This window comes from Cydia strobilella, chromosome 20, assembly GCF_947568885.1.
Source record: "Cydia strobilella chromosome 20, ilCydStro3.1, whole genome shotgun sequence".
Lineage (NCBI taxonomy): Eukaryota > Metazoa > Arthropoda > Insecta > Lepidoptera > Tortricidae > Cydia > Cydia strobilella.
This window is the reverse complement of record NC_086060.1, coordinates 5,966,781-6,255,138: the sequence shown is the minus strand read 5'-3', so window position 1 is coordinate 6,255,138 and position 288,358 is coordinate 5,966,781. Positions and strand designations below refer to the sequence as shown.

Sequence of the window (288,358 nt, the reverse complement as noted above, 5' to 3'; positions counted from 1 at the left end):
TTTCTGCAGGCGGCAGCGTTACTGCAGCAGTATTGCAGCGCGATATTACTGTTATAGCTATAAGTATATAGGTGTACGCATAGGCTAAGTACCGTTGGCTGCGTCCAACGGCCGACCGATCAGTTGATTACAGGACTTCTATGAGCGAGCACGTTCGTTTATCTTTCTGCCTCCTAACCTCCAAACTAACACTGGCGACGACGGGTCGCACACCGCGTGTGCACGAATGTTAAATATGGCTAAAATTACCATCGGGTCGCTCACTACGTTTAACCATGAAGTACAAGAATGGTCGACTTACAAAGATCGACTCGAGCAGTGGTTTTTAGCAAATAGTTTGGACGATGCGGCAGATAAAGCGAAAGTTAAGCGTCGCGCGGTTTTATTAAGTAGTCTATGCGAAAACAGTTATAAGTTAGTGCGTGATTTAGCCCTTCCAAGTGATGTGACAACTCTAGACTACAACGCCGTTGTTAAACTCCTGAACGATCATCTCGAAACTGTTAAGTGCGGGTTCGCGGAGAGGTTTAAGTTTCATTCCGCGGCTCAACAGGCGAACGAAGGCTTATCAGAATGGGCGGCGCGAGTCCGCCGGCTCGCCGCTTATTGTGGCTTCTCGACCACAGTCTTGAACGAGACCCTTCGTGATCGATTTGTCCTCGGTATGCAGCCAGGCCCGGAGCGGGACAAGCTTTTCACCAAACCGTTAACGGACCTCACGCTGAACAAAGCGTTGGAGCTGGCAGAAGCTATACGGTGTGCTCGACAAGGTTCATCCCAGACAGTAGCGTGCGCAGGAGCACGCCGTATTAAAGATAGCGGCGTCGTCATCAGCGCGCGCGCCGGGACCAGCTCAGCGCGACAACGTGTGCCCGGCGTGCGGGTACAAAGGTCACGCTTCGAATACTTGCAAGTTTACGAAGTACAGGTGCAAAACGTGCGGTCAGCGAGGACATTTGCGTAGGATGTGTCAAAAAAGTAGTGCAAAGGTCAACTTTATCGAGTGTTGCCCAGAGGAGGAAGGGGTAGGCGATAACGGTAAGCGAGCCTTACATAATATTAAGTCTTTAAAAGGTGAGCCTATGTATGAGACAGTACTTGTGAATGGAGCCAATATTCGCTTTGAAATAGACACAGGTGCCGCCGTTACCGTTTTGTCGGAACACACCTATAATAAACACTTCACTGAGCCGATTATGCCATGTAACTCTAATTTAACCACTTATAATGAAGACCCTATTGAAACTGTAGGCGTGGTGTCCTTGCCCTTTACTTATAGGGATATCACAAATAACATAAAGGTTCATGTCGTTAGTGGCCATCGCGCTCCTCTCTTAGGTCGTGATTTTTTTTCGCGATTTAATCTCCAAATATCGTCCATAAACTCACACAGCTCCTCTAGCACACACATGGTCTTAAGTGAGTTAGCCGGTAAATATCCAAGTCTATTTTCTGAGGAATTAGGGTGCTGTAAAGGTGTAGCTGTCACTCTTAACCTAAAACCTAACTCGAGACCAATTTTTTATAAAGCTCGAACAATACCCTTTGCCCTCCGTGACATGGTGGAAAGTGAGATAGACCGACTGGTAAATCTTGGAATTTTGGTACCCGTAAGCTACTCAGAATACGCAAGTCCCATAGTACCTGTGCTCAAAAGGGACGGCAAAATCAGAATATGTGCAGATTACTCGGTTTCCCTTAATAAACAATTAGAAGTTGAGAAGTATCCCCTCCCCAGAATTGAAGAATTGTTTGCGAAACTGCACGGCGGGCAGCAATTCTCAAAGTTAGATTTGTCCCGTGCCTACAATCAGTTAGTGCTTAGCGAGGAGTCGCAGATGTTAACATGCATAAACACTCATAAGGGTTTATATAAGTACACGCGTCTCGTTTTTGGCCTGTCTAGTTCAGCGGCTATTTTTCAACGTACGATTGAAAGTCTCATGTCTGGTATACCGGGGGTCCTTTTGTTCCAGGACGACATTTTGGTCACTGGGGAAAATCATGACCAGCATTTGCATAGGCTGCAAGAAGTATGCAAACGTTTGCAGGATGCCGGTTTAGTGCTTCAGAGTAGCAAGTGTTCCCTGTTCCAAGACTCCGTTACATATTTAGGATTTATAATCGATCGTAACGGACTACATAAATCGCCTGATAAAATAAAATCCATTTTAGAGGCGAAAACTCCTTCTAGCGTAACAGAATTGAAGTCTTTTCTTGGACTAGTAAATTATTACAGATCGTTTGTAAAAAATGCCGCATCGATCTTGCAACCTTTGCACTCTTTATTGCAAAAAAACACCCCGTGGTCATGGGAGGCCAAGCATGAGATGGCAGTAACGAACATAAAAAATATACTGGCATCTGATGAAGTTTTAGCACACTTCAACCCAGATGCAGATTTGTTTTTGACAGTTGACGCGTCACCAACTGGCTTGGCAGCCATTTTATCCCAAAAGGAAAAATGCTGCCCTGAAAGACCAATCTCATATGCGTCTCGTTCGCTTACCTCAGCTGAAAAATCGTACAGTCAAATACAGAAAGAAGCTACTTCTATTATCTATGGCATTCGTAAGTACCATCAGTACTTGTACGGACGGTCCACTCCTTTTATATTAAGAACTGACCACAAGCCCCTCCTATCAATTTTTAACCCAAACAAAGGCATACCTGAAGTCACGGCAGTCAGTGGTGCTTACGCTAATAGGTGCAGCGGCGCAAGCTAAAAGCATATCAACATTTTATAACAGAATCAGGCTGATCGGAGTACGAGCGGCCGATAAGGACGGTATGTGAAGATTGCGAGGATTAACGAATTTGCCTTGATTCATTGCGTAGAGTCGTCGTGAAATGTATTGGTTCCCGGATACTTTCACGACTCTTCTCTTTCCGCAGAGACTAACTTTACTGATTTATAAAGGTTTTAGTCTGCCTTGAGCCTATATATATATATATATATATATATATATATATATATATATATATATATATATAGCTTTCAATAAAATGCTTTCATAATGGCGGGAAACGATCTCTAACTTTTGCTTATTTAAGGCGATTGTGTTACATAACTGTTACAATTACAGTAGGAAACACTCGTTTTGAACGCCTTTCACAATTATATTCCCTTTCCCAATTCAAATTTGCGCTTTTACTGAAACTTTCAAGACTTCGCAAAAATACCGAAACACAGTGGAGCACAGGAGATGTCTAAATGATGTCAGGAGATACCTAAATGATGACAGTCGCGCGTGTATTTCGCTCGTACTAACACGGACAAGTACGAGCAATATATAAACTGACATATATTGGCGCGAGCGAGACGCACAGGCGACTGACATCATTAAGATAATATCGTTTTGATGTCAAAACGTAAGTTTGAAATGGCTTCCGGGCCAGTTCAATAACACACTTTAGCACAGCCCGCTTTAAGTGAACTTCCATAAATAATGACATATGGCGTAATATTGCCAACATGCAATGATTCGCTAAAACCCATCCAAGCCAGGTTACATTCAAAAGGGGCTTAACAGCCTTGAAAATTGTACTATGCTAAGACTTTTTTACTTAGCATTTTACAGTAAAATTCGGAATTCATATCGGCAGCAATATGAAAACATCAATGATAAATTGTTGCCGGAGCGGTCTATTCTGAAAACAAAATTAATAAGTAGTTATTTATTAGTTGGGTTATTTTACAAGGGGGCAAAGCTGTTTTTAACCGCTCGTGCTATTATTGATACCCAAGCAAACGAAAGATTCCAAAATTGAACCAGGAGCGAGAGCGAACCAGTGGTGGTGGTGGTTCGAGTGGTTTGGTGGTGGAATCTTGGGCGTTGCGAGGGTTTCAGTTAAACAAATATTGCCAGTGAGTGATACAAAATAAAAATTACTATCCGCGATCCCGGGCACGCACGGCCGTCCGCTCAGTGCTCAGCGAGCTGCGTTCGGAGAAGGACCTGTACTCACTGAACCTTAGGGTTTGCATTATTTATTTTGCTAAGGCATCTGATTAATGGCCACTTGCAATTTAGAAGATACAACAAATAACTCATTATAAACAATATTTTATTTAATGCGTTCTTAATATTAACTGCACACAACTGGGTACTCATAAAGCTCCTCTTGCATTAAGGTACTTACATAGAGTCGGTCCAAGATAACTCTTCATGGTATTTGCAATGACAAAGTGTAGATGTCATCGTTAATGTCAAATTTCTATGAAAATATGGCGTTCATAATGGCACTCCCTCACTTTGTTCTATTCAAATCTGTGCAAAGTTAGCTTTGATGGAATCTAGTTGTGTTTTTAGCTAATTAGTAGGCAGCTAGGCAACAAACTTTTTTGTCTATAACTAGAATGTAGCATAGCAGCACCTCCAGCACTAAGTTAACTAAGTATTACATTTTAGAATAAGACCCCGAACAGTACTATGAACGGAACGCAGGTATTGCATGACGATGCATAATGGTTTCCTTGCATGTTATTGCTATTTGTTGGATAATTTGTTCACGAATGCATTTCTATAATATAGAACGGATGTTATCGGTCTAAACAAAATTTCAGACATATTAACTAGCAAGAGGTGTTCAAACGTAAATTATTTCATTTCAAATAATTATATTACCTTTACAAAATTAAATTGAATTTCCAGAACGTCGTGCTCGATATATATATATATATTATGAGAACCGCCTCAGAGGCACGTATGTACCGCTAGAAACAGGATACATTCGGGAAATAATTCCTTCTTGGAAGTGTTGTTACTACATAGTATACATGTACAAGGATTATACATAATATTATGTCAAAAGTTTTCCGATATTTCCTATTCTCTCTCATTTAATATTTGATACAGAAATAAAAATTGGAAATGTCAGCAGTGTCTTATACTAGTTGCTCTGTAGACCTCGCGGACTCCCATGGCCCCGCCATTTTGAATAATTTTCAAGAACTGTATCGACAACAAAGCTATAGTTTATAATTGAGAACATCCAGACATACAAGCTGTACATTTGTACAATGATGTATGATCAATAAATAAGTGAAGTATAAGGAGCCTTGTAAGGAGCAGGTACTTTTTATTTACTTGAGTACCTGCAAAAAGTTTGTACGGTTTACCAAAATGAAAGTCAGATTTACCAGTTCCCACATTACGGCCATATCTTCCGTCACAAGTTTCGCGCGGCGCGCCAAATCTATTGTTTCCTTCTAATTTCCTCATATATTATGTGACTCCTTTATGCGAGTTCTTTGACAAAATATATCTATAACTATTGACAATGGTCAATAGTTATAGATATAGTTTGTCAAAGGACTGTCTCATTTCAAACATAGACAGAGAGAATCATACTATCTTTATTTTACACTAGTACTAGCACCCAAAAGAAAAAGATGAATATAGTTTTTTTTTTTGTTTCTATTTACTGAAAAGATTTGCTTGACCAACTATAATATATATGTCCAGCGTGTCTAGCGGCAGATTTCCGATTTCAAATTCAAAAAATATACGTACACGAAGTGCGTTTTAGTTTTAAGTTTTGCAGATTAAACAATGGATCGCTGGCCAGCAGAGCAGCTTTTCACTTAGTAACTCAAGGGTATAAGTTTTGCATTAATTTCGGTATAGGTAGGTAGTTAGGTACATAATATATGTGGTAATGGTTGGAGTGAGTATACAGAGAAGTTCGACATTTAGATAACATGATTTTCTTTTCATAAAAACAAATCATTTTCATCTACATGTTTTACTTTTCTTTTAATCAAATGTTGAAATTGGATATCTGCCGCTGGACACTGGTTCTGCTGTTAAAATCTGTGTAGTATAGCAAAGTATCGAGCTGTAATCTCCTCCGAGATTACCCCGCATGCACAAGTTTACGTGTTCCGGTTTTCTGATTCAGATTCCGGATTAAATTTACGAGGTGCTAGCTATTGCATGCATAATTAAAGTAATCTAGTTTGGTACGTCACGTCTTAGTTCCACTTTGTGTAGGTTTCATCGTTAGACGTTTAATTTAATGTGCTATTATAGTATACTAACATATTTTAATTTAATAACCATTCAGTCTAGTATGAGGCCGTGACCACCACCGCTTCACCGCATTATAATATTTTCGAGTATATTATAAAAAAGACTAGATAATCATAATTAACCAAGCGAAATGAAGATGTAGGATCTTTATCTTTAAACTTTAGATGTCAATTTTCGTTATTATTATGACTAAAAATTGCAATTGCTAAGAGACGATTAATGCAATTGCTAAGAGATGATTGTATTCACGTTGATTTCTTCCTTATGAAATATATCATGAAAACCATTAAGCTACAAATTAAAAGAGAATTTAATTTAGCGAAATATAAGTAAATAAGCAAAATTGAATACTTGCACTTAAAATGTGTTATACTTAATTAATTGTTTTTTTTTACGTATTAACACTTTTACTGTCCGTGCATTGTGTAATGCACCGTCCAATTAGCTCTGTAACGCAGCGTACAACGTAGGCGAACAACACGCGAATGCGAAGCGGCGCGGCACGGCGCCTTAATCAATCCTTTGATATCTATAGAAGTGTCCTACGTGGGCGATCGTTTATGAATAACGCCATAGAATTATCATACCTTTTAACAAGTCAAAACTGATTCAATCGCCCTATCACTGTATGAATTTTTTTAAAGAACAATGTTCAGACTCAGAAACCTAAACTTTCCTAAACATGAGAGCCATATTTATTGCACAATTTATGTACGAGTCCTTATCGTTATCAAGCCAGCCGATCTTCGGGATATTTATGAAATGGAGCCATGGTCCAGTGCACACCATCTCTTATACATCGATCCTTTGATTCAATGTTGCATGCTTGACTTGACAACCTTCGGCAGTTTATTGGATCAAGAGTTCACTATTTAAGGACTAATTGATATACGATACAAGTGCAAAAAATAGGAAAATCGACACGAGTTGCGGATTACCTATTCGCACATGTATCATACAACGTTTTCCAGTACATAATGGCCCTTTAAATTTTCGCCGTAGTTGCGTGCGTTCGCGTCAACGCTCCGATGAACAGGGTAGTAATCAACCAGTCGCCGAAACTGGTTGACAAGTACAAAATGACTTGAAGTGAACGGCGAATGATGCAGTTCATTCGTTAATAGTTTTAAATTATAAATGCCTCAGATGCTAGCCCATTTGGCTCGAACACCACCGCTCGGACAAAATAAGCGCAAAAATCATTTTAGAAGATTTATACTCTAGTATAACGGTGTTAAATGTGAAAAAGTTGCTACGTATTCCAGAGGCTACAATAACAAAATTAGAACATACATACAAGTCAATGATATGACGTCATACGTTGTTGAAATATGACTAACCTATCTCCGATACCAACAAAAGGGTTCATCAATCAACATTTAACATTCACACATGAAAAGATTAATGATCTAAACTATATCTAGTGGCCTTTACTGTTTCTACTACTGTTTCTACCTAAACAATATACATATCTAGGTAGCCTAGATATGTATATTGTTTAGGCGAGCATTTCCCTCTCATCTCATGAGGGATTTTTTTTTTTTTTTTATTCATTACATTTCACAGCATAACAGTGATCCAAAGCACTGTGAAACCAATAGACATTTCATACACATAGTACACAAATCTAAATTAACATATAACAGAAGAAGGCCGTTCATTCCTCGTCTCGCAGAACCTCAAGCATTCATAACACACGTCCAACCATCCACTCGCAAACACATCACAGTTTGGTGCTGATTCGAGGAGCGAGTTTAGCAGGTGCAAGGCTTGAACAAGCGGTGATTTACGGCGGGACACAGTTCGTACTGGTGGCAGCGCTAACAAATGGCGACAACGCGGTCGAAACAGAACTCTAGTCGGTGAGGGAACATATAGACGCAGCAACTGAGCTACTAGTTCGGGGCAGTCAGAATCCCCACGTAAAATTCTACTGGCTAAAGTACATAGTCTGTAATTTCGCCTCACCTCAAGTGAGTTAAAACCTAATGTACCCTGCAAAAAATGAGTAATATCCGTACATTTTTTTGTAGAGGGAGCGTAGAAACGCCTTTTGCACTCGCTCTAGCAGCAGGATATAGGTTGTTTCATAGGGGTTCCAAACAACACAAGCCGCTTCAAGCTTGCTTCTGACAAGAGCGGTGTAAAGGAGTTTTATTGACCTGGCATCTATGAAATCCCTAGTCATCCGAGTAACGAACCCTAGTCTCTTGTAACAGGTACGAGCCAGCGTATACATATGCTCATGGAAGTTAAGGTTCGCATCCAGAATAACTCCTAACTCAACTATGAATAAAGGGATGAGTCATCACAACCTAATACTGTATAGTCATCCCGGATGACTACCGCTAAGACGGTCCGGATCCGAACCGAGGCGCCCCACACTTCGTTTTCTATGATGGCTGATTGGTGATCACGTGATGCATTCAACATTCAATGTGTATATATTTAGTAGTACTTAGCTAGTAAGAAAAATGTGCATGCTTCTTCAAGTGAAATGTACGCATCCATAATTACTGTCCACCTATGTTCATCACTACATTTGTGCAAATGAGTCATCCTTTATGCTGGTGACTGTCTCCTAAAATCAGTTACCTACATAATTGGGTGACCTTTGCTCGATAAAACAAAATCCCCCTAAAATATTTGTGTAGAATGGATATTTTTTTTAAATTCCCAGTTAACAGTTTTGGTAAAAATCTAATAATAAATAAATAAAATATTAGGGGACATCTTACACAGATCAACCTAGCCCCAAGCTAAGCAAAGCTTGTACTATGGGTGGATAGTAAGTAGCAAGTGGGGATGGAGCGAGTCTGCGGCGTGCGAGTGTGGAAACTTGCAACAGACTATACACCACATAGTATTCGAGTGCCTCCTCACCAAATACAACGGACCTGCTGAAGACTTCAAAAATCTGACGAAGAATGCGCGTTTATATCTGCTTACTTGTAAATTTTGAATATTTATTGTATTTTTTTGTAACCAGTGTGTAACCGCCATACGATAAATAAATAACTATATATGTCAAACATATGTCAAACAACATACAACAAACAACAACAACAAACATATGATATAGGAGGCGAACGAGCAGATAATACCTTGAAACAATTCCCATCGCACATGGACACCTGCAACACCAGGGGCCCGTTTCTCAAAAGCTTGTAACTTGTAATACAAGTGGAAGTCCCTTTCTAACAAAAGCTGTAAAAAGTGACATCCGCTTGTATTACAAGTTACAAGCATTTTGAGAAACGGGCCCCAGAGGGATTGATTGCAAAAGCGTTGCCTTCTTCCTTGAAGGTTTGAAGGGATTTGAAATACCGAGGGCGACAGTTAATTACACAGTTTTTTTATAAGAATGTTTTAGCAATACACTATACGTATTATTATTTCAGATTACATTTAATAATAAACTACAAACCAACGACACACTGACACTTACAACCCTGAATACAAAATATCGGAGATTGTCCCAAGCCCTTTCTGTACAAAAATAGATTTTCCATTGTTCAGGAAAGACATTTCGAAAAGAATTCACGTCGCTCATATAAAAAGTATATAAGGAAAGTTGCCTCTAATCCCTCTAAGGGCCAACCACAGATCACTTAGGTACCCTCTAGATGGAGCATTTATGAAGACGCGTGCCAACGGAGGATAGTTAGTTACACTAACAAGTAAGATATACGGCGGTGAAGACAGCAGAACTCCGGCGCTCGCAGATGCATTTGACAGATCCGAAGTCGTAGCTTTTTCATCGTTCTCTTTGTCAAAATGCAACAGAGTATGGTGCTTTAGTTGACAAAGTAATCAATCAATATATGATCTCTTTTATAAATCCATAAATTACAATCTACAGTCGGGATGCATCTGCATCTGATGTGGCCTAGCCTGTTGCCTCGGCTGGTCGAGTCCGTCTATTCTAAAGTAACGTTGCACCGACTTGAGGTGGTGACATTCTAAACCTCATATTTTCATATAAATTTAAATATATATAATCATATTTCACATAATTTAATTAATAAAAGTCAATTTATTATGCATTATTATTTATAACTATTATTAAGGACCTCGCTACAGAGTAAAAGCCTCCTCCATTTTTTCCACAGGTCTCTATTTCCTTTTCCATCCAATTGTTTCCCGCTCTTTTTACATTTTCGTCACCCAATTTCTGCGCTTGGTCTCCTTGCTTTCCTTATGTATGTTTCCTGTATTATTTGTGTGAAAATAAATAGATAAACGTCGTGAAACTTTAACATACTTACTTAGTCGTAAACTACAATATTTTTTCGTAGTCTTCCGATTACCATGGGTGGCTGGTTTAATGCTGCCACTATGTAAGGCAGTCTGGGACCACCGTAAGACCGGCTAAGAGTATAATGCTTCAATTTAAGTTGGTAGCCGGCCCCCCGGAGAAGGAACTTTTTAAATCATTATCATTAAGTGCTCAAGTGCTAGTGAAGTGGCGTTTCGCCGAACGAGGACCTTTTTAGTGGCATGTAGCTTAAATAACGTGATTTAATATTTTTGCAGATAAAAAATATTTAATTACATGGTATATAGGTACATTCCACGTCAATACTAGCGGACAAAACAACGCGTCAAAAGTACCTATCTATTAATAGTTTTGAATAATTCACGGTTAGTTTCACTAGACTTATATTACAAAAGCATGCTTACAAAAGGTAATCACGGTATACATCCCAATATAAGCCTAGTACCTATCTATTCTATAATAGCTTTATCAAAAGATAAATGTACCTTAATTAGAATGTGGCAGATACTTAAATTTGAACGCAAACTGTAAATAAATATATCTCTATTTATAAAACTATAAAAGGATGGCAGATACTTTTGTGAGCTACTAAACATTCATGTTGACCGTACTTATGAGAAGTTTATTAAGATTCAAGACAAGAGCAACCTCTCTGAAGTGTCAAAGATTATCCACTTTCTCCAAGCGGTCACCATGGCCATAGCTTACGGATTTGTACAATTAGCGGGCCTGGGTAAACGCTCGTGTTGAGCGTGCAGGGGGCGTGCAGCGTGCATGTTAAACAAATGCAAACGTATAGGAGCGGCCTTAGTGCACGCTGCCCACATCACTTGTGAGCCCGACGCCATGCTGCACGCCCCGCCGAGTGAGCGTCCACTCAGGCCTTACACTTACAGGTTCCTCGTTTCCTTCTCGGATGCTCAGGCAACTTTCTTTACAGGAACCACAACAATACATAATATATGTGCAGACCCAGGGGCCAAGCCAAGTTGACAATCTTACATCGACAAACGCCAAACTAATAGAAAAGTGCGAGTCGGACACGCCCACCGAGGGTTCCGTACTTTTAGTATTTGTTGTAGCGGCAACAGAAATACATCATCTGTGAAAATTTCAACTGTCTACGTTACGTTATTCATACCACCACATAGTCACGTTAGCACAGCACTATGGCACTGTTGACCAACCTCAACAGAAGTTCCCAAGAGTGCCAAGTGTTTATTCAGTCGGAGCACTTGTTGGAAAGCCTTCGGTCGCCTGTGAAATTCCAAACGCTTACCCGCGATACGAATTAACTTTTGTGATTTTTTTGCGAAGCGTAAAGGATATTCAGTCTTCATTCCCAAAATTTCAACTAATAATGCAGTTTTTAATTTAGATAGTTTTTTAGTTATGATTCACACCTTTTTTTAAATAATTGACAGTAAACAACATAAGACATAATGCAAAGAACCTCCTCCTTCTATGAAATAGAAGTCGGTTACAAAGTAGATAGACTGTGATGACATACTATAGGACATGCCATAGGTCTGGTTCCTGGAGCACTCTTTAGTCCCAACGGCATGTCATAAAATTCATAAGAATATTTATTAGTAAAAATGTTTTTTTTTTACTTCGGCAGTTTAGTGGCGGGATCATCAATAACTTATACTAATTACTTGCATTGCCTTCGTTATTTTATTCCGTTATTCATAAACACCTTACAAACTTTAAATAAATACGTATTTATATTTGTCCTGTGACTTATAAACTTATGTTTATTTGAATGAAACAAAATAATATAAATAAAGTAAATTAGCGAAAATGTATTTGGCTTATTTTGAACTAGGCAAATTTGTACTGCAGTAAATCAGTTTTTGACTGACTGGACACAAATGTGACATTTATTTATAATACTTTTCCAACTTTTTTTAATTTGCAAGTCAAATTTGTCAGTAGAAAAAAGCGTGATATTTAAAATTTGTATAGGATATCGGTCCGTTGCGCTTATATTTTTCAAATTTGCCCCCTTATTTCTGGCAAATCCGACTTTTCAGAGTATAATAGTTAAATAAATTGAAAAATAAATAATCTAATTCAAAGAAAGTTAGTCATCACCATTATAACAAATAAGTTCGCGTTCAAAAAATCCTTACGTGATTTCTATGCTAGCGGAAAGAAAGTTTCTTAGTGTATTTTTATTAGTTTCATAATGAGTCTCGTCGTTATTTATATATATATTATATATAGTATATATGTATATTATATTTGTATATATGTGGTTATATGTTATTTTTATTTTATTTTTGCTGTTGTATTTGTAGCACCGCCCACAATTTCTCTGCTTAGCCTTAAGGTTGACTGGTAGTGAATGCCTTATGGCATTAAGTCCGCCTTTTGTACTGTAAGGTTTTCTTTTGTGCAATAAATATTAAATAAATAAATAAATAAATTAACATCGCAGATTCAACGTTATGTCCCAATTATTACTTCTACTCATTTTTGGATTTACATTTAGTAAAAAATATTGATGTTTTACAGAAATGGAGGTTACACTAAGTAAGTTTTCCCAAGGTCGCGCTCACGCTCTCGTAAGTAAATGGAACAATGCTTTATATCTGAACTTGTTACAACTAATTACAAGATATTAGCATATAACGTAAGTTTGCTAACACACAAGTTTGAGACATTAAGATTAGCACGAGCAGAATTTAAGCATTAGATTAAGACTTTTCAAATAAACTACTAACAAATAGGTACATTAATAAGAGTAAATGCCATGTTTTAGAGAAAACTAATCTATTTCAATTTAAATCTGGTTACTTTATCATAATTACCTTCATGAATTAAAGTAAATATTGGCCATGGTTAGTAGAAGTAGACTGTGTAATATAATGATCTTAAATAGTATAAATACTAGTTATTTACGATACAAGTGCGGAAAAGCGGAAATTCGAAACTCGTGTCGATTTAAAACACTCCCTGAGTTGCGAATTACCTATTCGCACGTGTATCGTACAACGTTTTACAGTACATTCATTCATTCATTCATTCATGTCAGGCGATAGACGTCCACTGCTGGACATAGGCCTCCCCCAAGGCTCGCCTTATCCCTTGGGGGGGATTGCCGTAGTCGCCACGCTTGGCAGGCGGGTTGGCGACCGCAGTTTGATAGAGGTAGTTCTCGGAGGACGCTGCTGCCCATCCACCGGATTTCCTTAAGTCGCCTCTTACGACACCCACGGAAAGAGAGGGGGGGTGATGCTATTCTTATCCGGCACCACTCGGGGAACACAGTACATATGGCCCTTTAAACTTTCACAACATACATAAACACACATATGCACACATATGCACGAAAAGTGCTCTTTTACGCACTAGTGCGAGAAAGTAGCACCATATGTACTGTAAAAAATATTAAAGCTTGCATTATTAATGGCATAGATTCAAATATAGAACGAACATTATTTAAGTACTTATAATATTTTTAATGTTGCTAATATTATTGGCATTTTTGCTCCTGGGGAATGAAATGATTATTAAAATTAAATAATTATTAAATTAAAACAAAATAAAAGAAATTACACGAACACAAACAAACATCAATTTCCATTTATAGTCTATTTCATCATATCAGTCAATCTCTATTTCAACTTAGCTACCTGAGGCTTTTATAGTATATAACGTCAATTTCAATTTATAATGTATTTACGACCAGAATTTTGGTGAAATACATTATAACAATATCAGACCGTGACAGGTTGATCCACTGGATTCTATTTGCAAACTATGTCTCACTAACAATGTAACAATGGCTATCTGGCCGGCCGGAATATCCGATTAATCCTCTTCTTCTACGGTACAGATTAAATAATATTAATAGTGTATCTATTTATTTTTATCTCGATTTGTTAACTTTTTTCTGAAGTGATTATTTGTGTGATGAGCACAGATATTTGTTTCTGAGTCATGGGTGTTTTTTTATGTATTTAAGTATTTATATATTATATATATCGTTGTCTGAGTACCCATAACACAAGCCTCCTTGGGCTTACTGTGGGACTTAGTCAATCTGCGTATGAATGTCCTATAATATTTTTTTATTAATTATTATTGTACACTAAATGTAGCCCGTCACAGGTTAATTCCACTGAATCCTGTTTGCAAACCATGTCCCTCATTAGCAATGTAACAAATATAACTGGGCAGAATACCCGGTTAACCTTCTTCGTGTATTGGCAATAAATCTACAGTTGTATTAACACAACTGTTAGGTACAGTCAAGGGCATAAATGTATATACATTTCCAAAGTTGCAAAAATATGTGTACGCTCTTACACCTTAGACAATAAGGTCGTGTTCACATATTTTTGAGCCATTTGTTTGGATCGATATTTTTGCCTTCGACTATACCTGAAACTTCATTTGTTTAAAACTTACAAGAAGTAGTATTATCAGCAACATTTATGGATTATTATTTAGAGAAACGCTGAGTATCATATTGGTGCTAGAGCAAGTATGTAAATCGTATGAGCACATTATGAATGGAATCATTTCATAATTTGCTCATGCATGGCACATTTTGCAGCTGAATGTGCTTTTTGCCCTACAACATATAGCTCTCTAGGTCTACCAAGAACTCGATCCGATCTTAGATTTTTTTATAATTATCTGTTACTCGAATTGTCAAAGAGGAATAGAGACCGAGCTTAAGACAGGATTTTGAAGTTCGTTGTTATAGTGCTAAATGAGTGCGCTCACTACGCACAAACAACCTTAAGAAAATTAAAGACCACGCACGACGACCACGCTGATGTATCTCATAAACTATTATTTAATCTACAATATAGGACAACAATTATTGTACACATAAACTCACAGCTTATACCAATCAACGAGGAAACCGTCCTTAACAATTAATCCTCTTTACCATGAAGGAAATTTTTTGGCATTCGGGGTAAGACGGGGTACACAATGCCGAGGCAAGAATATACACTACGATAAATAGCGATGCTAAATATCATTAAATAATTTCACGGTTTAGACTCACTTGTTTTAGTTACTCGCGCGACATGTTTCGGAGAGCCTAGGTCTCCTTTCTCAAGCACTAATAGTGCGAGCAGCGTTCACGACGACCGTGTATTGCGTACTTTTATAGTTTAAATTCTTGACTTTTTTGCCCAAAAATCCAATTTTTATGGTTGATTTACTTATAAATTAGCAATAAAAATGGTAAAAGATAACTTATGACTTATAGCTTAACACGCACCACTGATATTTATTCTCCTTTCAAACGTGCCTTGCTCAACAAGATTATCCTTAGCGGATAATAGCAATAGCTGATATTTTTGAGGTGCATTTAGATTTAAAAATTATGATATCGATTCGATACTAATTTTAATTCATCTATATTCACCAATGTGAGCGAGATGCAATGACTAATAGGTACCTAAAATAGAATCGGACCAAGGAGATCTTTATAATAACAGAGTGTGGTCGTGCCACTATAAATATCACAGTTTTATGAAAACATTATTATAAACAGCGATGGGAATTAATCGCTTAAAATAAGTTTTAAATTTACCTCCGACGTTTCAAGGACGGCGTTGTCCCCGTGGTCTCGGAGAAGATTGGCTAAAGTTGACATCAACATCTTCTAGGCGCGCGAGTTTTTCGAACTATCCGCACTTGTCTTGTTTATTAACTTGAACGTTTTGCGCACTAGGGATGACTGTCACCGGATCGACACATAACACTCACGATATGCGATTAGATCGTGAAAGTTTAAATTAGTATCTTGTTACGGTTTCAATATTATTTTGATACGAACTTGATGAGCGCTCACGCTGATTGGTGCATGCGAAATGAAATAACCTAATCTTCAAGATGATCGTCAAGATCGTATCAAAACGATAACAAGTTGTTATATCTGAATCGGGCTCTTGGTCTCTACACTTTTTGTTTTGCCGCCGGCATGGAGCAACTGCGAGAAAAATTGTTCTTCGCAAACTAACGCTGACCAGCTGCATTTGAAACTTTTAAAAGTTGGCAACACTGTGTTCCCGGAACTTTTAAATTGAATTAAAAAAACGTCTTTATAGTTTAAGGTAATTGATATGATGAAGAGTGTAAATTACCTAGTGTTATAATCGTTTGAGAATATGAGCTTAATAACTACTCTCGGTGTACCGTCTATAACTAAAACGTTTTTTGTGAGGAGACAACTTATATGTATTAAGTTCTTTCAAAAATAGGTATGGTTTAGTAGTAGTAGTAGTAAATCACTTTATTGTACAAAACAAAAATTGTTAACATGAAATTCATATAAATTTAGGTACAAAGGCGAGCTTATCCCTATAAGGGATTTCTTCCAGCTAATCTTAGAGTAAATGAGTGGAAAATTCGAATTAGATAGATAGACAAACTTACAGAACGTACAATAATATTTAAAAAGGAAAACTACAATATTAACGTCTACGTCAAACTAAAATACATCAATAGCATTAAGCAATAAAATAAATATGTACTAACATACATAAATATATAGTACTAAATAAATATTAAATAAATATATATATATATATATAATATATAAATAAAATATATATATTAGCACTCAACCAAATCACAGTTCGTGGGAAAGTCAAAGCTTTTTCAGATTAACTTTGAGTGATGCTACAGACCGGGACCGTTTGAGCGACAGGGGCAACTCGTTCCACAACTTCACCGCGCGCACTGTGAATGAATTTGCGTACGTTCGAGACTTATTCGAAGGGATAGCAAGCGTAAGATTAGCACTAGAACGTAAGCGGTGATCACTTCCTTCAGCCAGATAGTTAAATCTCTCGGTTAGGTAAGATGGGGAACAGGGGTTGAAGAGTATGTTGAAAAGCAACGACAGAACATGCACATCCCTGCGCTGGCGGATCGGTAACCACCCGAGCTGCTTACGAAAATTAGAAATGCGGTCGTATTTACGGAGGCCATACACATACCTGATACAGACATTTTGTAAGCGCTCAAGTTTATTCAGCAATTCCTCATTAAGATCCAAGAACGCAATGTCACCATAGTCTAGTAGAGGGAGCAAGAGAGAGCGGGCAAGAGTCAATTTGGTATGAAGAGGGAGGAAATTCTGAAGTCGTCGAAGAGAGTGTAGGGAACCAAACATTTTTTTTTACTCACTGGTTTATAATTATAACGTACATTTTTTAATTACTGAAACTATAGAATTATACCTTTTCTAATTTATTGTGTTCATTAGATGTAGTAGTTAAGTTACACAGTAGGTAACAGCCAAACCTGAAAGATAGTTATTTTGGTCTTGAATTATAAATCAAAGTTGTATTGTTATTTTATACCATTAAACGAGCAATTCTTGTATATATGTCGGCTTAGGGCCGTTGTCAGGGTCTTTGGGTTGCTCAAGATGCGTGCATTACATGTGGGCGTGTAAGACGACTATTTTAGCAGTAGTAAGTAAAACAATGGAACACTTTTAATATGCGGTATATTGATCAAAACAAATGACACATTAATCACTTTCAATAATTAACAACAACAATGATTTACTAGGAATATTCTAAGTCAATCAATAGAGGAACAACAATCCGTCGGAGGTTCGCAACAGATTCAACAGAATGCCGGCGCGGACCGGTTTTTATGCCTCCCCACTGCTTGTCGCCGCACCGCTCCGAAGTTACGTTAGGTGGCGCCATCTGTTGGCCTCAATTTAGTCAATAGATCATCAATAGGTCGTGTATTTTACTTTTCCGACATATATTTATATATTTCGGGGCTCTCGGAAACTGCTCTAACGATTTCGATGAAATATGCTATATAGGGGTTTTCGGGGGCGAAAAATCGATCTAGCTAGGTGTTATCTAGATTATCATAGATTATCAAGAGCCCTTCATATATATGTTGAGTATGGCTCTCAAAGGCTAATATCATTCTTATGAAAGTCGATAAGAGGGTTGTGATAAAAACAATAAGTAGTTATATTCTTCGAAAGTGCTTGTTGCTATTGCTGCACTTACCTGAATAATTAATAAATGATGTTTTGTCTTTTGCTTTAGTAAACATTTGACTCTAAAAACAATTTGGGCAATGGTTTAGTAACAACCGACATTTTTTTTCTTGATTAAGATAACCTGAAATGTGCTTAAATTTAAAATTAAGATTTAAAATTGTATATTTAAGCCATTTCACCTATATTTAGATTACATAAATAATTTATATAGGATGGAATTCAAATAAAAAGTAGGTTCTATTATTTAAGGATTAATTCTATTAAGGCCCATAATCACCCAATTCCTTTAAGTTGTAAAAACATTACAATACATAAACTCTTTCGATTAATTTCTCTGTTTCCGCTACCCAAAGGTTGCCTGGAAAAGATCGCTCTTTAGCGATAAGACCGCCTGTTATCTGCCTCTACATATTTAATCAATTGTTCTTTTCTTTTGTATCTTTTTACTGAGGTGTGCCAATAAAGAGTATTCTATCTGTCTATAAATTGTAACTACGAATAAGTTCCAATTAGGCAATTAACGTTTCCAGTATTTAACGTTAACTTTTACATTTTCACATAATACTTATATGTTCGCTAAGTCAAGAAGACTTTAAAACTTCAAAATAATGTAAAATGCCATTTTCACATTCAGCGCTAAAACTTTATGGAAAAAATTTAAGCAATCGGGCGAAAAGTTTGTGTGTTACCGAATGGCAAATACGGAAAGTTTCACTCATAACAGTTTAAGCATCACATGTTTTCCTAAAGTAGGTATGATGTACGGTACGACTGAACTTAAGGCTTATAGTATCCAAACATCTAAAGCACAGACCGTAGTCTAAGGTAGACCATTCAAATGCAAAAAAAAAAATAAAAAAAATGCAAAGCGAACTTACCATCACTAGAGTCTATTAAGGAGTATAATCTATATAATAATAATTATGCCTTATTCAATTTACTTGAAGCTTTGCACTGATATAAAATATTATGTACTTTAGCGTGTAGTTGCGCTCTCTCGGAAGGGTTTCCACGGAAGACCAGCGTCGACATCCTTAAGTGGTATCTTGACAGCTGAGTGGAGACCCTTTCAGTGACGCTTATTAATAATAAATTGTTCCGTTGTCTATGTAATACCTAAATTTAAGCGTTTTCTGAATAAATTTCTTATATTCTATTCTATTCTAATTTAATCTAGGATGAAAAGCATGTCCGAATAATGTGCAAAATATTTCAACTTGAAACTAGGACATTGGTCATCATCTGCAAAATAAAAAGATGGAACGTCAAAAGGATCCTAGAGTACTGCGAGATGATTTGAACTTCTACGATTGTTTCGATATTTTTTTTGTACAGCGGGTATGAAATTGTCGCTTGGCCCTATTGTCTGTTTTCGAGGTCGACATTATGTATATGTACCCTATCTTCTTATTTAAATATCTAACTATTTTAAAATTCCAAAGACTAGTAATCACAAAATCTCAAAACATAAGAATCGATGAACACTTGTAGGTAACAACATCTACATTCATTAGCAGACTTTATGTAAGTCTATGTGGAATATATATCTGTAAACTAAACTTTTAACCTAATGGCCTTACTACTTACTGATAGAAACTACTTTTACTTTTAAGGCCCACTTGCACCATCCCACTAACCCGGGGTTAAGCGGTTAAACCGTTAACCCGGTGTCAAATTGTACTGGTAACCATGGTAACTCCAGGTTTAACCGGTTAACCCCGGGTTAGTGCGATAGTGCAAGTGGCCCTAAGTGTAATAAAGATTTTATCTATCTACATAACATTGTATATGCGAATTAGGTATCTAGGTGAAAGTACGTAAATCTTGCTTTTATATAGCCCCTGAAATAGAACTCGTAAATCCAAGTTTTTCACCTGAGATCTAATCAAAAAGTAGTTCACGAGAAAATTTAGATTAAATGTTTGATCTCCCCTCACTGCTATGGGATATAAAACAATTTGATATTACAAAATTCCGTGAAGTCGTAAATTTAACTGTTAAAAGATTACACAGTTTACCGTAAATTTGACAATAAATTAAACATTTTTTATGGTAACAATGTAGAACTTCTGTAACAGAAAATAAAACGGCGTTGACGAAAAAGTGGAATTAAAACAGGGGCCCAATTCGACTCGTGAAAACGACGGACAGACAGTGTATGACGACTATTGTGTGATATCTCCATCGTGTCTACGTATTGCGGCTTCTCTCTCGTCAGTTACTAACTTAAGGATAGTGTTACTAGCTCTTTTGACTTTGATTACTCTTGCAACCTCACAAGAGGCTTACCTCACGTAACTATTATAACCAAGCACTCATTTGTTTCTCTAACGACTAATTACTTCACCAAGCCCGTATGTCTTGTTAACCCTTGAATAGGTCTCTGTCCTCTGTCAAGCGATATGCATGCTGAGCGAGAGATTTCACCACACTTGAATACTTACTTACTTATATATCTATTTTTTTGGTTATATGTACGTACTTTACCGTGGACGTCCACGTCAACGGCACATTTTATCGACACGATAAAGGAGGGGACCTAAATGAATGATATTGTGTGCACTCGCTTTTAGTTTACGTTTACGGTAAAACGTACCAGTGCCCATGTCTGGGAACGTCCACGGTAAACTATAAAAGCGCCTGTTCTAACCCCAATACCAACTGGCAACTGAAGTTGCCATTAATAATTTGATAGATGGCGCCAGTTGGCACTTTGTCACTTATCATCTTTGACTGAGACAAAAAACTACAATATGATACCAATAAATTAATTGCCTATCTTCTCAACTAACTCTCCCACATAGATACAGAAGATAAACGCGCGACTATCTTTAGACAGTCAGTGAAATCTGTTAGTTATAAGTCGTGGGTGATCGGCTTTTGGCCGAAAATATCGTTACGTACAGCCCGAAAAATAAAGAGCATTACTGATAAACGAACTTTAGACAGCGAGACAGAGAACCTTGATAAACTTACTCGTGCACTTTATCTTATCTTTTCATAAACGAGAAACGTCCCTAACGTTTCAACCATTTCCAGTCTAATAAAGCTCAAGAGCTATTCGAATGGCTGGAGAAATCCTGTCACCGCACAAGCTATTCGAGCTATTCCAAGCGAACCAAGCAGCGCTCACTTGACCGCGCTTTAATCAAAATCAATGGGCTCCTGCGGTTTGCTATCCGACTTTCATAGCTTATAACTTTCAAGTCTAAGCTGAGTTGTGTTTAATTTAACGTATTCATATTAAATCACATTTACAAACGGGTCTATCGCGAATTTATTTTGTTACCTTTATTTACCGACGTTTCGACACAGGTTTCAGTGAACCGCGGGCGGAGTGATTTAATATGTGTTCAAACCGGGAAAGTTTAAAATGTTAACGTATTCAATTGGTATATCTTACGTCTTTGAATCAGCCTTCGAGTATGCAGTTCAAATGCTAATTCAGTATAACGTACCTATGCTTTATCTATCGCTAGTCATCGAGTTGCTAGTTGTAGGTATGTAGTACGACAGTAATTCCTAACCATAACTATATTTTTAGCCCAGTGACATATTAGACTCATTTTACCAACAAACCACTGTGTGGTTTGGCAGAAGAAAATATGTATTTCGTTGTGTACGTAAGATTTTTGAATAAACGTTTTTTTTTTACCGCCAATTAAAATCTAGTAATCAACTAATCAATACAGGTAAATTTAAAAGTTTAACAACTGTTCCTATTCAATTGATGTTTCACCCCCAATGGGGTTAAATATTCCCGGGCTGTACCGATATTTTACGAGGATACTTCGTTCGCCTAGCAGCCGGTGGAATGGGGCCCTTGACAAATAAATAGTGTGCGGTTTGAGGGTATTGCGCCGGGGATGGATTGAGATAGTTACGTGCAGTCTTGCGCGACGTTATGTCACGATCATTTTGTTACTGATGATTACCCTATAAAAGCTAGTGAGGGGTTTATTTATTAAACGTGCAAAGCTTAAAGCAGATGGCGCTGCAATCGTTAACAAACATGTCGTTATTAGGTATCTTTCGAATAATACAAAAATATAAACATCGACGATATTCGGTTCCAGTTAAAACTGGTAGATTATAATTATAATCTGTGTTTTAAGCTTATTAAAGTAACCACGTCTAGGTTAGAAACGTTAAAAGGCAGTTAGGTGTTCCATGTAATTGTGTACTTAATGTTGTGTGGAATTAAATCTTCAACGTTTATTAGAAATCGCAAAAGTGATAAATAGGTTTTAAGTACAAATAATTTCAGACATACTTAACCGTTATAACCGTAACAACTTCTAACAGCTTTGATCTTATTTTTGGTGTAAGTATGCGAAATGAAGTAAATGTCGATCGTGAGATGCATTATTGAAATTATAGTGAGTGGTCATTGTCAGATGACGACTGTCAGCATGGTGAAACATGGGCCTCATCGTGACATAAATCGCGTCACATAACCGGTTGCAATTTAGTTTGCGGGAACATCATAAATAATCGTATCATAACTGTAGCCGCCGTGCAGGTCTCGACGACAAATAAAAAGACTTCGATTTGAAGTAAACTTATAATCAATAGGTGCTGGTTACTTTACAAGGTACAGTTGACGTAAACGGTTAAAGGTGTAGAAGTGGTGGTAATAGTATGGAGGCTGATGCGAAAGTGATTTAGCTAATTTTGAATGTTAAAATGGTAGTCTAAATTTAGGTGCCTCTAATTGGCCGCGATACAGGTTATGTGGAGCGCTCCTATTGGTGCATTTAAATAAGCCTCCGCATAGTAAGCGAGCCCGACGGCTGCGTTTAGCTACTGCATTACAAATAAAAGGTTGCGTTCGCAACAATAACTGACCGAGCAAAAGCGACGGTCTCCGTTTCAGCTTGGGCAAAAAGGCTTTCTTATGTCCAGATGTTCTCCTCTAGGTAGTATTTCTCAACCTCAACACTAGACTAATATTCAAAATTGTGAGCATTTCTATTAAGCTTAAGCTTATCTCAATTTATGTTTCAACTTTCAACTTACGGAAACAGAAAAGACAAATAATAACACTAAATCTGCATATCCAGGTACTCGTAATTTGTTTGCCAAAACAATAGTGCCTCTTACACTGCCAGTTAAAGAGGTTTTTACTATCAAGGTGCTTTAAAGCAAAACGTCATAAGTACAGGTAATTCATAAGGTACTTACTACCTTTAGAATATCGCCACAAGTTGTATTGTCGCTGGCTGGAGTCATAAAACCGATTTAGGTACATTAAGTTACAAAGTGTCCTTCCACATAGTACCTTTTATTGCACTTCCGTTTATATTTTGCACCTTACATCGTTGATATAAGATTCATAGTCGCATGACCAGTAGTTTTGAGTGTGCTATTTCGAGTTTAGTATATTAGGTACGTTAAACTTACCGGAATAGGTAAAGGTAAATAACATTTTCTGTTTATGACTTAATAGCGTATAACTGTAGATGAAAGAAAATACATCAGTCAGCAGCATTTCATTTAGAAGCAGTTTGTTGTATGGTTGTATCAGGAAACCGGACCTTATTGCAGCTTTGTGGCTTTACAGTAAAATTGCGGCCTTAGATTATTTAAATGTAACACATTGAGCATGGACGGCAAAGTATAGGCGCCATATTAAGGGCACACTGCATGCCGTCGCATGTCGCTCCGAAGCAACGAAGCGACGAATTCGCGTGCGGCGACGACGGTCCAGTCATGCGATATTTTCTGGATATTCGTCCGAAGCTGCGATGCGCGACGAATCGCGTCTACGTACAAAAATATCCGTACGGTACTATGGAGCTCGGTGTGGCATACCCTGCGGCGCGCACCGCATCTTCGTCCTAAAGCACGAATCGTCGTGCGATTCGCACCTTCACGCGGAGAGACGAAGCTAGTGATGTGAAGATTTTTGAAATCGAGATTCTACAGTACAAAGTCAAAAATCGCAGCACCGGACGTCGTTCCAACGTGAGAAGCAGTGTGCTATGCCCCTAACTCTCTACAACCTCCTGGAACCTCACGACGTCCATTTTGCTTTTAGGAACTATTTAAAAAATACGAGCACTATCTACTTCCTTCCTTGGTATTTTTTTTGAAAGGCTATCCTGCTACACCCTTTTAAGTCTTCATAGAATTGATGCGAGGTTTATTTTAGCTTGGCTAATAAAAGCGGTTAGTATACAACTGTAGGTACATAGCTTGAGCCCGGCTTAAACATTTAAACGTAATATAACCTGTTTCCTTACTGTTCTAATCCTCTTTCGAGTGTGGAAAGCAAAGCTGCATTCAAAATATTACAAGCAGTATTGTGACTTGTACCTTACGTAAAAATTAACCTATTAAACAATAGGCTCAAAATTTTCGTTATTTATGTTTACCTTTCACAAGTTTAAATACTGTATATTTAAATATATTACCATACTTAAGATAACATATTCGTTTTAATGTGATGTAATAATGTATGCGTGGTGTATGCGTAAAGTTTTTCGATGCTGTCGAGGGAATACGTGGCAGCCGTGGTTGTAGTGAGATCATAGCAAAATCTTTGTTATTTTATAGATATTTTTGCAATAAGAGAGCAAAGTTTTTTGAGCGCATATTATGAGTCCCGTGCTATAGAGCTACTTTAGATATTAAAGTTAATAAATATATAAAAAGTAAAGATCAAACCATTTTAACAGACAATTTGGGTATTGTCTGTTAAAATGGTTTGATATTTACTTTTTATATATTTATTAAGAGAAAGGTGGGTGGAGTATTATGAACAACTTCTAAACGAAGAATTCCCAAACCAAGACCCGGTACCATGCAAACCAACGCACGGACCAATACCCGAGGTAGATATAGCTGAAGTAAAACACGCGGTGACAAAGATGAAAAACCGAAAAGCTACAGGGCCAGACGAGATTCCTGCAGACTTATGGAAAGCCCTCGGACCCATAGCCGCGGTTTGGCTCACTAAGCTATTCAACATCATTTTAGCCACCAAATGCATACCTGAGTCATGGCGTCAAAGCTACATACTACCATTTTACAAAAACAAAGGTGATGTAACCCACTGCGAAAACTATAGAGGCATAAAACTTACATCACATACGCTTAAAATCTGGGAAAGAGTGATAAACAAACGAATCTCCAATATCTCGCAAGTATCTCCAAACCAGTTCGGCTTCACAGCATCCAGGTCAACCACTGACGCAATACAAACTATAAGGATCATGATGGAAAAATATAGGATCAACAACCAAGACCTACACCTTACGTTTATTGACCTCGAAAAAGCTTTCGATAGAGTACCCCGCAAATTAGTATGGCAGGCTTTACGTACGCAACAGGTACCAGAATACTATATTGAACTAATACAAGACATGTACAACAATGTCAGCACTAGAGTCCGAAGCCTAGCTGGTGTTAGTAAAGCTTTCGAGGTCAAAGTGGGTGTCCATCAAGGATCTGTGCTCAGCCCACTTCTTTTCAATTTGGTGATGGATTACCTGACCCGGGATATACCGTCTCCGCTACCGTGGACCATGATGTACGCCGATGACATAGTTCTGGCTGCCAACACGGCAAATGACGCACAACAACTGTTAAACATGTGGACAAATGCACTTGAAAAATATGGGTTGAGGGTTAGCAGGAGCAAAACTGAATACCTGAAATGTCCGTTTAGTGGCAACAGTACACCGGAAACTATCTGCATCGGAACAACACCTATTCCTACTGTAGAAAAGTTTAAATACCTTGGCTTTATACTTACACCCGATGCCAATATTTGCGCGGACGTGTCACACCGAATTAATGTCGCCTGGCAAAAATGGAGATCACTTACTGGTGTGCTGTGTGACCCACGTATCCCCATAAAGGTCAAGGGTAAGGTGTATAAAACGGCGGTTCGTCCGGCGTTACTATACGGGTCTGAATGTTGGACAACAAAGAAGTCGCACGAACAAAAGGCACATACCAATGAGATGAAGATGCTCAGGTGGGCGGGAGGTGTAACCCGAATGGACAGAATCCGAAATGAATACATACGAGGTAGTTTCAAAGTTGCACCGATCGCGGATAAAATCCTTGAAAATCGTCTTCGTTGGTATGGCCATGTCAAAAGAAGAGAAGAAGACCACGTGGTACAAATTGCGCTGAACCTACCAGAACAGACGAGGAGAGGCAGAGGTCGCCCCCCTTCCACATGGTGGAAAAACATAGAAAGAGACCTCAAAAAAGCCCAATTGCCTGAGCAGACAACCCAAGATCGTACGACTTGGCGCAGAAAAGTGAGGAGACCCGACCCCAAATAATGGGATAAGGAGAGGATAAAGAAGAAAGAAGAAGAAGGAAGAATATTATGAGTCCCGTGCAAACGAAGGATCCTTTTATCTAATAGCAAAATCGCTGCTTAAAAACAGTAAGCAAAATCGCATTACTTTCGAGCTGCTGAGATGAAAAGTACATTTACCTCTATAGTCACGCATTAACGGATTTGCCATCTTTTATAAGTAACAACAGTACTTATCCTTTTTGCTTATCATCAAAACAAAACAAACCCCTTTAAAAATCAAAAATATTAATACTTTTGGGGTTCCCTTCTACAAGTGAATGTACTGTGCGCAACATTTTTACCGTGTCAGGGTAAATGGATTAGGTACTTTCGCGAATTCTTGAAAGCATTTAACTTCACATAGAATTTCTTAACGTGACAAAAATGTCCCAGTGATTTATTTCAGTCCAAATTTGTAACAAATTGTACCTACTGGTTGAGGATTTCGTAGAGTTCAAGTAAAAAGCTTGGATTCGGCGCGATTTGGTGATGTAAAATTTCTTTTGAATCTTTATTTCATTAAAGAAAAGCAAAAAAATTATTTTACTATATAGGTTTCATTCTTGCGGAAAAACGTTTTCTCTTTAAGGCTGAGAGTAAGCAACGCCAATTATAAAGGATTGGTTCTATTTGCGATTGCATTACCAGATCATATTGCTGTCAGCTGCATTGCTACTAGAAATTATCCATGTAAATTTCCTTTCCTTTCTTTCCAGCGGGGCAATGCGGCCAGCCTTCTGGGCACCCTACCGAGCGAATTCGACTTAGGCCAAATTTTTTATTTATAAGTTTTTAATTTTTAAGTGTTAGTTTAAATAATTAACTAATTTCCTTGTTAAATGACATTTCCTGCGGCAATTCGCTGGCAGCAACGCTGCGCGTTAATTGAGATCAAAGAGAATAAAGGGCTTTTTTTATTTTATTTTATTAACAAAGAGAATTTAGTAAATTACTAAACTACGAGTAGTACTAAATTCTCTTTGTATAAGTAAATCTTGAGCATACCTGGCTTGCTCGGTTACTCATACCAAAGATAGATATAATTCCGTAATAGATGGATACAGTCTAAGGAAAAAACGTGCCTCGAAAATCACGAAAATTTGATTCTCGATCAGAGGGCGCCACTAGTTTTGGCCTACACTCGTATAGAGGGCGTTGACGGTTTCGTTTGTTATTTATAATTTTAACGCATATCAGTGAAAGAACATGGGTCAAAATCATAAAAATAATTAATGCAAATAAATAAAATCATTTATCCATATTTAAATACATTTTATCATATTTTTATAAATATTTATTTTTAGTTTTAAAGTGTGTCGACAGATGGCAGTGAATTTACTGGGGTTACAAAATTTACTATGACAGTACCGCTCTAGTATAAGTTACTCTATGCTCATACATAATAATATGTTTTACAATAGTTATTTGTCTTAGAAGGGGGCAGTGTTATTGTTTAACCGCTCGTGCTAATACTGCTAATATTGATACCCGAGCAAGCGAAAGATTTCAAGATTGAATTAGTAAATGAAATCTTGAGCGTTGCGAGGGTTAAACAAATTTTGCCCCCGAGTGAAACACAAAATCAAACCCAAATGAACATCATTAAATATTGATCATTCAAAATTATCATTCATTTAAAAGTCAATTCTACCAGCTAACAAAAGGAAACAACTCAAAATTTGAATCTGATTACTTTGTCCCACGAGTGAATAAAATGCAACTTAATATAAGTGGAGGGTTTAAGACGTTTTCATGCGGTTCGAGACGTAATTAAGTACCAACAAGAACATAACTAAACCAAGCTTAGCTTGATGCGTTTGCGAAGCCCTTCTGGCTTCAGTAGGATCTATAACTTCAGTATTATTACGTTACTAGCTTATTTAGGTACAGCTGAGTCAACCGCCTACGTTCTAACTGTCGCAGGTCCGTTTCGGGAATAGGACAAATATTTGTCTGATACCTCAGTCTATTTATTTAAGTCGCAACGTTCGAATGACGGAGCGGACTGGTGCGTCGTCCAATATAAATATATCTGCGGGCAGTACCATCCCCCACACCGTTAGCAGACAATTTGTACATTTTATTGCAAAGACATAAGGTCATAATAAGTGTTGCTGTTATTAGAACGCCCACTGTAACAGATTGAACAAATTTTCTCATATGTAAAGATCGTCCCTTTTAAGATTTATTAATTTCCTTCTTGGATCATTTGAAATAAATATTTGTATCATTACATCAACCGTAAGAATTCCAGTCCCGAACATATGCCTAGCTCTAATCTCTACAACGACTGATCATGCTCTGCCCCTATCGCGAATGGCTACCTATATGAATTTATAATGATCGTTATTTTCTATATGAAAACGACAGTGACAATGGGTTGTCTTTTTCAATCGCGCAGTCACTTCTGCTCTGTCATGCCAAATATATACTTACCTACATCATATCCTGCAGATCATCGGTCCACCTTGTCAGATGCCCTCCTGCTGCGTCCTTTATTTCACGTTCAATTCACCGGGTCCAATGTCCTCATAATATTAATATATATATATATTTTAATTGTAATTTTATATTTAAACAATGCTATAATTTTAATTCTAATTTTAAATTTTATATCTAAGTTTTTTTTTAAAGTTGATTGTATTTTAATTTTAATTCTAATTTTAATGATATGTAAATTGTATATGGATTCCGAATTGTCCGAAATAAATGTTTTTTTTTTTTTTAATATAGGATTCTGTAGGACAACATATTTCTAAAGTTATTCCGGCTTTTAGCTATGACACTAAGGAAGCTTGCAGTCCGCTCGGCACCCTAATGTGAAGTAATTTGACGGTACAAAGAAAAAATGAGGATTACATAACAATAGTATTCCGGATAAATAAATATTATAGGACAATTTTACACAGATCGACCTAGCTGCACGAGTACATTTAGTCAAGAGGATGGGGAAGAAAATTTCAATATGTGAGCTTATCTTAATGTTAAGAACTTTTTTCCTCTGCATTCATTTCATTTGAGTAATTTGGTTGTATTTCGTCAATTATTAAGATCCATACAACGCTGAGTTGCTTTTCATTTAATCGGCAATATTCCCTGAATAAACGATCACCATTCAATATCAGATTTTTTTATTAATATTGCGTAGCCTTTGACTGAGTGTAGAATGCCAAACTCTTTTCGTGTAGCATGTAGCATTATCGTCACTTCTTCTCGTAAAAAATACAAGAGTAAATTAGTATTTTTATTAATACATAAGTCTGACATTATTTATGACTTGACAGCCACCAACGAACGCTGTTGCGACTGCACGCCGTCAAAGCCTCAGTTGCCGCTGCAGCACGCTGCTGCAGGAGTGCTGCAACCGTCGCAACAATCAATCAATCAATCAATTTATTTTGCTATAATAAGGGTTGGTTTACAGGTGTTATTACAATAAGTATTTTTATGTACACTCCTTAATTAGCCATAATCTACAGCATGCAAAACAAATATAATATAAAAACAGTAGTGCAGCTGCAGTACGAGATGGACTGTCACCTTTATTGTGTTGTGGGATGATTTTTTTTTTTTATTACAAAAAGGCAAGCACTTGACCGCAATCTCACCTGATGGTAAAGTGCCGATGCAGTCTAGGATGGATCATGCTTACCTAAAAGATATCTATTCACTCTTGATTTAAAAAGATCCAAGTTATAGTGGACTGGGAATATATTTGCAGGAAGTGAATTCCACTCCTTAGCCGTTCGCATGATAAAGCTGGATGCATAGCGCTTAGTACGAATCAGTGGCAGAGTAACGACGTAAGGGTGAAACGCAAGTCCGCGCAATTTATATCAACATTAACATCCATTTAGTGTACAAATGTACCTCTCATATATTAAACATAATACACATTAGCTTCGACCGCAGCCATTAAGAAACAAAACGGTCTAGTTAGAGCGCAAATAGCGCAGTGAATCAACCTTTACACAACTCGTAAATTATATTCAGTAAACTAATAAAGCGTGCTTTCTCAGTTTAACTTAGGGCAGACACGAGAATTACACTGCCCCACCTCGTAACAGGCGTAACATCTATTTATAATAATCGTTATTAGAAGAAACTGACTTCACAACAGTTTAAAATGATCCATAGCGGGTCCCATGTCCCATAACAATAATAAACCACAAGACGTTAAATCCTTGCCCCATTGCATTCTGGTCTTCATGGTTCCACTTCATCAAATGTCACTTTTTTTGGAGATATACCTATGAGATTTGAGGAGTACTCTGAATTTCTCATAGATTCACAGACAAAAATGGCACCAATCTGTAAGTACCTATTATACTTTCAATCAAAAAAATAATTTACAAAATCGGTTTAGAAATTACGGACTTCTGAGGTAACATAAAATAGTTATTTGTGCAACAAGAGAGGAAAGTTGGTTTTTCTTGCGAGTGTTTATTTTGAGTTCCGAGAAAACGAAAAATTCTTATTAGAATCTTGAGCGTAGCGAGGGACTCAAAAACACGAGATGTCAAATAACTGCTCTCGTGTTGCACATATAATTTTTCACCTCAGTAGTGAGAACATAATAATATTAAAGGTTAAAATGTATTTCGAATTTCACAGAATAATATGAAAATCAAAAAAAAAACGAATTTGTAATAGAAGTATGAAGTGGCAGTTCATGGCCTTCACTAAATTAAAAAGCTACTTTGACGAAAGTAGGCTTGTTCGAGCTGCTGAGGTGAAAAAATATATACAACCGAATTGAGAACCTCCTCCTTTTGAAATTTTAAAGTCGGTTACAAACTCATAGCATTTTCGACCTGTTGATGGTAAATGTTAATTTACTGAGCCACAAACGATGATTCTTTCTCTGCCGTTATACGAAAAAGAGTTATTATGTCAAGACGGCTTCAGCTGTTATTATGGCTAAATATGCTGTGTGTTTCGACTGCGCGTTGATTAAGTATTGGGTAGATATAGGTAACGATTAACGATACGGGATGCAAATTATGTGAGGCTTTTATTGTTGTTAAATATGCCAGCCAGCTTGTCCATTTTATTTATACCTGCTAGCATTTACAAGAAGCACAAGTCTAGTCTAGCCCACCCCTATCGCTCTAGGGTACTTCGGAACGGCTTGACTCCTTGGCGCTGCGTAGAGATGTGGCCTCGCTCTGCATTTTCTATCGCGTGTATAACGGGGAGTGCTCCGAGGAATTGTTCGGATTAATCCCTGCAGCTTCTTTTCGCCATCGCCCTACGCGAAAACATTACCATCCTCACCACTTAGATGGTTGGCAGTCCTCAACTGTACGTTTCTCTAGAAACTTCCTGCCTCGCACAGCTAAACTGTGGAATGAACTGTCGCCTGCGGTATTTCCGGACCGATATGACCTTCAAACCTTCAAGAAAAGAGCGTATTCCCATCTTAAAGGCCGGCAACGCACTTACAACCCCTCTGGTGTTGCGGGTGTCCATGGGCGGCGGTAATCGCTTTCCATCAGGTGATCCGTCTGCTCGTTTGCCTCCTATTTCATAAAAAAAAAAAAAAAAAAAAAAAATATAGGGCCATGAAACTGTGATTTACACACCCGCCTCTTATCGACACCTGCTAGCCTTATGAATTTATTCAAGGATTTCGTATGATGAAGAGAGCTTCAAGAGCTCATCGTGATTTATTAAATTATCATTCATAGGTGTGACGAATTTGAAAAGTCAAGTTACCTGAAAAACGGTGACGACCGGTTTGGCCTAGTGAATATAGTGGCCCTGCCTATGGATCCAATGGTCCCGTGTTCGAATTTTGGTAAGGGTGATTATTTGTGTGATGAAACTGATGAACACAGATATTTGTTCCTAAGTCATGGATGTTTTCTATGTATTTAAGTACTTCCGAAGATTGATACCATATTTACCCATACCCGAGATGACATGAACGGAAAGTAACCTAAAACCTGATTTGTCAACCTACTACTATGGATATAAGTATGTGTTTATCTATATACGTATGTATATCGTCGTCTTATTAACATCTAAAAATAGTCAGATTTTGATTTAATCTTGTACGAAAAGCACGTTATATTTAATAGTGGGAGATCTTAGGTCCACCACCTTGCATTTTTGAGACAAAGCAAACCGCTTGGAACAGGTGTTCCTGGGGGTGATCTGAGCTGATTTAGCCCGGTTGCCACGAGGTTCCCCCCAGTAGGTGGGCAGGGGAGGGGGGGGAAAGTGGCTCCGGCGCGCCTCACTCTAAGCTTTATATCTGCATACATCTAGCAAATATATCAAGTTTGGTGTCTTTTTCGTATAATTCGAGGATGAAGAATTCATTTCTGTGACTAAATTTTCACTCACCCATACAAAAAATACGAGAAAATCAAATTTCAAAAATTTTCTTTACACTTTTTTTTTTCGAAAATCCTCTACAAAATTAAAACTATGGCGATTTGCTCTAGAAAAAAAATACCTATGAATAGCCCAGTTATCCTTCTATATAAAATAGTAAACTTGTCAAACATTTTTCTTTTATAACTCTGTTAAAAAAAATGTTTTGTGTCGCACGGCGTACCCGCGTTGTAAGAGCGGTATGCAGCTTTTAGGATTTTTAAGTATGTTTAGATGATTTTTGATGAGTTTTTATTCTTCTGTTCGTAGACTACATTAATAAATTACTTCTGGACGTGATATATATACAAATATACAAATAAAGACTTTGGGAAAACTTTACTATTAACTAGCTTTTGCCCGCGACTTCGTGTGCGTGGAGTTAGTATTTGGGTAGCTTATTTTTTATCCAATATGCTTTTTATCGATTTCCCATACAAACTTCCACCTCCCTTTTCACCCCCTTAAAGGATAATTTCTGATATAAAAACCACCTTGTGTCCTTCCCCGGGACTCAAACTATCTCTATATCAAATTTCAACTAAATCGGTCCAGCGGTTTAAGCCTGAAGAGGTAACAGACAGACAGACAGACACACTTTCGCATATATAATACTAGCTTTTGCCCGCGACTTTTATCCAATCTCCTTTTTATTGATTCCCCATATAAACTTCCACCCCCCTTTTCACCCCCTTAAGGGGTGAATTCTGAGATAAAAACTATCCTATGACCTTCCCCGAGACTCAAACTATCTCTACACTGAATTTCAAGTAAATCGGTTCAGCGGTTTAAGCGTGAAGAGGTAACAAACAGACAGAAAGACACACTTTCGCATTTAAAATATTAGTATGGATTAGTATGGGTGTGATAAAATTAACATAGTTAGATGTTTGACAAAAAATGCGGGTTAAAATAAGATATATATTGTTCGCAATTGCCACTACATGCACATAAATATGTCAGTGCATTTTAGTTTTTTTTAACGCAGTTGCACCTCCCTGCGCATTTTGTTTTGCAGCGGCAACGAATAAGCTCTAAACAAGCAGCAGCCGCCGCAGGTAGGCTTGTCCATATGGGCTCCCAATGTTCCAACCTGTTGCTGAGCGGCTATAATATGTCCCCAAACATAGCCTCCTTGGTAAACTGCACGGAGAATAATGTTTACGTAGCGCATCTTCCGTTGGAGGCAGATTCTCTAACTGGAGATTTCTTCGGCACTCATTTACACTCGTACTTGTACCTGATCTGAAATCAATAACAAAATGCATAGTGTTAAAATAAGTCTAGGGTTGCAACCTCGTAATTGAAATCTGTTCAGACTTAATATTGTAAGACTTACTTGTCATATAAGACAATAACAATTTTTACAATATTGGCAACGCCTGCTCAATATTGCCTTGTTTGCCAAATTTAAATCCCTTCGTTACAGCAGGATATGCGCTCCAAGCTTGAAATACGCTTTTTGTCGCCTTTCCACACAAAAAAGAAATAGTGTCGCAACCTGAAAAGGCGTGGAAGAATGGCAAGACTTCTGTCCTTTCTGGTCCTGTGAAATAAATTATACATCTATGCGTTACAAATAAAATCATATATTTAAAGGAAGTTTGCAGCACGTGACCAGTTGCCCTCGTACAGGAAGCAGACACGCGCATGATGGTCCATTATGTGGCTGATGCTGTAGCCCCAGGTCACACAAAAATTATGCTACGCACAGTGGATACTGATTTTGTTGTTCTCGCAGTTGCATGTATATCACAATTGCCGGAGCTCCAGGAGTTATGGGTACATATTGGCACAGGAAAGAATGACCAGTTCCTCTCGTGCCATGCTATTGCATCTTCATTAGGTAACTTTTGTAGTTCCTCCATTAATTGTAAATAAAATAAATATGTCACCGCAGTACGAGACAGGTCATCTGGGCAATTGGTCACGTGCTGCAAACTTTCTTTAAACATATGATTTTATTTGTAACGCATAGATATATAATTTATTTCACAGGACCAGAAAGTACAGTAGTCTTAGCATTCTTCCACGCCTTTTCAGGTTGCGACACTGTTTCTTTTTTGTGTGGAAAGGTGAAAAAAAGCGTATTTCAAGCTTGGAGGGCATATCCTGCTGGACCTGCTGTAACAGAGGGATTTAAATACGACAAACAAGGCAATACTGAGCAGGCGTTGCCAAATTTGCAAATATTGGAAAAATTTGTTATGGTCTTGTATCACAAGTAAGAGTCTTACATTTTTAAGTCTGGACAGATTTGAATTACGAGGTGTGAATTGATCCCTAGCAGTGTTGGCCGAACGTTAATTGCAATTAACCATTAACCAGTACAAATTGAACCGTAAACCGTAACGGACAGTTACAGTTTACGGTTCAATTTGTACTGGTTAATGGTTAATTGCATTAACGTTTCTGCCAACACTGATCCCTAGACAGTATTTTAACACTATGCATTTTGTTACTGATTTCAGATCAGGTAAATGAGTGTCGAAGAGTACTTTATACAATAAGAAATCTCCAGTTAGAGCAGGGTTTCTTAAAGTGGGGTCCACGGACCCCTTAGGGGTTCGTAGCATATTTATCAGGGGTCCGCAGTAAGTCAAATACCTACTGTAAACATACTTATTAGGAAATTTTGTAATAAACTTGACGAAACCTAAGTGTAATGAAACTTATAAAAATAAATTTTAAAATATAAATAAGGGTTTTTATTATTTTTCTAAAATATATTTTAACCGGGGTCCGTGGAATTGTTTAAATTGTGAAAATGGTCCGTGATAGCAAAAAGTTTAAGAAACCCTGAGTTAGAGAATCTGCCTCCAACAGAAGATGCCCTACGTAAACATATTCTCCGTGCAGTTTACCAAGGAGGAGTTTGGGGAGTAGGTTTGGGGACAGATTATATCCTCTCAGCAACAGCTACCATGCCCTGCTGACTGGGGCTGGTCCAAACAAAATGGTTATTGGGAGCCCATATGGACAAGCCGACCTGCGGCGGCTGCTGCTTGTTTGGAGATTATTCGTTGCCGCTGCAAAACAAATGAGCAAGGAGGTGCAACTGCGTTAAAAAAACTAAAATGTACGGACCTATGTGCATGTAGTGGCAATTGCGAACAATAGATATCTAATTTTAACCCGCATTTTTGTCAAACATCTAACTATGCTAATTTTATCACATTTATAATAACTACTGGCAAATTTATAAAATGTAGGCGCGAAGGGATATCGTCCCATATAAAATTTGAATTTCGCGCCTTTTTCTGCTGACATGATTTGCTTGACCAACTATATATCACATCCAGAAGTAATTTATTAATGTAATCTACAACCAGAAAAATAACAACTTGTTAGAAATCATCTAAACATACTTAAAAATCCTAAAAGCTGCATACCGCTCTTACAACGCGGGTACGCCGCGCGACACAAAACATTTTTTTTAACAGAGTTATAAAAGAAAAATGTTTGACAAGTTTACTATTTTATATAGAAGGATAACTGGGCTATTTACAGGTATTTTTTTTCTAGAGCAAATCGCCATAGTTTTAATTTTGTAGAGGATTTTCGAAAAAAAAAGTGTAAAGAAAATTTTTGAATTTTCAATTTCTCGTATTTTTTGTATGGGTGAGTGAAAATTTAATCACAGAAATGAATTCTTCATCCTCGAATTATACGAAAAAGACACCAAACTTGATATATTTGCTAGATATATGCAGATATAAAGCTTAAGAGTGGGGCGCGCCGGAGGCACTTTTCCCCCCCTCCCCTGCCCACCTGCTGGGGGGAACCTCGTGGCAACCGGGCTAAATCAGCTCAGATCACCCCCAGGAACACCTGTTCCAAGCGGTTTGCTTTGTCTCAAAAATGCAAGGTCCCCTTAGAAAACGGGATCTAAGATCTCTAGCTATAATTAAGAACCAGTGGAATATAATGTACATAATCCAACACATTTTTTGGTCCTTTGAGCCGGATTCGTAAAATGTAGGGTCTGCAAGCAATTTGTAAATTTTTGCAGGAATGTTCCATGTACTTGTGTTTATGTGTACATGAGGTAGTTGGAGTGTTATTTCTATTTTTTTTGTAATAAAAATGAAAGTAACGGGGAGTCGTACGTACGTTGTAGTAAAAGGAGATGGCGGGACGACTTGGACGCATTCTTTTCCCAAATGGTGGGAAAATGCCGATGCCGGTCGAGTGGAGTAAACGAGGGGAGGCCTTTGCCCAGCAGTGGGACACTAAAGTAGGCTAATAAATAAAATAAATTAAGTTCTCTAATAAGGGCTCAAGACTACAACAGACTCGGGTCTCTAACAAGTTGAAAATAACTAGTAACTTTCTACTTAATTATAAGACTGATAACCCGTATCGAGTCTTAAATCAGAGAACTCAAAGGACTCGAGTCTTAACCAACACTACAAAAAGTGCGCAGTGTGTCGAAAATCTCTAGAGCTTTGTGCATATTTTAAGGTCGATTTTGGTCCTGGATTAACCTTCTTCCACAAATCTGCCTAGACAATACTTAACATACACACTGGTATAGGTATTTAACCTACACACAAATGCGACCTAACCCAAATCACCTACCCCGTAACCTCAAATAATGCTTGAATATGTTCCCTTCTGCTAACCATTAATACCTACATACTTTAAAGCTTATTACATATTGAATAGGGTTCAAATTCGTCTATATATGTTTGGAGCCGGGCGCACGCAATATCCATAGGATGTGCAATACGACATATGAGAAGGAAATCCTTGGCGAGGTGATGTTTTATTTTCTACGAATAACCTATTTTCCGAGGATGCGAACCGAACTCTGCAGCTTTCATTATTTTTGCGAAATATCAATAGCACAAATGCATTTTTCAGATTAAAAAAAGCAAATCAAAGAAAGCCGAGCCGAATTTCATTCACTCGTAGTGCCGAATTGTGTTTTTGGGTCAAACAGAGATTTAATTTTTAAACCGAAATCGGTGGATTATCTTGTTCCTCAAAGGATTTTCCTGTATTTAAATCGCGACGGCTTGAGCGATTTATAGACTCGAGTTTGCAATATTATTACGCCCCGAGTTACACACAATGTTTTTCATCACACTTGCGATACAAAAATGAAGTATAAAGACAAAAAACTGTTAATTATAATACTAGAAACTTCATAACTCCCTAGGGAAAAAGCTTTTTCTATAATTCCATATTTACTGAGCGAGTGTGATGAAAAGAACATTCCCATCTATATCCACCATTATCTTTGACGAAACTAAAAGCATCACAATGTGGCGAGTTCATCCACACTGAGCTTAAACTTAAACTTCGTGAAGACATCTTATAACTTCACCACCCTTCTTTTCTGTTGCGGCTAAGTTTTATCTGGATGATGAAGTTTTACGGCTGTTATATCACAATAGATAAGCTGAGTCTGACTTTGGCTTATAGACTGACCGCTAACTTCGCACAAACTTGGCAGTAAGAATGCATACATATCCCTATAACTCCTATAAGCTCTCTCAAATTATTGACGTAGCACTTGGCATGAAAACTTACCACCACCATTTTATATTCTTTACATCTTTTCTTCGACAATTTCAATAGGTCGCATCGCTAAAGTAGTTTTTGTATTGTAGATTATATATGTATTTAGTTGTAAGTATATATGTATATATTTGTTGTAGGTCATATACCGTTGTACATACAACGTAGGTACAATACATACCTACGTAAATACAACGTATTAATTACATATATTGTAGGTTATATTTAAGTAAACAAAATTTTGCGCCGTTTGTACAGTACGGATGTCTACCATCTCCAATTCTCCTTCAAATGCTCAAACGTTAACTGGAAAAGATCCCTTAAAGGGATAAGTTCGCCTTTGTACTAATGACGAATGTTATTTTTCCTATTTTGTTTTGATTTTTGTACAGTAAAATGTTTTACTACTACTACTACTACTAAAACTTAGCGTATTAGGCCGACTCTAATACTGCCCCGCCAGTAGTGGGTCGCCACACATAAACGCGTATTACATCTGATCTTTATCAAGTCACTTTCAAATAAACTACAAACGGATAGGAATACTAGGAATAGCTAATAATGTAAAGCATATTGCCTCGCCTTTAGGCCAATACCAGACTCACGAAACCTATTCGAATATTCCTTTCAATATACCTACAGGAATCGAATTTTCAATATACAGGAAACTTGCTGAACCTGCACCAAACGTCGATAATCGTTTGAGAAATACTAATTACTAAACAGCTTGCTCCTAATAAAATGGTCGCCTTTCTTTCATTATTTAAAAACTCACAAAATTTCACGAGAATCGGTTAACGATTAATTAACATCCGGACATACCTACTTTTGAAAGCACTTTTGCCCAAGCTGAAACGGAGACCTTCGCTAACGCTTTGGTCAATAAAAAAAAATCTCCCACAACTGAGACGAATTTAATAACGCTTTACATTGTAGGCCGTCAAACAATATATTTAGGCATGCAAAAAATTTCAACTGTATGCCTATTACGTTTCTTGACGTGGGCAGGGGAGGCTTAGTAATGAGGTTCCGTTTATACTGAACCCTGAACAACAGCGCCCTGGTCCCGATTTATAAAGCCACAACGGACTACAGATGATCCCGTACATTTCGTCTCAGGGAAAATACAATAAGCCCTCTGAAAGCACCCGTGGCACGTGTGGGTCAAACTTGTAAAAATGCCCGTACGGCCCCAGAATAAAGTTCCAATATTGAGTCAGTACCTGATCACCCGTAATACCCGAAGGGGTTAAAGAGTTACGCTAAATCTTGCCCGATATGCGTGTCGGGAACTCGGCACGTTCTATTCAAGGTGTGATTTTTGCCGACAGGGACAGCGAAATACTATAAGGGTATTGTGCGAATACTGAACTACCTTCAGTAGACCAATTAATCATCATGGATCGTTGATAGATTCATTATGATGATAAACTAAAAGTTATACATAAATATAATATGGCTATAATGTAATATAATGTGATGTAATACTTCGCGGAAGTCAAGTAGATAAGATACTCATGTACGGTGTAGCGTATTTCACGACCCCAAATATCAATAGCTAGTAAGTGCAAGCACCTACCTACTGCTTGCCCTTTGGACAAAGTCTAGTCTTTCAAAGATTGCATATAAATTGGGACGCGTACCGCCGTGACACAGTGGCCTAGAGGTCATGGCGTTAGCCACGTAAGCTGAAGACGCGGGTTCGATTCCAGCCTCGGCCACTGGAGGGCTTGATCACTTTTTCTTTAGTATACGACATCTATTTCAGCTTATAACTTGCATTTATTATTGGCCGAATCCTGCTTATCTGTCTCTAAGCCTTAATTTAAAACATAATTTGAATCTGTCTCAAATTAGACACAAATTAAATTACCTTTTTGCGCTTGAAATCTGACATTCAACGCTTAACGCTCAGAGTTAAAATAAGGTACCAATTTTACAACCGAGGTGAAACTGGTGACTATAAATCAGAGAGCCCCTGGTCGGATAACGAAGGTATTTATTAGTGAAAACATGAGGTAAATCTACGTTTCAAAGTAGTTAGCCTAAACGAACATAATATGTATTCGTTAGGCAAACATTTTATCTTTCACAAGTTTTTAGTACCAATCTAGAACAATTTATTCTCAAACATGCAAAGCAAGAGCAAAGTGAAAAGTTTACTCCATTTACAACCGCCTGCCTGACACTGTAAGAAATGCAACTTCCATCGCGGCGTTTAAAGCTAGACTAAAAAAGTAGCTGTCGCTAGAATTATTTTATGATTATCAAGATTTTTTGATCAACCTATAATTCTGTAAATGCAATTTATTTATATACTTAATATTGTATAAATGTTACTAATATTCTGATATTTAAAATGTTGACGTGTAACTCTGTTATTAATAATAAATTTCATTTCATTTCATTAATTTAATACCTACAGAACACAAATGGTTGTGTGCGTTTCGCTCTCTTAGTCTTGAGCGCGCTCTTTGCTTATCCGACATTTATGGGTGCAATTCATGCAATAATGGTTAAAATACGAGATCTAAGTATATATAGTTTTACATGGAATATAGGTTATTTATAACAATAAACATATTGATTTATTCCTTGCCAAAAAAACATATTATTATAGAACCTTCTCACAATCTTTCACAAGTAAAGGATCGGTTGAGAAATGCGACTTGTAGAGGAGTGTAGCCGAACAACTGGAAAGCATACGAATGCTGGTTTGACCAAGCTGTAAAGAAGTCTTCCCAAATAATTGTTGTGACAATGACGCCATTACAATTTTTTTATTTAGGTATCTTAAGCTTTTGAGTCGAATCAGAGATATAGAGTCTATTAGGTATACGAAAGTTACATTTCTAAAATGGTTAGTACGCCTGAAGCGAAACGCTTCAGGAGCTAAAGGAAAAAGCTCGGTTAAGCATAATTTCTACCCATTCACACCGTCGACAAAATGGCACCCAAAGCTCAATTTGCATTTTCACGTAAAAAGAAAACACATTTATCTTACTTTAGAAATTGTAGAACACGAAAATGTAGAGCGGTGAATGGAACATGATTTATGATGGCTGTAATGCTCTATTGATCATTGTTTGCATGATTAGGAACCTGAGGGCCTACCGCGAAACACGAAAATCGAAATTTCGTTATCTACCTCTCTATCGCTCTTGCATATTTGAATGATAGAGAGGCAAATAAAAAAATATTGATTTTCGTTTTTGGCGGTAGGTCCTCTGTTCGGTAATGAGTAATGACTACGACTGAATGGCTTTGTAATCTTAACTTTATGTAGTTTCCTTTGAATGGTCATGCTATGACTTGGAGTTCACGGGCGTACAATATAATTATTATAGGTTTATAGTTATAAACCTATAATAATTTTAAGTTTAATATATGTACATAAAATGAGCAAAGGGCTAATTTGACAATCAAAACGGAAGTTCCGTTCCCATGAATATCATATGGACATGGTCCGGTATATCTATGTATAGGTTGGACTTTCGTGTGAACGTTTGTCTCACTAGTGACACTGTGGATTCACAAATCTTACAGCATTTCATAAAGGAGTGAAGTCGAAGTATTACATTCAATATGAAATAGTGTCAGTCAGCTAACCCCAAAAACGCAAAAAAATCTGCTGTTCCATACGAATTATTGACATATCTTTCGCCAGGCAGCAGATTTATTTTGCGTTTTCGATGTTGTCCCCATAGTAAAAGTAGTTTAGTATGACCTATGTAGATATTCATTCGACCTTAAAATTATGGTCAGACATAAAAACAACTTACAACACGTTGTATTAAGCACCTGAGAGTTAATATAAAAAGGTCTAAAAATTAATTTAGAATGGGTAGCACATCGTAACTGGTGAATTTCCAATATGACTTGGAACTCCGGTGGCCGTTTAAGAAGTGTAACACTTATACGGTAGATGTCGCTAGGGTCCCCTAGACCAATATAGTGGGAAGATTTGCTGACTATGGATGAGGTCTGGTGGCTCAGTTGGCAGAGCGCTGGAGTATCGATCCAGAGGCCGTGAGTTCAAGTCTCACCCAAGGCAGTAATTTTTCCACTTTTAAATTTATTCTAAGCTTAATAGCATCGTTCGCAGACGTTTCTGCTTGTTAAAAATTAATTTATAAAAAGGTCTTACTTTGGTAAAATGTAGTTAACCGAACTAAAGCCTTAAATTCTAATTTAAAGCATCAACATTTGCATTCCGAATCCTTATAATCCCACAAACCTCTTTGGCTGTCTTTAGACTTTCTCTGCATGTTTAATCCGAAATTATTCCGAATTTAATATATTTGTTAAGTCCTACTTTGGAGACCGTAATTCTAGGCCAAACGTATAATTTAAGGATTGTATGGGCACCCTTGAGATGCAAAGCACTAGGTTTTGTAATTGAAAAGCTGAGAAACTTGAAGTTTAGATGTGAATTACTTACTTAAATCATCTTAAATGGATAGCCAAAAACCAAAAGCTTAGAGGGCAAATTGATATTCTATTTGCAATTACGAGTAACTCAACCGAACAATTTAACGCTGAATCTCACCAAAGTTAAGTTTAGAATGATAAAGATATAATATTGATAAGGCGGTTTTACCAGTGCAATCTGTCAACGTAGGGCAGCTTGTGGCGAGCTGTTGGGGAGTAGCGACCTCGCGTACCCGAGTGTTCCTGAGGAGTTCTGTCACCCGAAGGAGGGTGGGTGGGACGGGATTCTCTGCCTCTGGCTTGCCTTAGCCGGCCGGCCAGAGTGGAGTCGTTAAAGCTATAAACTCCAGGGGTGGAAGTGAAAAATGCATAAGACGCGAGTTGGCACAGTGGCTGTTAACGGCTGTTCAGCATTCAGTACTCACTATTCGTCTTTTTTTGCAAATATCAACATAAGCCATGCAAAAACAGTAATAACATGTTACATTAACACTAATCATGCACATAAGTAACAATTAAATCATAAAAATAAAAATAAATAAACAGACAAACAAACCAAACAAACAAAAATGAGTCCTAGAAGTAACACATTAACATCATCCACACACATCACATCACATCAGCATATCACATTAACATTCATTAATTGTTAACACACCTAGATGGCGCTTTTTGTGGGGGCCCATCTTGTGAGGCCGAGTCACCGTCTGTCGGAAATAAAATTGCATACCGGGTAAAAAATTAGGCAGGCGTCCGGTTTCACATTCCATAGCTCAGTACTTAGTCCATCGCTTTCACCCAAGAACCTAGTTCATTTTAAATTCCATCAACTATCAATAGTCCTTACACCCTGGCGGGTGCTGCCTCTGCGTGCGTCCCAATGACACGGGCAAGGGCAGCATCCGGTCCGGTCCCCTTACATTTCATTAAAATGTCAAAAGGGCCTGTACGTGTTGGCTTCGACACCGCGCACGCCTCTCAAAGGCCCGATACACCATTGTTCTGTGACAAGAGAGACATATGATAATTATTATATTCAACAAAAAAATGACGATTAAAATGACATAACTGTATGGTCTCTGGTATTTTTCAGTTTCCAAAACGTCCTGCTGGGCGTTTTCAATGGCTACATAAATAGCGCGAGATGCTACGAGCTGTAGCTCGTACGCTGTAGCGTAGCGTAGCATTTCGTAGAAAGCTTGCGCTGCGCGCTCCGAGACCGAGACTTAGCGCGCTGTTCAAAATGATGATGTTGAAATGATGAATGATGATAAAAATGATGATGATGATGAATGATTGGCGAGCATTTCGTAGAAAGCTTGCGCTGCGCGCTACGAGACCGAGACTTAGCGCGCTGTTCAAAATGATGATGTTGAAATGATGAATGATGATAAAAATGATGATGATGATGAATGATTGGCGAGGATTTACTTTTAGATATAATTTTGATAGTTCAGTACAAATCTTGCGCCTGCTCTCGTGAGTTTTACCTATACCTTCAAACGATTATTACCTAGTACCTACCTACATTATGTTTTTGTTGTTTTATAGACTGCAATTTATATACAATAATGAAACTCCAGGTCTTAATTTAAGAAATATTTGTAAACATGTTTGTAAACGACTGTTTCTTAAATAAATAAATAAAATAAAATCCCATACAAAAATAGACATAACGCAAACGCGAACGCTCGTCACGCTATCGAATGAAATATACACTAGGGTCTCAGTAGTGTCCGACCGAAGTTTCGGTTTCGGTTTTGGCAGGTTTCGACATAAGAATCTTTTTGTTATGGGTAGATATTTTTGACGCGTAGTGTGATACGCTACTTTTTATGTACCTATGAGAAACGAAGACAAAGACGGGAATAATAAACTGCATTGTGGTTGGCTAGAAGAATTAATGTAGTTAGTTGTAAGCACGATTCGTGAATAAACGTTTATTTATTATTTTATTAATAATTAACATAATCTTTTCCCCATATACTGATTTACGCCAATAACATATAAAAATAAATAGGTAGGAATTTAGTGTATTTCCGTTAAGATGATTTTATGACCGCCGTTAATCACTTTATCTAACAGGATATATTCGCGAACATTTCAATGGATTAATTCGTAATATGGGTAGATATATTATTGTTGCCGAACCTATTTGTACTAGACAAAGCTTGATATTTGTATGACGAGCTATACATAGGTATGTTATTGGCATTCCTCTGGTGTTATTCCGATTGCTGACCGCGGGGAAGTCGAACGCTTGAACACTAACCTCGCTAATTTAGACGAGATTCCGGCCCGTTAACGGGTTACGTAGTTTTCCGGATTATCATCCGCAATTTTTGATGGTATAAAAAGGATTTAATTAGTAAATATGTAAAAGATATATGAATAGGTATGATGCTAACATATTACATGAATAAAACCAAACTGAAACTTAGAAAATAAAAGATATATTATGTTTCCAAGTAGTAAAACGTAAGGTGTTAAGGAAGATTCTGGGATCCGTCAAAAGAGACGATGGCAGTTGGAGGATCCTAAAGAATGCCAAAATAGAACAACTAGCTGAGCCGAATATAATTGAAGTGAGCAAGATCCGTCAGTTGACAGCATGTTGACAGACGTGAAAACCGCTCGATTAGTTTATTTTAGTTACTTCCATAGCATTATGTCATATGGTATTTTGGTTTTTTTTTTTCTATGGGGCAGTGCTTCAGAGATAAATACCATTTTTGTTCTGAAGAAGAGCGCTATTCGAGCGATATATAAAATGAGACATAGAGACTCACTTAGAGGTAAGTGCACTGTCAATATATTTATGAGAATATTCTGTATGCACATTAAAACGGCAATTCGAAAGAGCTTGTTGCTAGAATTAAGAATATTTGAAGTTTAATAGGTGAGACCAAAGCGCATCGTCTCCGCTGGCTTGGCCACCTCGAAAGGATGGGTGAAGATCGGGCAGCCAACAGGGCCTACTTGGGTCGACCAACTGGACGCCATCCTGTTGGTCCTAAATATCGTTGGGCAGATATAGTGCAGGCAGATCTCCATGAGCTCCGCGTGGGCGAAAGCTGGCGTGATACCGCTCTGGGCCCCTACCGAGAACCACGTTCGACGTGTTGCCTCCCTGTCACACTTACGTACGAATTTACAAGTGCGACAAGGAGGCAACACGTCGAACGTGGTTCGCGGTAGGCCCTCTGGACCGAGCAAAGCGGCGTGCTCTTGTGTTGGAGGCGTTGGAGGAAAAGACTCATTTTGGGTCATCGCGGCAGTCAAGTAAGTAAGTAAAATAAAGAGTTTAGTTTTTAGTTTATACTCCTCTTCAGATTTTTACAATTTAGGCGTTTTTTTTTCTGCCCATAGTAAAGCAGTATGACCGCGCCGGGACCGTCCAGATTACAGGGATCACCGGATTAGGGAGGGTCCTGAATGTCGGCAGTAATGTTGCGCTATAATATGTTGTATTGTAAAACTGTATTTTATCAATAAAGTATTGAATTGAATATGCAGCAAATAAAAGGATGTCAACTGCAGTTTATTACTGTTGCGGGGTCGTTGTTTCCGCCACTGTAATCGTCAATTTCCTTGATAAAATGAGCGGCGTTCGTCGCCGCATTACTGCCGCAATTATGACGTTCATTCCATCATTCATTTTATCAGATACAGCGGCGGCGACAACGACGCCGTGTTGCGGCTGCTGCAGTTGACATTCGAACGTCATCTTAATGCCGGTGTATTCTGAATCCGAACGGTACCTTTAAAGTTCGGCTCGCTTGCGGTTTACTAGCGACGGAAATACAGGGCCTCGGCCAATATCTGTGGAATTATTGAATAATATAGCGGAGAAGGGTACCACGTTTCGGTCCATATATTTAAACAATGAAGAATGTGGTTTGATTTCAATCAAGTTATAGTTCATTGTTTTGTGGTAGTTGAAACGGGATTTTTGAAATCGTAACTTTTTGTATCTGGTCTGAAAATCGTCGGAAATCCGAAAATGCGTATTTATTTGTACAAGTATTTAAATGGCATGCAACGCGCCCGTGATATCTCCGGAGTTGCAGGCGTCTACACGGTGTTTTTAAAGTCTGGTAATTTCAAGAGTGCATTTCTGAGCTTAAATGAAGTAACTTTCTCGAAGAAACCGGTATTCTAATTAACTCCATTTTGGAGAAAATCAATGCTTCATTTTCATCTGATAAGGCCCCTACGAGCGTGCACACTTGTCTTAGTCCTTGTTTACATATTAATTAGTGTTTAGTATGAGCTTTTATGCATTTGCTACTTACTAAATATCTCGGACGATCGATACACCAAACAATTGAAAACTATGACATATCAAATGTCATTGATATACAACATAGTTTTGAATTGTTTGGTGGATTTAAATATAATATCCGTATTACAACATCGCTAGGTATATAATATGGATATATTTTCTGGAATAAATTAATTTCACTTATTTCATTCATTCAATTACTTCCTAAATTCTTTGCAGGAGCTTGTCACTATATGTCACGTCATAAATAGGCAAAGGATTAAAAAGGTTTAAACCCGCGACCTTTTAGACTCGCTTTTTGGTAAGTGTATTCACTTGATATGTCGTTAAATCTAAAAGAATACAGATACAGATACAGATCTTTTATTGGTAAAAATAAAATACATTTTACAAGTCATTCAAATTCTTAAGAATAAAATAAAAATAAAACTGGTTCTGAAGAAATAATAAACGAATTTCAGTTAAATTCTAGACACTTCCCGCGGTCCCAAAGTTTTTTACCAACGGAGCCATAAGTTAAAACACTGAACACGCTTTACCCGTTCTTTATTTTTGTCGAGTCGCTCTCGGTCCTATTCATATACAATTTGCTCCGTTTCACTAAATTACCAACCGGTAGCGTTAATTCGTACTGATGGCGTAAAAATTGTATTCCATTTTACACCTTGCGCCATTGCTATAAGGCGCTAAATGTAGGTATACATATTTTTGACATGTACCGTACGATTATACTTAAACTATAAAACGCAGTAACTAAGTACGGAAAACGTGTTTTCTTAGTACATTTTTAGGGTTCCGTACCCAAAGGGTAAAATCGGGACCCTTTTACTAAAGGGGGCCACTGACTATCAGTCCGCCGGACGATATCGGCCTGTCAGTTAGAACAAAAATTTGACACTGATTTAAACTTTCACGATTTTTACTCATTATTATTTACAACGACGGGACTTAATCGCGTAAAATAAGTCTTCTCCGAGACCACGGGGACAACGCCGTCCTCGAAACGTCGGAGGTGGGTTTAATACTTATTTTACGCGATTAAGTCCCGTCGTTGTAAATAATAAAAATTTGACAGTTCCGAACAACCGACAGGCTGATATCGTCCGGCGAACTGATAGTCAGTGGGCCCCTTTAGACTCCTCTGTCCGTCTGTCTGTCACCAGGCTTGTATCTCATGAATCGTGATAGCCAGACAATTGAAATTTTCACAGTTGATGTATTTCTGTTGCCGCTATAACAACAAATACTAAAAAAGTACGGAATCCTCGGTGCGCGAGTCCGACTCGCACTTGGCCGGTTTTTTTTTTAACTACTTTAATTTAGTAACAGAGCCCGAGTGACAAAAGCTTTAGTGAATCTAGGACGTGTCGTCCTACATATTAGGATTATAATAGTTTGAAAAACGAACGTAGACTAGGATCATTTTGGTCTAGCAGACACTGAACAAGCTTGGTGCATTAGTCTCCATACAAACTCTGATTTAGGTGTATTTATGTAAGCTTGTGTATAGCGTTTTCGTTTCAGCTGTAGGGTTTTTTATTTAACATTTTTAACCCTTTTAATGCCACGCCTATCATGCGCGGCGCGTCATAGTGAACCTTGTCGAAATGCAAAAAACATGAGTAGATACATTGGGCTGTAGCCGCGCCGTGTTATAAAATTCAACATGTGTCATCAACCAACCAAAAATTATGTCTGCGCGTATAGACATACGTAGATAGCTCTGATGACCAGGATTTGCGCTGATGTGGATGGCAGGTTGTTGAAATGATTAATTCTGAATTTTTTACTTAACTAACTTTATCTATAAAAATAAGCAAACTAAAACAGGAGTAGGCTGGTGTTAAGAGTTGCAAGCATCACTTGCGACGTGTGATAGGCGATGTAGGAATGGTATGGGGAATAGGGAATTTATAACAAAATCTAGTAAAGTAAAATAGCAAATTAGCAATTTATCAATTGACGTCGCGTTCCTTATCGTTTTGTTAGTAGCGTTTCGCGAGTGAAGTACGACTGTCGGACTTTGACTATCATTTCTCACTTTACTTAATTTTCGTCTAGCAGTTATACCCGAATAAACCAAAATGTAATTAAATATTTCAGCTGTAACGTTTTACTCTTGTAAGTACAATAAAGTTCATGCTCTAGTTTTCGTCCACTTGACTGAGTAGCAAATAATATAATAATTATTATTTCATTTTTAATCTGCTTCTTGCGAAATATCATTTTTATGTAGATAGATATATTTTTTAGACATTAATGATTGCAATAAGTCCAAATTTGTGTAGCAATGAGGGTATAAGTATATTCAAATTTCGTCAAGTGGACAAAAACTAGAGCTGGACGAGAACTAGCGCAATGACCCTACATCACTACACAGTACACGTGTGTGTATGAATAATAACCCCTTTCAAAGTCACCGATCGAAAATTGCATTGACGGTCTAACCTTATTACCTGCAGCCTAAGGATTTCAAAAACAAGACAAGAAGGCTACGGCGAATTAATTAATAAGTCCTACTCCCAACCATGAGCTCATAAATCCTCATCTCAGCCGACTTCCATGTACCATATATAATTCACTCACAGCTCTTAATAATAGATGGCGCTCCACAGCAAACCTCTTCTATCGTTCCTATAGATACATCCTTAGTAGTGACAAGTAGTGACGAGCGAAGCTACTGCACGGGAAAACACCCAAGGGAATAAAGATTAAACAGATTTTAGATCGTTAAATGTGTTATAAATTATAATTAGATACTGAATTTAATAGGATTATTATCTGAAGATTTTATAAGTACTGATTTAAACTTTCACGATTTTTACTCATTATTATTTACAACGACGGGACTTAATCGCGTAAAATAAGTTAAATTTAAAACTTATTTTACGCGATTAAGTCCCGTCGTTGTAAATAATAATGATTTTATAAGTATCGTAAAACCATGTTTATATTTAAATTCCTTTTGATATTTTCTATTTAAATTTAAAACCAGGGTTTGGGCGGAGCGGCGGAGGTTACCAAATTCAGAATAGATTCAATCCTGACTTTTCCAGTTTCTTATTTAGTCAGCTTCTGAAATCGTCCAACTCACATGAGGTCGTATTGATAATAATTTTAATACTGAGTACGTCTAATCCGCTAAAGATTAAATTCTGAGAAAGTCAGATTCTAACTAAGTTCAATTATAACGATAGCAAATTATACCTGCGTCAAATTCAATAATGAACCCTTTTCTGATGAGGTCAGATTCTGCATACGGCGTGTTGTGCAATCATTTTGTCTTAGATCGACCAAGCTAACTCTGCATGGCATTTGCAATGACAAAGTATGGCAATGTCATCACTAACGTCACGTTTGTATGAAAATATGACGTAATATAATAACACTCCCTAACTTAGTACTATTCAAGTCGGTACAAACTGCCTATCTGATAACTCTGTAACTCATCAGTCATCATCATTAACTTATGAGTTATTCTCTTGTAGTGTAACCCGTTCGAATTAAAAAACCGCAAATCGATGTACAGGTTAGCCGTTTGGCACACGCATACTAGAGGTCAAAACAAAATTTTTGACCCGCAGTTCCTAAAAAAAATTCCCCGGGGGAGAACATAACTTTTTTTGTATAGTAGATATAAAATATATCACATCATTACATTTTGGCCATTTTTTTTTTAAATTAAAACAAAAAGAATTTTCGAAACATACCAAGTTTGGGCTCCTCCAGATACGATATGGCTGTTTTTTTTTGTACAATATACCACAAATGATACGTAATATCCTCATATCCAACCCCAAGAAAGCAATTTTGAAAATAATGTATATCCTTTCAAAAAATTTGTTTTGACCTCTAGTATGCGTGTGCCAAACGACTAACCTGTACATCGATTTGCGGTATTTCTTTGTAATTGGGGTCGAGCGGCTTGCACTTTTGTCGGTGGAGTATGGTCCAGCTTTCCCTATCCTGCGCCAGCTCTTTGACTTTTTGATACGACGCGACCCCTACTTTTTCTTTCACCTGTTCTAAAAAGCTGCTCCATACCAGGATAGTTTTAAAGTAGTCGTGTCGTATTAAGTATCCAATCATTTTTCCGTCAGGATAGCTCTCCTTTCACTCACTCTTCTTAGCACCTCATTCGTTATCCTGTCTCTCCAACATGCCTTTCATTCGCGCAACACTGTGACTAACCAAATAAAATCCCTTCTGTTCTAAGAACGTTCCTAGCAACATTTCCACTAAGCACATCACTAAACCCAAGGCAATATTTATTATTTGTAGGCGGCAAATAAATAAAAGTTCGAGCTTGTTTTTTTTTTGCCAGTAAACCAGTTTCTCTTTAGAACCTTGGCCGCTGCGGTTACTAAGCGAGATTGTGGCGTGATTAAATTTCAGGCTTTTTAAACGAAATAGGTACAGGTACATTTACTCTATAGGTACATTTTAGGTTTCATTTCGAGGGGTTATTTAGCAGTAACTTCGTCTGATCTAATGGCCTAAAAATAAATCTTAAATCTAAAACTTGGCTTTTCTTCTTAAAACTGCAGACCCCTGATCTAAAAGGTTACAAACTCCTAATCTAGGTACCAGTTTCTGCATTAGTTACATATGTTATTAGTTTGTTGAGAGTAATTTCCCTAAATATGAACCAGGCTAATATCCCGCTAGATGTCCTATCTATCCTCTCTATAGTAGAGAAATTAATAGTCGCTTTGCTGCGCCCTTGAGTCGCCGTTCCCCGACAGTGGATCGCAATGACATGAACGTTTTAATTATCGCTATTTAAATGTTTTAAGCACATATTATGACGTTATATTAGAACCGGTTAATCTTGAACATCAGTTTTGCAAGCATGATTTTGTCAATTACTTTTTTGTCGTAATGTGTGCTCGCACGGTTTTACATAATATATATACATGTTTTTAAAGAAATATTTACCTATATTTTAAGTATTAATAATACTAATTCATAATATAGACCACTAATATTGTTTTAAATATGGACTGTTGGTCCATATTATAAATATGTCCATAATATGTTCTACAGCTGGACCCAAGTAATGTAAAGTGTTCCGATTCATTCCACGTTTGGCAATTTTAAATCATATAGAACAATCAATGTTATTGCCCACTTCACAGCAACTTACATACATAAATAGAACCCGTCTTCAAAACACTCTTACACAGATTAAGTGCCGATAGAATCCAATTCGATTACTCAGCACATAAAACGGATAAGTAGAGATGGGACATCAAAGGGGCTTGCCGGTTTATTCTAAAACGTTACTTATTTTATATGGGTCGTTCCGACGCGCGTAAACATCCGTCCAGTCATTCTCAAACTATTACCGTGGAGACTATTTTTAGGGTTCCGTACCCAAAGGGTAAAAACGGGACCTTATTACTAAGACTCCACTGTCTGTCTACCATCAGGCTGTATTGAAATTTTCACAGATGACGTATTTCTGTTTTCTCTATAACAACAAATACTTAAAAATAAATTTGTACGGAACCCTCGGTGGGCAAGTCCGACTCGCACTTGTCCGGTTTTTTGTTAATTTTTTACGGAGCCTTTATTTTGCACGTAGGTACCCAACACCCATGCGCTCTGACGCACGCGAGATTCTATCTCTTACTAACAATACTAACTAATTAATTAAGAATGAGACGGGTAATTCATTTTAGTTTAGTTTAAAGCACCTCAGTCGACAATGTGAATCGCTCATCTAAATATAAAAATCATCTTTTGTAATCCGTACCGTGCGAAAAATGCCGAAGATGCTGTCTGATGTCTCAACTCAAAAGAAGATCTTACACTTATTTACGTTGCTTACGATTACATCGATTCAACTTATATGGCAAACGATTCCGATGGATTTCAAACCTCATTAACTTATGTTCCACGTTCTTCGATGGTGTCATCTAAATCATGTAGAAGGTAGAGGAAGCTGTTGAGTACCTAGTGCTATCGAAGGCAAATTATATAAATGTATTCCAACGTCTATCTATGAGGGATCTCAATCTTGTAACATAATCTAGAAGATTCGGAAGACCAACATTGTTTTTAACTGCGTGTTGCCTTCGTGACAAGTTATTAATCAAGTGATACCCGAGACAAAAAGTTCACCCGGAAAAAGATGCAACTCATCACATGGCTCATAAACTTAGAACTCCATTTTCGAACATGTTTCAAACTCAGCCCAAGATCATTATTCCACCGGCTGTATTAAAAGCCTAATATCCGCATAAGTAGGTCTCTAATAGAAGATGACATTGGAAAAAAAGTTTATGCTAAAAATCCTATTTTTTAAAACACATTTATTGGCGACTACACTTCCTCCTCCTTGCAGGAGCGTAGCTAGAAGATATAGCGCCCGGGGCAGTCACTAAATTTGCGCCCCCTGATGACTGACAAAAGTTTCCCTGCTGCTGCTTTTTGCCCATTTTGCCCCCCCCCCCCCCCTGGATGGGGCCCGGGGCACTTGCCCCCCCCCCCCCCCCCCCCCTAGTTACGCCACTGCCTCCTTGCTAATTTTCCTGAGTTACGTGGATCACATGATTCCGGATGGCATGTTTTCAGGCATCATGGACCTGGATAGATAGCGATTTGCTGATCTGATCGGACCATCGCGTTGGGCTACGGCCCCTTTCTCTCTTTCCTTCCACCGAATCAGTGACAACACTGACAACTGACAACACTTAACGCCCTCAAAGAATTGTACTCGTCAAAACGAAACATATGAGAGTTGTCAGACGCTCAATACGGTTTTCGGGCGGGACGCAGTACTGGGGGAAACTTGTTACACCTTATGTCGCGGTTGGCACCTGCGGTGGACGCCGGCCGTCAGGTAGATGTCACTTACTTCGACTTTAGGAAAGCTTTTGACATGGTAGACAAGGACATCCTACTGAAGAAGCTGGCGGACGCGGGGTGTACGCCGCATACCCTTGCATTTTTTGCAAGTTATATGCGGGGGAGGTCCCAGTACGTGGACTGCGCTGGTAACAGGTCAAAGCCGTACTATACTAGGTCCGGGGTCAGTCAAGGAAGTAATCTGGGTCCGTTACACTTTGTGTTAATGATTAATGATCTACCTAGTGTGGTAAAAAACGCGGAATGTTTGCTCTTTGCCGATGACCTGAAACTTGTGCGTCAAATTGAGGATGTATCGGACTGCGCTGAGTTGCAGAACGATATTGATCGAGTGGTTCAATGGGGTCACGATAATAAACTGCACTTTAATGTGGCTAAATGCTCGTCAATGTCCTTCAGCAGGTCCTACAGCCCGATACATCATCAATACGTGGTAGAAGGGGCGCCGATGGAGCGTTTGACGGAAGTGCGAGATTTGGGGGTGCATTTTACCGCAGATCTTTCCTTTAGGCACCACATTACCATTATTTGCAAGAAGGCATATAGGAACTTGGGATTCGTTCTGCGGCAGTGTCACGGGTTTTCCAACGTAAGAGCTATACGCGCACTGTACGAAGCCCTTGTCAGAAGCCACATGGAGAGCAGTTCTTGCGTCTGGAGCCCAAATGAGGCTAAATACAAGTTTATGTTGGAACGAATCCAAAATAAATTCATCAGGTTCTTGTACCTAAAGTTGTATGGAGTGTACCCCTTCTATCCTCGAATGTATCCAACCCTGTTTGTGCTCGGAATGGTGGGATATAACCAGCTAGAGGTTAGAAGGGAATTGGCACTAGCCTCTTATATATTTAGGTTAGTGCGTGGAAAGGTCAGTAACCCAGAGTTACTAAAGTCAATAGGTGTTTACGCGCCCCCACGGTACGTGTGGCGGAGGCGCAGGCCGCCCCTGCTGGCCGAGCCGCACGCGCGCACCGGGTTGATGCGCACGGCCCCTTGGACGAGAGCCACCAGCACATTTAACGAAGTTGCCAATCGAACTGACGTATTTTACTGTTCCGAGAGTGAATTTGTAAAAGTTACATTGTTTGTGTTGTGTTATTCTTAGTTATAGTATGTATATACCTAGTTATAGTAGTAGTATAGTTATAGTAGTAATTTATTATTTTTAAGGTTAATAGACACTATCGCATTGGGAACTGTAATGATAGCTGTAAGATTTATTAAATAAATAAAAATAAAAATGAATCTAATCTAGAGGGGTCTGCTAGTATCCATCGAAGAGTCCCACTATGCATTTTCCTGGCTAAGTATTGTCATGAAACTCATAAATATATACAAACTTGCAAAGTTTCAGATCGATACTGCTATTAGAAGTAGAATAAGAGGTAGAACCGCACCAAGAACATTTTCCTCAAATATAGGAGTTCGCGAATCACACTTTGAGAAGGGCATCTCTAGACGAGCCTTGAATACGGTCGCACTAAGACATGAACTAGGAACGAAAGTAAAGCAGAGGAGGAATGAAAAGTAGGAAAGATTAGTTAGGTATACCCGTGTCCTGTGTTTATCACTGACATAAAACAACTATCGGTAGTATCGGTCAAGTAATTCTATTAGGTGGTTGGTGAAGTTGCGCGGTGATTGTCTATGTCTAGTCATCTAGTGGAAAGTAGCTGAGTCTGACCCTCAGTTAACCGTCAGACAAAAGGGTACTGCCACTTTCGATTAACCAAAGCTTTAGCTTAGAGACATTTACACCTCTAAATAATTTTAGATATTATTACTTACTGTAGTATTTCTTTTTGTAATTCGACATTAAGAGACTTTATACATCTCTAAGCCGAAACGTGAGAGTTCGGTTTTGCTATTTTCGGCCGAAACCAAAACTGGTTGGACATTAGTTTATAGGTATGTTTGACAGATTTTCGCCTCTGTAGCTCTGAATACAGTAACAAATATACCTATCTTTATAGAGAATAAGTGCCTACAATGGCTATAATGCTGTTTACCCTAGTAGTAAGTAAGTAAAAGTACCGTAAAATGGGGTGAGTAGGAGCAAAACTGACATTCAAACCTCGATAAAATTTTATTTTTACATATGCAAACTGAATGGTGTATATAATAAGTGTTCCGGACGTTTGTATTTTAGTTTTTATTTTATTTTGTGTAGTTCCATTTCATAACTTTGACAATAAACAGGAAATCCCACCTCACCCCGTAGTCCCTCGTAATAGGGGTGAGATGGGTTTTCATAAAAAGGTGATTTTGGAAGATTGCTGGATCGTTTTTTTTATTATGAGTATTACTATAGCTCCATTTTCAATTGGAATACATTATTTTTGTAGCAGTAGCTTTAAAATTCCATCTCACCCCCCTTTCATCTCTTCTCTCCCCATTCATAATCCAACTCTCCCCGCGAACCCTACTCACCCCATTTCACGGTAATACTTTAGTTTGAATTGATATTTGCAGTTAGTTGTATTTTATACCTAATTGTTAATGTTTTTTTTTTTGCTTGTATGTAAATTCCATGTCGACGTGTAAAAGTGCCCTTGTGCCTTGTGGCCTATTTGCTGAATAAATAAATAATAAATGTTGAAGTACTTGAAGTTTGAAGTAACCCCTTAGGTATTGTATAATATGTTTACGACGCTAATATAACGTAGCAGCATTTTTAACCGGCTTCATATAGAAATATTCTCGAATCGGCAGGCTCTTTCTTTTCTTGTAGATTTTTTTACGTAGGTAACTCGATTTTTCGAAGAAAAGGTATATAGGTACACGGTACAGGTACGTTCCCATTGTCATCGCATCAGGACTATTCAGGACCTACAAATTATGGAACCCTGGAGGAATCGAGGGAACTATCTACTTATAATATTGTAGGCATACCAAAGGAATATGTATGTGCGTCTTTCTTCTTTATTAAAGATAATTCTTTGAAGTACAGGATGACCCAAAAATACGTTGACGTTACGACGATACGTTTTTAGGAAAAGTTATTAAAATAAAAACTACAATCATTTAAATTATCCCGTGGCGTAAAGCCAGTGGACTGTAGTTGGTGTTTTAGCATATATTAATCCAATAGATTTAGGTATTAGGCTTACCGGATGGTTTTGTGGTCTGCTGCTGGCGGAGGCCTCTGCTGGTGGATGCCTGGTGATATCCTTTCTTGGTGTATCCTTCCTTCGAGCACTTTAAGAGGGTTTTTACCGAGTATTATTTGCCTTCGCGTTAGTTTTTTATCACGTTTTTTATGACACTGAAGTTGTCATTTATTATGTTTTTCAAGACCTCTTTTGTGACCGGCCAGTAGCCGCGCTGCTTCTAATGAGTTAATATAATTTGCTAAACATATCCAAACTTATGTATATCCAAAATATTCTCCTTTAGCTTTGACCTTTGGCACAAAAACGCAAGCGTTTGTTAATACTATTTGGCTTAAAGGACTCGCATCCAGGCCATAAAAGTTTAAAAAAAAAAAAAATACTATCGACAAACTCTAGAATTCGGTTCTTTGTAATGATGAGTGAATTCTAACACTTGTTACTTTTCGAGTCAAATAGGAGCCGTTTCTTTGATATACGGGCGATGGGAGACGTAAGTTACGTGCCTTTTATTTAAAAGATGTTTAAAAGTTTGAGTTGTTTGGGAGAGAATAGCATTTTATTTCATGTAGACGAGAATTTTGTCTTATTATCTTAAGTTGTTTTAGTTTTAAGTACACTCTTAGTTTGTTTGGCATTTAACATATTATTTTCGTTTGACATCTGTTATAATTAGTGCATGCTCCATCTCTTCTTGGTTATATTTGTATGCCAAATGGCAAAACATAGTGAAACATAAATTATTTTATAAGACCTATATTTAACCTATGATGTTTACAAATATATATTTGTTTAAGTTAAAAAATAGAGACAGCTTGAATAGCTTGATCATATATTTGAATCGGAAACTTTTTTAGTATGAGTTGAGTTAAGGTTATGCGTCTTTCCTATAAACATCTTAAAATAATTGAACTTTAAAGACTTATTTCCTTGCCGGATCCTTTAATAAGGTCTGCTTCAACCGTCTACTAAAAGCTGTATTATTAAAGCCTCTGTAAATTGTACCCAATTAACCCTTTTAACTCATTTTTTTGATAGTAAGCACATAATAAGTGTTATAAAATGAATATTAAAACTAAAACTAACTACAATTATAATAACTAAAGCTAAAAATTAAAAATACCTATCAAAATTTTGTGCCCTTGGTAGGGTGCCCATCACGCAGGCAGCGTTCCCGCGCTGGATTGCTATGGCCAACCCAGGTAGCATTTATACGTGACGTCACAGTGACGTCATAATTACGTCATTATGACGTCGCTGACGTCTCTTTGCTACCTGACCTGGGAATCTTTGCGCGAGAAAGCCGCCTGCGCGAGGGTCACCTGTGGCCTCCCTTAGGCGTTCGCTGAGCGCCTTGTGGAGCCAAATCGTTAACTTTCATGTTGTCCAAATGAAAGACGCCAGTTTTCTCGAACGTTTTTGACCCATTTTATACATGCATAAATAATTTAGTCTATGAGAAATCTTATTTTTATCTTGAGAATTATCTAGTCCTAAGAGCTTCCGACGCGAAGCAAGAATATTTTGCATAATATTGCTCGGGAGCCGTGCATTTTTGTGCATAAAAAGCAGCTTAGGAGCTCGACAACAATATTATTCTTCGTGTAGCATCTTAGATACTAGTTTAAGGAAGAATAAGAACATCGTGCAAAAAAGCTTATAATTTTCATCGTTCATTTTTAAAATCCCCAAGGTGAGGGAGGTAAAATCCCCTGTGTTAATTTTAGCTTAATACCCGTAAATAAAGTAAAGGGTGAATCAACTTTTAAGTGTTCAACATCACACGTACCAATACAAATTTATATAAAATAATGAGTAGTAATTTAATTTTGTTTACAATTTACCCGTTCTTTATTGATTGTCCAAAAGACCAAAAGTTGTGGTTTTCAATAGTAGGACAGATTGTCCCCGTGCAACAGTGGACTATAAAACTTTGTATCGCGAAAAAAATACTGTTGTGAAATTTATATTTATACACGTAATCATGTTTATGGATAACTTATATTTGCTTATATTTGGTTTATGAATTTCGTGCGTTTTAATTTTGTCCCTTTAATTAACCACGCCATGCAGGTGAACTGGACAACCATAAATTAGTTATGAAATCTAAATAAAGGTAACAAATACCAAAAACAGAATAAAATAAATATTTATATAAGTGGGGGTGGGGGCCCTCATACAACGAACGTGATTTTTTTGCCGTTTTTTGCATAATGGTACGGAACCCTTCGTGCGCGAGTCCGGCTCGCACTTAAGGGCAGACAGGCTATCACGGTTCATGAGATACAGCCTAGTGACAGACGGACAGACAGACGGACGGACAGCGGAGTCTTAGTAATAGGGTGCCGTTTTTACCCTTGGGGTACGGAACCTCAAAAAACACAAAATACTGGTTTTACCTACTGGCAACAGGTTCGTTGCAAATAGCTATTCCCCAAGAGCATAAATACAAAACGCCGTACGTTCGCGAAAAAACCCGGCAGATACGTCCTTTTGAATTTAGAATCGTAATACTATTATCAATGATTCGCCCGGGGTCATAGCGACGTGTTTACGCTTGGTTAACCGTATTAGTGCAGTTGCACCGGCTGCGGCTCAGGTTTAATAGCTGGGCGAAAATACATTATCTACCTACTGAAAAACTGGGGAAAACTCTCGAGATTGCAATTTTTTATCGGGTCAGCCCGAATAGAATATTGCATCATTCCTTTTTAATTGAACTGAGTACCTAGGTAGAGTCATGGACGAATAAAACAAGTGACAACGTCTATATGTAATTCGTTCCCCCAATATTCATGTTATTACGTAAATGTCAGGTACGGTTCAAAAATTGAGGTTATTGTTATTGCCAGATGGCGTCACTAACGCAGCAGCAGGTCTCAGTCCATTTTGTTCGGCGCTTAGACCTCTTGTCAGAAACTCAACTTCCGTTCAATAGGTAGGGGGAAGGGATTTAAATTCATTACCATTTCGTACCTTGTCACAGTGACAATAATAATTCTCTAGCGATTTCATAATTATGTTATTGATTGTCACTGCGACGAGGTACGAAATGGTACGGAAATTTAATTATTTGACTCTAGGTACTTCGATGGACGCGATTTTGTTTAGAGATTATCCATGTTTTAATCGTCCATAGTACTTTCTAGTCGATCGATAATAACAATAATATAGTGCCCCTAAGCTTGAACCAAAGACCTTTTATTATATTATTTCAAAACCGTGTACTTATAAATGCGAAAAAACTGGCCGAGTGAGAGAGGACTTAAACGGAGTTTGTCCTTTTCTTTCACATGAAAGATTACAATCTATATATAGTTGGTCAAGCAAATCTTGTCAGTAGCAAAAGGCGCGAAATTCAAATTTTCTACGGGATAAATATCCTTTCGCGCCTAAGTTTTTTAAATTTGCCGCCTTTTTCTAATGACAAGATTTGCTTGACCAGCTTGTATAAAAGTGTATAGGTTACACTTTACCCTGGCATGTTGTTAGTGGAGTAACAAAAAAAAACTGATAAATGTGACACAGTATGTTTATTGGCAGTCTGTTTTACAGGACAATCATAAAACTATAAATATGAAATACATATAAAACTGGAAGTATCCGAGGCATGATTAAGTAAAATGGCTTGGTACTGAATTAGGCCGCCGAAATTATTGAGTAGAATTAAAATTATGTAAAACAACACAAACAAGTGAACAAAGCAATATCAAGAATTAGATAGAGTAGGTAAATAAAATGAGCAGTTAAATAAAACTCTGATTTAGGTCTTGATTTCGTCAAAATATCATAGAACTATTTTTTCAAATCTTTAGTTGACAACCAAAACTCAGTAATTACTACCACAAATTCAGAGCCATAGTGAACTGTACCAATAACAAAACAAGGTTAATTTTTGTTTTTAAAAATTTACAGTACATCTGGTGCTACATTACGACACATTACAGTAACTATTTATTAATCTGTGACATTACGTAACTAAGTCGAAAATTTAAAGGGCCATATGTCCTGTAAAACGTTGTACGATACACGTGCGAATAGGAAATTCACAACTCGTTGCGAATTTCCTATTTTTCGCACTTGTGTCGTAAATAACTATTATGCAAGTAGCGAGTTTTGGTTGACGAAATAAAGGTTCTTCAAAAAGCAGTCAGCACAGAACCACTCTTTCTGTGTGGAGTCGCGAAATTTCATAAAAATATACACAATTACCAAGACGCGGTAATCTTATAAAATATAATACAGGCTCACACAATTTACTTTATCTAATTCTGAGTTTTTTGAATTTTCTGAATTTTTGTAGTTTAACAGGAATTTCTATGGTCAAAATGACAGCTTTCTTACATGATGCTGACATGTAAAGATAGATGGAAAATATACAACTGTTGACAAATGTTTAAGAACAGTTAAAGAACTTGCATGCAATATTCGATACATTGCTTACTACATCAGAATAATTTACACGGTTTGACAAAAAGCTAAGCAGGAAGCAGGTAGTATCACTCCTCAGGCTTCGTTCCAGGCACATTCCGTCAAACAAATTCAAGCGCCTTATGAAATTAGCTGCGTCACCAAACTGCCCTGAATGCAATCAAATAGATGTTCACTATGTGTTGATGGAATGTGTCCGCAACGAGGCACTGAGGTGTGACATGACATTTATCAAAACTACCAACATTGGTAGCTGCAACATCGTCCTGGTATCGCCACTATCAGACGAGGCCAGGGTGATGTGCAAGCTATACTTAAAAATAATGTAGTGGGGTAGGTAATACTGCACTATTACATTATTACTATAGATCTCAGTACGGAACCCCATCCTTTAAAAAAAAAAAGATATAAAAAAAATACATCAGAATACAATGAATTCAGTTGATCTAATCGCCCAAATACCGCGATGTAACGAAAATTGCCCGCAAGTTCTTGAACCACCTAAATGGGGCTTTATGCCACAACTTTTTGTTAACTGATGAACTGGTTATACTTTTAAGTAATGTTGCTAATTACATGGACTTAATGGAACCATAACACTTGTATCTAATGTGAATAAAACTTTTTTTCAGTAGGTTGACTTACTTGGGTAGATATTTTTGAGCAGGTATGTTGAAATAAACTCACACAAACACAACACAAATCTAAAATACATCTTGTCTTACAGTTCCATAAAATTAGCAGTAGACAATAATTTTAGCAACCTTACCCAAGTTGTACAAGAGAAGTTAAATAACAAAAATCTAGTCCACAAGAACAACTCTATTCTTGTCCACCCTAACATTGGGTGCGCTTTTCAATTTCTTAATAAACTTATCAGCAATTCTATCATCAATGTCTTGCCCTGTTGCCTCCTGATATTCCCCGAGAACCTTCTTCTGAAGCCTTTTGAACTGCATCTCTCCTTTCTTTTCAAGTACAGACATTATAACAGCATGCCAATTGAATTTATCTGTACGGATATCCAATTCACCAATCTTAGCTACATTTTGGTCATGCAGACAGATGCTTTCGTCAGCCTCTTCGGATTCTCCAGTGCTCTTAGTTTTTTTCTTTTTCTGGGTGACCCTGCTAGCAGGCATTTCAGCTTCGTTAATCCCATTTTCAGCAGCATCTTTGACTTCCTGAACTGCACTGATGGTATCTTGTCTTTTACGTTTTTTGTTTTTGTTATCTTCTTCTTTAAGTTCCTCAGCGTCACCATTGCTGACGGACTCGGATCTGTTTTTCTTCTTTTTTTCTTTCTTAGTGGGCTGCGGTTCTTCCTCTTCCTCTCCAAGCTCTTGACCTGCGCTCTGTAATTCTGCTTCATACTTCTGACGCTTTTTCTCTTCTTTACGCTGCTTCTTAGATTTCTTACCATGCTTTTCCTTAGTTTCTCCAACTTTCTCTTCATTTTGAGCTCCAACATCATCATCATTTTCCTCATGATCTTCAGTTTTACCATTTTCCGTAACCCCATTTTCTATTATCTCGTTGCTTTCATCATCTTCAGATTTCTTATTTTGTTGATTTTGATTGGGTCTAGCATTCATTGCTGATAATTCACCCAGTTTAACGGAAATCATATCCCATGCTTGGTTAATATCATTTGGATTAGTTTTCTGTCCGCAGACATTTTTGACAAAGTTGATGAATTTTGGTTTTTTCCTAGGTGTGTTATTATGTTTGCTGACAGTCTCGATTATCCTTCTAACATTGGCCGGAGCACTCTTTTGCTGTTCCAATACCTCTTGAAGCATTTCAACCCATACATTTTGCTTCTTTTCTCCTTTCTTTTCCTTGGCAACAAAACCTTTTCCTGAGTAGCGTTCCTCTTCGGTTATACATTTAGTATGAGCCTCGTAATCATTACCTCTGAAATAATAATTAATATTTTTTAAAGTGACTAGCCAAATAAAGTATACAAGTTATACAACTTTCACATTACTTGAAATGACAGGTTCCTGTAATAACCGGCAGTTTTGTTTAATAGATAAAATAAACGAATATACTCACAGAAAGTCCTTGAAACAGTCCATGCATGATAAGTTGTGGGGCTTATTTCTACATTTGGTCATATAATGTTTCTCAACTTTAGGCTTGTTCACTGACTCCCCGCAATGGCCACACGTAAACACGACCATGTCTCCGATCTTTGTCCCACGTGCTATACCAACAGCAAGTTCTTTAACCTTAAAATAAACAAACAAAATAAAAACGAGGTTAACACATTTTGATTATTATTTGACATACGGAATCTTTTACCAGGAGTAGACTAACCTCGAAGAGTGTGTCTCAAGTATAAGTGTTTATTTATTCTAAAATATTTTCAATTTGAAAAGAAAGAAAAAGAAACGAACCGGATAAAATAAAAGATGTTTTTTATAATTTTACGCAAAAACCAACAAGTATTCTGTCAACCGGTGAATGAACCACAGATAGATAAAGGGCTGTCCAGACGGGGACAATTTTTCGCCAATCTGATTAAATTGCCCGATCAAATCAGGCCGTACGGGTGCAATGCCAATTTGGCTCTCCGAATTCGACTGCCCATTATGACCATATTACCGATAAAATGGGGTGCGGACGCAAGAATACCAATTTGAGACGCTAGTATTAGCGTTTGGGGGCATTTTTTTAATTTAGAGCGCTCAAATACACGATAAATTTAAAATTGGTGAGTGGCCAAATTGGCATCCGTCCGCACCACCTGATTTGATCGAACAATATAATCAGATTGATGAAAAAATTGTTCCCGTCTGGACAGGCCTTAGATTTGTCTCCCATAGATGGTAGGATCCTATAGATTAGCATACGAGTGCGTCCGTTGGGTCAAATGGGGGAGGGGCCATTTCCTCTCTATATTATTGTAACTCTATGCTCGGAACAATGCAGAGCCGAGAATGCCCGAAAGGAGGTGTCGCCCCACTGGTAAAGGTTGTATATTTGTGTTATATTTCTAATTTTGATATCGCAAACGAAAATGATGCAGCCATATTTGCAGAAACATAACAGCAAGGTGTGCTTGCAGGTTGGTAGCTGTATAGGGCATCCCTGATACTTCCCCTGGTGTGGACGCACTAAAAGAATGAATGAATTTGGACTTGAATCCATTCATTCAGTTGTCATCCAACAACCGACTGTTGTGACAACTTCGGGGTCTTCGGGTGTGTCCATCCACTCCATCCGTAAACCGTAAACTTTTCAGGCAGCTATTATAAATTAATTATGGTAAATTCGTAAATTACTTAATTAAATACTTCCACAATGAAAGAACTTTGTACATTTGTATTGTTATCGGCAGCTTTAAGTAAGTTTTAACTATATTTACTACGATTTTTGCCTTACAAAGTTGGGCGTCATCTAGTTAGAATCGTAACTTATATTTTTCAAACAAAAACTTTCAGCTTCAGTATCAGGAAGCGGAGGAATCAATGAAGTATTCGTGCCGCCTAAAGTGGAAGGGCAGGACGTAGTGACATGGTGTACTACTTCTATAGCGGCGCAGGAGAAATGTGAGAAGCTGACGAAGATTGCTCAGTTGGACAAAGGCCTACTCGGGGCTGATTATATCGAAATACAGTGTAAACGGGTAAGCATTTAATTTTACTCAACCGGTCGGCTACTAATTGCCTGTTGACTTATGTAGTTAGGGTATGTATATCTAAAACAAAATAAATGAAAGATGTATTTTAACCCTGCAACTCTTTGAACTTTTAAACCTTCTAATTTTCATTTATTTTGGATTAAGTCATGTGAAGGTGAAACAACATCTCTGCCAACACTAATTAACTAGAATATCCTAGTTTTAGAGACATCATTTAATAAGTCTATTCTGAAGGCAATTATTTTTGAATTTTCATGATGTGAACCTTATTGACATAATTAATGTCATTACCTGGTCTAACGCGATTAAATTTCATTATTTTACCTTTTTCCGTCAGTCTTCCATGGCCACAGCTAGTGCAACCTAGTTGAAACGTCGGAAAAAAGGTAAAATAATGAAATTTAATCGCGTTAGACCCGGTAATGACATTAAATTATGTGTACAAAACGCGAGAGTTTAACACGATGACTACCTAGAACCCGCCTGGTAGGCACTCGTGAACTTTGCTCAGATGCCGGACAACCCTGTTTTATATGCAGCTATAGACGACTGGTTTCTGGGGTATTGTTGAAAATTTTGCCCAATTGCGAAAGTGTTAAAGTGTAACCTTATTGACCTTTTGAAAGATTTGTATACAACAATGTATGTTGCAGGCTTTTGACACAGAACAATGCATGGCCTGGGTGGACCAAGGGGAGGCATCCCTACTGGCCCTTGATGCAGGGGAAGTGTATGTGGCTGGCCGCTACCACTCTCTTGTGCCTATCATGCAAGAAGTAAGTTTTCATACTTAGGTCTTATAATGCTTAGCCAAGCTGAAATATGAAGCAGTTTTAAAGCTTTTAGTGAATTATTTTAACAGTAAATGTTGAACATATATTTAAAAGAGATTATCATTTAGTATCAATACTATCAATGTATGTATGATTGATGAGGAGGCCTATGTCAAAGACAGCCTGACAAAGAAGCAGAAAAAATAAAGAGCATAAATAAAATATAGATACATATACTAATATAATTGTAAAATGTAAAAACTATGAGTCAGTTCCTCAGTTTATTTCAAATTCAATTCATGTTTATACTATCACTAGCTTTTACCTGCAACTTCGTCTGCGTGGAGTAAGTAATTTGGGTAGCTTATTTTTTATCCATTTTGCTTTTTATCGATTTCCCATACAAACTTCCCCCTTTTCAACCCCTTAAAGGATGAGATCTGGGATAAAAACTACCCTATGTCCTTCCCCGGGACTCAAACTATCTCTATACCAAATTTCAACTAAATTGGTTCAGCGGTTTAAGCATGAAGAGGTAACAGACAGACACTTTCACATTTATAATATTAGTATGGATTCTTACCTGAAATAGGGCCTGCATATATGTGTGGCAGTGTAGTTAAGAGTTTCTGTCCAAACATATTGAGGCAACAGCTTGTACATTGTATTAACATTCCTCATGTATTACAGTTATATGGTCGGGGAGAACCATACCAATATGCTGTGGCTGTAGTCAACAAAGGCGGCTTGCCCAACGTCCAAGCTGGGACAGGGCTGTATGGACTGCGTGGAGCCAAGGCCTGCTTCCCCGGTGTTGGCTCCTTGGCCGGATGGGTCATGCCTATACATACTGTGAGTACTTCAGGGAAAATTCTTTAGTCGGAAAACATATAAATGAAATGAGTAACTTCCAAGTTATACTTTTGTTCTACAAAGAAATTCAAAATTTAAAAAAGGTGTGTGTTATTTCCCCAATCCATTTGGCTGTTGTATTTATAGCCCAAACCCTCTTGTACAGAAAGCATGTGCCCACCATTGAATGATAAACAGGATGGTGATGATAACATTTTACTTTGTACTGCACAATCAAAATTATTTCTTACCAATTCGAAATAAGTTTTTGAAGTGGATTTATGATTTCTCTACAGATTGATAAACCAGACTATTAGATTAGAGTATTTTTTTATTCTTACCTCTTTTGCTGTTGTCATGTCATGACTTTTTAATTTTCTAACAGCTAATGCAAGAAGGTGGGCTAAGGATAGCAGACTGCAACAACCATGTCAAGTCAGCGATTGAGTTCTTCGGAGACTCTTGCGCACCAAACTCATTGAAGGACATGTACAACCCCATTGGAGACAACCCTGACCAGTAAGCCTATTATAATATATATATTTAATAAGAAAGCTAGTCACCCGCTCCCCAAAAAAGCAGATACAATGCAAAACATAGACATTTAGTTTCACCATTGAGTCTCAAATCAAAATACAAACTATCTGATAGTGATGATCCCCGTAAATAACGGTGATAAACTGTGTTCGAACATCGTAAATATTTTTACAGTACATATGGGGCTATTTTACCGCACCTGTTCGATAATTAGCAAATTACGCAACTATGTCGAAAATTTAAAGGGCCATATATATTGTAAAACGTACGATACATGTGCGAATAGGTAATTCGCAACTCGTGTCGATTTAAAACACTGCCGTCGGTCGTGTTCTAATTTATCGCCACTCGTTTCTAATTTCCAATTTTTCGAACTTGTATCGTAATGTACTATTTCACCACAGCAGCTCGTTAAGGCTCCTCTTGATTGTTCAAAAACTGATGAAAAAGTTACATTTTATCTCCAAGAGTGGCAAAGTAATTTGATTCAAATTTTGAGTTGTTTCTTTATGTTGGCTGGTACTGGTAGAATTGACTTTTTGACGTTTTTGACCCAAGAAGTACTTATTAAAGTATCTCAACGCAACTAAAAAAAAACATTTACAGATTATGCAAGCTATGTGTTGGAGGCGCCGGTGTCCGTTGCACTCTAGCGGATCCGTACGCCGGCTACGAGGGCGCTCTGAAGTGCCTCGTGGCCAACGGCACTGGCGACATTGCCTTCGTGCGAGACACCACTATACAGCACGCGTTACTGTCAACCAAGATTATAGGTAAGTATTTGATACTGTCTTGATAGGGTAGGATTTGTTTTGACCAAAAGATTTATTTTTGTGTAATATTTTGACATTTGAAAGAAAAAAGAAAGAAAGAAAATACATTTATTTAACGCCACAACAGATTACATATATGCAAAATGAAACATACAGACAAAAAAAACATTGGACGCTAAAATAGGATCCCACTCAGCATAATGCCGCGGTAATCAGTGGCGCTGGTTTTCAGTGGGGACCTGACTTAACCCTTAAATGCATGATTTTTTGTATAACTTTTTAATAAATTGAAATAGATGTGTCATGTTGTATAGATTGAGGGAAAAATAAAGAAAAAAATCATAGTATTTAAAAAAACATATCAAATATACGATGCATATATACATCATTATGCATTTAAGGGTTAAAACTATGTTGGTGGCGACACATACGTCAACGACACAAAAAAATCTGTAATATTTTGACATTAGTGTTGGTATATATATATATATATATATATATATATATATATGTCGGGGTATCGGGAGGCCGAACAGGCGTGGTTGACATATTGGTGTCGTGTGGGCGTGCACGTGCAGGATTTTACGAAATAATAATCTCACGATACAATCAAATCACTGTATTCCTTGTTTTAATGAACTTACACCAAAAATATTCGATGATTACAAAATTAAATCACGATTAAGAGCCAATGGGTTTGTAAGCGACCATCTCGTGCGGGGCGCTGTCAACGAATAACGTCCCGCGCCGCCATGACACTTACAACTCCATTCGGGACTACCCGCTCTTAAAATAGATCAACTTGTCAATGTCAGTAACAAACACAACTACCCGATCAATTTAACAATTCAAAAATAATTGAATTAAATAAAGCACGCGCCGTTACGGCCGTCCTGCATCATCACACGTCCTCGTGTGTATCATCTCTGCTCTCTGGCTCATCTGTGAACAATAAAACCACCAATGTACACACAGCTACCTGCTCGGTCATTCTGACCGCTTTACAACATCAACAAATGAACATACTAATTAAACCATTAGTAACTGACTAGCTTTTTTCTTTCTCTCCTTATTAACAGCGTGGTACTCTTGCCAGTTGGCAAGGGTAGCATCTACCACCAAAACCAACTTATGCCACCAGTATGTTAAGTAATGCCACCAAGGCTAACTAATGCCACCAAGGCCAAACTAATGCCACCAAGGCTAACGAATGCCACCAAGGCTAACTAATGCCACAAAGGTCAACTAATGCCACTAAAGCCAACTAATTCCACCAAGGTTAACTAATGCCACCAAGGCCAAGTAGTGCCACCAAATCCAACTAACGCCACCAAGGCCTACTAATGCCACCAAGGCCAACTAATGCCACCAAGGCCAACTAATGCCACCAAGGCCAACTAATGCCACCAAGGCTAATTAATGCCACCAAGGCTAACTACTGCCACCAAGGCCAACTATCGTTACCTAGGTCAAACAATCCTCCTGTGGCCAACTAATGCCACCAAGGCAACATTATAGCATTTAAGCTGCTAATCGCCACCAAGACTATCATATTACTCAAGTCTTTTACACACAACCCAACATACAAAAACAGTAACACCACTTGTTTGTACTCACCAGCGCCGTTAGGGCATCCTGACGATGCTACTTTCGGTTGTTTCTAATGAGGTATTCAACTCTAATGAAACTACAAACTCTAATGAAATTAGCACGACTACTACTTGTCGCTATAAGGTGTAGGCTATTACGTTATGGGTCATACAGAAATCTTTAATCTCCTTTCAAGCGAAGCACCTACCGCACCTACCTTGGTCTGCTAAAACCGGCTTATCAGTAAGAATAGCGACAACGTCTTGCCTAATTTTCTCAAATTCCAAACAATTTTCCCTTTCCCGGATGTCAATCTATAAAGTGGTGCAGCTTTTTTTTTGACTAATAAAATAGAGCTGGAGAATGGGCAACATCTTTCTCGAATTATACCCGCGTCCTAAAGATCTTTAATTTTACCACGCACTACTTCCCTCTCTTCTGAACTCAGTAGATACAGACGTCTTTGTACAGAACGATTTGGGACAGCTAGTTTGATTTCTAATTGCTCGGTGCTAACTCCCTCCACCGGTTGGAGTTCCTTCCACGAATTGATCTGCGTTTCCTTCGAGTAAAGTCAGTAACTGTTTTGTAAACCATTAACTAGAGCCTACTTCACAAACCGCTACCGTCTTAATTTTCTTAATAATAAGTTTGATCCTCAGTCATTTCTACTGAATACTCTAACGCCAATAAATCTCGCCTCACTACGATAGCCTGAGATATGCAATCATCAGGTACAGTATAGAATAGCAATTGCACTGAGAACCCCTGTATATTGATCGTGGTTAATATTGGAATATTACACTGTAACCACTGTAAATCGTTTATCTATGACAAGTAAGTTTACAATGTTTTGCTGTTACTTACCAGGGAATCTCTTAGATACACTAATTGGAAAGCATTCAGCACCTTAATCAAAACAGAATGAATACTTCTCACCGTGATTAGTAGAGAGTTGGTCTGAAGCTTGCTTGACGGTGCACATATTCACTCGACGCTCCACAACCGCTTCGCTCCGCTTATCTTCTTTCTTCGTGCAGCGCGTCGATATGTGTCCTTTCTCGCCACAGGAGAAACACGTAAGCGAAGATGGTTTTATCGGGACATCAGCCGTATTCTTCGATGTCGATGCTTGAATTGAATCATTTTCAACACGGCAATCGATTGCCACGTGACCTGGCTTGTTGCATATGTAACACCTCCGTAAAGAATCAACTCGGGGTTTTTTAGCATCATTTTGTGCCAACGGTTTATCCTGTGTCGCAGGCCCTCTTTTACGATAAGTATAGGCCATCAGTTCTTGTTGCATTTTCACTCGCGTATCGATTTCCGTAGTAAAAGCCAGTCTTTGCAGTCGTGGATCAGTTTTTGATGCATGTGCTAACGTTACAGCTATCGCTATCTGCTCATTTGATAAAGAACTCCATCTGTTCATTAGCGTGCTTAAAAATCGATTAGCGTATGATGCTAAACATTCACCGTCATTTGGGTTCTCGTTGAGCAGCCTGTATAATGTAGCAGCAGGTGTTTCAACGTAGTCAAAGCGAGCGAGAAAAGAATCCTTTATCTGAGTCCAGGTTATCCCAGCAAAACTATTCTGGGCCAGCCATGACGCTGCCGTGCCTTTGAGCGCTCGACTTAGGGCAATGATTAGGTTACTACTACTTATCTCTTTTTCTTGCATGCACAAATCCACAGTAGTGCACCAAGCCCGAGCATCGCTGTCACGAGATTCAGGATTAAATTCAGGAAGCACTAGTTTCGTATAATTGGCATTAGGTTCTTTAATTGTACGAATCAGTTCCATCATTTGACGTTGCTGCATTTCAAATAACATTTTCCACATTTGACAGTCAGTACTATTTTCAGGAATAACACCACTCTGACCTGTAGGGTGATCCTGCGCCGTTTCTGGTAATCTCACTTCCGATGTCGGGGTATCGGGAGGCCGAACAGGCGTGGTTGACATATTGGTGTCGTGTGGGCGTGCACGTGCAGGATTTTACGAAATAATAATCTCACGATACAATCAAATCACTGTATTCCTTGTTTTAATGAACTTACACCAAAAATATTCGATGATTACAAAATTAAATCACGATTAAGAGCCAATGGGTTTGTAAGCGACCATCTCGTGCGGGGCGCTGTCAACGAATGACGTCCCGCGCCGCCATGACACTTACAACTCCATTCGGGACTACCCGCTCTTAAAATAGATCAACTTGTCAATGTCAGTAACAAACACAACTACCCGATCAATTTAACAATTCAAAAATAATTGAATTAAATAAAGCACGCGCCGTTATATATATTGAATTGTTAATTTGTTTTTGTACTTGTAAATAACTTGTTGTAACTATTTCATGCCTTCTCTGGTAGAACATATGACACGCTTTTAAAAAATGTTATACTTACATAATTTAACTATGTTCTTGCAATTAAATTATTGATTGATTGATTGGTAGCGAAGAGATCCCTCAAAGGAATAATTTCTCCTTAATACTTGCGTTTTCCTGGTTTAAATTATCCGCTCCGTATTTAATGTCGAAATAATTTGTCTCCAAAGTAGTTTATTTTACCGCAATTTCTGATAAAGCTGACTAAATAAAGCCCCTCGTTTTTACTCGTATCAAGTAACCAAAAACCGGACAAGTGCTCGGACTCGCCCACCGAGGGTTCCGTACATTTTTGTATTTGTTGTTATAGCTGCAACAGAAATACATCATCTGTGAAAATTTCAACTGTCTAGCTATCACGGTTGATGAGATACAGCCTGGTGATAGACAGACGGAGTGGAGTCTTAGTAATAGGGTCCCGTTTTTACCCTTTGAGTACGGAACCATAAAAAGGGAATTAAAAACTAAAATATACCGATACTTCGACAAAAAGCCGACATGTTACGCAAAGCAGTTGCTGTGAATCTGAAGGCGGGATATCACCAGTGTGCGACACAAGCATATTCAGTACAAAAATGCTTGTGTCGCACAGTTCCGCACACTGGTCGAATCCCACCTTGAAAGTAACTAGTTTAGACATGTTTTGAGCTTAGAATAAATTTAAAAGTGGAAAAATTACTGCCTTGAATGAGACTTGATCTCACGGTCTCTGGATCGATACTCCAGCTCTGCCAACTGAGCCACCAAGACCTCATCCATAGACTTATCTTCTCACCATAGGGGTGACAGCGTCATGTCTTACGGCATTTTATTGTGGGGCAAAGCCGCTGACATTAATTCAATTTTTGTTTTACAGAAGCGTGCTGTTCGTAACATATATAATTTAGGAACGCGCATGTCTCTTAAAGATAAATTTAAAGAAATCAATATTCTCATTGTTGCTTGTCAATATATTTACGAAAATATAATGTATGTAAGAAAAAATATCGACATGTATAAATTGAATACACAATTTTAACACTAGAAATAAAAATAAATTGGCGATTCCGAAATTCCGTTTAAATAGACTAAATAATATGTCATTTATGGGGAACAGTGTGCGCTTTTATAATAAATAATAAATAAATAAATAAAATGCGTTTATTTTCAGACAACTAGGTCCATAGCATTGTTAGTAAGTTCTTAACTAACAAAATTAAAACTAAAATTATTAATACTAAATACTAAAAACTAAGATACTACAACTAAAATGATAATAAGTTACCATCTAATTTAACGAAATTGTCAATGAATAAATTCAAGTCAATTGTAAAACGACAGCTTTTACAAAAAGCTTATTATACGATTAAGGAATTCGTAGAAGATAAGGATGCATTTATGTTAAAATAGAATAATTATGTATATATAGTTATAAGTTGACATGTAAAAGAGCTAGCTTAGCTTAAGCCTATTTACAGAATAAACATTTAGAGTTTGAGTTTGACATGTTACCCCGTGACATGTTATCCAGGAGACGTGTCCCCGGACCGCTTCGAGCTGGTCTGCCGCGACGGGTCCCGGCGGGCCGTGACCCAGTGGGAAGGCTGCAACTGGGGCCGCGTGCCCGCCGACGCTGTCGTCACGAGCAGCGCCGCTTCGCTACAACAGAGGAAACGGTTGGTGCTATTACTGCTCTTTGGGAATATACACACACACACACCCACACACACAGACAGAGAGAGAGAGAGAGACGCACACACTTTCACCTAAAACATAATTATATTATTTATAATATTATAACTTTGTCATAGAATATTAAAGATCTTTAATTGTAATCACACAATTGAAACTGATCATAAATTGTAAATTGTATAATAATTTGTATAAAGTATATTAATTAAATTAAGTACAGCTTGTTAAGTACCCTATTTCCTAATGGAAGAGCGGGCTCTCCCGTCACAAGTATTGTTTTACTTAATGGGAGACTCCAGCCTTTTATGTAAAGTGTATCAAAATGTTAAACCAAAATAAACTATTTGTATTTGTATACAGGGTGGAAAAAAATTATGGGAGAGAAAGTGCCTTAAAACCTTAAGTTTGCTCATTTTACCTAACAATCATTCTTTTAACTTAACTAACTTAGCGGTTTCACTCACGTATTTTTACACACACAACATGTCGCGCGAGTGACTAAAAATACGTGAGTAAAACCGCTAAGTTAGTTAAGTTAATATGTGTCACGATAGTTTAAATTCGAAAACATTCTTTTATTTTTAAAATGAAACAAAACTGCATTGAAAGATTTTTTAAAGTTGCTTGTCTGGCCGGTGTTTGTCTTCTAGTACCACTCAAAAGAGCGATGAGTAAATGATATGATTTATTTATCTCACAATATACAATTGCACTTAAAATTACACATGGTAAATTCTTAGGAATTTATATTGTGATTGTCAGTTTTTTTTACATTATGAATAATTGAATATGAAAAATAACAGCGACAATCAAAATTACATTCAAATTTATTAAATTACAATCGTATGTCAGCAGTTTCATAATAAATTAAAAACAATATAATTATCCTGGTTCTTACTGACTGACAAGTTGTGTTTGCCAGACTATAAATTATTTGATTTATGTGAATAACAGCTGTACAACTGTGTGTAGCACAACTCTTCCTGTCTCATATTGTTAAGGGTAACAACATAAGATCGATAATATCAAACTAAAATCCCCTTCTCATTTTCAGCTACCAAAACCTAATTCAAAAATTGGTCCAACTGTACGGTGAACCAAATCCCCTAAACAAAAATTCGAACCGCAGCGCGACCTACCAGTCTCGTGATGGCTACGGGAACGCATACACTTCCACAACAGAGCGATATTCGTATGATCCGTACAGGAGGAATTATAATGATAGGAGCCATGAGAGGGTTGATAATGAAGATAATGAGTTGAGGTAAGTTCATGAGATAAAGCCCAGAGATGGCTACGGGAACGCATAGACTTCCACTACAGAGCGATATTCGTATGATCCGTGAGGAGGAGCTATGAGAGGGTTGATAACGGAGACAATCAGTTGAAGAAAGTTTTTAGGGGGTTAATTTAGACCTTATAGTTAGACCAATGGACTAGAGGCCTAAAAAATGTTTCTTATTATGCAATTGCGTTGTTTATACTAGCAAAAAGAAAACTTAGTTCTAATGTATCTCAAGTGTCTAAAGTATGTCTTCCACTGGGCAAAGGTCTAAGTTTTTTAATTATTACTCAGTGGACAGTATTGTTGAATATTGACCCCTGGTCAGTATCAAAAATGCAGGTTATTTAATAGAAATATTTATTTCAGCATTAGCACGGAGTCGTCGTTTCAGCCCAGAAAGGATATAAACGGGCACAGCATAGAGTCGCCCTTCCGGCTGTTCAATTCCAACGGCACCACGGATTTACTATTACAGGTATGACCGATATCGATAATTATATATAAATCCCTTTCTTCCTAGCATAGCAATTAAGTAAATGAAAGTTGGGATAAAAATTATTAATAATTTAAACTTACTGATCATTTCATCTAATTTGTGATTGACACGTTACTATAGGTACATTTGATTTTCTACCTTAACGCAAGCATAATAAAAACGACCAATACACAGACTTTCATTTATGAAAGTTTACTACTTTTAGGTTATAAAAAAACCGGACGGACGGAAAGTGCGAGTCGGACTCGCCCACCGAGGGTCCCGTACAAATTAAATTTTTAGTAATTTTTTGTTATAGCGGCAACAGAAATACATCATCTGTGAAAATTTCAATTGTCTAGCTGTCACGGTTCATGAGATAGGTACAACCTTCTGACAGACAGACGGACAGTGGAGTCTTAGTAATAGGGTCCCGTTTTTACCCTTTGTGTACGGAGGGTCTACCGCGAAAACCGAAATTCACAAATTGCGGGGATCCTTCTCCTTTACTTAAATGAAGGCGTAATTAGAGTGACAGAGAAAGATACCCGCAATTTGCGAACTTCGATTTTCGCGGTTATGGTCCTGAACCCTAAAAACGAGTTTGACCTCTTGTATGTGTATCAGAAGGATCCTAACCGAATTTTTTGTAATTGTTTCTGGTCTATACAACACAACTGAGGTTTGAACCTACGATTTTTGACCACAACACACATATATGCCATACTTAGCAGTTGGCCTACGTTATCGTAGACTCTAAACCACCATTTAGTAAACGCGGCTCTAATTCCTCAGGACGCTACAATAAACTTCCGTATACTCCAAGAAGAAGAACAGGCAGCCAAGCACATCCTGAACAACCAGTATGTAGGAGACCAAGCCGAGAAGGCAGTCTTTAACATCAGGAACTGTCCTATTAAGAGGATGATACTGTGTGTTACCAGTGACGCTGAGATGGACAAGTGTGTCAAAATGAGGGTAAGTGTAAAGTCATAAACACAAAGCAGCAACCAGTATGTGGAGACCCGGCGGAGAAGGCGTTGGCATCAGGAACTCTCCTATCTAGAGGATGATAGTGTGTGTCACCAGTGACGCTGAGATGGATAAGTGTGTCAAAATGAGGGTAAGTCTAAAGCCACTCACAGCAGCAACCAGTATGTGGAGACCCGGCGGAGAAGGCGTTGGCATCAAGAACTGTCCTATGTAGAGGATGATACTGTGTGTCACCACGTCACCAATGACGCTGAAATGGACAAGTGTGTCAAAATGAGGGTAAGTCTAAAGCCATAAACTCAAAGCAGCAACCAGCATGTGCAGACCCGGCGGAGAAGGCGTTGGCATCAGGAACTGCCCTATCAAGAGGATGATACTATGTGTTACCAGTGACGCTGAGATGGACAAGTGTGTCGAAATGAGGGTAAGTCCAATTAAATCCAACTCATCATTCTCCCAAACGTTTCATGGGCGTTTGTACACGGCTAACACGAGAATTAACGCGCTTGATGTAAGAATTCGGGAGAGCAGTGGTTTTTATGAAATCGTTTTCAATCTGACTTCCCAACCCGAATACAGTCCGTTTTCCTCACGATGTTGTCTTTAGAGAAAAGAAACTATTAATGATAACCATGTTCAGACACACAAAAGGCCCACTGTGCACCGATAGCGGGCTGCACTATTGGATGCGCCCCACCTCCCAAAACCAGACGCGATCCGAGCGCGGTCACGCGAACACACATAATACTTACCTATATATATATTGTAATTTTCCAAAGTAATAAAAAACTAGTTACATCATAAAAGGTGAATTTATTGAAGAGAACCTCATAGAAGATCGAACATAATTTTTGGCGACCGTGACAGGACATTGCGCGGAGGCGCAATAACTTTAAGGACAACGTAACCTGCAACCACGAGGTCCACGAGGAGGCGTGACGTGGAGGCAAAGTGGACTCCTGCCTGCTGCCTGCTGGTCTACGTATTTCAGGGGAGTGCCCGTTCCATCCTTCCACTCATTCTAACTCCTTTCCACAGAAAAATTTAGTGAAATTTACCCCTTTTTTGTGCAAACGTAAGACATTTAAGTAAAAGATCAAACCCCTTTAATTACATATAGCCATTTAGCTATCAATAAAGAATAAATTTGCATTGTAGTTGCATAGGTACTTATTGCACCCGCCGACTATTCCAGGTTTTGCGTAAACAAGTCGAGCGGCCGGGCCGACAGTTGCCACGCGGCGCGGAGAACAAAGGATCACGCGCATCGGCCACTCCATCGGCGTGATAGCACATTCTTAAGACTATCAACGTTGCACGGGTTTGAATCTGAACTGCAAGGTTTGCCGGATTAAACGGTATTTATAACATTTTTATTACTTGTTGTTCATTACAATGTCTGAAGCAGAGTTAAAAGATTTATTAAAAAAACGTAGTGTAATTAAGGGTAAAGTAACTGTGTTTAAAAATAAATATGCGGAATTTGAGAGCAATACAAGTATTACTTCCAGTCAAGTTAATGAGCTGGCATTGCGGTTGAGCAGATTTGAAATTGTTTTCAATAATTTTGATGACTTACGGGAAAAGATAGAATCGATAACCAGCGATAACGATCAGCTGACTGAAAATATACAGATTGAAAACGATTTCTTTGATCTTATCAATTGTGCGCAAGAATTTATAGAGATGCACAAACAAAGGTTTGCTGATGCTGACGATGGAAGTGTTAGTAGCCGAAATTCAAGCCATCAAATTAATATTAAACTCCCCCAAATTAAGCTGCCGTCTTTCGATGGAAATTATGGCAAATGGCTTGAGTTCCGTGATACTTTTACGTCTATTGTGCACAATAATAGTTCTTTAAATGACATAAATAAGTTCTATTATCTGCGCACCTCCCTTGAGGGCAGCGCCGCGCTTGTAATTAAATCGTTGGAAATATCTGCCGCCAACTACGCCGTCGCTTGGAGTTTATTGTGTGATAGGTATGACAACAAGCGTCAACTGGTTCATAACCATTTGCAGTCCTTATTCCGCATAGAGTCTTTGACAAGAGAGTCAGATAAGTGTTTGCGTAACTTAATTGATAATGTAACAAAAAATTTACGAGCGCTCGAGAGCCTCGGCGAGAGGGTAGATTGCTGGGATACGCTTATTGTTTTTCTTTGCTCCTCCAAGCTTGACCCGATCACATTAAGAAAATGGGAGGAAAAAAGAAACAGTCTAGAAGACTCGCCGAAGCTATCTGAGTTCACTGACTTTCTTCGTAGCAGGGCCGATATACTGGAGTCATTGGCTCGAAGCGGCAGTCACTTTGAAAGGCCTGAAACGAAACAGCCTCAAAAGAAATTAGATAAAATTCAAAAAACATTTGTCGCAGCCGCTTCGAACCCAACGACAACCAGCTCGCCTCAATCATCGTGCTTGATATGCAAAGGTGACCACCGTATATCTACGTGTAATAAATTTCTCGAAATGACACCAGAAGTGAGAGGTGACGAAATATATAAGTCAAAGGTGTGTCCAGTCTGTTTTCGAGGTGGTCATCGTGCATTTCAATGCCGAGCGAATCCTTGTAAAATATGTGGACGTAAACATAATTCATTATTACATCGAACGTATGTACCAAACAATGCACAGGTACCTAGTACCTCTCAGGCTAGTACCTCAACAGCAGGTGACAATCAAGTAAAAAATGCATTTCCGATATCATTCTGTTCGTCGGACGCAACGCAGGTGTTGTTATCTACGGCTATGGTAGATATTGTAAACAAAAATAATCAGTGCCATCGCGTACGCACGTTACTTGATTGTGGAAGTGAATCTTCGTTTATAAAAAGGTCATTACAGGAAAAATTAAATCTTCCTGTTTTTGAATATGAGACTGAGGTCTTTGGCCTTAATAAATTATCTTTTACAACGTTACGACGGTGCACGATAGAAGTGCAATCCAGGGATAGGTCAATAAAAATACCTATAATTTGCTCCGTAGTCGACGATGTAGGCAACGAAGTCCCTGAAAACGAGGTCGATATTTCATCATTAAATATACCTAAAAACGTAGATTTGGCGGATGAGTCATTTTATCGTCCCTCTGCAGTAGAATTGTTACTAGGGGGCGACGTTTTTTGGGGTCTTCTTATACAAGAACAAATAAAGCTAGGAAAAAATAAACCATTCCTACAGAACTCGCAGTTCGGATGGCTTGTTGTCGGTCCAACCACTTTTATGTCAAATAATAATAACGGGCTAGGCAATAAAGTTCATTGTAACTTCAGCCACGAAATCAGCGTCCAGTTAAGGAAGTTCTGGGAACTAGAGGAGCTGCCACCGCAGGAGAAGTGGACAGCCGAAGAAGAAGCATGCGAAGCTCATTTCCTCGAAAATACCTACCAATTGCCAGACGGCAGGTTTTGCGTGAGTTTGCCTCTAAAAGAGTCACCCGAGAAATTAGGTGACTCCTTTCATATTGCTAAAAAACGATTGCATTATTTAGAAAAACGATTTGAAAGGCAACCTCACGTAAAACAACAATATTGCGATTTTATCCGCGAGTATCAAGAGTTAGGGCACCTTACGCCAATAGAAAAACCGGAGGTCGCGAATTTTCTTGCCCACCACCCAATTTTACGTGAAAAATCGGCCACGACACGTTGTCGTGTCGTCTTCGACTGTTCAGCGAAGACATCGTCGGGTATGTCGTTGAACGACATATTAATGGTTGGGCCAACAATACAGGATGACATTTTTTCAATTCTCACTCGTTTTCGTCAACATGAATATGTATTGATCGGAGATATTGAAAAAATGTATCGCCAAATCCTAGTAAACGAAAATGATAGATATTTACAGGTCATTTTATGGCGCGAAAATAGTACGGAACCCATTAAATATCTGCGCCTCGATACCGTTACCTACGGCATGTCGTCCTCGCCTTATTTAAGCATAAGATGTTTATATGAAATTGCTAAGACTTGTGACGATCCGCATATAAAAACTATAATTGAGAGAGATATGTATGTAGATGACTTAGTTACGGGCTCGGACAGTTCCGACCAGTTAAAATATATTTTAACATCGGTCTCACAAACCTTAGCAAAGGCGCAGATGAATTTACGTAAAATAAAATCTAATTGCATTCAACTCTTTCAAGATGAGGAAAACTTTAACGAGCAATCGAATGTCGACTTTAATGACGAGTGTTCTACGCTCGGAATTCGTTGGAACCCAGCGGCGGATAAGTTGTTAATCAGCTGCTCGAAGGGCGTTAAAGATGTAAACAATGCCGATTCTAAGTGTACAAAACGTACTATCTTATCCACGATTGCAAGCATATTTGACCCTTTGGGTCTGTTAAGTGTTTGCACAATCACATTTAAATTACTTGTAAAGAATATCTGGGCATTGCACCTGGAATGGGACGATGAAGTGCCTTCCGATATAAAGCAAACGTGGAATAAGATCGTGCGCGGATTAAATATTTTGACTTCGTTCCAAATTGATCGTTATGTATTGCAACCTGAGGCGGAAAATATTGAGTTGCATTTTTTCTCGGATGCTTCCTTATTGGCCTACGCCGCGTGCGCATATATTCGCTCGATAAGCGATAAGGGAGTAGTGGTTCGGTTGCTCTGTGGCAAGGCCAAGGTCATGCCTGCTCGGCCAGCTGTTACTATCCCACGTGCGGAGCTACTGGGCGCATTGTTAGCCTGTCGACTTTACGACAAAATAAGGAAGTCATTGCGACAGAATATTGATAAAGTGTATTTTTGGGTCGACTCGAAAATCGTACTTTCGTGGTTAAACATTTACAAATCAAATAAAATGCAACTCAAGACCTTTGTATTACATCGAGTGTCTGAGATAACGGAATTATCTCGCGGCGCTCAATGGAACCACGTTCCGTCTGGTCAAAACGCAGCTGATGCAGCTAGTCGCGGGTTATTGCCCGATCAGCTGACATCTGACGGTATGTGGTTTCAAGGGCCGTCTTTTCTAAAGTGTAACGAAAGTGACTGGCCTTCTCAAGACAATTCAATTGAATTAAATTCAAATATACCGGAAGTTGTTAAGACCTATCTTAACAAGTAGCAGATAAGTAGGTATTAGCATACCTAAGTACCTACTTACCTAATCTAGACAGATTAAGTCTCTCAATCGTCCTATGATATGTAAAGGTGACATCTACCGAAACTATTGTGTACTAGTTTAAGTGCTCAATAAGCTGTTAGCTATGTCAATGTATGTAATAGTTCCTAACCAATCCGTAGTGTCATAGTGTGGCGCTGTACTTTACTATATAAGCTTCTACATGTATGTAGATAAGACCACTTTTTCTAACCAGCCTTCTGTAAAACATTAAATTAAGATATCAGATTCTCTGCTTTCCTTTGGTCGCCATTACCTCCAACGCTGAACATAATGGTGACCCCTAGTTTAAATCGCGGTTAATCTCAGTACTTTAAAGCGAATCGCTAGTAAATTTAGTAAAATTTGCGAGCCGGTACGTCGAGGAATCGCCGCGTATCCTGATTTAGGCCGGGAGAGCAACGTTACCACGTAGGCAGCAACCGCGTGGGGCTCCGCCGACCTGAAGAAGCTGAAGAGGTGACTAGGAGGCGACCACACCACTCGATCGAGCGGCCTGAGCCAACGCGACAGGCGCCGACCGAGCCACCAAAGCGGGACCACGTGCGTGGCACCGCAGCCGCAGCAGGGAACGGCTACCGCAAGTACCAAAGGGACCACGTGGGTGGTACCACACCAGAGGCAGAAGGAGCGCCCAAGCGAGGGCAATCACCAAGCTACGCCACGCGCACGAGCATCAATCGAGAAGGCAAGTGAGCTGGCATTCCCTAACCTATCTACCAAATCTCCCTACCAAATTTAATTGTAATCGATTTATTTCCTACAAATTGTAAATTGTAATCGTTCTTAATCATGTTAGAAACTTCCAAAAACACTCTAGAAGAGTTAGAAATTAGGCAGTTAAAAAATAGACGAGGTGTCTGTAAGCGAAAATTAACTGTATTTAATAAATTTATAGAAAGAATCGACTCAAGTGCATTGACGGCCGAAATAATTGTAGACATAAGCTTAAGACTAGAACAATTACCAAAGTTATACAATGATTTCTCTGAGATACAGGACCGGATCGAGACACTGTGCAGCGACGAAGGGGACATCGAAGCCCACGAGGCCGAGCGTATGTCATTTGAGGACACATTTTACCGACTTAGCGCTAAGGGCAAGCTGCTGGCGAAGGTAGATACCGATTCAACACCAAATGACCATAGTCCGCAAGCCCCGCCGCAGCAACCCCTCGGTGAGTCGATAAAATATCCCGAAATTAGCCTCCCTAGCTTCGACGGAGACCTAACACAGTGGCTGCAATTTCGAGACACATTTGATGCCCTAGTCAACCAAGCTAGCTTAGCACCGATCGTAAAATATAAGTACCTACGCAGTTGTTTACAAGACGGCGCACTTGAGGTAATTAGTTCGCTCGATTTCTCCGAGGACGCGTACATGCTCGCGTGGCAGATGCTTTGTGAACGTTATAATAATCCTAAACGTTTAGTCACCAACCACATGCGAGCCTTGTTCGACGTGGAACCGGTACCGTCAACTCCTTCGGGTCTAAGAGGTCTGTGCGATAATATTTCCAAACATTTGAGATCTTTGCGCTCATTAAATGTACCTACCGAAAATTGGGATCTCGCAATTATTCACATGTTAGTTAAAAAGTTAGACAGTCGATTGCAATCAAAGTGGGAAAACAGTGTTGATTTGAGAAAATTGCCTTCGTTGCAGGATTTCAAAACCTTCCTAAAGAACCGAGCTGACCGGCTGGAAGCGACCAGCCCAGCAGTACCATCGGACGCACCCAGCACTTCCAAGAAGGCCATGGTAACCACGTCCGAACCTATCAAGGTAACCTCCAAACAGTTTAAATGTAACCAGTGTCCGTATTGTTCGAGTACGCATTATATTAATCAGTGTCCAAAGTTTAGTGCATTAAACGTTATCGCGCGCATCCGAGCCGTGAATAAATTACGATTATGCTTTAATTGTTTGTCCGGAACGCATGTCTTAACAAACTGCAGGGCCAGTACATGTCGAGTATGTAAGGGCAAGCATCATACGTTACTACACAAACCAAATACCAACACTCATGTAGGTAGTAACCCCGTACCAACGCGATTACCAATATCAACGTTAATCGACGAACAACCGAGTTCTAGTCAAATCGAGACTACCTTGTCGAATAACACTTTAATCGAAAAACAAATAAACAATGCGCGAAATAGGTCAGTTTTCCTTACAACAGCCCAAGTGCTCGTTAGGGATAAGCATAACAATGTGCATAAAATGAAGGCATTTTTAGACAATGGCTCGCAAGAAAATTTCATTACCGAAAACGCGGCCAAAAAGTTACAATTAAACAAGGAACAACTTGCCTTAAATGTCATAGGTTTCAATGAAAAAGTGTCTAGCCTTTTAGAATCGTGTGACGTAACATTGCATTCCTTAGACGGAACCTTTACAACGAATTTGTCCTGTTTTATTACGCCTATAATTTGTACTACCAACATTTTAATACCAAACGTGCAACGTTGGCACATTCCGTCGCGTTATAAATTAGCTGATGACGAGTTTAACTTAGCTCAAGATGTAGATTTGCTTATCGGTGGGGAGATATTCTTTGATTTACTTCTTACCGGTAAATACAAGCTCGGGCCCGGATTACCGGTTCTGAGACGCTCGCGATTAGGATGGATAGTCACGGGTTCCGTACAAAAAAAAACCGAGTCTGCCGTTCAATGTAAAGTTACAGTAGAAACTCAATTAAAAAAGTTTTGGGAAATAGAGGAGGGTTCCGCACCAAATTTACCCTATGATGAAAAACAATGTGAGGATATATTTCTGAAAACTCACACTCACAACTCTGAGGGTAATTTCGAAATAGAACTTCCATTAAAGCAGCCACCTACCAAGTTAGGTCAATCTAGGCACATAGCATATCGGAGGTTCAAAACATTAGAATCCAAGTTCGAGCGGAACCCCGAATTTAAAGATAAATATGTGAATTTCATGCGCGAGTTCGAACAAGCTGGCCATATGATTCAATTACAAGATAATTATGATGGCCCATGTAATTTTCTACCCCACCAAGCTGTTTTTCGCGACTCCCCCTCAACCCCTATTCGAATTGTTTTCGACTGCTCATGCAGAACTGATAACGGCATTTCTTTGAATGATATCCAATACAAAGGCTCAATAATACAGGACGAACTCATAAATATACTTCTACGATTCCGAAAATACCAATATGTTATTAACGCTGACATACAAAAAATGTACAGATGTATTTATGTTAAACCAAATCAACAATACCTACAATGCATATTTTGGCGGGAAAATACTCACCAACGACTCCAAATTTATATGCTGACCACATTAAGTTTCGGCTTAAAGTCAGCACCACATATTGCAACCAGATGTTTGTTACAATTGTCAAACGAAAACCAACACACATTTCCAGCAGCTGCAGAGGCCATAGCGAACCAGTTCTACATGGACGATTTTATCGCCGGCGGCGACGACGAGAATCAGGTAGCTGAAACAGCATCACAGGTGAACGAGATCCTGCGGGGAGCCAACTTCACGCTGCGGAAATGGAAGTCCAATTCCGAAGTCATCATAAAACGGGTGAGCGAAACACACACACACCAAAACACACACACAACCGAATTTGGAGATAAAACACATAAGGTCCTGGGTTTAGCGTGGTCTAGTGACTCAGATGAGCTTATGTATACCATTAAAGAAAACCAAATTTCACACCCAATCACCAAAAGAAAGGTACTAGGGGTAATTTCGTCCATTTTCGACCCCCTAGGCTTGACGGGACCAGTAATTGTAGTAGCCAAAATATTTATTCAAAAATTATTTAAGGCTCAATTAGATTGGGATACCGAATTAACACAAGACTTGATCCAAGAATGGAACACATTCTATCGAGACTTGTTTTTATTAAACCAATTGAAAATTTCGAGATGTACAGTCATACCCAATTATGTAACGATACAAATTCATGGGTTCTGTGACAGTAGTATTAAAGCCTATGGCGCTGCCATCTATATACGATCAAGCGATAGAGTAGGAAACGTACAAGTTCACCTACTTTACTCAAAATCAAAAATAAGTCCAATACAACCCCAAACTATTCCAAATTTGGAACTTTGTTCCAGTTTACTGCTCGCGACACATGTCGACAAAATAAAACGAGCATTAAAATGTGACGTTTCCGGAATCAACCTGTGGTCAGATTCAAAAATAACATTATGTTGGATAAAAAATAGTAACCCTAAATTAACTTGTTTTGTTAGTAACAGAGTCACAAAAGTATTATCACTTACAAGCAAGCACGAGTGGTCATGGGTCCGCTCGGAGGATAACCCCGCCGACCTTTTGTCCCGAGGGGTAGCACCAGGCAAGCTGGAAACCAACCAGTTATGGTGGTCTGGGCCGGCGTGGTTGACCCAAAGTCCGGACACATGGCCGACCCACGATTCTGAGTCACTAAATCATGCACCCGAGGCCGAGAGCGACGTAAACATAACTCTCACCTTGGCTATTAGCACAGAATCTAACGACACGATACAATATCTTTTCCACAGGTGGTCAAGCGATAAAACACTTATTCATGTATTAGCATACATACTTCGATTTATATATAATACAAAAAATAAAACTCGAACAATTAATCCAAATAATAAATTATCAGGACCATTGTCCGTAGAAGAATTAAAAAAATCGGATCACGCATTAATTAGACATGCACAAATGGAATCATTCCCACACGAATATAAATTATTGCAAAACAATAAACCGGTTCTTAACAAATCAAAAATATTATCTTTACACCCATTCATGAAGGACGGACTCGTTCGCGTAGGCGGACGAATCGGTCTTTCGCATTATGCATATGAAAAAAAACATCCTTTAATATTAAGTCACGAGCACGCGCTTACCAAACTACTGATGGCAAACGCACATATACGTACTCTGCACGCTGGCCCTCAGTTATTACTTTCAACTATTCGCGAGCGCATCTGGCCAACAAAAGGTAGGATGTTAGCCTCGAAAATTGTAAATAAATGCGTTCCGTGTTTTAGAGCAAATCCAAAGACTACTAACCCTATAATGGGAAACTTACCCCCCTCAAGGGTAAATCCTTCCCCCCCCTTTGCTATCACGGGTATCGATTATGGAGGACCTTATAACATTAGAGATAGGACAGGGCGTGGTTACAAGGTCTCTAAGTGCTATATAGCAGTGTTTATTTGTTTTGCAACAAAGGCAATTCATCTCGAATTAATTACAGGGCTCGAGTCAGCCAATTTCCTGGCGGCGCTGCGACGATTCATCGCCAGGAGAGGTAAACCGAAGGAGTTGGTGAGTGACAATTCAACAACCTTTCATGGGGCTAGTAACGAGCTAAAAGATTTACAAAAATACCTACAGGACAGCTCGAGCGAGCTAGTATCTCATTGCGCAGACGAGGGCATAAAATGGAGTTTTATTCCTGTCTATACACCTCATATGGGGTCCCTATGGGAATCTAGTATAAAACTTACCAAATATCATTTAAAAAGAGTGTTAGGGTTATCTTTGTTAACTTACGAACAATTTGTATCAATCCTATATCAGGTAGAATCTATGGTAAATTCTAGGCCACTATGTCCCTTACCTAGTTCAAATCCTGACTATCCTGTCCTTACGCCAGCTCACTTTTTAATTGGAAAAGCACCAAATTCACTTCCGGACGAAGATTATAACCATGTACCAAAGAACCGATTAACTCACTATCAACTTTTGCAACAAATCACGCAGGACTTCTGGCGGCGCTGGTCACGTGACTACATCGGAACGCTGCAGGAACGCACGAAGTGGAGGAGCGCGCGCGGCCCAAGCCTCGCAGTCGACACCGTCGTCCTGGTACGAGACGAGCGTCTGCCGCCCTGCCGGTGGAGGCTGGGCAAGATCGTCGCGACGCAGCCGGGCCGGGATGGCGTCACCAGGGTGGCCGTCATCCGAACCGCCAGAGGGGACATCCAACGCGCGTTCAATAACATTTGTCCATTACCTACTTCGGGTGAAGTCATATAAGTAGTAAATACCTACCAACAGTACCAACCTAATGTAAAGTTCAAATAATTATAACTAAGTGTCTAATAAGTATAATTAAGTACCTAAATTACCTTACTTACCTAGTACCTATGTACATAATTAGAATACCTACTCCCTATTTAAAATAAAAATCATTTCCTATTGTTGTTTCATTTATAAGAATGGGCACAGATCTAATTAAAATTTAAGTAATTACCTAACTATAACTCGTAACAAAGAACTCTGCCCATCCTTACTGATAGGTAAAATGTATAAAGCCTATTCTTTGAAATACCTAATGTTACTCATAAAACATTAACTATTTCAAGGGGTGGCAAAATGTTAAGACCTATCTTAACAAGTAGCAGATAAGTAGGTATTAGCATACCTAAGTACCTACTTACCTAATCTAGACAGATTAAGTCTCTCAATCGTCCTATGATATGTAAAGGTGACATCTACCGAAACTATTGTGTACTAGTTTAAGTGCTCAATAAGCTGTTAGCTATGTCAATGTATGTAATAGTTCCTAACCAATCCGTAGTGTCATAGTGTGGCGCTGTACTTTACTATATAAGCTTCTACATGTATGTAGATAAGACCACTTTTTCTAACCAGCCTTCTGTAAAACATTAAATTAAGATATCAGATTCTCTGCTTTCATTTGGTCGCCATTACCTCCAACGCTGAACAGAAGTTAAATCCACTGTTCAAGTAATGAGCGCGAGTCTTGAGGAAGAACGCGTCAATGGATTTTATTAAATTAGAAAACTTTTCGAACTTCAATCGCTTGAAAAGGTCAGTCGCGTACATATTACGATTTATAAATAATTGTAAACAGCCTAAGAATAAATTTCAAGGGCCATTAAGTGTTTCAGAATTGCATGCGGCTGAAACTAAGCTTGTACAATATTCGCAAGAGACTTCATTTCTTGACGAATTAAATTTATTAAAAAATAATTTACCTATAAGCAAAAGGTCAAAGGTCTTGTCCTTAAACCCATTCCTAAATGAAGATGGTGTTATGCGAGTTGGCGGCAGATTATCCAACTCGGATTATATATATGATAAAAAACATCCGATAATTCTAGACGGTAAACATTATTTAAGTAAGTTAATATATGGACATTTCCATAAACAATTAAAACATACCGGGCCACAGCTGCTACATTCAAGCGTTCGCGAAGAATATTGGATAATAGGCGGACGATTGCTAGCGCGCAATACTTATCAAACATGTATAACTTGCAAGCGCTTGCGAGGAGCAGTTGCGACTCAACTTATGGGAAACCTGCCCGCTCAGCGCGTGACGCCAGGGTACCCATTTCAATCCACGGCCATTGATTATGCTGGTCCGTTCTTAATTTTAAGTAAAAAAGGGCGTGGAGCCCAATTAATAAAATCATTTTTGTGCATAATGTGCTGTCTGAGAACAAAGGCCGTTCACCTTGAACTCGCCAGTGATCTCAGCACGCAAAGTTTCATTTTGGCTCTTAAGCGGTTTATTGCAAGGAGAGGAAAGCCTTACGAGATTTTTTCGGACAATGGCCGAAACTTTCTGGGGGCTAGTAACGAAATAGGCCAAGTTATTCATAGCTCTTATAACTCTGTCTCAGAAACGTTTGCTAATGAACACATTCAGTTCAGATTCGCACCCGCGTATTCGCCTAACTTCTCTGGCTTAATAGAAGCCGCAGTGAAATCCGCGAAATATCACCTTAAAAGAATAATTGGTAATATGCACTTCACATATGTCGAACTCGAGACGATTTTTGTTCAGGTCGAGTCGATTTTGAATAGTAGGCCTTTATGCCCCTTATCCTCCGATCCTCACGACCTGTCCCCATTGTCCCCTGGGCACTTCTTGATCGGACGATCGTTGACTTCGCTGCCAACGCCAAACCTCGAAGAAGCCAAACCGAGCCAGTTGCACCGATACGCACGGATGGAGCAAGTGCGCCAACACTTTTGGGCCAGATGGAGCCACGAGTATGTCAGCCTCCTGCAGCAGCGTACCAAATGGCGCTCGCGACAGCCTAACCTCCAGCCGGGTCAGCTCGTCCTTGTGAAGCAACCCCACGGCCCGCCGTTGACATGGCCGCTCGGCCGCATTGAAAAGCTACACAAAGGCTCTGATGGATTATGCCGCGTTGTAGATGTACGCACACGAAAGGGCCTAGTTCGACGTGGTATTTCCTGCATATGCCCTTTGCTGAAGGACGGAGAGGATACTGACCAACAACAACAATGTTGAAAGCAGGAGCTTTCAAGGCGCGGAGCATGTTCAGACACACAAAAGGCCCACTGTGCACCGATAGCGGGCTGCACTATTGGATGCGCCCCACCTCCCAAAACCAGACGCGATCCGAGCGCGGTCACGCGAACACACATAATACTTACCTATATATATATTGTAATTTTCCAAAGTAATAAAAAACTAGTTACATCATAAAAGGTGAATTTATTGAAGAGAACCTCATAGAAGATCGAACAAACCCTATGGACTATATATTATAATGTTAAGATGGAATCAATCGGAATTCATTATTTAAGGGACTTGAATTAGGGTTAAAGTATAACTAGAAGGTCGGCAACGCGCATGTTATATCTTTGGTGTTGCAGGCGTCCATAGGCTACGGTGACTGCTTACATCAGGCGGGCCGTATGCTTGTTTGCCATCGACGTGGTATAAAAAAAGATGAGGGGTTTTTTAACTAATCCTACTTCAAAAATGTTGCACTTTTTTTGAAGCAGGACTAGTTGAAGTTAGTTAGCATGTGTCTGGGGCCCCAGCACATGCTAGTTTGAAATATTTCAACTGTCTAAAACCTTATTTGTTTCAGGTGGCCCTAAAGGCAGCGTACCTCCAACCGTCGCTGATCTGCTGGCGCGGGCACAGCACGCGGCACTGCGAGCGCTCCATCGCCTCCGGAGTGGCCGACGTGGCCGTCATGGACCCGGCGGACATGTTACACGCGGCCATGGCGCATAGACTTGTTCCTTTTATGCAGGAGGTAAGTCTTAAGTACGAGAGTCCTTAGACTATGCCCTGAATGTTGGTGGTAACAGGTGGAAATAACCCTTGCTAAATTAAGATCTAGGGCCCGTTTATCAAAAGCTTGCAGCTTGTAATACAAGTGGAAGTCCCTTTTTGACAGCTTTTGTTAGAAAGGGACTTCCACTTGTATTACAATTTATAAGCTACAAGGTGTGCGAAGTGCGAAAAAATGTTTTTCTGAAAATGAAAAAAGATTAATAATTAATTTTTCACGGCAATCTTAATAAAAGTGAGATACACTACATATTATTTCTTTATTAATTACCAGCTTTAAAGATCTCTGTTTTATTTTATTTTTATTATTCTATTTGAACGAATTACGTACTCTGAGTACATCTTAATCTTTCTTGGCTCAGATCTACTCAAGTGGCAAAAACTGGTACTACGCAGTGGCCGTCGCAAAAGAACAAGACCCGGACACGGATCTAACGTATCTCCGCGGCAAAAACTCTTGTCACACGGGCCTGGGCCAAGCGGCCGGGTGGATCTTCCCACTTGCCTACCTCATCTCTAATGGGTGGATTCGGTAAGTTCGTATATGTATATTTAATTTATTAGTATTATGCTTACTTTCATTTGGTAGTGCCATACGGCGACCTCATTTGGGGTAGCTCTTTGGTAATGGTTTAGGAAGGTAAAGTTGGTACTTTACCTTCCTGCGTAACGAGAACGAGGGATGTGTTTGTTAAGAACCAATAGAATATCGTCCACTAGAGCTGCGGCTGCGCTGAGCGCAATAGGTAAATGAAGTATTTTTTTGGTTGTTTGGTATCAACGTGGCGATGCTTAGGCTGCGTTTCCACGAGAGATGTGCGAGGATGGGTAGCGAGGGATGTGTTTGTTAGGAACTAAAATGTTATTTTAATCCTTGTTGTGAACAGTTCATACGGCTGCGACGGCGCGCACGCGGCGGCGCAGTACTTCACGAAGTCGTGCGCCCCCGGGGCCTTAAGCACCGAGTACGTGGACGCCAACACCGTGCCGCACGACAACCTGTGCCACCTCTGTCACGGCGCTGCGTTTAGGTCACTATTCAATATATATTTAGGAAACGAACAACTAGATTTACACTCCAAAATAGTTTAATTTCTTTATATTACTTTTTCCATTTTAATTAAATTAAATATCACTTTAAATTTAATTAAATATCACATTAAATTAACTATCATTTTAAATTAAATTAAATATATTTAAAATGGCAACATTTTTTTGTGCTACTTGCGACGGAATTGATTCTTTTTCAGTTAAATTTTGGACTCGGAATCCATTGACAATCAACCTTTCAATCGATCATCAATCCATTATAATATTATTGATAAACAAAAAGGTGTTGGTGGATTCCGATGTGAAATGAAGTAAGACTAATTTTGCCGTCCACAGACGATGCCGCCGCGATGCGAGCGAGGACTATTACGGGCATGTGGGCGCAGTCCGCTGCATGGTGGAAGGAGGGGGGGATGTAGCGTTCGTTCGACACACCGCGCCTGCAGAGGTCTCAGGAGGCCGTCGTACTGAGTGGTGGGCGAGGGACCTACTGCCTGATGACCTGCAGCTGCTCTGTCCTGACGGTGAGGAACTGCGACATTGTGTTCACAGGCGATATCAGGGACTACGGGCTCATGCAGTCCGCTGCATGGTGGAGGGGAGGGGGGGGGGGATTTTGCTGAGGTCTCAGGAGGACGTCGCACTGAGTGGTGGGCGTGGGCCCTACTGCTGTGTCCTGACGGCAAGGGACCCACGCCTGTGAGGCTGTGACGATGCTGAACTAGAATACCATAACACAGTAGTACCCATATACACAAGTTCTGTCGCGGTCGCCATGTTGAGGGTCATATAGATGATACAAGAATCCGTAAGCGAATTCCGATACATTGCAGTATTTGATCCCCAAGACGGTTTATATTCAGTATACTTGTCCTATAATATCAGTTTTCATAAATACATTATCTCAAACCTTCCTTTAGGTATTTAAGAGTTCCCGGCAAGCTCAGCCGAATTTCACCTTCCCATACAAACGGAGTTTCGTTCTCATTTTAAAACTGCGTGTTGGATTGTGATAAAACTTTGCACATACAATGACATGCTCTAGTATATAAAACAAACGAAATAGAGGAAAAACTAGTTTTGTATTAGACTTATGGGACATGCGTTCGCATCGACGGCCGGGCGCAACTGAGGCGCGCGCAGGCGGCGCGCTTGTATTTATTCAACAGTTGGAGCGAGATAGAAGACAGGGCGTGCTACTCTCAACAGCAACATAGTGAGATGCTCCGCGGAAGGGTAATCCTGAATTGCTGTATTTTCCACTACCCACTTCATGTATCCGGCGATCGAGAGCGGGATAGAAGACATGCCATCGCTATCGTTAGATACGCGATTTACGTAAAAGGGTATAGATTAAATTCTACAGTTCTAGGATACCTACCTTTCTGTTTTTAATAAAGTATGGAAATACTATATAAGGCGACAAGTTATTACAATAAATATTCATTATAAGACTGACCGCTGTTTGCCTCACTCTTCCTGCCTGGACCCCTATATCTGGTGACCCCCATAGACTCTTAAGTGATTAAAAAAAAAAACAAGCAATATATTTTACACTGATATTCATTTAAACTAACATTTGACAGGAACCCGCGCGAAAATGCACGAATACAAGCACTGCAACCTGGGCAAGGTCCCGGGTTCGGTTCTCATGGGCCGCGCGAACCACACCGAGCTCGACACGTACTCCAACCTCATGGTGTACGCGCAGCAGTTGTACGGAGCCACGGCCACTGATGAGTTCAGGTGAGTCATCATTGATATCATTGTGAAGTATGCTACATAATTATGCAGAAAACCATTTTAACATCAATTTTCAAGTATATTGTTGATCAAAACCCATGATAAAATCGGCCTTTATTATAATGTACCTACAACAACAACATCGGTGTTAATTCTAATGAGAAGGTGAAAGAAAACTCGTGAAATAGTAAATATATAAGTATTTTAAAGACAAGAAGTGATTGAAAGATGGATATAATCCTTCTCATTTTCTACCTTAAATATCTGGGAGACCGAGCTTTGTACGGAAAACATTAAAAACTCAAAAATGCGCGTTTTCCCAGAGACAAGACTTTCGCCCACGAAAATTCCCATATAGCAAATTTCATCGAAATCGTTAGAGCCGTTTCCGAGATCACCGAAATATATATAGATAGATAGATATATACAAGAAGTGCTTGTTTAAAGCTATAAGATGCAAACAAAATAAAATTAATATTTAAAACCTACCGATAATCTTACATGCTTGTAATTATAACATTGACTTAACTCTTACCTAATACAGAGAGAAAGTCAAATAAATTGTTAAAACCCATCACAAAATAAATGTAAACGTAATTGTACATTAGGGCTGTGTTGCATAATAAACTACAACTAATATTACAAGAGGTACTCCTTTTCTAATTCCACTTATTGGAAAAGGAGTTCCGCTTGTAATATTCGTTTTAGTTTATTATGCAACACGGCGTAGGTCGCACAATTTCACAACTATTTACAAGAATAAGCTAGGCACATACCATCAACAAATAATATTTAAATAACTTCCTTACAGCTTTAGCATGTTCGACACAAAACCCCCATACTCCGACCTGATCTTCAGCGACGCGGCCGTCCAACTGAAGCCCTTACCGCACAAAGAACGCTCCGCGGAGCTCATCGCCGGCCCCGCTCTGCTCCGAGCGGCCAAGATAGTCTCCTGCGATGCTCCCCAGTCGGCCTACTATGTAGCTGCCGATGCTGACTTCTTGTCTCATGCTTACAGGACAGGGATGGTGGGATATGTACTGGCTGTTGCTTTGTTTCTAGTGGCGCTACTTCGATAAGTAACCATCACATTTAGGATATACTGCAAGGATAACTGCCTTCTTAACCTTTTCGACGCCGTGTCAAACACAAAAGCTGTTATCCAGACGCCAAGTCACCGAAGTGTAAAAACTGAAATTGAACTTTATGCATATGCATGTCTAAGTTGCTCTGTGGTCTATGACCGATTAATCGGTCTTTGGCGTTGAACCTACGGTGCGTATATATCGGTCATTGGCGTCAAAAAGGTTAAAAGCTCTTTTAGCTATGTAGAAGCTTTATCTTGTAGGATCAACAAAATTTCTGTTAGCATTTCCCCAAATTAGGGTGCCATTGCCATAACACGTAATAAAGTTAAAGTAACTAAAGTAAACAAAACTATTGACGCTTTAAAATGTGAACACTATTCAGAAGACCCGCAATATTTAGGTACCTATCCATGTGTATAAATACTTGAGCATTAATAAGTCGAAGCTAACTAGAACATAGCGCCAATACCACATAGGAGTATAATTTTTTATTTGATCTGACTTCTTTAAATGTAAGCTTTTAATGTATTGTAATAATTTTGTGCTGCTAACTAAAATAATAATCCGTCCAAAATGCCTTAACATTAGAATATTTTATTTCAGAATAAGATGGAGTAAATTATGGTACAATAAAGTTATGCTTTGCGATATTGCCTGAATATAAACATTTTCAAATTGATTATATATTTATTTAAGAGGATACACTTCGGCCCCATTTTCCTCTCTGGATATTGACATTATGGAAAATGTTTTAACATATTTTGATGTATATTAACCATAACTGTGCCCCTGTTTGACTTTTTAAGATTTTTTATTTGTGTAAAAATTAGAAGCGAAAAGCAGATTTCATACAAACTTTTAAATGTTGTTAACTCTAATAAACATTCGAAAGAAAAATCAATAGGGGCATAGCTGTGGTTGATATACAATACAACAAACTGTGTCAAAACATTTTCAATAATGTTAATATCCAGAGAGAAAAATAAGGACTACATTTGTACGAAAAGGCGATTTCGCGCGGCCGCGGTGTATCCTCTTAATCTAGTTCTGGACATCACTTTCGTGATTATTATATTAACAGCTATTTACAATTTTTATACGTTATTATTATCTATGTACGTTGAGAATTTTTATTTTGATAACATAGTGTAACTAGACTTATATTGACCGGGATATAGACCGTGATTACCTTTTGTATTATTTATGAGCTCCCGATATTTCGACGCAGTTACAAGCATCATGTTCACGGGTGACTGAAGATAGCGGATGGGTGTCAAAGTTGTGTAGACCGCGCTCGGTCTACCTGTAACCGTGAATCATTCAAAACTCTAACATAGTGTAAAGTTATTTAAACCCTATACAGTACAGTATAAATGTTCTTACAAAAGTTATGTTAGTTTTTTACATCATTGACTGAACCTACATATTTTTATGTACCAGTGTGCCTTTGTAGTTATATAGACATGCATTTCTGAAATATTATAGTTCTGAGGTAGCTAAGTTAGAATTAAACTAGGTTTAATTACATTACAAAGAATCTCATAATGATATTCCGTCCAATAAAGTTTTTTAAGGTATTATAGGTATTCACGTTTTATCATGCGTACTGTGAATTAGCTCCATGCATGAATTTATTTTTATTTTTGGATTCATAATTTATATCGTTGGAACACCGGAAATGATAAAAATACTTTTGTAAACCTTAACATTATTTTATTAAAAAATATTTAAAATGTTGAAAATTTTTGAGCGGTTGAAACGCTCATAATTTTTGGCGCGAATTCGACAGAGCGTGATGACGTCACACGTTGGGCGGCCCAACTGACGTTTGCTACTAATGACACTAATCTGTCGAACGCGTGACGTCACGTGGCGTTTCGAGCGTTTCGCTCACTAGCTTTTCGCGGGCAAATTTTTGTACTTTTTATTTATAATTTTAAGTAATTAAATGGGAATTTAAAAACGAAAATGCATTTGTAACATGATATAACGGTAACAAACATCCAAATAAAACATATTTCGTTCAAATATAAACTTCATGCATGAGGCTAATTATGAGTAATTAGTGAAACTTTTTCCTTAGTTTTTTTTTATTAAATATCTAATCTAGGAACATTTATACATATCTCTTTGTCTATCTCACTTAAAGTTAAATTTACTAGGACTTTTTTCTTCTACTTTTGTTTTTAAATTTGTATTACAATGTGAATGTCATGTGGTTACATGTATGTATGTTAAGAAATAAAAGTGATTTTAAAATTTTCGATTTTTTAATTTAATAATTAAAATTGTAACTCAGTCTATATGTTTGTAACATTGAAAGCCTTCAGGCAGAATATCGAAATTTTTCATTATGATCTTTAGATCTGCCCTCTTACAAACTTCACGAATTGCTTTCAATCTGCAATTCCCTTCAAAATCGATCCTACTTGAGTGTTCCCTCCATTTACCAAATATGCAATTGCATTTGGCCAATTCATCTTTCACTGTTGCAACTAGTACACTGCATTTTGATGTCTTGCTTGCACATAGACTTATGGCCTTAAACGCTAAGTATCGCAAGTGGTTTATACAATATACAAACATGATTTCGGCTGGTGTATTCTTCTTTAGAGTTTCCAATATAGAGTTGGCAAGTTTAACTACCACTCGCTTCTTATAAAGAGGCAGGTAGTCCAACATATCATTCTGGTTACACAGTATAGCTAGTATGGTACAGAATTTGTTTGCTGATAGGCAAAATGTGGTGAATATGTGTTTCCAAATCAGCTCCTCCGTGTTGTAATACAGATTGAATAGGTGTCCATTTACTTGAATCCCAGACTGACCTATTCGGTTCTCAAGTAACTTGTAAAGGTTACATATGGCCATGGAAAAGGATATCTTATAGCACATTTGTCCAGCATACACATTGCTAGCTCGACTTACTTGCATGGTATTTGTATCGTAGCTGTATCCAATAAAATTAATTGTGCTACATGATTGTATCCCTGGATATGAGAAATTTATCATAGTTTTCCCATAGTTCACATTGCTGTAGTTTGACAAAGCTTCCAGAAATGAAAAAGCATCTTCAAGCGAGTCAGTAATATACAAATAGTCGTCAACTACTCTGATGAACAGTCTCAGTCGTGATGATGATTTTTGTAAGTGAGAGAAATAAGTTTCATCAAGGTGTGTGTAGTAGAGCTCAGATAAAGCTGGTGAATACTTGTAGCCCTGGATCAAACCCTGTTTCCACTCGTAAATAGTGGAGCCTGCTCGGACTAAAAGAGGCTTATGGAGCTCTGTGAACATTTCTTTATATTGCTGAGCAATTTTTTTCTTCATATTTAAGTTGGTCTCAGAATTCTGGAAATTGCAATGTCTCTCATTTAGTATCTTCATGAGCTTTTCTTTTTTTATGGAGCCAAAGGCATTACTCAAGTCTGTTTTTACGAAGAACAGTACAGGTTTGTTCTGTCTTACCCATTCTTGGTATAAAGTGTTGTATTGAGTTTCTAATCTCTCATTTGGTTTTCCAGTGAGTGTTTTTAATAAGGCCATTCTTTCTCTCATTTTGTATCTGTCTGCTGGAGTGTGTATGTCCTGCTTATACCGAACTATTGGCCGGCAGTCATTGTTACCCTTTAAAACAAAATGCAACTTCGGAATTTCTCTATTCATGGCTTTCAACTTCAATATATCATGAAGACTATACATCATTTTGAATTTCTTTCCCAAACAATAAATATCACATTTCTGTAGAGTTTTTGATTTAACCATTTTCAGTATTTGCTTATCATAGAAACTTTGCCATTGGCTTTTCCAAAAAAAATACAGTTTGTTTTCATCAGAATCAAATTTACAACTTGTGATGTAAAAATTTAAGCACAGCATTGGTGACAGTATATATTTCAATAGCCAATATAATATGTTGTTCAGAATATTTCGCATTTTATCACTTGGTAGTGTATTCCAAGGACTAACGGTGAAGTCCCAATTTTCCACCATCTTTGAAGCTATTATATATTGTCTCTTCATGCTGAAAACAGCAGTTTTCACAAGTTTTCTAAATATTTTTGCATTATGATTACTTTGTAATAAAGCTTTGGGTAGAATTTGATACAAAGCATTTGAGCAGCAGTTGAATATTTCTTTCTTTTTTACCGGTGACAAACCCTCACCTTGAGTTATTTTAGAAAAGAAGTTTCTGAAGTCTAGTTTGGAATTGTGGTACAAATTCTTCTTTAAATTATTCAGAATAGCTAACAAGTCCTTTGGTGTTTCTCTTACCATCTGCTCGTCCTGTAAAACATGACGGAGGAAAGCGGAGTCGTCGTCGTTTTTCAAAATATTTAGTTTCACACAGTTTCCAAATGATCTAATGTTTAATTTATTTACAAAGTGTGTTGATACACAAATTGGTTCACCAGCGTTCATCGTGTAAACATTTATTTAGTTACAGTGAAAGAACTAGTAAGTCTATGAGAAATATATAAACTTTCAGCGAAATTACGCGTCGCCCCTTTCAATAGAATTCAAATTTTGCGGCGACTTGTTGAGACCTGCACAACGGACTAAAAGCACCCCTGTCACCCCTACAAGGTAACGTCCCATTTTACGAAAGTATACTGACACAACGCGAAAAAAGATATATATTTTTATTAAGTGATCTATTATGTAGGTGTTTTGCCTTCTCATTAGGGATAGAAAGTACTCAACATTTTTACTTCATCATTAATATACCATTTATAATTTCAATAATGTTGCAAATTTTGAGTTAACAGTGTGAACGAAACGGAACGAGCCCTAGCGTTTGACGTTTGTTATCACTGTTCTGTCAATCCTTATCAATAAGCACTATAAGCAGCTTATTATCAAATGACATTCACGACACAAAATAAATTCATTTGTTTAGATTAATTATAAATATGGCTAAGACAGTGATACGTGACTTACTTCAAATTTTCAAAAGCAGTGTATCTGCAGTGCTCCCAGACAACCTGATAAGGAACTCTGTTAAATACAGTCCAGTGAATCAACAGCTAGTCATATTAAATGACAAGTATGATCTTCAAAACAAAGATGTTTACGTGGTTGGTACAGGCAAGGCCGTGCAAAATATGGCAGTGGAAATTGAGAAGATTATGGGACCTAAAATCAAACAAGGAATTATAAGTGTGCCAGTTGGGAGCCTGAAACATAAACCATCAGAAATAATAACCTATTTTGAAGGAGCCAATAACAATTTACCTGACGCAAACGCCGAAAACACTGCTAGGAAAGTAAAAGATTTTGTCACAAAATTGGGACATAATGATGTGCTTTTAGTTTTAATATCAGGAGGTGGCTCGGCACTGCTGCCATTACCAAAAAAGCCTATAACTTTGGAGGAGAAAACTAGGTTGATAAAGAAGCTAGGGAATGCAGGCGCCGATATAACTGAGCTAAATTGTGTCAGAAAAGTGATCTCAGATGTAAAAGGTGGTCAATTAGCCATTCAAGCACAACCCGCACAAGTTGTCTCATTAATACTCTCTGATATTGTTGGTGACCCCTTAGATTTGATTGCAAGTGCACCTACAACTGAAAATAAAGATGATGTATCTATGGCACTGAATATAATAAAAAAATATAACTTATTTGATGACCTTCCAATGTCATTTAAAACTGTTCTATCTGAAGCTAAAAAGCAGAAACTATTTCCAAAAGAAAATGTAAAGAATTATTTAATTGGAACTAATCAACTGAGTATAAACTCTGCCTTAGAAGAAGCAAGGCGTTTAAACTATTTAGCTCTGACATTATCAAATATTGTAACAGGCAATGTAAAAGAAGTAGCAAAGTCATATGCAACTCTTGCAAAAGTGGTCTGCCATTTAGTGACCGGGAAAATGAACTTGAATGAAGTAAAAGCACATATTGGTAGCCTAAATATTCCAGGATTAAATCCTGAGATAGTGAAACAGCTGGTTAAAGTTGCTGATAAAGATATTTGTCTGGTTCTTGGCGGGGAAATAACAGTGGAAGTCAAAGGTGTTGGCAAAGGAGGAAGGAATCAGCAACTTGCCCTTGAGTTTTCTGCACTCATAAATGAGATGAGAGGTGATTTTAATAAGTTTGAAATATATCTACTCAGTGCAGGAACAGATGGTATAGATGGGCCTACAGATGCTGCTGGTGCTATAGGATATTTAAATTTAGTTGCAGATGCAAAAAAGGAAAATCTAGACATAAATATCTACTTGGATAACAATGATTCTTATAGCTTTTATAAAGCATTTAGGTCTGGTGATCTACATGTAATTACAGGACATACCAATACTAATGTAATGGATATACATTTAATGATAATAAAAAGATGTAAATAGAAATAATTTTATTTACTTATGAAGATTTCTTCAAGAATTTTGACAACAATGAGTCCTTGTTCTTATCTTTAGCTTCCTTTAGTTTTGCCGATGTGAGTACAGCTTGCTTGCATAATCCAGCAAACTTATCCTTTTTCTTTTTATTATTTTTTATCACTTTGTTTGGTTTAGTACTAGCCAGTGCATTATTTTTATTGTTGAGTGAGAATACTTCTTTAGCATTATAATAAATACTAGTTTCAGTTTTTTTCTCCATGGGTTGTTTGGCTTTTGGTTTATTTTGTTTGGGTGTGTTGCTTGGTGCTGTTATAGGGCGTTTCTCATCTTTATTATTAGAAGTTTCATCCTTTGTAGGTTTTAAAACTGTTGTCACTGTACTATGCTTGCAGAATGTGCATATCCTTTCCTATAGAAAATATAATAATTTCACTAATTGGCAATCAACAATATTACTTCATCAATATTGTTTTAAAACTTACCATTTCATTACTATTTAATAAAGACTTAGGATTGGGGTTTTGAGCAGTTGGTTTCCTAGATTTTAATCTTTTTTTCTGCCTTTTACTGAGTTTGAGGGGTTTGACCTGTAAGTTAAAATACATAAATCACTTATTGATAACATTTTTTAAAAGACAATGCACACAGTCTTATTTACCTTAATCATTGTGTCCCTTCGCCATTCAGTGCAACAGTGAGGACACCTGGCTTTGGACGAAAAGTGCTTATCTGGTAGTCCATATCCCTTTGTTACTTGCATACATCTCATTCTAGAAATATACAAAGCCCACTAACTTATCTGATACAAAATATAGTTAAAGAAAAAGTAATATGTACTTACAAATAATGGCTTCTCAATATAGAATGCGTTTTATCTCTTTCTGTCTGAAGAAGAGTAGATGCGGCATTATATAAAAATCCAATATGTGCCTCTGCCATTGTAAAACTGTGGAAAAATAAGTAAAGAACCCTTAAAGGTATAATTATAACCTCAATTCGTTTTCCAATTTTCCAACGTCGTGGTTATATTCTCTTTGTTTTTCCAAACCAAAACAAATGTCAAAAACATATGTATAGTTTGTCAAAGGGCTGTCTCATTTCAAACATAGACAGAGAGACTCATACTATCTTTGTCTTATACTAGTACTAGCACCCAATAGAAAAGTGAGAGAGGAAGAAGAATTCTCAAGTATTCTGATTCTGAACGCATCTTTACTCTCTGAGTTTCTGCATGTTAGTGAACGCAGTCATAAGCTAATGAAATATATCCAAGACATTCCCAAAAACGATGATCGGTAAGGGAAACAAACTAATTGTGTGAATTGTTAGCACTTGCCTCAAATAGACTTCGCCATGTTTGTCGTTTTCCCGCCAAATTCTGTAACTGTCAAGCTGTTGAGTTGCTTTGGTTATTGCGCGAAAGATTGTTTTTATTGTTTTATTGTATGTTTGTTGCTATTAATTAATGAAACGTTAATGTTTTTATTTAAAGTAGACTAAGTGTTCGTTTTTAACTTAAGGGATAGTGATTTAACTCGAGTTTCATCATGGATGTCGCCGACACCTATGCTACACAAAGCCAAGTGAAAGACGAAGTCGGAGTTCGTTGCCAAAAGCTCTTCCAGGACTTTTTAGAAGAGTAAGTGACAATGAATTGTAACAATCTAGGTGTGATACATAACTTCGGTTTCCGCTATTTTCTTTTTGCTTATGTTTCAAGAAACATATTTTTTAAGGTTAGGTCTTAACCTTGTAAACTTTTCTTTATAGGTTCAAAGAAGACAATGAAATAAAATACGAAAAACACGCTAAAGAGCTCCTTAAGCCTGAATTGAGTACACTAGAAGTCAGCTTTGATGATGTTGAGAAATACAACCAAAATCTTGCAACTACATTAATTGAGGAGTATTATCGAATATACCCATTTATCAATCAAGCCATTCTGAATTATGTGTTGAGCCTTGCTGATGCTGGCATGAAAAAGGACTTGCAAGGCAAGGAGTGCTATATTTCCTTTGTGGATGTGCCAACAAGACACAAAGTGAGAGAATTGACTACAACCAAAATTGGAACATTGATCAGAATCTCCGGACAGATTGTGAGAACGCATCCGGTACATCCGGAGCTGGTCTCTGGAACTTTTGTGTGTTTGGATTGCCAGACAGTGATCAAAAATGTGGAGCAACAGTTTAAGGTAATGAAACATAGTTGGGCTAACTATTTGCATGACTAAACACTGGTCAAGTGCGAGTCGGACTTGCGCACGAAGGGTTCTGTACCATTACGCAAAAAATCACGTTTGTTGTATGGAAGCCCCACTTAAATATTTATTTTATTCTGTTTTTAGTATTTGTTGTTATAGCCATAACAGAAATACATCATCTGTGAAAATTTCAACTGTCTAGCTATCACGGTTCATGAGATAAAGCCTGGTGACAGACAGACGGATAGCGGGGTCTTAGTTATGGTCCCGTTTTTACCCTTTGGGTACGGAACCCTAAAAAGCAGTGAAATTTAACACAAATCTACCAACTGCACCCTGCATTTAAAATTTCTCTACTATAGTTTGTTTTGAGACAAATCTGGCAAATTGAGAATATGCTTACAAAGAAAGAACTATAAAATATTTATAATAAACACCTACAGTTACATATTACGTAAAAAATGTTCAACTTTAGTTTTCTTATATGTATTTATTATGAATAAACTTTTTTTATTAATAAACTAATATTTGATTGCAGTACACCATCCCCACCATCTGCCGCAACCCCGTCTGCGCGAACCGACGCCGGTTCATGCTGGACGCAGACAAATCAGTGTTTGTGGACTTCCAGAAGATCCGCATCCAGGAGACGCAGGCTGAGCTGCCGAGAGGCTGCATTCCGAGGTCCTTGGAGGTTATATTGAGAGCTGAGGCTGTGGAATCTGTTCAGGTAGGTCCTCTTTGACCCCGTAACCACCAAAGACATCTAAAAGCGTGCATGGTTAGTGTTTAATATTAACCTTCATGCATTCCCATAAGGTTTACTATAGGTAATCTTTAATTATTGTCAATATCAAAATCTTGACATTTGAAATTTCCAACAGGGGCCCATTTCTCGAACGATATTAGTCTAATATTATTAGTGTGTTGCCATGGTAACCCATACAACTGGACAGTTCGTAGACTAATAATATTAGTATAATACCGTTCGAGAAATGGGCCCCTGATAGTTATTACTTACCTTATTTACTTATTACTTCTGAAAATACTTGTAAGCTGACATGGTTATGACTAGGGATGTTACGAAGCTTCGGTTCCGTTAAGTCGGAACTTCCGATTGGTATTACACATCCGTTTGGGTTCCGTTACTTTTGAATCGGAAGTTATATTGGATGTCAAAGCCTTTTTTTACTTCTCATAGGCAGGAGACCGCTACGACTTCACAGGCACCCTGATAGTGGTGCCTGATGTTGGCTCCCTGTCCATGCCTGGTGCTAAAGCTGAGCTGACTACACGGACAAGACAGAACAATGAAGGCCAGATGGAGGGCATCAAGGGTCTCAAAGCTTTGGGAGTCAGGGAACTGCATTACAAGTAAGTCTATATCTATTAAATTTGACATTTGACAATCCAGTGACCACAAACCATGCGCAGTACAGGTGTCATCGTGATTTTATCTTTACACTAGCTTTTGCCCGCGACTTCGTCTGCGTGGACTTAGTAACCGCAGCTAGAGTATGAATAGCGCCTGGAAAAATTCTCTTAGCAATCTAAATTTAAGCATATTATGCACACAAATTATCAGGCACTTCGTTAATTATCTCAATTCCACCCCGCTTTTTACTTTCTTAAGGGATGATTTTCGGGATAAAAACTATCCTATGTCCTTCTCAGGGACTCAACCTATCTCTATGCCAAATTTCATCTAAATCGATTCAGCGGTTTAAGCGTGAAGAGGGAACACACAGACAGACAGACAGATTTACGTCTGATGGAACAGGACAAATCCCAATAAATATGCATGGTACAATTTTGACTGACAAACATTATCTATGAATTTATTACTATCTGTGTAATAAATTCATTACTTATGTAATGCTAATATTCCAGAACAGCATTCCTGGCGTGCAGCGTGCAAGCCATTTCCCGTCGCTTCGGCACAGCGGAACTCGCCGCTGATGACATGACCACTGAAGACATGAGGAAGCAGATGACGGACAAGGAGTGGGATAAGGTGAGCCTCATCTGGAGTGAAAAACTCAATTTTATGGAGAATTTAGGCATAAGAGTTTATTTTTATTTTTCAAAGGGATTTGAAAAATGTTTATAAAACTGAGTCCTCGATTACTTAATAAGGCAGAAAGAAAGCTGATTAACGAAATAACGTGCGTTTGTACAGGACAGGCCCGTCTAACACACGCCTAGGCCTAAAACTATCGTAAAATTATTAATTTAAGCTTATTTACAATGTTATACAAGAGTTGCAATACAAATAATTGTGTTTAGTTCGATAAGAAAAAGAAAGCTTTTATTGCATTTCACGACAAAAATTATTACCTTGTCTTTGTATCTCAGTTATTAGACCAAAAGTAGGATTCTAACATATACAGAAGTAATAAAACCGGCCAAGTGCGAGTCGGACCCGCGCACGAAGGTACGCAAAAAACGGCAAAAAAATCACGTTTGTTGTATGGGAGCCCCACTTAAATATTTACTGTTTTTAGTATTTGTTGTTATAGCGGAAACAGAAATACATCATCTGTGAAAATTTCAACTGTCTATCACGGTTCATGAGATACAGCCTGGTGACGGACGGACAGCGGAGTCTTAGTAATAGGGTCCCGTTTTTGCCCTGTGGGTACGAAACCCTAATACAAAAAAGAAGCAACACTGGTGAACCGACAATCGTTTCTCCAACCTACTTTTTGTTACAGGTATACGAAATGTCTAGAGACCGCAATCTGTACAACAACCTAATCGCCAGCCTGTTCCCCAGCATCCACGGCAACAACGAAGTCAAACGCGGCATTCTCTTGATGCTGTTCGGCGGGGTGGCTAAGACTACTATTGAAGGTAAAAACTATAAAGATATTCCTTTACGAATATACGAACACAATATTCTATATTACAACACAATTTTGAAAGTTTCTTTGGGGATGGTATAAGCTATAACTGCAAAATAGTCTGCAGTTTTATGTAGTAGTAACTTTATAGTGAACAGAACAGACAACATCTCTAGTCTTTATATTAGCTTTTGGGTTATTATGGGTTGTTGTCTCCCTCAAAACAATATAACTAATAGAAATAGAATAGACACAGTTCAACAAAAGTGAAAGATAAATTATTTAGACGCTAATTTTCTATTATCCTTTTAAAATACTTGATAAAACCAAATTTTTAAATTTAGGCACAACCCTCCGAGGCGACATAAACGTGTGCATCGTGGGCGACCCGAGTACGGCCAAGTCCCAAGTCCTGAAGCAAGTCAGTGAGATAACGCCGCGAGCCGTGTACACCAGCGGCAAAGCTTCGTCTGCAGCCGGTCTCACTGCAGCGGTTGTCAAGGTTAGTACACTCTCTTACTTCACAACCTTCTGCGGCGACAAACGTGTGCAGCGTGGGCGACCCGAGCACGGCCAAGTCCCAAGTCCTGAAGCAAGTCAGCGAGATCAATCCGTGAGCCGTGTATTGTGCCTCTAGGTATTTGTCCCTTAGCCTGTCAACACAGGGAATCATCCCAGCGCGGGTGTAACTCCACTGACGGCACAGTGTAAAAAGTATACAGTGGACCGACGACTTTGACGTGTACCGAGCTACTAACAATGGCGAATGTATGCAGCTCGGGTGCGCGCGGTACACTCCTCGCACCCCGCACGATTGCCCTGTCTCCATCTCAAGGATTTCATTGTTAATCTAAATGTTTCCTCTCCAGGACGAAGAGTCATTCGACTTTGTAATCGAGGCCGGCGCTCTGATGTTGGCGGACAACGGTGTGTGCTGCATCGATGAGTTCGACAAGATGGACTTGGCTGACCAAGTGGCCATCCATGAGGCTATGGAGCAGCAAACCATCTCGATCGCCAAGGTAAGGTCGTACATATCTATATCGTACATGTTACTTGCATATTTCGATTTTCGCGTTTCGCGGTAGGCCTCTAAACAAATCGTCTTGATGTGGCCTTGATGATGATGCTCTCCTGACCGATTTCGGCCACAGCGACTGTGTGCTCTAGAGTAGGCAATTTTTAATTCGCGTTATTAGCGTGTAGCTGATCCGCTCTCTGGTGCGCCCTTAGGTGGCTCACGTACCCTATCTTCTTGCTAAATACTCGAGCACATCTTGGGCACGTCAGCGCACCACCTACATAGTTTGGCCTTAATGCATCAATGTCATAGTGAAAACTTCTCGAAAAACTGTTTAAGGCATAGATTGTATAAGTAACTCTATGGTTTATGTAACAGTGCTGCTCTCGGGCGGCAAAACATTGCAGTAATACTCCTAATTTCACAATGTCACGGAATAAATAATAGTACTCGCGTACAGAATGGAAACTTCCTACAAAACCAAAATTTGACAGCGATTCAGGGTCGAATCATGCTATACCTTTCTAATATATCACTATCCCTTTAGGGTTGTCAAAATTCAAGTCATTATCTTAACTGTGGTCGTGCACGCAAAGGGACGTCAAGTTGTGCCAACCCTAATAATTGCTCGGAGCAATGCTGAGCCGAACGGAGCCGAGTTTGCCCGAAGCGGGGCGTTTCGCACCCCTGACAATGTTTCTAAGCGAATATGTTTCTGTACCCCAGGCCGGAGTGCGCGCCACCCTCAACGCGCGCACGTCCATCCTCGCGGCCGCCAACCCCATCGGCGGCCGCTACGACCGCGCCAAGTCCCTGCAGCAGAACGTGCAGCTCTCCGCACCCATCATGTCTCGCTTCGATCTGTTCTTCATACTCATCGATGAGACTAGCGAGATGGTCGACTATGCTATTGCGAGGAAAATCGTGGATCTGCATTGCAATAAAGAAGAAAGTTACGATTGTGTGTACTCGAGAGAGGATCTGCTGAGATATATTGCGTTCGCTAGGAGCTTCAAACCGATTATTACCGAGGTAAGGATTGTTATGTAATTTAGGTTTGCCACTCTGTGCCGATCATGTATCGCTTCGACCCGTTTTTCATATTAATCAATGAGACGAGTGAGATCGACTACGCAATTGCAAGGAAAATTGTGGATTTGCATTGCAATAAAGAAAAAAATTAGGATTGTGTTTACTCGAGAGGATTAGCTATGTATAAAATTGTATTAAAAAATATTATTTTTTTCTTTAAGAATTTAAGTGTACCTTATTGTCATTATGTTATCTCCTTTTTGATACCATTTTTTTTGTTGTTTTAGTAAAACTCATTTTACACTCGGCTCGTAAAAATAACTGTGAAGTAGCAATTTCGTACAAAAATCTAATGTGAGGGCATCTTTGACGCGGGGGCGGCAGACCCTCCAACAGATCCCCGCCCGGCCCGAACGTACGAGTACATTTCTAATTATTTTCGCTAGGGAACAAACGTATAAAGATAAGTTTAAAGTGACAATTTGTTCCCAGGAAGCGGGCAAGCTCCTGGTGGAATACTACACGAGCCTGAGACAGCGCGACGGCGGCGCCGGCGGCGGCGGCGCGTGGCGCATCACGGCGCGCCAGCTCGAGTCCATGATCCGCCTCGCCGAGGCCCTCGCCAAGATGCACTGCAGCGGACACGTGCAGCCCCGACACGTGCAGGAGGCTCACAGGTAAGCCTGGCCGAGGCCCTCGCCAAGATGCACTGCAGCGGACACGTGCAGCCCCGACACGTGCAGGAGGCTCACAGGTAAGCCTGGCCGAGGCCCTCGCCAAGATGCACTGCAGCGGACACGTGCAGCCCCGACACGTGCAGGAGGCTCACAGGTAAGCCTGGCCGAGGCCCTCGCCAAGATGCACTGCAGCGGACACGTGCAGCCCCGACACGTGCAGGAGGCTCACAGGTAAGCCTCGCCGAGGCCCTCGCCAAGATGCACTGCAGCGGACACGTGCAGCCCCGACACGTGCAGGAGGCTCACAGGTAAGCCTGGCCGAGGCCCTCGCCAAGATGCACTGCAGCGGACACGTGCAGCCCCGACACGTGCAGGAGGCTCACAGGTAAGCCTCGCCGAGGCCCTCGCCAAGATGCACTGCAGCGGACACGTGCAGCCCCGACACGTGCAGGAGGCTCACAGGTAAGCCTGGCCGAGGCCCTCGCCAAGATGCACTGCAGCGGACACGTGCAGCCCCGACACGTGCAGGAGGCTCACAGGTAAGCCTGGCCGAGGCCCTCGCCAAGATGCACTGCAGCGGACACGTGCAGCCCCGACACGTGCAGGAGGCTCACAGGTAAGCCTGGCCGAGGCCCTCGCCAAGATGCACTGCAGCGGACACGTGCAGCCCCGACACGTGCAGGAGGCTCACAGGTAAGCCTGGCCGAGGCCCTCGCCAAGATGCACTGCAGCGGACACGTGCAGCCCCGACACGTGCAGGAGGCTCACAGGTAAGCCTGGCCGAGGCCCTCGCCAAGATGCACTGCAGCGGCCACGTGCAGCCCCGACACGTGCAGGAGGCTCACAGGTAAGCCTGGCCGAGGCCCTCGCCAAGATGCACTGCAGCGGACACGTGCAGCCCCGACACGTGCAGGAGGCTCACAGGTAAGCCTGGCCGAGGCCCTCGCCAAGATGCACTGCAGCGGCCACGTGCAGCCCCGACACGTGCAGGAGGCTCACAGGTAAGCCTGGCCGAGGCCCTCGCCAAGATGCACTGCAGCGGACACGTGCAGCCCCGACACGTGCAGGAGGCTCACAGGTAAGCCTGGCCGAGGCCCTCGCCAAGATGCACTGCAGCGGACACGTGCAGCCCCGACACGTGCAGGAGGCTCACAGGTAAGCCTCGCCGAGGCCCTCGCCAAGATGCACTGCAGCGGACACGTGCAGCCCCGACACGTGCAGGAGGCTCACAGGTAAGCCTGGCCGAGGCCCTCGCCAAGATGCACTGCAGCGGACACGTGCAGCCCCGACACGTGCAGGAGGCTCACAGGTAAGCCTGGCCGAGGCCCTCGCCAAGATGCACTGCAGCGGACACGTGCAGCCCCGACACGTGCAGGAGGCTCACAGGTAAGCCTCGCCGAGGCCCTCGCCAAGATGCACTGCAGCGGACACGTGCAGCCCCGACACGTGCAGGAGGCTCACAGGTAAGCCTGGCCGAGGCCCTCGCCAAGATGCACTGCAGCGGACACGTGCAGCCCCGACACGTGCAGGAGGCTCACAGGTAAGCCTGGCCGAGGCCCTCGCCAAGATGCACTGCAGCGGACACGTGCAGCCCCGACACGTGCAGGAGGCTCACAGGTAAGCCTCGCCGAGGCCCTCGCCAAGATGCACTGCAGCGGACACGTGCAGCCCCGACACGTGCAGGAGGCTCACAGGTAAGCCTGGCCGAGGCCCTCGCCAAGATGCACTGCAGCGGACACGTGCAGCCCCGACACGTGCAGGAGGCTCACAGGTAAGCCTGGCCGAGGCCCTCGCCAAGATGCACTGCAGCGGACACGTGCAGCCCCGACACGTGCAGGAGGCTCACAGGTAAGCCTCGCCGAGGCCCTCGCCAAGATGCACTGCAGCGGACACGTGCAGCCCCGACACGTGCAGGAGGCTCACAGGTAAGCCTGGCCGAGGCCCTCGCCAAGATGCACTGCAGCGGCCACGTGCAGCCCCGACACGTGCAGGAGGCTCACAGGTAAGCCTGGCCGAGGCCCTCGCCAAGATGCACTGCAGCGGACACGTGCAGCCCCGACACGTGCAGGAGGCTCACAGGTAAGCCTGGCCGAGGCCCTCGCCAAGATGCACTGCAGCGGCCACGTGCAGCCCCGACACGTGCAGGAGGCTCACAGGTAAGCCTGGCCGAGGCCCTCGCCAAGATGCACTGCAGCGGACACGTGCAGCCCCGACACGTGCAGGAGGCTCACAGGTAAGCCTGGCCGAGGCCCTCGCCAAGATGCACTGCAGCGGCCACGTGCAGCCCCGACACGTGCAGGAGGCTCACAGGTAAGCCTGGCCGAGGCCCTCGCCAAGATGCACTGCAGCGGACACGTGCAGCCCCGACACGTGCAGGAGGCTCACAGGTAAGCCTGGCCGAGGCCCTCGCCAAGATGCACTGCAGCGGACACGTGCAGCCCCGACACGTGCAGGAGGCTCACAGGTAAGCCTGGCCGAGGCCCTCGCCAAGATGCACTGCAGCGGCCACGTGCAGCCCCGACACGTGCAGGAGGCTCACAGGTAAGCCTGGCCGAGGCCCTCGCCAAGATGCACTGCAGCGGCCACGTGCAGCCCCGACACGTGCAGGAGGCTCACAGGTAAGCCTGGCCGAGGCCCTCGCCAAGATGCACTGCAGCGGACACGTGCAGCCCCGACACGTGCAGGAGGCTCACAGGTAAGCCTGGCCGAGGCCCTCGCCAAGATGCACTGCAGCGGCCACGTGCAGCCCCGACACGTGCAGGAGGCTCACAGGTAAGCCTGGCCGAGGCCCTCGCCAAGATGCACTGCAGCGGACACGTGCAGCCCCGACACGTGCAGGAGGCTCACAGGTAAGCCTGGCCGAGGCCCTCGCCAAGATGCACTGCAGCGGACACGTGCAGCCCCGACACGTGCAGGAGGCTCACAGGTAAGCCTGGCCGAGGCCCTCGCCAAGATGCACTGCAGCGGACACGTTCAGCCCCGACACGTGCAGGAGGCTCACAGGTAAGCCTGGCCGAGGCCCTCGCCAAGATGCACTGCAGCGGACACGTGCAGCCCCGACACGTGCAGGAGGCTCACAGGTAAGCCTGGCCGAGGCCCTCGCCAAGATGCACTGCAGCGGACACGTGCAGCCCCGACACGTGCAGGAGGCTCACAGGTAAGCCTGGCCGAGGCCCTCGCCAAGATGCACTGCAGCGGACACGTGCAGCCCCGACACGTGCAGGAGGCTCACAGGTAAGCCTGGCCGAGGCCCTCGCCAAGATGCACTGCAGCGGACACGTGCAGCCCCGACACGTGCAGGAGGCTCACAGGTAAGCCTGGCCGAGGCCCTCGCCAAGATGCACTGCAGCGGCCACGTGCAGCCCCGACACGTGCAGGAGGCTCACAGGTAAGCCTCGCCGAGGCCCTCGCCAAGATGCACTGCAGCGGACACGTGCAGCCCCGACACGTGCAGGAGGCTCACAGGTAAGCCTGGCCGAGGCCCTCGCCAAGATGCACTGCAGCGGACACGTGCAGCCCCGACACGTGCAGGAGGCTCACAGGTAAGCCTGGCCGAGGCCCTCGCCAAGATGCACTGCAGCGGACACGTGCAGCCCCGACACGTGCAGGAGGCTCACAGGTAAGCCTGGCCGAGGCCCTCGCCAAGATGCACTGCAGCGGACACGTGCAGCCCCGACACGTGCAGGAAGGGGTCATTCATTAATTACATCACACGTTTGTGACATGTTTTTGTTTAATTTATTGACATTAATGCATTTTCTAAAATGACATATAGTTAATTAACATTAACTATATTGTTTCACATTATTTAAATCTATTTATAAATTAACCTGGACATTTAATATTTAGCATCATTATTTTATTATTTTACTAATTTTCTAAACGAACTTGACATTTAACGTTGCATAAACGTCGATAAAATATAAAGTTATAAATATAGATTTTATTGCTATTTGTATGAGATGCATGTAATTTTACCTAGACTTAAGAAAATTGAGTGCCCTGACAGGGTGTCATGTACCTACCATCCTCAAACTGTAACACCTAATGTATTATAAACATGACTGCAATACAATACAATAAAGAATAATTTACTTTCCTAATCAGTTTTGGGTTATAAAATTACTAATATTTCTTTTGTCAAAAATATTTTGATAAAATATTAATAATATATTCGATATACATTCGATTATATGTTCGATTATTTTATATATATTCGATTTGCCGATTTCGTTGAAAATATGTGACGTCACACCAGGGGCCAAATGTGACCAAGTGTGACAAGGAGGGGGGAGGGGTCAAAAAACCTAGAAATTCGTGTGACGTAATTAATGGATGAACCCGAAGCACATATATCCTTAAGACTGCTAGATAAAAGCGACATCTTCCGCCAGCACCGACGTCCCTCTGCAAGATTTCAGTGTCACAAGTTCCCCCTACTCGTCCGACTATTTTCAAATTCCCAAATTCTGACCAATGCTAAAAGTAAAACTTGCACAAAATCTGTAATTAGCTCAATAAACTGTATAAGTAGTATCCTACGGACCTTCCCTAATGGCCTTCTTTGCTTACTTCACTTCTTTGCTCCACATTCAATCTCCAAATTAAAGACCGCGGTCTGTTTATAAGCTCCTGAGTTTTACATTAGAACTCACATTTGTTTTTTCGAATCATAGCAAGTCTGCGCACGACCGCACGTTCATTTGAATGTTCATAATCGTTTATATTTTTATTTTCAGATTGCTGAACAAATCCATCATCAGAGTAGAACAGCCCGACATCCACTTGGATGAAGACGAGCCCCAATACGAACCCAGCATGGACGTCGACCAGGATGTACCCAACGGTACAAACGGCACAACAGGTGCGTTCAAAAACAAAAATTATTTAATGTACTGCTCGGCTCAATAAAAGAAACAGCAAAGAAAAGTCTCACAACAGGCGGTTTACTAAAGAAAGATTGCTAGCCATTTCTTGTAGACAACTTTCGAGTGCGAACTATTTAGTAAATATGAAGCAAAAAGCTTTTTCAAAACAGCAAATGCCCGAGTGTACCCTAGGTTCAGATAGTGCAATGAAAGGCTTGTGACTTTTGTAACATATACGAGTAATACTGCACTTTAAACACGTTACGTATCAAAAGTGATTTGCCGTTTGACAATCTGAGCGTGGTAAAATATTTGACATTATTCACTTTTGCTGTCTACACGAGTTTTTTAATTGTTTCCAACTATCTAATCAACTATTGAAACGTTTACAGAGACGCCAGTCAATGGAGACTCGGGCAAGAAGAAGCTGACTCTCTCCTTCGAGGAATACAAGACCCTCAGCGACATGCTGGTCGTGTTCATGAGGAAGGAAGAGGCAGAGGCGGAAACCAGAGGTATGATTCATTATTATTGTTTAGTATACGCAGTATACGTTTACAGTGTTCAAATGTCATCATTACATTTAAACTAGTCTTTCCGTCAAGGCCTTTCTAGGTGTAGGACATTGTTTGACATCCGTTTTGCTCATTTTGCAATCGTTCTGCTCGTGATGCTCTTGAAAGTAGCTCAACAGCTTGCTGTTCTCAAAGAAATACAATGTTAAGAGCTGCTTTCAATCACCCTCCAGAAAGAGACGTCAACTCCAACGTGACGCTGTAGTTTTTATTTCACTTCTTTAATGAATTCGGGGCGTAGTAAATGTAAGAATCGGTAACGAACCACAAATGGTTACGCCGAGATAGTCACGATGTTTCATTTATACCAAAAATGTTACAAAATGTGTAAAATGCATGTTACAGGCGAAGAGAGCTCGGGCATGAAGAAGAGCGCTGTAGTCAGCTGGTACCTGGAACAGCTGGTGTCACAGGGAGCCATAGAAGACGAGGACGAGCTTCTAGAACGGAAGACGTTGGTCGAGAAGGTCATCGACCGACTCATGTACCATGTGAGTATGAAACACAGCAGGTGACGTTTAGCTGATATGTTCTAGACATTAGTCACATTTTATGCCGTTTTTATCAAAATTGCCAATAAGTTGTTACGAATATAAATAAAACTGTATTAAAATTTTGTGTTCTACCCTAATAAAGTGGAATACCACCCAGACATACGTGTGCCGTCTCCTCTGTCAACGTCGTACCACAATATTCTCACAGATGGCGTTCGCACGTTCTATATCACGCTTACGGAGTTCCGAATGTCAGTTACTATAAATATAACTTTTGTTCTGACCAATTCTCAGTGGACTTCGGTCACAAGGCACAACACCCGCCTGGAGAGAGTACTCTCTATTGGCCCTCTACTGTCTACATACGAATTTATAGATAATCTAATGTTTCTTTGCAGGATCAAGTGATAATCCCGCTATCCACCACCGGCCTCAAGAGCATACAGAAGTCCGCACCAGAGCAAGAAGTGGAGGACGATCCGCTGCTAGTCGTGCATCCCAACTACGTCGTCGATACGTGATAGTTATACTTGTACAACATATCGTACACAGCAGATATCAATAACATTGGGGAAAATGTACCTCCTGGCCATATCACAAGCAACAGATATCCATAATCACAGACTATAGTAAACCATGGTGTAACGTATAGTTGTGCCGTTCTCGAGAATGTTCTCCGCTTCCGAGAACATTCCCCATACAAAGCGGAGAACATTCTCGGCGCAACTATATTAGTGTTTAGTGTAACGTCTTTTATTGACAATCGGCAACGTGGTACAGTCATCAGTAGAAGTTGCTAAGCGGGCGGGTTGTTCAAAATTACCTTGATATGCTCTTATTCTCTTAACAATAAAGTCGGGTCAAGATCTTTTTGAACACCTCGCCCGCTTAGCAACTTCTGCTGCTGACTGTACAGGTTGTCTAAAGGCGGGATTCCACCAGTGTGCAGCACTTAGTGCAAAAATGCTTGTGCCGCACACTGGTGGAATCCCGCCTTAAGAACGACTCATTACTATACATTACATACATACATAAAACGGATATATTTTATACATAAATCTGCCTGAAAAAAAAACGACTGATGTGTTTTACAACTCTTTTTGGTTGGAAGAGCAACGTAGGTTAAGCCCGCCTTTTTTAATAAAATCGTTTTTACCTTATCTGTTGTTTTGTGCCGATTTTAACCTCTTCGTAATTCATATCTGTTTAATAATTTACTCCTAATTTGGCAATTAATTTTGATTAGTTTTCGCTGTTCTATTGCCAAAATTTTTATTACAAAAGTTTGTATGTACTTTGTTGTAAAGAATATTTATTTATTTATTTGCTCGTTTATACTTTTCAGTGAAAGGGTATTAAAATGTCAGGTACTTAACTGAAAATAAAACTAACAATCAATAATAAAAACTATAATTAAACATCAATATCTCTCAAACACCTTATACAAATCCGGCAAATTAGCTATCTGTAATATCATGTAATATCGCTCCATTGCTCACAAAGCGCGTAGGAGGCGGTAAAAAGTTCCTCCTTATAGCTGCAAATATGACATGTTCCTGCTTCCAATGCTTTGACTCTACAGACTCTGTGGTGGTGTCAGGGTTGGGCTGGGAGTAAACATTTGCGGTTAAATGGGGAGAAACAATCCTGTTCTGTAGTTTTGTGTCAATTTTAACCTTTGAATCCATTAACTGTTTAGTAATTGTCTCCTAATTTTACAATAACTGGTCCGTTTCCTCTCTTCTGTTGTCAAATTTACAACAGAAAATTGTGTGTCAGATTAGGTATACTACAAATTAAACAACAATTCAAACAACATAACTATAATTCATTAAACATCAACATCTCTCAAACACCTTGTACAAATCCGGTAAATTAGCAATTTGTAATATCGCTCCATTGCTCACAAAGCTCGTAGGCGGTAAAAAGTTCCTCCTTATAGCTGGGAATATCACATGTTCCTGCTTCCAATGCTCTGACTTTACCGACTCTGTGGTAGTATCAGGGTTGGGCTGGGAGTAAAAAATGGCGGTTTGGCGGCTGAGGCTGTCGAAACATTCCTTCTCGGAGTCCCAGTTGACTTCGGTGACGAGGCGGACGAGGTAGGTTGGTAATGCGCCCATGAATGGTGTGTGGTTGTCTGAAAATGTTTGTCTTTAACGCTATCTCTACTGAGCTCGTTCACTTACCTGTACTAACAATGGCATTCTGTTAAACAAAAGCCAATATTTATTTTGTGTGAGCGCGTGGCCTTTGTGCCTGAGGCTCACACACAATTGGCCACGCGCGCAGGCACAAAGGCCACGCGCTCACACAAAATAAATAATGGCTGTTGTTTAACAGAATGCCATTGTTAGTACAGGTAAGTGAACGAGCTCATCAGTAGAGATAGCGTTAACCTAGGAGCTTAAGGTCTATATTTAAACGTAAGTAATGATAAGTTCTACAAATTTAACAGCGGTGAAGCATAACATCCTAGAACTATCTCTGCTGGCTTACGATTGAACAGAACACATTTTCACATTACTTATTAGCACTGTTTGTGCCTAAAACACAATACGAAAGAAAAAGTGACCAAGCCAGTTCCCAGGACTGGAATCTAACCAGTCTTCAGCTCTCATTGCTGACGTAATATCGTGTCTAGACACGTTTATTATAGTTTTACTAGCGACCCGCCCCGGCTTCGCACGGATGCAATGCTGATTACATATAACCTTCTTCTTGAATCACTCTTATCTATTAAAAACCGCATCAAAATCCGTTGCGTAGTTTTAAAGATCTAAGCATACATAGGGACAGACAGACAGCAGGATGAGACTGTTTTATACTGTGTAATGATTTTACTGTATCTACTGAGTACTAAAACTTACAGGTCGATACACAAAAGCTAGCACGAAGGAAATGATTGAGTGAATGAAAATATCTATGTGTATTGTATGTATGAGGGCGTTTTCTAAAACAAATATTGAAAACCTGATTCTCACAGATCCTAGTGTTTTTGGGTTCTTTCAACTTAGAATCACTAGCATATTCAATCCTGATGATAAAAAAAAATGTCCCAAAAATTTGTATGAAAATTGTACATTGTACAAAACTTTTCACACTAAAACGTGACGTAACGTAATGGACATTTTGGGACAACTTTTTTTAATGGCAGGATGGATAATGCTGTCGATTATGAGTAGAATGAGCCCAAAAATGTCCAGGTTTGAAAGAATCAGGTTATCAATATTTATTTTAGAAAACGCCCATCACATTAAGCAATAAAATGGTGGCTCTGACTATACCGATACGGTGTCACTCACAATGAGAGTTTCGCTCATCGAACCAGGCTGTATCCAGTGTGGAAAGAATGAATAGGCCCTGGAGGGAAAGTACCTCAAAACCTTAAGTTAGCTCATTTTGCTTAAAGGAAACATTCTTTTATTTCTGAAAATAAACAAAACTGCATTTAAAGATCTTTTTTGTTCAATTTTATCTAAAAATATTCTTGAATACTAAATATTCGATTTTATGGATATTTTGTACAACAGACGAGTGTAAGGCCTAATGTTTCTTGGAGAAATGTTATCAACTGTATCGAATAAAAATAAGAATAAAATAACGTGTTTATTTTTTTTATTTTTAGTCGGTTGGATTCCCGGGTGAAACAAGCGAATTTCAAAAAATCTTTGAATGCAGTTTTGTTTCTTAAAAAAAAAGAATGTTTCCTTTAAGCAAAATGAGCTAACTTAAGGTTTTAAGGCACTCTCTCCAGGGCCCATTCATTCTTTCCACACTGTACAGTTTGGCAAAAAAGACTAGAAATTAAAAAGTGGCAACACTGTAGTGTCGTCCTGTTTTTCTTAGATTGATTTGAAAGGGACGACACTACAGTGTTGCCACTTTTTAATTTCTACTCTTTTTTGCCAGATTGTATATGCATGCAAAAAGCAATAAGTAAGTCACCTAGCAACAGCGGCAGCGCCAACAGTTGACCATCGCTGCTCAGCTCCAGTGAGAAATACTCCAGAAGCATGGCTCGCTTGCTTGTCAGTAGTTGGCACATTTGTTGTGCCATCTCTCTCATGTCTCCTGTTATTTAAAATTGAATTGTATTATAACTGCTGCATAACGCCTGCAAGTGTCTTTAATACGGTGTTGAAACACTGGAGAGCCTCTGAATTGGTCTCAGAGTTGTCGGTGTTGTACCAGAGGTATTCTTGCCTCGAACTACGCCTCGTAAATTATGCGGTAATGTTGTCAAAAGTTGACATTTGACAATCCAGTAATCACATAACATTGTGCAGTACAACGGCATCTATTTCAGCTGACAACCTAGGAGGCACGATTTTTTCCAAGACTACTGTACCTCTCCTACAATCTATTACTTTTTGTATTGTATAACGTACCTAGTTCAGGGTTCCATTCCGACTCTTGAGAAGACAAACCCAGCACAAACAACTCCTCCAAAGGCAGTGGGTTCGACAGCTTTATCAGACCGAAGTTTTGAAAGTCGTATAACAGCGTTTCGTAGAATAATTCTTCACTGGAAACAGTGGAAACCGATAAATACGCATCACTACATATACTTTACTTACTCTCAATTCACGATATATGCAAATGCATTGCTTACTGGAGAATGGTATGCGCTTTTACCCAGCAGTCATCATTTTCACTAAAAGTTTGTGTCTGTAACATAACTGGTATTTGATAACCATTTTTGAAATACTTAAAGAAATAAGCTAGCTGACCGCGTATATCCAGAGGCACAATGCGGCTTTCGGGCCCAACGGTCAACTGTCGATATGATATTTTCGCTTAGACAGTTACAGGAAAAGTGTAGGGAGCAAAAGAGTCCTGTAGTCGTAGCTTTTGTCGACCTTAACAAGGCCTTTGACACTGTGAGCAGAGAGGGGCTATACTCGGTTCTTGTCAGTATTGGTTGCCCTCCAAAGCTCCTGAAGATAGTAAAATCATTCCACGAGGGTATGGAAGCCACAATCCTACACAACGGTGAAACATCTGCTCCCTTCGACGTCCGCCGAGGCGTTCGACAAGGTTGTGTATTGGCACCTACTCTCTTCGGAATATTCTTTTCTGTACTCTTGAAGGTTGCTTTTGGAGACGACCTACAGGGCATACACCTGTACACAAGATCCGACGGTCAGATGTATAACTTAATGAGGCTTAAGTCCAAACGCCATAGAGCGGACTTATTTGTAGACAGCCTTCTCTTCGCTGACGATGCTGCTTTCGTCGCTCACAGTGAGTCTCAGCTGCAGACAATCATGGACAAATTTTCAAAAGCCTGTGACCTCTTTTCCATGTCCATTAATGCCAAGAAAACCGTCATACTAGCGCAAGGGTGTTCAGCACAGCCAAAGATCATGCTTAACGGCGCGCCTCTCGAGGTGGTCAGCAAGTTTTGTTACCTTGGCTCGCTTGTATCGAGCAATCTCTCGCTTGACGCGGAGATCGACTCTCGCATCGGCAGAGCAGCCACTACGTTCGGGAGGCTCCGTGCAAGGGCTTGGGACAACAATCATCTCACGGTAAAAACGAAAATGCTTATTTACCAAGCGTGTGTCCTAAGCACACTTCTGTACGGAGCGGAATCCTGGACAACTTACGCAAAACAAGAACGCCGGCTGAACACCTTTCACATGCGCTGTCTGCGGAGCATACTTGGCATCACATGGAAGGATCGCGTGACAAACGAGTCTGTTCTAGGCCAGGCACAGCTCCCTAGTATCACAGCCATACTAAAGAAGAGACGACTGAGGTGGCTTGGGCATGTGCATCGTATGGAACGGACTCGTTTACCACGTCAAATCCTGCTAGGAGAGATCGCAGACGCAAAAAGACCGGTCGGGCGGCCAATGCTGCGCTTTAAAGATTGTGTCAAGCGTGATATGGTTGCCTTTAATATCCCATGCAACCAATGGCAGAAACTGGCCGAAGACCGACCCATGTGGCGTCGTGTTGTCCATGATGGCCAATCCAAGCACGACGATGCCTGGTTTACCTACTTGAAAGAAAAACGCTTGGGGCGCCACGAGCAGGCCTCCAACCCCCGCCCACCTGGGGGAGCATACACCTGCCGCGTGTGTGGACGAGGGATCCTCTCCCGCATAGGGCTACACAGCCACGAACGCAAGTGTCGTTACCGGGATGCTGCTTAAAACATCTGGCACAGATGAAAAGGCCTATTATATATAAAGAAATAACCGGACAAGTGCGAGTCGGACCCGCCCACCGAGGGTTCCGTACTTTTTAGTATTTGTTATAGCGGCAACAGAAATACATCATCTGTGAAAATTTCAACTGTCTAGCTATCATGGTTGATGACGAGATACAGCCTAGTGCCAGACAGATGATTAACTTTTTTTTTTTTTTAATTTTTTTTTTAATTTATTTTCAAAAAAGTATAACACATTTTAAACTTATACAAGTTTCGCCAAACTTGCGTTTAACGGCGAAATGGTGCACTCATTTTCAATGTTAGTACCTTAATCTAAATTTAATGATTAACTTATATTACTAAGGTTAATACTTTTATATTACATTAACAGTGTAAGTTGTAGGTATATATGTTGTTGTTATTCTTTAAGAATTTATTTGTAGTTTTACATGTATGTAAAATGTATGTTTTTGGTGCAATAAAGCATATTTATTTATATACAATATTTACCTATCTTATATATTTAGTCATGCGTTGTACCCAATAGCAACTTCTTAATTTTTGATTTAAAGATGTTTTTACTAGCACACTCGTCTTCTATTGATAAATTGTTCATTATTCGCGGTGTGATATACTTGCGCGTCCTTTTACCATAGTAGTTGCTAGCGGTTGGTTCCACGTATTTACGACGTTTTAACCCCCTCGACGCTCGGGTGTATACTCGCGGAGTTTTGAATTCGGGATTTTTAAATTGATCAGTTGCTATTAAGTACTTAACTTTATCATGCACTGGCAGGATGTTCAATTTCTTAAATAAGATCGTGTAATCGTTACTACAGTTTGCTCTAGTTTTTTTGTCTATTATATTTTTTATCAATCGTAGTTGTAAGTTTAATATTTTATCCAAATAAGTTTTGAAGGTGCGTCCATAAGCTATTAACCCGTATCCAATAACAGCGTCGGCCAGTGCATGGTATAACATTCGTAATATTTTATTATTAACTATATTTTTTAAACTAATAATTTTACATAATATAGACCGTAGTCTATTACATACTGTATCTATGTGTATTTTCCAATTAATGTGTTTATCTATAGTTAGGCCTAAGTATTTAAATTTATCAACTACTTCTATTAAGTTACATTTACAGTCCCGCTTCTCGACATGTAAACAATCGTATGTATGACCAATAATTTTAATGGGCTCTTGACTTGGTTTTAAATATGGTGATTGTATGAGTAGAAATTTGGTTTTTTCGATGTTCAATATTATACCGTTATCGTGTGACCATTTGAGTACATTTTCGAAATCCTGCTGTATGTAAGTCTGTATTTTACTAAGGTCTTTATCAGCATACAGTAAGCAAGTGTCATCCGCATACATGTATGTGGAACACTCTACGAGTAGGATTTACTGCTCTACCAAATCAAGTCCAACTGAGCTAATAAACTCAAATAGCATTACAATATGTGTTTGTTAGCGGTTTATAGGTACTCTAAAAATCACATTAATATACAATAGGATATAGTTAAGTTTTACTTACGTTAACCTTGTCGTATCACACAAATACAGCTTCGTCGAATGCTGTATAAGCGACTTATGCAAGTCTATACACCCAATAAATATCAAATTGGCCAATATCTCCCTCAGATTTGAATTGCACTGTTTCTCTACATCCATCCGTAACTGCTTTACACTTGTCAACTTAGTTTCAGTCCGTTCATACTGAAACGTTCTAGTTTTGAAAGATTCTTTTGGATCTATGTAGCTGATATTGCCTTGGTCTAGAGCGGAATGATTTCTCCATTTTTCAGGCATTTTATTTGTTACCGCTGGTTCTTCTATAAGTGAATTTTCTAGGACTTCATCGACTACCATTTTGTCATTATTCCCTGTTGTTTTTACACTTTCTTTGGCAGGCATTTCTCTCGTTTTTTCAGTATTTTCAAGATTATTTGCGTCTATTTCAATAGGTTTGGTTCTGAAGAATTTGTCGATCTTCTGAACATCAGAGGTCACTCGGACCATGTTGCTGGGGTTAACTTTGGCCGCTTCCGTTGTTTTCTTCACCATTTCTTCTACCATCGTAGCGCCGGGTAGGCGAGCCTGTAGGCGTAAAACAGATATTAGTACTTACTCCTAACAATTCTTACTGTCTAACAAAACCGATGTTTTACAACAGAACGCCACGAATCACGTGAAATCTCATTTTTGCACGGGCGTATACAAGATCCAACACTAGCCTCTAGCTAGTTAATGTTCTTTGATTTTAGATCGTATTATAATGACATAAAGCACATTCTTGCGCGTACAGTCGAGTTGCAATGGATTCATGTGAAGAAATGTATACATATTCAGGAACTCGAATGTACTTACCAGCGTATACAAGACCTGACACTCGCCTTTAGCTTGCTTGTCAATGTTCTTCGATTTTAGATCTAATCATTATTTATTTATTTATTATGCCATAAAGCTCATTCTCGCACGTACCTGCGTGTACAACACCCGCGTAGAGTTACAACTGAGCAGTTTGCTTTCAACACACGCTTTTAGCTTCTCAATGATTTGTTCTTCGTACAGGAACTGTACCTCGTGTTTCGTAGGGTGCACATTTACGTCCACGTTTTTGGGATCTGAAATATACTTTACGGTAGAACATTAATTTGTTTAAATAGCTACTAGTCGCTCTGTGAGCTGTAGACCTAACGAACGCCCGGGGCTTCGCCATTACGAAAAAAAATCCAAAAACTTGGTCAACAAAAAAATCCATAAGTAATTTCACAAATTCGACCTGTAGAGAAAAACAGCCGGACAGACATACGCAAGTAATTTTGCTTAATTTGAAACAGAACAGAGACCTTCGTTTTGCTCGGTGAATAAGATGGGCTTCTTAACTTAGTATTAGCAAGTAACATACTTACCTAATTCTATACTGAGGTACACAAACGCATGAGAGTTCTTTGGCAAATACGTTGCGTACACGGAATCAACAGCTTTACGAATAGCTAAAAGAAGAAACATAATTATACAGTGTCCCAGAAGTACCACGTCACAGTGACACCGGAGGTAGGTCAACTCAAGAGGAACCTAACCAGCCTAACATGACCCCAGTAAAAGTTGCACGGTTTTAGAGTTATTACCGAAATAAATAAATAAATTGAGAATTTTCCCCTTTGTACATTTTTAGTACCTTTAATTGATAACTCGAAAACCATGCAACTTTTACTGGGGCCGAAATGCCTAACTGAATTACTCCACGTAAAAAAAAACGCTCGTTAGGTCCCTCTTTAGTTGACCTACCTCCGGTGTCACTGTGACATGGTTGTTCTGGAACAACCTGTAGATATAAAGGCATATAACCAGTTTATATACTTATAATTATTATATATGTCTTAGATTATTTTAAACCGGGTCACTCACGTATTATTAAGTCGAATAGCTCGACATGTTTCGGTCCAATTTACAAATAATCTAATATGTTTGAGTCTCACGGGAGTTTTATAGTTAAAATTAGAAATGTCTTGTTTAATTGTGTAGAACAGGACGTTATACAGGAAAACTTAACTTACATTGCGAGTCAACTAAGCGATGATTGATAAACAGCAACATGACTCCTTTCTTATGCGAGTAGTTGACGTTCGTAATGAACCCGTGTACAGACAGCTTTAGCGTTTCATCTTTTACTTCCAGCTCCATCAGCTCTCTGGCTATTGAGTTACCGTGAATCTGTTAAATTTTAAAAGTTCAATTAAAAATGGACTTTATTCCTTAGTAATAGGGATGTTGCAAATATTCGCATCCGCAACCGCGGAACTTCCGCATTATTTTCAACATCCGCATCCGCATAAAATCGATGCGGAGCTTGATGCGGATGCGGATGTTGAACAGGTAGGTACAGGAACGTCTTAATAGCAATAGGAATCTCGTTTCGTTTTTGTGATTCTTCGATCGAGCACTTTAGCCTATGACGGACAGCGACAAGAAGTGAAAAGTTTGTTTTATTTGAACTTTAGTATAGTAATGCGGTTGTGGGGCACCTATATTCTTGTTCAAATACCAAGTTTCCTTTTTTTTTAAATAAAAATTACTAAAGTGTAATATTTGACGTTTTTTATGTGCCTAATCTCGACATCCACCTTTAAAAATCCGCATCCGCATCCGCGGATGTCAAAAGATCGGCATCCGCAACATCCCTGCTTTGTAATAAGAATAATAACGGCCTCCTAGCCTAGTACAATCATATTGTCGCATTGCGTATGTTGAGTCCCTCACGGACGGATGCGCATAGCACATCTATAGGATCCTACCATCTATGGGGCGATGGTACTACTAGGTACTAATGGCAAATAACTCAAATAAATGTATGAACCACATGTTTTTTTTATGTAATAGGAGGCAAAATGGCAGACGATTCGCCTGATGGTAAGCGATTACTGTCACGCATGAACACCAGAGGGGTTGTAAATGTGTTGCCGGCATTTAAGATAGGAGTACGCTCTTTTCTTGAGGGTTTGAAGAGTCCGGAAATACCGCAGGCGATAGTTTATTCCAGAGTGTAGCTGTGCGAGACAGGAAGTTCCTGGAGACACTCACAGTTCAGGACTGCCAACCATTTAAGTTGGAAATGTTGTTTCGTAGAGCAATGGTCGAATAAAGCGGCAGGGATTAAACAATAATACACAATAATACTTACAATCCTAACATTTTCTATAACAGAAGAATTAACAGGTGTCTTCACATCAGTCTTCTCTCCAAATTTCTTAAGCGTAAACCCAACATGGCTATTATGCACAGCATACCCGCCAACCACATCCATAATGTATGTGTATTCTTCGGTAGGGCTCCGTAGGGCTCTCTTACGGGCTATGACGTTGTAGAATAGGTCTTCTACAGTGATTTGGGTGCCATTGTTACCAGCACAGGCCTTTATCGGACCTTTTAGCTTGCCGTCTTCATATGATGCCCTGTAAATACCATTTTGACAATGAGGGGTAATATAACTCACAGTTTAGGGGTCCAGACACTGGCATGGATCAGGTTCGCGTTGACAGACTGACTTTTCACAACTACCCCACTTTGTACCCAAATGTCAAAACCTACCCCCATTGTCTATACATAACATACCTCCCCCATTAAGAGAGTTCACTATTTTATAAAGTTCACTAACACTATTACCTAACCCTACACTATGCTACTGTTACACTACTTTAACACTTCAACTATTCTTCCTCCGTCTCTACATTTCTACATTCAGACAGCTCTGACTCACTGCCGCTATCGCTATCCGCTAGGGCTATTCTCTTATAATCGGGTGAGTCTGGGGGTGTGGTCTGTCTAGCACGTTTGTGGCTGCTGGATGCGGTATTTTGTGGGTTTCCGTGTATCGTGATGTCCTGGGGTCCGGACACCCCTATGATATCCGCCCAACGATGAGGCGAAGGTATCGCAACTCGGGTATACTCGTCATCGTCATCCGTAGCATCATCGGTTACCTCAGGGACCTTCTGTTGTCCTTCCCCCCCCGCAACCGAGCATTTGATTGATGTGTCGTACTAACATCTTATCGTTCCATTTCACTAAGTATCTGCAGACCCCTAGTCGCTTTTCCACCGTCCCTTTCAACCAGCGTGGTCCACCGCAGTAGTTCTTTACATACACTGACTGTCCAGTATTAAACTCCCTGTGCTTTGTCTCACTATTCTTCTCTATTACTTTTTCCTTATCAACACATCTGAAAGACAGGGGGTTCAACCTATCGAACTTAGTTCTAAAACGTCTGTTGTTCAGGAGCTCAGCCGGAGTTTTATCATTGACGCTGTTTGGTGTGGTACGTAACCCATACAGTATCGCTGGTAATCTCACTTCCCATGGTCCAGATGTTATTTTCCTTAATTTAGCCTTCACTGTCTGCACCGTTCTTTCCGCTTGACCGTTGGTCGCAGGGTGGTAAGGGGCGGACAGGACTTGTCTGATCCCTTGGGATTCTAAGTATTTACGGAACTCCTCTGAAACAAAACTTCTTCCATTATCACTTACAAGTACATCAGGAAGACCTTGTTCTGCAAAAACATCCCGCAATATTCTTATTAACGTAGAGCTACTCATATCTGGTACGATCTTGACCTCTGGCCACTTAGAATAAGCGTCAATTACAATTAAAAATACCTTTCCTTGAAATGGCCCAGCGTAATCCATATGTAGTCTAGACCATGCTTTATCTGGCTTTATCCAATGATGGGTAACTTTAGATGGCATATTTCGATTTTCTGCACACACGTTACAGCTCTTCACCATGTCTTCAATTTGCTTATCCATCGCAGGCCACCAAAAATAGCTTCTCGCCATAGCCTTTGTGATCACAATACCGTCGTGATTCATATGCAGCTCCTCCAGCACTTTTCCTCGCATCTTCTCTGGTATAACCACTCTATTTCCCCATAAAATGCAATCTTTATACATGGAAAACTCGTCTCGCTTTTGCCAGTAAACCTTGTACTCGTCATTACTCTTCCCAGGCCATCCGTTACGTATCCAATATAATATTTTACTGAGACACTTATCCTTTTTTGTCAAGTTGGCCACTTCTATGGCAGAAAACTCCAATTCAATGGGTGTCTCCTCTATTAGTAGAATTCCTAAAAAATCCTCTTCCGGCATTTGCGTACCTGGTGGACCCGGCCATCGACTGAGGGCATCTGCGTTTCCAATTTTTTTCCCCTGGACATATTGTATTTCATAGTCGTAAGAGTTCAGTAGGAGTGCCCACCGTAACATCCTAGGTGATATAATATTGGGTATAGGTTTCTTTGAATCGAATATCCCCAACAAAGGCTTATGATCTGTCTTGATAATCACTCTTCGACCACTTATAAACTGATGAAATTTCTTCAAGCCAAATATTATAGCAGCTGCTTCCTTGTCTATTTGTGCATAATCACGTTCATGTGCGTTCATGGTTCTCGAGGCAAACATTACGGGTCTGATACTTCCATCAGCCATCTCGTGTTCTAACACTGCTCCCAGTCCGTACTGTGACGCGTCACAAGATAAAATAAGTTTATTTTTTATGTCATAATGCACCAGAGTATCTTTACTGGAAAGCATTTTCCTTAGCTTCTCAAATGAATTTTGATGTTCTTTTCCCCATTTCCATTTCGCGTCTTTGTCAAGTAATCTGTACAATGGCTCAGAAATCGACGCTTTGTGTGGCAAAAATCTATCATAAAAATTTGTCAGCCCCAGGAATGCTTGAAGCTCTTTCACATTACGAGGTGCAGGCGTCTTCTCAATCTCATTAATCTTCTCCTCGCAAGGATGAATACCAAATTCGTCAATCATAAAACCTAAAAACTGCACACTCCTGGCAGCAAATTTACATTTGTTTTTATTCACTCGCAATCCCGCTTCCTGTAACTTATGAAGCACCGCCTCGAGCCTCCTATTGTGTTCTTGCACTCCATTGCCAGTAACCACAATATCGTCTAACAGTACGGCTACCCCAGGGATACCAGCCAATAGCGTCGACATGAGTCGTTGGAATATGCCAGGACAAGCCTTTACCCCGAAGGGTAATCTCTTCATTTTATATAACCCCTTAGGGGTATTAATAGTTAGCAAATTCGCTGTCTCCTCATCTACCATAACCTGGGTGTACGCCCGTTCCAAATCTATCTTTGTAAATAAAACTCCCCCTTGTAATTCCGCAAAAGCTTCACTGGGGGTAGGTAAGGGGTAAGTGTCAGTATCCGTCACGGCATTCACTGTCGCCCTATAATCCCCGCACAGACGTACCTTGCCATCTTGCTTAAGTACTGGAACTATAGGTGTGGCCCATTCGGAATGTGAAGTCGCCTCCAAAACGCCTTCAGCTTCTAGCCTATCCAACTCTTCGTAAATTCGGCCTTTTATTGCGAACGGCACCGGTCTGCTCTTAAAAATACTGGCTTTGCTCCTTCTTTTGGCCTAATACACACTACAGGCCCCGTATATTTCCCTAATCCTTCCTGAAAAACTCCTACATAGCGTTTCTGTATTCCATTTAGTGTTGTGGTCACTTCATCGCTGTCAACCTTTAAACTATTTACTCCTTGGACGTGTATCCCTAAATCCCGGAACCAATTCCGACCGATCAAGCTTGGCCCGTTGCCCTTAGCCACAACTAAGGATAAGTTTTTCTTTATCTTCTTATTCTGAACCAAAACTGTCACTTTACCCATTATACATAGTCTGTTCTGTGTCCATGTCTTTAAAGAAACCCCAATATCATCAAATACTGGGAGCGAGCCCTGCCAAACTATCCTAGCGGTCTGCTCACTTATGAGACTGAAAGCGCACCCGGAGTCTACTTCCATATCTATTCTAACTCTATTCAGCATTATTTCCATCATATATGCTGGTACTGCACTATCTTGTCTCATATTATTAACTGCAATTTCTTCATATAATCCATTAAAATCAGATTTTGGTGTATTATTTCCTTTTAACTTCAAACCACAAACCGCCTCGATATGGCCCGTCTTGCCACAGCCATGACATTTGGTCCATCTAAACCTGCAGGGGCCTCTATGGGGTCTACCACAACGCACACATGACATCTTTTCTGTCTGCCTTTCATTCCTTTTGTTAGTCAATTTATTTACTTCCATTGGTACTTCTAAATCACCAGAAACTTGACTAGAAGAAGCCGGAACAATAATACTTGAATCAATCCCTGCCGCCTCATGAGATAAAGCAATCTGACAAGCTTGATCAAATGTCAATGTACTCTGTTGTAACAACTTCTTCTGTACTTCTTTGTCCCTTATACCACACACTAAACGATCCCGCAGCGTTCGATCCAAATCTGTAAAGTTACAGTCGATGCTCAATTTCCTCAATTGTGCTATGAAATCCCTAATCTTTTCCCCCTCCTCTTGATACTTAGTATGAAATTTATAAGACTGGATAATTTCATTTGGCTTCGGGTGGAAATGATTGTTCAACTTACCCACAATTGTTGTAAAAGTAACCTCACTTATTTGAGTTGGTGCTATCAGTGATATAATCAGATCATACAAGTCGGAACCACACACAGCTAATAAATTAGCTTTCTTTTTACTATCGTCTTCAATATCACCTGCCTGCAGACAAAAAGTAAACCGCTCTATGTAATTTTTCCAGCAGCCAAGCGCCACATCAAACTCCCCAAACTTGATGCCCATTTTGCACAGTGATACCTACTTTTATGCGTTTTTCACTCAAATCACACACTTTACACTGTAATTGCACACTATTGTCCTAGTTTTTCTCGTCGCCACTAATATAACTCACAGTTTAGGGGTCCAGACACTGGCATGGATCAGGTTCGCGTTGACAGACTGACTTTTCACAACTACCCCACTTTGTACCCAAATGTCAAAACCTACCCCCATTGTCTATACATAACAAGGGGTAAATATAACATTTTTGCCTTGCATATGATGCCCTGTAAATACCATTTTGACAATGAGGGGTAAATATTACGGCTAAGGAATGGAATGCGCTCCCGCCATCTGTATTCCCTGATCAATACGACCTCTGTCTCTTTAAAACAAGAGTGAATAGGCTGTTACTGAACCGGTGAGCTCCATCTTAGGCCCTGTCTTCACTTTCCATCAGGTGTGACTAGGGCCAATCGCCGTTTAGTTTATAATAATAATAAAAAAATTACAGTTTTTCATTAATATTTTCAACAGCAATGCTGTTTCTATTTCAGGTAAAGGAAGTGGTGGATGATTCCGAATCTCTTATTACTTTCAGGATTACTCGTTTTCCGAAATTACCCAAATTGAATTGAATTGCATTGAAATAGCCTTTATTCCTGACTCAGTATTTACATTACAATTATATTAGTATATGTATCAATATTTTATTTATTTATGCTCTTTTTTTATCTGATTCTTTGTCAGGCTGTCTTTGACATAGGCCTCCTCCAGGTGGCGCCACTCATCGCGGTTTTTTGAGTCTTCTCCAGTCTTTAGGAAAGTCATCTTCCATTCTTTTGTATGGTTTACATTGGGGTCTCCTCTTGGGTACCATTCCGTGACATCTTCTGTCCATTTGTCTTTTTGTGAGCGCATCATGTGCCCTGTCCATTTCCATTTGAGCGTTCGGAAATTACCCAAATACAACTTATTTATTAATAACTAAAAATGGCACTGATGCTGAGTCTACATTTGATAAAGGATGTTGAACGCTAGTAGGTTTTCCCGAATATTATTTATGTTATCTTAATAAAATAATAAAGCTGCAACTCACCTTCCCAATTCTTTTGACTATGTGATTAAGACATACATTGCTAAGGAACAAAGGTCCCATATTGTCATATAAACTTACTTGTAAGCATATTTAGAAGCGGCAGTCTTGGTAAGTATAGTCAGATGGGCAATATGGCTGATGCTCGCCAGAGCCTCTCCCCGGAAGCCGTAAGTGTTGATCTCCTGCAGATCCTCATACTGGCTCAGCTTTGAGGTGGTGAAGCGCTCACAGACAATGTCTAAGTTGTCGCTCCGGATACCAGTGCCATTGTCTTGAATCTAAAAAAAATTTTGAATGTAGGTAACCTACTTGGAATGGAGTTATCAAGCACCTTTAAAAAATTATAGGGTAAGGTTTTTTTATGGTAAGCAGGCACATAGTGGGCCTCATAGTAATCGGATGCTGTAGCCTATGGATCTAGCATATCATATGGTTAGTTGGTTTAAATATAAAAATACCTAATTAAAAATTTAAATTAACATTTAATATAATAACATACCTGCAGGTATTTTAAGCCGCCAGCTTTTACAGTAATAATTATATTGGTTGATTTGGCATCTAAACTGTAATAAAGGGTGTGTGTGTCAGTGTTTGAGACAGTTCATAATGATAAAAGCAATTATTATTTATTCATTTTACCTATTTTCAATAAGTTCCTTCAAAGCATTTGCCGGCCTTTGAACGATCTCACCGGCTGCTATTCGGTTTACCACATCCTCACTAAGTTTTTTTATGATACCTGGTTCGGACATAGTTACCTAAGGTTCAACGATGTCGTTAAAAACATGGGAATCTTTAGAAAAATACAATAAATCCAAAGAACAGATTCCGACCCCGCGCATTCGAATCAAAACTTAATTTAATTCTACACTCCATATATTAAACTACCTATGTTTTGTTTACTTTACTCAAGTACACATGGTGCTGTCCGAAATGACAATCATACCTAGAAAATAAGCGTTTTTAACATAAGCTTGAATAACAGTTAGTCAGCGTACGTTTAGAAACACAAATTATATTGATGGATACTGCGGTATTGCGATTTTCACGCAACATACTTTAAAAATTTAATATAATCGCTATGAAAGAGATTTTAATTGCATTCAGTTCTAGTCCAAGTTACTAAATATAAATATGAAAAACGACAATGGCACTCAATTTCGTTCCGTTCTTTACAGTTATGAATTAGATTTTTGAACGTACTTCACATTTCACATTTGACAGTTTTGATCTTGACATTCGTTGCGGTAAGCAAATTTTTGTGTTTTATTTTGAGAATTTATCACAACATTTTCAATGATTTAAAGCTATTTTTATTTGTATCAAAAGGCAAACAGTACCATTCGTTAAAATGCACACTATGGATGTGGATAGTGATGAAGAACAGCAGCTAAACGATATAGCGCAGCTAAATGCCGCTTTAGCACAAGACGACGAGCCTTCTATCCTCCTAGGATCGTTAAGCGGCAGCGTAAGCTCACTACACTCTCGGTCCATTCTCAGCACTTCTACTAACACCGCCGCACAGGAACATGCAAAAATCGACTCTGCTTTAGCCCTTAACAAGCTTCTAGACGAAAAACTACGAAGACTGGAATCAGTGCTCGTTGGCCGCTTAAATGAGTGCAGACAAAGCTTAAATGATCTTCACAAGCTAGCAGTCCCTACAGAGAAAGATCGGCAAGAAACGTTCCGCTACATAAACTGCGGTAAACCATATTTTAAGGACAAATCATATTTTCCAGCTCCTGATAATGAAGATACTATAATTATGAAAAAAAGCAACATGTACGATTTTTCTGAGATCACTTCAGTGCCTGGCTGGACTGCTAAAGACAAAGTCAGTTTGAATAAACTTCTTCTTGAAATGTCAATTGATATTAAAAAGAAAGAGTTGAATTCAAAGATTGCACAGCTGAAACGCCAGAACAAAGATAAATGGTCAAGGAAATTAGAAAGACAAGTTGACACTATAAACAAAGAGATCAGTGCTTTAGGAAAAAAGACTTTAAAAGAATTAGCATTGCCAATAGACCAGGAGTATGACTGGGAAATAGTTGCAAATAAATTAAATAAAAGACACTGTGCTGCAGAGTACAGAATACTATGGAAAGAATTTTTGCATCCTACTATCAATAAAGATCCTTGGAAACTTGAAGAACATGCCCGCTTTCAAGATATAGTAACCAAGTACAATTTTCAAGACTGGGCTGCCATTGCTAAAGAACTGAACACCGGCAGAACAGCCTACCAAGTCTTTGTTTACTACAGAACTAACATGAGCAATACAACCTGCGGGAAAAAATGGACGAAGGAAGAGGAACAGTTTCTTCAGCGATTGATTGAATATTATAAAGAAGAAGATTACATACCCTGGGGCAAAGTAGCTTCATCCATGGAGAACAGGACTAAGATACAAATTTATAACAAGTATTTCAGGCTTGTTGAGAAGAGGAAAGGCAGATTCCTACCAGAAGAAGATGCTGTTATATTGACATGTTTTGATAAGTTTGGACCAAACTTCAAGAAAATGTCAGAGTATCTACCAGGCCGTTCAGCCACTCAGATTCGTGTGCGTTACCAAGTTTTAGCTAAGAAGAGGATCTCTGCTGTCTGGACAGTTCAGGAAGATCGGCAGCTGCTACAACTGATGGCCAATGAGGAATGTCTCACCAACTACTCCAGTGTTACCAAGCACTTCCCTGATAAAACTAGAGTACATTTAAGAGCTAGATATATTACCTTATTAAAATGGATGAAAAGACATCCAAACTTGTCACTTGAAAATGCACCGAGAAGAGGTGCACGGCGCCTTGGCCACGGACTCGCCACTGACAACCTAAACAAAGCCACTGAAGTTCTAAAGAAGAGAATAGAAACAGAAATTGATAATAGAAAAAGCAAAAGGATCACAAGGGAATCACCACTTGAAATCATAGAAGATGCCATTATAGCTAATCTTTTAACTGAACATGTCAAACAAGAGGAGGAAAAAAAACGACATGAAATCTATGATGAAGATGAAATATTTGTTCTAGATACTAATGCTGTAGTATCAGCACATAATCTGAATGTGACAAATCTGCAAAAAATGATCATTTTCTTGAGAGCAAAGTTGAAGCAGGACCTTTTCAAAAAAAGCTCATATGCTGAAAAGTACCCAGGCTTGCTAAATACGCAGCAGGACGTAAATCTATTTCAAGTAAAGAGTTACTCAAGAAAACAACAAACAACAGCTGTTACGTTTGCGAATGCACCAGACATATGGGGAAATAATGCTTTAGGCGGTGTAACATATGTGCTTCCTCCACACTATGCAACAATAACAGGATGCAGAAAACTCATGGCTTATATCAACAATAAGACCAAAGAAAACACATCTAAATCTGATGTGAATATCAATGCGAGTCAATTGATGAGAAAAAATCAAATTTTCAAAGAGCAAATGTTTCTCTTAATGGAGAGGTTTAACTCACTGTTTCTGTATTCAATGCTTCTGTCAAACGAGGGGCCGGAGCGAGTAGGGAAACTGGTAGTGCCTAAAAATAGACAGAAGACTGATACAACAAAAGCTCCGCTTAATATACTCTCTAGTGTTAGCATTCCAGGCCCGTCCAAACCTTTCAGAAGCAGAGTTAAATCAGATTCCCTAAGTGACACAAATATGAGTATAGACTTGGAGCCTGAGAATGATCAGACAGATAAATGTTGCGTTCAGAGAGTTGTTGTTGATGATGTGGTTAGGTTTATTGCTGTAGATGGTTCCAAGTCACAGAGAAAAAGAAAAAGGCAGTATATGTGCTCTTTTTAATTCATTCAATTTATAGTTGAGCACTCTATAAATAATTAAGATTCTAAATCTAAAGGACGGAAAACAGTATTGTGAAGATTCTGAATTTATTTTATCAGTGTTTGATACTGACTGTAAATTAGTATAGTTTTAATATAATGGCATTGCATAGGCAATGAAAACTATTTGTATTTAAGAAAAGGTGTCTAAATATGTTTCCACATCTAAATATAAATGGCATGTATTACTTTTTTTTATTGTTTACTTAAATGTAAAAGAGATCAATCACAAAATCTTTCTTATAAACTGGCAATTCAAACAAAACTTTTACCAAAAATATTTTTTTTTTTTAGTAATTAAAACTTGATCCATTACAGGTTTTGCTTTTGCCTAATTAATGCGATAGATAAGCATCAAACCAGTAATCAAAGTTAATGACAGTATAAATATAAAATTGAAATATCTTACTACTACACTATTAGGATTTTAAAATAATGAAAATTTAACTGAGGCTGAGGCTAGTTAATCCAAATGGAAATAATGAATCTCCATCCAATTCTTTATTTCATACAAATCCTTCCTTAGAATACCAGATAATGAAAAACAAGAAAAGTTAAAACAAAAATTTATTTGAAAAATGAAAATAATTTACTATACAGTATTATGTGTCATTGTTGGAATGTAGCAGTATTCTTCTCAGCCTTTCTTTTCCAAGTGCTCTAAAAATCCCTTGGAACATCTTACAGACTGCTGGTAACATTTTTCAAAACCCTTGGAATCAGCATCCTGAAAAAATGAAAAAAAAAACAAAATTTACATGTTTCATTCAAACGAATTTAGACCTTATTGCATGACAATATGATTTAAATTGATAAAAATAGAAAAAACGTGGGTGGTGGGATGGGATGCTGTAGTGCGACATAAAATAGTAGAAATTAAATAAAATGGAACTAAAAAAATTCCATACTAAATTGTTGCCATTTTACGTCAAAAATGTGACAATTACGTAGGAAGTGGCGCCCTCTACATATAAAAACTATACTGAACCAAAACATTATGGAACTTTCGTGTGATATGTATGGTTGCTAAATTGTTTTTTTTTTTTAATTTTAAGTATGACTAGTTTTTAACTTACATAATAAGGATCTCGAATGATCCTGTCACCTTGAGGGTCAAAATCACCAAACAGAAGTAGCTCAGCCTTGCTGTTCTTGGGAGCTAGTCTCTTGAGGTCCTTCATGTTGGCCTCATCCATGCCAAATATGTAGTCATAGTGGTTGAAGTCATCCTTTGTAATCTGAAAAATGGAAAGTAAATATTACAAAGAGCAAAGGCGAGTGGAACTTGACGCGAAGCATGACGAGTTAGAGGCCTGCCCGAATCAAATCCCCACTGCACCGCCTCACCACCATTCCCACTCCACCACCACTACTCCACTCTCCTCCCACCACTCAACCACTCTGCCACTTTCCTTTTCAATTAAGCATTATCGTGTACTTTTATTATGTACCTATATTCAAACTTTTTGAATAAACATCTTTTTTTATACAATTTTGTTGGAGGGGTGCCGACTTGCAGTAAATGTGGCTGTACATTTGCTAAAATCGGTTATGTCAGCCATCTGAGAGCTAACGATTGTCACACTCATTAATCAGTACAACGGTTGCCGTGGTCAAAACCGGCCTTGAATATTAATTATACATATAAGATTATTACATACATTAAACAATTAAAATAGGGTCACATTAAAAATAGCAAATTCACCGTACAAAACAACAATAAGTGGGAATAACCCCTGATCTATTCTTAAACATACAAAATCTTACCTGCCTAGCATGGTTGTTGTATGGAACATTATGCTCCTTCATAGCGTCCATAGCGCGATAGTCCGGTGTATTTCCGACATGCCAAGCGCCGATCGCGGCACTGTCGATTTCCCACTTATCGCCGATGTTCAAGTCATTCACGGTTTTCTGGAAAACGCCCTCGGCTATCGGCGAGCGGCAAATGTTTCCTAGAACACGTAATTTAATTTCACAATGATATTTTGAGTCATGCTATAGCTTACAGGATACTGTTCTAACCGTGTTCTAACTTTTAAAGAGTTCATTGTGCATTACAGCCAAATACATACCAAGACAAATGAACAGCGCTTTCTTTTTCTCGGCCATTGTTTGTGAGGTTACTGCGAACGAAAATTAAATCTTGTTTTGTTGGAGGAAAACTTTCGGGGAAATTATAATGGGAATGGGAATGGGAAGCTTTGGGGAAGATAGAGAGGTTGATGAATATTGAATCATCTGTCAGTCAGTGATCTGTCAATGTCATTCTAATTTGATCATTTCAGACATCTCTTTTCACGCTTTCAAGTCCGTTTACAATTTACATTGCGTGCGAGCCACGAGCCGAGCCGCGCCACGAGACGCGACGCGAGTGTAAATGGTGGGCTCGTAGCTCGTCTCCCTGCCTCCCTCTACCCACGAGCCCAGCATTTACACTCGCGTCTCGTGGCGCGGCTCGGCACGTGGTTCGCACGCGAATGTAAACCGGACTTCTCATTTTGCCACAGATAAACAGACAATTTCGAATTTTCATATGATTTCCATTCTTAAGCAGCTAACACATTACCGCATGTGTTAGCCACAGATTATTAACTAGTTACTGGTGTTAGCCGCTTTACTTGACAATTTCGCTCATTCTTCATTCATTCAGTCAAGTACGTCCATTCCATTGAAGGTAGGATCCTATAGAAGTGGCCTACCGCGTGCGCCTGTGAGGGACAGAACATACGAAATGCGACAATATGATTGGTCAAGTAGATTTGTAGCCCACCATAAACCATACAAATTTACGGTGGGGAATTAAAAAAAAAGTGAGACTGTAACAAGGACAAACAATAGTAACGCTTTCTCTGCTGCTTACTGAAAGATACATAAGACTATCCCGTTCTGACAGTTCCGCCCCACCACTCACGACTAATCCAGTTTTATACTATAGTTGGTCAAACCAAATTGGCAGTAAATAAGAACAAAAAACCATACCCATCCTTTTCTTTTACGTGCTAGTACTAGTGTAAGACAAAGATAGTAAGAAATGAGACAGTCCTTTGACTCCTTTGACAAACTTCATGAGTACGTCGTACGTCATTCATTATGTCATTCGATTCTTCATTCACTCAATTGTAAACCAACAATGCGGATGCGTCGCGGCTGTTTATTGATAAAATCATGATTTTTAATAAATAGTGAAGAACTAAATTAAAGCACATAAAATGTACGACTTGAAAGCTTGTACAGTTTGTTTTAGTACAAATGTTAACCTTTACAACATGGACTCTGGCACGTTACGCCAGGAATTCAACTTGATATCTGGCCTGAAGGTATATTTTTTCGCTTGATATTCTGGTATTTCCGCTAAGATTTTGTTTATCCTTTCCTATTTATTAATATTTATAATTAAAGAAAACTATAATACATTTTCCGAAATTATTATAAATTAGATTTTGTTCTCTTTCAGACTGACTGCTCTGGTTTGCCCAAATATCTGTGTGTGGAGTGTTCAGCATATGTGAAACGATTTGTAAAGTTTCGTAAAAAATGCCAGCGAGCCCATTTTACGTTGCGTGAACTCCAGCAAAGGAATAAAGAGGTCAGTCTAAACTATATTCTAGTTATACCCTAGTTTATGATGAGCAACTGTTTAAAATAGAGTAGGGATAACCCAAAAGGTTAGTTTAAAAAAATGCTTGCATTATATTTATCTGCCTGAATCGTATACCATTATGACTGCAGTACTTGAAGACTGGCATGATCCTTTTTTTTGCTGACATGAGCACTAATTCTGTTTTAGCTGTGTGCAAGAGGGACAGGGTGTGTGTGTAAGAGGTAGACTTGTGCCTGCTTGTTCACTACAGAGAGCGCTCGGCAATCGGTCAAACGAACTAGTTCAGTCTTTTAGTTCCTTTAGCTCAGTTCGGTTGTTGAGAGCCAGGAATGAATAGGAATCTGTTTTACACTCGATTTTTTTTTCCAACCTTTGGTAACTGAATATAATTCAAGTTGTTACGATACTATATGTCAAAAACACCATAACACAATAAAACAAATTAAAATATATAGAAAAATATTTGATTTTCCTTCATACTTTTCGGACTTTGGCGTGTCTCGTCACTCACGTCGTTCTTTCATCTCGTTCGCACCTGTGCCAGCGACATTGTGAAACGTTTCGTTCCATCCATTTTCCGTTGCCCTCAGTCAAGCGCTCTCCAATCCCACTGAACTAAAGGACCTAAAGACCGATTGAGAGTGTGCAAAAAGATTTAGTTCCTTTCGGTCCTTCACGGGATTTCATTCTTAACAGTTCTTAGTTCATGACCGACACAAGCCTAGCAAGAGGGACCAATTCTTTCAAATACCACCAGTACTGATAAGATAAATAAATAAAAGTGAATTAATTACACAAGTTAGAGAAACCAACCACATAATTAAACAAAACAATGGTTGAATACCATAAATATCCTGATATTATGTGAAGTAAATAAGTAATTAATTAAAGAGGTTGATAATGATTAACCTTGATTAATATTCATAAAATTGGTTCAAACTATATACTTTGTTTTTCAAATCAGTTCTTCTTTGGATAATATCAATCACTTGTAGTAATTCTATTCTATTTTACCTTTTATATAAAAGTCTTGTTTTGTAAAGTAATTAAAAAACTAATATCAAACTTTTCATATTAATGATACTACCTGTACTTTTAATTGACGAAGTGAAACAAAGGTCTCCTTCTCAGCTTGGCCAAAACGCTGTTTAAAGTCCAGATGTTCTCCACTACCTGTAGTGGAGAACGGCAACCAATTCTCTTGAAATTTTGTGAGCAGGTTCAATAATTGCATAGATTTTTTTGCTGATTTAGGTTTTAGAAATATTTTAAAACGCTAAAGCCACAGGGTTCCATGAGGTCTCAGAGCCACTAATTTTAAGGTGCAATAAAGACTATTTACCTACTTACTCTTTTTAGCTTATAATTTCTTATTTATTTCAGATCAGCATACATAAACTGGAGGCTATAGATAGGGAATGCTTAGACCTAAAACCTACACTATCGTACATAGATATAAATAGGACAAATTACGAAGAAGCATACTCCCAATGGACCAGAACTAGCCGACTAGGAATATACTACGGTGACATAATACCAATCATCCACCACAGTACATACACCACCCAAGTTATACATATGCCGAAAAAACAAGAAACGATACAGCTAGATGTTAAAGTGGAGGAAGAGCCGCAACCAAGTATAGCGCACCAACATTTAGAACAACCAATATCAATTGTTAAAGATGATGATGATTACTTTGATAATAATGATAATATTAGTGATCAACATTCCGACGAAGAGCCCCTGCCCCCGCCCGCTAAAAAACCTAAAGGAAAGGCTAAGAATTTAGAACCGGAAAGCTCAAGTCTGGATGAAGAGTATGCCAGTATGGTAGCTATAACAGACAAGGAGGCGCAGGCAGCAGTGGATGTGTACAGGCTATTTAGTCACGGGACGTTCAGGTGCGAGGTGTGCAATAAGGGATATAATACTCAGCAGAGGCTGACTGCTCATTTAAGGATGCATGATCAGGTGAGAAAATCTCTATTCCATATTTCACATATTCACTGTCAGTAGGCCGAACACATGATTGGCGCGACAGTATCTCGCCGCGAGATAGACTACCCGTCTTTTACTAACTGTATGAATTAAAGAGGGACGGGTAGTCTATGTCGCGGCGAGATATTCTCGCGCTAATCATGTGCTAGCCCGGCAGGTAGCTATGGGCTATAGATTCTACACCAGACAGTGAATTTAGATTCAAATGTGTAGAAATTAGAATTGAATTTCTCTTGTTATAAAATAAAAAAACAAACCTACAGGGTTTCATAGCCGAACCAACAAAATGTACCAACTTGTATAACCTATGACAGCAATAAACACACTGATTACTGAAAACAAAGGCAATTGATATCAATAGGGGGTATTACTGCAATGTTCTGCCACCAGAGTGCAGCAGCAGCAGCAGGTTTAGTAAACCATACACATACATACACATACTGTACCTTCCACCCTTCCTTGACTTGAATGTCAATTAGTAGATAAATGTGGAGGTGGATAACTTCACAGAAGGTCATGTAGGTACTTGTTTGTAATAATATGTTTATTTACAGAAAACAAATTTATAAACTTCGACCATTTCCATACAATTACACAAGTCAATTTGAATAGGTTAGCTAGCTACTTGTTAATATGCATGTGTCACCTATTTAAAAGAAATGTGAAACAAAATTGATGTAATAATGACTAAATTAACAGTGGTGTTTTTAACCCCCAAAACATGTGTCAGATGAATCAATTTGTGTGTTTATCATAGTCATGTTTTTCTTATTATTGAAGATTGTTCTTATAGCTACGGGTATGTTTTGTTTAAATAAAAGCAGTTTAATTTTTAACCCTTTAAACTCTACGCCCATTGTATATAACGCGCCATCGTAAACCTTATCGGGGTGCACAAAGGTTCATATTACACTGTAATTTCAATTTATTTATTTTAAAGACAAAGATGGCCCAATACGTCGCACTACAGCGGGCATTTTGCGGGCATGTCACTTCATAAGGTTCACAAATCAATTTTCGAGTTGTCACAATAAAGTATGTGTACTTAGTATTTCGTACCTAGTATTTGTAATGTGCAAATCCAAATACCTTAGCAACTAAGGCTGTACGTTAGTTAGGTATCTATTAGTTTATATCCCTTCAATTATAAATAAAAACAAGACTGAATAATATGTAGTATATTTGATTTAACAACTTACTTATTATGTGAATATATTATTAATATTTTTTTTTCCAATATGTATGACCTTTCCGTGACTTAAGTTCAGACTGCTGCCATAGTATCTTATCCATTTCAATACATATTTAGGTGTGCAAATTAACAAATAAAGCAAATCTTTCTAATCTTTCTATTAAATAGACGCCACTGCACCAACAAATACAAGTATGAACGGCAGTCATGATGACGCATGTCAGCTATTTATTTGTTTTTTAGATGGCCGCTTAAATGGGCTTATCAATTGTCACTTCAAAGAGTATTACACATTTAAGATTAATACATGATAACAGGTAACTATGTTACAAATACTAAGTACATGTACTCGTAAGTTAAGATCTATTTTTGTATACCTTACCAAATGATTTGTCCTCAAAATACCCGCTGTAGTGCGACGTATGTTAGTAACAATTAAGTAATCATGCGTGTCTGTAGCCATCTTAGTCGGTGTAAGTGTAATACCTGAGTGGACGCTCGAAGCAGAGCGTTAGGCGGGGCGTGCAGCGTGGCGTCGGGCTCACAAGTGATGTGAGCAGCGTGAGCGCGCGCTATGGCCGCTCCTATACGTTTGCATTTATTTAACATGCACGCTGCACACCCCGCCCCAACGCACGCCCAACTCGAGCGTCTACTCAGGCCTTACGTTAAGGGTTGATTTAATTTATGAAATAGTTTTTTTTTTATAACTTCATTATAATTTTAATTTGTTTCAGCATGTTAGTGGAAATTTCCTCTGTAACTTGTGTAACTACTATTACAAGACAGAGTATCTTTTGAAGACTCACACGACTGAGAAGCACATGTACAAGTATGAGTGTAAGAAGTGTAATGAAGTCAGTTTTGACAGGTAAGTTAGCTTATCAGTACATCCACACACAGAATGAAATTGTCGCGCGAAGCAACTCGGTCGGTGAAGACGTGCCTCGCCAGAGGCATTGCGACGGCGCGTCAAACTCTCGTAAGGTAGCTCGTTTTGTGAGTTTTTTTTAAATACAATATCAGACGTCTAACAGGTGAATTATTCTTGCAACTTCCACAAGAATATTAATTACGAAGGCTCGCTGGTGGCCTAGCGGTAAGAGCGTGCGACTTTCAATCCGGAGGTCACGGGTTCAAACCCCGGCTCGTACCAATGAGTTTTTCGGAACTGATGTACGAACTATAATTTAATATTTACCAGTCGCTTTTCGGTGAAAGAAAATATGGCGAGGAAACCGGACTAGTTTATCCTCGGGGTTGGAAAGTCAGATGGCAGTCGCTTTCTTAAAAACTAGTGCCTACGCCAATCTCGAGATTAGTTGTCAAGCGGACTACAGGCTCCCATGAGCCGTGGCAAAAAAGGCAGGACAACGCGAGGAAGATGATGATGGAAGATGATGGATGCTATGTTTAATGTTACACGCAATAATTCCTTTTATTTCTTGCCAATAACTAAATTTATCTTACAGATTGTCAGCTAAGCAACACTACATATGGGCTCATCTCCAGCGAGGCAGGAAGAAAGACGCCAACTGGTACGAGTCGCGGCCCAAATGGCTGAGCCCCAAGGGCGGCAAGCGGGTTAAGGGCGTCGTCACTATCCGACCTGTCAGGTATCGTTTTTTATTTCATCATGCATGTACAATAAAGCTGCAGAGATAAACGATCGAAACGATTAATTATATGTCTAATAGATGTTGTAGGATTATCAAATTATATTTTTGACATGAATAATAAATATTAGTTTTGGCTTTATAGTTCAAATATTATAATTATTGTTCTAATGATGTATTAAATTTTAATTTTCCATTTAATGAAATTTAATTTCAATATTTATTGTTCATGACATCAGATTTTATATTGTTTTTTTTTGTTTATGTAATATAAGTGTATTTAATTTGACGTTTTGTATGAAGATTTGCTTTTTTTAGGAAAATCAACAAACTACCCCCCGACTTCCCTATGTACTCTCCCGTGAAACACGAAGAGCAATACGAGTTGATATTGGACCGCAAAACCTCCAGGAACTACTTAGAGGCCGAGTACAAATGCGAGCTGTGTTATAGAGGCTTCAGAGCGGTTAATACGTACAGCAAGCACATGAGGAAACATGACCCGGTGAGTTTTTATTTAGTTGTCAAGCTGTGCGTTAGATGGCGTTGTTCCGTGTCCAAAAAAATTCTGAATTACGCTATTAAGATTATTGGTTATTAATATAAAGTCAGCGCTTGTGTACCACTTTTGCGGTAGGTATAGGTATCTTTTACGCAAAAAGTTACTTTTCACCTCAGTTGCAAAATAATAATGAATATGAATTTTATATTAAAGGAAAAAAATGGAAAATTCATAGTTATAGCCATTTCATTTGTTCTCACTTTAAAGACTAAGCCGTATATGAATTGAATTGAGTTTGTTTCGCAGGCCTACGCGGGAGCATACTCCTGCGATATGTGTAAGCTACACTTCAAATCGCCCCGCAAAGTGTACCGGCATATGAACATTACGCACCTCTTCAAATACTCCTGTCAGATCTGCAAGTTCGTCTGCTTCAACAAGTGAGTTGAATAAACCATATTCGTGTGATATCTGCTAACTACACTACTCAACGCAAAGTGTACCGTACCGGCATATGAACATTACGCACCTCTTCAAATACTCCTGTCAGATTTGCAAATTCATCTGCTTCAACAAGTAAGTTGAATAAACCATATTCGTGTGATATCTGCTAACTATAGGTACAATACTCAACGCAAAGTGTACCGGCATATGAACATTACGCACTTCTTTAAATATTCCTGTCAGATCTGTGCCCTGTTTATCAGAAGCATTGTAGCTTGTAATACAAGTGGAAGTCCCTTTCTAATAAAAGCTGTCAAAAAGTGAGGTCCGCTTGTATTACAAGTTACAAGCTTTTGATAAACAGGGCACTGCAAGTTTGTCTACTTCAACAAGTGAGTTGAATAAACCATATTCATGTGACATGTGCTAGCTACACTAGTCAACGCAAAGTGTACCGGCATGTGAACATTACGCACCTTTTTAAGTAATCCTGTCAGATCTGCAAGTTCGTCTGCTTGAACTTGAATAAAACATATTCATGTGACATGTGCACATATTCATGTGAAAGTGTACCGACATATGAATATTACGCACCGAGAAAGAGGCTTAGTTGGGCTATCAATCCATCGGGATCAAAGCTATCGAGCTTTGTTCAACAAACAACTACCGTAAATATTCTTAATCACAGTAACTCAGTGGTCCTTTGATTGTCTCCCGATTTGTATGCAAATAAGGCATTTACTACTGTGTTACCAATGTTACCATCTTTTTACGTTCATTAATATTAATATATGATTTTTGGTCAACAAATTCCTATTATTTGGTTTAGGTACAATCAGGAATTACAATTTTTATACACGAATTGCATATCTATCATACTTTTATTCTAGCAATATATTAATGGTCAAACAAATTAAATATTAAATTGTGGTATTAATTGGTCAAAGTAGAATGACCCCCATGAACATATTTTATAACCTTTGCAGTTAAACACAAATTGCACTGCGTTGCTTTTGTTGCTAATGTAACATTTTTTTACAGGGGTCAAGCGCATATGCACTATCGTTGGCATAAAAATGTCACGTACCAATGTCCGCATTGCGAAAAAGAATTCAAGTAAGTATACACTGATAATTACTCATATTATTGAATACTTATTAGGGCCGGTTTTATTTTCTTGTCGATTTTTTTTTGTCATATTTTGATATAATTCCAATTTGGGACAATGAAAGAAGTTACGAGAAAAGGGGAAGATTTTTAAGGACATATGGTGAAATTGCGCTTATATTGTACAGAATACTATTCCTTATTTATTTATTTGGTGCATCAACAAACAGCATTACAAAAAGTAATACATAGCATAGTGAACAGAAAACATAGCCATTAACAGATGTCCACAAAAGTACAGCTAACATGCAATAACAAGAGATTACAAAAAAAAGAAGGGAGTAAAAAAGCATTTTATACAAAGTAGATATGGCTTGCATAACGTGTGTGTGTGTGACTGTGATTGAATGTGTAGTGTGAGACGGATAAAATTATTCTCTATCTTTTCATCAAATTTATCGAAATCTGACGAAAAAAACGACAATAAAATCAAAATCGGCACATCAAACGTCCTTTACAGTCGTTTTAGTAAAATTTGTTTCAAAACTCTAAATGATGAATTGAATGCTCTGTTGTTCTCAATTCGTTTTTTTTTTCAACAGAAAAGCGTCAACTCGCTTGACTCACATCAGGATAAAGCACCCGTCCACTAACATTTGCAACATGTGTGGTCATAGCTTCGTGAGTGAAAACGGCCTGTATTGCCACAAACAACTGGCACATAGTACTGAGGTTAGTCTTATTTTTTTCTATTTTAGTTATTTTACAGGAAGTTACTGAGATATTGCCTCAATCAGGGTCAACCCAGCGGAGCGTCTTCTGCCACGAGCCTTATAATAATCATTATAAATCAAACAAGGATCACCCTTGAGACACACAGAACTATCTGTCTAACGTCACGAATCACATTGTCCCACCTTACCCCAATGCATGGCAATGGCGCATTCTCTTTCTAGCTCACTAGATTATGTTATCCTTGTTGTAATGTTTCGGTAGAGGTTGGAAATGTCCGAGCAGCTTTGACTGTTTCTTTGGCAGGATCGCCATGTAAGAACGGTTCGCAGTAGAGTTGAAATGAATATCCAAACTTAAACAATACTTTTTAATGTACTGAATACTTGCAATAATTGCCATACCATGTGGACAACAAATTGATGTCTTACTATGTTTTAGGAGCGGGACGTAATGAACGCAAGCATAGCCAACCCACAAGACCCGTTATTCTGTGCTGATTGCAACGTACAGTTCCTCAACGAAGCGGCCTTTGCCACACATCTGGGCAGCTCTAACAAACACGCCACCACTAATTTGTAAGAATATTGTAATCTTCCACACTGTTCATTAATAATTCGTAAAGTTTATTGCAATGACATAATAGTATCCTATAAGATCGTGATATAATAGAGAGCTTTTCAGTCGAATACCGTCTTTTGGCCACGAAGCTTGCTAGTTTTGATAAAAAATACACAAAATAGTTCTTTACCTATAGATGACAGGAAACCCTATTAAAAATGTGCAGTCAAGCGTGTCAGATTTAATTACTTAGTTTTTGATCCGACCCCTTCGGTTTTTAGGGTTCCAAAGGGTAAAAACGAGATTCTATTACTAAAGAGTCCGCTGTCTGTCTGTCCGTCTGTCATCCGGCTGTATCTCGTGAACCGTGATAGCTAGACAGTTGAAATTTTCACAGATGATGTATTTCTGTTGCCGGTATAACAACAAATACTAAAAACAGAATAAAATTAATATTTAAGGCCGTTCCATCGGTTTGCCGCTGTCTTTGTCACATTTCGCAAGAAAGAACGTGAAAGAACATACGCGCCAAGTGTCAATTATGATCGAATTTTGTCGGTTTTTATTTATTTTAAAAACGTTACCTTACAATATCGAAATTCTAAAGCTATGAAATTACTATTTATGTTAAGATTGTTTTTTATTCTTTTTTTTGTTTATAGTATCACATAATAAATAACCGAGTAAAGTAGGATTAAAAGTCCGAGTTAAAGGTTACTTTGGGAATTAATTGTATCGAGCGAAGTGTCAATTCGTGTATCGGAAGCTATGTTGTTAAAGATAATATAGTCAAGAACTACATATATTTTTTCCACGTTTACGAACATCAACGCCTCTTAGAAAAACAGGATCATATAAGGAGATTTTTCGCCTTCTGGCTCAGGGAACCGCCTTAAGTGGGGCTCCCATAATGTAATTTTTTTTTTTTCGTTTTTTGCGTAATGGTACGGAACCCTTCGTGCGCGAGTCCGACTCGCACTTGGCCGGTTTATTTTATTTTAATTGAAGTAGATCAGTTTTAGATGTTGAATTAGTACATTTTACAACTAGTGTGAAAAGACATTTCACACGTGTAATACAATTGCGAAAAAACAATAAATTAATATATCATTAGTAGAATCATACCACCAAACCAAACCAAAACCAAAAGTACCTATACAGCCCTTGATAGTTGAGCTGCCGCAGCCCGCGATACCTTCATACTCGTGCGCGCCCCGGCCGCGGCCGCCGCGGGCCCGGCGCGGGTTGCTCAACGACACCGAGGAGTAACGAGTGAGGCCCCAGTACCTGCTCAAGCTATACAGCCCTTGATAGTTGAGCTGCCGCAGCCCGCGATACCTTCATACTCGTGCGCGCCCCGGCCGCGGCCGCCGCGGGCCCGGCGCGGGTTGCTCAACGACACCGAGGAGTAACGAGTGAGGCCCCAGTACCTGCTCAAGCTATACAGCCCTTGATAGTTGAGCTGCCGCAGCCCGCGATACCTTCATACTCGTGCGCGCCCCGGCCGCGGCCGCCGCGGGCCCGGCGCGGGTTGCTCAACGACACCGAGGAGTAACGAGTGAGGCCCCAGTACCTGCTCAAGCTAAATTACATTTTAACTGCGTTTCGAAAGTATAGTTTGGAACTAAAAAGTAAAAAGCACTAGTTCGAGAAATTGAGCTTCTCGCACGCTACGCAGCCACAAAAAGTACCACTTTTTGAGCAACTGTATTAAAATAGTAGATTGTTAACCAAGGGATGAAAGGCATTCATCCCTGCCGAGGTATTTTGGCGCTCGAACGCAGTGAGCGCGCCAATAGTCCGAGGCAGAAATGATGCCTTGCACCCGAGTTAAACACTCTACTTTTCATTTTGAATACGAGGAAAGTAAAATGCATGTGTTCTTCCAAAAACATGACTAAGTATACATTTCTATAGTATTTCTTGAGAGTACTTTCAATTAACAATTCAGACAAAAGTATCGTTATTTATGGAATGGAGAGTCAAATATCAGAATGGAAATTGTATAACAAATCCATTTAAACTCAAATTTCAATTGCTTATCGTAAAAAAATTAAAAAAATCGTACTCCGAACGTAAAATGCTCTAGTGCAGACATGTATCATTTTCTGCACACCTTTTAGAACAACAATGACCCTCTTTCAGAGCATGAGAAATGAAAAAGTATGTTCTATGTTCAGGTCGATAGTGAAGCCGAGCCGCCGCCCGGGCGGCGCGGAGGGCGCCCGGAGGCGCGGGCGGCCGCGCTCGGCCATACTCAAGTCGGAGGTGCTCAACAATGGAACCGTTACCTCTACCAGCTGCGATTTGGTAAGATAAAACGGCTTGAGGAACACCTGGAACTTCCCGTTCGAACGCCATCTTGATAGTAGCCTCGTGATTAATTCCTTTGTTTTTTGCTCATTAATATTGTTTAAAGTGTAATATCGATAGCTTTATTATACAATAATCTAATGTGGTAGTGTGCAGTGAATGGAGAATTAATCTAAAAGCGTGTTTAACCACCATTTTGGAGTCAACGGCCGGTAGTCCACGTGCTTCTCGTAAAATCCAGCTATCGGTTTTACGAGACAACTACAACAACCACCGAACAGCGTCGTGCTCTAAGAGCATTTATTTTGTTCCTACCCTTTTACGTGACATTGGCTACGGGCAACACCGCCCTCAAGTCCATCAAGAAAAGAAGAAAACGGCTTGATGCACCCCTTAACACTGACCGCCAAAGACGTTCATTGACGCTCGCGGCTACTTCTTCTTCTTTTGGTGCCATGCCCATCTAATGGGCGTCGGCGGTCAGCATGGCATTCAGCTTCCTGGTCTTTGCTAATCTCTTGAGGGTGGCTGCGTCTTTTGTAAGTGTCCAGTCCTTGATGTTATCTATCCATTTATATCTAGGTCTACCTCTCCCTCTTCTTCCCTCAAATTTTCCCTCGATAATTGTTTGTAATAAGTCGTATTTCTTATTTCTGTATATGTGACCCAGATAGGCTGTTTTTCGTCTTTTAATGATGTTGAGTATTTCTGGAATCTTCTTCATTCTACGCAGTACTTCTTTGTTCGTAACGTGTTCAGTCCATGATATCTTTAACATCCTTCGGTAGAGCCACATCTCAAAGGCAGCAAGTCTATCTGATGTGTATTTATTCAGTGTCCATGCCTCCATGCCATACAGCAGGATAGATATAACATAGCATTTGACGAGTCTCCACCTCAGTTTGGTATTTATGCTTTTGTTCTCGCGGCTACAGCCTAATAAAAATTCAACCTTCATGAATTCTAACAAGATTCACGATAACGCGTCGCGCACGATATGCGTTGACTACTTTTAATAAATTTAAAAGTACAAGATTGCTTTTTTGGCTGGAAAATTTCGAACCCCGAGATTAAAGGAGCGCGTCACACTCGTCGAGAGCCTCTTGCCGAGTCTTGGCTCTCCGATCCAATCGATCGGATCTCGTCTGTCTCGACGAGTGTGTACAGCCGGCATTATAGTTATCTTGTATGACTAACAGCGACAGACTTGATTGTCCAATAATAACGAATATAACGCTGTAAATATTCAGAATATATAACTATACAGAATATCATGATTTATGCTGCGTCTAAATGCTGGAACAATTTGCCGCCACCAGTAGTTAACTGTAAGTCAGTGGCGGTTTTCAAACTACGTCTTATTTACTGGACCTAGAAAAGTAACGTACGCTTTTGGTTGAATGACCTGCTCTATAGACTGATATTTAATTTTAGTTAAGTTAGCACTTTTTTAGTTAGCATTGTTCGGTTTTGCTATCCTGTCCTATATTATTATGTAAGTGTAAATGTTTATACTGTCCTTAGCTAGATACAAATACGGCGGTGGCAGAATAATAGCGTCCGTTGCTGGTAGTCTTTACGGCTGCTGTACCCTGAAGCCTTTTCGGCACAGACATTAGCTGAGCCACTTTCCCTTTCAATTAGTTTGTAAGCATTATCGTGTACTATGATTATGTATATACCTATGTCCAAACCTTTTGAGTAAACTTCTTTTATTTATTTATTTATTATTAATTAGGTATTTATGCTAGCACAAATACTCGTACCTAATTATGTTAACATCGACTTATTTTGACCTTTGCTTCACTCGTGTTGATACTTCGATAAAATGCCTGTCTCATGTTAGAATTACTGTTTTCTGCCTACAGTGTGGTGAACATATGGCCAACGACGTGCAAGCGCGGAAGCATTACGCGGAGCAACATCCGGGGGCAGAGTTCCTCAAGCGGTACATGTGTGATGTCTGCGGACACACTACCAGGGTATGAAGCCAACTAGCCACACATATCACACACACACACACACACACACACACACACACACACACACACACACACACACACACACTCATACTACACTAAACACTACACTACACTAAACACTACACTACACTACACTAGTACTAAATGTAACTTTTAGATATGTAAGTTAATTTAAATTTAATTATAATAATATGTACTTCTATGGATATATAATCCGAAATAAAAGCTTTTTTTTATATATCATCATTGAAACTACAAAAAAAAATCTTACGACATATCGAAGTAATTCAGTAAAATCATCGAACTTAGTGTAGGCTTCGATATTCATGGCCACAAAAGGGTAAATGTCACTTTTTCCATGGTCTCTCATAGTCTGATTTTTTTTATGAGGATTGAATGTCCACGAGCTAGTACGCATTGTATATATGTAAAAAAAAACAGTTATATTGCGTTTTAATATATAATTTTTATTTAATTTACTAGCGACCCGTCCCGGCTTCGCACGGGTTACACAAAACCTTAACAAATTATACACCTAAACCTTCCTCAAGAATCACTCTATTGATAGGTGAAAACCGCATGGAAAATCCATTTAGCAGTTTTGGAGTTTATCGCGAACATACATCTAAACAGACAGACGCGGCGGGGGACTTTGTTTTACAAGGTGATTATTCGTTGAAATGTAAGGAATGGGCCAGTTCATTCCTATTTAATTTTATCGAAGTGATAGTGTGAATCAACTTTTTCTTGTCACTCGTTGCCATGGTTACGTTCTCCTGGGTCACACTTAAAACCCCGATTTTATGGTAATTGAAATAACCAAACATGCATTTTTGTGGTAGATATAAGGCCTTTCCACTGAGCTACCACTAATAAGCACGTTTGTGGATCGTTATACAACATTCCGTCTAACAAACTGTGCTAATATTGTCCCCTGGCTGACGGGACATAATAACAACAAGAAATAGTTGATTCACCCAGTTAATAGATTGCACATTAGGATACAGCCCTATTTAGTGCAATTTTACTTCATTGTGTGTTCTGGTGAAGGTCGCGGGAATTCGGTGGTTGCGAGCGGCACAGGATCGGTCGGAGTGGCGAGCCTTGGGGGAGGCCTATGTCCAGCAGTGGACGTCTATCGGCTGACATGATGATGATGATGATGACTTCATTATAATATAGTAAAATGTTTTATAATCTGTTACAGCAATACGCGAACCTGATGGTGCACATGCGTACTCACACGAACGAGAAGCCGTACGAGTGCCCGCACTGCGACCGCCGCTTCAGCATGCCGAGCAACCGCGACCGCCATCTAGTGGTTAGTAACCTATAACTAGTGGCTCTGTCTGTCTAGTAGCTGTAGACCTCACAAACACCCATGGCTCCGTCATTTAGAAAAATCTCCAAATACTTAATGAAACGATGACTTTCGCTTCCCTCGGTCAATTACTTTTTTCTTTTAATTCAGGGGTTTCCAAAATTCTGTCGTAGAGTAGTGCTGAGTGCGTAGCCAAGGTGACAATCGTAATTCGTTAAAGCGAATCAAGAAAAAAAACCGGCCAAGTGCGAGTCGGACTCGCGCACCGAGGGTTCCGTACTTTTTAGTATTTGTTGTTATAGCAGCAACAGAAATACATAATCTGTGAAAATTTCAACTGTCTAGCTATCACGGTTCATGAGATACAGCCTGGTGACAGACAGACAGACGGACAGCAGAGTCTTAGTAATAGGGTTCCGTACCCAAAGGGTAAAAACCCTTTGGGTACGGAACCCTAAAAAACGAAATGAAAGATGTAAACGAATTCACGTGATCATTGCCAAGTATTATCTCATCTACTTTTCGATTGACGTTTACGATTAACCTTTTCGACGCCGTGTCAAACACAAAAGCAGTCATCCAGACGTCACGTCATGGAGACTATATAAAGGAGCCAAATCTCTATGTATGAAAAGTGTCTATCAAAAAACAGTAATTAGGCGGCGCCACCATACACCGAAATACTATCAAAAACAACCTATGTAATTTGGTCGGGTTATTTGTTGCCTTATATGGTTCAGGTTATACTCATGTCCCAGAGCCTAACTAGCGCCACCGGAGAGATTAGGAACTATTATTTAAAGCTGAAAGCGGTCACTTTTGCAACAATTCTGCCATAAGAGATTGGCATCCTTTCTATACCATCCATACGTCACGTCACCGAAGTGTCAAAACTGAAAATGAACTTTGTATGCATGTAGGTCTATGTCGCTCTGTGGTCTATGACCGATTAATTGGTATTTGGCGTTGAACCTACGGTGCGTTTAATTGTATATATCGGTCATTGGCGTCCAAAAGGTTAACGACTGTCACCCATACGCTTCTTAGTCTTTCTGTAAGTATATATCTACATTATCTACCTACTGTAACTAAAATTCTAATAACACCAGGTCCACACCGGCGAGAAACGCTACCAGTGCCAGCATTGCAACCGCCGCTTCACGCAATCCACCGCCGTCAAACTGCACATACAGACCGTCCACCTCAAGATCCCATATAAACCGTGGGAGAAGAAAAACAGGAAACGGCGCAAGGAGGAACCCATTCTTGGACCCGTCAGCTCCGTTAATGTCAATACCATGGCTCAGGCCATGTTGCCCCAGCATAAGCTGCTGTTAGAAACGCAAGGAGACTATTTGAACGCTTTTATTAGCTATACTGACGAATAAACACCGTAGGTATTTTACTCCACTTAAACTTGATTTTAACCTTTTCCGGGCCACACTAATCTGAAAGATTTTTCCAAAGAATCTAAATACGTCCCAATTAGTTGTTTTGGTAATTCATTTTGCGAAAGTCCAATTTAATTTGAACCTTCAATCGGAACTCTTGAGGTTGAAATTCTATTAACAGATGTGGTCGATAAATCGTACTATGCCTGGAAAAGGATTAAAATACAAACCGCGGGAGAAACTGGAAACAATGCAAGAAGCATAAGCTGTCAAAGAAACAGTAACGTGAGCATAATACGTTCACATAACAAACTAAGTCAAAATAATGTCAAACTATGACTCATTTTATGAGAAAGGGACTGTCGCATATTGTATGATTTACAAGCCCAGATCTGATGAATTCTTCGCTAGCGAGCCATCCACGAACCTATTTACGGTAAAATTGCTAACTTCTTGCAGGCTTGCGAATGATGTTCGTCAGTTATGGACGCATTTTTTGATAAAATAAGTATTTTTGGGTGTGATAAGCTATATTTTCACGGCAATATGACGCTTAGCAAAGCTGGCGTAAGTTGCCAGGCGCAATATTGCCATGAAATTGAAGCATTGTATGTCTGAGATATACGCTTTTTAAATTGTAAATATTGTATATTAATAAGAGTGTTTGTGTCGTTGAGAGGAAATCATGGTAAGTGCTGCCAGCAGCTATGAACTAAGTCTTGTATTCAATTGATTATCATTGCCTTAGTAATTTTATTCTAAATATACGATAATTATACAGATAAATATTCTCATTTCTTATTTAATTTTAGAGTAAATCCCTTTTGCGATTTGGTTACCACTGAACATATCGCGCCGTTCAGTGATATCTGCTTCAACTGTCAAACTTGGCGGACTATTTGTGGCGTTCCATGTCTAAAGGGTCCTTTTGCTCCATGTGCATAAGATTGAAAGCTAAATTTTTTCTTAGATTATAAGTACACACACACCTAATAAATGAATCTTTGACTTAAACCATTTGACATTCCTTTCCAGTCATTCGATTTCGAACCGTAATTGTTATTGTAGAGATGCGTTTTCGTTTTAAGTATGATGAAATTAATAAAGTCTGTATGCGTATGCACGTATGTTATTATTAATTTTGGCATAGTACTTTCATTTGTAATGGGTAAATAGTTTAGCGATAGAAATAACGCTCAAAACATAAAAAGGGCATGTAAATAATAATCCAGATATCCAACTGTCAATATTTATTTTTAATTAAATTTAGGTTCAATCGATTAGGACACTAGGTCGTCCTTTTATATTCCATTATTGTCTGAGATTATAACCTATAACTATCAATTGACGAGTCTTAAACAATAGTACACGATGGCAGTGACATTTTAAGTTTAAGCAATCCCGTTGTTTAACAACAAAATTGTGTGTCAAATTCAAATTATTAAAAAATGCAAGTAAAAGTTTGAGCTAAGTTATTTCGTGTATTTCCATAAATTTGATTTTATGATACACATATAATAAGCTCAAAAAACTTGCTCATATTTTTTGTGACCACCAAGGGGTATACCCCTGCGTGATTAGTACACTTGAGAGCCATTAACGGGTCAGATTTCCTTTTGATTGCTTTAAAGCTTCTAAAAAGTTGAACTGAAAAATGGTTTCCTTTGCAATATTCTTGTGTTGACCATTAGCCGATTTTTAAATTTCAGCCGAGGTAATTCGTATTCGCAAAAATCGGAATAATAAATTCTATAAAACTTGGAGGCGAATTAATGGAATGTATAATATCGATCTACCGAGAATAGAATTTATTCCACGGTAGCTCAAAAATGCAAAAAAAACTATGGAATCAGTTTGAATCAATCTACTGACATCAAGATGATATCACACCAACAAAAATTGAGCTATCTAAATATAACGAGGTAACAAATAAAAGTACTTTCCCTCGATTATCACTTACAATTTATAAACAATATTATTGCCATAATTATTTTATATGCTCGAGATAAAAATTGCCTATCATTATAAAAACAACTGTAAAAATAGCAATAACAAATTATACACCGTAAAAAAACGGCTGCAACAAACAATATAGTTATAAATTAAAAAATTATAAACTTAAAAAAATATTACGTCACGTTAGGAATGTCGTCTTTGGAAAATATTAAACTACTGGAATAATTTACTTCAGCGTAGGTATCCTTAGGTATAAGCGTTAGAGACTAGAGTCCCTTGTTGAAAAACACTTCTTTTGCTCTTGGAAATTTTGCCTTCGCGATTTTCTGAAAGAGAAACACGTTCATTACATTAATATCAGGCGAAATATTATAAACCTTAAACTAAAGAAGAGACGCTTTCCACATAGATTTTCGTACATTCACCCGCCTGTTGCTATCTCTATTGCACGCGCATAATTATATAGCTGTCACGCTCGCACAGTGACATTGACAACCGGTATCATGGGCGTGACAGCAATATGATTATGCGCGTGCAATCGAAATAGCAACACGCGGGTCAATGTACAGCTACGAAAAATCTACGTCTCTTCTTTACCTATGTCACATTTCTTGGGTTTGTAGCGGTTCTAAATGGAACTTCTACCAACATCGCAAGTATCTACTTGCCGGAAATCTCCGCGAGAGTATTAGATTGTGGATTTTCACGCTCAACTTAACTGTCATTAAAGCGAACCGGAAGGCTTAGGCTTGACTGGGAGGGTCAAGCAAGCAAGAAAGAAAGGCCAAGCTCAGGGTAGAAGCGTTTCTGTAGAATTTGCTGGTGGAGAGAAATTAGATATGCGATGTCTCAAGCGATGTGAGCGTCAAGATTCGCGATGGCCGGAGGTGGGTCCTAAATTGCGAAGGTATTTTCATAAATCAGCCTCCGGCTTTAGACTGTACACGGAAAGAAGTGAAATACTCGTTGTTTGCGGTACGGGGGCATATTTTAGGTATATTGTGCCCCAGAGCCGCCCAAATCTGGCCGCGAGGTTTATTAGGCTCCTTTTGTCCCTGAACGAGAGGCTGTTCCTAAGTACCTGCAGCTCCGGCTCCAGACTGTCGACGGAGATGGACGCCCGCTGCTTGAAGAGCGCGCAGCAGAGCGGGGTGGCGAACACCACGCACAGCCCCACCAGCCCCATCTGGAAGGGCAGCACGCCGCGCGGGTAGCGGCAGAACAGCCCCCTGGAGCGCGCGTAGTTCGTCAGGAGCGGCGTTACGGCTGGAACAAACATTCATGTTACGATTCGGTTCGGAGGACCTCTTTGTTTCATTACAAAAATTTTGGTCAGTAGACTTTTAGTTTTCTTTTTCATAAGAGTAGAAAGAAACGTTTTTCATTCTACAGAAAAGAATGTCACTTCACTTGTCAGTCACTTTTTCTTTAGTAATATGACTATGACATCTGTTTCAGTTTATAATCCGATACTCCAGTTAAATTTATTATCTATCCGACGTGCCTTTTCCAGAAATAATCGCATATTCCGATTACGTCATATAAGAAAGCAATGCTAAGCGTTTGACACCCTCTTGATAATGATCCTACTCTTACCAAAGCCTGACGGAAGGCTTACTATATCTAACTTATAATTTCTGTCAGCAATTTTAAAGTCTGCAGACAAAGTAGCAACAGTCTTTGATTTCTTTAACAACATGAAAATTCTTCAGGGTACCTCAGGGATCAAATCTCGGACCATAGTTTTGCTGTGAAGAAATGACTTAACATAAGTCATAACATGTAAAACTTTCGCGTTTTAAACACATATTTATGACCGGGTGTGATTCATACTTTTGTACTTACACAAATCTGTTTTGACATTTTGCTGGGACATCAGTAAAGGAGACTTCTGTAAAGCTTTTGATATTGATTATGCTTCTAATCAAACTTAAGGCGTAAGATTCATTTTGACCCAATTTTGCAAATTTTAAACAAATTTAAATACTAACACAATTTGTAATGATCGGGCCTTTAATAATTCTACCAATATTACATTCCATCGGGGGTAACTCAGGGTTCAAATCTAGCACTGCAGATATTCCTGACCTTGTAAAGAAACTTAAAATAATGATACTCACTCATGCCAGGAAGAGCCATGATGACTCGGGATATGCACACGAGACCGATCCCATACTGCGCCGCGCGGGTGGAGTTGCCCACCGGCTGCCCCTCCGCGGTGAAAACTGCTGTGCCGTCTATCAACTCACTGAAACATACATTTACTTACATAAAATTTAGTGACTGTCTAAAAAGGAAGTTTAATACATAATACACACATCACGAGGGATGTGAGTTCTAAATATTGTGTAACGACTAGCAAACAAAGATCTTTTAGAAATCATAATGACCCGAGGTTTGTAATTTTTAAACTATAGGTATGTTAGTGTAGGTACGTTACTCGTAGATGAAAACATATCCCGTTTTTTTTTGTAATAGCATATTGTTGAAATGGTATTATGAGCTAGTGCTCGGCAGCCTCAAGACTCGCATTGGATTCGTCACTACTACAGGTTTGCTTTGGATCTAGATCTCAGATATTTCCTGGTTGTGCTGACACTGCTGATCAGGGTTTACCTACCGCCACAACGACCACTACGTTAGTCCGTCTATTTATTTGCTTTCCTATCGCTCGAATACATCATATACACATAATACACACCTACTCCTCATCATGGGGATGTTGATGAAATTGGCGCCGCACACCGCGGCGAACGGCACCAGCGCCGCGAACACGGGGTTCTTCATTTGCTGCGCGACGGAAAAAATAAAAAATAAAACCATGTTTATTTATATTATAAAATAAATCAATAAACTACCTTAGGATGGCGACAACTTCCGCGTAGAATTCATAAAAAAAAATTAAACCTATTTTCACTACTGATTGCATTTCAATAAATAATTTCTTCGGGGTTTTAATACATCTAACGTTTGCAGGACACTTATCTGCCATCTTTATGATTTATCGCTCCCTCTTAGCAGTGTCCGATGAAAACCTAGATGTAACAAGCCCTTAAGCGGAGCTTTACGTACAACTTACAGCATTTGAAGATAAAAGTATCGTCTATATCGACTGTGTGTTGATCGTCAGTATCTAAGGATCTAAGTGCCTAACGGAACTGTGGTTTAAATATTTAACAATACCTATTGCAATAATGAGAAAGGTAAATAACAGTTTCAGATCATGAAAAGTAAATATTATCTCTAAAAGCGTTCCTAAGTACATTTAAAACCTTCGCGCTTTGAACACATATTAAATCACATTTATAATCGGGTCTATCGCGAATTTATTCTGTTACCTTTATTTATAAATGTGATTTAATATGCGTTCCTAAGTGATTAGTGCAGTAGTGTAAAATAACCTTTCATGGTTTCATTATATAACAAACACGATTATTTCTGTGACGTCAAATTTCAATGCCACTGATGGATTAGCCCAGGGTTTTTTACCCGGTGGTAATAATTAATTAATGATCACGGGTCAGCGAGTTTCGTTAGCGATAACTCGTAAAATGGTCAAGAGATGTATCATGATGTATTATTGTAATCGTCAGCTGTCGATGGTGAGTTGACTGAGAAATTTATCTTGAAGAAAAAAGTCAGCTGACTATAAACTATAGTGGTCGCTTAAAATGTGTTAATAGGCAAAGCTGGGGGCCTAGCCAAGAAAATCGTTGGTAGAAAACGCCAATCGAAATAGTCACGTGACTTTTCATAGTGAAAACGAAATAAGAAGTATCTAATAACGAAGACTGAAACAGTAACAGGCTCTACAGCAAGCTGAAGATCTAAACAAGTGGGAGAGCCTAATAATAGCAGCATTTACGTTGAAGCCAACTGCAATCCTCAGGACAGCAGTACGAGACCGACACAGTGGAATCGTGTCGTAATTTAATTTAGAGTTCAACACGTATACAATACACGTTTTAGCATATATATGACAGGTTAAGGAGGAGGAAGATGCATCAATGAAGAAGGTAAGCTTTTGTCCAGTATTGACACGTTCTATTCCAGTTAATATGATGATATTGACGTATCTTAGGTGTTAAAACATTTATTTTCATTTCAACCATACTGTTAAAAAGTACGAAGGCACGACTGGCAAGTAGAGTAAATAATTATGTAAACAGTCGACACACCTCCTGTCGTCATATGTTTACTGATAACGTTCGGTGATAATTTCCACGATGTGTTTTTCCTGTACTACGTGGTATTTTTTTAAGAATTTGCGATTTAAAAATACGTATTTAATCTTGAGTATTTTTAGTTGATAAAGTGGTTAAATCGTTACAAGTAGAGCGTAATTTCGTTTGTAATCACACAAGTAAATAGTAAGCTATCGGTGGCTTGTTTAATAATTACCTACGTTAAAATACCTATCTCAACTAGATAGTCTAGATACATTGTAACGCATAAGGAAATAATACATAACACATAATTTAACTATCACTGCAATCAGCCGAATCAGCGCGTGATCAAATGATAATAAACTGGCCAGACAATATACTTGAGCACTAAGTATACTAAAGTCATGATATTATGTTAGGTACTATTAGCCACTGCCAGCGATTCTTTCGCGTAGAAGTGGGCAGTGGTGCGGGAATATCTAAAAGAAGTAAGACATGCAAGTATGATGTATAAGTTAGTTTCTTACCTTAGCTTTGGCATTGAGAAAGTACGCAGTACCCATGGCACCACCGCAAGCCGCGCAATATGATGCCAAGAGTTGTCTGAAAAGAAATATCACGGCATAAAATCGATCCTTCGTTCAACTAAATTAAATATTTTAGAAGGCTTATAAAATACAAACATTTTCCAACCAATCACCCTGATGCCAAATGACCATGAAAACAAGATTTGCAGCTTCCCTGCGCATTTTTTCTATAGTAATTACGTGACGTTTTATTAAATTTCAGTTTATAGAAGTAGGTAAGACTTACGATTTGGAGATGGGAGCGGTGCCTGAGCGGTTGGTGTAGTTGACGAGAGCGTTGAACGTCTGATTGACCCACTGCCAGAACATGGTCGCCGCGTTCGTCTTGTAAAATGTAATCATACCTGCCAGTATTGACTTTAATTAACTTTGGATAGAACAAATGAAATGAACTCGTTGGCTAAACAATTGACGTGAAAGAGCGGGAAGAATACGGAAGCAAATCTAAGGAGTAGATACATGTGCATAAAATGTTACCATGTAATGTAACGTAAGTGTTCTTAGATGCAAATAAAGATCTCATCTCTATCTTACATCCTCTTGCTTTAGGTATCCGCCGTACCTATCGTACCTATTGTTATAGAAAAAAACTGGCCCATTAGCGCCCACACCCCCTTTTGTGAACCCACCGTTTTTTAATGCTGTTAGGTAGAGTTACAGTATAAAATCTAATCTAACACCGTATCCCAGGTGTACCCAAGTGGGTACAGTGGCCCCATTAGCAGTATCTTAATACAAAAAGGCTATGCTGCCACAGATGGACTCCGGGAATATTATCAAGATCCTGTTTTTTTTTTGTGTTTGCTTGCTTTGGTGTTTGGTGATGCTTTAACACAACAACCAAACGGCTGTTATCACCTTCAACGCTACAGACTGAAACAGCATAGTAACACGTTGTAAGCGAAAATGCTACTTACAGCCAGTAATAAGTGTATTCATAGACGCCTGAGCGGCTATCCGGCCTAGCACGAACATTTTCTCGCCCATGTCGGGATGATATACGCTGTCGACGAAGTACTTCATCGACCATAACTTGTCTAATGTTCGAAAGACTATATAGCTATTGATAGAATATACCTTTTTAAAGGGAAAGGAACAAAAATAGACTTACAGCCAGTGATAAGTGTATTCATTGGCGCTTGGGCGGCCATCCGGCCTAGCACAAACATTTTCTCGCCCGTGTCGGGATGGTATGCGCTGTCTACCAAGTACTTCATCGACCATAGCTTGTCTTCGGTCATTCCTGGCGGCATCCTCCTTGATTTTCTGTTGAAATGAGCAGTTTGATTATTAAAATCTCCATATTGGATCGGTCGTTTGATGCTTGCGTGGGCATATAAATCCAACACGTAGAGTCCCTTTGGAGAGCTTTAATATCATGTAGAACAACTGCTGGAACCCGTTCACAGGTACAATAATAGACAGGCATTGGGACTATTGTATTGTATTGCAGAAAAAGTGAAGATTACACCGGTCTATGGATAGAAGTTTGGGGGACTATGAGACTGGTGGGTTATTGTAAAGATGCTTGGACACCTGCCATAACAATATTTTCACTAGTTAATCGAGGAAGGCGTTAAAATCTTATTATTAGAAATTAGAAATATAACCGGTCATTTCTAGATGATATTAGTGTGGGAAGAGAAAGAACAAAATAATATTAAGTCTAGCCAATCGCACTCCTAGCATATATAAGAAGTAGTTTTTTTCGTGTTTGGAAGACTATAAGCTATAAGTACGGTTTCATAACCCTCCAACGCAGCGACAATGATGTTTAATAAACAAGTTACACTGACTTAACTGTTGACATATGCAGCAACGATCGTCATCGCTATCGCCACATTAAACACAGGTGTATTAATGGTGTAGGCACGTAATGGGGTCATCGATTTTATACATCGTCTGGTCTGGCTCTTTCAATAGTCAAGGACAGGGGCCCATTGTAGAACATATGTATGTTTATTGTAATTGTCTCTATGCTTGATAGATTAGATTACGTGTTGTACAAAATAGTTGGATTTGCATAGTGAATAAGGCGAGTGCACACCAGATGCGTCTCCGGCTCCCTTCGTAGCGTAGTAGATCATCTGCGTTGCATAAGAACTCATAACAAATTCAACACGAAACGCAAACGATGTACAGTACCGTGCGTTAAGATAGTTGACCCTCATATCTGTAGTCGACTATACTACGCATGGGAGTCGAAGACGTGCGGCGACTGCGGTGTGGGGAATTGGGTATCCCGTTGTCACCTAGCATTAAAACTCGACAATTTCTGGTATGGATGGATACACTCAACTTAACTAACTAACTTAACGTAACTTATTATTCACAACGACGGGACTTAATCGCGTAAAATAAGTTTTAAATTTACCTCCGACGTTTCGAGGACGGGGTTGTCCCCGTGGTCTCGGAGAAGACTGGCTAAATGTTGACATCAACATCTACGTTTTTCGAACTACCAGCACATGGTCCTGTTTATTAACTTTCTACCCGGCAATGAGATGACAATAACGTCTTTACGGGAATTGAATAACTTACTTGAAATCTGAAACGATTTTTTTAGCTTCATCTAACTGTGCTGACGTGGCAAAAACGTTAAGTGGGTTCGTGAGCATGAAAAAATGTTTCGCTCGGCCGATGTATGTGTCCTGGTCATATCGGGATCCGGATAGGTCTATTGGCTTGGACATTGTGACTAGGTTAGGTGCTGAAACAAAAGAAAGGGTTTTTAGTTTAGTCACAGATTAGAAGAGGGTTTCTCGAGGCGTTCTTAAGTTGTAAAAGTAGTCATATTTATATTTAGGTATCTAGTAAACGTGTCAACGTCACTCATGCAGTAGCCTTACCACGACTGCTATAGTTAGTGTCGAACTAACATATTCGCTAACGTCTGTGAAACTTACTTTCTATACATCTCGCTCGCAATTATATGCGAGATGCATAGAAAATAAATTACGCAAACGCTAGCGAATATGTCAGTGTCTAAACTGGTGGTAGCCGGTCAGGTGAACGTACTACAAACATATCGACATAGTAGTTACTAACAGCGACATATTTAACGACTATTAGTAGCTCTTATCACTTTACAATAAGGTTTACAAAATAGTCATGAATTACGTCGATGATCTTACTATTCTGTTGAAATGATAGGTGATAAAAGAGCAACTTGTGCAACTTCTTACACGAATTTCTTAAGTAGTTTAGTACCATCGTACAGCCAGACTTAATTTTCATCCACTCTTGCATATTACTGGATGCTAACCTTATGGCCTGATTAAGCGGATCATTTTAATTTCATATTTATAGAATATGTGGTGTGTGGTGGTGTACACTACATACATATTACATAATTTAAAACATGCCATGTCACACTCACGCCCCCTTCGCCCCATAAGCGAGACCAATACACCCGGCACGATTTTATTGTTAAAAGAACACGAGCATGTACAGATAATTTTGATCATAACGCCCGCCTAACTAATTCTGCTGCTGTAAAGTTTCAAACAATCATTCACGAAATTTCGTCGTGTTAGTTGACGTATATTTGTACAGTACAAACAGAGACACTAGTCCGCCAAATAGCGAACCTTAACTCGGTGCAATAAAATTTAGTTCAGCTAAAATGTTGGTGGGCTTATATTGTTTGCACAATTTAAATAGTTTGCTTTTTAAAACGTATCTAATTCATTGTAAATTATGTAATAATGAATTCATTAGTCGGTTATCTAAAGAGCAAAGTGCGTTGTCATTGTGTTTGTTTTAATTTTTAGACACAATTTTCAACTGGTTTTAAAACTATACTAGCGACCCGCCCCGGCTTCACACGGATTAACAAATTCGCTTAAACCTTTCTCAAGAATCACTCTATCGATAGGTGAAAACCCCATGGAAATCCGTTCAGTAGTTTTTGAGTTTATCGCTCAGACAGACGGGGCGGGGGACTTTGTTTTATAAGGTGTACACATGTACATACGTCATGTTATATGTTATGATATCTAGGAAAAAATTAGAGATAAAATATCATATTGTGGTGATAAGCATAATTAGCGTAACAATTATACGACTGAAATATTTTTTCCGCTACTTCTGGTGTTGATTATACGATTTCTCACGAACACGGGAATCCACTGTGACACAAGATGCAGCGTATACGAGCCGCGTGGGTCGATCCTTGGAAATATAAATATTGAACGTTCGTAGCCGTGCGCCGCTGTGGGACGGGCAACTAAGGTTTGCGGAATATTTTTGCTCGCTGTGCTGCAGCTGGTTTTATAAGGTTCTAACTTGGTTTAGTTCTTAGTTTATTTGCGTACCTATTTATTTACAAACAACCTCACAACACATTTAGTAAGTAAACTACTCACCTATAGTAAGGTTTAGAAGAGTTTTGGATAGGTAATTTAAATTAGACATCTAGGCAATATTAATTAAAAATGAAAATTATTTGAACCTTATTAAATTTAATATTTAAATACCTGGCTACTTATCTGATTGCCAATGTATAGGTAAATTGTATCAACAATTATATATTAGAAAAGAGATTATAACGATTCATTATTCATGTGATAATACGTACAATCAGCTCGTCATGCTGTTTACAATCAAAATAAGGATTGATAGTTAATTTATATTAGGTATATTAGGTGTTTTTATACACGTGATTTTGTGTGATTTATTATGGATTTATATCAAATTGCATGTTACTTATTGCACTCAAATACTTACTCAATAAGCAGTTACATTTATTTCAAAATTTTAAAAGAAATAAAAATAATAAAATCATTCGTTTTATTTAACTATGTATATACCCATAACATCAAAAGCATGATTGTGATATTTTATAATTTGATTTTTTTTTTGTAAATTTTATCGTTATTTGTAATTGTAGGACATAGTTTTATCTCCAAGCCCATCAAAATAACAATAAGATAGTTTATCACTTTTATCAGACAAGCCGTGACCCGCAGTCCCTCAACCTTCTTATCATTTCTTTCGCAGAGCGTTAACACTAACACGAAATTACGATCGATATTTCACACAAAATGTGTACCTAATTAAATAATAACTGACTCACGTGTATTTTAGTCAATGCATTACGTAAATTATTTTTAATAAGTATAAATCAATATGGGCGTAAAGCTTTTTAAATGGATAAAAATAAAATTAGACTTACCTTTTTATTGCTATGTTTGATGTTATAAACTCGGTTGGTATTTGTATAATATTATTTTTCTGTTTAGGATGAACTGTATTGGTACATTTTGTTAAATATTTCTGGTACTATTTCAATTTTTCAGTGGTTCTTGTTTAAATGTTGCGCCGTGACAAGCGCTCGAAAAAATGACGTAAAATCAATTCGTTTTCGTTAGTTAAAGGTCCACTGTATACTATGGCGCTAGTGTAGAAATGGGTGGTAACATGATTTTAGTTTAACATGTTATGATATCAATGGCTAATTGGAATATTTATATTATTTTACATATATTAATAAGGGTAAATATGTATGTTAAGTTTATATTCTTAATAATTATGTAATAACCTGTGACTGGAACTTGAACTAGAACTACAAATTTCTGAACGGAGTTTTGCAGTCTGTTATACGCAGACTTTATTTGGAAGGTATTATTTCATCAATGTTTTAATAATTTTTGCTAGATCAAAAATGTTAAGCACACTATTAACAAACGAATTAAATTCAGATAGAATGAAACTTTATCAAAATTACCACTTTGAACGTCTTAAGTACTTTTTTAGACTGGCAAGATTATAGCTGTCACTTTACGTGTAACGAAACTCCTCGAAGTTACGTCTTTGGCGAGCAAAGACGTTCCAAAAATACTTTCTCCTCAAAAATAGCCTTTAGTGAGGTTTTAATTTATACAAACTATGTCCCTAATTAGCAGAAATATTATCCGAACCCTGGTGCAGGTATGTATCTAAATTCCCATATGAAATGAAGCATTTTGCTATACCTACATATATCTGCAAACAATGTGTTTCGTAACGTATTTTCATAGCAATTGAGCTCTAATTCTGCGTAACTTGGTGTCTACGTAGCATAATTTGTGATGTAGTTTGATATCTTCAATGTCGCGTATCATTTGATACACGATCGTGTTCAAACCACGTGATATGGCTAATAATATGAACGTAACGTGGATGTTTCAGGGGTCCCAGCTCGCGGGGAAGGGTCTCCACACCACGAGTGCGGTAAACGCCGACAAAAACGTATGTTTTGCGCGACATTCCATCAGCTCCCTGGTGAGAACTAACTGTGTACTAATGACCAGTAATGAAACCTGATGAGCAATGGAGCAGGAACACCTTCCTTTTAATTTAATTTTGTCAATAGAAGTCTAATTATTATAAATTAACATCACATACATACTTATAATTTGTATATTATTGTTTGTATGAGCTCGCTTTGTTAAGTTTATTATGAAGTTAACTGATAAACTTATTGACCTCTGACTTGTATCCCGGATCTAATTATCCTGCTTCATTGCTCTTATACTAGATTAAATATCTTCAAAATTACTATTATTTATGATTATTACGAACTTGGCATCAAAATTATTGCATATATTATGATCCTCTAAAAAGTTGTTATCCAAATTGAATGCAACCAAAAAAAATATTTTTAATTATTTCCGATTTTATTTCTTTAATTTCTGAGTTTATTTCTTAGACCCACAGATACTTCTAAATGAAGCGTAAGATTTATCCCAAATGTTGCATGATATAGTTACACTATTGTTTTTCTTTGCACAAGCCATTCTATTTATTGGCAAAATTTAATTATGGCAACCCAAAACTGCTTGCACAAACTGCCTTTTTGTTTATCATGCAAAATTAGACTGCACACATTGGGTGCACAAAATTTATAAGCATTTGGAATATAATGTAATAGAATGGCTATTTTATGTTTAATTATAACATAATCTATGATTGTAGCATGATCCCAGTGTGTCAATTTATTATTGCGTTTTAAATGTTGTGTCAGCATATAACATTAATTTTACTGCATATGCATTTGTGTTGTCCCTTAAAATGTGAAAGATTTAAGTATTGTTATAGTTTTAATTACTTTTTTTTAACTGTGATGCCATTTTTAAGCATGTAGGATTATTTTATTTATTTACTAATTTTACTATTTTTTTGTTGCATTTGTTTCTTTGTTTTATAATTTTTAAACTATTTTTCTTTTGAAATAAAACTATGAAAACGAATTATATCGCGTATATTGAATTTATAATACATCCCGACGTTCACCCGTTCACGACGTTCGTGGTCACCCATTGACCACGAACGCTGTAAAGGGTTCGAAACGTCGGGATGTATTATAAATTCAATATACGCGATATAATCCGTTTTCATAGTTTTATTTCATGAGTAACTATCGGGGTAACCGAAGACAATATTATTTTTCTTCTTTTACAAACTATTTTTCTACAAAAAAATGTAATGCATTTGAATATGTATTTTGTTAAACCTGTAATTTAATTGACAAAATTCAATTCATTTAGTTTAAAAACAAAATAGCCCTGAACTGGAATGGACCTCGCAATTTTCTTATACCAATCACAATGTTACAACTGTCTCCTGATGTAAATCTTATGTTAATGTGAAAAAGCTGAATACTGCTGCTAGTAAAAGTTAGCATTGTGCATTTTCCTATTTTCAAGAAAATTATGTAATGTGTTAATTTTCTAAATAGATAATATTTTCTTAAGTATGGCACAACTTCAGTACAGTAGTCTCAGTACTAGTCCGTTTGGAGCAGTGGTGACGCATGCATACCGATGTAGTGCATAATTATTTTCCATAGTATTTTCTCGGAAACGTACGAACTTGCTATTTCAGTCAGTCTCGGTATAAACAGTACTGAGGTTGACCGAAGTAGCATGACAAATACGAGCGTTTCCGAGAAAATACGATGGAAAATAATTATGCATTACATCTGTAGAAGGGTGTATCAACTTGTCAGAAGGGTGTATAAATTTTTTCTTGTGTTGCCTTTGTTACGTTTTCCTGGGTTACTCTTTGTAACCTGATAAGGCATTCAAATAAAAATAAAAAAACATTTAAAAGAAAGCGTGTTTCGTGAATTTAAGACCTTTTCGTAACATACTTGTTAGTTAGATGACCCTTGGGTCTACCAAACGTGTTAGTAAAATATGGTAGGTATACAAGTTCTGCTAACAAACTGCGCTACTATTGTCTTCTCATAATAACACATATTTAATTATACGAATGGGTCTACCGCGATTTAACCCCGACCCCGGGGTAGACCTGTACGTATAATTAAATATGTGTTTAAAACGCGAGAGTTTAAAGTAGACACAATAACAACAAGAAAAAGTTTATCCACCCAGAATTCGATTACCACTGGCCTGCTAGCTTATAAATAAATAATAGAACTAGGTATTCTACAGCTGTGAATGTAAGCCACCTCCGCTTCGCCACCGACTGACAGTTTTTTTTTTATGTAGAGCAAAGAGGGTCGCATTAAGTGCACCCTTATTCCCGGAGATGGCGTCGGCCCCGAGCTCGTCTACTCCGTACAGGAGGTGTTTAAGGTAAGTCAAAGAAGTTGTTGATACGATTTTACGCCATTTATCCAAAACTTGACCTTTATTTTATCCCTCCCACTGCCTGAAGTATTGTCAGAAATTTTGGACTCATCTCCTTTTAGTAACCCAGTTCTGATTATATATTATTTACTCGTGCAAGTCGTGCACTCTAAAGGCACATACGCACTTGCACTTAAATGTGCGTACGACCATGTGCGATTGCATATCGGTTTAAAGACAACTGATTCTTGTAAATGTAAATATATTTGTGTGACAGGCGGCCGGTATCCCCGTGGACTTCGAATCGTTCTTCTTCTCCGAGGTGAACCCGACGCTGAGCGCGCCGCTCGAGGACGTCGTCAACTCCATCGCGCGCAATAAGATCTGCATTAAGGTAACTATAGTCCGCGAGGTACAAGGCAGCGAGATGTTTGTGTAACAGGCGGCCGGTATCCCCGTGGACTTTGAGTCGTTCGTCTCCGAGGTGAACCTGACGCTGAGCGCGCCGCACTTATTCCCCTTAACTTCCACCTCAGATCATCATCAACATTATCAGCCTACTCTCATCCACTGCTGGACATAGGCCTCCTATTGCACGCCATTGAGCACGTATTGCGGCAACTCTGATCCAGTTCTTGCCAGCCGCCACGAACCACGTCAGATAACTAGACGCAATCCTCAGCCTCCGGATCCACAGAGCTCGTGTACGAGCTGCGTATCAACTTGCATATTTACATTAACACATTCAGAGCGCTGGTGGCCTAGCAGTAAGAGCGTGTGACTTTCAATCCGGAGGTCGCAGGTTCAAACCCCGGCTCGTACCGATGAGTTTTTCGGAACTTATGTACGAAAAATCATTTAATATTTACCAGTCGGTTTTCGGTGAAGGAAAACATCGTGAGGAAACCGGGCTAATCCTAACAAGGCCTAGTTCCCCCTCTGGGTTGGAAGGTCAGATGGCAGTCGCTTTCTTAAAAACTAGTGCCTACGTCAATTCTTAGGATTAGTTGTCCCCCCCCCAAGGATTAGTTGAGACCCCAGGCTCCCATGACTCCGACACATTGTAATTTCGCCTCTACGTTAACACATGTTAGCGCTCCGATCGTAGCTTAGCATTAGCAATAAATGATTCCAAATCCGAGGTCGTTGTGGATACCCATACCCTACCCAGCTTGTCCATACTATCACTTACTTTACGGTTAAGGAATAGGATTGCGAGAAAACTTGCATATCTATATTATTATTTTTTTACGCAGGGGTTAATGCATTTACGCATCTCACCCCCGGGCTGGGGAAGCCCATAGGGGGGTGGTACGTGGGATTCGCTCCTCCCGTACATCCTGTTAGCCTGAGGAAGGGGAGGAGAATACCCACTAACATCCCCTGCGGCGTCACCCTCTTTACCGTTAGGGGAGCGTCAGCGAAGTTTCCAAGCGTGAGGGCTATAGATCGATTATTTTTCAGGGTATCCTGGCTACCCCAGACTTCTCCCATACCGGCGAGCTCCAAACCCTCAACATGAAGTTGCGCAACGCTCTCGACCTGTACGCCAACGTCGTGCACGTCAAGTCGCTGCCAAACGTCAACTGCCGCCACAAGGTAACTAACAAACCCTCAACATGAAGCTGCGTAACGCTCTCGACCTGTACGCCAACGTCGTGCACGTCAAGTCGCTGCCAAACGTCAACTGCCGCCACAAGGTAACTAACAAACCCTCAACATGAAGCTGCGTAACGCTCTCGACCTGTACGCCAACGTCGTGCACGTCAAGTCGCTGCCAAACGTCAACTGCCGCCACAAGGTAACTAACAAACCCTCAACATGAAGCTGCGTAACGCTCTCGACCTGTACGCCAACGTCGTGCACGTCAAGTCGCTGCCAAACGTCAACTGCCGCCACAAGGTAACTAACAAACCCTCAACATCTCAACATGAAGCTGCGTAACGCTCTCGACCTGTACGCCAACGTCGTGCACGTCAAGTCGCTGCCAAACGTCAACTGCCGCCACAAGGTAACTAACAAACCCTCAACATGAAGCTGCGTAACGCTCTCGACCTGTACGCCAACGTCGTGCACGTCAAGTCGCTGCCAAACGTCAACTGCCGCCACAAGGTAACTAACAAACCCTCAACATGAAGCTGCGCAACGCTCTCGACCTGTACGCCAACGTCGTGCACGTCAAGTCGCTGCCAAACGTCAACTGCCGCCACAAGGTAACTACCAAACCCTCAACATGAAGCTGCGCAACGCTCTCGACCTGTACGCCAACGTCGTGCACGTCAAGTCGCTGCCAAACGTCAACTGCCGCCACAAGGTAACTAACAAACCCTCAACATGAAGCTGCGTAACGCTCTCGACCTGTACGCCAACGTCGTGCACGTCAAGTCGCTGCCAAACGTCAACTGCCGCCACAAGGTAAACAAATACATACTCAAACTCAATACGAAATCAATCGCGTACAGTCGACGTCAAAGATATGTTTACATTTTTGCCTTAATTACAAAGGAGTAAGGTGCAAAAGTGTAAACATATTTTTTACGCCGACTGTATAATTTACGTTCATGGATTTGTTTTTGGTCGCAGTAAGACAGGTGAGGACAATTCAGAACGCAATTTCTGATTATGTTTTAGTTCTTGCAAATTTAAAACGATGTTAAATACCACATTGTTTCGATAAATGTTATAACGACATCTTCGTTCTTTCAGGACGTGGACTGCATTATCATCAGAGAGCAAACTGAGGGCGAGTACTCGGCCTTGGAGCACGAATCCGTCCCTGGTAAGTTTTTAGGGTTCCGTACCCGAAGGGTAAAAACGGGACCCTATAACTAAGATTCCGCTGTCTGTCTGTCCGTCTGTCACCAGGCTGTATCTCATGAACCGTGATAGCTAGACAGTGGAATTTTTCACAGATGATGTATTTCTGTTGCCGCTATAACAACAAATACTAAAAACAGAATAAATATTTAAGTGGGGCTTTTTTTTTATCTAGTTTTTATAGAGGCTTTGGACACTAGGTGAACATGTCAGCCTCATGGGTGCTTTAATAGTTCCCTACTCAAGGGAGAGGTCAATAAAGTGGTAAACACTGATTGCTTTGTCCGATATAGGCTCTGCCAACCAACAATTGATCTGTCCATTGTGCATGGAGCCCAGACTACCAAAAAATCTTTTTCTCAAGTCCGAATTCCGGACGCATTCCAACAACACGTGAGACAAGTCATCAGTCTTCTGACAGTTTACACACAGTAGTGACGATTTAACACCCATCATGCACAGAAACTTGTTTGTAGGGATGTGTCCGGACCGGACTCGGAAAGCTGAGACTAACACTTTTCTAGCGAGGTTGGCAGAATCAAACCAGGGTATCCACAAGGGTCTATCTTGGATTGTTCTGTACCAGATTCCAACACCCCTTGATAAAGCTTGTTCTCCAAAATGGTATTCCCGTTTCTGTAAACATCTTTTTTTAATTCTGGTAATTACTTCACTTGAATATGGTTTAGAATCGAGTACAGAGCCATCCATTACACCCATACAACAAACGTGATTTGTTTGTCGTTTTTTGCGTAATGGTACGGAACCCTTCGCGCGCGAGTCCGACTCGCACTTGGCCAGTTTTTTTACTCCACCAAATGAATGTAGAACCAACTTACCATATCTGTATTCTGATCTCAAAATCAGAATACGTAGGATCTGAATGTCTCTGTTCTGAATATTTTTAGATGAACAGTACTTATGGAATATGATTTCGGATATTTCTCAGGTTACCGTCAAAGACGTCAAGTCAACTAATGCGAGCGGCCGACCATTCCATATGGATAAAAAAAAACAAATTACCGAGTTTCGGTTTGTTTTTGATTACCCTATCTTATTTTAAAATCCTTGTGGAAACAGACTGTAGTATGGCCGTTATCTAGACAAAATCATTAATAACACACATATAACTAACACGTATATATATTAATTTCATTTCAGGAGTGGTCGAGTGCCTCAAAATCATCACCGCGGCCAAGTCCGACCGTATCGCCAAGTTCGCGTTCGACTACGCGGTCAAAATGGGCCGTAAGAAGGTGACAGCCGTCCACAAGGCCAACATTATGAAACTCGGCGACGGCACTTTCCTGAGGAGTTGCGACCAGGTTTGTAAAACATTGAGACTATTCGTATCGTACACACTACATATAATAAGTACATTAACACTAATGTCAGTTGCGTTCGACTACGCGGTCAAAATAGGCCGTAAGAAGGTGACAGCCGTCCACAAGGCCAACATTATGAAACTCGGCGACGGCACTTTCCTGAGGAGTTGCGACCAGGTTCGTAAAACATTGAGACTATTCGTATCGTACACACTACATATAATAAGTACATTAACACTAATGTCAGTTGCGTTCGACTACGCGGTCAAAATAGGCCGTAAGAAGGTGACAGCCGTCCACAAGGCCAACATTATGAAACTCGGCGACGGCACTTTCCTGAGGAGTTGCGACCAGGTTCGTAAAACATTGAGACTATTCGTATCGTACACACTACTATATAATAAGTACATTAACACTAATGTCAGTTGCGTTCGACTACGCGGTCAAAATAGGCCGTAAGAAGGTGGCAGTCGTCCACAAGGCTAACATTATGAAACTCGGTGACGGCACTTTCCTGAGGAGTTGCGACCAGGTTCGTAAAACATTGAGACTATTCGTATCGTACACACTACATATAATAAGTACATTAACACTAATGTCAGTTGCGTTCGACTACGCGGTCAAAATAGGCCGTAAGAAAGTGGCAGTCGTCCACAAGGCTAACATTATGAAACTCTGTGACGGCACTTTCCTGAGAAGTTGCGACCAGGTTTGTAAAACATTGAGACTATTCGTATCGTACACACTACATATAATAAGTACATTAACACTAATGTCAGTTGCGTTCGACTACGCGGTCAAAATAGGCCGTAAGAAGGTGACAGCCGTCCACAAGGCCAACATTATGAAACTCGGCGACGGCACTTTCCTGAGGAGTTGCGACCAGGTTCGTAAAACATTGAGACTATTCGTATCGTACACACTACATATAATAAGTACATTAACACTAATGTCAGTTGCGTTCGACTACGCGGTCAAAATAGGCCGTAAGAAGGTGACAGCCGTCCACAAGGCCAACATTATGAAACTCGGCGACGGCACTTTCCTGAGGAGTTGCGACCAGGTTCGTAAAACATTGAGACTATTCGTATCGTACACACTACATATAATAAGTACATTAACACTAATGTCAGTTGCGTTCGACTACGCGGTCAAAATAGGCCGTAAGAAGGTGGCAGCCGTCCACAAGGCTAACATTATGAAACTCGGTGACGGCACTTTCCTGAGGAGTTTTGCGATCAGGTTTGTACCAAAACATTCATTAACAACTACGCGGTCAAAATGGGCCGCAAGAAGATCGCCGCCGTCCACAAGGTCAACATCAGGAAACTCGGTGCGAACAGGTTTGTAACAAATATTCAGTTACGTTCGACTATACTGTCAAAATGGGCCGCAAGAAGTGTCAAAGGCGCCTAGCCTCTCAAAGATTGTATACACAGTAGCTAAAAAATAAGTGCATTCTCGTTGCAAGGGAGGTTTTGGGATTATACTGAGCAACTTTTACTATGGGACCAACTACGAAATCGCGAAAAAAATTTACCCTCCCGTAGAAAATAGACCAGCCAACATGTATAAAACGATCAAATTTTTTTTCGCGATTTCGGGGTTGGTCCCATTGTAAAAGTTGCTCAGTTATAATCTCAAAACCTTTTTATACAGGGTGTATACCACTCGGTCACGGCGGTACCCGTACCATACGGTACGGTTTTCGCGTCGAATACAATGCAGAAGACGTTACTTAAATCTTTTTATTCATAGACATCTATTTCAGTGTGTTATCGATTTATTCATATTGTCAACGATAGGGAAGTAAGTGTCTTTTTATTATGTTCTATAGTAATTTAAATACCATTTCTTCCAGATGGCAAAACTCTACCCCCGCATCGAGTTCGAAAAAATGATCGTCGACAACTGCACGATGCAGATGGTGTCCAACCCGAACCAGTTCGACGTGATGGTGACGCCCAACTTGTACGGCAATATTGTGGATAATTTGGCCAGTGGATTAGTTGGAGGAGCTGGTGTCGTTGCTGGCGCTAGCTACAGCCCGGAGTGCGCTGTGTTTGAACAGGTGGGTGCTGCTTTTTGAGAAAATGTTGGTAATTAATTTTGTATTATATAAGCAGAAAAGTCTGCAAATGATGCTATTCAGCTTAGAAACAAATTTAACGCGGAGAAATTCATCACCGCTTTCCACTTAATTTATTTCTAAATTTAATTTTGGTAATGTTACCAAGAACAACTTGGTTGCTAGAATTAGGACTGTCTAAAGTTATTTAACACTAAAGTTTCCCAAAAGGAATCTTATTTTTCCATAGACTTGCCGCTAGACGAATGTCTATTCGTCTAGCAGCAACTCTTTCAGTTCAGATTTGGGACATTTGGAGAGAACGCAGACATAAGGAAGGAAATAGAGAGGAGCATATGAAGGAACGTAAGGAGGAAATAGAAAGAGGCATTAAAGTGAAAAGAAAATACGGACGTAAAGCCGAAAACAGAGAGATGTAGGAAAACAGAGGGGCATAAGGCAGTAGACAGAAATAAAGTGAGATTAGACATATTGGACAGTAAAAGGTGCATAGGAAACGCATAGAGACTACTATTAAACTGTTTTCTTATGTCAATGTTTGTAATTCCAGGGCGCTCGTCACATATTCTCCGGCGCCGTGGGCAAGAACATCGCCAACCCGTGCGCCATGCTGCTCTGCTCCGCCAACCTGCTGGCACACGTCAACCTCCACTCCTACTCCAAGATGATCAAGAACGCCATCAACAAGTATGTATATTCTCTCTCATCTAGTGTACCATAGAGTAACTTATACTAGAGCGGTACTGTCATAGTACATTTTGTAACCCCAGTAAATTCACTGCCATCTGTCGACACACTTTAAAACTAAAAATGAAGATTTATAAAAATACGATAGAATGTATTTAAATATAGATACATGATTTTTTTTATTTGCATTAATTATTTTTATGATTTTGACCCATGTTCTTTCACTGATATGCACTAAAATTGTTAAATAACAAACGAAACCGTCAACGCCATCTATACGACTGTAGGCCAAAACTAGTAGCGCCCTCTGAACGAGAATCAAATTTTCTTGATTTTCGAGGCACGTTTTTTCCTTAGACTGTATCCATCTATTACGGAGTTATATCTATCTTTGAGTGTACAGATAAGTAATGGCTTAACAATGAATATGTGACAAGCGTGCAAAGGCTATGGTAACAGCTTGGTATAAAAAAAATGCGTTTGTCCAAGATGCAACCTCAGCTACTTCTTTGGAACCCAGGGTTTGTTTCCAGGCTTTTTACCCTCCACTATTGTTATATTTTATTATGTCAAATTTCTGGATCAACTTATTTTTTGAGAATGAGAATAACGTTTTGAAAAATGTTACTAGAAACTGGACGGAATACTTAAATTTTAGGATCTTAGTACAAATTACACTTCTTGGAAACTGTTCCTTTGCAAAATGTAAACCCATTGTGTGTTAACGAACTAACAATCTGAACCTTACTGCACCGACATAAGATCCATTTCTCAGTAAACCCTTTGATCGCCAAAGACGTCAACTGACGGGCGCGGCGACAGCCCAATATCAACCTTCCTGCAGTCCATAGCCATAGTATATACAAGTAGTTATACACGCGCCACCGAGCGACCGGGGGTAAGAGAAAGAATATTCATATAAAATTTGGGCAGCATAGGATTTTTTCTCTTTCACTCTTATAAATTTCGGTATTTCGCCATCGCCTCCTACCTATGATGCCACCCGTTCGGTGATAAGGACAAAGCATGGCACTATTTTCTCTTTCCTCTTATAGGAATCGCAATAAGACTATCTTTCTCTATCAAAGAGTGTCAGGCTCTTCCTGCAGTCCGACAAGGTTCACGATGACCGCACGAGTGGCATAGCGTTCAAAGGGGTGTTTCTGTTAGTTACTACACGAGCCTACAGTCTACAACCTACTCTTCTTTTTCCAGGGTCCTCGCAGACGGCAAGGTAAGGACGAAGGACCTCGGCGGGCAGTCCACCACAAAAGACTTCACCTACGCCATCATACACAGCCTCGACCAGCCGCAGTAAATCCATCTACGCTTCATGTTTCCCAATTATTGTCAAATACTTTCAACCTAACGGTGACAAATGGAACCCCATTTGTCACCGTTAGGTTATGCCGGTCGATCTGTTTTACACATTTCGCGAGCATAGGTTTACCTTGTCAGTTCTAGAAACAGGGGAAACCTATGCTGGCGCCATGCAGGTTTTTATAACCTTTGACAGTTGCCAACCCCATAGGTACTGAGAAGGGTAATTCATGAAAAATATTGTGACCGCGTGGCAACTGAAGTAGGTGGTGCTGGTGGTATACGACGCTACCGTTTGGAAACCTAGTTGCTGCTATTGCAACATATACAGGTCCGTACAGCACCATCTACTCCGGCTGTCAAAAATGTGGCTTCAGTATTTTGCAATACCTTACACCGCTTAATATTCTTTTGTCTGTATTTAGTTGGATAGACTTGAAAATATTGACCCGACTAAATGACACAGGCAATAAAATTACTTATTTTAACATAAATCTTTCGGAAATCGCTGTCTTATACGATGCCGGATAGTATTTAATAGTATATGGAATACAACCAACCGTCTAGAATTTGACAGTGGCATTCGAAAGGTTGTGTACTGTACAGAATTAAGCCAATAATAAGTACGTACGTAACATTACTGAGCTGAAAATCAGTATATGTGGTATTTTCTATACAAAGGGACCTTATTGTCGATGGCGCTTACGCCATTATTAAAGATGCTCCGATATAAATACAATGCCTTGCGGCGTTGTGCGGCGTAAGCACCATCGACAATAAGGTCTCTTTGTATAGAAAATGCCCCATATCACAACATCTTATAAAACAAAGTCCCCCACCGCGTCTGTTTGTTTGTATGTTCGCGATAAACTCAAAAACTACTGAACGGATTTTCATACGGTTTCATCTATCAATAGAGTGATTCTTAAGGAAGGTTTGGGTGTATAATTTGTTAAGTTTTACCCGTGCAAAGCCGGGGCGGGTCGCTAGTGAAAAACCTTCGAAATGTATGTTGCTTGACTAGGCATTATGTCCAATATATTTTGAAATAAATTATTTGTCAAAATCGACACAAAATGACCATTGACAATAATGACTTGATTATTTGACAAAGTTGGGAAACAATATTGACCAAAAAGTTTGGCCAAAATAAAATCTTTTTCACTTAAAATTAGGTTCAAGTAGTACAATTTCATTCGAATTTAGACGCAATAATTCTAAGGATAATTTATTTATATTTATTTATGATGTGATCAGTCGAATCTGACAGCCGAATGTTCCCCAGTATTCTCTAAGTATTGAAATCAGTTACCATGTAAATACTAGGTAAATAAAACAAAATAAATATTGTACTTTTGTTTTATTGTTATTGCTTAGTAATCGGTATACATCCTAATTTTTTTTATCCCCATTGTGTTGTTGGATAATAGGCTATAAAGGCGAATAATTGTTGTTGAATCTTCGACTGTATTCCCAGAGCTCAAGGTAGTAAATACTTTAGTCGTTAGATAATCACAATAGCGCAGCCTAAGGCGTACATCACTATAATATCCGCAAACCAAACTGATGATCGGGGTCGTAAAACTTTTCATTCACACATTCCTGTGCGTGGCAAGAGTGAGAGAGATAGTGATATGACCCGGTCGTCAGTTTGGTTTGCGGCTACTATAGAAAAATTGCTTCATGTTTGTCATTGACTCTCCGACCTTCCAAGCCTTTAATGGTTTTGTTGGTATCACTTGGGATACTGCCATCATCTTTACTCTTCTTGACATTCCGTATATGCTATCCTGCTCAGACAGGATGGTTTATTCGCCTGTCGGTATTTCTCGGGGCTTGGCCAGTTTCTTTACTCTTTCTGATATGACGTATTTGAGGGCCTTCGGCGGTACCTGAACATAACAAGAATGTGATTAAAAATAGTTAGTTGGGCTTCAGAAGAGTAGTTTTTTGCTGAGAATGCTAAATCTCGAGTAGTCTTGCTACTTGCTACGCTCGTGATCTCAACTAAATTCTTAAGTCCCCGGCAAGCTCGGTTCTCCATACAAACGTAATTACGCTCTGATTTTAAAACGACTAGCTAGATTGCTCAGAAACTTTGTACTTACAATAAGATAAGGTATATCTAGGTAATTAGTTTTTGTAGGTTCACATACAAAAGTTAAAAAAAAACCGGCCAAGTGCGAGTCGGACTCACACACGAAGGGTTCCGTACCATTAACTATAAAAACGGTCACCCATCCAAGTACTGACCCCGCCCGACGTTGCTTAACTTCGGTCAAATATCACGTTTGTTGTATGGGAGCCCCACTTAAATCTCTATTTTATTCTGCCTTATTGTATTTGTTGTTATAGCGGCAATCGAAATACATCATCTGTGAAAATTTCAGCTGTCTAGCTATCACAGATCATGAGATACAGCCTGGTGACAGACGGACAGCGGAGTCTTAGTAATAGGGTCCCGTTTTTACCCTTTGGGTACGGAACCCTAAAAACAGCGAATTTAAATTTTTCATACAAAACTTGTTTTTTGCTCTATTTGGTTTATTTTATATACTAGAGCTATATAAACTAATTACAGACCTAGAATTCGGCCGAGCTTGCCGGGAACTCATTAAACTTAGCGAGAAATACTACCGTACTATAATTCAACCGTGACTGCGCGTAGCGTAGTGAGCATATTAATTTTTTAGATACCAATACGCTACCTCTATGAAATAGCTGTTTTACCCGCACGGGGGTCATTACCCCAGGTTGGTAACCGATAGGATAATGCGACCAGGGATCGTTACCGGTATAAGTAACTTAAAATCATAATATCACGTAGCATTTGAAATATTTCTTTGATATTGTAAAATGGTATTTAGGTAAGGACAATGAGTAAATTACCTAAATTAGGGTTACCAGATACAAACATGGAATTTCGTGAGAAAATTCGTGGATTTCATTTATCATTTTTTTACATTGTTTTGGATTAATTTAAACTAATAAAAATGTACTTTATAAAAAAAACTATCAATTCAAAAAATTCCTGACATTTTCGTGTTACGTCCGCATTCCTGACAAAAGGCGATAATATCGAATTCCTGACATCAGGTAACCCTAACCTAAATGAAATGGAAAAATATACATAAATAACCAAGATACCGAAATTGAATACCGGTTAATTTGTATCAAAAAATATACCGGTATTCGATCCCTGAATGCGACTAATGTACTCGCCTTGGTAGGATCCCTGTAGTTGGACTCCTGCGAGGGCCGACGGTATATCTTGAAGTGGGGCAACATAGCAATGATGTTGATGCGAGGCAGCAATTGCTCCAACTTGCGTCTCTCACCACGCTGAAACGGGCGTTGTAATACTTAGGGCCAGTTGCACCAACCACAATTAACAGACTGATTAACGTCAAGCAGCAGAGAACTATGAAACTTTGCATACAATAAAATTTAGTGAACGGTAAAACGGTGGCAGACGGTTTGGTGCTCCCATGGACAATGCTTAATGCCCTGTCTGCACTTAATCATGCTTTGAGACCAAAATGGCGTAGAGGTAAAAAAAAATCTGGATAGAATGTAGGAGTCTGGAGTGTAGTGTGAGTGTAGTAGAAATAATGCCAATTTTTTCACCACGACTCAGTGCAAAACATCTTTTCGATTGCTTTATTGCCACCGTGTTTTGGTCTAGACATTCTTATTGACGTGTTTAATGCCATTAACTTTGGGCACAATGGAGACGTGAACCTAAATTGCTATGACACATCACTGTGACAAAGAATGATTAGGTACTTTAGGTTTGAACATAGGTGGTCTGGGGAGGGCCGGTTTTTTTTAAATTCAAAACTTACCCTAGTAACCTCCACAGTAAAGTCCCTCCTCGGATTCGCGATCTGCGAGATATAGTCCATATGTTTCTTCCACTCAGTCTCGCTCCATCCCTTCTTCTTCTTCGGGTCCTTCTTCTCCTTGGTCTTCAGGTCGATGACGCAGCCAGCTAGCTTGGAGTAGGCGGTGCTGTTCGCCATCTCGATCATGCGGTCGATACGTTCGAGGCGCTCGGTGGAGAACATGTGCTTGTACATGCGTTTGGTGAGAAGGAAGCGGCTGGACATTATAGGGGTTAACGTAATAAATAGGTAGTAGGTAAGTCGTGGTGTAAAGGCGGGATCTAGCATTCGCACGTATTTAGCGCTAATTAGGCGCGCAATCTGAAGCAAACATGCGAACTGGCGGTGTATTAGCTAGATCTGAATGCGCAATAAAGCCGACAGTACTGCGGCGCAACATCCAGGTATAGATAAGCATTCAGGCGCTTGGATTTGTAAGGAAAGCTACATAATGATCTCGTCAGTTGAGTTCCCAGATTCGTGTGGCAATGTTTAATAGCGATCACGTAGGGTAGGGACCTCCTAGAGGGTGAACGGAGTGATGATGATCAAGAAAAGAACGAAATAAATCGGGAGAAGATGAAGGCAACGAACGGTCAAGTGCTTGCTCCTTTGAGTGCATCTGTCTAGCAGTGGACGTCATTTGACTTTTCTGATATTCTGTTGTGTTTCTACTCGTAACTAATACTTTATGTGAGTTAATTAATTGTAAACTCTACGTGAATAAAGCATCTGATGATCCTTAGTAAGTGCCTTTAGGTTCACTCGTCTTTTTCTTTCTTTATACCTTAATTTATTCATGTAAGTAATAGTTGTATAAATAACTAACCGCAAATAAGGCCAAGCAGCTTCATTGACCCTCTCTGTCCCCCGGCCGCGGAGCGCCGACGCCCTGATGCCGCGCGGCGTGTAGGCGGGCATGCCCTCGTCGGACACAGTGAACAACGGGCGCGATACGCTCATGAGGTTCAACCGTTTTGATATCTTGTAGGGGAACGTGGGGGTTGGCGGGTCGCACTTTGGTTTACCCATCTTGTTATATTTTTAAGTATCTTATGAAATATTGCGGCAGTAACAAGTTTTAGTTTAAATTGTTGCTTTGAATCTTAGTAAATTGTTGAGAACAGTTACACTTTTATTCTTCGAGTTTCCTCCTTCATTCTTTGGCCACTGCGTTTAAGTACCTTTTATTAAATTAGGTCCTGGATTGCTTGATTATTTAATGGAATTTGCAGAATACTACCACGAATAAGCTAGATTCTTCATACTTTGATCTGGATGGTTTGTAAGTGTTTATGTAAAGTTGCGGTACCCATGCTTTTTCGTGGTTTTCGTATTTGATCGGTGATCTTATGGTTACATTGTAGTTGTTAGTTTAACATGGTTATTTAGTAACCATTTTTAATTTGGGATTATTTGAATATCTTGGCAGTTTGAGAGATGGATGGTCATGCCTTGTGACAGTATTGACAAGTATTTGATTGCCGAAAAACTTGTTTCTTTTTTTAACAAAAAGGTTTTTCTTGAATTCAACGTGTCCTCTATACTTACAATCCAACCTTGGAGGAAAAAACCAAACGGAGACGCCATATCTGTAATTTTCTGTACAAAACAGTGCCGATTTTTGTGAGGGAGGGGAACGTTAAATGTATACGTAACGTAAAAATAGCCATGTCAGGTAAACGTCAGTCCATACATTGTGTCGCCTATTTTGGACAGAGGGGAACGCATGATAATGGCTACTCCGCTTGGTTATACACTAAGAATCCAACGGTTGACAATAATAATAATAAAATTATAGTGCGACATAAAATGGTAGAAGTAGTAACAGTAGTAGTTAAATGGAACTAAAAAAAATCCATACTAAATTGTTGCCATGTTTAAGCATTTTACGTCAAAAATGTGACACTTACGTTATGCTATCGTACGTAGGAAGCAGCGCCCTTAATAATTTTCTACGGTAAAGTAAGTCTCCTATGCCATCTAGTACGATTTTAAAGCCTGACCAGGAATATATGACCACGCACCATCTTGCGGAATTTCACTGGAACTAATTTTTACGTACTATATAAACTGTCACCCTATACATGAGAATGAACAGCGCCCCTTTGACAATGATCATATATTACTGGTCAGGCTTTAAGTATAGATTAAACTCTGCCACGAGTCTTTGAACGCTTAACCAAAGATGGAACCTATCATTGTATGAGAGGTTGTGGCACTTGTGGCCTAGTTCTGGTACGATAGTTCAATGCGGATTGGGGACTTCTGACACATCTTTAAATTTCTTCGACGTACGCAAATTTCTGCACCCTGTTTTCCATTACCGTTACACAGGTATTGTATATATAATCATAATGTATATATATACATCGTTCATTTACTCTGTAATATCCTCCTAAGGCCCAAGGTCCTCCTACCTATAGTACTTCTTCAGTTCGATGAAATTTGATTTGATTTGATTTCAATTGGAACAGTTGCATTTATTTGTTTCGTTAAATTTTCAAACAAATAAAAAACAACTCTATTCCCTGCACTATAGGTTCAAATTTCAGTGACAAATCCAGGGTTTTTCATTTGTATGGCTGGGCCTGAGGAGGTTAGAGTTCCGCTAGCATTATTAGTTTAAAGTGAAATAAAACCACCAAATGCATAAAAAAACTTGTATTTCATTCTTAACATAATTAGATTGTTCATAACTTAACAAATACTGTTCATGCCATCCTAGCTGCCTTCCACATCTGTTTCACCTATAAAACGAGTCATGTGAAATCCGACATATGTCGCCGGAACCAATTATGAGCAGGTAAGAGTATAAAATGGTGACAAACGAGCGTACGGCCCCACTTGAGGAAGTGGGCCTATGCACGCGTTCGTTTGCAACGCATTATCAATTTGTCATTTATGCGTAGGAGTGAAAATTCGTTATTTAAAGTGTCAGGGACAAATGCTGTCAACACATCATGCAAAATCAATACTTTTCACCCAATTCTTAATTATTTTTGTTAGGTACTTAGTACTTAAATATAAGAAAATTATTAGGGAGTCGTTTTCTAGATTTCTGTTTTTACCAAACTGCGTTTATATTTATTTGTCGTTCGCTCATAATTCGTGCCGGCGACCAAAACTGACAAGACATTCTAAAGAAGTTAAAAAAGCAAAAATACCACGTTGAACTACTTTTGCTATTAGGGTAACATCACACTTCGGATCTCAACTTTCGACCTTCTACACTATACATAAAGTTCAATCATAAACAACAAACTTTTTTCAATGGAATATTAGAGTATAGACAATTTGAGGCAAAAAATACAACGTGGTAACAAGCAAAACAAATGTAAACAAAGTGTTAAAACCTCGCCCAGATCATTAGTGCTTCAAATAAATTAATGTGACATACAATTTTATAGGTGACTTTTATCAATAGTAGATTGTTAACCAAGGGATGAAAGGCACTCATTCCTGCCGAGGTATTTTTGGCGCTCGAACGCAGTGAGAGCGTCAAAAGTCCGAGGCTGAAATGATGCCTTTCACCCGAGTTAAACACTCTACTTTTCATTTCGAATACGAGGAAAGTAAAATGCATGTGTCTTTTTTAAAACATGACCAAGTATAATTTTTTATAGTATTTTTTAGGTACCCTACCTTCAGTTAACAATTTAGGCAAAAGTGTCTCTATTTATGGAATGGAGAGTCAAATATCAGAATGGAAATTGTATAACAAATCCATTTAAATTCAAATTTCAATTGCTTATCGTAAAAAAATTCAAAAAATCGTACTTCGAACGTAAAATGCTCTAGTGCAGACACGTATCATTTTCTGCACACCTTTTAGAACAACAATGACCCTCTTTCAGAGCATGAGAAATGAAAAAATAATGACGTGGGAATGTCATTTAAATAAATAACTAGCACGGCCAAAACATATGAAGGCCTTGTGCTAAACAAAGTTATCACGGCGTTAAGTAACGCTAAAAAAGTTAAAACATTTTTCACAAAAATTGAGCACCAAAATATGCGCCGAAAATTTAAACTGCAATCCTCAAAAAATATTAGTTTACATAATTTTTTTTTACACTGCAGAACCAGATCTCAAAAATACTTGTCACCTTTCCAGGCTGGCAACATTGAATTTTAACTGGCTACACTTCACCACGTCGAGATCTGCCAGCGTAACGATAAACTGAACGAATGATGTGAACTTTGAATGAATGAATGGACGCAATTACGTGATTGGTCGTTTTAAATTCTATTAAAATACAGTCATATTGTGCTGATATGTTTATTTAACTTATCAATAAAATCTGCAATATTACAATGCAGATTTCTCGCTACTTTTTAGTAAGTTTTGTAACATTTGTGCATTTTTCCCGGTACGAGTATCATTCTTAAGGAGCGGTCACTTATACAGCCATAAGCATTGCAACAATAGGCCTTTAGAGTCCCCGGCAAGCTCGGTTCTCCATACAAACGTAACTAACGCTCTGATTTAAAAAAAAAACTAGCTAGATTGCTCTGAAATTTGGTACTTACAATAGGATAAGGTATATCTACGGCCTTAATCAACGATTCCCAATTACTTCTTTCATGTAACGACGCCTCGGGGTGGCGCCTAGCGCCATCTAGCAAAAGACTGTTCCATCTTAACGGCACCGGAGTCTCAAGTTACCAGTAACAATGTGCTAACCCCTTCGAGCAACACCGGAAAGGGAGACGGCACTCATACTATTTCCCCTCTGCCGAAGCATAGGTACAACTGTACCTATGGCTATGCGTGTTGTGACTCGTCCGTACACAAAAAGAGATCGAGGTGTGCAAGATTTGTCTTTGACGTGTGTCATTTTCTGTCGCCATTACAGATTGGATTTTGTATGTAGTGAGTGAGAAGTGCGACTGTGTGCACGTTTCCCCCTCGCAAAAAATGGTAGAATGATTTGTACGGTAAGATATCGCTTGGGCTCCTCCCTTCCAACATGTGGGAATCCGGCGTTGCTCGAAGGCCAATTTTGTATGTACAAACATCGTATCAGCCGTTCAGTTTATCGTTTTACAAATGTGGTAAAGTGCGAGACCTGGTTTTAGACGGGCACATCCTTATTTTTCGACATCAATGGTTGAGATACCGTTGACTGGCTGAGGCGCCTCACTGCTGGGGGTTGCGTCGTGTTCAACGATTTTTTTATGTTGGTTTCTGTTGACATAGCTGAAACAATAAACTGCAGTTAGTATTTAGTAGTTATTTAGTAGATCATGGCAAGATGCCTATTGTGGTATGCGCATTATTGTTCGAATTGCGCTTTTTTGTACTACCATGGCTCTATTTATATTGTATTCGAAGCTGTTTACCCAAAGTTCGATGCTGTACCTTAGCCTGGACTCCACTAGCGCATAGTAAACTACTTTAGCTGTTCAATCGAGAGTTCCTCCCTTAGGCTTCTGCCTTGCTGCAAATAGGTGAAACGCATCGGAACGTAGTCCGTAAGGCACTACAACGCCTGCGTACGGACAGAAGTTAAAAGTACGAATTGCTCACTATAAGGACCACTTAGCACCATTCACTAACCCGGTTATAGCGGGAGTTACCATGGTTGCCAGTACAATTTGACACTGGGTTAACGGTTTAACTGGTTAGTGGGACAGTGCAAGTCGCGCTAAACGTTATTTTAACGTTATTTAGTCGTCCGTCGAATTTCGAATATACTTTTTTTTCGATTTTCGCTCTTGTTGGGAAGTTCTCTTTGCTAAATAACCCGCTATCCAGTCGTCCAATATACATTTTGTCTATAGAGGTAATTTTACATTGACAAAACTTCCGTGAGACATAGACATATTAAATATATTAATAACGGGTCACTCACGTGTTTTAAGTCGAAAACGCTCGACATGTTTCACTGCGTACCGAGGAGCGTCATCAGGAGCTTGCGTCGACGGTGACGGACCGGCGCAGACTCAGCCGCCGCTCCGTCACCGTCGGACGCAAGCTCCTGATGACGCTCCTCGACGACGACGGTACGGAGTGAAACATGTCGAGCGTTTTCGACTTAAAACACGTGAGTGACCCGTTATTAATATATTTAATTTTACATTGGCATTACATTTTTTGGAACATGCAGCCATAAGATAATAGTTTAATCAGTGGTTTAACTTGTTCTGATATATCATTGAAGTGATATCATCTATATTGTATTACATAATTTTGGATAAAACAGGTTTAAAAAAATGTAAGATATAACAAAAAAAAAGTAAACATGCGTTTCAAGCGTTGTAGTTCGTGCAGAAAAAAAATTAACTACCACTAAAAGTGAAAAAAACCTTAAGGAAGAAATAATAAAGAACATTTCAGCTCACACACAAAAGCAAGGACAGATAATCAGTGTGCAAAAATATTAAAAGGATGTTAAAGACAGCTCCAGACTATCAATAAAAATTGATAATAGTTTATATTGACAGCCTGCAATTATCTTAGTGAAAGCGTAGTGCAGAAGTGAGAAGCGAGTTAAAAAATGAAGAATATGATCGACACCAGTTCCCAATCTGTGACACTCTTAAGTAAAAGATACCATTAAATCGTCTATAAGGCGCTAAGAGCATAAACATGCAGAAGTCATCCTTATTGATAACTAACAAGGAATCTTTTGCTTAGGAATATCACATTTTGTTAGAGAAGACAAATATTCAATTTCTTTTGACATACCTCCCATACTAAATTCGTAATTTCGTATGGTGCAATGGTGGCGATGATATGTTTATATGGAAATAAAAGAAAATGTTTTGTGAACAATTTTGTAAAAAAATCCCGGCATTTTACTGTAACAAAAGCATTGGTCTCTTTTATGATTTATGATATAAAAAATCTTTAATAAAATAACACAAAAATACCTCACTTTTAAAATACTCATTAACAATTAACAACAACAAATAAATACAACCGACTTCCAGACACATTTTATAGTAAAACAAACCCTGAATATATTGTGACTCTATCCTCCTAAGGCCCAGCCATACAAATGAAAAATCCAAAATTTGCCACTGAAATTTGAACCTATAGTGTAGGAAATAGAGTTGATTTTGCGTTGTTTGAAAATTGAACGAAACAAAGCAAAAACGACCCTGTTCCAATTGAATATCGTTTAAATTTCATCGAACTGAATAAGTACTATAGGTAGGACCTTGGGCCTTAAAAGGATAAATTAATAATATTTTAGGAGCACTGTTGATCTGATTTCATTTTAAATAGAATTTGAGCCCTGACGTTCCATTGAAATACTTTTTTCGAACTCGCATGATAAATCTGTCCACAGACAATAAAAAATATACCTAAAAGAAATTTGAAAATAATAAATATATAGAAGTCGGTTGAAAAATTGTTTAAAATATGTTTTACTTGGAAAAGGAACTCATTATTAACATAAGGGGAAAAACTCAAAAACAAAGTGTAAAAACAAAATGGCGACTCACCAAGCTTTCAGCTTTTGGTAGATGTAGATACAGGTCATGGGGATCGGGGTCATAATAGCCACCGATACCGGAACCACTGGAAAAATTTAATTGTTGATTATTATTGAGAAATGTTATTAATTATTTTCAAAATTACTGTCTATAAAACTACAGTATAGTAAGAAATTGGTACTAAAACATATCTATTTATAAAGGTAAGTATGACAGTTCAAAATTGCCATCAATTTATCGATCTTGGAGAAAAACACCAAAGGAGTAGTTGATTTTGGTTAAGTAACTACTGTCCGCGCGCGAATTCCGTGCACGGCTGAGGAATGTTAGGAATGTTGGGCGTCATGACAGAGGGGTGTCATTTTGTACGTACGGGCGCGGCGCACACCCTCCCACTTCCTCGACCTGCGAATGCACGGAATTGGCGCGCGGACAGTAGTGACATAGGCATGTAGGTATGGTCGACAGTTATTGTTGAGAAGTTAAATAATTAAATTAATTTGTCAAATAATAATAATAAACTTTTTTTAAGTACTTAACATTTATTATTTTTTTGTAGATATAAAGTCATTGAGGTAATATGTATACACTAGAGGCGGCATCTCAAAGAAAATGTTTCCGCACATCAATGAAGTGCATGGACTTCATTGCTACTGGCTAGCTGCGCTTATTCTTTAGCTTAGTGACAGGACGTCAAACGCAAAATATGGCGGACGTCCGAATTTGTTCTCGACAGCTTGTCTATACCATAGAGTAACTTATACTAGAGCGGTACTGTCATAGTAAATTTTGTAACCCCAGTAAATTCACTGCCATCTGTCGACACACTTTAAAACTAAAAATGAAGATTTATAAAAATACGATAAAATGTATTTAAATATAGATAAATGATTTTTTTTATTTGCATTATTTATTTTTATGATTTTGACCCATGTTCTTTCACTGATATGCGTTAAAATTGTTGAATAACAAACGAAACTGTCAACGCCATCTATTCGACTAGGCCAAAACTAGTAGCGCCCTCTGAACGAGAATCAAATTTTCATGATTTTCGAGGCACGTTTTTTCCTTAGACTGTATCTATCTATTACGGAGTTATATCTATCTTTGTCTATACATATATGTCAGTGTATAAAGTTCAATTTAAGTGTAATTTAAAGAAAAGATGATAGGTACCTGTAGTGAGATCAGCCTGAGGCTGCGGCAACGCGTACCGCAGCAGGAATATGGCGATGCCGGTGTTCTGCACGCCCGTCTCTATGGAGATGGCGAGCGCGTCCGGGTGCGCCTGGCGCAGGAGGCGCGAGATGGCGTAGCCGAACCCGTAGCCCAGCCACGGCAGCCCGATGCCCGCCAAGATTATCTGTGCGTTACGTTACAGGGGAGGGATCGGTTCAAGGGCCTGACACTCTTTGATAGAGAAAGATAGTCTTATTGCGATTCCTATAAGAGGAAAGAGAAAATAGTGCCATGCTTTATCTTTATCACCGACCGGGTGGCATTATAGGTGGGAGGCGATGGCGAAATACCGAAATTTATAAATGAAAGAGAAAAAATCCTATGCTGCCCAAATTTTATATGAATATTATTATTTCTCTTACCCCCGGTCGCTCGGTGGCGCGTCTATTAACTACTTGTATATACTATGGCTATGGATTGGTTACATTTGTTCTTTTTAGGGTTCCGTACCCAAAGGGTTCTTACTTCTTACTTTACTGCCGGTATGTAATATAAGTACTATTTCAAATGTCGTAACGTTTAAGTGGAGTGGATCTTAATTTACCAATTGACAACTCTAGAAATTAACTTTAACAAATTTTTTAACTTAAATATGCTGCCATCACAATGTTACGTTACGAGTACGACCTCGAACCGCTTCAAATGAAGATAACCAGCCACGTAAACAACGAGAATATATACATGAACAGCAACAGCGAAGTCGATACTCGTATCTAATAGATCGGTTTCAATATCGGAACCATAAAAACTGATAATTAGTTAGAGGCCTATGAACATGGACACTATGAGGCCCACTACGATGTTGAATAAAGGCATAACTTTAGGGTACAAGTTAGCTAGACTAGTATTCATAGATACTTAAACACCCAATAAAAAAGGAAAAATAATCTTTGTCTTACTATTTCTTACCTGTTGCTTTAGTGTCCAAATTTCTTACACTATTAGCAATGTATACCTTAGGCCAGGATTACACTCGTAAGTTTTACTTACGTAAGTAGGAACAAAGCTATTTGCTAGAATGAGATAACGATATCCATATCTCATTCTGTAGAATAGCTGTGTCCGTACTTACGTAAGTAAAACTTACGAGTGGAATCCTGGCCTAACTCATAGTCAAATATAAGTAAGACTCACCTGCCAAGTAAACAGCGAGAATATATAAAGATTTGTCACAATAGCGAAAATAATAATGAACAGCAGCAACGAAGTCGACAGCGGCTTCAATATCCGGACCATGAAAGCGGATAGCTTCGGGGTCCATCGCTGCATGCCCAGGCCTATGACCATGGGTACTATGAGGCCCACCACGAAGGAGGCGATGCGCGCGTAAGGGACTACAATGTTTGCGTTGCGGAAGACCACCTGGCCGAGGGAGAAGAGCCAGGCTGGCATGAAACCTGGAAAGACGGTAAAGGTTAGTGCTGAAAACAGGGCTACCAGAACATAATGGGTTACCAGAAAATAAATGGTCACAACTTTTTAAACCCCGTTTTTAAGAGGACTCTCGCGGTTACAAGGTTTCTGGTTCACGTCACGATATAAAGTAACTTATATAAGCGGTTTTGAATTCGGAACATTCTTTTATAAAAGTTCAAAACTAGAATTTAATTTGAACAGTCGATTTATACATATAATCTATTGAAAATTCTGTGTAGATACTGTAAAAAAGTAACTTAATCACTTAGGTTTGTTAACCATCAATATTTGGGGCAATGCTGTGTCCAGTATTGGAGGCCTAAAATACGGGACATAGCCAATTTCATTAGCTGAAATTCGTGACGACACAAAACATGTTCGCCATCTGGTCATTTCTATAAGCATAGATGAACGTGACACTAGTCTCTATCACTTGTGCATTCAGTTCAGTGTGTCTAGTGTACTTGCCAAAGCAAGCCAGCGTAGAGATAGAAGTCATAGCGAGCGACAGATTAAGGTTCCCTCCCAGCACGAAGGTCCAGATGTTAGATGCGCCTCCACCGGGAGATACGCCGGTGAAGAACATGCCGAGACGCATGGCGGCCGACACGTCGTCGGAACCGGGGAATACGAGGAACCCGAGGCCGAATGACATCTGCAAATACGGAAAATACGATTAAATCCTACTAATATTATGAATATTGTACCCCCGTCACGTGAAAACGGTACGGTTTGAATCGAAATTTGACCCACAGATAATGAATAAACTGGAATAGGAGAAAAGATACCTTTCATTTCAGAATAAGCTTTTTTTGCACATCGACCTGCTTTACCATTTTTCCATAAAACAGTACAGCTACTTGTGTAGTCTGGTCATAATTATACTCACCAGTGGCATGAAGAGAAACTGTCCCAACATTCCGATGGCGGGCCCCACAGGCCTTTTGACGACTTCTTTCACCGTGGGCCAGTGCATCGCGCACCCGAAGTTGATGAAGATCAGGGACACCTGGGAAACAAACATTTATTGTTAAAAATAAAAAATCGGCAAATGAGAAAAACTACAATACGCTGTATTGGAACGAAATTCCTTATCGCACGGTACGGACGCCGCGGATAGGGGCTAGGCGAAAAACAGTGTAAAAGTTTTCGGTCACGAGTTTCCGTCATGACCATGACTCTTTTTTAACTTCGTTCCAACCGAGTGTTCCACGACACACGCATTTTTTTTCAATGGTTACAATTTACTAAGGTCAGAGTAGAATATTAATGAATTTACTGATGAAGTAAGTGGCACTTTTTGTTATAAGGGAGGATGAAATTTTTCGTGACACTTAAGTTCTCCTGTCACTCCTTAAACGTGATCTAATCGCATTCAAATATAGAGTCAGGCCAAGATAACTCAGCAGCGATTTTGATAGCACATACTGTTTGACGAAGTTTGACTTTTAAAATAACACTTGCACATCCTGTGCAATAAAAACGCTGCAGAGTTAGCTTGGTCTAACTCTACCAAACATGCATTCTTGTGGTAGCTATAAACCCTTTCAATCCCCTGTATCATAAAATTGTATATTATTGTGAAATAAAGAATTTTGTATTTTTTTTGTATAATGCGCAATGCATGTTAATAGAACCAGTTAAAACACTCCTTTTAACAAATTATACTACGGCTGTCCCGTCAGCTGACGAGGCAGAATAACATAAAATAAAATGTTGATTCACTACTTTTTAAAGTAAAAAAATCTTCTAAAAATTTTTTTTTTACCTGGTCACTAAACAAATTAGAAGAATAATCATGGTAACAAACGGCTCCAAAACTTATAATAGCAAGTTCACTATTTATTATCTCTATATCACTCATTGTGCGAATATTTCTTTAACTAAAGTTTCACATATAACACGACATTAGCATACATCGATTTGATTACTGTGAATATGGAAATGGCTAACTAATCCATTTAACACTTATAGATTATCGGGCGAATTAAACTTTCAATGGGCTATGGTAGCGTGAAGAGGATGATTAGATATTGTTAAAAAGGTTAGAGCCATAGTGCTCAACCATAATTTAAGTAAATAGTCTCGTAACTTTTTAGAAACACATTTTGGCCACTTTTATTTTAACAGGATACTTACAAACAGAGCCACGTTGGTGACGAATATACGGTCTATGACTCGCTCTGGCCGCAGTTTCGTGACCGACCGTGAGTTTTTGACGGGCTACACAGCGGTGCCGCGTTTCGTGGTCACTTTTATTTTAATAGGATACTTACAAACAGAGCCACGCTGGTGACGAATATACGGTCTATGACTCGCTCGGGCCGCAGTACTGTGACCGACAGCGAGTTGTCGACGGGGTACTTAGCGGTGCCGCGTTTCGTGGCCACTTTTATTTCAACAGGGTACTTACAAACAGAGCCACGCTGGTGACGAATATACGGTCTATGACTCGCTCGGGCCGCAGTACTGTGACCGACAGCGAGTTGTCGACGGGGTACTCAGCGGTGCCGCGTTTCGTGGCCACTTTTATTTCGCTGAATCCTGGAAATAATATACAGACAAATCGGTCATTGTTTGGTTGTTTAATATGTTCTCTCGTAGCGCATCCTTACATGGCGACCCCGCATGCTGCTATTGTTGCCATTTTACATAATGTTTGTTTGACTGTGATTGTACTTTTATTTAGTAGTGTTTTTCAATATAAGGGTGTTTTCAGAGACTCGCTAAGTCTTAGTAAAAAAGAAAACAATACGAGTTAAAACGCTAGTAGTTTTCGCGAAAAACAAGCAAGCAAATGACAAACCTTTTTATTCGCAGTGGGCTGTGTTTTTTTTTTATATAAAGGTCGTCGAGTCATGAAAAAGGTGGAACAATAAATAGTGTTTATTGTTTAGGTAGGTAGGTGGGTACTCTATATTACCTAAAAACAGTCCGTCGACACGCATCAGCCCTTCGATTTGCCCTGTACTGGCGTGATTCTCGCTAAGAACGTACGAAGTCGGCTCTGCCCTCCCAATTGGCTATACCCAGCTTTTCGTCGCTCGACGTATTAATTACTTACCTAAAAACATTCCGTCGACACGCATCACCCCTTCGAACTGCCCTGTACTGGCATGATCCTCGCTGAGAACGTACGAAGGTCCGTCTCTGCCCTCCCAACTGGCTATAGCTAGATTTTCGTCGCTCGACGTTAGTATTAATTCATCGTTGGCTTGCATTCCTGTACCTGTCGGCATATATAAATTATGAGTATATATAAATGCGCATGGCCACTTTGTTTGTACATATGTGAAAGCTGTAAATATTTACGAGACTGAATATTAATATCGTCGTGTTAAGCGCGCTGTTCAGGAGATTTGAATGATATAAACGATTTCCTTTATACTAGAAACACTAGGTACTATATTATATATAAACTGAAATAGATGTCACAAAAAATGTGCATTTCAATCTATTTCAGATTTGCTTCCCTCTTATTTTGACAGTAACTCATAGTACCTCCGCTGTCTATTATTATTTTCTCGACTCTGAAGCTGACTATTCCTTCGATGACGCATATGTATCACGCATGTAACTGACCTTTCGTACACCTTATCACAATGAGTTAAAGACTCTTAATTGACAATTGATTGACCCTATCTTACGGTCATTTTGGTGCAATAAACTCAAGTTAAGTAAACGAAGGGGTTCACCCCATTGTAATGTGATACTAACCGCATAAAGGAAGTGACTACCGATGCGCTACTACTTATTTTATTGATGGTTTACTTATTTGGCGTTTCCACTTTTATTATTCGATTTCAAAAAGAAAGAGGTTCTCAATAAAAAAATTCTCAGGTACATACATATGTTCCCCTATTTTTCGAATACAGCTAGACCAATTTGGAAAACATGATTAGTATAGAAGGGTAATTTTGGTGTTTAAGTAGCAATAACCATTAAATTTGCTTTCTGAAATCAAGTTTTGGTGAAGTCAGTTCTGAACTATTTTTGTTAAATGTTTATTAAGTCCTTATGACTGAATGGTGACATGATTGACATAGCTTCACAGACGCACTAGCAGATCGTATTATTAATTCGATCTGAGGAATCGATCTATGAGATCTAAGGATTAACCAATTAACCAGTACAGTAGCAATAGGTATTATTTTATGACCATAATATTATTTATAAATACAGTAGAACCCGCTAAATGCGATCACCTTTAATATTAGTTAGTTTGCTGAGCATTTTCCGCAAATCAACAACGAAACGAGGTATCGCTATTCTAACCACCCCAGCTCCTCCACAAAACCTAGCCATGTCTTCAGGTTGCTAACTGCCTCCAGGACGAATAATGCACGGAGTCCCTTGATGTTTTCTCACGTATATTTCTACCTGTTTACAGTCCATCGGGGAATATGTTATAAAGTTTCCTCTGTTTTCATGCATGCCACCTTGAATACAATTTCCCTCCTAATATTTTTCACGGTTATTACTTCTTAGTATTACTCTTTCCCACAAGAATCTTAAGATATGGTTTTGACATGGTCGCAAGCGATCTTCTTAAGCGGGTTTTATTGTAGTCACTTAAGATTAATTTGCGTACTCACCATTGACAGCAACATTGACGTTAAAATAATCATCCATGTGTACAGACACCTGGTCTGGTATGAAATAGGCGGTGAGCTGCGGTGCCGCCTGGCAGAGCACCCAGAGCGGGCACATAGCCAGGATGTACAGCACGATGAGGTGCAGCGGCCATATTGGACACATGGTCGCTGGTTATCTGTGGACAAGGAAGATGAATCTGTTAACGGCGAGGTTATTTATCGACTTTAAAAAGGAGGTTCTCAATCTTTGTTTGTTTTGTTTTTTAGTTTTCTTGTGTGTATGTTCTCCGATTTCTGGAAGACGGCAGGAACGATTTGGATATTTTTAAGGGTTTATACTTTATAGTTGGTATCTTTGACATCACGACAATATCTTTCTAATGATGGGATCCTAGAGAAATGGAGAAAACTTTTCAAATATTATAGATAAACTTGTAGTGATTTGGGTATTTTTTATAGTGACCTTTTTTGTTTTGATTTGCTCTCAGAAAACATCAACCCGTAAATCGTAACACTTAAAAAATTAAAATATCGCAGCTCAACAAGTTGTGAGATCGATATAAATCTTTAAAACCGGTACATTATTCGCTCTTGTGTGTTGTAGGCGCCTGGAGATAGGATATAAATATTTTCCGTATACATTAAATCATAGAACAATACATTCTTAAACACATAGTGTTTAGGGGTAAGTCACATATTTTATATATTATGTAATAAGTAGGTACGATAATCAGAGCCTCACTTAAAAATCAAAATAAAATTTATTTCATGACGTCATATGTTCATTGAATTAGCCTTTACTCCAAACTCCAAATTAATTTTAATACTTAGTATTTAGGTATGAGGCAAGTTTAAACCAGCCGAAATTAATCTCTTAAACTAGCCTAGACATTGTATTCAATAAATCAAAGCAATTTGAATTATGCAATGGTGATAGTAGTACCAAGGTTAAGAAATTCACCGTGAAATTGTCTCAGGTCACATTTAAATTAACTATAACGAAACACAGATCTTTACGGAACCACGATTAAATCTTGTTTATATTGTTTAAAAGTTATAAAGAAAATACCAGAACACTACGCTAGTTAACACTGCAAATCAAAAAGAACATACTAAACAAGAAATACGTAATAAAAAAACCAAGTGCGAGTCGGACTCGCGCACGAAGGACCATTACGGAAAAAACCAGCAAAAAAATCACGTGTTGTATGGGAGCCCCATTTAAATATTTATATTATTCTGTTTTTAGTATTTGTTGTTATAGCGGCAACAGAAATACATCATCTGTGAAAATTTAAACTGTCTAGCTATCACGGTTCATGAGCTACATCCTGGTGACAGACAGACAGACGGACGGACAGACGGACAGCGGAGTCTTAGTAATAGGGACCCGTTTTTACCCTTTGGGTACGGAACCCTAAAAACATATATAAATGCGTCACACTTTGAATAAAATTACAATAAACTATTTTAAATTTTAAATCGGCACACCGCACAGCACAAGACAGCAATTTAAAATTTAGATCGAAGTAAACACCGAATTTCAACATAAAATAACTGAACGAATTCCATTTAAAACGCTCACAAAAAATTTAGATTTAACGTTAGCACAAAAACCCACCTAGCAAGGCCAAGCGACGCGAAAGAACTAAAAGGATACTTAGTATTTTTAAGCTTGTATTATAACTCGGCCATTATCGATATCTTAAGTATGTACTCGTATTTTTTTAGATAGCAGTTAGACGCGGAGATAAATAGGTAACGTGACGTCACTGCGGTTACTACATATCAGACATCATCGCTCTCAATTATGTAACAATAATTATTTGTTTTACAACGGGGCAAAGTTGTTGTTTAACCTCTCGTGCTAATATTGATACCGGAGCAAGGGAAAGATTCTAAAAATGAAACACGAGCGTAGCGAGTGGATCGAAAAATTTATTATTGAGCGTTGCGAGGGTTTTAGGGCACGAGGGTTAAACAAATTTTGCCACCGAGTGAAACACAAACATTTTCACCACAGCAATACAAGGAAAATACTAACTAAAATATCAAACAAAGTCATAGCAAATCGATTTAAAATGAATGTTATTAAATATTTATCATTCAAAGTCATCATTTAAAAGTCAATTCTACCAGCAAACATAAGAAAACAACTCAAAATTTGCATTTGAATACTTTGTCTCACATGTCAATAATCAAAACCGGCCAACTGCGAGTCGGACTCACACACGAAGGGTTCCGTACCATTAACTATAAAAACGGTCACCCATCCAAGTACTGACCCCGCCCGACGTTGCTTAACTTCGGTCAAAAATCACGTTTGTTGTATGGGAGCCCCACTTAAATCTCTATTTTATTCTGTTTTTAACCGACTTCAATTTCATAGAAGGAGGAGGTTCTGTATTCGGTTGTGGCTATTTTTTTTCGTTGTGGCTTTCTAGCTATCACAGATCACGAGATACAGCCTGGTGACAGACAGACAGACGGACAGACGGACGGACAGACGGACAGCGGAGTCTTAGTAATAGGGTCCCGTTTTTACCCTTTGGGTGGGGAACCCTGAAAAGCAACTATCTTAACAGTTTTTGAACAATCACGAGTCTTTACCTGCTGGTGTGGTGAAAAAATAAATAAAGACAACGTATGTGAGACGTTTAAAATACTGGTAACGTTGTGTTCTGATAAAGTTGTGTTCCTTTGAAATGCTAGATTACATGGAGGGAAATAAGTGTTACTCTTGCTAACAAAACCTTGAAAACTTGCCGATAGGATTTAGGTGATCAAGTCATAAACCTATAGTTGCCTGCTAATGTCTTTTTTAACCATGTGATGTCAAAGCGGCATATAACCGGCAAACTACACCGTGTCCAATAAGTCCGAATACACATCTTTTTACCTTGGCTTTAAAGACATATATGGTTTACAGGCCATCAAATTCTTATTTTAAGTAAAAAAATATGTTTTGGAGAATTGTTAACCGAGGTTTTGGAGAAGATTGTTGCCCCAAATTTAAATTGTATGTTTGGAAAAGAATATTATGTGTTCCAATAACAAGACGGAGCTCCTTTACACACGGCAAATGCTGTTCAAGCTTGGTGTCAGGCTAATTTGACAGATTTTTTTTGCCGAAACATGAATGGCCACCCAGTTCTCTAGACTTGAACGTATTAGATTATTTTGATCGTACATGCTTTCGAAACGACATGATTATAAAATCATAAACCTGGATCATTTCAAAAAGGTTATCGGGCGTGTTTCGGACGAAATGCCAATGGAAATGGTGCGTGCTGCGTGTGATTCATTCGAGAATCGTTTGAGGCTGGTAAAAAAAGTTAAAGGTGGAGTTATTCCGAAACATTTGTTGTAAAGAGAGCCATGGAGCGCGCCATGCTCGGCATCAAACTTCAAGACCGAGTGGGGAATGTCGAGATCCGACGCCGCACCAAGGTGCGAGATGTTGGAGACGTCATTACTAAGCTTAAATGCAGTTGGGCGGGACATGTTGTCAGGCAGTGATGGCAGGTGGACCAAAATGTTGACGGATTGGTGGCCGCTTTCGGATGAAAGGAGCGCCTGGCGTCCGTTGGCTCGTTGGGTGGATGACGTTCGAAAAATCGCGGGGCACTTTTGGATGAGACTAGTCAAGGACCGGGATAAGTGGCGTACACGAAGAGAGGCCTATGCTTAGCAGTGGGCGACTGAAGGCTGGAATGATGATGATATTATATAAGTGTGCCATTAATAAATAAGATTACGTTCCCTCTGCATTGCCATGGCACATTACTTTAAAAAACTTTGTTCCCGCACTCTTGCGACTGTCTGTAAGCACTTAAGCAGTCAAATTTAGATCGATACAGTATTGCTTTTGTTCTAATCAAAGAGAAGTTCTAATACAATCGACCTGTCTTAGCTGTCATTTTTGTTTAGTTTGCGTATCTGCCGCATGGCGTTAGTTATAATTTTAGGCATAATGTACGGCCAAGCTGAGTTCGGCCGGATATAACAGCTGTACGTAATAATACCGTTTATTGTATTATGTAATTTTAACTTATCTCTGTCTTTGTGTTTTGTATGTTATATATTAATTTTGTTGTTTTTGTTTGTTGTATTGTTATATACTTGTCGTGATTGTTTCACAGGATGGTCTCACCGGAAGATCAGCGCTGGAACTTGGAAGTCGCCATCAACATGCTGAGGTGAGACCATTTCGTGGCACTTTTTCTTTTTTATATTTCTCTGTTTTGTATAATTTTCTATTTGTGTGTGCTAACGAATAAATTATTTATATTCTATTCTATTAAATATAATTTTAATTGTAGTTACTATTCGTACATTTATTTTATTCAATATTTGTACTGTATTCGGACTTATTGGACACGGTGTATATATAGACATTGTTTGTTTCAACTGCATTATATTCGTGAAAACTGGAATCTGCAATTTCTATAGTTCTGTTCCCGGAAAAAAGAGGGGTTTAAATCAGCTTAATGTCGTTATAGGATAACAAACTATTATAGATTTACAATCGAAAGGATTATACAATCGCAAGGACAAAATTGATTAACGCAACTAAGCAGGTTATGCACAAGGCAAAAAGGTCTTTCAGTTTATTAGGTACTTTGTTGGGTTAAATTGTGGTAGTCATGAGCTCACAAGGTTGCGACACGCATTACTTAATGACCGGTTTTGAATGAAGAACACATCCGCCATGCCATGCTATGCATGCTTTTGTGTATTTTTAAAAGACATTCAGTGAATAGGTACTACACTCCGGATGGTGAATATGGTGATGTATTGTAGGGGTATAACATCATCATACTATTATGAGTTCCAGAATAATTTGTTTTGTTTTTTAAATATGTACAATGACGTCAATAACAGAGCCTCATACAGCATATCCTGTTTAAAAAATTAAGCTTGGTTAAATCTATAAGAATATTTTCTCTCAAGGCTCGTCTCGTCCTAAATCTTTAAGCCATTTTCGAGTTAATAGGATAGGGAACATTTTTAAAGAATGAACGGTACCCAAATCACCAATAATAATTAGATAATAGTTGATTAATTATAACGAGCAAATTTATCACCCGTGCACGCGGTCACGTACGAGATAAGAAGATAATAGCCGCAAAATTGTACGCGGCGCGCCGAATATTATAATAGGATAAGGACTTCTTAGTATCTGATATAGATTTAGATAATCCTTAATCTTTACTATATCTTTTGGGATATGAGCACAATCTGTTCACGTGCAGTTAAATTCTACATACAGATAAGTTTTTTTAGTAAGTAGTGCATTTTCTTTCGGTCAGCGTTTGGTGAAGCGGAATTGCTGATGAATTGCTGACAGCATGCTGTTTTGTAAAGTCGGTTCTTTTTTTGTTTAAAAAATATTAAAAAAATAATTAATTATGAATATTATTTTATTATTATTTTTTGTCCAATGTTTATAATGTTAAAATAAATGTATTTTCTTGCTTTTCTTTCTTTCTTTCTTTCTTTCTTTCAAAAAGGCAACATTACGCCATAAATTAAGCGATAACTATGTAGATATTAGTGATTTGCGATTAAGCTGGGATGACAGAAGCCTAATTTCGGTGTACAATGTCAAAGATGATTATTGATTACGATTAAGGATTTTATAACAAAAACTACGTTTATGCGATTCAAGAACATTGAAGCCGTGTCGTCGATATGGACTGTATAATTTATTAGGGGCAGCCAAGAGAATAATAAGCGGATTGTCCCGAATAGATTTAAAAAATTTAAAGGAAAAATAAGATGACTGTGAAAATGTGTGCTGCATGAATGAGCGCATCATGAATGGCGGAACATCTGAATATGATTTAAGCTTCTATTTTTCTTAGGACACTTTACGATACAAAATATATGCTCTAAGAATAAATTAAATTACTATCTACATATGAGAATATTTTAATTTGTGTTATTTCGGTTGATACAAATATGTCTTATAAAATAGGTAAAATACAGATAAAGAGAGAAAATCATACACAAGACTAAAAAAACAGCTAATTCAAGCCAGCATGGACAAACAGTTATAACTATTTACCTATGAAACCTATTAAACAACAATATGCCTCTGCTTTTTTAAGATACAAGGAAATCATTCGTAATAGGTATATTAAAATGTGAGTACCCTGTCGTGTATTCTAGAACCAGAACCCGTTTTCCCATAGGGTAAACCCTATATTGTAAATATTATACATACATGAAATAAAACTATGAAAACGGGTGACTCACCCGTTGACCACGAACGCTGTAAAGAGTTCGAAACGTCGGGATGTATTATAAATTCAATATACGCGATATAATCCGTTTTCATAGTTTTATTTCATGAGTAACTATCGCGGTAACCGAAGACAATATTATTATACATACAATTTTATAGAAGTACTTATTTGTACACATCAAGTCTGGTATTTTTGGTAGGCACTTAGGTACAGCGACCTGCATAAGTGGATAACAATCTACATATATCATGTATGTGTATGAGTACATATTGTATATGTGTAGCCGGTTTGACAGCCTCTCGCTAAGATAGCAATTGCGACATAAGCAGCAGTAGCCGTTAGCCGTGACGGGTCTGGCAGTAATCAATTAAGTGTCAAAATGCTGAAAATGCTTACCTACTCGGATTTATCGACATATGGTGCAATTACCCTTGGAACTTCAAATGGGAATCTCAAAATAATTAGTAAGGCAAGAATATTTTTTTTAACAATTTACTTACATCATTTTTGATAAAAAAAAAAAGATTCAATGTGATCTATTAGTAAAGTATTAGTAAAGTAATTATGGGAATTTTAAATCCTTAGAAAGCCTACCAAAGACACTAAAATCCAAGGACCAAAAATGGATTAATACCTACGCCTTAATAATTCATAATTTATTTATTGCATCCATAGTTGTTTATACTTTAGGTGTTACATAATCTCTCATGGACCCAGAGTGATGGGTTAAATCTTTCAGGAACCGCGTTTTGGACTATAAGCATTTTTCACATAGGTAGCTTGGATATAGTGACAGCTGTCATTTCAATACATATTTTGCGTGAAGGCTATAAATAGTATGGAAGTGACAACTGTCATCGTATCCAACCCAAGCTATGTGAAAAATACTAATATCTATAGTAAGTTCAGAATTGCATTTTAAAAAGCACACCCGACCGGAAATGTTTTTTTTTTAATGGAAATATAAGACCAGATAAGAAGAAATATCGGTCTATGAACGAAACAATTCTGATAAAAATATAAACGATCTGACCTTATTGTGATATTTCTCCCTAAATGCTTGGTCAGATGTCCAAAGTAAATATTGGTATGTCCATTAATAATTTCATTTGATCAAGAACGTCCAAGGGCGGACAAGAATAATGTTAATTACGGTTTCCTTCCACTGAAGGTGGATATAACTGAAAATACTGAAATTGCCTTTGCGTGACCTACGCGAGTGATGGTTAATTATATTGTTGGTTTGTTACATAGTTATGTTGTTTTTATGATAAATTGATACTTTATAGACTCTATAGTAGATAACGATGTCTGAACAAATTTACTTTACACTTAAAGAATATGTATTGAAATATATTTAACTCGATAATACTAATTGAAATACACTTATTTTTAATTTATTTAGGTACGATTTTATGATATAATTTAAATTTTGGAATCAAATTTGTTTCAGTATAGGTAGGTCCTAAAAAAGATGACCTAAGTCTTCCTTTCCTAAACAATCCACTCAGCCACTGCTTGACTGGGTGTTGAAGAATTTATAAGGACTTTATATGTACGATTACGTAGCGTACGTTGTCAACCGAAGGCCTAGTAAATTTAGCTCGTGAAAATACACTTCCTTCCACTCCCTACCTCCCTTTATTGGTGGTCAAAAACTGTATCAAAATATCACGTGTTCTAATTCTAACACATGCTTATGCCTTGCATGGAACCCCGCACAACCCACTAAAGGAAAACAATAGAACATAATAATAGGTATATATCCAATAAACAATTATATTACGCGTGAGAAGAATCGAAGAATGAAATCAAGATACACACACGAGAAATAATGAGTTATGAAACTGTTGATTGATAGTCGTTACCATTATAAATGTAAACTATTGCGGATTAATGAATTTCAATAATTTAATGAGTAAATTTGCTTCTTAATTGCATGGCCGATATCTCCAACTGCAGAGCCCTCAAGAGCTGAGGTGTACTTGTATTTAAATAACTAAAGCATTTGAGCTTTTCTTGTGTAGGTCCATTACCTAATAGAGAGGGTATCGATTCAAAAGGGTATTCAGTGCTCCGGCGTTGGCAAACTTGTGAGAAGAAAGCCATCTGATGGAAAAATCGCCCGATTTTGGAGCTGCAAAGTCATAAATGCTCTAAGAACTCTGGGTGTACATTTTTTGGGTGACTTGAAGAGCCGCATGAGTCCTGAGACGCGGTTTTCTAACCCCTGCCGTAGTGGACTATTGTATCTTTAGCCTCCGTTCTGTATTAATTCATTACTTGCCGGCTATTGATCCTTCTTCGAAACTATAAGGAACTCTACTATCTTCAAAGACAATAGGGTAATAAAGGCATTCTGCAAACACGTTGTTATGTAACCTGTAAATATTAGGTTCGGAGTGCTGTCATAACATTCCTGTCATAATAGCCTCAATCACTTACATAGCTTCTGAAATTAATGGATTTGACAATCTATATCTGAATGAAAACATTTGCTTGCATGCTAATGAATTATTATAAGACAATCCAAGAGTAAATTATGAAGAGTAGGTACTTGTTGTAAGAATAGTGAATTTGTAAAGTAATAAGTTATTAACTAATAATGACAATTATATAGATGGAAAATTCTACGAACGTAAGATGACGTAGATAAAATGAAGTCTGGTCAGTCACTAACGTGTAATATAGTCACTGTGAGTCGGAAAATCACCGACATAATATGAAGTGAACGCAATGACATGACTTGCAAGATGTAAACCAAAAAGTTGTTGATTGAATCCACACACATGACATGTTTATTACGGTCGGCGTTAAATTGGCTAGACATTTTAGCACCTTATCACTGAACAATCTTGATACCATCAGCCATACAAGAGCATGGCGAATTAATCAATGAATTCATTCATAATTTCTCCATCCAATTTCGCAGCTCAGCACTGTACCTAAAACTACAATTTACGTGTACGAGTAAACACCTAAACAATGCACTAAAGTTTACAGCGACGCCGAGGTCAGTTGTACTGTCCGCGCGCCAATTCCGTGCATTCGGACAAAATGTCACTACTCTGTCATGACGCCCAACATTCCTAACATTCCTCAGCCGTGCACGGAATTCGCGCGCGGGCAGTAGGTAGGTACTTAAACTAAGCTTCAATGGACGTGTTCTATGATAAGAGACATTGACATAAATTGCAGGATCACGACTTCACGACTACCACACTGATCAAGACGAATTATGACAATGTTACTATATGCACATATAGCACCATTGATTTGAAGATCGACGAACATTGGAATAAGGAAGTTGTTAATAAGTTTCAATGATACCTCCATGATTGTTTCGAAACACAAATAACAGTGTATGATATGATACTGCCGGAGGAGCGATGAACCCAGATCTCACACAGGCGGTCAAAACACGCTTTTGAATAATTATGCTCATGATGATTTTTCCCTGTGGTTTGGCTAAAGTCTGTGAGTAGTATCTGTATAGTTTGATTCACGACCGATTCAGTACCGACGAACTGCCGGTAGGCCTCCAACGAGGTGGAGCGACGACCTGGTGAAGGTCGCGGGAATTCGGTGGATGCGAGCGGCACAGGATCGGTCGGAGTGGCGAGCCTCGGGGGAGGCCTATGTCCAGCAGTGGACGCAGGGACCGGCCCGCTATCCCTTATCGGGGGTTTTATAAGGGTATTTCATAAGGCTTAACTCACCATACCCTTTGCCAGACGAAACCCTTTGTTTTGCTTTTAAAAACCCTTATATAAAGCTACCACATTTGAGTAATCGGTAGCCCAAATACCCTTAAAAAACCCTTATCATCCGCTCACCAACACCTTGCATATTGCTTATAAGGGTTAGCCTTATAAAGGGTTTCCCTTTTAGCATATAAGCGTGCTAATTTAAGTCGTCTACCTTGTTCATAAAGCACACATTACTTCGAATCCGAGCGATCGTCGGCGGCGACGGCGGCGTTCTTTGACTAGGCACGTATTTTCTTTCCTTTTCATACACTACCGTAGATATATACTAATCCTGTCTCTTTCACGCAAAAGGAAACCTTTATAAAAAGCGCTTAAAGATAAGGGTAACCCTTATTAAGAGCTAGCCTTATTTTTGGTTAGCTTTTCGGTAAGGGTTAGTCAAAGGTAAGGGTATGAATGGGCTTGCAGTTCAAAAGGGAAAGTCTTTCAATGTGTTAGCCTTATTTAAGTGTCGCCCATTGAAAGGGTTTTATCGCGGAAAGGGTTGTCCGGTCCCTGAGTGGACGTCTATCGGCTGACATGATGAGGTTGATTCACGAAAGCTGGCGCAGATTTTATGTGAGTTTTGTTTTGTCAGTTGAGTACAAATATGGCGCCACTAGCCAGCCCTTACTAATAAACTATAGTAAGTATAGGACATACCTACTCGTAGCTATGAGTGATTTAACACGGATTTAAGCTGAAAGGTCGTGCATCAAACTGTTGTGGGATGTGGGATAGGTACTCTGTCACTGTTTTCTATAAGTAACTAATTACAAATTAGCGAAAATTAATCTATTATCAAAATGACACATTACACGGAGTTTTTAATGATAGATTGGTATAGTTAACATATTTGGATGAAGGTCGTAGGAATAATTGAATAGCAAATACCTAAGCCAATTACTAAAAGCACATGAACCACGATAACACATTTTACTTAAGTATAAAATAAAATAACATGCCTACGGCCGTCTTTAATCCCGTGTTTAGTAGGTACAATATAAATTTATAATGAACCATAGTGAAAAACGTGGGTTCAAGTTCAATTTATTACTAAAATACATACACCAAATTACATACACATATGCATATTTTAAAGTTATTCAAATCTGGGTGTAGGTACCCATTGAATATTTTAAATAACAGTTTCATAAAGTCACAAGCTTATTGACAACAAAAGATCGAGGCGTAGTATTATTTTCGAACGTATTTTAAAATTAAAAGACACATGCATGCCTTGATATGTATTTCTTAAAGAACACTTCTTGGCAAATTGCGCATTTTTTATAAAACAGCGCAATATTAACCCTTGACCCATTGAATTGTTACGCTACACAATCGCGATCGTCTGGATAATTATTATTGTGACGTATTATTTATGTCAGTCGTTTGTACGAAGACCTTGTTGGCAAAAATTTGTCATACGCTCCTATCCCGTTAAGCGACCTCAGAGCCATATGAAACTTTTGCAGTTGTCAAATAGGTACCTGCCGAGCTGCTATAATACTGATTTCATTCAAGTGAATAACGGTGCCGTAATTTAATTCAGTATTTACCGCACTGATTTAAATATTTGAAATCGATATTATAATTTTAAGTGTAAAACTTCTGGCATGCATCGGTTGAATGCTGCCACATGAGAAAAGTCGCTATTGGCCGCAATTTTTCTATCGAACTTTGGTACAAGAACTTTGCTGTGAATGCTGTGATGTCCACTTTGCTCTTTATGACTTTACATAAAGCATTTTCGACAGCAAAATGTGAGTGTTAACTAGCCATACGGTCACTAATGTCAATAAATTCGGGACTGTCACTTAAATAAGTCGACTTCGCTTTAGAGCACAAATTTATGCCGAGAGGGCCCCCTTTGCAAGGATGCGATGATGTAGGTCATCTACATATGCTATTACCTTTCATATATGAGATGAATATAAGTACTAGTTGTGCCCGTATCACCATCCGCGTAAGATTTGGTTTGTATCATTTGTACTCCTTCTCTATAATAAATATATTAAACCAAGCGACCACGTTTATACAGTCGATGATTGCTCGACATGTTCATGTTGTGTCCTTCTCTATATTATTCTTATGATTTCCTAAAGGAATGTAACATTTGCTGTCATTTGCTAAACTTTACCAAAATCGATTCGGTTCAGTAGCAAAAAAGTAAAGGTGCCCACTGACTATCAGTCCGCCGGACGATATCGACCTGTCAGGTAGAACAAAAATTTGACAGTTCCGAACAACTGACAGGCCGATATCGTCCGGCGGACTGATCGTCAGTGCGCCCCTTAACAGACACACCAGTTCGTTCCCTGCCTGCTATACGGCCACATCTCAAAAATTTATGATTACTGGAGATTCAATCTTAATTAAAAATAATAAAGTTAAGTTTATTTTAAAAATTTTGGTGCCCAAGTAGCCGCATTGCAGGCACGGAACGAGTTACTTTGCATTTATAACATTAGTACCTATAGATGAATTTAAAAAAATAATGGAAGCAGCGCAGCTCAAAAACTGTTACACCTTACCTACTTCCTTAGAGTATAATTCTAGGGCAGATAATACTCGTAAAATAACAATTTGATTTCATTGTCTAATATAATATACTACCAAATCCCTGCTTTTGCACTAAAATTACAGATCAGTCGGGCAAATGAACTGTCATTTTAGTATCTGGACTGGAATATATCAAGGATTGACGTTGATTAGGTACTTTGCGAAATTTCGTTGACGTTTTTCGGGTCCGAGATATGTTTCAATCAAAAATTACCTCATTACAGTTGTTCAAATCGACATTTATTTGGCAACCTTTATCTACGAGCCACAGCGTCTTACAAAAACATTGTGCAAAGTCATCTCAATTTGATTCGATGCCGTAATCTGACAAGTTTCGATATTATTTTACCTTGATAATGGTATGGTAATTTAGTAAGTCTTCATAACTGTTTTATACACAGATTTAGATTAAAATCTAAAAACTTAGAATACGACACAGGTTTACAACGCTATAGAATTATAGATGATGCATTGAAATGTTTTACACAAGCAATATAATATACGTATTATCTACACTGTTAAGACAGGTTATTCCTGTTTTGTTTCCGACGCAATAATACTTTGATAACATGTCGCGTTGAATACTAGTTATTTACTTGAATATGCATTATATTATATACTAAAATAGGAAATCCCGACTTGCAAGTTCAAAGGTTTCCTTGTTAATAGCCTAATTAATAGCCTAATAGCAATTGATTATTAAAGGCTGGATTGATGTAGACTCGTGTTCACAATAAGCCTGATATGCAGAAGGTCAATATGCTTAAGTTATCGAATTATATATACAACAGATACGTTATATAGATAGGTACTAATAAACAGAGCAAATTTGAAACACATGTTTGTCAAATGTTGTGGAGCTTAACATAAAAATTTCAGCAATACATGAAAACTAGGCTAAGTTTTCAACGAATTGTTTACGATTGAATTCGCGGGTGCAGGCTACCCCCTTAAGCCCTAGGCCTTTAAGTCAATACGGAATGTATCTTTAAGAATATGCCTAGCAAAGTGCATGTTATTAAAAGAAGAAGAGGTGTAAGGAGTACGAGTAGTAGAAGTTATATTGTGCTGAATTTTATTGTTATTACAAGAACAATTAAACATTTACCATTTATTTTTTATTATTTTTTTGGTATTATTTATTGTTATTTTGTGTGTATTGTGGCAAACAAATAAACAGTTTATCTATCTATCTATCTATAACAATAAAACAGTAAAGAGTCATCAGTCAAGAGTCACACATCTATGTCAATTAACGTCGAAGCTGGTGTTATAAGTGTCGTTCGCGTGACAAACAAGCATTTTCACCAGAATGTGCTGATAAAGGCGATCAAAGGTTGTTTAAATAAGTAATTAGTCTACTTGTTTAAACAGGTATCTTTTATAGTAGAAATTAGGAATCAAATAAGTTTGACTAATGCTATTTGCCGATTTTTTCTTAAAGTTGCTTTGAAATGTCAAATGGTTTTCCTACTATACCTAAAGCTAGTAGGTATAGACTATACTATACCGTATAGTTACTTATACGGCTGATTAGTTATAAATTAGCGATAAAACTTGATGACGCGATGATTTTACTCACTACGCGACGCGCTTGCATTACCTTTTATCGATTATCGGAATAATTCGATCCATCCGTGCATATCGCACCTTACCGGCTATTTAAACAATTGTCGGTTATCTAAATGAAATTACAGATCGTTTGCTGTAATTGGTAGAAAACAGCCACTATATTGCTTGCCAGTGTTTATGAGTATACCTACGACACACCTACGAGAAGGATGTTAATTTCAAACGCGATACTTGAGGCCTTAGTAAATTCTTTATGTGGTAATACCCGATTAATTTCCTGTAAGTAGTCATATGATAAATGCCAAAATACACATTGTATTGGGATAAAGTTAAAACCGGGTTTTGGTTGGTTGAAAATGCTGTATAACCAGCGTTTTTTATTGTTTAGCACAGACTAAATAAGAATGTCCAACCCAACATGGTTGAAAATAACCGATAACATACAGTGATACACAAAATAAACAAACTTGTTCAAATCATAAGTTTCCTGTCTGCGTTTTGTAGACCAAAGTACAGTCAGCTTCTCAGAAACGGTCATTTTAATCATTTGTCTGATTGGAACAACGGCCGTATTTGGAACTAAATGTTTTTCATAGATTTAATAAGCTGATATTATCGTCTGTTACAATAGGCTACAAACGAAGGAATTTTTTTTTGATCACTTATGGCCTGGACAAACGAAGGAAATACAAGGGAAATAATTCGTGTATAAACAAATTTTGGCATAGTTGTAGGGAATGGTGTATTAAACAACATACTCAATTTTTTTTAATTTTTTAATTTTTTTGTACCCGGGGTGGCGGTGAAGCTAACTGGGGGTTAAAGGTCCCTTTTTATAGTTTTTCGTAAATAACTCTTAAACGGTGGCCCGTAGCAAAAAATAGCCGGAAACGTAAATAATCTGTATAAAATTTCCTACAAAATAGATATACAGGTTGTCTCGAAGATAGCACGTCAAACTGATATTTTTTCACTTTACTTAAATAAATTAAGCTATTTAAATCTGTACATACGTTTTTTTATTGTGGATTGCGTCTAGTTAGACTAGGTAGGTAACAATTTCGACGTGTCTTTTTATTGAAAAATATTGAAAAACGCTTATAAAAAATTAGTTTATATTACTTATGAAAGCAAAAGAATGTAAAAGATCGTATATGATTTATAATTGTAACATATTTGCTGTGACTTATTTTTCAAGTGATTTTTAATACAAAGACACGTCATGATCGCTTACCTTCTTTCTAATGCTAAGAAAACGAACTATAATACCAATCAGCATCACTACATAGTATAAAACAAAGTCGCTTTCTGCTGTCTGTCCGTCTGTCCCTATGTATGCTTAGAACTTGAAAAACTACGCAACGGATTTTGATGCGGTTTTTTTTTAATAGATAGAGTGATTCAAGTCAAGAGGAAGGTTTATATGTATAATTTGTAAAGGTTTTGTACAAATTAGTTGAACTACCCACAGTGGCGTAACTAGGGGAGGGGGGGCAGAGGGGGCAAGTGCCCCGGGCGCCAGGCAGGAGCAGGGAAACTTTTGTCAGTCGTCAGGGGGCGCAAATTTGGTGATTGTCCCGGGCGCCAAATCCTCTAGCTACGCCCCTGAGCTGAGTACACGTGCGAAGCCGGGGCGGGTCGCTAGTAATATTTTAAGTTGTTTATGCAATAACATATGTTCATTTTGTTCGCAAATTAAATACTAAGTCAGTATGACAATGCGTTTACCAGACAATAGCATACCTCTGTAAATAACTTTAAGTGTAAGTAGTTAATAGAGCCTTGTAAATTCACAATTTCGGCCTGTTGTGTGAAATAATGTACAAGCTACCAGTATATAACCGACAACCATGATGGAGACTAGATGTAAGCTGGATGAATGAAATTCCTTCTCATCCCAGCTCTCGCGGTTGCATCCTAATCAAATCCGTTTTTTTTTCAGAGGTGGAGGTAATCCTCATTGGATACTGCCAGTCCGGATTCTGGCAGCATGCCCGACTCAGCTGGGGTTTGTTCCGAAAACGCGGCGCCATTGATTTGCTCGGTGTGGCCAGTGGCCACGTTCACAATTTTTTGTGAAAGTAACTGCCATACGAGCTTCAGACAAACAGAAATAAGGCTAAGTTATTACATCTACCTTTTTGTTGGACGCTTTCTGATGAGTGGGAAAGACAGGTATAATATGTTATTTCCCACTCTCTCTTAGTAGCAAAATAGCAAAAAGTGATTGATGAAAAGGTAACTTAGATGTAATAAACTCTATAACGGCCCGGCCACGACATCGCGCGGCGGCGGCAGCGGCGAGCGGCGGCCATAGGTTGAAGCGAGACACAGCGATCGGACCTTTCGTTCCCACCTAATGGCTGCCGCTCGCTGCTGCCGCCGCCGCGCCGATGTCGTGGCCGGGCCGTTATAGAGTTTATTACATCTAAGTTACCTTTTCATCAATCACTTTTTGCTATTTTGCTACTAAGAGAGAGTGGGAAATAACATATTATACCTGTCTTTCCCACTCATCAGAAAGCGTCCAACAAATGTGTTTGCGTGACGATGTTTCCTTTCGCAGAAAAGTTTGGAGTAAACATAAAATCACTACACCTTATAAAACAAAGCCCCCCGCCACGTCTGTCTGTTTGTATGTACCTATTATAATCATAATCGTTTATTGCAACCATGGTATTATAAGGTGTTGGTTCTTTTATTAGACAGTACATAACATACATGGACCCTACTAGCGCGTGGCAACATTTTTTAAGTACCGCTACTTGACATCAGATGTCATGAGTGTCGCGACTGACGAAAAATGTGTTGCTAAAACAATTTACAACTAATATTACAAGCAGAAGGAGTTGAAACTAGAGTTCCGGTTAATCCGGTTATAATATTAGCTAAAAATTATTGAGCATTAGATTTTTAGTTGTCGCGACATTTATTGTCAACTAGCAGTACTGATAAATTCGCTACTTGACGCTAGATGTCGATTTTATTAGGTAATCTAACTAAAAACTAATACGAACGACGTAAGGATCGTGAGAATCATGTGAGCGACAGGTGTTGCGACACATGATAAAGCCAGGCTTAACATACCTGTACTGTGATGCAATTGTCAACAGGAGCGCAAGTGAAAGTACCACTATAAAGAACCTCGCGGTGACGGTTTGTTTTTTTTTTAACCGCAGGAACGTACGCTCCGGACCTGCGCTATTTGAGACTGGCTGGTCAAAGTTCGCGCGAGGGTCGGGATAAAGAACCTCGTGAATACCGTTTATTTTTTTTAAAGCGCGGGACGTACGCATCGGGCCCGCGCTGTTTGACACTGGCTGTTAAAGTAAAAAGTTCGCGCGAGGGGAGGGGTCATTCAAGGCTGTTGAGCGAATGTCGAGACAGGGAGGTCGACTCGTGCTGAGATACACGTAGCGTCAGGTCCTTATTAGAATAAAATATAATTTATTCGTAAGCACAAACAAACGAGACATAATATAAAAGAAAACATAGAAATAAGATTAAAATGCCACGAAATGGCCTCATCTCAGCATGTTGCTGGTGGCTTCATGTGCTGATCTTCAGATGAGACCATATTGATAGTATAGTGTTTTGCAGCACTGGTTCATAAGTGGTCCAGTTATGCGATATGGAGTTTTCCATCAAAAATAGGTCAACATAAGGATAAAAATACAGTCTGATATCATAAAAAAATTATGATATGTCTGCTCAAAATTTTAAATTCGAACCCATCGAAAACCGTGTCCACCTTTAAAATTCACCTCCGTAAATTCATACTGGCTAAGCAGAAATGCAACACTTACGCAACCGTGCACACTCAGTCACTCACACACAAATCACATAGACACTTACATACATACATACACACGAACATTCATAAGACTTAGGTATAGGCTAATTTTAATTAAGTAATTTGATTGTTATTTGTATTTAAGCTTTCCCTTATTTATTTTTTACATTGTGTTCACTAGTCCATCTACTGGGCCTTACTGAAAATCAGCGTCGCAGAGTGTGCCATGTTGGCTCACACCGTGACACCAAGCTAAGTAAGGACCATTTAGCGCAACCTCATTCTGTGTATATTTCTAGTTTTAGTCTTATGTTATGTTGTGCTAATAAATGCTTTTTCTTTCTTTCTTTCAAACTGCTGCACTCGCAAAATTATGCCGAGACAGAAGCCATTTGACAAAATTTAGTTTCAATATTGTGTCTAGATTAAGCCTTAGTTTGTAGTTAGTAGTTTCTTACTAAATGATAGTTTTTAATTGTAACAAAGTCTGATATTTAAATTATAATTGGTTCCCCGCGATACAGGCACTGCCTAGTGCGGAGACCCCTGGAATGTCTGTAACCTTTAGCTGAAAATAAAAGATCTAAAAAAAAAAAAACTACATCTGCTAAAATGTAATAAATGGCCTATTACATATCAAAAACATATATACCTATACCTATTTAAAGATGTGCTGTTTTCAAATACAAGGTAACTTATTGTTGATTGTCAATAAAGTTTACTTAGTAGCAGTAGCCCTACCCAAGTGGGCCCGGGCCTAGGGCGGCAAGACGTTAGGGGCGGCAGCAAGCAAGATGAGTGCTGAGCAAGGGGCGGCTCATAGTTACTACAGGGCCTGGGGTCTAGGGCGGCCGAGTTATTGTAGGCATTGGGATCACTCTGCGGCATCTTAATTCATACGTAGCCAAATATTGATAAAATATCATATACCTAAGGAAATAGGTATATAGGTACAAAATAATAAGCTAAACCACAACAACTTGATTGTAGAGTTCAGATACTACATGATAATTTTATCTATAAGAAATAACAATTACTTGTAGCTTCTCAATATAGTGACCTTCAGGTGCTAGATTCATTCACTATACCTCGTTTCAATAAAGTTTTGTAACAGAAAACATAATCATATTACTGAAGAAAAACAAGACCAAAAGAGACTGCGTAAACTTCTAACTTATAACTTTGGAAGTATTGAGTTATGTAAATGACATAACTGTTGTATTTCACAACAATCTTGAAATTCAAATTTAAAAGTAATTTTATGAATTGAACTTCAATCGTAACCACTTAAAAAATAATGTCGATAGTACGCTATACAATTGGGTTTAACTTTGTCTTAAAACTGCAGTTGTGCAACATGTATTGAAGGTGGCATTCACCACACGGATAATACGAGATCTTATAATGAATGTCTTTACTTACAGTATTTGCCGATTTACTCGAAAGTTATTACGGTGGCTATCACATTAACGTCTTATCACTGACTGCAACTTGTTATGATAACAATCCTCTAAATATATATCTCAATTTAAGACCATTTAATTAAAACTTTCCACGGCTATCACACCCCGTGCCCTGAAGATCATTGGCAACTTTGACACTGACACTTGACTTGTGGTTGATGACGTTTTTTTGACAGGAAGTTTTATGTTTTCTATACACAAAGTCTCGTCGCAATATTCCACAATACATTTCTGAAATTGTATTAGTATATATATCATAAAAAACAAAATTCTGTACTTGTAATGATAAAAAATAATTTTATCTTGATTATATAATTGAGCAACATATAACATTTTATAGAAACACAGTACTATATTTTTTATCTGTCTCGCAATAATCAGTGTTGCACGAACAAAGGATAAAATCTAAAAACTTTAACTAGATTGAAAGGTTTTAACAAAATATAAATTATCATCTTCCGAAACATCATCACCTTCCTCGCGTTGTCCCGGCATTTTTGCCGCGGCTCATGGGAGCCTGGGGTCCGCTTGGCAACGAATCCCAAGAATTGGCGTAGGCACCAGTTTTTTCGAAAGCGACTGCCATCTGACCAAAGAATACAATACTCACGTGTGAAGGGTTGACCTGATTTGAATTTCACGCCTTCTTATAATTTCGCTATCTCCTTCTTTATCGCTCGAATATGCAAGAGTGACAGAAATGTTAGATAACGAAATTTCGATTTTCTTGTTTCGCGATAGACCCTCAGATTATGATAGTGGCGTAGTATTCCCTATTAGAATTATACGCCAATAACCGACCCTTTTTTGCAGGTAGTAGCTCATGCGATTTTACTCAACAATAGACAAAGGATTAACCGTTCGGGGACTTCGGGGCCACCTACAAAACGAACGACTATACCTAACTATAATTGCAAGAATCGGTAAATTAAGCGTACATGGCAATACCATGGCCGTCATTTTGACACTAGACTCATTCGTTCACTTCGTTCGTACACGTTCATTTCATTCTATTTTTTTCTACTATGCTTAGCTTAGTTTGCTTTGCGTTTGGACTGACATTCACTGACGTTGTTGTATCGTTGTTGAAATCTACAATCCAACTCGTGCAAAAGGACATTTCCACATTTCCTTCCGTCAGACGTTTGACAAAAATATTTTTATCGTCCCATGGAAAATATTGCAGTTTGTTTCGTTATACAGTGTCTCAATTGCGTGTATCTCGCGGCGCAGTAAACTCGGTTTTTAGATAACTAAATTGCTTGCTTGTTTATTTGTAAAGACGCAATAACAATGTCTGTAGAAGAGAAATCTGGTTCCGATGCGCGTAGTGGTAGTGCGAATTCGTTGGTTGTACACGGGGATGATGAGAACGCGAAGACTTGTTGGGTGTGCTTTGCGACGGAGGCGGACGATCGGCTGGCGGCGTGGGTGCAACCTTGCAAGTGCAAAGGAACTACGAAATGGGTAAGTCTTGTCCTTGTGACGTCAAACACATGTTATTGAGAGAAAGTTTGTGAGTTATACGCAAATAAATGTAAGCTTACTTAAACCCTTTAGATATTGCGAAATTTATTCAACTGTTTTGTGACCTTTAAATGCGAAAGATGCTACCATCTTTAAAAACCGGCCAAGTGCGAGTCGGACTCGCGTTCCAAGGGTTCCGTACATTACACAATTTTTAACAATGTACTTTTTATGTGAAACGTTAGTGAAATGAAATGAAAAAAATATTTGAGATTCTCACAAGCTCTTTCATTTGATAATATGTAACACAATATGGTTTAAAAAACTTCATTTTTTAATTTTCTCATTTACCCCCCAAAAGTGGCCCCCATGATTAAAATTATTAGTTTTACGTTACATGTCTGTCTGCGCCACAAACTTACATAATGTGTACCAAATTCCAACTTAATTGGTCCAGTAGTTTCGGAGAAAATAGGCTGTGACAGACAGACAGACAGACGCACAAGTGATCCTATAAGGGTTCAGTTTTTTTCCTTTTGAGGTACGGAACCCTAAAAATGTACATCTGCAATTTTCCGCTAGTGTTGTTAATAAGTGTTAATTGTTTTAATTAAAGACCAACTGCCATGCTCACTGGCTTTAATAGTGTTTTAAACTGTAATCTTTGTTAGACAGTAAATCAAAATGATTTTATATTGATTGTATTTTAAAGTCTATTCTGTATTGACCAGATGCATAATATGATTTACAGTATGATAGTACGAGTACATGTACTATGTATGATGATGATGTTTGTGTATGTATGTCAGTAGTCAGTATATGTACTTATGTATGTATGTTTATGGTTATAAATATTTAAGTATTTATATTAATATTGATGTTATGTGTTGTAATAATAATTTTCAACATTTGATATTCTTATCTGTACCCCTTACTGCATTTTTTTATTTTCTTGTCTCTACTCAAAGGTTGTCTGGAAGATATCACACATTAGCTATAAGTCCACTACCTAAATTAATTTATTTTCTGAGTTAGCTTTGTTTATAACTTTTCCCAATTTCAAATCAATAGCATAAGTAGTTCCCAATATATTTAGTGATGTGACAGACAGACAGATGGAGAGAGTTGCATAATAAGGGTTCCTTTTTACCTTTTTGGCATGGAACTCTCATTACCTTTGGTATTCCCAATATGTCAATATGTATTGTTATGTACCTACTCATATTGTTGTAACTTAGTTTTAGTTTACTTTACTTGTTAGTAAATTTTAATGTAATTGAAAGCCAAGATAATTATAACTATAGATCTAACGTATTAAATATGTCTATACTATTCAAACTGCTTGGAAAATACTGTGAGAATTTATATCAATGAGCTTAAGACTAAAAACACCATCTATTGTAATTGTGATATTCCCAGGTAACATGTAACTCGATATACAAAAAAAACATGGGAAATAATCTAGATACCGATTGCAACACTGTCATGTTTGTTTGTTTTTAAGATTTAGGCTAGAGTACAAAATTAAATGATTAAATGTTATTAGTAGAGTTTACAACAAGAGCATAAAGTAACCCATTTTATTCAAGGTTATTCAAGACTCAAGACCGATATAGGTCAAGGGTAAAATGGGCATTTACACAGAGACATGTGAACAAAATATACAGATTTGGTAAATAAAGATAACAAAATAAATTCGCGATAGACCCGATTTTAAACGTGATTTAAAATATACAGAAATATCAAATTTTTACGATTATTTTACCATACCGTATTTATTTAAGATTCAAGAAATGAGTAGATATAGACCTGTACCGCTGGCTATATTTTGACCCCTAGGTTATAAAAATATTAAAGTCAATTCTGTTTTCGCTTATGAATACTTTGTTAAGATGTAAATCTTACATTTTGTTTTGTGTCATATATATAATTTGCTTTTCTAGTAATTTGTTATTTTGTGGTAATTATTTTTTATTTTGAATTATCTTGGAGAAAAAAATATTCGAGAGAACACATGTAACTGTGTTGCATTTAGGATAGTGTTTTTAGTGTGAAAACATAGTTTGTGTCAATTACGTCCACTGCAATCTGATACTATGTCATAATATTCTAAATGACACAAAAAAAAATTAGAGTTAAAAAAAATTACTTAGGTCGAATTTAATCGTTTAAATAGGTCCATTAAATGATTTTGTGTCTTATTAAGGCATAGCTTCATAAGATATTTGATGATTTTGTTGTAACAGGCTGTCACCGTTACAAAAGAATATTAAAGATATTAGAGTTTACATCTTATTAATTTGAAATGCAAGATAAATAAGATGTATGAATTTGTGTCACTTGCATCCACTGCATAAACAAATATTACAAAAATATTATTTGCGTTCAAACGAAGCTAGCGGGCGGTCTGAATGGGCAACGGAGGCCGTGCAGGGTGGGGCCGCGGCGTGACCTTGCCGTACGCAACGCATGTTTACTTCGCCTGTGCGCCAAATTAACGCAACTTATTCAAAGAAGTTACGCAAACAACACAACAACAAGCAACAAGCAAGCAAAGAATGCGTCGAATTATCTTTTACCTATTTAAAACTCATAGATATTGTACAATGTCACCATTATGCAAAAGAACTGTAAGTACATGTTTGATTTGCGAGCGAGCTGGCAACATTGCGCAGGGAAATCTTAAAAATATACGTGAACGCCACATACATTTGTGACAGTGATAGGGAAAAGGTACCACTAAAGTAAAATTTGGTTATTAATACCGTGACTTTCTTTCATTCTTTGATAAAAAAATTGCTATTTATGCAACAAGTGCGGAAGTCACCTTTACGCACGTGTATCATACAATGTTTTACTATGCATTGTGCGAGTAAATAAAAAAACATGTCATGGCAAATAAGTTTAATTATTAAAAGGAGTGTTTTAAATCGACACGAGTTGCGAATTACTTATTCGCACGTGTATCGTACGTTTTACAGTACATATGGCCCTTTAAACTTTCGACATATGCACGGTAAGTGCTCTTTTCCGCACTAGTGCGAGAAAGTAGCACCATATGTACTGTAAAAAAAAATTGAAAACAAAAAGCACTAGTGCGGAAAAGCAGTACTTTCCGCACGATATGGCTCCGTAGGAAACGCACTTTTCGAGCACATGCATTGTAAAAAAATATATAGGACTGTATCTCCTAAACCATGCGTCGTAGCGCAAAAATAATAAAATTTTCGTTCCCCTTTATGTAACCCAAAAGTAATACATGAAAAATACAATAAAAAATAAGAAACAAAATCTTTATAGGGCTGTATTAGCTGTATCTCCTATATCGTGCATCGTAGCGCAAAAATAATCAAATTTTCGCTCCCCTTAAGAAACCCTTAATTAAAACTTAAAAAAAAAACCAGGAAAAAACTTTATAGAGCTATTATAGCTATATATATAGATATAATATCTCCTAAACCGTGCGTGGTGGCGCAAAAATAATAAAAATTTCGTTCCCCTTTATGAAGCCCCAAAGTAATATACTAAAAACACAATGAAAAAAAAGAAAAAAAATAACAAAAAAACTTTATAGGGCTGTATCTCCTACACCGTGCATCGTAGCGCAAAAATAATTAAAAAAATCCCTTTAAGAAACCCCTAATTAAGATTGAAAAACGCAAAAAAGAAAAAGAGGAAAAAAAATCATTTTAGGGCTGTATCTCATAAACCGTGCGTCGTAGCGCAAAAATAATAAAATTTTCGTTCCCCTTTACGGAACCCCAAAGTAATATACAAAAAACACAATGAAAAAAAAACAAAAAAAACTTTATAGGGCTGTATCTCCTAAACCGTCGTAGCGCAAAAATAATCAAATTTTCGTTCCCCTTTGTGGAACCCCAAACTAATATACAAAAAACACAATGAAAAAAAGAAACAAAAAAAAAATCTTTATAGGGCTGCATCTCCTAAATCGTGCATCGTAGCGCAAAAATAATCAATTTTTCGTTCCCCTTTAAGGATCCCTTAATTAATACTTAAAAATAAACAAAAAAAAAACAGGAAAAAATCTTTATAGAGCTATATCTCCTAAACAGTGCGTGGTAGCGCAAAAAGAACAAAATTTTCGTTCCCCTTTACGGAACCCCAAAATAATATACAAAAAACACAATGAAAAAAAAAACAACAAAAAAAATCTTTATAGGGCTGCATCTCCTAAACCGTGCATCGTAGCACAAAAATAATCAAATTTTCGTTCCCCTTTAAGAAACCGTTAATTAAAACTTAAAAAAAAACCAGGAAAAAAACTTTATAGAGCTTTTATAGCTATATATATAGATATAATATCTCCTAAACCGTGCGTGGTGGCGCAAAAATAATACAATTTTCGTTCCCCTTTATGCAACCCATAATTTATATTTAAAAAAAAACGCAAAATTAAAAAAAAACATATCATTATCTCTTAAACCATGCGTCGTAGTGCAAAAATAATTTAAAAAAACCCCTTTAAGAAACCCGTAATTAATAAATATTTATCAGTACGGTTTTTACTCACTATTATTTTTAGTCGCTTTTGGCGACATGTTTCGTATTCTTTGGGAATCCATCCTCAGGCACGAGTGTCCGCGGCGGTTGTTCGTCGTGCACTGCCCGCGCCGCCCGCCTCGTCGCTCGTTGCGCACGCGCTGATGGGGCGGGGGCGGGGGGCGCGGGGCAGTCCGCAGATGGAGTCGTCAAGTGAAGGTCTGGTAGGGCGGCTGTATCGAACGAAGTCAAGCACACTGCACTCACTATGTCCCCGCGATCGTCACAACACACTTGCCGCTTGACCCTAGGTATTATAGGCTTCCATGCAGGTGGCAACATCCAGCCTCCGTCCCGATTGAAATTAGGGCAGAGAGAGAGCACCTGTCGTCTTGCCTTTTATTAAGGGGATAACGGATAGAATTGGACGCCTATTACGCCGAAGTTTTAGCATTAGGACAATCTTCCGACCCCATACCAAAGTCAGGCAGTTGCTGCGCTCTCCAAAGGACAAGGACCCGCTGGGGAGCCCGGGGGTATACGAGATACCTTGCGATTGTGGTAGGGCGTATGTCGGTGAGACCGGAAGGAATGTCTCCACTAGGTTGTCGGAACACATACGCAGCGTAAAGAACATGGACACCAGGAACTCAGCTGTGGCAGAGCATGCTAACGATATAGGCGCGTCCCATTTCATTCGTTTCGATAAAGCGAGATTACTGGTACGGGAGAAATGTTTTGTGCCGCGTAAGATTCGCGAGGCGATTGAAATTTCACGCCGCCCTAATTTCAATCGGGACGGAGGCTGGATGTTGCCACCTGCATGGAAGCCTATAATACCTAGGGTCAAGCGGCAAGTGTGTTGTGACGATCGCGGGGACATAGTGAGTGCAGTGTGCTTGACTTCGTTCGATACAGCCGCCCTACCAGACCTTCACTTGACGACTCCATCTGCGGACTGCCCCGCGCCCCCCGCCCCCGCCCCATCAGCGCGTGCGCAACGAGCGACGAGGCGGGCGGCGCGGGCAGTGCACGACGAACAACCGCCGCGGACACTCGTGCCTGAGGATGGATTCCCAAAGAATACGAAACATGTCGCCAAAAGCGACTAAAAATAATAGTGAGTAAAAACCGTACTGATAAATATTTTGAAATATGTCTCACGATAGTTTAAGTGCGACCGTAATTAATACTTTAAAAAAAAAAAACAAAAAAAACCAGGAAAAAAAACTTTATAGAGCTGTATCTCCTAAACCGTGCGTGGTACCGCAAAAACAATAAAATTTTCGTTCCCCTTTATGCAACCCATAATTTATATTAAAAAAAACCGCAAAATTTAAAAAAAAATCTTTATAGGGCTGTATCTCCTAAACCATGCGTCGTAGCGCAGAAATAATAAAATTTTCGTTCCCCTTTATGCAACCCATAATTTATATTTAAAAAAAAACGCAAAATTTTAAAAAAAAATCATTATAGGGCTGTATCTCTTAAACCATGCGTCGTAGCGCAAAAATAATTTAAAAAACCCCTTTAAGAAACCCGTAATTAATACTTAAAAAAAAAACTAAAAAAACCAGGAAAAAAAACTTTATAGAGCTGTATCTCCTAAACCGTGCGTGGTACCGCAAAAACAATAAAATTTTCGTTCCCCTTTATGCAACCCATAATTTATATTTAAAAAAACGCAAAATTTAAAAAAAAATCTTTATAGGGCTGTATCTCCTAAACCATGTGTCATAGCACAAAAATAATAAAATTTTCGTTCCCCTTTATGAAACCCCTAAGTAATATACAAAAAACACAATGTAAAAAAGAAAAAAAGAAAAAAAAACAATAAAAAAATCTTTATAGGGCTGTATCTCCTAAACCATGCGTCGTAGCGCAAAAATAATAAAATTTTCGTTCCCCTTTATGCAACCCATAATTTATATTTAAAAAAAACGCAAAATTTAAAAAAAAAACATTATAGGGCTGTATCTCTTAAACGATGCGTCGTAGCGCAAAAATAATTTAAAAAACCCCTTTAAGAAACCCGTAATTAGTACTTAAAAAAAAACAAAAAAAAAAACAGGAAAAAAAACTTTATAGAGCTGTATCTCCTAAACCGTGCGTGGTACCGCAAAAACAATAAAATTTTCGTTCCCCTTTATGCAACTCATAATTTATATTTAAAAAAACGCAAAATTTAAAAAAAAAATCTTTATAGGGCTGTATCTCCTAAACCATGCGTCGTAGCGCAAAAATAATAAAATTTTCGTTCCCCTTTATGAAGCTCCAAAATAATATACAAAAACACAAGAAAAAGAAAGAAAAAAATAATAACAAAAAAACTTTATAGGGCTGTATCTCCTAAACCGTGCATCGTAGCGCAAAAATAATCAATATCCGTTCCCCTTTAAGAAGCCCCTAATTATGATTTAAAAACGCAAAAAAGAAAAAGAGAAAAAAATCATTTTAGGGCTGTATCTCCTAAACCGTGCGTCGTAGCGCAAAAATAATAAAATTTTCGTTCCCTTTTATGAAACCCCAAAGTAATAACAAAAAACGCAATGACAAAAAAAGAAAAAAAAACTTTAGGGATGTATCTCCTAAACCGTGCATAGTAGCGAAAAATAATCAAATTTTCGTTCCCCTTAAGAAGCCCTTAATTAAGATTTAAAAACGTAAAAAAGAAAAAGAAAAAATCTATATAGGGCTGTATCTCCTAAACCGTGCGTCGTAGCGCAAAAATAATCAACTTTTCGGTCCCCTTTATGTAACCATTAATTTATACAAAAAAAACGCAAAAAAAAAGTTTTTTTTTATAGGGCTTGATCTCCTAAACCATGCGTCGTAGCGCAAAAATAATTAAATTTTCGTTCCCCTTTATGAAACCCCAAAGTAATATACAAAAAACACAATGTAAAAAAGAAAAAAACAATAAAAAAAACTTTATAGGGCTGTATTTCATTATAAGAACGACTTCAGAGTTTCGTGACCCATAAATTGCAATAATTCTATATAATGCCTATGTCCGTAGCAAGCTTGAGTACAGTTCCATCGCATGGGACCCTCGGGAAGCAAAGTATAACATCATGGTCGAGCGCGTCCAACGTAAATTTACTAGACATCTTTACAAAAGGTATTATGGATACTACCCGTACTTATTTCCGTCATCCTTTGTACTGGGAATGGTAGGGTTGGAGTCTCTCGAGCTAAGGCGTAAGCAAACGCTTGCCTTACACTACTGTCTACTTCTAAGAAATCAAATTGACAACCCATCTGTTCTGGAGCGTATGCGTATTTTTACCCCAGACAACTACATAGCTGCAGTAGGGCGTAGCGCACGTAGAGCCAGAAACCTTTTCGCATATCCAAATGTCCGCACCTATCACGGTTCAAACGCACCCACGTACCGAGCAATAGAATTACTAAATAACTTCTTAGCTTCAATCCAAAACGCAGACATATTCGCAGACAAGTGGCCGTCCTTACAAAGTAGTGTCAGGATTTTTTTAAACTCTACCTATGTAACTTTGTAGTATGTATGTTTAATTTAAGTTCCTAGAGATACTCGTAGTTCGAAAAATGTATACATGTTTATGATACTGACTATGTATTAACACTAACACTTATACAAGTGTCTTGGCGTAGGTCGCTGTAAACTTATACTTGTGTTTGTTTGAATAAAGAATAAAGAATAAAGAATCTCCTAAACCGTGCGTCGTAGCGCAAAAATAATCAAATTTTCTTTCCTCTTTATTCAACCCTTAATTTATATTTAAAAAAAAAAACGCTTTCACTAAACTGCTGTAACTCGGAAACTTAGAATCCACAAAGGGGACTTTACTAAATTATGACACATATTAAAGCCTGACCAGTAATATATGATCATTGTCAAGAGGGCGCTGTTCATTCTCATGTATAGGGTGACAGTTCAGTATAGTATGAAAAAATATTGTATTTAATGAACATCATCATCAATGTAATTAATGTTGCTTGCCACGCTTAAACATAACAAAAATCACAATAAATTGCGTCTTAAAATAAACTTAAAAAGTCTACTAAAAATCGAAACAAAAGTAATTTTTAAGTCGCTGATGTGACATTCTCAATCAAAAGGTAGGTACCACTTTGTCGTTTACCATAAAGACGAAATTTGATTATATCTTTATACAAATAACCTGTCAGAGAAAGTGGTACCTTTTGATTAGGAACGTCACAAATGTTGGTCAGTATGAGGAGTGCAGCCTACAGTTTATTTTTAATTATATTTATATACCTACTACGGTAAGATTGATAAGACAATGTAATTATGCCTCCGAATGAAATAAATACACTGTATCGCAAAACTAAGTGGCGAGACAGCTCATAATGCCATCTCTTGGTTGGTCTTAACTTAACAAGGGTAAAGGAGATAGTATTAAGATCTCAGTCGCCAGCTGATATTGCGGCAAGTATAATAAGCACCCCACCCGCGTAGGTACCCTTCCCCGCGCACGCCCTTCTTGCTCAATTGAGTTTTATTTTGCCAGATAGTAAAAAAACCGTGGATCAAAATGACCCAAATTATGAATGATGTCTCAATGTGGTATTATAATATTATAGACGTAAACTTAATAATATGAATTTTTTTTTGTGGCAGATACAGGGTGTTAATTAGAAAAAAAAATTTTTTTTATAAAAGCGGTAGATGAATTTGACACAGATTTGTTTGAATAACATATAACAATGTTCTGTAAAGTACAACACTTCACTTACCGACTCTAATATTTTTTTAGGCGTTTTAGGATCAATATTAGGTATTTATTAAATGCCATTATACCCGTGGATGAAAATGACACAAAATGCGTGTGTACGTCGGAAGCCACTTTTCCTTTACAGGGAAACAAAGAATTTCGTCTCGAATATTTTTTTTACAGAATGCTGATTGAAAAAAGAAATACCTAAATTTCTACCTAAGCAAATACCTAGGATGACACAAAATATTATTTTTAGGTTTAGTATATGGTCTGGAAACTATATATAAAAAATAAGCAACATTAATATTCTTATAACCTCAGAAGTTATTGGTACAGGTCTAATACTCGTGTCCGCGCACAGCTGCGTGGGGAGGGTTTGTATGGCAGGATTGGCAGGTTTTGGACTTTATTGCTAAGTTTATGAGGTCGTAATAGTGGTAATAGTTATTTTACTATATGCACTTGCATAAAAAGCAACTTTATGCCGATTAGATTACACTTGACTTGAATATCAACTTTACGACCATGAGAAGTGAAAAGTACATTGTATCCATTACTTTGTGAAAATATACTAAACAAATATAGAAAAGTCTCTCCGTAACTCTGTCACTTAATGTATGCCAAGTTTTTTAACACATGCTAATAAGGTGGTCAGTATTATGTCATCTGTGTCACACAAGTGTAGTGACCCTAAAACATCGATATGTCCTTTGAGAGGTCTAACTTACTAGAATTACTGGGTTGTCAAAGTATTCAGTATTCAATATCTCTAAGCTATTATAAAATTATACAAGGTGTTATAACTGATTGATATTTTGCTTATTATAACTAGTAACAAATTTAGATATGTTAATGCTACGAAAATGTTCATGCCAATTTTCATGTATTTTAAGCAGGTTGTTTTAAAATAAGAGTGTAACTTCGATTGTATGGAAGCGGCTTTGTATGGAAGCGGGTTCGTGTGACTCTTAAGAGTATTAGTACGAATCCTATTGTAGCAGTTATTTTAGTTTATTTATATTCTAGGTTTGTATGTAAACACTTATCTAGATTAATTCAGAAAATTATCAATAAGTGTATTATTGTTCCGTTTCATTAGTTGTTATCAGTGTTGATTAAGAAATAATCAAGTGTTTTATCGGAGATATATAAATTTGTGACCCATTTTAAGTTTTCAACTCCACATCTGTTGTTTGTGTTTGATACCGATACACCCGGCAATATTACGGAAGGTATGTAGTGGACTTCGAACCATAATAAGTTTGGCAGTGTGAATCGGTCTTTAGTTAGGTGAGATAGGGTAAGACGAACCCCGGGGCAAGAAGAACACTTCATGGAATCGTCATAGAGTTCATCTTGGCCCGAGCACTATCCTCTCCCCACCCCATCTTAGCTTATTATTTTCTTTAAATTATCGAAGTACCGTCCAGACGATCTATCTCTTAGACGTGACGCGTGTGGCAGCTACCTTAGTAAATAACCTGCAGAAATCTGTATTCTGTACCGTTGAATTTGAAGCTAAGTTATTAAACGTTATCGTGCCAAATATCGGCTTCTTAGCTTTCTCAGACATGTTAAAAAAATAGCGTCACTTACCCGTTACTCCTAGAATGCCCTTATTCGCTAAATAACTAAATGTGTTTCTGTTATTCTCATGTTATTCTTGTTTTGTTTCGTCACTGACATAAACACATTTGCACCTTGATAGAATTATTGTGAATGTGTATTTTAAAATATATAAACAAAACAAATAATGCGAAAGTAAACTAATAAGTTCAACAAAAATGCACATTGTTTTTGTATAAGGTGTAAGAACTAAATTAAATGATAATAGGTACTAAAAATGAAACTAACGCATAAATAAAATTAACTCAAATATACTTACGTAGAAGGACTTCTCTCATAATGTTGCTCTTGCCCCGAGCAAAATAAACTATGTTTCTATTGCCCTCACCTGACCTTACGCACAAATAAATGACCAAAATTGACAAAATTTGACAGTACGTAATCTTTAAATACTCGTAAAAGCTGCAAAACACTATGAAAACTTACCTTCGCCCATCCACAAGAAATTCCCTTTCATTTAGCATCACAATGTCCTTGTACTATAAACCAGTTTATCTCAATACGTACTGTTTATTAAGGCGGTCTTCACATTGGATGCGCATACGCACGCCGCTACGGTGTGCGAGCGGGACATCGCTATATACGAGCATAGCGCTGCCTCGTTCACATACCGGAGCAGCAAGCGGATTCGCGTGACTCGCGTGAGTGTGATAACCGCGTAAGATTAAACCTCTTATCGTAACCTGACTTAACCTGCAGCTATCGATGTACAAAGTTTCATTAACACGTGCCAAAGTTGGTGAGATATGAGGCACAGAATAACTAATAGTTGTATGAGGTATGTTTTTATTCGTAGTTACGTTGGATTTAGCTTGTAGGTAAACAAATGTTAGCCGACCGTTTAAATTAAAATTATACGTTCATAATTGTATCATTGCTTGGCTGTGCTGCAAATGTTCTTGTTTTGTTACTAATAAAAAAAAACAAATAAATAAATAACTAATAATATGTTAAATAAATAAAAAAATCATTATACAAGTTCTTACCAGAGGTTTGGGGCAGGGGTGTCCTAACTTTTTGAACAGAGAGCCACAGCTAGGTTTTCGCTGTATCTTCGCGACAATTTGGCTCTTTTTCACGGGCGGTTTAGGGGTCGATATATGTAGACAAGGAAGTAGGTAAGAACTCAACAAGTGCTGCAAAAATATAATTGTTTTTGACTTTTGTTTACCAAGCACTGTCGGACAAGAAATGTTCTTCTTGCCTAACTATCGACCCTTCTATCTTTAAAAATATTCAGACCATTAATAATTGTTATTTTTTTAATTCACAGGTCCATCAGAGCTGCCTCCAGCGGTGGGTTGACGAGAAACAGCGGGGCAACATTACCAGAAAAGTCCTTTGTCCTCAGTGCAAAGCGGAGTACATCGTAGTTTTCCCTTCAATGGGGGCGTTTGTGGCACTATTAGACGCTATGGAGGAGATCACACACAAGATCTGTCCCTTCATAGCGGGAGGAGTGTTGCTGGGATCGATATATTGGATCGCCATCACTTATGGAGCCGTCACTGTTATGCAGGTTAGATTCTTGAGCTTTTACCTTTTAGATCTCTGTCCACTGTGGAGGCAGAGTATATCGTAGTCCGTTCAATGAGGGTGTTTGTGGCACTATTGGGCGCTATGGAGGAGATCACCCACAAGATCTGTCCCTTCATAGCGGGAGGAGTGTTGCTGGGATCGATATATTGGATCGCCATCACTTATGGAGCCGTCACTGTTACGCAGGTTAGATTCTTGAGCTTTTACCTTTTAGATCTCTGTCCACTGTGGAGGCAGAGTATATCGTAGTCCGTTCAATGAGGGTGTTTGTGGCACTATTGGGCGCTATGGAGGAGAGCACACACAAGATCTGTCCCTTCAAAGCGGGAGGAGTGCTGCTGATATTGGATCGCTGTCACTGTTATGCAGGTTAGATTCTTGAATCTTGAGCTTTTACCTTTTAGATCTCTGTCCACTGTGGAGGCAGAGTACATCGTAGTTCCTTCAATGAGGGTGTTTGTGGCACTATTGGGCGCTATGGAGGAGATCACACACAAGATCTGCCCCTTCATAGCGGGAGGAGTGCTGCTGATATTGGATCGCTATCACTTATGGAGCCGTCACTGTTATGCAGGTTAGAATTTGGAGCTAACATTACCTTTTAAAAAAATATTCACTGTAAAGGCAGAGTACATAATATAGTTGGTCAAACCAAATTGGCAGTAAATAAGAACAAAAAAAACTACACTCGTCCTTTTCTTTTGGGTGCTAGTACTAGTGTAAGGCAAAGATAGGTATGATTTTCTCTGTGTTTGAAATGAGACAGTCCTTTGACAAACTATAGTAGCTGTGACTGTTAGTAGATTCTAGAGCTAACAGTACATGTTTAGTCTAATGTACAGTCAGCTGGTAGGTTCAAAGCCCGGCTCGTGCTAATGAGTTTCTTGAAATTTATTATTATAATAATATGTATCACCAGCTTCCCGAAAAAAAATATACCTCACTAATTCCAGCAAGGCCGGGTTTCCAAATCGTAAAAAACCGGCCAACTGCGAGTCGGACTCACACACGAAGGGTTCCGTACAATTAACTATAAAAACGGTCACCCATCCAAGTACTGACCCCGCCCGACGTTGCTTAACTTTGGTCAAAAATCACGTTTGTTATATGGGAGCCCCACTTAAATTCTATTTTATTCTGTTTTTAGTATTTGTTGTTATAGCGGCAACCGAAATACATCATCTGTGAAAATGTCAGCTGTCTAGCTATCACAGATTACGAGATACAGCCTGGTGACAGACAGACAGACGGACAGCGGAGTCTTAGTAATAGGGTCCCGTTTTTACCCTTTGGGTACGGAACCCTAAAAAACTAGCACTTAAAATCAGAGTACAGTTTAAGTCACTGAGGGAGCCCATGCTCCTTAAAGTTTTAACCGGGAAAGCACTAAGGGCCAACTGCAACGTCGGGGTGCAGTTCCCATACAAGTTGCAGTCATGTTGCAGTCCGTCTGTATCGGCCCTAAGATGTTGTTTGCAATGCATGCAGCTGATGCAGCTATACCTTTTCATATTTGTATAAGAATGAAACCATTAACCAACCATTTGAGTTCGAGTTAACACTTTCTTGCAAAGAATCATATACATATACCTACCTACTCTGTTCTCAACAATAGCACAAATACCCACTTCGGAATCATTACTTATGCAAACTTTCCACGTTTCACGTGCTTATTGTAATTTGTATCGGTTTCATAATATGTCCTCCAATTAGTTTGGCTAATTGATTTCACTGAAATAAACAATTCTTAAACAACATTGGTTACGCTTCGGTAGACCCGCTTTCAATATTATTTAAATGCTGCTTAAATCCCCAACAAAGACATATAAAGCTAACCAAAAATATATTTATGAAAAAAAAACGAACTGTTGAGTGTACACAAAATAAATATCGCCGCTATACTTAATCAACCTCGTATCTGCAACACTCATTTGATGACAAAAACACCTGTATTCCGAATGAAAGAAAAGCGACATTTCCATCAAATGATTGTTGCAGATATGAGGTTGAGTAAGTATAGCGACGATATTTGAACTCAACGCTTTTGTACTCGTCAAATACGGGGTCATTGGTTCTAATGCCGCACAAAGACTTGAACTATTAACACAACTGGACAGTCTGTACAATTATATTGGTGTCACTTGTGAGACTTGACCGTAATTTTGGACAAACAAAAGTGTGAATGTTTCTTTGCTTACTCATTTACTCAAGAAGTACAGGAAGTTTATGTAGGGATCGACAACCATTCATGTAGTAGGACATGAGAATTTTCTGTTTTTTGCTTGACAGCTTAAATAAAAGGCAAGCGATAACTGTAGATATTGGGAAAGGACCTAACTACCTTTCCTAAATTTACGGCTCCTTATTAGTACCATAAAAAGTTATCCTCAAAAGACGGAAATTTCTCATGTCTGAGCTGAGTACAAGTTTGGAGGCGACCCACTATTGGGCGGCAGGAGGCTATCTTACATACATATAAATATTTATATGTGGTATTTTCTATAAAAAGGGACCTTATTGTCGATGGCGCTTACGCCATTATAAACGATGCTCCGATATAAATACAATACCGCGCGACGCTGTGCGGCGTAAGCGCCATCGACAATAAGGTCCCTTTTCATAGAAAATGCCCCATATAAGAAACTAGCGACCCGCCCCGGCTTCGCACGGATTACACAAATCCTTTACAAATTATACACTAAAACCTTCCTCAAGAATTACTTTATTGATAGGTGAAAACCGCATCAAAATCCGTTGCGTAGTTTTAAAGATCTAAGCATACATAGGGACAGACAGACAGCGGAAAGCGACTTTGTTGTATATAGTATGTAGTGAATTTTAGTTCCTAGTGTTCCTACTGACCCACTAAGTATTCAAACATGTCAATACCTATACTACTGAGGGTATTTAACTGAAGTCTGAATTTTCTTCTCCCGGAATTAACGTAAACAAACAACTGTGACTGTCAAAGTGACACTTGCAGGCAATTCAGGGGTTCTCAAAGTATAGGGCTCGCAGAAATATAAAAATAAATGTAGGTAGTAAGAAATGACGGAGTTTTACATACTGACAAAAAAACGATCAAATTGATAAATAACCTCTGCCTTTTTTTAGGCGGTTATCTCGAAAGTAAGTGAAAAATTATGTTTAACGGCCCGCAACTTGGTCGCCCGGGTGAATCTCCATAGCAACCTCCACCAGTGCAATAAATAAACTACCCGACAAAAGCGGCTTTTTCTTTTCCATTAATATACCAAAGTGTTTTATGTTAAAATTTAGTTTCCTTATAACAAAGTCAATATTTCTGGAGTAGAATATAAAAAGATTTCTAATAAAAAAGGAAAATATGAGCAGTTCAAGTATGCTGTAATAGTTTTTTGTCACCGGCCACACCTTTGTTTACATTAATTCCGCGTGAATAAAATTGAGACCATAGGCGATAATTGGTCTTCAAACACAGCATCGTTGACCGTTATCGGCATTAATTGTCCATGACTCAGCCATATTATCCTTTGACCCAGAAAACTGAGACACCTGCAGATAACCTGCCAGTATTTGAAACGGTAATTAGGTTTATCAATGCATAGAGCAAAGTATGTATGTATGTATGTTGCAATAAGCTCTTTAAATAATACGTTAGGTACGGTAGGATGTATTTAAGTATTTTTTACTTACATAATGTGTATAAGTTACAAAAAAATCGGTTCAGTAGTTTAAATAAACAAAAAAAGAAAACCAATATTTTTTTCTTAAAAAACCTGCAGCGTTTAAGGGTTAATATTTGGTGAAATAGTATCTTACATCTGAGCAAAGATAGATATAACTCCGTAATAGATGTATACAGTCTAAGGAGAAAACGTGCCTCGAAAATCAAGAAAATTTGATTCTCGATCAGAGGGCGCTACTAGCTTTGGCCTACTGTCGTATAGATGGAGTTGACGGTTTCGTTTGTTATTTAACAATTTTAACACATATGTTCCCACCCTCCCACCGCAAAAATATATACGCAAATAAATATAACAAACTCCCACCAAAAGAACAATACTCGACACGCGTTTCGCCTCTCTATGAGACATCCTCAGGATATGCTGGAGATGTTGACCGGCGGAAAACTGTTGCCGGATGGGCAATAGTTATTTGTGCAACAAGAGAGGAAGGAAGGTTGAGGAGGAAAGTTGGTTTTTCTTGCGAGGGACTCTAAAACACGAGATGTAAAATAACTTTGCTCCCGTGTTGCACACATAATTTTTTACCTCAGTAGTGAGAACATATTAAAGGTTAAAATGTATTTCGAATTACACAGAATAATACAGAGAAACAAAAAAAAAACCCTGGACTGAGGAAAGTCGCACTTTCTTCACTCCCTGGAATGAGGAAAGTCGCACTTTCCTCACTCCAGGGAGTGACGAAGTTAGACTTGTTAGAGCTGCTGAGGTGAAAAGTAATATTTTTGTATTAACTTTATATTACTTATATGGTAACCAATGGTAACTATGTCTTCCACAATGATATTACATATTTTGTTTTACGTTGCTAAACTATACGGAAAAAAAAGACCAAAAAGTTTATCACTACTACTTGTTTACGGCCTAACCTACGACTCACCTTAATTTAATCTCGTAGACGACCTATAAAAGTATGTTGTCGTTGTAAAATACCTATAAGTAATTCAATTACACGTATCAAATTAAATGGGCGACAATGGAATGGGCGATAATGGAGCGACGACCTGGTGAAGGTCGCGGGAATTCGGTGGTTGCGAGCGGCACAGGATCGGTCGGAGTGGCGAGCCTTGGGGGAGGCCTATGTCCAGCAGTGGACGTCTATCGGCTGACATGATGATGATGATCAAATTAAATAATAAGTATACAAAGATAAGTGCTGTATGCTTTTCTAATCTTCCCTTGCATTCTAAGACAAAATTGACAAAAAATACAGGGAAGAATTTGTGCTGTGTGATGGACCAGTTTAAATTCCATAAAATCTGATCAGATTTAAAATTATAAATCTGGTGCTTAGGACCTATTTGATTATACAGTCGGTCAAATATCGGACTGGCAAAGGTGCTTAAATACCTGATTCAGAAAATGCACTTGAATGCCTTAACAATAAAGTCATTTTCCGATATTTCTGAGCAACTTGACCGACCTAAACTTCCTTCCCAACTTCCTTCCTACCCAAAGGGACCCTATTACTAAGACTCCGCTGTCCGTCTGTCTGCCAGCAGGCTGTATCTCATCAACCGTGATAGCTAGATAGTTGAAATTTTCACATATGATGTATTTCTGTTGCCGCTATAACAACAAATACTAAAAAGTACGGAACCCTCGATGGGCGAGTCCGACTCGCACTTGTCCGGTTTTTTACACCAAATATGATTTCAATTTTCTTAGTAAGAAATTACCTCATAAGGACGGCCGAACTGCATATCGAAGCCATGAAAGGACACTAGCCATTTATTTTGTTTGCAACAGCTATAACGTACAGTCGAAGGCAAAAACATCGATTCAGACAAATGGCTCAAAAATATGTGATCACGACTTTATTGTCTAAGGTGTAAGAGCGTACACATATTTTTGAAACTTTGGGAATGTATATATATTTAAGCCCTTGACGGTAAACGACGATACACTAAACACAAAATCACGATTGCGAAATTGTTAATTGAAGTATTTACTGTGTCCCACCATAACACGATTCTTACTCAGTCTGTAATAGATATGGTTAATATATATCAAATTATCTTAAAAATATTTTTTATAATGTCAATATCCAGAGAGGAAAATGGTGAATACGTTTGTATGGAAAAGCGGCCGTCCCCTCTCCTCTTATAAACTCACAATTAATACTTGACGCTTGGGCTCTAGGATATGAACCTCTAGCGGCCGAGAGGTCTAAGGTCTCCCATGTAATTCTATTTTGAATCCTTATTTTGACAAATGATGTGGCGGCTAGCCGCTAGAGGATAAAGTTATTATCAAAAACTTTTAATTCAAGCATTTGTTTCATCATTTCCAGGTGGTCGGCCATCGCGAGGGTCTGGAGATGATGGAGTCCGCCGACCCACTAGTTCTGCTGGTGCTGCTGCCGACGATACCCGTGACGCTCATCAGCGCCAAGATGTACAACTGGGAGGACTCCGTCCTGTTGTTCTTGAGGAAGTACTGCGCGAAGATACCGGCCCTGTCTTACATACTACCGTTTGGAAAGTAAGTAGTTTAAAGAACTGATATTAGGAATGAAATACTAAGAAAATCACCTTTGCAAACGCTAATACCTCTCTGTGCAGTTGGTATTTGGGAGTTTTGATACCATATCTGTTACAGTCGGTGCCCTAACATAAGTATCCATTTCTCTATACAGCTAGTACGGCGACGTGGGTACTTAAGTTGGGTTAGGGCATTTACTGTAACAACAATATTTGACGACCGGCCTATGAAGCCGATTGTCCTGGGTTCGTATCCCTGTAAGGACATTTTTCTTGTATTGAGTTGTGCAATAAAGAGTATTTGTATTGGAGTAAGTCTTACCGGCTTTGCATTGTTAACTTTTTTTTTTTTTTTACTAGCCCATTATGGTGTCCCACTGCTAGGCAAAGGCCTCTCCCCTTGTCTTCCACGACTCCCGATATAGTGCCTCCTCCGGCCAGTTGTTGAGAAAGGTGTCTAGGTCGTCCCGCCATCTCCGTCTGGGCCTGCCGGGTCCGCGCCCCTCTTCTGGCATCCATTTGGTGGCTATGCTAGCCCATCTGTCTGGATGCATGCGGCAGACGTGACCGGCCCAGTCCCATTTGAGCCTAGCAGTCTTCTCACCGACGTCAGCAATGCGGGTTTTTGCGCGCAGCGTGGTGTTTCGGATACGATCGGTCCTCTTCACACCTAAAATGCTGCGCTCAATAGCCCGTTGGCATACCTTCAACTTGGACTTCTGACTCTCTGTGAGTGACCATGTTTGAGCACCGTAGGTTAGGACGGGCAGGATACACATGTCGACGAGTTTTCGCTTTAGTGACAGTGGAAGGCTACCCTTCATCAGCTCTTTCATGGACCAGTAGCTCTTCCAGGCGTTTTCAACACGGCGTTCGATTTCTTTGTCTTGCCTGTTGCTGAAAGAGACTAACTGGCCCAAGTAAATATACTCGTCAACATAGTTAACTATTTAAACAAAAAAAAACCTATGCAACATCCTGGTCACGGCACCACAACGTATTGCCTCCACCTGTGGGGATAACAAAACTTCACCATGTCCCAAGTTGTGCGACAGTTGCGACAGCGTTATCAGTTTTTCTCATATAGCGGTAGTTACTTCTTCCGTTTAGTTTGCAATCAATAATCATTAACTTTATTAACATAAGAAATTGTTTATAATTTCAGCGTGGAAGGCGACCGAGGCGCCATCGTCTCCGGGCCGTCAAATCCCGCCAACGCAAACTCCGGCTCCCACCTCTCACCCACAAGAATATTCTGCTCTGCGCTGCTCCTGCCCACCATCTCCACAATCATTGGCAAAATCTTCTTCCGCTCCATACAAAACAATCTACACAGAACTATACTAGGAGGCCTCACCTACATAACTATCAAAGGAGCGCTCAAAATCTACCACAAACAAATGCTATACATCAGGCATTCGAGCCGGAAAATTCTAGATTATACCGAATCGAATTTAAAGCTGTACAGAACGCTTACAGCGGCTCCTAGTGGAGACACGGTCGCCAGTTCAAGAGACGAATCGGAGCAGGTTGTATAAACATTACTTTGTACGTGATGACGTATCTAAGGTACAAGAATATTGTATCAGTTTCGAAATCGATACCTGTTTTATATGGTTTTAGATCTCGATACGGGTGACCGTATTTGTAAGTGCTTAGACTATTTTCGTATAGCGGACGTTGTCTTAGTATAATCGTAATTGAAAAGTTATGACTATTAACGTCCTTGTATAATTTAGCGTTTTATGAGTGCTTTTCATACTAAGCTATTTAGACAGAGATGGTTTTATCCATGATAACTAGTAGAAGAAACTAGTATACGCTAGATTTCCAATTGACAATGCTAAGAATATTCATTCTTTGTTTCTTTAACTTAAATTTCTTGTAATAAATTTGAAATGTCTTTAACTCGAAAGGTTAGCAACTTAACTAACCAATGGACTGACTTTAAGTTTGTGACAAACTAATGAACTCATAATAACTAACGTCTTTGTTATTTATGTTATTATCATTTAGACGGCTATGGATTTTTATTTTTTTCCAAAATGGATTTTACCTAAAATAATAAGAGGTTTTTGAGAATAATAAGTTTAGAATGTTAGAAAAGATATGATCGTAAAGGATTAATTTGTTGGTGCATATAAATTTGAGAGTAAGTGTCTGAATCACGTGGCATTTTATACATTGTATAGGCTAGTATGCACAGATTAATGTCTGCATAATAAATGGAATGGTAGAAAATTGCCAGTCGCTTTTAATATGTGGATGTTATTTTTGTGCCTTTTGACTCAAGTTTACGAGTAAGTCGTTATGCCAAACTTTCAATAGGTATATATATCATAGTTATCAGACTATATTAGACCTTATTTCAATGCGATGTCTTCTAACGAACACTTATGCGTATATACCTCGGTCGTATAGTAAAATTTTCGTGAAAAAGCTAATGAATTTTGAGGTGTGTGCCGGTATTTTTATTTGTGGCAGCACATACGATGTAAAATAATTCTTAATGCTTTATAATAAAGTTCAGATTACAGAAACATGACCACTAAGTATCAAACTTAAGGAATTAAATACAAATAAATTATATGGTCTTAATTCCGTGTCTTACCCCCTTACTCATAAACGCACTACAAGCCTGAATTGGCTAATTAGTTTGTCTTAATCTGTCATTTGACTAATGTATTCGTAATAAAAAGAGATAAAACATAAATTAAGTAATTGACGCTTTTAACGCGTTTACGAATAAGGTGGTAAGTAAATAAAACAATTTTATTTACAAGTTTCTAGCTAGAATTAACACAATAAACCAAACAATATAGATATAATTTAAATAAATTGAAATAGGTTAAATGTTCCGCTTAGATAAAATAGAATGGTGATATAATAAAGTCCTGGGGCCGATTGCAGAATAACTTGTAACTAATAATATTAGCGGAAGCACAGATTAATAAATAGTTACTACGTAACAGATACATCATTCCTATACAAAAGCGAAAATACCTACGCTATAATAGCCTACAAAATCTTAATAATAATACCTGCTGCTCAGGATGAGAAGAAATGTACCATAAGTACGCGCACAAAGAGTCGAGACTGCCTTGCTCGCCGTGCGAGTCACGTGCCAACGCGTCATCGTAAGAATGCGATAGGGTTGAACTGTTACTTATGTTATTGTTGTAATAAAACGAATGTTGCGAATCAACCATATTTTTTATTAGTCAATCAAATATTTAAAAACAACACTTATAATACCTGACTCAAAAAACTCCTTAATTTACGATTTACCTACTTATGTTCAAATAAATAAATGGTGACAAAATTCACAAAGATAGATTTAAAATACTACTCGGTAAATACGACAAATTTTCCTTTGTTTTTTGACTTTTACACCCATCTACTGCACAATAATTACGTGGTTTCGGAATTTCGAAGCGTAGGCGCGGAAAACGTGCGGTGCGAGCGCTCAGGCGGGCGTTCGGCGGCCCTCTGTCGGTTGAATCGTCCACGATACGCCGAGCGGTAGGCATATAGCGCGTGGCCTTGAGCGAGTGAAGGAGGCCTGGCGGAAGTCTCTTTCTTATCAAAGGAATTGGAAAGAGACTTCCGCTAATATTATTAGTTACAAGTTATTATGCAATCGGCCCCTGGTTATACGATAAACGATTGTGCCTTGGGATGAAACGAAGTAGGGACAGGTAATGTACAAATGTACATAGTTTATTGTCACAACTATTTGATTCGTGATCAGTTACGCCTTGATGTATCAATGTCATATTTTATTATGTCTCAAAACTTGTCAAAAAAACGGTTAAAGGCACAGTATGTATAAGTTACTCTATGGTTTACTACAGGGGCTAATGCTGCACTCTGGTGGCAGAACATTGCAGTAATACCCCCTATTGGATCATGAATGAAATAGTTGTCAAATATTTAGTAAATAAATATTAAGATTTTCAGGTAAAGTAAGGACGCTAATCATGAAGAACTTTTGTACATTGACCCGCGTGTACTATCTCTATCGCACGCGCATAATTATATTGCTGTCTCGTTCGCACAGTGGCATTTACCGCAGGCATCTTGGGAGGGGCATCAATATTTGTCCGGATACCGGATAGTAACCCAATATCCGGTGCATCTCTAATAATTATGCGCGTGCGATATAGATAGCAACACGCGGGTCAATGTACAAAAGTTTTTTATGATAAGCGTCCTCACTTTACTATTCCAAACCATTTGTGACGTCCCACGGGTAAAGGTACCTTATGGCGGTTGGCGGCCATAGATTAGTATATGTTATTACTGTGGCGGCTATTATTAACACCGCTCCAATACTATTGCGGTGCTATGTAAGCGCCGGCCGCAATAAAGTACCTTTTGCCGTGGAGCGTCACATTTTAACTTTGTTTAATGATTTACTGCCTATTAAATACTTTTTAATGTGTAATATGTACATGTAAATATTTAGTAGCGTACCTTTCTCTTATAATTATTGTTTCTTAAATCGAAGACTATGTGTTTTTGGGTTTTATTACTTTCTGTATATAAAATGCTAGTTTTGAAGTGAAATGCTGACATGATATAATGACACATATCCCATAAATTAATAAAATTAAAATGAAATAGATGACGTCACCTCCTAGGTGCTATGTAGCTAGAAAAGAAAAAAAATAGAAATAAAAGCATTAATGTAGAGTTACTGTTTCATTATAAGAGCTTATTATACTATCCTAATTTAGTGACTAACAAGAGGGACGCCGCTATACGTGAGACACGATAAGAGATACATCCTATCGTTTCTCACGTATAGCGGCGTCCCTCTTGTTAGTCACTAAATTAGGATAGTGTAATAAGCTCTATAGTTCTGGAGCCGATTAATACATTGAGTGCCGGGAACCCGCTCGGTGGGTTCCCTGTTCGTGGTCGCTTTCGTCTACAAACCGGAAAAACGCTGGGATCGGCGTAGCGCTACAAAAACGTTGGCAGTGAATGTGTTAAAAGACTATTAGATAAATATTAGAATAATAGGGAATATTACGCGAAACTCTGCGTAGGGGGCGCCACTACCACAATCTGAGGGTCTATCGCGAAACAAGAAAATCGAAATTTCGTTATCAATCATCGCTGTCACTCCTGCATATTCGAGCAATAAAATAAAAAAAAAAAATTAAAATTCATTTATTTCGAGTATCTGTGACTCATAAGTACATAATACAATAATACAAACATTAAAAAAAAACACAAACATTAAACAAAAAACTACAAAAATTACATTAAGGTAAAGAAAACCAAGACAAACACACACATTAAGATAAAGAGGCCGATAGCAAAACTTCGGATTCACGTTTCCCGGTAGGCCCTCTGTAAACAAACCGCCTTGATGCATAAGGGCATTTTCACTTAAAAGTGTACCATTTACTTTTTTTCGAAAATCCATCAACTTTTGGGTTATTTCTACTCAGAATCATGAGGACTCGTTTAAAAAAAAAGAAAAATCATTTATAACGCATGGTCACATACATTTTGTATGGACCGTTACAAAAATGACACCCAAAATTTGTATGACAAAACTGGGGACACTTTTTTTTATTTGTCTCATTCAATAGTACTCGTGATTCTGAGTCTAAATAACTCAAAAGTTAATAGTTTTTCGAAAAAAATGGTACAATTTCATTTTTTCTGAAAACCCACATGTCATATTTTATTATCTGTAAAAACTTGTCAAAAAACCGTTAAAGGCACAGTATGTGTAAGTTACTCTATGGTTTACTAAAGGAGTGCTGCACTCTGGTGGCAGAACATTGCAGTAACACCCCCTATTGTAATAACAAATTATAAATTCTTGCCAATCTGATAGCTTTTGTATGACACGAGGCATACCCCTCGTGGTGAATTTCCACGCTTCACAAGCTTCGTAAAACCAAAGATTTATTGACAATATTAGATGTGTAGAGCTAATGTAGATGGCGCTGTACGGCTCCGTACATTATTCGGTAACTCTGGTTGTCAAAAGTTGACATTTGACAATCAGATCACGAAATATATGGTGCCGTTAACTCGATGGCATCATATCTTCTTGGTCACACATCTTATACAATCAAAACTAAGGCTGCGTTTCCACTAAAAATGTGCGAGAATGCGTAGCGAGGGATGTGTTTGTTAAGAACCAATATAAACCGACTAGAACTGCACTGAGCGAGGATAGGTAAATGATTATATCCTCCTAAGGCCCAATGTCCTACCTATAATACTTCTTCAGTTCGATGAAATTTAAACTATATTCAATTGGAACAGAGTTGAATTTCTTTTGTGTCGTAGAATTTTCAAACAAATAAAAATCAACTCTATTTCAGGGCAAATTTTGGGTTTTTCATGTGGCTTAGGAGTTCTTAACAAACACATCCCTCACTACTCATCCTCGCACATCCCTGGGAAACGCAGCCTAGGACGCCCTTCTGTGGTGGATGGAGATGGATTAAAATAGCTTGAACAGATTGGACAAGCATGAAAACGCACCACAATTTGTATGGCACTAAGATTCTTTCACGAAGTTGAAAGTTAAATCTTGATTCGTGTCATATAGAGGGGGTTTTATACTTATTCGAAATGGAGTAAAAGCTAAGTCAGTAGCATGTAGTGTTATTCCTTATTCCGTTATTAATGAAATAATTCATTATCGAAAAATTTTACCATTTCACCGCCCATAGTAAAAGGAGTAGGTAGATCATCCGATGGACCAGAGGGGGCAAGTTGATATTGATGTGTAAGGATAAGATTGATGTACTTGACCACTTTTACTATAAAGTTCTTTGTGTCATTTGTTTTAAAGTCGTAAATAAGTGGTTCGAATCGCCTAGTTTTGAATACTTACTTATATTTTAATTTCTAATTTGACAAGTTTGTAAATACGACGCTTCTTTTAATATGTTGTCTATTGTGTACATTTTAAACCAATTATAAATATTTTATTGAGTCTCAATGCATTTGTTTTCTTTAATTCGGTTCGGGAGATATGGTCACGACCGCACGACCATCTTCGGTCTTCAACATCAGACTAATTAGGCATATAATCTCGCTTGAATTAGTTCCCGATTCGCCGAATTCTTGTTTCGTTGGATTGTGACGTACTAAAGTAAATCCGGGAAAACAAGAATCCGGCGAATCGGGAACTAATCCTAGCTTGCAAGAGTTGACCTAAAAGAACTACCAAGAGAGTTCAATATAGGTAAATAGGGACCATACTAATATTATAAATGCGAAAGTAACTGTCTGTCTGTCTATTCACGCTATAACCGCTGAACCAAGGAGGTGTAATCTACTATGAAAGTGGTAGGTAGATATATGGTAATAGGTACTAATTCTAAGGGCAGAAGCTAGTAAAATATGTATATAAACTTGTAACAAAATGTTCCGAAACGCATATAAAACATCATAATTAGCACATTACCGAACGATATCTTTGCAAAAAGATATAATGATCGAAACGATAACTCCAATATATGCTCATTATCTACATCGATATAATATCTTAACAGATAAGTTCAGTAAATACAACTCAGCTGTGTAACACAATGCATTGATTGCTGGCCGGCAACACCCGCGTTGCTCTTATCAGGTGTTTAAAGTTCTGCGGTTAGTGATTGTAATCAAAGCTGATTGATAATCATTCGGTTAATGCACGGAACTAAGCCTAGATAAGTTAAGAGTGTTTAGGTGCAGTGCTATGTTAAAGATTTTATAAGTATGTGAGTATTTTTTTTATATTTGAGTGTGGGTTTGCTGAACAATTGAGCATTGTTTAATTTAATCCCAGCAGCACAAACAAGAATATATAGGAACATTGACAAAAAAACAGGAGCAAAACGACGTTTTGCTTACATATTAATCATATAAAATTGATGTAGTTTTGTGCATTGTTAAGCGAGGTTTATACTAGCAAGAACTTGAGTGTTCTTGACTAGGTCTGTCCGACGCATCTCTACGCAACGCTACACAGGCGCCTATTATCAAGAAGGCGGAAAATCGTGCAGAATGGAGAGGCTTGCAAAGCCAAACTTACTTTTAAAAATTCTATCGCAGGTGGTAAAGTTGACTAGACATATTATAGGTATAATTATAGGAGGGTTTCGGCCGGAATACCGGTCGAGACAAGAGTAGTGTTCGTTACCTGACGGAAAAGGAAAAATTCGCTGCCGAGGGTGAAATTTTAAGACGCGTGAACTAAGTGAGGAAGCTTACATATCTCCTATCTAAGTCCTGATAAATTGGTATTTCACTATTTATTTAATCTTTATTGCACAATACAAATGGCGGACTTAATGCCTTAAGGCATTCTCTACCAGTCAACCAATATAGACTATTGCATGATTCTTTCCTATTTATTTGCAGACCATGTGCTACAACTAAAACAATGGACAAGTTTATGTCCTTCTTCCAGCCAGAGAAGCGGCGGGCCAGCAAAAAAGAAGAGGACTTAGAGGAACGAGAGGTATCGGTGGTCGAGGATAGGAGGAAATGGTCCATTTCCCGGTCGGGCCGCATGAAACAGGCCAATAAGAAGAGGCATAGTGTCGCTAAAGATCTTTACGGAGAGGTAAGACCTTTGGAACTCATCGATAGTGTAATTTAAACAATAACGCGCTTTCAAGGCTATTACAGTCTACAGACCATGCAAGCAGTTTTAGTTAGGGAGACAACTTTTTTCATTAAATAATTTTACGGTTTAGACTCACTTGTTTTAGTCACTCGCGCGACATGTTTCGGAGAGCCTAGGTTTCTCAAGCACTAATAGTGCGAGCAGCGTTCACGACGGCCGTGTATCGCGTACACGCGAAGCCTAAACCGCAGGGGGCGTGAGTCTAAACCGTAAAATTATTTAATGTTAGTATGTCTCACAACAGTTTAAACTTGTTTCATGGCTGTGTAAGCCAATATGGGAGTAGCACACACGACCGTCAGCTTGGCAGGTGCAGTGTGCTCGTGGCGAACAGCTGCCGCGCTGATGACGCTTGGCTGTTTTACTTGGCATTGATAACCAATATACGTGATTAAAAAAAAAAACATAGATTAGATACACTGTTGTATCTACATACAGGGTGAAATTTTACCCACCGTTCATACTCTGCGTAGTGACTTTATATGTCATACCGAGCAACTTTTATTATGGGACCAATGCCGAAATCGCGAAAAATTTTTTTGGCTGTCCCATAGAAATCAGCGGCATCACATCACCGCAATCCGGAATGTATGAAACAGCCAAATTTTTTTTCGAGATTTCGGCATTGGTCCCATAATAAAAGTTGTTCCGTATGACCAAAGATAGATAAACTCCGTAATAGATGGATAAGGAAAAAAAATGCCTCGAAAATCACGAAAATTTGATTCTCGATCAGATGGCGCCACTACCTTTGGCCTACTCTCGTATAGTGGGCGTTGACGGTTTCGTTTGTTATTTAACAATTTTAACGCATATCAGTGAAAGAACATGGGTCAAAATCATAAAAATAATTAATACAAATAATTTTTTTTTTATCCATATTTAAATACATTTAATCGTATTTTTATAAATCTTCATTTTAAGTTTTAAAGTGTAAGTAAGTAAGTAAATATTCTTTATTGCACCAAAATTATACATATTAAGTGTGTCGATAGATGGCAGTGAATTTACTGTGGTTACAAAATTTACTATGATAGTACCGCTCTATCCTATTATATCGTCTTTGGTATGACCTATAGTCACTACGTAGAATATGAACGGTGGTTAAAATTGTATTATGTTGTACCGCATTGAATGAACGAGTCATGTGTGATTTGTGCTACGAAACGGCCTAAAATGTGATTAAAATTTTTCAGGCCTGCCAGATTCCTGTAGAAAAACCAAAAACTCTAGAGTACCACGTAAACATTCCTGTCAAACCTTTGGATAGTGCGTCTAAACCTAACGAGAGCCCTAGCGAACCAAAGTCTCCAGAGGAGGAAATCGAGAGCGCGTTCGAGATACTAGATAAAGTGGATAAAATTGATAAGTTGGAGGCTTCTTAGCAGGCGTGTCGTCGAGAAATATGGCTTTTTGGAATGACAAAAGCCGTTAGATTACGGACGTATCTACAACTCAAGCGGACTATAAGTGTACCGTTTAACTGAGGCGTATAAGTTACCGTTTTACACAATTTTCAATCGTGGCTAAATGCGGCCGTGTCGGTGCCTACGATGAATACGGATGTCTGAAATGTCACCGTACCTATTTAAGAATGATTTCGCTTAAAATTTAGTTTTTTTGTTTGCAAGTGTGATGATTGATGATAAACATTGCTTGCAACTCCGGGGGTAAGAATATTGTTACTCGAGTCTTTTATTGGACTCTCGTACAATATTTCGCTTACGTACTATAATATTTTCTCCGTTTTTGTTACACGTTCGTGACTTAGTTTTTTTTATAAGAATTAATTATATTATTAATCTGTATATTTACAAAAGTCTGTAATTCAGAAAGTAAGCTAAACAAATGGTGTGTACCTAAATGTATATTAGAAGGTAATTATTTCTAATGTATAATTTTATAGTAATACTTGGCAACGATTTATTAATTTTGAATAGATTAGATACAATCTTAGATATTTCGTATAGTTCAAAAAGTCGTGTAGGTGTATACTTACATTTAATATAATTATTAATTAATTAAGGCTACTTATGCAAGTTAATTTACATGATTATACATACCATACAAATGCCTACCAATGTTGTTTCTACAAAGATAGGTACTTTTAATTTCGATAAAAATTCTGGTCCTAAGTTTGTTAAAATCTCTCGCGTTGTTGTTGTTGAAAATGTATTTTTTTGTCACACGTTTATTTTTACTGATAATTAATTTTTATGCAGGTACTTAGGTATATTTTTTTGTGATATTCACAGGGCTAAATTAATAAAGTGATAAACTCTACGTTACATATATACTTAACTAAATAATTTTCATTGATATTGTCCAAGATAAAATAAGTTTTGCATGTAATAAAACTGATTAAACAGTATTTTTACAAGTAAAAGGTGCATTTCAGATAATATGTCGGCAAAGATATGCAATCGTATTAATAATTTTTTAACATTGCCTAATTGCATTTTATGTTGCCGCTGCTTTTGAAAATCGATATGCTATCTGTTTTTCGGCGACTATCTCATATTTTAACAATCTAGATTTCAGTGCTACTTAGCTACGCTAATTTGGGCTGACCAAAGTTTAGCTCTATATAAAGAATGTTTTAGTCGGAATACAGTCATCATCTTCCTCGCGTTGTCCCGGCATTATGCCACGGCTTATGGGAGCCTGGGGTCAGCTTGGCAGCTAATCCCAACAATTGGCGTGGGCACTAGTTTTTACGAAAGCGACTGCCATCTGACCTTCTAACTTGGGAAAACTAGGCCTTGTTGGGATTAGTCCGGTTTCCTCACGATGTTTTCCTTCACCGAAAAGCGACTGATAAATATCAAATGATATTTCGTACATAAGTTCCGAAAAACTCATTGGTACGAGCCGGGGTTTGAACCCGCGACCTCCGGAATGCAAGTCGCACGCTCTTACCGTTAGGCCACCAGCGCCTGGTATGGCATATAGTTGAGAAATTGGGACGGGTTCCGTCGTGGCGAGGTGGCCTAGGGGTTTACCTCGGATTGCTAAAGACGCCGGTTCGAATCCAGCCTTTACCACTGGAGGGCTTCGTCACTTTTTCTTTAATATATGACATCTATTTTCAGTTTATGATATTTAACAGTTATGAATTAACCCTTATGTGTATGAAGCTAAGACCTTTAGCCTTTCATATAAATTATATAATGATCAATTCATAATTGTCAAATATCAATCCTTACGTCGTGTATATAACGTCGTCAATATAATGGTACCTACCTAAAAAGGAAGTAAATGGCGCTACACGGTATCATGTTTTTCACATCACCTATTCGAAAAAGGGCTTTTTCTTCCCTGATAGGAGCGATTAAAGTGGCACTTTTCTTCCCTGCAAGGAGGGATCAGTGCCACTTTTCTGTTGTAAGACACTATTTTTTTGCAAAATGAATATGATTTCCTCATAGGTGATGTGAAAAGCAAGTAGGTATTAGTTCTGAGCTAACCATACAATTTTGTGATTTGGCCTGTCAAATAAAATTAAGTGATTGTGGAGAGATTTTATTTAGCATTATCAAGATAAATTACTTAATTTTAATACAAAACTATATAGATTTCCTACAACTATACCTTCAGCTTCTTCTTTTTAGGTTTAATGGGCGGCCCGCCGATCTTGAACACGGTACTGCAAAAAAAAAGAATTGACCATATTTATTGCAGATAGAAAAAAAACCGGCCAAGTGTGAGTCGGACTCGCGCACGAAGGGTTCCGTACCATTACGGAAAAAAAAACAGCAAAAAAATCACGTTTGTTGTATAGGAGCCCCATTTAAATATTTATATTATTCTGTTTTTAGTATTTGAATGATCTTGAACTTTATTTCACAGTGATAGGGTTCAAGTTTGTGTAGGTAATTTCTGCCACCCTTATGTCCATTATAAATGTGTTAATAGAAAAGTTAAGAATATAAAAAACCGGCCAAGTGCGAGTCGGACTCGCGCACGAAGGGTTCCGTACCATTACGCATTACGCACGCAAAAAACGGCAAAAATATCAGGTTTATTATATGGGAAAAATACAACCCCACCCACCCACTTAAAAAAATATTTTATTCTGTTTTTAGTATTTGTTGTTATAGAGGCAACAAAAAATACATCATCTGTGAAAATTCCAACTGTCTAGCTATATATCACGGTTCATGAGATACAGCCTGGTGACAGACGGACGGACTGCGATACCTTAGTAATAGGGTCCCGTTTTTACCCTTTAGGTACGGAACCCTAAAACACTGAAATGGTTATAATAACAAGTATAATAATAAGTATAATAATAAGTAATATAAAAGTAATAAGTATAACACATTTAAAGGGTTCATATTTTAGTAACTAATACTTACTGGCAAGTCGTGCAGATCGGGCTGAATTTGCAGAACACTGAAAAGAAAACAGTTTTTAAATAACTATCTATGCTTATAAGAGTTTCGAGTCAATTTCAATTTTGATCTAGAAATATTCTGTGCCTGCTTCAGAGCCCTATTTTATAATTTCAAATTTAAATAGCATATATAAAATAAAAATAAATAAATAAATCATTTTTATTTCGAGTAACTTTACAGACTCATATAGCTTGTGTTAGTAAGTACTTATAGCTATGTTAATGCTTACATCTATCACTATATATACAGAATAATTATTATCACAAAAATTAACATTACAATAAATAATAAAAAATAAACAATATTGAAATGAACTGACTTATGTTTCTAGAAGTACATACCCAAGTAGCTTATACATAATAAGTACTTCTAGAAACATGCATGTCCTCACAGTGCCTCATATATGGGCAGTCAAACCTCTCGGCTATCAACCGCAGGATGGGGTTGGGGCTGGCCCGCACCCGGCGCACCAGGGATGTGCATCGTTTGCGCATAGTCGTATAAAAGCAATCTATGCGTGCTTCAGCAAACATCCCTGACGCGCTGCAGAAGCGAGGCAGCCCCACCAGGACCCGGAACGCGTTGTTATATTGGACCCGGAGAGCCCCATAGGCCCGCTGCGTGTAGTATGTCCATAAGCTGCACGTATATAGGGAAGTGCAATATGCTCTAAAGATAGTTAATTTCACCTCCCTAGTACATCGCGCAAACTTACGCGCAATCATGTTTGCCCTCACCGACAGGGCCCTCCGTTCACGCTCAATATCCATGTTGTCTTTTAGGTCTGAGGTGACAATATATGACCGCGGTTGACCAATAATGATGAATGGTCAAAAACAGACTGGTTTAGACCGGGTCTAAGACCCGTAGTGTAGTAACGTTTTAAATTATGTAGTCTTGTGATTTATGCTACAAAAAAGACCGCTGGTGGTCTAGTGGTGAGTCATGCACACACACACACACACACACGCGCGCACGTATTACACAATCGAAGCGACTTACCGCTGAGGCATAAAGAGCATACGTAGCCTATGGAGACGGGCTCGCGGTGACAGAAGCAGGCGGCGCGGTAGTCCACGCGCCCGCCGCCGGGGAGGACGAGAGCTTTTCTCTCGTAGGCCTCCGGGAGGAACACCCACTGTAAAAGCAAATAAGGGTTAAAAGGTCATAGCTAGGAGGATATAACCAAACGGGGTAGCCATTGACAGGCGTTCCCCTCTGTCGAAAATAGTCGGCCAATGGTCATACACAATGTATGGACTGACGTTTATCTGACATGGCTATTTTGACGTTTGACGTTCCCCTCCCCCGCAAAAATCGGCAGACTTTTTTGTACAGAAAATTACAGACGTGGCGTCTCCTTTCTCGTTATATCCTCCTAGCCTAGGGTCATACACATAGAGAAAAACAAAAGTTGTCTATTCTGTTCCTATAGAGTAAAACTATTGTGGGTGGTGCGGGTGCGTCAAAATCGTGGCCATTTAACACCACCCAAACATAATCGCTACTATTTGAAATAAAAAAACGGGCCAAGTGCGAGTCGGACTCGCGCACGAAGGGTACCGTACCATTACGCAAAAAAAACGTTTGTTGTATAGCCTCACTTAAATATTTATTTTATTCTGTTTTGAATACCTATTTGTTGCTATAGCGGCAACAGAATTACATCATCTGTGAAAATTCACCATCATGGTGACAGACAGACGGACAGTGGAGTCATAGTAAGAGGGTACCGTTTTTACCCTTTGGGTACGGAGCCCTAAAAATTTTGAAGGCACTAAGTTTTTCAATATTCAGACAAAAAAAATGATAAATTGATTTCTATCCTACTAGTAAATACTGTGGCAGCGAAGGCACTTGATATAATCCTCAATCCTCCTTGATATAATCAATATAATGATAAAATCCTCTGGTGATATCACAGCATTGTTGTAGTAGGCTCAGACACGTCCAGGGACACTTCTATTAGAAATTATAACGTAAATAAAAACAGTAACTTGCGATTACCAGTAAATACTGTAACAGTCCTTCTAGAGAAGGTACTTTAAGGTAAAGTCCCCCGGTGATGTCGCAGCCCTGCTGCAGCAAGCTCAGATGCTTGTCCAGAGAACACACGTCGATCAGCACTTGCTGCCTCTGTAAGATAAATAGATTGAAGATTTTACACCTCCGGCAGGACTCGAAACTGCGACTATTGGAACACCGGTCCAATCGCATCCTTTAATCAAAAAACTTGGAGTAACGCTCGCAGACGTTTCTGCTTCATTAAAAAAAATAGATTGTGCCAAAAAAGACGCCATACGGTCAATACGGCTATACATTATGTTCGCTCCATGCATGACTGTGGCGCCGCCCTAGTGAGTGTGGGACATATTGCTCATTTGACATTTTGGCCGCTGCATAATATTATTACTGTCGTGCTACGAAAGTTAGTATTATCACCACGTCGTGCGTTGTCGTTGCTTGTATTTCCCGCACCACTAACTTCGCACATAGCCCAAACGAACCACCAACCAACTTCGCATAGTTCGTAAGACCCAAGATACACTTGTAAGTTTTACTTACGTAAGTAGGGACACAGCTATACTACAGAACGAGAGATGAAATATCATTATCTCATTCTAACAAATAGCTTTATCCGTACTTATGTAAGTAAAACTTACAAGAAACGCTATTTTTGAAGATGTTCAGTTGTGTTTCGGTAGACGTAAGCAGCTAAATCGGAGCTATGTTTGCAAGTTTCTTCGTTGTTATACATTGCAAGTATTTGATCTATCTGATGTCCCTGAGGTAAAACTTTTAAGGGTTTTTTTTTTTCTATAAGGGGTCGTAAATTAATTACATCACACAAAATTTCGATTTTTTACACCCCCGTCTCCCCCCCTTGTCACACTTTTACATAGGAAAGAGATAGGTCTTTAACCTTTTGGACGCCAATGACGGATATATCGGCACCGCAGGTCCAACGCCAAAGACGGATTAATCGGTCACAGACCACAGAGCAACATAGACCTACGTGCATGTTGATAAAGTTCAATTTCAGTTTTGACACTTCGGTGACGTGGCGTCCGAGTGACAGCTTTTGTGACACGGCGTCGAAAAGGTAAATACATACTGTCACACTAGGCATGACCCTCAACCCCTGTGGCTGTGACGTTATATGTGTATAACACACCGTTATGTGTGTTGTGTGTGTGTATGTGTGTAGCAGCGCGTGTGTGTGTGTGTGTCTGTGTGTTATATGTGTGTAAAAATTGTGACCTGTAATACCTTATTACCAATAAATTATGTCTATGTCTATGGCTGAACCCTAAAAGCTACATGTATGACAGATCTCGTGCCTTCTTTTGAATGGGACAATAAGTATATAAAGCATTAACTTTTTACCTGAGCAGTAAAGAACACGTTCATATAGTTAATATATTGTGCCGCGGTGTCCGAGCTGCCGGTCACTATGAGGATGCGGCTGCTCATTCGTACGCCGGGCGATAATTGTCTACGGATCTGTAAAACAAATTAAAATATTGACAGCATCATCATCAATAGGGTATTACACAATTTTATTAATGGTATCAATCAATCAGGTTTGTTTTGAGGATCAAATGTCTGTATGGGACCCATTGTCTTAAAGCAATACAAAAGTCACAAATGATGGTCAAAAATACATTTTGAAAACATGTAAGTTTGTAAAAAAATACCCTCAATTTTATACCAAACATTCAGACATACCCCGACGCTACGCCAGCAGGTTTGAAAATAAGTTGGTGCAGGTTATCCCCTCGAAACTAAAACTACATTCAAAAAGTCCTAACTCGATGGCAATAAAAATATTCAATAAAATTAGTAACGAAATAAAAAACACCAAGTCCGACAATGAATTCTTTAAAAAATTAGCAGAACACCTGATTAAAAAAGCCTATTATACATTAAATGAATTTTTTCACGACCAATAATTATAATTAATAAAGTACCCATTATATAACCTTGTACAAAAACCGCGTTCTCCTCTTGAATAAACTGTTTGCTGTGCCCTACAGGGTGTCATGTTGTACACGATTCTATGTTAAGTATAGGTTAAGATACAATGTGATATGCAATAAAGATTATGAGTATGAGTATGAAAGTCTGACACCCGAACTTTACTGAGCAAACGCTTCTAAAAAATTGGCATTACATCGTGACGTCAGCATGTAACGTCGCTATTGCTTAGAAGCCGTGGAAAACAAGGAAATTGCGATTTTGTCGGTGAAATATTGCGTTTATGTATATTGTTGCTATACAATATATTTTTTATGAAAATGTAAATCGAATGGTACCATTATTTTTCTCCTTTTTGGAAGTTAATTTTATTTTTGAAACTGAAGTCTTGTATTTATTTATTATTCCAATATATTTTTTAGGTTTTCTAATTTATTGTGATAAATTGCTCATTTCTATCAATTTAACTAGATTTAGTTATAAAATTCAACATGTGGAAACAACCCTATTCATCTGCATATGCTACAGGTTGTTCAACCGTAATGCCTCGTTAGCTTAGGCTGATAATACGGTTTAACTCACGGCGTGCAGCAGTACGCGGCGCGCGGTCTTCGTAGACGCTACCATAGAGTAACTTATACTAGAGCGGTACTGTCATAGTAAATTTTGTAACCCCAGTAAATTCACTGCCATCTGTCGACACACTTTAAAATTAAAAATGAAGATTTATAAAAATACTATAAAATGTATTTAAATATGGATAAATGATTTTTTTTATTTGCATTAATTAATTTTATGATTTTGACCCATGTTCTTTCACTGATATGCGTTAAAATTGTTAAATAACAAACGAAACCGTCAACGCCTTCTATACGACAGTAGGCTAAAGCTAGTAGCGCCCTCTGAACGAGAATCAAATTTTCTTGATTTTCGAGGCACGTTTTTTCCTTAGACTGTATCCATCTATTACGGAGTTATATCTATCTTTGACGCTACTTATGCACTGTTTTGAGACCTGTTTTGAAATTGACACCCAGGCTCTCCGAAACATGTCGCGCGAGTGACTAAAAATACGTTAGTTAAACCGCATTATTAGCTTAAAGCATTTTAGTCATGTTTAAAAAATTAAACTTACCCTTCCAATATAGCAGAGGGCCATAGCTAGGGCTCCGGCAAGCAGAGATTCCCCGGGCTTCTCATCTTGCGGCTGGCTCTTTATTAGGTTTACTAGTCTGGAAAATCACAAGGCGAAATGTAAGTATCTTTTAAGTTTGTAATAAATTTAAAAGTGGAAAAATTACTGCCTTGGGTGAGACTTGAACTCACAGCCTCTGATAGTGAGGCAGATACAAATTTGATGTTGCTTTGTAAAACACAAATTATATACATGTACAATGCCTCCAAAGTAAACATTAATTTCCAAAGTTGAATGGATTTAACCCTTTCGGAACCTAGGCATTTATGTAACATAAGTTTTACAAACAACATACAACTCTATAGGTACTAATATTATATGATGGCACTGAGCACCAAAAGGTTAAACAATGTGTTATAACATTAATTGTTTCTCTTTTTACGTCGGTGGCAAACAAGCATACGGCCCGCCTGATGTTAAGCAGCCTCCGTAGCCTATGTACGCCTGCAACTCTTACTGCCTGGCCACGACATTGCTTGACCTGCGGCAGCGGCGGCGGCGAGCGAAAAGCGAATGTTACAAAATAAGGCGAAAGAAGAGAGGCCACGACCCGCCGCTGCCAGCGGCGACTCGCGCGAATTTGCTCGAGCGACCAGCGGCGACGGGGAGCGGCTCGGCGGGCGGTGGAAACAAAGACACGGGCGCGAGGAACGCGGCCACTACTCACAGCGGCGCGAGCGGCGGTGCGCATCGGGCGGTGAATCGTAGAACAATTTTTTTTACAATATTCGCGCGCGATAATGGACACGGGAGTGTTTATCACGGAAATATTTAATAGCCCAGCAATTTGGATGTCTAAACTACCTAAACATAAGTTGCGGCACGTAATTAAAAGGTAATAATTTAAAATATCTCTCATGAAATAATATGAGCTGCTGTCGAGGCACTGAAGAGCCACTTTTGACAAAGACATTTTTAAACACTTGAGTACGTCCCATTCGCTCGATGCCGCCAACGCTACTGCGAAGTCGTGGCATGCTCGCCGCGCCGCTCTACCTTGCCGCGCCGCCCGCCGCACCGCTCGCCGCCTAAGACCAATGAGCGAATGCACCCGTTCGTGGTCCACATTCCATTCGTTCGGACGAAACGTTTTGCCTCCTCCTTTTTGGTACGGACGGCTAAGGAATGGAATGCGCTCCCGCCATCTGTATTCCCTGATCAATATGACCTCGGTCTCTTTAAAACAAGAGTGAATAGGCTGTTACTGAACCGGTGAGCTCCATCTTAGGCCCTGCATCTTAGGCTTTACATCAGGTGTGACTAGGGCAAATCGCCGATCAGTTTATTTTATAAAAAAAAAAAAAATGTGGCCAGGCCGTTACATGCGCGTTGCCCACCCTATCACTCGCACCCTCGTTGAGCACTGAAATGAATAAAATATAATATACCTTGATTTAATCGTTTTCTCGACTAGAGTAAACAATTCATATTGTCCATCAATCTGCCGCACATCTAGAGGTTTCCCGGGGGAAGGATACAAATATTCACTGAAAAAAAAAAAGAAAATGAGATTTCATAACTATCCTAATTGAACAATGGTATTGAACAATCAGCAACAGAGGTTGCTAAATGCTTGTGGTGTTCATACTTCAACTTCAACTTCAAAAATCGTTTATTCAAGTAAGCTTAATAATAAATTAATAAGCACTTTTGACATGTCATACAAAATATAAGTAAAAATTACAATCATTAATAATAATATTATATTAAAATAATGGGGTTGGCCGGTTGAAGTATTTCACAGATGGCGCTAGTATAGCTCGCCCTGTCAATCCCTAGGATTGTGTTAAATTTTTGTTTTTATTTGGTATTTTATGGCCTGGATGCCAGCCCTTTAAGCCAAATCTCATAGAACCAAACTGCAGAAAGGGGCACACTATGGCGCCATCTATGCAAACCTTTGACAGTTACCAACCCCATTAAGCAGAAGAGAATAAGAGTGTATTCAAATAATTTTGAACACCTTACCTCAACTGAAGCTACTTTTGCTGCTGACTGAATATGGGTACATAGAAAGTAGGGTAGTATAGAAATTAATAATAATACACAAACTGTGTTACGAGTATGCTAGGTCACTCCTGTGTTGAAAACTGATGAGTGGCTCCTATATACCCCGATGCCCATGGCATATTGTCCACTCAGCCATTTCTATAGTTTCATGCACTAATAGGGATTACTGCATTGTTTTGCCACCAGAGTGCAGCTCTAGCGCACATCCTAAACCATAGAGTAAGTTGTACATACTACACCTTAAACAGACTTTTGACAAGTTTTCACAGATAATTTGTTGCAAATAAAATATGACTGATGCATTAAGGCGGTTTGTTTACTACCGCAAAACACAAAAATTTAAATTTCGTTATCTGCTTCTCTATCATTCGAATATGCATGAGTGATTGAGAAGTAGATAACGAAATCTTGATCTTCATATTTCGCAGTAGACCCTCTGAATGACTTTTGCGTAATATTCATTATCAATGCCACATCAGTGCATTAAGAAGATTTAAACATAGTTTGCCAACAAGGTAGGTAGGTAGCCAACAGCTAAAACAAGCAAATTAGTTATCAAAAAATAATATGCCGCATACATATCAATGTGGTTCAGTAAGGGGGTAGACTGAAAATCAGCGATGTGCGGTCAATTCTTATTGAAATGGCTGGCGCAGCATATGCTGAGCCCGTTCCTTTTGTCGCGCATGCCAATTGTTAATGTTTTTTTTGATATATTCCTGTAATCTCTCTTTTTTTGTGACAATAAATGTTTTCTTATTCTTATAACTTCTACCTTTTGTGGAAATGGCATCCAATAACTGCCAACTGATTCTTTGACTTCTGCATCAAATGCGAGTTAGCGAACGCAATCACTGCATCTAGGCAATTCGTGAGCACTTTAGGGTCTTCAATAATATAACGCTGGTTAGGATTTGTGTCCACTACAATTACAAGCAGGCTGCAGTCGGAAGGACCTAAAACAACAGAAAATATTACTTTTTCGATATATGGATGATTGAGCTCTAATGAAACAAACATTTTATAAAATAATTTTATAGGTTAGAATTTTCTGGTTTAAAGTGTATCTTTTTAATCGAAAAGAGTTTCAATTGAAGGAAAAAATAATAGGTAGTCTCTTACTGTCGTCATCAGCCATGATTGCAATAAGTTTAAGACTGGTAGATTATAATTAATTAATGTTTTGGCTTCGTTTAGTCACAACAAAAAGCACAACAATACAAACATTGCAAGCGGTAATCATAATCATTGACTTTGATAAGTTTGACATCTGTTAACTGGCGTGTGACACTGACACTCGAATTTTATATTGCCACATAAAAAAAACGGGTAAAGATATAGTTGGTCAAACCAGTTTGTCAGTCAGTAACAACCAGGAAAATTATACTCATCACTTTCTTTTGGGTGCTAGTACTAGTGTAAGACAAAGATAGTATGATTCTCTCTGTCTATGTTTGAAATGAGACAGTCCTTTGACAAACTATAGTTGTGTATAATATATACTGCTGGTAGTGTTTTTTACAATATTTTGCTATGATATTCTGGCAGTTTCACATCAAAAACTTAGGCTATATGCCATTAAACCAAATTATGAAACATTCAAATTTCTTCTTTTTAAAGTGTATATGGTTTAGGTACATCTTGACAGTAACAAGTTTTATTTTACATCATGTTTAAAGAGGTACGATTATAAAATCCTGTAAAAATATTAAATAAGACATTTAAAACGATATTGCAATATAATTTCAACAGGCGTAGTCTGTTCGGAAAGAGAAGAGTCGTGGAATGTATTGGGTCCCATACATTCCACGACTTTTCTCTTTCTGCACAGACTCTATACTACCTCAGCACCACATAGCCTTGGCCCGTGCTTGGCCGTAAGCGTAAGCTTGGATGTAAGCTAGTCCACCATGACACTTTAGTTACATTTTGGGTTTTAATGCAGAATAAACTTTCTTCTTAAGTTTTATCACGACCACCGTTTCACATTTTGACGACCGGTTTGGCCTAGTGGGTAGTGACCCTGCCTGCGAAGCCGATGGTCTTGGGTTCGAATCCCGGTAAGGGCATTTATTTGTGTGATGAGCACAGATTTTGTATCCTGAGTCATGGGTGTTTTCTATGTATTTAAGTATTTATATATTATATATATCGTTGCCTGAGTACCCATAACACAAGCCTCCTTAGGCTTACCGTGGGACTTAGTCAATCTATGTAAGAATGTGCTATATAATATTTATTTATTTATTTATATATCACGAATGTCACGAATTTATCAAATAAAGGTAGCTCGTCGCATTCTTTTAATAACCGAGTCTGACAGTTTTTAATCAGATGTCCCATATCGTCGAATGTAAATGCTTTTAAACGGGCTACCGATTACAGAGTTCTCCAAACTAATCAATATTAATCAAACGCGTTCTTAAACTAGTCCTAACGCCCACATGGCTACTTATTAATTTAATTAATTATATGTCTTGTCCCCGTGGACAGATGTCACGATGTAGATATAGATAATTATGGCTGTCAGACATAGGGTCCTAAAGTCTTGGGTTACTAGTAAGAGATAGAGCCTTGTTAAAGCGAGGTAGATACATATTTGTCAGGACACATTCCTAGCGCGCCATAGCGACTAATTCATCATGTTTGGACGTCGTGCTTGCGTTGCTTGATTTAAATGATTTGAGATTGGATAGCTAGGAGGATTGAAGGACTAGGATGCAGTATTAAATGAGCAGCATGGTAGCAGAGTTAACTCTGAGCACGACCTTCGGATTTTAGAAAGATACATCGGGTATCGGCGGTAACACGCGAAGGTGATACTGCTATTCTGCTTTCTTATTAACTCATAAAAAGTTTTAAACTTACAGCAAAAAGTTAAGGATACCTATTGTCTCAATGTAAAATAAGCCCTAATTTAATGACATTATGCTTAATATTCGGTTGATGACTATATTGCGATTTGACTTTTTGTCATAATCTAAATATAAAATAGAATCAGAATTTGAAATTCGAAAACCAAATTTGAAAACAGATCGTCACACCGTCATTATTACTACTTCTGGCGGAAATTATATAGAGTTGTAATACTAGTCACATATTTCAGTTCATATTTTATGGTCAATTGGAAAATTATGATATTATTGTAATTTTTAAAACTACCTGTTCAACATCAGAGTCAGGTGTATTAATTATAAATTGGTCACTATAATCGTCTATTTTATTTTCATATATACGGAAGTCTTCTTCATATTTAATTGCGTGTGGACAAACTTTTTTCCAATCTTCTGGACCAATCATATTGACCTTCTCTTGCAGTAGATTCTTTACGCTTGTCAAAGTCATGTCAACATTACGTTGAGCTACGTATTGTTTTAATTGGGCCCATATATTCTCAATAGGATTAAAGTCTGGGTGGTATGGAGGTAAACGCAGAACAGAATGACCATGTTCAGCCAGTATTTTATCTATGGAATATTGTATATGTTTGTGTTTGTGTTGCAAGATAATATCGTAAATTCGTGGTTTTGTTAAGCTGGGGTCTACTGGAATATCATGTGTTGTCAACCAATCTATCATGTCTTGTTTCCGGGTATTAGAATTGGGCAGTTTTTCGGTGTATTTGTTGTGATATGGGGCATTATCAACAACTAACACTGAATTCGTCGGCAAATTTGGAATAAGCTGATTTTTAAGCCATTTTTCATAGTTCTCGCTATTCATCTCTTTGTGATAATCGCCTGTTGTGTCTGTAGATTTATACATAAGCAACGCACTAGGTATAAAACCATTTTCACTGCCGGCGTGAGCTATTATGAGACGTTGTCCTTTGGAAATTGGTTTTTTAATTCCTGCGTTGCTAGAGTCTGACCAACCTTTGCTACCAACGTGCGACGTGTGTATATACGACTCGTCCATATACACTATATTCCTTCCTTCATTCCTGCTTATTTCAATTTTATCTAAATATTTGGTCCTTTTCAGTCGCACATCATGCTTTTCCATCAAAGTTTTTCCATTATCAATTGTTTTACAGTACCAAAATCCCATTTTTCGTAGCGTGACTGTAGAACCCTTGAAATTAATAGCTTCTATTAGCTTCAACCGCAAATTTTTCAAATTCGGGAGTTCTTTGAATCTATTATGGAAATCATATACCATCCTCCTGATTACATCGTAATCAAAACTATCCAGATTTAACACAAAGTCCTTTCTCGGTCTCTTTTTCTTTGGCGTTTCAAAGGGCGTGGATGGAGGTTTTTGGTCGGCTTCGCTTAATATTTTTCTTAATGTATGTTTTAAATTCCTGTTGCTTCTATCACCGGTCTTGAATTTTATTAAAATATTTACAAGTATCACAATTCTTAAAAGCTTTCGCTTCTTTTGAAAAATATTTGTATACATTATATATGATTTCCCGTGATTGACCATTTACATAAATACCCTTTTTGAGACGAGGCCCCATTTAGTTGCCAAAAAATATGAAATTAAATATATTGTGTACCTACTAGTTATGGTGGTATTAACTACTCTATATATTTTAAGGCTGAAAAGACGACTGCACTCTTTGGGTGTTGGATTGCAACTAAATCAGTAAGAAACTGTCACTTTGTATTACGCGATTACGTCCGATTTTACCCGAAAAACGAATGTCGTTCTAAGACTTAACGGACTGTACGCCTCGCGCCAAAAATCTGACGTCTCCTGTGCTGCCCCCTACAGTTTATGCACGCTCCCTAAAGCTATGGATGGTATAGAAAGTAGGGCTCGCGGTCGAATCCGTGTTTCGTTTACACGTTTCGAATACCCGTTTCCGAATAATACGTAAACGGTTTTCTGGCCCGTTCCACACGTTTAATTAAGAAACGTGTAGTTAAGACCCGTGTATACGGATAAACGGGTATTCGAAGATACGTATCTTATTTATCCGTGGCTCCGGACACGTCCTTGACGATAGTAGCGAAGGAACGAACGCCAGCTACAAATGAATAGACAAAAGATTCATGACGAGTTTCTGTCATATTTAACCTTATTCCGTGGGTCATAGAGTCGAAATTCAATAAACGGTTTAGAAACTCCTTTCTTGAGCAGGAAGTTTTTGCTTGCAATAGGTATTAAGAGTATTCACGCTTCTTATAGTCTTCGTATAGTATTTTATATAGCACTTTAAATAGCTACTTTTTTTACGTTGCGGGTTAGCAATATAATAAAAAAACCTGCTAGTACCTATTTAAAAAAAATATTAGAACCATCGAGTTCAGTATGTAGGCAGGAAGTCAAACTAATGTTCGAAATTGGCATTAAGTAAGTATTTATAAAAAAATACAATTTTAACTTGCTTCTTTATTTTTAGTTTAATTTTAGAACATGATATGAAATTGTATTTCTTGTCATATAATGTAGGTACACCTTATAAAACAAAGTCCCCCGCCGGGTCCGTATGTCTGTCTGTATGTTCGCGATAACCAGACCTCACCTATGAATGAAGTTTTTCTTTGGGAATGTTTATGTGTATATTTTGTTAAGGTTTTGTTTAAATTGGTAGAAATATGACGATGTTTGCTAATGAAGTTAGAAAAAATCACGCTGGCTTAATCGAAAACGCTGCCCAATCTATTTGATATCAATGTATGGTGGACTTGTCTCTCTTTCATTGGTCTACAAAAAAGTGCGCGATGGCTGTCTGTCTATATTTTAAGAATAATTAACCCATTATTAACTTCTAAAAAAACCGGACAGGTGCGAGTCGGACTCGCCCACCGAAGGTTCCGTACAAATACATCTGTAAAAATTTCAACTGTCTAGCTATCACGGTTCATGAGATACAGCCTAGTGAGTGGTGACAGACAAATGGACATTGAACTCTTATATAGTATTATTAGGCTTCCGAAGTGAATACTTGTTACAGAATGTATTTTATTATGCTTGACTCTCCATGCGAAGCCGGGGCGGGTCGCTATAGTTATTAATAAACACTTTAAGTCAACTTGATAAAATTGCACCTTCTCAATAAATTCTAATTGTTTCTACTTTAGGTACCTCTTACCACAGTAAAACGCTTTTTAGTGCGGCGCAGCTACAAAACAATGGAAAACATTTTCTTGTGCAGATGTTTTGACCTTATTACAACGACATAAAGCTTGTAATTGGCGGTGACACTTGTGATAATAGTTTGGGAACCTACATGTTTTCGACGATGACAAACAAAAGGATATTGGAAAACAATGGATGGATGGACCGCCGGTCGGCAACGTGCGCATTTAAGTTTATTACCTGAACGCTAGTGCGAAAGTGACCAAAGTGAATTATGAATGATTACCAATTTAAAGATCTATCTTAATGTAATTAGCAATATTATCGCAAGTTATCCAAGGTAGTATGGATTTTATGGTTCTTGGGTAAAATTACTCGATAATCCCGCTTTTGTGTACCTACTAATAACTTTTTTGCGCCGTTGGCAGGTGTGTTGTTTTCGCAAAACAAGTAATAGATCCGAGATAAAAATAACCACGAAATAATTAAACTGTTATTTTTAATTAATATTGTATTCTGTCTGCACACCTATTATTAACGAAAATACTATACCATTATGTAATTATAAAAAAAAACTATGATCGATATCAAATTTTTGTAATTAGCTTAGAAGCAATCGGTTTTATTAAATGATATAAATAGTTTAAAATAAAAATTATGTATACCTACTATTAAACATAGGAAGATTAGGAAGATGGCTCAGTACCAATGTTTTATCAATACGGTTAAAAACAATTTAAAAAAAAAGTAATTGTGCGGTTTTATGAAACCACGATGCAAGTGAAACTTTTTTCGGATTGTAGGCATTTAACTAAAAAAAATCGGAAATTAATTCGATTTACGGTATTAAAATCGCGGTTTTAATCTTAACTTAATAAATTGGGGCGATAGAATAAAAGCTTCACTTTAAAAATCGTACGACAAACGAATTCATCTGAAGTCAACATAATAATAGTGGACCTTGTTACCATTGTACATTGGCTCAAACTGGTTCGGAGTATTTGGACCCGTTCGGAACGGTCTTAAGTACCCGTGTAAACGGAGATACGTGTCTGAGATACGTTTCTTGGGAACGTTCCTTCGAAACGTTTTCGAATCCCGGCGGTTCCGTGTAAACCGGGTTCTTAGTACCGCCGGGCTTAAGAACACGGGTATTCGTTTCGGCGTGTAACACGGATACCGGGAGCCCTAATTCAGACGTAAGTGAAGGACCCGCGCGAAATCGCCTTTTCTTACAAACGTAGTCCTCATTGTCCTTTCTGAAACTCCTATTGAAAATATTTTGACACAATTGGTTGTATATCAACAACAGCTATGCTTTAATTATTTTTCGAATTTTTAATAAGTATAAGAGATAAGAGCATTTAAACATTTGTATGAAATCTGTTTTTCGCTCCTAATTTTTACAATAATCATAAAATAGAAAAAAGTCAAACGTAGGGGCATTATACAAAAATATTTTCCATTATATCAATATCCAGAGAGGAAAGTGTGGACTAGGTTTGTATGGAGAAGCGGCCGTCCTCCCCTTTTCTCTTACATGTCGTAATAAAAGAGAATGTAAAATTGCCTAGCAACCACAACTAATACTCTGTTGACAATATTGTCAGTGTCAGTTTGTTTTTAAAGATTTTTTTGTAACCTCTTTATTTTTGTTGTTTTGTGCGTAAAATGTTTAACAAAAGTGATTGTGCGTGTAGTTAGATGTAGTTTGGAGTCCATATCTGACGTTACTTCGAGCTAGCCCGTAAGTTGTCAAATCCTTAAAAACAATTCGTTTTACCTACTTATACCACACTTATACACCTAAATTAACTGTGGAATGAACTCTCGTCCGCCGTATTTCCGGACCGGTACGACCTTTAAACCTTCTAGAAAAGAGCATACTCCCATCATAAAGGCCAGCATGGCACTTGCAATCCCTCTGGTGTTGTTGGTGTCCATGGGCGACGGCTTCAACAGCCTATTCGTCTGCACGTTTGCCTCCCATATCATTAAAAAAAACTATTGTTCGGTGCTGTGCTGGTGCGCTTGGCTATGAATAATCCTAAGATTTGCAATAGGTAGTTTTCAAAAAAATAACTGCCTATAACTTCTCAACCAATTTTACTATAAAGCGAGGTTTAGACTAGCAAGAATTTGCATGCAATTTACGTTACATTGCGGTATCTGATCAAACTTTTGAATACAGTTTACCTTAGTAGTCGGCAATGTAATGTAAATTGCATGCAAGTTCTTGCTAGTCTAAACCTCGCTTAAGATAAACTGCATTTAAAAGTTTGATCAGATACCTCAAAGTAACGTAAATGGCATGCAAATTCTTGCTAGTCTAAACCTCGCTTAAGCCTTGTCAGTTCTAGGATGGTTCTAGACCGGTTTTGTTCTGAAAACTTATGATGATGCTGATACTTGTGGCAAGTCCAGTCACAGCAGAAAAGACTCGGCTGAGACGGCCAATATGGAACAAACTGAAACTGAACTGACTGGGAAATACTGTTAGGATGGACCTACAATAGGGAATATTACGCGAAACTGCGACCTGCGTAGAGTGCGCCGCTACCACAATCTGAGGGTCTATCGCGAAATTAGAAAATCGAAATTTCGTTATCTAAAATCTCTGTCACTCTTGCATATTCGAGCGATAAACAAACCGCCTTGATGCATCAATGTCATATTTTATTGTCTCTGAAAACTTGTCAAAAAACTGTTAAAGGCACAGTATGTATAAGTTACTCTATGGTTTACTAAAAAGGCTAGTGCTGCACTCTGGTGGCAGAACATTGCAGTAATTCATCGAATTTTTGCTCGTCTACGAAACACAATGAAACTTCTTTAGTACCTATCTAAATATTTATCAAGCCCCAAAAATTATCCAGGTTATTATAAAATACCCAGACATGAAGAACAAAGACGTTCAGAGTGAATGGCATCTGCAGGTTGTCATAAAACCATTAGGCCTTTGATTTACACAAACCTCTTTATCAGCCACGTAAGACGGGAGCTTGTTATTACATCCGAATTGTATTTCATCGCTAGATGACAGTTGATACGGCGCCAAACTTATGTCATCTGTCAAAATACATGTTAACAGTGCGGCCGATGAGACGCGGCGATAAGACGCATGAATAATATTATACCGAGGATGTGACAGCCATGCTACCCGTCATTTTACGACATTGTTTATACGCGGTTAATGATATGGCTCATTTGAATGCGTTGGTGGTCTGGCTGGATAGAAAAAACAAACGTTTTTTTTAAATGTTTTGACTTCAAGTTTCGGATGTATTAATTGAGCAAAACTCCGATCGCTTTTTGCTTTCTGTTCGTCGAATGCAGGAATGCAATTAACAGTTCGCGTAGCTGATCAATTTTATTAAGTAAATGAGAGCTGTTGGCAATTGAATGTGATTTTACGAGAACATTGTTTACAAGGCTTCGTGCCAAGGGGCAGCGACGCCACATTAGCGCGCGCTTTCGAAAATCGAACTGGAAAAAGAAAAAAGGCGGGAACGAAATAATTATGCACGTTCCGTTTCGTAATGGCGACGCGCTACCGTTTCCCTTTTAATAGCTCGCTTGTTCTGAGAATTTAATTACGCTGCGCCCAGATTAGCTGACGCGTTCCGTTTTGTTAATAACTCTTATAATGGATGACGCTGTGCATTTTGTGCATTTATTGCCACACTTTATTAAATCCATAGATCATACGAGATTTATCATAACGCCACAAAAAATGACACATGACTCACGGACTATTGTTTGGATTTACAAGAAACCATTTTGTTTTAATCTGTCATCTGAAATGGATCCTCAAATTTTAATATTAATAATTCCATAACGAGCCCTCAAAAACAAATTGTCTAACCGATAAGACAGTGGTCGATACAGACGAACAAAACGTAAACGATTCAGCCTTAATAAGAACCGGAGTCAGAGATGAACACAAAAGAAAAAGATAACCGCCTATTGTTTTTTTATCATGTTGTCAATATCGCGCGGCCAAATTTTCAATATTGGAATGCCACGATTCGCCAATAAGAAGCTGGGAAGAATTGATTTATTGTCCAATTAGCGTCGGTCAGGTGTGCCAACTGCCAAGATAGCATCAGGCTGGCCAACCTAACTCGGTTGGAACTACTATTTCTTTTGGCGCGTTCAGTTTAAATGGCATATTGGAATCAAAAAAGAACCTTTACACCATGCTAGCTGCTTTCTGGAAGGCCATTTGAAATTCTGATTGCGGGGTGAGGGTCGCTTGAGTGGAAATCGATTTGAATTAATTGTGGAGTTGCTTTTTGTACGAAGGAACTTTAATTTGATATGAATTATTTCTAAATCGTTGCGCGGTAAGAACTAACTGACATCTGTCGGCAATTAAAGACATATGTTTATTTATAAGTAATATAATATGTATTTCGTAATTCCTACTGCTATTCTTAAAAAACCGGACAAGTGAGAGTCGGACTCGCCCACCGAAGGTTCCGTACTTTTTAGTATTTTTTGTTGTGGCGGCAACAGAAATACATCATCTGTGAAAATTTCAACTGTAGCTATCACGGTTCATGAGATACAGCCTGGTGACAGACAGACGGACAGACGGACAGCGCAGTCTTAGTAATAGGGTCCCGTTTTTACCCTTCGGGTACGGAACCCTAAAAATGTGCAAATCACCTACAGATTACCTAACTTTGCAAATAGATAATTGCATGAATTGCTGCAATTTGCAATGTGTTCTAGTAACGATACACAACGATGTGTTAGCTTAGTAAAATTCTTGTTATTTTAAGAGAGTCATTAGTTTTTCATTCCCATAATTTTAATACAAGGCACTAACGTTTTTGTTTTCCAAGTGGCTAGGTACAATAAGTACTGAATTTAGATTATGAAGTCTTATTACGCATGATCAAAGTTATTTAATGGCAAAGTTTAATTAAAACTTAACAAAATCTCATTGGGCCGGAGTGAAATAACAGCCTCCTACAGAGGTTTAGAGGCAAAATAAATTAATTCATAAATATTATAGGACAATCTTACACAAACGGACCTACTTCCAGTACCTATGTATGTTTCCCACTTCCCACAGTTTGTTCAATAAGGCTTGTGTTGTGGTGTCTCTCTAGACTCTCTCTCTACATACCTTTCAAAGCCAAAAATGGCAAAAATCCAAGAAGCCACAACAAAGTTTAATCGAAGAAAATAACCATAACCGCCATATACGTTCCGTTACACTCATTTATCGTAAATGAAAGAGCCATGATCCCAAACATGGGGCGACAGTGATTTCATTTGGCGTTAATAGCCGGGATTGGGTTACAGGGGAGAAATCGGGAAATTAACTTCCAGACATAATAACATAATGGCTTTGTAATCCATATTGGCTTGGAGATAGTTTGGGGTTATTGCATAATCGTTTTATCGTAGATATATATGGTTATTGCTGAACTTAGTGTTGGTGAATTTATGATGTTACTGTCAGTTCGTATGATAACGGTAGAGAGTACATTAGAAGCTTTCTCGCGCAGATAATTATTATTATTTATATTATATTATTAATTACATGCAACATACAACTTAGCCAGTATTCTAAGCTTGACTTAAACAGTTCTTAAAATTACATTCAACATTGGAACATTGCAATATCCGTTGCGGTTTAAATTTAAATATGGAACAATGCTGTGTTGTGGTTCTTCCGGTCGCGTTTCATTAGCGAAGCTCATGAGCTATGAAATGTTGCCAGTTAGAACACACAATATAATAGGTTAGTACAGTTTGGCAAGAGTCGCTTGTCAGTTGAGCATAGGCAGAGATAATCATACTGTCTTTATGTAATGCTAGTATAATAACCTCAAAAAAAGGAACGAGTATAGTTTTTATAATCCGTTGTTACCGACTAAATTCGTTTGCCAGACTAAATCTAACAGTTACGTAATACACAGTACATTACGAATATTACGATACGAGTGCGAAAAGTAGGAAATTCGCACGTGTAAAGTACATACATACCTATGGCACTTAAAACGCACGTAACATTTGTTTTACGATGTAAAGTAGATTTACCATTAGCACGGTTTTCTTACCAACTTTGTAGATGAGAAAATTTTATTCATATGTTTTATAAAGAGTACTTAAAGGTAAACTTGTTTTACTCTTTATAGGTATCTATGAAGACAACTATAAATTTTATTGTTAATGTTATTGATATACTGCTGAAGTACTTATCTACGTCCCTACATAGAAAAGCCGTGCAATATTAAATTTATTATTAGGGATCCGTACCCAAAGGGTAAAACGGGACCCTATTACTAAGCCTCCGCTGTCCGTCTGTCTGCCACCAGGCTGTATCTCACGAACCGTGATAGCTAGACAGTTGAAATTTTCACAGATGATGTATTTTTGTTGCCGCTATAACAACAAATACTAAAAAGTACGGAACCCTCGGTGCGCGAGTCCGACTCGCATTTGGCCGGTTTTTTTTAAAGATACCTATTGAAGACATCTCCTTGTTGTGCTTGTATTGATTAAAACATTCGTTTCAACTATACTAACTAACATAATTCACAGGCAACAGCGCAAAATTTTACTACAGAGTAGAATACAGATCCAATATAAATATTTCCAAAGTTGCTACACTATTAGAAAACAATTTACTTAGCAGCCAGCGTATTGAATGGCGGCACAGGAATTGTCTGCCGATAGTCGATAAATCCCTGTGGCATTTGACGCAGTCAACTGCAACCACCATTCAGCAACATTATCAGACTTGCCCATGTTATATTATTCTCAATATTCTGCCAATATTGCCAGTAACGAACTTTTAAGTGGCCCCAAAGTCGAAGTTATAAAATACGTGACCGTAAAAATATAGCAGACATTCGCCCCGAAATTTCGATGTCGTTTGTATCACGCGCGAAAGTTATCGTTAAAGGTTTCGTCGCCCTATTACACCGTACCCCCTATTACCTAAACCGGAGCCACATGCTAGAAAAAGACAGTAACACACCACCCCCGCCTCCCCTCGCAATAAATGTGCGGGAAAGAAAGAGACGTAGTAATAGCCGGAAATTAGCACTCGTCTATCTTTCATTTTACACCCCAAATTTTCTTATTCCAATTTCCTCTCGCAACGAGCGATTCCAGTCCACGCAGACAACGTACACAGGGAAACACGCGGCGATAAAGCTCGAATTCGCGTCAAGTGAAGTTCTAAATTCAAATAAATGTACGCGGGTGATTGCGCCGTTCTAAATTTGAACGCGCTTTAGAACACTCTGTCATTTGAAATGAGTCATTTTCTGATAAGAATGCCCTATTGGCTGAGACGTGTGCCGCGGGCTCTCGATAATGCCATTTCCGAACGTAGATAGCGTATAACTTGGGTGTCGGGTTTTTGCTCGAGTTTTAATAATAAAGCATAGGGGGAGAGCGGCCGAGATATGGAAATGAGCGTGTGGAGGAGAGGAAATTTGAATTTATACACCAGCTAGTTTTATTCATGAGGGTGAGAGAGATTACGGCGCGGTTCGAATATGATGTCCATTTTTTATACGAGTTTGACAATGCGAATTAAGCGCGCGTGAACACATTTAATTGTGTAGCTTTGGGTTTGTAGTCGGTAAAGGAGCCGCTTTTTGGGTGCGTGGGAATAGTTGGCGGTGTGTTACCTATGGTGATGTGATCTTTCAAGCCATTTGCTTTGACAGTAGAGGTTATTGAGACTCATTGCTGCGGTCAATGGTCATATTTCAGATTTTTTACGGAACGTGTGGGAATTTGTAGAGTTGTGTGAATTCTGGCTGTTTCTTTTGTATTCCTCTTTCTTGCCTTCCTCTTGTCTAATAATGAGCTTGAAAATTTTAGTAGTTTCCAAAAAAAATTCAAAAGCTTACACCCAGTTTATATCTACTTAAGGTCAGATGAAATTATTTTGCCTAGGGATATAGCTAAACAACATAAATGTAGAGTAAGTAGAGAAATTGTACAAAACCTTTACAGGATAAAATAGGATATATCTCTTTTGGCAGTGTTTCTTGTACCAGTCTTTTTTAACCCGCCTGGCTTTAGGTTAATACGCTTATCGTATTACAAGTAGGTACCTATGTAGGGTGTACTTACGTCCATTTCAATGAGGCAAAAGAGACTTTAAATTGGAGTACTTGTTTTTAAACTCCCTCCACTCGTTAAAGAGTATATTGTATTATAAAAACTCTAAAAAAGTGTGCAGATAAAATGTCGTAAAATTTGTTCCTAGATAGATCACACGCAGTCCATAAATTATAAAAAAAAAAACAAAATTGATTTAAATTTTACTGCTTTTATAGCACTCACTCAGCAGGTATCGCTCACAACTTAATCCATTGATACGCTTAACTTTTATTTCTTTCACACCATTATGGTCACTATCCATTTTTTTAGTTACACCCCCATTCAAGAGCGAAGTCCATAAATAATAAACATTCAACAAAACAAATTTTTATCATCCGAAACTCCATGGTACAGGTGGAAAAAAACGTTCATTCAGCATCATTGATTTCATTCATTCGTTCAGAATGCGAAAGTAGATTGGAACGTTAGTGAGGTAACTGGGTAGTTAATTTATTATGTCTTCATTCATCCCTTGAGATCCCAGAATGTGATGATGAATTTGATATTTTATTCTAAAGAACGATATGGTGTCGTAAAATGGACAACTCATAACTTTTTGTATGAATTTTTTGAGAGCTTTTAAAATATAAATGTGCATTGACAACCTAAGGTAACAGTTATCAGTTTTTTTGTTTGCTGATTTATTTAATTACCAGTCAAAAAGGGTGGCTCAAAATTAATAACATCTAAAATCTCAGTTTCGAGTCAAAATGCTTTTACAAATACAATCGCAAAACAAATGATTGAATCAAATAACGCGATTTTTAGGGTGAAATAAAAGTTTCCGAACTACAATGCTGTTTGATAATAATATACATATATATATATATACAATATACATATGATGGATAAATGTGATCCTACACGCCCTCTATTTGCGTTGCGTTGAGGGTAAAAATAGATCCAAATAACAATTGAAACAACTTCACTACAAATAGGTGTATAGTGCTTGTAAAAATACTTAACTAAGTACTTGAAAAAATGCTGGCTAGTTTATATGAACAAATTTACCGTTTATAACAACCATAGTAAATGTAATGTTGGCAATCATAATTATAATGCAATTATTGGCATTATGGCCGAATGCTATCTTGAGAAAAAGTCAATTACAATTAATTCCGCTCTTGCAATTTCTTGCTTTGCGCGTTATGAAATTGATATTTCATTAAGTCTTCATTGGGATTCTGAACATAATTACAAATTTCCCGACGAATAAGCGATGTATGATGAATATAACATTAAACTGAAATAAATGTCATATACAAAGGAAAAAATGACCAAAGCCTCCAGTGTCCAGAGCTGGAATCGAACCAGCGTCCCCCGTTTACCGGACAGGTGCCTGAACTGCTCGGCTATCCGGTCACGATGGCATGGGTCGAAATTTCCAAGTATATGACAATTTCCCGAATGCTTGTGGCGCCCCCTGGTCATCTCTAAGTTTAAATAGTAGTGTGTCTACTTGAAAAAACACAAATTAAAATATTTTCATAGAAAATAATTTAATTTGTACTTAGAATATAACATTAACAAATTTTGAACAACAGTCGGTAGGTAATAGGTAAGTTTAATTTTTAAATCACGACAAAACGTCCCGTTTCTATCTAAAATTAACCATTCGTCCAGAAGTGGCCGTTAATATAATATGCCTATATAAAGCGTTTGTGTCATTACATGTATGAAATAAACATACTGCATTTTTCAAATGCTATATATGCATTGATGGCTAATAATCGAACGGTCTAGTGCATTCTACAGTACCGTTCACACCACTACACCGCACTAGACCGTTCGATTCTTACTACATAGTAACTGGCCCTTCGAGCCGGATACGAACCAGCGGTCTTTGAGACCTATAAATCCGGCGAATTATACTCTGACTGGCTCTTCTTAAAAGTTTGCCAACCTATACCTATGAAAAGTTTAAGTGATTGTTCGCATCGGACACGGTATAATGTAGCAAGTCATCCTTAAACGTAGAAAAAAGAAGACGAGAGAAATTACTAGTTTATTAGTAATTACCGACTTATGTAAATAATAGTAATAATCACAACACTATATGCCGTGCAGGTGTTGAGGCCTAAGCTGCGAGTGACTAATTTTTTGCTGCTGTACCAATTTGACAGCAGGTAAATGAATGAATGAATGAATGAACTAATGAATTTTCTACTCTTTGTCACTGCTATATATTATATGCAATGGTCTTTGTACGGTATAGGCAATGTAATTTTTAGCAAAAAATTCCTCGTTCGATTTTTCATTAAGCTACTAAGCTTAGCCCGAGCCCTCTTTTTTCAAAAACGTCGGATTTTCAGAAGGATCACACATCCAACCTAACATAACCATACTTCTAAATGATGTTTAAAAAAAACCGGCCAACTGCAAGTCGGATTCGCGCACGAAGGGTTCCGTACCATTACCCAAAAAGAACATACAAAAAAATCACGTTTGTTGTATGGGAGCCCCACTTAAATATTTATTTTATTATGTTTTTAGTATATGTTGTTATAGAGGCAACAGAAATACATCATCTGTGAAAATTTCAACTTTATCACGGTTCATGAGATACAGCCTGGTGACAGACAGACGGACAGCGGAGTCTTAGTACTATTACTAAGACCCCGTTTTTACCCTTTGGGTATAGGGTACGGAACCGTTAAAACGGTTTTGGAAACAATTCGTTCGGAGAAATGAAAATGCGGTAAGTAAATTTTATTACACATCGGACGAAAATGCCTTCAAATAAAAATAGATGGGCATATATATACTGCACTCGTGTACGTATATTATGTATGCTGTATGCGTACAAAAGTATAACGCAATGGCACACAAAAAGTGTAGAAAATTCAACAACCTGACAAATGTGGTATAACAATTTTATTGGCACTATTAACAATCGTGAAATCTAAGTAATCATTACTGTAATCTGTTCTCAAACCTAGTTAGCAAAATCTACAAAAAAAAGGTAGCAATTTCACATTAATTACTAGCTAGAGTTTAATCAGCTTCATTGTCTCACATTGAAATCGTTTTCCGTTTTTAAGTTCACACATTATAAACGACTAAGTTCCACTCATGCCTTTATTATTGCCGTTGAAATGGCGGGTTGTACTTTGTATTATTAAAATACTTGGGGAATCGTTTTTAATTGCCTTTCGTCTGACGACAGCCATTTTTATTAATTACTCGTCCGTCGCCATGTTTGGACTAGTGTTGTCATACATGCACAAGTTTTTTGTCTCCATTTTATTGGCACGTCAATTTCGTAAGGTTAATGTTGCCAGTTGAAAATAATTTAAGGCATGATCGGTCATTGTTAATTGTCAGCACGTAGCGAAACGTTTTTCGGGTTTTCAAGTAGTTGATGTTTTACTCTTCAAGACATTTTTTTTGCCGAAAAGTATTAACTTACATTGTAACGGTCATGCTTATGAGCTTGAGTTACGATTATTCATGTCGAATAACACTAAATTTAACGCTAAAATAGTTTTACTTTAAGGTAAATACCAAGTGAATAAAATGTAACAGGAACATTTATTTATTTATCTTTTTAATGCGTAAGGCCAAATGGCATTCTCGACTACGAAACAAGCAAAAACTCTTATCAAAAGCCAACAATTAAGTTATACCTAGCACTAGTTATACGTAAAATGAACATATAAGTACATTTATAAAATTATGAATCATAAAAGACATCATTTCCCCAATCTCTCACTCGAAAAAAATTACAAATGCCAAATTACTGCCCATTTATTTCTCAGAAAAAACATTCTATTGTCAAAATACCTCTGCTGAGTCATTCTTTTTAGTTCATTCACTCATTCATTCACCGGCGAGCGCGAATCATTCATTCTGACGTGTAGCTGATAATTATTTTGCCATTCCAATGTCAATACCCACTGATAACTGGAATGGATATTTTATGGAGTTCGCACTTAGATACTGTTTGGACTTTTGGGGTTCCGTGTTTAGGAAAGCGAAGTATCAATCAGCAACTACTTTTTACTAGTTTTATTCTGCGGTGGTACTGTAATAATACTAATAATATAAGCACTTCATAAACTTCTAAGTTCTTCATTAGTCTCATTGAACCATGATACCATTTTGTTGTTGTTGGTACCTAGTATTTTTTTTACATAAATCTGCAAGTTCCACTGTAAGCTTACTAAGGCATGAATTAGCCTCATGCATGAAGTTTATATTTGAACGAAATATGTTTTATTCGGATGTTTGTTACCGTTATATCATGTTACAAATGCATTTCCGTTTTTAAATTACCATTTAATTACTTAAAATTATAAATAAAAAGTACAAAAATTTGCCCGCGAAAAGCTAGTGAGCGAAACGCTCGAAACGCCACGTGACGTCACGCGTTCGACAGATTAGCGTCATTAGTAGCAAACGTCAGTTGGGCCGCCCAACGTGTGACGTCATCACGCTCTGTCGAATTCGCGCCAAAAATTATGAGCGTTTCAACCGCTCAAAAATTTTCAACATTTTAAATATTTTTTAATAAAATAATGTTAAGGTTTGCAAAAGTATTTTTATCATTTCCGGTGTTCCAACGATATAAATTATGAATCCAAAAATAAAAATAAATTCATGCATGGAGCTAATTGTGGGTAAATCTATGAAAATAAAGTTCTATGTTCTAAAGAACATCACACAAATAAATGCTTATACTGGAAGCCATGACCATCAGCTTCGTATAGGCAGGGTACGCACTGACAGTCTGATATGGGTTTCATTGATCATTAAATGTCCACACAACTGTGTTGAAATTGGAATTATTGATTGGCATCTGGTAGATATAAAACCAATATATTTTAAGAGAGGTATGGGCACTGTGAATGTCATATCGCGTTGTGTGGTAGGGCACAGCACAGCGGATGTCATTCCAGATCTAGAGCAGACCCCAACTGGGTTAGGACCTCCACCTTACAGAAAACCGTAGCCAAATACCTACCTAACCCTAACATTAGACTTTACTCATAGTGTTGTGTTCCTGCCGGTGAATAAGGTTGCCAGAGCTCAACGAGGGTGCGGGGTGTTAGGGTCGGCAACGCGCATGTAACATATCTGGAGTTACAGGCGTCCATAGGCTACGGTGACCGCTGACCATCAGGCGGGCCGTATGCTTGTTTGCCATTGACGTAGTATTAAAAACCTTTTAAATGTTGAAACGAGCATTATAAACAATCCAGACCCAATTAGCTCCATGCATGAATTTATTTTTATTTTTGGATTCATAATTTATATCGTTGGAACACCGGAAATGATAAAAATACTGTTGTAAACCTTAACATTATTTTATTAAAAAATATTTAAAATGTTGAAAATTTTTGAGCGGTTGAAACGCTCATAATTTTTGGCGCGAATTCGACAGAGCGTGATGACGTCACACGTTGGGCGGCCCAACTGACGTTTGCTACTAATGACACTAATCTGTCGAACGCGTGACGTCACGTGGCGTTTCGAGCGTTTCGCTCACTAGCTTTTCGCGGGCAAATTTTTGTACTTTTTATTTATAATTTTAAGTAATTAAATGGTAATTTAAAAACGGAAATGCATTTGTAACATGATATAACGGTAACAAACATCCGAATAAAACATATTTCGTTCAAATATAAACTTCACGCATGAGGCTAATTTGATTTCAACTACGGAACCTCCTTCACCGTGGTGAGGGATAAAATATTCAACGCGAGATGATAAACGGTTTGCACAGCCTTCACAATTCATTTCGCAAACTAATATTTGGCAATACTTTTCTGAGAAGATAACATTAGGCCGTGTTTTGACGACGGCTACCCACAACGCTATTTACTACTTTTGAATTATTACTGGCATTTACAATTTATTTTGGAATATGTTCATTCAGAAATGGAAACTTTTTTTAAGGCGTGATATGAATATACAAAAAAAATATTATAGGTAGGTAGTAGGTACACTTTTACAATGTACCTATATAGTTAAAAAAACTAGATTAATTTATTTTACTCGTATTTTGATTATTCTCTGTTTCCGTACGCTATTTGGAATTCATATTACATTTTAGGTGCAATATTTTAAACCATTTTCATAGTTATTATTTATTTTTTGGATGAACAACAAAAGAAAATATTGTATTTATCGATATTTAATTATCGATGTCTCATTTTTCACATTCAATAAATAAATCTGAGAAATAAAGATTGAATGGAAAAGATCCGATCTTTAAAAAATGGATCAATATTTATAGGCGTGAATGTCGTTACACGAAACAACTGAAGGTCTACCGCCAACATGTGAAAAACGTCATCTGCCTCTCGCTCGATTATGCAAGAGCGATAGAGAGGCAGGTAACGATTTTCGATTTTTCGATGTTGGCAGTAGGCCCTCTGGCCAATCAGTGCTGGTCGTTTTCGGAATCCGAATTTCGCGAAGTTTCTCCTCATTGTGCCGTGACGCGTCTCATCCATTTTATTGCCAACAAGCGGCTCTTTGTTTGCAAATGTCTTATTAAATGATTGCTAATAAATACTCTGTGACTGGTATTGTGATTGTGAACCTTTTAAATAATGATCGCTGTAGAATTAATCGAAAAGGCCGAGGATGTAAACGGTTTTTATTATTTGACACTTTGAGTCTTTGACACACACTGACTAGCCAGCAAAAAAAATCTATTTCAATTCCTTTCTCAATTTTTGCTTTGGGTGGCAGTACGACATACAGTAACACCGACTGTTTAACAAACTATAATCTCACTTTCGCAGGAAGGTTTGATATAGAGTTCTACATTAATAGAACGGGTTATAAATGACTCTATCATTCTTTGTCTTACTAAGTTATTTCATGTATTAAATAAGGATTAAAGTAGAAGGTACGTTTTTTCAAGAGTTCTCATGATCCTTTGTGTTTTAATGACGTTTTCATCCCCAGTCTCGCATCTCGATCCACCTTTTTTCCCCGTATGCAAAGAAGCGCATTTGCATCCTCCGAAACCACACTCTACCTAATTTGGATGCGTCGGCTATCTCCGAAATCGTTATAATACACTCGTGGTAGCGGGAACGGCACAAAACACAAAACAATAAATAAATAACGAAAACAATAAATATAATTAAAAACGACAAAAAGCGTTCGTCCGTAACGCCGGTACAAACGGTTGCGCGTTCGCGGACGACTCTATATTAAACGATACAAATATCGCAGTTAAATCACATTAAAATATGTTCCATAACACAACGATTTAAGATTCCAATTTGTTTGTTATCAAACCATATCCGTCCAACATTTTGTCACCGGCACGTCACGATTTGGAAGCCTCCTCATTAGAGATTTTTGTTTTAACTTTTAAATACTGGCCGCACGGTCGAGAATCGCGCGTTCGATTTTCGAATTCAAAAATGGAATTTAAACGAGATGACATTTCTTTATTGGACGGACGCGAATCCGGCGGCTCTCATTCATTAAGCTAAAGGAATAGAGATGAGAATCGCGTGTTCAGAGAAATGGAATTTGACAGATTCCCGGATTTCATTCGTTCTGATGAGGACAGATTAAAACTAGGTTAGGGGTGTTGGTCTTTACTTGAAACAGTCTAAGAAAGCTCTCTAATTATGCACAGTTTTAACGTATCTCAAAGTCACAATTAAATTGGTTTGGCTGAGCGTTGTCTCGTTATGTAATAAGAACATAAGGCTAGGTCCTAATAGGGCGGCAGTGGTATTCGGACTTGTCGCGTTGTCCAAAATTTATTGCACCAATTAGTAAGATCCACGTGAAGGGGTTATCTGAAGGCTCGATCGCACTATTTGGGAGGTAATGGTCGAATTTCTTGGAATGCTGGATCATATTTTTTATTTTCACAACTGGTAGAATTTTCAGAAGCGAGAATCTAACAAGTTAATTGGGTAGGGGCATTCTTGAGCACATGTGTAGGTGCTTTGGGTCATTACAATCTATTAATTAGGATGCTGCTGTATTGAGAGATGTTGCTATAAGCTTCATATCTCGGATTTCATTGAGTGATTTTTTTAATTATTGTAGTTGGATTGGATCACAGAAAGATATTTATTTATTTATTTATTTAAACTTTATTGCACAAATTTACACAAAAAGAGTACAAATAGCGGACTTAACGCCTTGAGGCATTCTCTACCAGTCAACCTACAAGATATGACCTCGTTAACGCCTATATACTATAAAATAGAGAGCAAAAGATTTCCGACCGTAAATTTTTAATTTTTCCTTTATCTCTAAACGTTTTCATTACTAAATCCATTTGCTATTTTCGTGACTACTTATGGTGTGGGGGCGTATTTAGCTACAATAGTTTTATCATAGAGTAACTTATACTAGAGCGGTACTGTCAAAGTAAAATTTGTAACCCCAGTAAATTCACTGCCATCTGTCGACACACTTTAAAACTAAAAATGAAGATTTATAAAAATACGATAAAATGTATTTAAATATGGATAAATGATTTTTTTTATTTGCAATAATTATTTTTATGATTTTGACCCATGTTCTTTCACTTACATGCGTTAAAATTGTTAAATAACAAACGAAACCGTCAACGCCATCTATATGACAGTTGGCCAAAGTTAGTAGCGCCCTCTGAACGAGAATCAAATTTTCTTGATTTTCGAGGCACGTTTTTTCCTTAGACTGTATCCATCTATTACGGAGTTATATCTATCTTTGGTTTTATCTTTATCATCATCATCATCATCATTTTATTCGTAAAGCTAATTTACATGTCAGTCTGGATACAAATTAAAAAAAATACTGGTTTTAATCAGTGTTGGCCGAACGTTAATTGCAATTAACCATTAACCAGTACAAATTGAACCGTAAACCGTAACGGACGGTTACAGTTTACGGTTCAAATTTTACTGGTTAATGGTTCGGTTTTTACATTTTTAATTATCCCCGGCAAAAAGAACATTTTCAGAATGTGTGTTATGCTTGGGTCTTCCAATTCGATGTTAACTCTAGGTATCATACATTATTTCCGAATTCCATTGATGTCATATTGTGTGTTTTGTCGCGTTTTCTACGATTGTTAGGGCTCTACCCGATAATAACTAGCTTCCGTTTGGCGGCATTTGATCGATATATTGATTTTTTTTGCGTACTTAGCTGGCAGTTATCTATAATAGCATGCAATTATCGCTAATGTGAGCAGAGAGAGGCCCTTAAGCAGTATTTTACATCTATGTATAATAAATAAAGTTGGCATTTACATTGAAAACAGCTGCCGTGGATTTAAACGGACAGCCATCGGATTTCCGAAAACCGAGCGGAGACAAAAGCGAAGCGCAAGATGGCGCGATTAGCTGAAACGGTTCGACGGCGTTCAGGCGCGCTCGAGCTTTAGACATTTAATTTGTTATTGATATCTAATTACGTACATACAACTGTATGCAAATAGCAGTCAATGAGGAATGGAAACTAAGAGATAATCAATCATATTCGATCTATTATTATTATTCTTCTGAAAAGTATACTTACTTGGCTGGCGCGATGACTCAAAATGAGTCTTGGCCTCCACCACAAGAGCACGCCACTTTACTCAGACCAGAGCGCTATCATGCCAGCTTTTGCCGACGTCGAGTTCACTGAGATCTGCCTCCACTCTATCCGCCCAACGATATTTAGGATGACCAACATGACCAAATATTTTGGAGCAAAAAAAGTGGGTCTCAGAATCAACCATGATAAAACGGAATACCTCCACATGAAGCGGTACAGGGGCAAAAAAAAATAATGGCCTGTATTAAGTAGTGACTAGTGACTGTTAGTGAGGCGCTTAAAGTTAGACATGATCTTTACAGGGTACTGTAGATCAAGTGACAATTTATTATATAAACCAAGCGTACACACTACAGAAGCTTCTTCTTCATTTAAATATCCCGTAATTAAGCTTCACCATTTAAATACTCCCGCACATCCCTACAAAACCGAACCTCTCTAAAAAAGCAATCCAATGCATAGTATAAGGACTAGGGACAGTTTGTTATTAAGACTGGAGACAGTATCAGTATTCTATCTTCGGAAGTTTAGAAATTCGCGTTAGAGGTTTAAATCACAATGATCCAAGACGATGTGAGATGAAGCCAACGCGTCCAAATACAGACGTGTTCTGGAGGAGAGAAACTGCCAATCAGGCTATTTGGAAGAAAATATAACAGTAATGCGAAGCCCAATAGTGGGCGCATACACTTAATCTAGGATAGCGGAGTAATAGTCTGCCCTGTTAAGCTAAAAAGCAGTGTTTTAAATGAAAATTGAATGCAAGCATGTGCTTTAAAATCTTACTCTGAAAGTTAAAAGTTAAAGTTTTTTTTTTAGCTTAATAGGCCAGTAGTGCTCTTGGACTTGCCGTGTAGAATTTGCTGTTGCATACTCATTACCACTCTGGATACCCCATTGAAAACAAGTCAATACTCACTGTACATGTGATTTTAGTTGGGGACTCAACACACCTTTGATTCAACCACAGATTATGACGGTTTTCTCGCGGTATTTCCTTACACCGGATAACAACTGGTATTTTTTTTCAAGTCCAAAGTAACTCATTGATACGAGCCCAGCTTAACCCAAGCCCTCCACTCTCCAGTTACCGCAGCAGCCTTTATTACCTTTCAACTAATGTGTGTATGTGTATAATTGTATATGAAATTTTATTCTGCAGGTAAGGCACAGCGAAATGTCATCACGCTTAAATCTGGAGAAGCCCAACTTAAGAAATACCTTTTTTTTTAATGATGAATAGGCAGGCGTTTGACCACGATTCCACCTGATGGTAAGTGATTATGCGGTCTACACCTTACAGAAGACCACAGCTATAATAACACTGCTACTTACTCTGTAGGTATGCTGTGTTGTGCTCCTGATAGTGAGTAAGGTTCCCGGTTTGCGGGTCCATGGCCGACGGTAATAGCTTACCACCAGCTGCTTTATCTGCTTGTTTGCCTAAGATAAAGAAACAACTACCAGCTGAAAATGGACTACTCTATTTCACTCTGCCAAGCCTATGGTCCCTCCGTGGGCGGTTTACATACAAGGCGGACAAATGGCTACCACCAAATATGATCAGCTGATTAACATTCTTCGCTAAGTCGGGTAAATTTATTATGTACATATAGTCCAATGGTTCCACTAATTGATTTCAGAGCCTAGTATGGCGTAAGGCATCCGTTTGTGCTTTTCTTTTTAACATACATATTTGCTTAATGATAGAAAGAGAGACTTTAATCAGCTTTAATTGCAGCTGGTGACGTGCTTAGTATAACAAATAGGTAAACAAATGGGTAGTTAAATTACCACTAGATGTTTTGTAACTAATGTACTGTACTTAAAATAAATAAATTTATCGAAGCTGAACGGTCATTAATGAATACTTCTGCGAGTAAAACTTGCATTTAATTTAGAAAGCATTTGAAAAACTTTTGTAGTACAATCAACCAACTATTTCAAAAATACTTATATTGTTACATCAAAAGAAATGAAATAAAAAAATTGTATTTTGTATTGTATTTATATTTGTAAAATGATAATTATAATGATGTCAGTTTCCCGTGCGTCTCGCACGTGCCAATACATGTACGGATAAGTACGAGCGCAATGCACGCGAGATTGACATCATTTAGATATCATTTTGATGTCACAATGCAAGTTTGAATTGACCTCTATATCACGTCACGAAAATGAATTAATTGACACTACCCTCGTACACCCGTACACTCGTACACTCGTCTACAGACCTTGCTACAGATCGCAAGCGATTTTTGAAACATTGCCGACTAAGTAGCTGCAACCAAAGATAATATCGAAATCGCGAAAAAAAAATTGGCTGTTTCATACATTTTGGCTGGTCTATTTTCTACGGGAGGGTAATTTTTTTTTTCGATTTCGTGGTTGGTCCCATAGTAAAAGTTGCTCAGTTATAATCCCAAAACCTCCCTGGCAACGGGAATGCACTTATTTTTTAGCCACCCTGTATATCTCAATTTGGAACAGAATTTCAGGATGGCAGGTACTGTCCGCGCGCGAATTCCGTGCACGGCTGAGGAATGTTAGGAATGTTGGGCGTCATGACAGAGTGGTGTCATTTTGTACGTACGGGCGCGGCGCACACCCTCCCACTTCCTCGACCTCCGAATGCACGGAATTGGCGCGCGTCATTCAATAAAAACATCGAATAAGTATAAAAAGACGATGTGACGAGAGAGGTTTAAAATGGACGTGACGTGACGTATAATAAAAAATTTACACTACAAAATTCAACATTAAACGAGTACCAAATGAATCAAACATGATATCAGTTAATTATCCAAACAAACTTTTTCCATACAAATGATTCACGATTCACGCAAGTTCGTCGCTGTATAAATATATACAGCAATTTAACGCAAAATGTTCAAAAAAGCATATCAGAGATCCAGTCGTACGACCCGTTCTCGACACTCCTTAATTGATACAATTCTACGAAAGTAATTTCACAAATTACTTTTAGCTACCGGACTTTAAGATCAACACGGACGGTGTTGGAACTTTGTCGCTGTAGGCCCGTGGTTGAGTTTGTTCTGGTGAGGCGCGAGGGAGGCGAGAGTGTGGAGCGACAAGGTTGCATGGGTACCGGTTGTGACAAAACAGTAAGGATGTTGTTATGTTGGTAGCGGGTGGCTAGTTGGTTGTGATTTTAGTTTTTGTGAGAAGTGTCTAAAAGTTTGGGGTTGTGTCAGATTTATAACGAGATTCTTCTATGTGATTTGAAACGGTTTTAGCATAATCTTTTCAGTCATTATTTTAATTAACACCAAACCATATCGAAGGTTATTTTTCTTCTAAAATAAAAAGGAGAGAAAATTTGTTTTCTTAAGTCTACCGTAAAGTACGCCTAGGTTGCAAAGGACTACTGAAAACAGTCCCTACTGATCTTAAAAATCTACGAAGGTATGAAGGGAAGAGGATACTTTTAAAAAGATAATCGAGACATCATACATTTTCGCCATAAATATTGTATATCTCAAAGTGACATTTTTTTGTGAATTCAGAATTGGTTTCATAATATATTATAAGTCAAGAGCGGATAACTTGGTCCTACAGGGAACCTCGATAGCACGAATCTGTAGGGAAACGCCAAAAAGTTCGTGTTGACAAGTTTTCGTCTTATAAATATAGAGGGTATCGACTTAGAGGTTTTTTAAAGTTTTTATTCGTCTTAAAGAGGTTTCAAGTTAGGTATAGAGGTAAAATGAATCAAAATTCGTATTAGAGAGGTAGTTACGCATGTGCGTTAAGTACCATCTTATTAATTTCTTCGAGTTACAGAGGTTTGTTCATAAGTAATTTAGAGATATAGAGGTGATAAAATAACACGTCTATTTTTTCGAGTTACAGAGGTCAAATTTCAGTTTTCGAGTTATGGAGGTAAAATTTGTATTGGATAGCCGTGAAGGGAATCATTGGTTACTGTTAAAAAGGGTTAAATATTTCGAGTTATAGATAGAGGTTTTGAGCTTCGAAGGGAAGGAAATTGCATTTTATTTCGTGTTATCGAGGTTCTAATTAATGAGGTTCCACTGTACCAATTCGTTTTTTTCTGAATAGATGAGTCAGACTAAAATTTATCGACCATCAATCGCCAATTCGTCAATTTAACCTTCACGTGATGTAGGGCAGAGAGCTCGTGCAGGGTTGACAACGACAAAAATGAAACCTCTGAAATTGCAGGTAGCCTTAGAGCGTTTTCACATTGTCCACATACCAGACACACACAATGTGGACTTGATGCTATAAGAGCACTCTCTAGCAGCTTCTTTTTTCTAAGGATCATCCGAGAGCCGATATCGGATCGGATAATGTGAAAACGCTCTTAGGCTACATGGCTACATCTATCTGCCTCTTACCCAGGGCAAAATCAGGCGCTGTAGGCTAATTATCACGAACGTGATATTAAACTCGCGTAATCTGGTAATCGCATCCGTGTTATTTCAAGTTTAGGCATTTTGTCAAATTCCTTAAGTCAAATCGTACTTGCGACTTCGACCCGCCGTATCGGCCAAGGAATCGCTTAAAACTGTGCGCCCAAATTAAAATTCGTGAATTTAGCCTTACCCGGGCAACCGCCGCATAAATTTATTTATAATTAAACGTAATTTGTTTAACGATGGCGTTTGAAGCTAATTAAATAAAGTTAATTAAGTTCAGCCGCGATTACGTTGAGTAAAAACAAATATGGCTGATCGGAGTAATTAAGTGTTTAAATGAGTTTCAGAAAAATGTATAAGTACCTGTCAAATATCAGATTTTATTGTTATGTACATTGTTGTATAGTTACGGACTTTAATAGTTGTGCCAATAGTTTACTTTACATTGGATATTTCATACCGTTAGTATTGACAACCAAATTAGCTTGAACTTTAAATGGGTCAACAATTAGTCTGTGACCGTACACGGAACGAAATTAAGAAAGGCCATAAGAAAGGCTGATGACGTGTTCATGCTCATGGTCATGGTCATGGTCATGCTCATGCTCATGTTCTGTTCTGTTTTGCTCTGTTCTGTTCTATTTCGGTTCTGTTCTGTTCTGTTTTGTTCTACTATTAGTATGGCTATGGCTTAATTGTGACGCCAATATCAAACATTTGCATCTTTCGCACTAGTCTACAGAGTATGACGGCAAAATCTTACACTTTTTTTCACCTAGCAATCCCCCCCCCAGCCTCCATCCGCAAACCGTCCGATAAGGAACTTCGTTCCAAAAACGGGACCTAATCAGAACAGGAGCATTTAATTTAAAAACCCGACCCCACATTTTCATGCAATATTTTTGAGTGTTTCGACGATTCATATAATAATTTACATACGTTTAGAAATAGTGTGTTAACACAAACATACAAAAACTTGTGTTTTTTAGCGACCCGCACCTAAACCTTCAAGGATCTCTCTATTAATAAGTGGAAACTGCCTGAAAATCCGTTCAGTCGTTTTTGAGTTTATCGCGAACATATTATAGACATACAGAGGGACAGAGTACTTTGTTTTATAAGGTGTAGTGAAAGTGTATTTTATTTATTTATTTGAACGTGTCCATCTAGATTGTAAGTTAGTAATATTTTGGTGTAATTTTTTATTGGCTTAACTTTTTAGGATTTTACGCTTTGTATTACTGTCTGTAGTGTTGTTGATGACTCAAATAAAAATCTATTTATCACAGAAAAACAGATAGCGCATTACATTAGTAATGAGATGCCCAAAACAAAACTTTAAAAGTAATCAAGTTTATATGAAAGATATCCACAACTGAGGCTTCGTCAGGTGGCTATATACAAATGCAAATCAGCAACATGCTTCTCCCCAAACAAAAATAAAATAAAATAAAACATTATCTATTGAAAACCTTAATCACCTTTCAAGGTGTTGGTAAAAAACCTGTGTTAACCATAGGTAGTTATTTTGCCAGCCATACTCGACTGCGCGGCGGGGTGCGCGCCGCGGAAAACTGATCTTAAATCCTTTAAGGGCATTTACACCGAGAGGACTGCTTTTTGTCGACGGTGTCATTACGAGGATTAAGTATTTGCCTAATAAGGTAAATGTGTTCAAAGCGGTAGAGAAAATCATTCTCGATCAAATTTACGAGACTGACTGTTACGATTGACCTTATACATGAAGCCCCCGATCAAAAAAACACATGTCAAAAATTACAATACAAAATATTAAAAATACACAACTTACACCAAATTAAAAACAAAACAATATACAAATGTTAATTTTATATTAAAATTACTATAAAATTCTTTTACCGTAAATAATGACTGGTCAATCAAAAACGCTTTTAACTTTTTAACACTTAGCCGCCTCTTTTGTTTCACGGCTCAGGCTGTTATACATTTTTATGCAAACTACCCCCAACGAGTTGGACGATTTTACGAGCCTGATCAAGACGGATTTAATATCACGATCAGTTTGCCTCTGATCAGGTAGACGCATCACAAACCGCGCGATTGAAGCGATTGTCAATAGTTTAAGTCTCCGGCAAGCTCCATACACACGTAGTTCCGCTCTCATTTTAAAACGAGTAGCTAGTTTGCTCTGAAACTTTGTAGTTACAATAGCATGAGGTATATCTATGTCTGAAATTAGTTTATGTAGCTTCAGATACAATAGTTAAAAAAATAGTGAATTTACGTTTTTCATACAAAACTCGTTTTTGCTCTATTTCGGTTGTTTTATAAACTGGCAATCCATCGTGCCCATTTATTAAGTCCAGCAGCTGGACTCCAGCTATCACTTGACTAAACTACCACTACCGAACAACGTCATTCACGCCGACACTTTTGACACTGGCATCAATTTGAAAGGTATTTTTTGAAAAAAGAAGAAGTAGTCTAACCTAACATGTCAAATCCGCTCTTTTATAAAACGTCAGCCCGATTTTTATATGAAATTAGTATGTCATGCTACATGTGGCGTCACATTTTTTATACACCCATTCCCCTTTAATAATTTCCTGGCAGTTTTCAAAAGCGAAGACAACTGAGTACAAAAACCTGACTAGACACGTTAAGCCTTCGTGCTTGCACCGTGAGTGCCGTGACGAAATGTGGGCGTGGCAAAAATTAATAACTCATTAACATAGTCCTCATACACGTTACATGGTTTCATACAAGGCATGCCTCATGAGGCATGCGTAATTGTGTAGTATAATTGTAGATAAGGATCTTTGTTCGCTAAATATTGCATGGGCAAAAAGCAGACGTGTCTGGTATTGAACAGATAATTACTGACAACTGGTAAATGCTGCTAAAACTTAAGTTAGCAAAGAATTATTGAAATTAACTTTAATATAAACGCTTAGTTAAAGGCTTTTGTATAGGTAACTTCAGTGACCTTGTATTGTTGTCGAGTCAAAATCCATAACTGACTGTCCAACCTCTGTATGTATTTATTAGTTTTATTAGCAAGAAGTTAATTTAGTATTCAAATTGCCTGCTAGATGTCGCTGTCCCTGAAAATCCTAGTTAGCGGTGTTAAGATTTTTCCGAGAAACATGACGTCTGGCCGGTACCAAATATTGTCAAGCTCAAGCTTTTAAACCAGTGGAATATATTACATTATTGTTATAACCACAAGTGCTACATTTTTGGGCCCTTTTACACTGACTATGTAGTAGCATAGAGTAACTTATACTAGAGCGGTACTGTCATAGTAAATTTTGTAACCCCAGTAAATTCACTGCCATCTGTCGACACACTTTAAAACTAAAAATAAATATTTATAAAAAATACGATAAAATGTTTTTAAATATGGATAAATGATTTTTTTTATTTGCATTAATTATTTTTATGATTTTGACCCATGTTCTTTTACTGATATGCGTTAAAATTGTTAAATATCAAACGAAACCGTCAACGCCATCTATACGACAGTAGGCCAAAGCTAGTAGCGCCCTCTGAACGAGAATCCAATTTTCTTGATTTTCGAGGCACGTTTTTTCCTTAGACTGTATCCATCTATTACGGAGTTATATCTATCTTTGGTAGTAGGTACGTACATTATTTTTGGTTTACACACATATAGCTCTTCAAGATGAACTATTAGGTAGATAAATAATTCTTTTTTTCATTAAATAAATTAAAATGAACTTTATCGAAATAATTTTCGTACACTTGTTGGTAACAAAATTTGAAGTAGATAGATACGAAGAAAAATAAGAACCAGAGAACATATTTCCGCATCTATTGAACACTGTGTGTAATAATTTACGGTATTAAACAGTTGTAAGCGACTAACTCATACTTAGGTAAGCCTTAATGATTTTAATAATCATCAATAAGTACACCTAGCTGCAAAAGAAAGTGGGCTAAATTATCTGATTCTGATACAATCTTATTTGTATATAGAGTCATTTATTTTATTTCACTTCGTTATGCACGTGCAGTACATGGATTGAAAATATAGAAGCATTAAACTGAACAGTATCGAAAACTAATAAATAAGCTTTTAAATCAATTCCACCCACATCTAGTGGACAGATTAACTTTAAATTGCTAATCATTTGTACATTCAATGACTAAGTAATAATGGTGTATACATTTAGGTACTTACTCACTGTTATTAGGTCATGCATTACTCAATCGATTTTATATTAAGCAGAACCGTCTGCATACGATACCACAATGCTTAGAAATAAATTCGCTGCCATCAGTTAACTCTCGGTAGCTCAGTTGGTAGAGCGTTGGGCTGGTATCCCGGAGACGTGAGTTCGAATCTCGCCCGAGATGGTGAGTTCTTCCACTATTATTATATTTCTGAGCATCATGCGTTACCATTGTAGCATCTCATACCTGGGTCCTAACTCCCAGTCCTTACTCCCACGGGCTGATGCTCTGGATTCTCCAATCGGCTATAATTCCTTAACGCTTTTGCGTTCTCTTTCTGTCTGATTCTCGTCTTCCAAATTACTCCCTGAAACTTTTGATATAAAAT

The 288,358-nt window shown here is 38.5% G+C and overlaps 17 protein-coding genes and 1 non-coding gene across 35 annotated transcripts; 9 read left to right on the top strand and 9 right to left on the bottom strand.

The window, feature by feature from the left end:
* Nucleotides 1-60,767: 60,767 nt before the first annotated feature.
* Nucleotides 60,768-64,159, bottom strand: LOC134750706 (cell growth-regulating nucleolar protein). The gene is made up of 3 exons (XM_063685937.1): nucleotides 64,005-64,159; nucleotides 63,741-63,916; nucleotides 60,768-63,599 (listed from the first exon to the last, which is right to left on the bottom strand). The coding sequence occupies exons 2-3, from the start codon at nucleotides 63,866-63,868 to the stop codon at nucleotides 62,486-62,488; spliced, it is 1,242 nt and encodes a 413-aa protein (XP_063542007.1). The 5' UTR covers nucleotides 63,869-63,916; nucleotides 64,005-64,159; the 3' UTR covers nucleotides 60,768-62,485.
* Nucleotides 64,160-64,893: 734 nt separating this feature from the next.
* On the top strand, nucleotides 64,894-94,819 carry LOC134750656 (transferrin 2). 2 transcript variants are annotated; one of them, XM_063685880.1, is made up of 16 exons: nucleotides 64,894-65,034; nucleotides 65,132-65,316; nucleotides 65,985-66,107; nucleotides 66,795-66,956; nucleotides 67,342-67,475; nucleotides 68,100-68,266; nucleotides 73,763-73,907; nucleotides 74,978-75,187; nucleotides 75,575-75,683; nucleotides 76,479-76,661; nucleotides 90,695-90,865; nucleotides 91,266-91,435; nucleotides 91,791-91,934; nucleotides 92,290-92,477; nucleotides 93,540-93,699; nucleotides 94,508-94,819. In XM_063685880.1, the coding sequence occupies exons 1-16, from the start codon at nucleotides 64,992-64,994 to the stop codon at nucleotides 94,776-94,778; spliced, it is 2,565 nt and encodes an 854-aa protein (XP_063541950.1). In that variant the 5' UTR covers nucleotides 64,894-64,991; the 3' UTR covers nucleotides 94,779-94,819. The 2 variants fall into 2 exon arrangements, with proteins under 2 accessions (XP_063541950.1, XP_063541951.1); XM_063685881.1 differs by having other exon boundaries at nucleotides 90,695-90,871; nucleotides 91,272-91,435.
* Nucleotides 82,065-88,010, top strand: LOC134750619 (uncharacterized). 15 transcript variants are annotated; one of them, XM_063685838.1, is made up of 4 exons: nucleotides 82,065-83,001; nucleotides 83,490-83,609; nucleotides 87,067-87,137; nucleotides 87,576-88,010. In XM_063685838.1, the coding sequence occupies exons 1-4, from the start codon at nucleotides 82,963-82,965 to the stop codon at nucleotides 87,853-87,855; spliced, it is 510 nt and encodes a 169-aa protein (XP_063541908.1). In that variant the 5' UTR covers nucleotides 82,065-82,962; the 3' UTR covers nucleotides 87,856-88,010. The 15 variants fall into 15 exon arrangements, 14 of the variants coding, with proteins under 14 accessions (XP_063541908.1, XP_063541901.1, XP_063541896.1 ...); XM_063685840.1 differs by lacking the exon at nucleotides 82,065-83,001 and adding an exon at nucleotides 83,011-83,322 and having other exon boundaries at nucleotides 83,490-85,388; XM_063685831.1 differs by having other exon boundaries at nucleotides 82,083-83,001; nucleotides 85,222-88,010.
* Nucleotides 94,820-96,904: 2,085 nt separating the features above from the next.
* Nucleotides 96,905-99,371, bottom strand: LOC134750657 (uncharacterized). Its single transcript, XM_063685882.1, has one exon. The coding sequence runs from the start codon at nucleotides 99,207-99,209 to the stop codon at nucleotides 97,083-97,085; it is 2,127 nt and encodes a 708-aa protein (XP_063541952.1). The 5' UTR covers nucleotides 99,210-99,371; the 3' UTR covers nucleotides 96,905-97,082.
* Nucleotides 99,372-99,627: 256 nt separating this feature from the next.
* Nucleotides 99,628-101,140, top strand: LOC134750724 (glycerate kinase). Its single transcript, XM_063685963.1, has one exon. The coding sequence runs from the start codon at nucleotides 99,701-99,703 to the stop codon at nucleotides 101,138-101,140; it is 1,440 nt and encodes a 479-aa protein (XP_063542033.1). The 5' UTR covers nucleotides 99,628-99,700.
* On the bottom strand, nucleotides 101,100-102,163 carry LOC134750725 (uncharacterized). Its single transcript, XM_063685964.1, has 4 exons — nucleotides 101,979-102,163; nucleotides 101,796-101,907; nucleotides 101,620-101,724; nucleotides 101,100-101,546 (listed from the first exon to the last, which is right to left on the bottom strand). Exons 1-4 carry the CDS (start codon nucleotides 102,074-102,076, stop codon nucleotides 101,157-101,159), a joined length of 705 nt encoding a protein of 234 aa, XP_063542034.1. The 5' UTR covers nucleotides 102,077-102,163; the 3' UTR covers nucleotides 101,100-101,156.
* Nucleotides 102,164-102,528: 365 nt separating this feature from the next.
* Nucleotides 102,529-115,732, top strand: LOC134750565 (DNA replication licensing factor Mcm6). The gene is made up of 14 exons (XM_063685773.1): nucleotides 102,529-102,776; nucleotides 102,908-103,331; nucleotides 103,879-104,070; nucleotides 104,542-104,714; nucleotides 105,231-105,354; nucleotides 106,055-106,193; nucleotides 106,528-106,685; nucleotides 107,053-107,205; nucleotides 107,931-108,236; nucleotides 108,729-108,913; nucleotides 113,653-113,777; nucleotides 114,174-114,296; nucleotides 114,702-114,847; nucleotides 115,249-115,732. Exons 1-14 carry the CDS (start codon nucleotides 102,685-102,687, stop codon nucleotides 115,369-115,371), a joined length of 2,463 nt encoding a protein of 820 aa, XP_063541843.1. The 5' UTR covers nucleotides 102,529-102,684; the 3' UTR covers nucleotides 115,372-115,732.
* A 925-nt stretch (nucleotides 115,733-116,657) lies between these two features.
* LOC134750671 (DNA mismatch repair protein Mlh1) lies at nucleotides 116,658-132,178 on the bottom strand. Of its 2 annotated transcripts, XM_063685902.1 has the most exons (11): nucleotides 131,929-132,178; nucleotides 131,789-131,852; nucleotides 131,368-131,567; nucleotides 125,708-125,978; nucleotides 124,584-124,740; nucleotides 123,936-124,019; nucleotides 123,505-123,647; nucleotides 122,558-123,120; nucleotides 119,242-119,378; nucleotides 118,799-118,924; nucleotides 116,658-116,990 (listed from the first exon to the last, which is right to left on the bottom strand). In XM_063685902.1, exons 1-11 carry the CDS (start codon nucleotides 132,039-132,041, stop codon nucleotides 116,689-116,691), a joined length of 2,160 nt encoding a protein of 719 aa, XP_063541972.1. In that variant the 5' UTR covers nucleotides 132,042-132,178; the 3' UTR covers nucleotides 116,658-116,688. The 2 variants fall into 2 exon arrangements, with proteins under 2 accessions (XP_063541972.1, XP_063541973.1); XM_063685903.1 differs by lacking the exons at nucleotides 131,368-131,567; nucleotides 131,789-131,852; nucleotides 131,929-132,178 and adding an exon at nucleotides 126,020-126,366.
* Nucleotides 132,179-132,556: 378 nt separating this feature from the next.
* Nucleotides 132,557-135,392, top strand: LOC134750700 (snRNA-activating protein complex subunit 4 homolog). Its single transcript, XM_063685930.1, has one exon. It carries the CDS (start codon nucleotides 132,641-132,643, stop codon nucleotides 135,098-135,100), a length of 2,460 nt encoding a protein of 819 aa, XP_063542000.1. The 5' UTR covers nucleotides 132,557-132,640; the 3' UTR covers nucleotides 135,101-135,392.
* Nucleotides 135,393-135,689: 297 nt separating this feature from the next.
* On the bottom strand, nucleotides 135,690-137,377 carry LOC134750450 (low molecular weight phosphotyrosine protein phosphatase 1-like). The gene is made up of 4 exons (XM_063685607.1): nucleotides 137,214-137,377; nucleotides 136,906-137,093; nucleotides 136,215-136,376; nucleotides 135,690-135,865 (listed from the first exon to the last, which is right to left on the bottom strand). Exons 1-4 carry the CDS (start codon nucleotides 137,248-137,250, stop codon nucleotides 135,776-135,778), a joined length of 477 nt encoding a protein of 158 aa, XP_063541677.1. The 5' UTR covers nucleotides 137,251-137,377; the 3' UTR covers nucleotides 135,690-135,775.
* An 892-nt stretch (nucleotides 137,378-138,269) lies between these two features.
* Nucleotides 138,270-154,690, top strand: LOC134750482 (zinc finger protein 420-like). Its single transcript, XM_063685657.1, has 14 exons — nucleotides 138,270-138,458; nucleotides 138,596-138,727; nucleotides 140,126-140,716; nucleotides 142,673-142,806; nucleotides 143,408-143,551; nucleotides 143,870-144,056; nucleotides 144,360-144,493; nucleotides 145,539-145,613; nucleotides 146,207-146,336; nucleotides 146,778-146,914; nucleotides 149,078-149,207; nucleotides 151,079-151,192; nucleotides 152,400-152,513; nucleotides 153,623-154,690. The coding sequence occupies exons 1-14, from the start codon at nucleotides 138,351-138,353 to the stop codon at nucleotides 153,899-153,901; spliced, it is 2,409 nt and encodes an 802-aa protein (XP_063541727.1). The 5' UTR covers nucleotides 138,270-138,350; the 3' UTR covers nucleotides 153,902-154,690.
* A 1,159-nt stretch (nucleotides 154,691-155,849) lies between these two features.
* Nucleotides 155,850-166,000, bottom strand: LOC134750538 (sideroflexin-1-3). 2 transcript variants are annotated; one of them, XM_063685734.1, is made up of 9 exons: nucleotides 165,790-166,000; nucleotides 163,155-163,323; nucleotides 161,725-161,879; nucleotides 160,840-160,957; nucleotides 160,554-160,629; nucleotides 158,562-158,650; nucleotides 157,981-158,108; nucleotides 156,942-157,126; nucleotides 155,850-156,186 (listed from the first exon to the last, which is right to left on the bottom strand). In XM_063685734.1, exons 2-9 carry the CDS (start codon nucleotides 163,304-163,306, stop codon nucleotides 156,127-156,129), a joined length of 963 nt encoding a protein of 320 aa, XP_063541804.1. In that variant the 5' UTR covers nucleotides 163,307-163,323; nucleotides 165,790-166,000; the 3' UTR covers nucleotides 155,850-156,126. The 2 variants fall into 2 exon arrangements, with proteins under 2 accessions (XP_063541804.1, XP_063541806.1); XM_063685736.1 differs by lacking the exons at nucleotides 161,725-161,879; nucleotides 163,155-163,323; nucleotides 165,790-166,000 and adding an exon at nucleotides 161,531-161,668.
* Nucleotides 166,001-166,384: 384 nt separating this feature from the next.
* Nucleotides 166,385-178,777, top strand: LOC134750578 (isocitrate dehydrogenase [NAD] subunit beta, mitochondrial). The gene is made up of 10 exons (XM_063685787.1): nucleotides 166,385-166,544; nucleotides 166,785-166,892; nucleotides 169,109-169,195; nucleotides 169,467-169,583; nucleotides 170,654-170,788; nucleotides 171,896-171,968; nucleotides 173,168-173,331; nucleotides 175,193-175,402; nucleotides 175,971-176,107; nucleotides 177,323-178,777. Exons 1-10 carry the CDS (start codon nucleotides 166,503-166,505, stop codon nucleotides 177,423-177,425), a joined length of 1,176 nt encoding a protein of 391 aa, XP_063541857.1. The 5' UTR covers nucleotides 166,385-166,502; the 3' UTR covers nucleotides 177,426-178,777.
* Nucleotides 178,778-179,161: 384 nt separating this feature from the next.
* On the bottom strand, nucleotides 179,162-182,355 carry LOC134750581 (uncharacterized). Its single transcript, XM_063685790.1, has 4 exons — nucleotides 182,141-182,355; nucleotides 181,273-181,528; nucleotides 180,650-180,769; nucleotides 179,162-179,319 (listed from the first exon to the last, which is right to left on the bottom strand). Exons 1-4 carry the CDS (start codon nucleotides 182,341-182,343, stop codon nucleotides 179,236-179,238), a joined length of 663 nt encoding a protein of 220 aa, XP_063541860.1. The 5' UTR covers nucleotides 182,344-182,355; the 3' UTR covers nucleotides 179,162-179,235.
* Nucleotides 182,356-186,000: 3,645 nt separating this feature from the next.
* On the bottom strand, nucleotides 186,001-213,428 carry LOC134750575 (ileal sodium/bile acid cotransporter-like). The gene is made up of 10 exons (XM_063685784.1): nucleotides 213,232-213,428; nucleotides 196,011-196,186; nucleotides 194,480-194,644; nucleotides 193,829-193,959; nucleotides 192,305-192,424; nucleotides 191,884-192,070; nucleotides 191,134-191,396; nucleotides 189,937-190,123; nucleotides 188,770-188,845; nucleotides 186,001-186,514 (listed from the first exon to the last, which is right to left on the bottom strand). The coding sequence occupies exons 2-10, from the start codon at nucleotides 196,171-196,173 to the stop codon at nucleotides 186,406-186,408; spliced, it is 1,401 nt and encodes a 466-aa protein (XP_063541854.1). The 5' UTR covers nucleotides 196,174-196,186; nucleotides 213,232-213,428; the 3' UTR covers nucleotides 186,001-186,405.
* Nucleotides 213,429-216,468: 3,040 nt separating this feature from the next.
* Nucleotides 216,469-238,378, top strand: LOC134750536 (E3 ubiquitin-protein ligase MARCHF5). The gene is made up of 4 exons (XM_063685732.1): nucleotides 216,469-216,867; nucleotides 228,991-229,236; nucleotides 235,275-235,465; nucleotides 236,630-238,378. The coding sequence occupies exons 1-4, from the start codon at nucleotides 216,694-216,696 to the stop codon at nucleotides 237,000-237,002; spliced, it is 984 nt and encodes a 327-aa protein (XP_063541802.1). The 5' UTR covers nucleotides 216,469-216,693; the 3' UTR covers nucleotides 237,003-238,378.
* Nucleotides 238,379-247,629: 9,251 nt separating this feature from the next.
* Nucleotides 247,630-256,970, bottom strand: LOC134750539 (general transcription factor IIH subunit 3). Its single transcript, XM_063685737.1, has 9 exons — nucleotides 256,823-256,970; nucleotides 256,476-256,656; nucleotides 255,079-255,177; nucleotides 253,631-253,727; nucleotides 251,905-252,021; nucleotides 250,525-250,653; nucleotides 249,520-249,655; nucleotides 248,479-248,515; nucleotides 247,630-247,766 (listed from the first exon to the last, which is right to left on the bottom strand). The coding sequence occupies exons 1-9, from the start codon at nucleotides 256,836-256,838 to the stop codon at nucleotides 247,706-247,708; spliced, it is 873 nt and encodes a 290-aa protein (XP_063541807.1). The 5' UTR covers nucleotides 256,839-256,970; the 3' UTR covers nucleotides 247,630-247,705.
* A 31,111-nt stretch (nucleotides 256,971-288,081) lies between these two features.
* Nucleotides 288,082-288,153, top strand: Trnat-ggu (transfer RNA threonine (anticodon GGU)). Its single transcript has one exon. It is a non-coding gene; the product is annotated as a tRNA-Thr (tRNA).
* Nucleotides 288,154-288,358: the final 205 nt, after the last annotated feature.

What these genes read in the sequence shown, in the direction of transcription:
- LOC134750657 (XM_063685882.1), bottom strand. Translation starts at nt 99,209, where the DNA reads ATGAACGCTGGTGAACCAATTTGTGTATCAACACACTTTGTAAATAAA.
- LOC134750565 (XM_063685773.1), top strand. Translation starts at nt 102,685, where the DNA reads ATGGATGTCGCCGACACCTATGCTACACAAAGCCAAGTGAAAGACGAA. An exon ending in TCAAACCGATTATTACCGAG is followed by an intron (nt 108,237 to 108,728) that starts GTAAGGATTGTT and finishes ATTTGTTCCCAG; the next exon opens with GAAGCGGGCAAGCTCCTGGT. An exon ending in TCGACCGACTCATGTACCAT is followed by an intron (nt 114,848 to 115,248) that starts GTGAGTATGAAA and finishes GTTTCTTTGCAG; the next exon opens with GATCAAGTGATAATCCCGCT.
- LOC134750581 (XM_063685790.1), bottom strand. Translation starts at nt 182,343, where the DNA reads ATGGGTAAACCAAAGTGCGACCCGCCAACCCCCACGTTCCCCTACAAG. An exon ending in GCTGCTTGGCCTTATTTGCG is followed by an intron (nt 181,529 to 182,140) that starts GTTAGTTATTTA and finishes TATAATGTCCAG; the next exon opens with CCGCTTCCTTCTCACCAAAC. An exon ending in TTACTGTGGAGGTTACTAGG is followed by an intron (nt 180,770 to 181,272) that starts GTAAGTTTTGAA and finishes CGCCCGTTTCAG; the next exon opens with CGTGGTGAGAGACGCAAGTT.
- LOC134750578 (XM_063685787.1), top strand. Translation starts at nt 166,503, where the DNA reads ATGTCCCTAATTAGCAGAAATATTATCCGAACCCTGGTGCAG. An exon ending in TTATCCGAACCCTGGTGCAG is followed by an intron (nt 166,545 to 166,784) that starts GTATGTATCTAA and finishes TGGATGTTTCAG; the next exon opens with GGGTCCCAGCTCGCGGGGAA. An exon ending in ACGTCAACTGCCGCCACAAG is followed by an intron (nt 170,789 to 171,895) that starts GTAACTAACAAA and finishes TCGTTCTTTCAG; the next exon opens with GACGTGGACTGCATTATCAT.
- LOC134750671 (XM_063685902.1), bottom strand. Translation starts at nt 132,041, where the DNA reads ATGTCCGAACCAGGTATCATAAAAAAACTTAGTGAGGATGTGGTAAAC. An exon ending in GCTTCTAAATATGCTTACAA is followed by an intron (nt 125,979 to 131,367) that starts GTAAGTTTATAT and finishes TGGTATTTACAG; the next exon opens with GGCATCATATGAAGACGGCA. An exon ending in GTACCTCAGTATAGAATTAG is followed by an intron (nt 123,648 to 123,935) that starts GTAAGTATGTTA and finishes AGTATATTTCAG; the next exon opens with ATCCCAAAAACGTGGACGTA.
- LOC134750656 (XM_063685880.1), top strand. Translation starts at nt 64,992, where the DNA reads ATGAAAGAACTTTGTACATTTGTATTGTTATCGGCAGCTTTAA. An exon ending in TTGTGCCTATCATGCAAGAA is followed by an intron (nt 66,108 to 66,794) that starts GTAAGTTTTCAT and finishes CATGTATTACAG; the next exon opens with TTATATGGTCGGGGAGAACC. An exon ending in TTGTTCCTTTTATGCAGGAG is followed by an intron (nt 90,866 to 91,265) that starts GTAAGTCTTAAG and finishes TTCTTGGCTCAG; the next exon opens with ATCTACTCAAGTGGCAAAAA.
- LOC134750450 (XM_063685607.1), bottom strand. Translation starts at nt 137,250, where the DNA reads ATGGCCGAGAAAAAGAAAGCGCTGTTCATTTGTCTTG. An exon ending in AGCGCTGTTCATTTGTCTTG is followed by an intron (nt 137,094 to 137,213) that starts GTATGTATTTGG and finishes TACGTGTTCTAG; the next exon opens with GAAACATTTGCCGCTCGCCG. An exon ending in ACAACAACCATGCTAGGCAG is followed by an intron (nt 136,377 to 136,905) that starts GTAAGATTTTGT and finishes TCCATTTTTCAG; the next exon opens with ATTACAAAGGATGACTTCAA.
- LOC134750575 (XM_063685784.1), bottom strand. Translation starts at nt 196,173, where the DNA reads ATGTGTCCAATATGGCCGCTGCACCTCATCGTGCTGTACATCCTGGCT. An exon ending in TGTCGACGGAATGTTTTTAG is followed by an intron (nt 193,960 to 194,479) that starts GTAAGTAATTAA and finishes TATTATTTCCAG; the next exon opens with GATTCAGCGAAATAAAAGTG. An exon ending in TCAGGCTGATCTCACTACAG is followed by an intron (nt 188,846 to 189,936) that starts GTACCTATCATC and finishes AAATTTTTCCAG; the next exon opens with TGGTTCCGGTATCGGTGGCT.
- LOC134750700 (XM_063685930.1), top strand. Translation starts at nt 132,641, where the DNA reads ATGCACACTATGGATGTGGATAGTGATGAAGAACAGCAGCTAAACGAT.
- LOC134750538 (XM_063685734.1), bottom strand. Translation starts at nt 163,306, where the DNA reads ATGTCCAAGCCAATAGACCTATCCGGATCCCGATATGACCAGGACACA. An exon ending in GAATACACTTATCACTGGCT is followed by an intron (nt 160,958 to 161,724) that starts GTAAGTCTATTT and finishes CAATACTGGCAG; the next exon opens with GTATGATTACATTTTACAAG. An exon ending in TTCTCAATGCCAAAGCTAAG is followed by an intron (nt 158,651 to 160,553) that starts GTAAGAAACTAA and finishes TCCGTCGCGCAG; the next exon opens with CAAATGAAGAACCCCGTGTT.
- LOC134750482 (XM_063685657.1), top strand. Translation starts at nt 138,351, where the DNA reads ATGTACGACTTGAAAGCTTGTACAGTTTGTTTTAGTACAAATGTTAAC. An exon ending in ACATGAGGAAACATGACCCG is followed by an intron (nt 144,057 to 144,359) that starts GTGAGTTTTTAT and finishes TTTGTTTCGCAG; the next exon opens with GCCTACGCGGGAGCATACTC. An exon ending in AAGTTCGTCTGCTTCAACAA is followed by an intron (nt 144,494 to 145,538) that starts GTGAGTTGAATA and finishes ATTTTTTTACAG; the next exon opens with GGGTCAAGCGCATATGCACT.
- LOC134750724 (XM_063685963.1), top strand. Translation starts at nt 99,701, where the DNA reads ATGGCTAAGACAGTGATACGTGACTTACTTCAAATTTTCAAAAGCAGT.
- LOC134750725 (XM_063685964.1), bottom strand. Translation starts at nt 102,076, where the DNA reads ATGGCAGAGGCACATATTGGATTTTTATATAATGCCGCATCTACTCTT. An exon ending in ATATTGAGAAGCCATTATTT is followed by an intron (nt 101,908 to 101,978) that starts GTAAGTACATAT and finishes GTATATTTCTAG; the next exon opens with AATGAGATGTATGCAAGTAA. An exon ending in GAAGGGACACAATGATTAAG is followed by an intron (nt 101,725 to 101,795) that starts GTAAATAAGACT and finishes TTTAACTTACAG; the next exon opens with GTCAAACCCCTCAAACTCAG.
- LOC134750536 (XM_063685732.1), top strand. Translation starts at nt 216,694, where the DNA reads ATGTCTGTAGAAGAGAAATCTGGTTCCGATGCGCGTAGTGGTAGTGCG. An exon ending in GCAAAGGAACTACGAAATGG is followed by an intron (nt 216,868 to 228,990) that starts GTAAGTCTTGTC and finishes TTTAATTCACAG; the next exon opens with GTCCATCAGAGCTGCCTCCA. An exon ending in TACATACTACCGTTTGGAAA is followed by an intron (nt 235,466 to 236,629) that starts GTAAGTAGTTTA and finishes TTATAATTTCAG; the next exon opens with CGTGGAAGGCGACCGAGGCG.
- LOC134750706 (XM_063685937.1), bottom strand. Translation starts at nt 63,868, where the DNA reads ATGGTCGTGTTTACGTGTGGCCATTGCGGGGAGTCAGTGAACAAGCCT. An exon ending in GACTGTTTCAAGGACTTTCT is followed by an intron (nt 63,600 to 63,740) that starts GTGAGTATATTC and finishes TTATTATTTCAG; the next exon opens with AGGTAATGATTACGAGGCTC.
- LOC134750539 (XM_063685737.1), bottom strand. An exon ending in GGATGCCATTTCCACAAAAG is followed by an intron (nt 255,178 to 256,475) that starts GTAGAAGTTATA and finishes TTTTTTTTTCAG; the next exon opens with TGAATATTTGTATCCTTCCC. An exon ending in CCGATCTGCACGACTTGCCA is followed by an intron (nt 247,767 to 248,478) that starts GTAAGTATTAGT and finishes TTTTTTTTGCAG; the next exon opens with TACCGTGTTCAAGATCGGCG.
- LOC134750619 (XM_063685826.1), top strand. Translation starts at nt 82,963, where the DNA reads ATGACCATAGTCCGCAAGCCCCGCCGCAGCAACCCCTCG. An exon ending in CCCGCCGCAGCAACCCCTCG is followed by an intron (nt 83,002 to 83,489) that starts GTGAGTCGATAA and finishes CCTTCGTTGCAG; the next exon opens with GATTTCAAAACCTTCCTAAA.